General features: G+C 46.9%; 2 protein-coding genes, 1 long non-coding RNA gene and 1 pseudogene across 10 annotated transcripts; 1 reads left to right on the top strand and 3 right to left on the bottom strand.

Annotated features, from left to right (window-relative positions):
* The first annotated feature begins 27,263 nt into the window (after nucleotides 1-27,263).
* Nucleotides 27,264-171,431, top strand: PDE1B (phosphodiesterase 1B). Of its 6 annotated transcripts, none has more exons than XM_081851749.1 (16): nucleotides 27,264-27,278; nucleotides 28,307-28,424; nucleotides 144,274-144,387; nucleotides 145,209-145,391; nucleotides 146,343-146,409; nucleotides 147,139-147,255; nucleotides 148,520-148,660; nucleotides 151,326-151,426; nucleotides 152,315-152,440; nucleotides 155,799-155,900; nucleotides 156,954-157,074; nucleotides 157,790-157,871; nucleotides 158,082-158,199; nucleotides 160,991-161,127; nucleotides 162,425-162,543; nucleotides 163,918-171,431. In XM_081851749.1, the coding sequence occupies exons 2-15, from the start codon at nucleotides 28,318-28,320 to the stop codon at nucleotides 162,520-162,522; spliced, it is 1,614 nt and encodes a 537-aa protein (XP_081707875.1). In that variant the 5' UTR covers nucleotides 27,264-27,278; nucleotides 28,307-28,317; the 3' UTR covers nucleotides 162,523-162,543; nucleotides 163,918-171,431. The 6 variants fall into 6 exon arrangements, with proteins under 6 accessions (XP_081707875.1, XP_081707872.1, XP_081707871.1 ...); XM_081851746.1 differs by lacking the exon at nucleotides 27,264-27,278 and adding an exon at nucleotides 27,459-27,624 and having other exon boundaries at nucleotides 28,310-28,424; XM_081851745.1 differs by lacking the exon at nucleotides 27,264-27,278 and adding an exon at nucleotides 27,459-27,624.
* On the bottom strand, nucleotides 134,354-138,150 carry LOC309336273. The gene is made up of 2 exons (XR_014153969.1): nucleotides 136,869-138,150; nucleotides 134,354-135,500 (listed from the first exon to the last, which is right to left on the bottom strand). It is a non-coding gene; the product is annotated as an uncharacterized lncRNA (long non-coding RNA).
* PPP1R1A (protein phosphatase 1 regulatory inhibitor subunit 1A) lies at nucleotides 169,791-244,697 on the bottom strand. 2 transcript variants are annotated; one of them, XM_081851885.1, is made up of 7 exons: nucleotides 244,536-244,697; nucleotides 194,701-194,761; nucleotides 182,875-182,912; nucleotides 181,380-181,443; nucleotides 179,184-179,387; nucleotides 174,575-174,701; nucleotides 169,791-171,585 (listed from the first exon to the last, which is right to left on the bottom strand). In XM_081851885.1, exons 1-7 carry the CDS (start codon nucleotides 244,614-244,616, stop codon nucleotides 171,582-171,584), a joined length of 579 nt encoding a protein of 192 aa, XP_081708011.1. In that variant the 5' UTR covers nucleotides 244,617-244,697; the 3' UTR covers nucleotides 169,791-171,581. The 2 variants fall into 2 exon arrangements, with proteins under 2 accessions (XP_081708011.1, XP_081708012.1); XM_081851886.1 differs by having other exon boundaries at nucleotides 174,575-174,698.
* LOC309336237 (histone H2A.Z pseudogene) lies at nucleotides 233,603-234,034 on the bottom strand (annotated as a pseudogene). Its single transcript has one exon. The product of its transcript is annotated as a histone H2A.Z pseudogene (transcript).
* Nucleotides 244,698-255,246: the final 10,549 nt, after the last annotated feature.

Here is a 255,246-nt window from a genome sequence, read left to right as displayed (position 1 = left end):
TTCGAATGTCACATGTGTCTGACGACCAGATGCTGAGATAGGTGTGAACATCACCATTGTGTCTTTCTTGTGAACCTGCCTCCTCCAGCATCTGCCTTGCCTTTGGGGGAAGAGGAGGACTAAACAGACTGTTGGTCCAACTCCAGATGTGCTTATGTTCAGACTGCTGCTTCTGAGTCCTGAATCCCCAGAAGAGCAGTTGGAGCATGATATTACTGCAAGTATGAACTAGAGCAGGAGCCCTTGACTGAAGAAGCAAAGAGGACATTTCTCAGTTCTTTCGGTCCATCTTAAGGAGTCCAGATCTGCCCTGGGTGGCTTCTCTTCCTCCCCATGCCAAGTAGCTGAGGAGGAGATTAGTTCCTTCCACAGGCATAGCAACCATATTGTTGTGCTTCAGAGGGGCCAGACAAGCTGTAAAACGTGAGCTGTAAACCTGCCTATTCCAGAGCTGACTCATTCCTGAGAAACTGCAGGCAGCCAAGCAGAGACGGACCTGGCACACGCAAAAGTGTCAGCAAGACCCATCTTCGTGTAGAGTTGACTGGAGTCGGAGGGGGGGGGGGAATCATCAGATGTAGAGGTGTGTGTCCACAGGAGTGCACCAGCCTCAGGATCCATGTCCAGCCTGGTGACTGCTCCTCTATGCGTACTACATAGAACTAAGGGCTTAAGGCTGCAGTCCTTTGCCCTCTTTTCTAGGAGAAAGCCCCTTTGGCCAGACCTTCCACTTTGAGCAGGCAGATACAGGATTGTACCGCAATCTCTTTAAAAAGAGAGTAGTTCCCCAGGGGCAAAACTACTTGCCCATCAATAAGGTTTGCAGCAACACAATAAATAGCAGCGTCTCCTAGGAGCAAATTAATGAGATGATATACCTGCCACAATTTGTGAGCTACAGTAGGGGTGGGGGAAGGGACGGACGCAAGCAAAGTGCCTCTGATGATGAACATTACACGCAGAGCCTTTTCTTGAATGTATTCATTTCCAGGCACTCAAGCAGAGCTTCCTATATTCTTTTGAAAGATGGCAAGCGGCACTTCCTGGCTGTCAGATACACCAAGATACCTTTATATTAGAAATGTTTTAGAAAGGAAATTTACAGTGAAGTCTCTGCCTGCGCTTGGACTTCCATGTTGCGTTTCACTTTGCTTCGATGCGGCCTGGTTTTGTTAAGAATCCTGCCCCCTGGCCAGAAAATAAAGGAATGGAACACAGTGAGAATAGCACATTGTACCTACTTGCCGAGAGGAGAGTGCTGATGGTTTTCTGGGAATGGGGCTGAATCCAGGCAATGAGCCTCTAGGCAGGAGTGCATTCATTCCTGCTAGCGCCCTGTAGGGGTAAAGCACTCTGGGGTCACTTTAACTGCCATGGCTTCCCTTAAGGCTTCCTGAGAACCATAGTTTGTTAAGGGTGTTGGGAATCATAGCTTGGGCAGGTGGGTCACCTGATGAGGGTGCTGAAAGTTAACAAACTACAGTTCCCAGGATTCTTTGGAGGAAGCTTAAAGTGCCTTGAATGCATGGTGTGAATGTGGTCTGTATTAGCTCACGGCCCTTGGTACATGTTAGGCTAGGATGTGACAGAGCTACTAGATTATTTTACAAGACAGGCTTTGTAATGGACTAAACTGGCAGCTGCCTCGGGTGTTGAAAAACTAGGTTAGGCTGGTACAAATTAAGCAAATGGCAAACTGGCAACCCCAGGGCCTGTGCAAATGAGCCGTTTCTTTCAAAGATTGGGTGCTTTGGATTCAGCTTGCATGAGAACCATGACCTCTGAACTCTTAAGTGCTTTCTTTCCTCAATTGCAGAGATATGGACAGTCATTACTCAGGCAGCATGCAGGTTGTTTAGTCGATTAGTCGTGTCCGACTCTTCGTGACCCCATGCACCAGAGCACGCCAGGCCTCCTGGAGTTTCATCAAATTCATGTTGGTCGCTTCTGTAATACTGTCCAACCATCTCGTCCTCTGTCATCCCCTTCTCCTTGTGCCCTCAATCTTACCCAACATCAGAGGTTTTTTCAGAGAGTCTTCTCTTCTCATGAGATGGCCAAAGTATTGGATCCTCAGCTTCAGGATCTGTCCTTCCAGTGAGCACTCAAGGCTGATTTCCTTCAGAATGGTTAGGTTTGATCTTCTTGCAGTCCATGAGACTCTCAAGAGTCTCTTCCAGAAACATAATTCAAAAGTATCAATTCTTTGGTGATCGGCCTTCTTTATGGTCCAGCTCTCACTTCCATACGTCACTACTGGGAAAACCATAGCTTTAACTATACAGATCTTTGTTGACAAGGCAGCATGCATACCATACATTTAAACACATTTTCCCTCCTACACCCCAAATCCCAAGAACTGTAGTGCTTAGAATTGCTGCTTTGTGTGGGTGAACTATAGTTCCCAGGATTCTTTGGAAGGTATGTGCTTTAAATGTGTGTTGTGTATGTAGCCTCAGGAAAGGCCTTCTCCACATGCACAGAGCCACTCTGTAAGACAGATGAGAAACACTTTTTGTTGGAGCCAAATACAGCTGGAGCCAAATACAGCTACAATGAGGAGCACCCTCTCACTCTCCTGTTTCCCAACCGGAGGCAAGAGAGATGTGTGAATGGAGAGGTGGCTGTGACAACAGTATGGACAGTCCACTTTATGAGGCCTGGTCAACCACCCACAGTGCCTCTCCTCAAAAGTGACCCTCTTGTCAAAAAAACAGATCAAAACTAGTTACTGTCTCCTTGGCTCTGTTATTGCCTTGATGGTCTCTTCTGTTGCAACAGAAGCCATCCTCTTTCAACAAACATCACTCTCCCTGTCATATATATAAGACAAGAGACATTTCCCAACTGAAGCCATGAGCAGGAGCACAACTGATGGGATCATTGGGGCAGGGACCAGGCCCATGGGAGAAGCATGAAGGATGGGCAGGCAAGGAAGGGCGTTCAAGGGTCTTGCATTGAGGGATCCAGGGAGTCATCCACTACCTATCCTAACCCTACCCGTGTAGCCCTACTACTGAGGGCTTGTCCACACTCCTGCTTGTCCTGGGCCTGGAGCGCCTGGGGCTGAGCAGTTTCCCGCTTGTCCTGTGCTTTCCAGGCACAGGTCTGAATGGCTTTGCCTTTGCCCCACCACTTTCCCCAGGAAAACCCAATGGCCATTTTTTCTGATTGAGCACAGAAGAGCGGGTTTTCCTGGGTGAAAACTGCAGGGCAAAGTAGGTGTGGATGAACTCTATGCCAGAGAGTGGCTTAGGACTGTTCTTGTTTAGTTTTGGGGATGTTTCAGCCAGTTTCCAAAGAACCATGTGTTTGCCATGTGCCAAATTAAATATTCAAAAGAGACACCTACAAAACCGGAGTGTTTGGCTTGACGATGATCCACAGCCCCCAGCCCATCATGCTCTGACTGGAAACTGCTGTGATGCAGACACAGGCAACCAATGCCAGGAACGATTGATGGCTTTAATTACTGTGTGTGTTTGTTTATCAGCCACCATCTGAGCTCAGAGGGGGTTGCATTCTGTCTTAGTATACATCCACATATAAATATCAGGGCTGTCTTTCGCATCCCGATTTCCAGAGAAGTGCTTTGTGAGAAACACACTTTTTGAAAACGGGCAGAGACCGCAAAGCCCTCTGTGGCTACTATTGAAATATCTTTGCCTGTTACGGTATATGTCAGAAATCTGGGGAATGTTAACTTTTACCAATAATATTTAACATTTTAGGAGGCCACTGATACTGTTGGAAAATTCTGACATTTACAATTCAGTCTCAAGGACAACCATCATCTCTAGGCTAATAACTGAAAAGCAGTTTCTAAGCTTTGTGACACACAATGATTTCTGACATTCAAAAACAATGATATTTAAGCTACAGTCCTATCCCCGAGTTCCTGGGAGTAAGTCCCATTGAACTCAGTGGGATGTTTTTACGAGGCAAAAGTCAGCACAGCAATGAATGTAATTTTTACCTTTAGTCAGTAGACCAGTTCCTGCGCGCACTTCTCATCCTTATCCAGCCAAGCAAGAGGCATTTTCCGACACAGTCCAGCCAGGCGGAAACACTCCCAAGAAGGTGTTTTTGAGAAGGTTCCAAGGGCCAGAGAAAGAGGTATGGAGGGCCACAACTGGCCCTGCACCCCAGCTTCCCTGTCCCTGCTAATGGCCAACTCTCAAGGGGTACAGCTTGGGGATGGGGCTGAGGAGGGGCTGTGGGGTGGGGAAGGTTCTGAAAAACTTGGAGGGCCACATATAGCCTCTGGGCCTGAGGTTCCTAACCCCTGCTCTGAACCAATGCATTGCCTCCCTCCCTCTTTGTTCCTTGCTCTGCCACAAAGCAGAGAGCATATTGGGTTTGCCCAGCACACACAGTGCAGTCATTGGTAAGCAAAAGGTGTGGCTCCTCCTGAATAGACACTCCTTGAAAAGTTGCCAAATGCCTGCCAAGAAATACGTTCCCCAGTCCTGCAGGGCTGGCTTTAGCTGTGTCCCCAGCAACAGCACCTTGAACAATGCCTCAGCTTTCCCTACCTGTGACGAAGACAACAAGAAGACTGAGCAAGCGTTTGCAAAAGGAGAGCCCATGTTGCCTTACAAGGGCTGAAGCAGGGGCAAAACTAGTCATTTTCACCAGGGTCAAAGACCCTGTTTGGTACCCCCATGCACATTTGCCTACACACACGCCAGGAGCCTCAATGGTGCCCCTCTGGAGGCTTCACCCGGGGCAACAAAACTGGCTAGCCCCCCTTAAGGCACATCAAAGAGGCTGATAAAATCCAGGCTGTCCACTGACTTCAACCCATGGATGGAAGGAAAGGGAGGGCAACAAAGAAAAGCCAGCTTTATTGACTGCCATGGCCCCCATTCTGCTCTCCAGGGCATTCCTGGCCTTCGCAAGGAACAGCGTGTTGTTGTCACAAGCGTCCCAACACGTGCCAATGTTTCCTGGCCAAGGACCCTGTAAATCACAGCCCCACAGACAGGTTGCAACACAGAGACTGTGACCTTATTTCTCTCCTTGAAAAGTGAATGAGTCATTGTGGATAATGTGTCAGCTGAGCCGTGACAAGGTGGCTTCAGTGCTCCAGCTCCTCTCATGAGGGAGTGTTGCTAAAGATGCGTCTCTGGAGAACGGCTGTCATCTGTGCCATTTCCCCAGAACAGTCCACTCCTTGTGTCCACTCCTAGTCAAGAGTGGGGAATGTTTTTCTGCACATGTCCTCCTTGGCAACTTCTGGAGGGGGAGGGGGTCAGAGGCATAAGTGGGTGGGGCAGCAGGTGTGACTTTATACCACAGGCTACGCTCCAGCCATGCAAAAGGCAGAGGTATACATTGGAACATAGGAAGCTGCCTTATGCTGAATCAGACCTCTTGGTCCATCTATCAAAGTAGGGTCTACAGTGACTGGCAGTGGCCCCCCAGGGTTTCAGACAGGTAGTTTTCTGGAGATGTGTGTGCATGCGCAAATGCACTTGGGGGTGTGCCCAGGTGAAATGAAGCCTAGTTTCCGCCCTGGAAGAAAGCGGTCAAGCTGGTGTAGAGTCAAGAGCTCTCCAGCTCCACTGTCTCCCAGGACCAGAAGAGGATTGAATGGGCAGGTGTAGCCTCTGCCTACTTTGGTGCAGCTCAGGTGCAGGAGAGACATAAGCTGAGCTCGGGGGTGGGCCCTCTCTGCTGTGGCAACTGCCTCATCAGGTGTGCACCTAGGAGTAGCTGAGTGATGTAGGGATGATAGACTTGTCTTTTCCTAACACTTCCTGTAAGTGCTCCTTTGACAATACAGTGTTAATTCCTCTTGCTGGACATTCCTTCCCTGGCAGCGCCATGAGAAAAGGTAAGTGTGGATAAGCCCTTAGATATGCCCTGTGTCCTCCAGGGCCATTCAATGTAGCTTAATGCTTCCTAGGGGAAGAACCATTAAGGCTGGGATTCTGCACACTGAATTTACCTGGGATAAGTCCCATTGAATGCAGAGGGACCCTACTTCCAGGTAAACATGCCATGGATCAGGGCAAACAGAAGAGATAAGAGATTCCGCCCCTCACTGATATTACCAAAAAAGGTGCTCTTAGTTTGGATGGATCATGTCAAACCTCAGGTCTGTCTGGAATGGTGAGTTGCAGCTTCTCAATTCCTTGCTATAGGTAGGAAACAGAAAACCTTTGCACATGTGGATAAAGCTCATGCTTAAGAAACTGATTCCTCAATGATGGCTGACAGCAGCACATAGACAGGTAAAAGGAAAGGTGTATATTCAGTGACAAGGGCACTGGAGACAAAAAGGAAGACACAACACATGGTGTGAAGCAGACAGGATACAGTGGGATATAAAGTACAGGGGTAACCTGTACTTCACAAAGAGCATAAGCAGGAGACAAGCCCCTGCCCTCCATCAAAATAGAGATGAGACACAGAAGGGAGAAACATGCTTAATAAGGGATGGATGTGAATGGGTGCAGTTACTCTAGGAAGGGTTAGCCCCCCGTCAAGGAGCAGACACAGCTACATTTGTGAAGTTTGCTGTATAAAAGCAAATGGGGTCCAACTGTGTGCCGTTATGGTCACACCCACGCACCCTACATCTAAAGTTCATGGCTTCACCCCCAAGGTGCTATCTCTGCCCATTTCTGAGGCCACCTGCAAATGCTGGGATGAAGAAGTACTACGACTGATTCTTCGCTCTTCGCTTTTTTCTAAGTCCCATACAAACAGGGATTATCTGGGGCATTGTTGGCTGCTGGAGGATGGAGCTCATTCCATCACACACCCTGGCATTTGTGTGCCAATATACAGAAGCTTAATCGGACACAAAGCAGCCTTGGAAGCAGCTGGTAAGCAGCTGGAAGGTTGGGCTCCTGCATTGTCCTGAGCCAGGGATTTTCTGACATGCAAATGGCACTTTTCATGCTACCAGGCTCCCTCAGGAAAATGGCCATGGCAGCATCTGTGCCTCCGTTGGCAAAACACAAGCAGCAGAGCAAAAACACCTGGAATGGGATGTGGACAGAAGTGCTCCAGTATCAATATGATGAATGTGTACCAACTCAAGCCAAGGGAACTCAGAAGCTAGTGAAAATGCACAGGGCTACTGCTTTGGAACTCTTAATTGGCAAGAACGATTTCCTGAAAGCCCCCTTCCTGAAAATTCCTCTCTTGATTTCACAGTGTGGGGCAGAAGAGAGGAAAAGGGCAAATCTCACAAAGGCCAAGGGCAGCGGTGCAAGTAGAGAGGAGTGGGGAATTGGCAACAATTTCATCTGCCCCAGCTTCATTTGCAGACGTCCATGGCTGATAATGCTTGCCACCACATCATGGAAGGCATCACCTGCAGAGCAAGCTTACACTGAAGGCAGCGGAGCAAGCCAGCTTTTTTGTCTTGGTCAGTTGGCAACCTCACATGTTGGCACTATCAGTGCTGAGCTTGTAACTTCACTCCTTGGAACTTACCCATTTTGCATCATCCTTCTGTGGCCACACAGAAAGAGAACCATTAACCCCAATAGAACACACTGTTATTCTTCTTCCATATTTTTTGCATTGTTACAACCCCTGCAGAGTCTACCTAGTAGTAAGCTGTACTGCAGGGTTAGGGAACCGCTTTGAGTCTAAGGGCCACATTACCTTCTGGGCAACCTTCTGGGAGTCACCTGTGAGTAGCATGTGAAGCCAGAGGCAAAAGGAGGCACAGGAATGGCTGCAAATGTTGCATTTGCACACTAGACTAGTTCTTGCCTGTTTGCCCTACACAGGGGAGGGAGGGGACCTGTTGCTGGACTGCAGTGCAGGCAATCCCTGGCCCTGGTAGTTGGTCATGCTGGCTGGGGAAGATGGGAGCTGGAGTTCAGCAACATCTGGAGAACTACAGGTTCCACCCTTGAGAGCATTTGGCTCTTGAGCTAAAATGTTTCCCCATTGGGGCAAATAGCATCACCTGGTATCAGGCAGCTTGCTAAATCCCAACGTTCCTTGGAGATGAGCTGGGTGCTTCTGACACTGAGCCATGGAGCCTTTCACCCACGGTTGAATCCAAGGGACCTCAGAGACTCTCTTTATGGGGAATGACTGCACAGAGCCAGAAATTGACCCAACTCCCCAAACTGATTCTCCACCAGTTGGGATGCCATTTTATTGCATGACAAGGTGGTCTGACAATATAAATTATATATTTCAACAAACAAACAGGAGGCAGGATTAGTTTGTGCAGGTGATGCGCATAAACTTGCAGCATGGCTGTCAAATACTGCATTTGGGGACAAAATTACAGTGACGGGGAGTGTGGGGGGGATGGGGTGGTGTAGTTTAAAACCCACCATCTAGACCTGACTCTTGGTAGCCCAGCCATTACTGCCAAGGATCCAGCAGGGGGCGCACTCTGTCCCTACATGCAAAGCCCATGGGATGTGCGGCACCCGCCAGGTGTCCTTGCATTAGATAAGCTGTCCTTCTGCACATGTATACCACCTGTCACAATGACAGGCGTTTGGCAACAGATGTCCTTCCTTTCCTGCTGTCCACCCTCTTCACTCATGTGTTTAAAAGGAAAAGATGGGCTCTGCTGAAAGATTTACAGCCAGTCATGGTCTACTGATTCATCGCTTCCCTACTGGGTCTTCTGGTGGGCGTTCTGTCCCCCTGACAGAAGGAGTGCAGGGCATGAAGAACCATTGCTTTTGGAACGGCAAATTGTTGCGATTTGAAGCATGTTCACACCGTGGATGTGTCTGCAATGGAAGAAAAGCTGACCCTCCCCCACCAAGCCCCTGCATGTGGGCAGAATTTAAGCTGCAGGGGTGTTGGGAAATGAGGTATCTGCAATGGAATGCTGACAGTGCCGTACGAGGGAGGGAAGTGAGAGGCCATTTTGGATGGGAGGGTAGAAAAAACAAGCCTGGGAGCAGGAAGAAGTGCTCTTGACAGAACGTAGGGGGCAGAAGCGGAGTTGGGAAGACAGGCAAGGAAGCTGAGAAGGCCAAGGAATAAGAGCTAAGGGACAGGAAACTCATTGGCAGGAAGAGCTGAAGGGTGGAAGACAGAAGAAGCAGAGGCCTGAGAAGCAGGGACCTGAGCCAAGTGCAGGCAGAGAAGGAAGAGGACTGAAGGGGATTGACAAATGAAGGAACCAATGAGAAAGGAGCTCAGGAAACAACAGGGGATGGGTGGAACCTGATATAAGGCCCAGAGTCCGGAAGTGAGGTGGGTACCCAAGATGCTTTGGACTCCAACTTCCATCATCTCTGACTGTTGGCCCTGATGACTGGTGTTGATGGGAGTTGGGGTCCAAACAGCTGGTGGGCACCACATTGACCACTCCTGTGTTCTGTTGGTAAGAAGCAAGAGGTTAAGAAAGGAACCTGTATCAAAAGCAAAGCAAGGTCAATGTGGGGTTGAGGTGAAGGATTTCTTCAAACTGCAACAGTTTCAGCAGCTTGTCCTACACACTGGTATCATATTCAGTCATCTATTTCACACAGCCAGGATGACTTCTTCTTCTACAAAATGAACTGGTGCTCTGTGTAGAAGAGATTTGTCTCTGAGCATTCCCTTTCCATGCTGAATCACCACAGCCCCAGTACCTCTCAGCTTAGGGTGCAGCTCTGTGAACTGAACCTTAAAAACCAACCGTGTTTGAAGAGAGGAAAATGTCAGCCTCCTCAAGTGGAACACACTCTGGCCTGCCCTCTGCTGCCCTTTGCCCTTGCCTTGCTTGCTCTCCGTTGGACGCTGCTGAAGTGAGCGTCAACGCCAGTGGGTGAGGGGAGCGCTTTTCTTTGAGGCCTTCCTGATTTCATTTTCCTCACGTTGCACACTCCAAGATTCCAGGAGGCTGACAGGGCGATGTATATAAATATGCGCACCTCCTCCTCAAAACTCAGCAAATGACTCATTGCCAGAGACCAACCAGGGGCACATGGCAAAATGTTAACTTGCCACTTCAAAGTCAAACTTGCAGCCTCCCTCCCTTATATTGCTCATGGAGCAGAACGAGTTTGATGCCTTCTGCCACACCACAGAACTGCTGTACCACTGTCTTGACAGCACCATCCAACAGTGACCTTTCCACCTGGCAACGAGGAGATAAATAAGCATTTTCCTGAATACAGGAGCCTTTATGCAACCCACATCACACCATTCTTCAGTATGTTTGCCAGGGCTGGTTCCAGGCTTGAGGGGCTCCTCTTGTGGGCCTCCTCCTCCAGCAGCAGCAGCAGCAGCAGCAGGAGGAGGAGGAGGGAACAGGGGCAGCAGCAATGCCTCAACCAGGCAGCTCAGTCCAGGCGCCATGTTAATTTCCCACATGCAGCCATGGGGGATGTTAGACTTTTATGTGGTGGTGTTGGAAATTCAATGGGACACCTAAGTATGGATCTCCTGTGTAACATGTAGTTTGGCCATCAGTCACTACAACTTGTTTTCATGGAAGACTGAGTTGTTGGTCTTGGAAGCCAGAAGAGGAATATTTTTTGTGGTGAAATTTACTTATGAGTACCAAATGCTAGGAACTGGAAAAAGGGGTGAACTTTACACCCTTCTGAAGAAAGTGGCTCTGACCACCATCGGAAGACAGAATACAGAGCTGGATCAACTTTTCATGAGTCTGATGTCCCAGTTCTTAAAAAGTAATGCATGTGAATGAGAGGTTTTGTACTGCAGCAAGAGGGAGCTTCCTGAGCAAGCTGCACTGTGGATTTCATAGTTTGGAACCTGTGAACCAGTCACAATGTGTTCAGAAGCCTCCAGGTGACTGTAATAGCACTTGATAAATGATTACAGGCATCTATGCAGGACCATCTTCAGAGGTAACAGCCCCAAGCACTATATAAGGCAATTTTCTGAGCACCACCATTGCTTGTTCCTTCACCCTCCAATACGACTTACCGGTACTTTCTTTTCATGGAGAAAAGTTGGCTCAGGTTAATTTTGGGTGTACAAATAAAACAAGCTAAGGCAGGGCTGGAAGTGAGGTTGCTGGATCAGAACACAGACCTATCATTCTCAAACTGTTAAGGTTTAGTCATCACAAACGTATTACCCTCCAACATTATTCTCCAGATTGCAATTTGTTCTTAGATTCTGCACGCACACAGAGTCAACATGCTGGGCTGGATCATGGGTGGTCTGAGGTGAAAATCCGAACAAAAAAGTTGTTGAGCTTTCCTGCCCCCCCCCCCAGCTGTCGAGCAAAATCACATTTTTAAAATGTTTTTGAGCAAAAATGACACTGCCGACGTGGGTTGCCACATGTCTGGATTTTCAGGGATGTTTTACTGATTTTCGCCCGGACACTGCTGCCAACTGCAGTATTCCGGATGTGTCTGGGAAATTCCGGATGTATGGCAACCCTAAATACACTCAGTCTCAGAAGCCCCATGTTACTTAAACAAGGCTCAGGCTAGATCAGGAAGCTCTTTATGCTTCTTCCAGCCCAGGTGGGTGGAGTCAGTCCAGGGTCAGAGGCTTCTGGAGCCTTGAGGAGGCTGTCGCCACCCGCAGCTCAGTGGCTCACCCCATGGGGTCCCTCCACCCCCCCCTCCTGACACCAGAGATCCAAAGCCACCTGCTTTGGCAAGGAAAGCGTGCTGGTTCTTTCATACCCACACCCTTGCTGAAACGTTCTTTGATGGCCGTGAAAGTATGTCAGCTACAAAGCCAGCCACTTTGTACAATGGCAGAGTTCTGTAAATTGGTCGCTCTTGTCGATTGTAGTGAACAGCGTGGGCCAGACAGCCTGATTAAGAGACCTTTTGTTTGGTGACTGTATCTTCTCTATTTGGGTCAATTCTCTCAATGGTTTCTTGCAAATGCTCTTAAGTGGTTACTGTCTCCAACCTCATTCTACAACCCTCTCTTGTTCCCAGTTAGGTTTGTATGGAAATGAGCAAAGGTGAATTTCCAAGTGGCTCTCTTGCATGCTTGGTGTTGGGAATGGCAAGACCAAGGGCACATCACAGGAGAAGGCAACACACACATCTTGCTATGAGGGTACCACTACAAGCCAGAGCTTGCAAAGATCAGGCACTCTTTTTCTGAGAAAGCTTACAAATGCTGAGCTAATTCCAAGGTAAGCCAAGAAGAGGAGTTCACTCAGTGCTCATTGTAAATGAGACGCCTTTTAACTAGGCCAAATTTCTACACACCCCTCTCTCTATCCTGCATCCAGACAAGTGAGAGGCAACACCAGAGCTCAAGGATGCATTCTAGCCCAGCAAAATATTAAGGGCTAGTGAGGGAGAGTTCTGAGGGCCAGACAGAGAAGCCAGGAGGGCCACATTTGCTCCAGGGTCTGAGGTTTCTTTCCCAGGAACTTCACCCAGTTAATACCTGCAGCACAAAACCTCATCCCTTCAGGCTTGTGTTCACTGTGCCCTCATGGATGGTTTGGCATTATCTATCCATGTTGTGAGCTGCATGGCATTTCTAAATCCTTCCAGTCCCTCCTCTCCCCGGGTCTATGTTTCCCTCCAAGTTTGCCCATGGACTTATCTCCCAAGTGCTCTCCCTCCCGTGGGGCGCCCTCTTCCTTTCCCATCCACGCTCATGAACTCTTCCCCCTGCTCTCCTGTCACCCACGCACACCCAGGAATTAGCACCAAGCAGCTCTTTATTATTCCAGATTCGTGCAATGCTCTGTTTTCGAGCTCATCAATCATGGCATTAAGCAATAATAAGCTTCCAGTGTACCCTGCTGCTGCTGCTGGTGCGGCGGCACACGCCTTATCTAGATTAGCTTTGCAGGTTTCCTCCTCCCTGGATTTGCTCAACAACAGTGGTAAAAAAGCCGCTCAGAACAGACAGTAAACAAAACTGGTGAAGACAGCAGCCGTCTTCCTGCTCGCCGCCTGGGGAGGATGGGATTGTGTCCAGAATGCAGCTCCTGCCTCTTTACCTGCACACCTGAACGGTCTCTGTGCCTTAGTTAGCCAGGGCTTTTTTCCAGCCGGAGCGTGCCAGAGCGCACACTATTGCAGGCTGGCACTCCCCCCTCCCACATCTTGCCTTGCCCTCAAATGAAAATTTCAAGTCAAAAGGGAAGCTGGCCAGTGTGTGTCAGTCTGCACTTGACTGCCCCCAGCTCCCAGCTGTGATTAGTATTTCAATTAGTATTTCCTTTTCTTCAGTCCATCTTCCGTATAGCGGCAGTGGGTTTTAAGCTTTGCAGCCAGGCCTCTACCATTGCACACATGTGCATTTGAGCAAGTTGCTCTAGCCAGCCGCCTGAATATAAGAGAATGAGGGAGGCAGAGGTGCATTTTTTTTTCTTAAGGTGCATTTATTTGACCTGCACCAGAACCAGGGGCAACCCCCAAACCAGCTAGGGAGATGGCTTGCCATAGTTTTCAGCACCTCCGCAGGTGGTGAACGTGACTTGTCAAACCACCATCTGTTCAGGGCTGCCCCAAGTCGCCCGGCGACTTACTGTAACAACTTAATGATGAGTTCCCACAAGTATTTTACTTGAAAAAAAGCTCTGGTTTTAGCAATCAATGTGCATTTCCCCCTCTGGAAGGGAAGCAGTGTTGGAGTGCTCAACGGCCATTGCTTCAGCAGTGGTGTAGCGTGGGTTGTCAGCACCCGGGGCAAGGCAAGTAATTTGCGCCCCCTAACCCGTGGATTTGCGCCCCCTAACCCTACCCCTACCCCTAACCCCCAGATGTTGCGCCCGGTGCGGCTGCCCCCCCCTGCACCCCCCACGCTACGCCACTGTGCTTCAGGACCATAGGAAGCTGAATGAGGCCCTTGTTGACAGTTCCTAAGCTAGGAGGACCAGAAACTGGCAGTGGCTCTTATTACAGTAGATTGTATTTTTCATTATGTAATCTGGTTTGGCCACTAGAAAGTCATTGTCAATATAGTTATTCTTCATTCGAATCAATTTGTTCTGCTATGTGTAGTTCTTTATATACGAGCATTGATTGCAGGACTCAAAAAACAAAGTGTCTGTAGGCAGTTCCACATCTGATCACAGCCGCAGCTCTGGGCAAACGTTTCCCCTCTCCCCTTTGCCCTGTGCTGAGGGTTGCTGGGTTGGTTTGTTTTTGAAGCCTCCAGTCGCATACCGTACCCTCCAACATCCTGCTGATCAAAATCAGGGTGCTCATTTTTTGATCCTGAGCCCTCCCGGGAACCAGCTGATTCACACCAGAATGCGAGACCAAAAACTGGGCATTTATTAAAGAGTTTTCATTGGCTTTACAACATCCGCATTTCTTAGTTCCTGAGTCAGAGTGCAGATTGGTGATAAGGCCTGATACCTGAGTGCTGCTTATATTCAGGGGCAATTTATATTTGGGTCAGTACAGCACCTAAAGGACTCTGGCATGACATACATTTGCACAAAATTTACATGAAGTGATATGTATAAATGTATGTATAAATGCCTTTAGGCAAATTAAGGTAGCTGGTTGAATGAGGCCTCATCAATATGACTCCTTGCAGAGCACTCAGCTCTTGTATAAGCAAAGTTTAAAGATTTTTTTCAAAAAGGGCAGATCAAGGCCCCAATCAGCCTCTAACACACCCCTATTTGCGATGAAGCGATGGTTGCTAATTTGAGCTGCTAGACTTGTCCTTCTTTTGAGTTTCAGCTGTCTCCTTGGGGTATCTGGAGGCTAAACTTCGGGGGGGAGGGGCAAATGCATTTTCACTCCAGCACCAGGGCGTGTAAAAGGCAGGGCACGTGGACCCCAATGTGTCGTGCTTCCCTTGCCGCCCACCCTGCCAATAGCAACTGCTTTAGCTAAGGCTGCCGAACGTGTTTTGATTTGCAGCTGTTCTGCAAACAAGGAGAACCTGATCCGTTGGAAGATGAAACGTTCTTTTAAGGCTCACTTGGCTACGCGCTGAGCTTCAGAAGTCGGGGCAGGAGGCATTATGGGAGAACAAATTAATACAGTTTGTATAGTAGGCAGAAGAAAGAATTCGTTTATAACATACTTTTTTGAGGGGAGGGAGTTAATTAATGATCCTTGATGTGAGAATAGGTGTTTTTATGGGTTTTACTTTTTACCTTTTAAATAGGTTTTACTTTTACCTGAAGTACCTACTGTAATCTGCGGAATGTTGGAAATTAAGGCCTTGCTTATTATGCCGTGTTTTTAAGCTACACTCTTGCTTGCCCAAACCTTCTTAAACAATTTTAAAAAGAGAGAGCGGAGCACACACAAACCAACTGCATGGCTGCCCAGCCAAGGCTGTTTCCTTCTGCGTGTTCCAGCTTCCTGGCTCCTCATGAACAATGAGAGCTCTGGACCTGCACTGCCTCTCACTCAGCATCTTCCTCTCGTGTAACCTAAGCAGATCTCTATAGACAACAATGGGACACCCAGGACCAATGGTGAAGTTTCGCCTGTAAACCTCATGCATTCAGCTATAATTAGTTTCTTCTCTGTCTTCTTCGCTGCTTGCTGCGTTGTGGAAGGCACAGTGCTGACCTCCTGACCCAAACGGCTCAGATCAAAAACGTGCGGGGAAAATGAGGGAAAAGTGGAGGTGTGAAGCTGTGGCGTTCTAGCAATCTGTTGTCTTCTGAAAGAGATGTGTTGGTTTTGTTCTGTAGGGATGTAATATTTTCCAATAAGAGACAATTGGCTTAAGTAAGACGCAGCTGGCAGCTGTATGCGGAACAGATTGCTAAATCTCTTAGGGCTACATTCTTTTATAACCCGATGCTTTAGATTGGCTTTTGTTGCTGTGGTAGCAACTTCCATTCTCCTCCATGGGATTCATTTCAGTAGAGCTTCCGCAGGAGAACCTTCTGGTTGATGTTGCTCTCAATCAGCCTCCTTTGTAATATGTGTGTCTGTCTGTCTGTCTGTCTGTCTGTCTGTCTGTCTGTCTGTCTATCTATCTATCTATCTATCTATCTATCTATCATCTATCTATCATCATCTATCTATCTATCTATCTATCTATCTATCTATCTATCTATCTATCTATCTATCTATCGTAAAGGTAAAGGGACTCCTGACCATTACGTCCAGTCGTGGCCAACTCTGGGGTTGCAGCGCTCATCTCACTTTATTGGCCGAGGGAGCCGGCGTACAGCTTCCGGGTCATGTGGCCAGCATGACTAAGCCGCTTCTGGCGAACCAGAGCAGTGCACAGAAACGCCGTTTACCTTCCTGCCAGAGCGGTACCTATTTATCTACTTGCACTTTGATATGCTTTCAGACTGCTAGGTTGGCGGGAGCAGGGACCGAGCAACGGGAGCTCACCCAGTCGCGGGGATTCAAACTACTGACCTTCTGATCGGCAAGTCCTAGGCTCAGTGGTTTAACCCACAGCGCCACCCACGTCCCATATCTATCTATCTATCTATCTATCTATCTATCTATCTATCTATCTATCTATCTATCTATATCTATGTGTATATATATATATATCTCCAACATGTCACCTTCTAGAGGTCTCTGGAGTCCAGCTCCCATCAGCCCTGGCCAGCTTGACTAATGATCAGGATTTTTTTTACTTAACAAACTGTTAATAGCGCTGACTCTTAGCAGCTTACAAAGGACCATTTATGATATATATTAAAAATACTGGTAAAAGGCAAGCATTAAAAACAAGGTAATGCCACATTTTAAAATAGATCAACAATTATAAATTGTACATAAAACCCATGTGCTGAAAAAGCTGCATTGGTTGTCACTTGCCAGTTTGTTTCTGGGCCCAGTTTAAGGTGCCTGCTTAAATGACTCAGGCCCCCCAAGTATCTGAAAAGCTGCTTCCTTTCCTACAGACCTCTTGGGTGTTTAGATCAGCAGATAGGGCCCTCTTGGTAGATCTGCTGCCCTCTGGAGTTTAGGACATTCTTTGCAGCAGCTCTCAGGCTGTGGAACTCCCTCACCCACAGAGGTGCACCTGCTACCTTCGTTACACGGTTTCCATCATATGCTGAAGATGCAGCTCTTTACCTGGGCCTTGCACAGCTGAGATCTAGGTTTTCAGGAATCTCCTTATTCCTTTGACTGCGATTTGTTTGAGACTGTTTATTATATTAAATTTTAAATTGTTGTAACCTACCCTTATGGTAAAGGGGGGTACGAAACTGAACTATTATACTACAACAACAACAACAACAACAACAACAACAACAACAACAACAACAACAACATTACATGGTAAAATCACAGGCCTGGATAGGATTGCTGGAACCAAAAAAGGTGAATGCAGCGAAGGTGGATGTCTAATGAATGTACTGCCACACTGAAGGATCAATTCCTGGCAAGTGTGGAACAAACAGAACATGGCATTTTAAAAGTACCAGTTCCATAGACTGAAGCTGTTGAGAGGGCATGTGTGGAGTTCAAGTAAATTGGTCCCAAATTGTTCTTGCACGGATCATGTGACCGCATGGGAGCACAGACAGAAAGAAGCGCGGCCCAGTTTTGGGACTCAACACATTGGAGGGTATGCCTTTCACACCAGAGCGAAACAAACAACAATCCATGGAAAAGCCAGTTGCTGTTTGTTCCAATTCAATGCTAAAGGGCAGATTTTCCAGGGGGGAAGTGGCTGGGCAAGTAGGAGTGTGAATGAGTCCAGGGCCAACCTCGCTGGGGCCCATGCTTTTTGTGTTCAGCTTCTGTCCCCGTGTTTCCCACTGGCAGGTCTGGGTGGGTTCTGCCACAGAGCCTTGGACTCTCCCCCTCCCCCAGTTGTGGTCAGAGTTTCCTTTTGCATTAGCAATTCCTGTACAGGAGCGAGCACAATTAATTTCCCTGTCACAAGCCCTCATGAGCAACAGATGTAGCCCGTGGTCCTGTTTGTTTTTCCTCTCCTGTTATTTCTGAAGCGGGTGGCATTCAAGCTCACACAATGCGGTTCGTCCTCCCCCCCAAAACTCTTAGATTTTGCTTATCCCCATGATTTTTTAGTGACAGCTGTCAATCCTGGCTTTGTGGCTGTCCCCACTCTGCCACTCCCTGCTATTATTGCTGTTCCTTTTCTTCCTGCTCACTCCATCTCTCTCCCACTTGGCTCTTTTTCTTTGCGTTTAAAATTCAAGACCATGTTTCAGTACCTTTGGCAATTAAAGTATCTGAGGTTCTGGGAGCTGCCTTGGCATCGCCCATCTGAGATTCTCTTACAACTCTTGCTGGCAGCATCAAAATTGGAGCGGAGACAAGTTTCCTTCTCTCCCCCCAATTCTCCTTTGTGAGCTTTGATGTCGCCGACCTTCGCAGCCTCTAGAGGTTCTGGATGATGAAAGATTTGCAGGATATTCTCCAGAATACCTGACACCTGAATGTATTTTGATTTCAATATTTAATACATGGTACTTGATCTTTGACAGTATCGGATCATATTTTTTATTTATTCAAACATTTGATGCCCTGCTCTTTGAGACAAAGGTTTAACGTTTTAAAATGACATTGTCTGTTCCCTCATCCCCTAAGGCAAAATAAGGGTTGATCTATCAAGAGGAAAGCACCAGTAAACTGGAGAGGCCATCTCTGGCAAATAACTGGAGAGCATGCAAGGACTCCCTGCTGCCCTGTAGGACCTGGTGTTTGATCCAAGATCAGACTCTTCACAAACATCATTTAAGTTTTATGCCCAGGTTGTGAGTAGCCTGGTGATACTCAGCAGACTGTTTAGCTGCTGCTCACACCTGTTGCCGGTGTTTCATTTGGTGCTTAAAGCCCCAGGCTATTTCTAACTCGGGCTACAAAACCTGCTTTTACCTTCTCTCTTAGATTTTTGTTTAAGCGGCCTTCCCTTTTCCTCTGCTGAGCTGTTATTTTGGCTCTCTCAGTGGAACAGTTTGGGAATTTGCTGTTAATAAATAACAATGGGTACAATAGCTACAGTTTACATAAGGCTGCGATGGTTTGTGTTGTGTGTCTACAAAAGGGGGAGAAAGGGAGAAGAAGAGAGGGATTGCTTTAATTGAGATGGTTATTCCCCCAGAGTGCTGTTATAATAACTAATAATATCCGGGCGAGAGGACCTGCTGATTTCAAGCTCTGTTAGGAAGTAGCACAAATAGCTTTGGGAGGTAATGTGACTGACAAATGGCGAGGCATCTCTCTCCCTCCCACCTGGGAATATCAGGAAAGCCTGAATTTCAGGCTCCTGAAATTTCCCATAGCCTCATGCCATGGGACTAATTACCCTCATTTTTTAAAAAATATTATTATTATTATTATTATTATTATTATTATTATTATTATTATTAGCCAGTATAGAGGAGCGAATGGAGAGCTGATGAGGTTATCAACTGACTAAGGAAAGCAGCTTGACCTGCTTGAGTGCCTTTAACAGCAGCTTGATCTGCAGGAATGAGCGGGAAATGCTTTTCACAGCATAGAGATGAACATTATTTCCTTGTCCAATAGAGGCTAATGCTGCTCCCATAAGACGAGAGCTCAGGGCTCCCCAATGAAACTGTGGGCTCCTCTACACTTCCACTTGTTCCGTGCCTAGAAAGCAAGGGGCCAGGAGGTTTGTAACACTTGTTGGAGCCAGGAATTAGAAGGGTTTCAGCATTCAACCTACCACAACTCATAACGATATTTTGCATTCTTGTGTGTGTGGTGCTTTTACCATTTTCCTTTGAGAAATAGTCAAAATAATGACCCTTTCAGAATACTGTTTTTTTTTTTTATTTTATTACTCCCCCACCTCTTCTCTGTTGCTTAATTCCTCTAACAGCTCTGCGATGGAAACTGCCACTTTGAGGCCACTCTTGCTGCAGCACAATTGTGACATGACGAAGAAACAAGTCACCCACCCACTTGTGTTACATAAACAAGTTACATAAAGCCCAGGTCCAGATACAACCAAAGGCAGAGCTGTGAATCCACCAAAGGGAAATAACTAGTGAGCCTGTTAACAGTTGGTACCCGAAAGCTGGATCGCTGAAAAGCAGCCCCCAAAAGACTATCAGCAAAAGTCCTCCATGCTGAGAGGCAAGGTGAACATTTATAGAGAACGAAGCACTTGACATTGGGGGGGGGGGCTGTTTCAATCAGGGGGTGAGGTTCACACAGCTTGGAAGCTTGCAGTGAAAATGTTTGGTTTGGGACCTAATCCTATTCTCTCTGTCAGCTGGAGAGAGTTGGCGCAGTTATTCTTATTTATTTCAGATCCCTGTATACTGCTTTCCATCATAAATGGTCCCAAAGTGGTATCTGTACAGCAAATGAAACTGTCTCAATATAATAAAATTTGGGGGGACATCAAGGAAAACAACAACAGTCCTGTTCAACAACTATTCAAAGGAACTGTATGGTGGGAGTGATCAAGCATGGCATCCAGTGTGTTTTTGCCATGCAACAACATCCAATCCGAGTTGTGACCATCTGTGCCTCTACACTCTGGTAATTGACAGGTGGGTGGGACGCTGTCTACCTTTTTAAAGTGACTCATCAGGGGTTGGGTAACCCAGGACCTGGTCCCCCAGCTGAATCTAGTTCACTACCCCATAGAGCCTAAGGGGAGGATGCTCCATAACTGGGGTGCTACCAGAGAGAAGGCCCTGCTGCAGATCTCAACCCAAGACGCTCTCCCTGTTGATGGGACCACAAGCAGCGCCCCTCCCTCGCTGACATTAGGGGGCAGGCTGGCTGGTATGGGGAGAGGCATGCCCACGAACACCAAAGTTTTATCCTGCATCTTCTTATCCACAGTTCTTTTCTTATTATTGATACCCAAAAAAAGGAAAAAACAAGACAAAAATACAAACAAAACAGTGATAGAGAGAATATTTATTACAAATCAATAAAGCAAAAAGCGGTCCTTGGACTATAGAACCAACCTCTCGTCCATTCCTTGTTTCAATTATCTATTACAGTGGTACCTCGGGTTAAGTACTTAATTCGTTCCGGAGGTCCGTACTTAACCTGAAACTGTTCTTAACCTGAAGCACCACTTTTGCTTATGGGGCCTCCTGCTGCCGCCGCGCTGCCAGAGCCCAATTTCTGTTCTTAACCTGAAGCACTATTTCTGGGTTAGCGGAGTCTGTAACCTGAAGCGTATGTAACCTGAAGCGTATGTAACCCAAGGTACCACTGTATTTGTTTCCAATACACATTTTTATCTTAAATTAACTAATTATTGATTTATCTTAGATTTCATATCTTTTTTAAATCTACTACTAAAGTTATTCAAATGCTGTGACAGTTTAAACTACTGTAATTGTTTATCAAATAAACTTTGAAGACTTCCCATTTTGAGATACGGTATATTCCTGTTTTGGTTTGTTCTTTATTTTTTCTCATAATCTAGCTCCACATAATTTGTTAGCTTTTGGATCCATTCATGGGTAGAGGGGATTTCATCACTCTTCCATTTTGTAGCGATAAGAGCTCTTGCTGCCACTGTGGCTTATAAAAATATACCCTTCATTTTTTTGCGGATATCCAAATCTGTGATCCCCAGGAGATAAGCTTCTGGATTTCTCTTAAAGGAAATCTTTATTATTTTTTGTATTTCTAAGTGCAACCCATAACCATGGCTGTCAACTTTTCCCTTTTCTTGCGATGAATCCTATTCAAAATAAGGGAATTTCCCTGTTAAAAAGGGAAACGTAGACAGCTATGCCTATAACTGCCACCCCCATAGCAGTCTCACGAGCAGCAGTTGGAAACTCACCAGCTAGGGTGGTCCGGAGGCAGTTTTAGGTAACATGACCAGTCTGGCCAGACTGGATGCTGCACTGCGGGGGGGGGGGGGGATATTGCAGAACAGACTGAGAGAGGAGGAGTGGGGAACCAAATTTTAGCACCACTGAAATATGAAAGTCTGCCACTGGATGGTCATCTATTAAATGAATCCTTATATCTGTGCCTTCACACATATAAAATACATAATGTTCTATTAAAAAATAAATTAATACCAACTCTTTTTGCTAACATTGTTGGGTCTGTGGCCATCTCTATAACCATTACACTATCTGTATCCATGTATATTTAAGAATATGCATACATCCATATAGCCAATAATCAATACCACATGGATAAGCTGCTATTCATCATTAACCGTATTATATCTATTTAATGGGAACTAATGAATGGGTATTAACTTCCTTCTTCTGTCTTCCATTGCATATGTTATCACAAAAGATGTATTTCAATCCATTTTTTATTTTAATGTCTGCATTTCTAAAGGGCACCACAAAATTCAGAGAAGTGCAAGGATAATTACATCCTGATCCATGCACTTTGAAAGGGGCCGTGACAGATTCATGGAGAAGGCGCTCAGTGGCTATCAGCCATGATGGCTAAGTCCTACGGTTGGAGGCCATTTGATTCTGAATGCCTGTTGTTGGGTATCACAAGAGGGGAGACAGCTGCTCTTGGCCAGAGCTGGACCAGGTGGGTCTGTGGTCGGATCAGGCAGGGCTCTTTTTAATGTTATTTTAATCTGGGAGATGCAAATCAGGTTAGTTTGTGCTGGAATGAACAGAAATTGAATTCCACAAGCATTGCAGCAAACCTCTAATTGAGGAGTCTTACCATGTGAACAGCTGACATGGTGTTTTCCAATTACTGTTGCCACTTTATTTTCCAGCTTTGCTCTTGTGCCTCTTAACAAGCAGCCTGACAAACAGGCGTTAAGCAGGTAAAGATTTTTCCACTCCTATCTTCCTGATTGGCTTCATCTGCTTAATTTATTTGCATGAGATTCCGTTTAGAGTGGCTAACCTGCTGGCAGAGAGTGGAGCACAACCTTCAGAGTGTGGCTGCTTGTTGGCTAGAAAAAGTAAGAGGCAAAGCCAATTCCTACTTTTAAAAAGAAAATATGTCTCCCTCAGTCTTGGGAGGCGCACTGTGGCCCCTTCACCCTTTCTCCCCTACTCCTTTTCCCAACCCTCCATTTCACTGGGGACCCCCCCATTTCTATGCCTCGCCCTCTCCCCTTTTCTGCAGCTCACTTTGTGCCCACCCCACACAATTATATACTTTTTTGTATCTAAGATGAAGAAGAACAAGCCCATCAGTTAGCTTGTTCCGTTAGAGAGCTCATTTAATGGATATTGTACATATATGTGTATTTGCTTGATAATAAAGTATCTCTTAAATTTCAGGCACCCCCTGATTCGCATGGGGGTTGCATTCCAGGGAATGACCTTGGGACTTCTTTTTTACACACAAAGCATTGGCTCTACCATTGAGCCACAGAGAGTAGGCTATTTAAAATTGCTTTGTGAATGAAGAATTGTCAATGGGTCTCCTAATAGGGGCCAGAATTACCATCTTCTTCTATGGAAAAGAGATTTCCCCACCTTATTATTTATGAAATTTATATACCACCCTATACCTGGAGGTCTCAGGGTCTCACAGAACAAAATTATGGTGTGTTTTTTGGTCTGCCCTGTGCTCTAGGAATGCAATACAATGCAATACATAAATAAATATGTTAGGGAATTGGAATTTTTCCAGTAATATGAGATCCTACTGCCCAGGTTGTACCCTGGTCAGGTACCTCTGTTGCTTTATTTTAGTACAAGTTTACCTCCAGCTCTGCTCATAGGCTTTGAAGAAGAGGCTGAGACACAGTAATGAAGCAGGTGGTGGATTTCCCCTCAGCTTTTATCTCCCAGCCCTGAAGGACCAGACCAACGGCCTGTCCAGTCCAGCCTTCTGCTTCCCACAAGGAGGCCTAAAGGCAAGGAGTGTGGGCACAGCAGCCCCCGCAAGGCCTGCCTGCCAAGCCCCTGTTAATGGCAGGCACAGGGGCAAGAAAGAGCCTGAAGCAGGCTGCTGTGTCAGTCTCCTTCCCAGCACAGTTACTGGGGGGGATGGAGGGGGGATGAGGCTACCTTAATTTATTTTGCTGGTCTCTGGGAGTGAAAACAGATTATAAATCTGTCTCCTATTTTAATCAGAACCACCGACTGGTCAAAACCAGCCCCTGGCCTGCCCCTATGTCTTTAATGGCCGCTTAATCTGCATCAAACGGTGTGTGGAGGATTTCAGAGCAGGGAGAGAAACAGGATCACTGGCAGATCAACTATGAAACTAATGAAGCGTCAATTTCAGGGCCCCTAATCCTGGAGGGGCCAAAGAAGCAATTTTAGTCCACTTGCTTAAAAACTTTGTGTCTAGGAGACCCAACTTGTATTGCACAGCTCAAATTGATTATTTTTTGTTGTATATTTTTCAACAATCCTCAAGCTGATTTTTTAGCAGCTTATCTGATTTTGCCCAAGTTCCCCACAATTCAGCTCTCACCTTTGGTTCCTTGAAGCTGTCAGCATGGGACAGCAGTCACACTCTGGGAAACGGCTTTGACAGGCTGGCTAAACCAGGTGAGGGGAGCCGATGGGTCTCAAACCCGTGGTGAGTTAGGAACTTCCCCTGCATGGGAAAACAGGCTCTGGAGGATTAAGCGAATAGTGGGTCGCATGGTCAAGAAGGTGGCTTCTGCATGTGCTGTAGAGGGAAGTGAGGGGAAGATGGGGCTTGTCAACCTGGAAGGTGGCCCATTTAGGAGAAGGAAAACTGATCTTAAACCTCCACTGTGTTTTAGCTAAACTCATTGTGAGAAAAGCTTTGGCAGTAAACCCCAAGGAAAAATCCATGTCCACTGCCTTGCAGGACATCTTCAGGAGAAGAAAAGGCTAAGGAGTAAATCACACACAAATCACGCTTACTCCTTGTATGCATAGGAGCCAACTCCTAGGGGCCAAGGTCCCTTCCACACCCCAAAATAAAATATTTAAGGGGGATAGTTCCCCCCCCCCAAAGTGGATGGACATTGTCATTCAAATGGTGTGTGTGTGCCATGTCTTCTGATTAATTATGCAGGGTGGGGCTGACCTCCTCCCCATGATTTGTTCAAGTTGGCAACCCTGGTTGTACACCTCCTTCCAGCAACACTTGCAGCCCTGCTGGAGCCAAACATCTTGCTCTGCTTTCCTTTGGACCACATCAGCTTTGGCCGAGAGGGGATCGTGTCATCTGAACAGCCCAAGACCTCCATACACACTGCCCAGGTTTGTGCCCGGGGAGGTCACTTCTGTGCTGCTAACACAGCAAAAACAACATGGGAGGCAGCAGCTTTGAGTTACCAGTCTCTGCAGCAGATGCTGTGATGCTCCAGCAGTTTGACTTTACCTCTGGAGGCACACTCCATTGTCTCTTGAGACAGATGGGTGCCAACAACAAAAGTTCTGGGTAAACAGGAATAAGATCTTGCTGGACGAACACATTCAATTGTAGGCCATAGCTATTGTGAAGGTTTAGGTTATTTACAAGTGGGATCTGAAACAAAAGATTGCAGTGCGGAGTGCTCCCTATTAGGACTGCAACCCACCCCCTGCTTTTCTGTCCCCCACTACAACAATGATCATTGAGCTCTTGGCTTCTCCCTTAGCCCCACCCCTCCCAAAATGTTCTTACCTTTCTGCAGAAATTGAGCTTACCCAAGGCTGTGTGTGGGATGGTACTATTTTGGCTACACAAGTAACAGCACTCACAGCCTGAGCATCAGAAATAGAGGGAATTATGCGCAGCCTTGAAGATGATGAGTGTCTGACAGCAACATATCAGTGAGGGCTCTCCAAACTCTCTTGAAGTCCCAGCTATGGACCAGGCTCCTACTCTCAGGTGTACAGGTGCAGGCTGTGTGATGACTACCCACCAAGGAGGGCAATGGATACTTGAACGGGATATCCTGGTGCAGCCATTTTGATGCAGCTATTGTTCAACAATTGAGAGACAGAAATCCACGCCAATCTACTTCAGCTCATCTAGAGATCTACCAGCAGAGGTGTAGTGGTTCAGAATAGCAGGGAGCATAGATGCGGAGCTTTGAACCATGGAAAATATGTCTTCTCACCCTTTGTGCTGATTGGAGCCAACCAGAGGGAAAGAGGAGGCGAGAGAGCCACTGGCTCCCAGGGTCACCCTGGAAAAGAAAACTGAAGAGGAGTTGTTCCATTTGCTCCAAGGCTCAGCATTTAGGGAAACACGGGAAACACAAGGTGCTTTGGTTTCAAGAAAAGGATGTGCAAGTTCTGAGAAAGACAGGGTTACTTAAAGGAAAATGCTGCTCTGAAAGCAAATATTGGAGCAAATCATTTGCCCAACCTTAAAAAGGTAAAGGGACCCCTGACCATTAGGTCCAGTCGTGGCCGACTCTGGGATTGCGGCGCTCATGTCGCTTTATTGGCCGAAGGAGCCGGTGTACAGCTTCCGGGTCATGTGGCCAGCAGGACTAAGCCGCTTCTGGCAAACCAGAGCAGCACACGGAAATGCCGTTTACCTTCCCGCCGGAGTGGGAAGTGCAAGTGCAAGTTTATCTACTTGCACTTTGACGTGCTTTCGAACTGCTAGGTGGGCAGGAGCAGGGACCGTGCAACGGGAGCTCACCCCGTCGCAGGGATTCGAACTGCCAACCTTCTGATCGGCAAGTCCTAGGCTCTGTGGCTTAACCCACAGCACCATCCGTGTCCCTCATTTAGTCCCTCATTGCCCAACCTTAGAAGGCTGTATAATCTTAAAAAGCAGTGTGGCTGTGAGTTGCGTGGCTGTGACCAGGCCTGTGCAGAGCTTGTCTTTGGCTTGGGGTGAGAGTTTTGTTAAAATAAAGTTATAAACTCAAACAAAAAAAGTAGCTGGTCCCTGGTGGGCCCCCTGGCAAGGTTGGACTCTGAGGCCTGGGGCCAGGGTCCCCAGCTGCTCCTCCCCGCGGCCCCTCTGCATGGGCTTGGCTACAACTATCATGAAGAGATCCTGCAGTTTGGAATTTCATAGAATCATAAAATTGTAGGACGCAACTCAGTCAGGCCAATACACCCAAGGAGGACTTGAAGCCTGAACAGGGGGAGACTTCTGAGAGCTGGACAGAGAGGGGCACTTGGCCCCTGGATCTGAGGTTCCCCATCATGGGCCTAGCCAAAGGGGGGGGGGAAGCTGCCCCCCAATCAATCAAAAGCAGCACAAATCTGAGGTTTAGCGCCCCCGCAACAAAAATCCTGGCTATGCCCATTATCCCCATCCCCGATGTTGAGAATATGGAGCGTGATGGACCAGTGGAGCTGACTTAGTAAAAGGCTGTGCAGCAGCCAGACATTGATAGCACATCTCTTCCCAAAGAATCCTGGGAACCGCAGTTTGTTAAGAGTGCCAATAATTGCAGGTCTGTAAGGGGTAAACTAGAGTTTCCAGGAGTCTTGGGGGGCGTGGGATGTATAGTGCGTGTCCTAGTGGCTACAAGTTTCTATGTTCCTAAGCATACGTTGGCACAGGCCGAATGCCGCCTGGTGGCTTCTGCACGTCCTCAGAGGTTCTCTCGTCAGAGCGGAGCGCTGGAGTAGGAAACAGGTGCGCGACTCGGTGCCCCAGGGTAATTGCTGGCTGGCTGCCTTGCGCTGCCCGGCCCGGCCCGCCTCCTTCGCCCAGCCTCTCCCCGCTGCCGCACTGCCTGCGCCGCCGCGCCAGCAACAGGGGCGAGCCGCGCTGCTGCTGGCCGCTTGCAGAAAGTTGCGCGCTGCCAGCGACGCTTCCACCGGAATCCGGATGCGCTCCGAGGAGGCAGCCGCCGCCGCCGCCGCCGCCGCCCCATTATCACCATCCCCAGCAGCTGCGCCCGGGCTGCTCCTCCCCGGGACGTCGTCGCCGCCGCCGCCGCCCAGGGGTCTCCCCGGGCAGAGAGGGCGACTGGAGCCGGGTAATGGTCGCGAGGGCGGCCTTCGCCGAGGATGGAGGCTGCGGGGGTCGCGGGCTTTTGTGGGCCAGCGCGGGGGCCATTTTGGCTTCGCCTCGCCTCCCCTGCAGGCACCTGCCAGGGCGCGCGGGACTCGGCGGCCTTTCCCGCTTGCCTTCCCCGGAGAAGCGAGGGAAGGAGGCGCGCGCGGTTCATCTTCTCCGCTGTGGAGCTGCGCGTGGGAGCCGAGAGGGGGAAGGAGAGTGGATCGCCGGAGCCGGGCCGAGGAGGAGGAGGGATCGCACGGGAAGCCACCCTCCCTCGCTCGCTCGGTTAAGGGAGGCCATTAAGACCGGCGCGCGGGGGGGGGGGGATTGGCTGCAGCTCCCCCAACAACGGATGATTCAGGCGGCTCGCTTCGCCCGAGCCCGCCCCCCGCTCCTTGCGCACCAGCCCCGGCCGGCGAGTCCTCCAGGCAGCGCCGGGCGCCCAGCAAGCCACCCGGTTACGTGGGGTAACCAGCTAGCGCGCAAAGGCAGGGAGAGGGTGCGCGCTTGCTTGCTTGCTTGCTTGTGGGGGAAGAGCATTGCCTGCCCCCCCCCACGCGCGGGAGTGGGGCTAGAAGATCGGTGGGGAGGGGAATCGAGGCGCTTGCTCTCTCGGGGCTCACCATTTCTTGTCTCTCTTTCTCCCCGTCTGGTGCCAGAAGCAGCGGCGATGGAGGTCCCGCAGCTCGACCTGCTGGAATCCCCCGAGGGCTGCCCCTCTCCTCTGGAGCTCAAGTCCGCCCCCAGTAAGAAGATGTGGGTCAAGCTCCGCGCGCTGTGAGTAACCCGATGTACTTGCTCCCCTCCCCGCACCCCTTGGGCCTTTCTGTCTGCCTCTGGCTCCGCCGCCAAATTCTTTCGGATCTTCCCCATCTGGCGTCCCTTGGCACCGCGGAGGCTTCTCCGATCTCCCGGACACCAGTCGCGCGTTGCGCCCGGGCTGGGTGGGGGCGAGGACTATGCCAGGCTTGGAGGGCAGGGTTGCTGCTGCTGCGGTGCCTGGTCGGCGGAGGAGGAGAGGACGCCTGGCCGGGCTTGTAGTAGCGCTGGTCCCGCTCGCCCCTCGCCCCGTGTTTTCTAGACCCTGGACCGGGACGTGTGCATCCTCCTCAGCTCAGGGTTCGCTCAAGCTTTCGTCTGTTCCAACAAGTTTAGGCAGTTGAATTCTCGCTGTGCTTCTGCCGCTGTAATGGGGGAACTGCCAGGCTTTACCGCTGGGGGGCTATTTTTTTTTTGCCGCAGCAATTAATAGCATTTGACGAACTGTCTCCAGCTGCTTTGGTGTCGGGAAACCCATGAACCCCCCCACAACCGCCAGCAGCGCTTGTTGATCTTTCCATGTTGTGAGAAGAAGTCATCTTCATGCAATGTGCAACAGTCTTAGTGAGCTTGTGTTGCCTAGGTTGGGGGTTGTTGTTGTTTTAGCTGCATCCATGGGGACTAGAAACTTGCCATGCGTTCCAGACAGAACTTGTTTACACCACTTTTTCTGTGACTTAGTGCTTGAATAATGCAAAAGTGGGTGATCTAGAGCAGGAAGTAGCACCGAAAGGCCAAGAAGAAAACCAGTAGTGCATGGGATGGGACAGAGGAAGCCACCCTGCAGCAAAACAGAGTATATATCCATTTTATCCAGTGTTGTCTACTAGTGACTGGCAGTGCTTATCTGGAAGAAGATCATTGCATTGCTTGCTTTCTGGTTCCTTGAGAAACAATAAAAAAACCAACAACCTGGAGATGCCAGGGATTGAACCTGTGACCTTCTACCCATGGGTGTAGCCAAGGGGTGGCAGAAATTCCCTCTAAATCCCCCCATCCATCAAAATCAATATAAAAAAATACAAATCTGCCCCCCTAACAAAAATCCTGGCTGTGCCCCTGCTTCCACCCTAGCAGCTGTTTGGATATTGCTCAGCTGTCCCTGGAGGGTTCCTTGGACTATGCCCTAAATCCATATCCTCTGCAGAAGGTCCTTAGCTCAGGGATAAGTGTACTTGCTTTGAATGCTGAAGGTCCTTGGTTCAATTTCCCATCTCCAGTTAGGGCTGCGAATATCTGCAGCTACTAGGTGTAGAAGTCTGAGCCAGAGAGCAATGGCCGAGCCAGTACAAGGTGGCTTCCTATGTTCCTAGGCTGGCCATGTTGGTGTGGCTTGGTAGTTATGAGACCGAGCGACAAATGGGGCAGCTCTGGGTTCAAAGCTTGCCTTTGTGGTGAACTTACCAGGGGGCCTTAGCAAAGCCCAGATTTGCTGAGCCTGACCACCACCAGCAATGTAGGGATGGTAGCCAGTGGCGTAGCGTGGGGGGTGCAGGGGGGCCGGCCGCACCGGGTGCAACATCTGGGGGGCGCGCTCGCACTCACAGCTCTCTGCCCCTACCTGGCTCACTCAGGGTTAGGGGGCGCAAATTACTTGCCTTGCCCCGGGTGCTGACAACCCACACTACGCCACTGATGGTAGCCCTGACCTGCTTGCCTTGCAGAGTTTGCCATAAGAATTGCACTGTGACAACGGTGCATGTGAAGCTCTTCAAGCATTTTTATTGCTAACCATTTCCAGGGATCGGGGCAAGTCCTGCATGGCTTGTAGGTGGCAAGAATAAAATGCTGCATTCTAAGTGCAACTCGCCAGGGAGAAAACCCCGTTGAGTTGTTATTGGAATTTCTATACTGCCCTTCCTCTGAGGAGCACAGAGCATTTTTACAATATAAAAACACAAAAAATACACAGCATGGTAACAAACAAAAACCATAACCCCTCACCCATTATTATTATTGTGGAATTTACTTCAGAGTAAATATGCTGAGGATTGCACTGCAAATTAGCTGCCTGCCACCAAAGAGATCTGTGGCCCCCAAAGCATCTTTTTATTGTTGCAAACCTGACGTCGAATTCATTGGGCCAAGTGCAGAGGTTTGTGTTGGTTGGAAGAGGCAGGCTGGGATCTGACGCTTCCGTAAATACAAAGTCCCAGTTTCTGGCTACAGAACCCCTTGCATCTTATTCCCTTGCTACCTGAAGGCACAGAGGTCTCCTTCTGAAGCTGCCCTTGCAGGCAGGCTCTGTTCCAAAAGAGTCCTTTCTTTCCTGAGGGAGTGAAGGGATAATCATGAAGTAGCTTAAGATTGTGTTCTTTCTGCAATCTTGCCCCACATTAGATCTCTTTAAGTGCTTGCATGTGCTGAATTTTGTTGTTGGAATTATGAAACTGGATGTGACCTGGTCACCTGAAGGAGATGTCAGGCACAGTTCAGTGGCAGAACACTTGCTTTGCAAGCAGAAGGTCCCAGGTTCTGTCCTGGCCATCGCCAGGCAGGGCTGGGAGAGGCTCTTGTGTGAAATCCTGTTGCCAGTCAGTGTAGACAGTACTGAGCCTGATGGACCCAGTGGTCTGACTTGCGAATGGCAGCTTCCAACAAAGTCATCCTTCACTCCATAGGGCTGTTCCACCCTCCCAAGCGAACACTCTAGAGCCAGCTTGTTGCATTGCAGGGGGCTGGACTGGATGACCCTCAGAGTCCCTTCCAACTCTACAATTCTATGATTCTGTTTGGAGGCCAGGGTTCAAATCCCCATTCAGCCATGAAACTCATTGGGTGACCACCTTTGGCCAGCTGTCATCTCTCAGGCTAGCCAACCTTACAGGGTTGTTGTGGCCCCTGATGAACCTTGGAAGAAGAGTAGGATGAAAACAGGAATGAAATAAGGTGCCCTGTGTGGCTGCTGCCCTGTGGCCAGATAGCTGGCCCAGCCACATGCTTTAAGTTTTCTGGCTCTCCTTTTCATTCAGGCTCTCTAGGAATCTGGCTTAAACTCCAGGGGACAATTTGTGAATCAGGCTCCAGGGATTATTCTGGGAGCCATCCCACGGCTGCAACATGTTATGTTTAAAGCTTGCTTTTAGCAGAGCAGAGTGCCAATTCACACCTCTCCGACACTTGCAAAGGGTAGAAAGGAGGTGAGCATGTTCACCTGTCAGCAGCTCAGCAAGGGTGCATTTTAATTCATCCATAATGCTTCAAAGAAGGAGGGGAGGAAACCCGCTCTGTGGTGTGGTTAAACTGTGTCTAGCTTGAAGGTGTTGGAAATTGCAAATGTATTTTTTCCTGCTTGGGCAGTTTTCTTATAATGAAACTGGATGGTGGTGCAATGTAGTAGAGAGATGCAAATGGCAAATGGGTGAGCGTGGGGACAGGGACCATAGCGCAGTGGTAGAAGACCTCCTCAGCAAGTATAACAGGGATTGTGGCCCCCCAGCTGTGGTTCAGCCCCAGGGATAGTGGAAGTTGGAGTCCAGCAACATCTGGGAGGGCCATAGCTTCCCCAACACTGATATAGAAAGACTCAGGATCAGTCTCTGGCATCTGCATCTAAATGGTCAGGTAGCAGGTAATGGGAGAGACCTTTTCCTGTGTGAGCTTGGAGAGCCACTGCCAGTCAGAGTAGACAGTACTAGATGGTCAAATAGGCTGGCCTGATGTAAGGCACCTTCCTCTGTGTACCTGTAGTGGTTGGTTCAGGTAGCAGGTTTTGGGGAAACTTCTGCCAGGAACTGCCTGCTAGGCAGCATTATTTGGGAAACTGACATTGCTGGACTCCAACTCCCATTAACACGCTCAGCGGTTAGGGGTGATGTGAGCTGTAGTTCAATATCATTTGGAAGACACCAGGGCTAGATGGACCAACTTAACATATGAAGGTAGCTTCATATCTTAGCCTGACTTACCTTCAATCCGAGTTTCCTGTTAGTTTCCTGACTTACCTTCCTTGCAGTGAAATCAGCTGAGGATACATTTATAGTCTACTCTTGGTCCCTCCCTTGAAACAGGACAGGGAAAAGCCTAATTAAAACATAGGGTCCCTGATCCACACAAAAAGTTGCACAAGTTGCTCTTGTCCCTACTTCAGAGCAGCGGAAATGAAATTGGGATTTAGAGATTTGGCTAAAGTCTGCCCAGTTCTTCTCTATGCACTGAGAACCTGAGGTGTGAAGGCGACACTTGTACAGGAGGTGGGATTTGCTGCCGATCCCTGAGCAGTGAACACTTGGTGGCAAACTCTGATTTCCTGCTGTGCAGTGTGTGAATGGGCTCCGTGTTTCATATGGCAGGCAGGGACCTTATTCCCACGGAGCTGGAAAATGTGTCTGGCCAGTACTGCTGCAGGTGGGAACTCACAGGATTGACTGCTTCCTTACCCACAGAGGGGGGAAAAGATTCCTGCACATAGAAAATCAGCATGTCAGGGAGAAAGCCAGGCTGGACATGCTAGTTTTCTGTGTGCAAGGGGCTTTTCTTGGCACACAGATGTGCCCACCCGCCTGTGGTCTGGAGGCCAAATTAGACAGGATGCAGTAAACATGTGGAGTGATTGTCAGTGGTGTTTGTTTTTCTTTCACAGTGGGCTCTGAATTTTGACGGCCACATTGGTGTCCACAGACCATTTAATTTCCCCCCTTTAGCATCCTCCTTACACCCATCAAGTTGCTTTCCCCCCTCATTCTACAAGCCATTCATTTCACTGAGCATTTGTGGGATCACATCTCATACGAAAGAGAGAAATTGTTTCTCTGCTTCCCTTGCACCAAGCCATGCACATGCAATTATAAACCTTTATCCCGTCTTCTAAACTAAATATCCTCATTTCTATTAGCCTTTTCTCACGAGGAAGCTTCTGCTGTCTGTTGATGCCCCTCCTGCCCCCTTTCCAGCCCTGCAATGTCCCATGGATAGACAAGCTTATCCGCAAAGTAAACATCCTTTGATTTGGAGGCCTGATTTCAGTTGTGACGCAAGGCATGGCAAAACACTGATCTGCGCACGTCTCCATCTGTGCATGCGTGCGTTCCCATACAGTGTGTGCTAGCTTGTACACATGAAGAATTCACCTGTGGTCTGCCTGAGTCACAGATTGCTGCCATGCTCAGCATGTCACCTTGGGGGCCAATACCTGAATGCATGTCATTTAAGATAAGGCAGTAATTACATGCAACTCTTGCTGAGGTGAATGTTGTATCGGTGACCCACATTGCATTCATATTGGAGCTCAGTCTGCCCTAAGTTTTCTCCAAATTCCAGCTCCCTTAAGCCTGCATGTGCCTCTTGGCTGTTTCCTATTGGATGAAAGGTGGGAGCCCACATTGCCAAGGCTGTGGGAAGTGATGGGTGCCTGTGCCTCAACCCCCTCCCCGACTTTATGGCCTGCTGGCAACAGAAGTTGCCATTGATACTACTTTTTTTGGTGCTTCTCCTTAAGCCTGGCATTGCTCAATGACCAGACATGTCTTGGGGGCTTCTAGTTGGTGTTGCTTGCTAAGTATAGCTCTCAGAGTAAGTCGGGGGTGGGCTTCTGGTAAGTCAGGCTCTAAGATCCCTGGGTGATGAGAAGAAGATTCATGAGGATTTCTAAATTCCAATTATTTCTAACAATGGTAACAACAAATGACTCCCTCTCCTCCCCCAATTTTACTGCTGAAATGAAAGGGTGAGGGAATCAGGAGTTGGTTTTTGTGTGAAAGGGCTATGAGCTCAGTTCACTTCTATAACTGTCAACAAATTCTTGGGCTAAGTGTGTCTGTGGATAAGTTGCTTTTCATAATCAAGTGAACCGTGCTGGAATGCCAGCATCTCTCAGGCCATAAAACTCAATTATTTTTCATTAGGGTTGAACACCTTATTGTGGTTTGTGAGTGAGTAAAGAAGGGCTGGGGAACCTGTGGCCTTCCATATATCGTTGGACTCCAGCGCCCATCAGCCCCAGCCATCACAGCCAATGTTCAGGGGCAATGGGAGTTGTAGTTCAACAACAGCTGCAGTGGCACAGGTTCCCCATCCCTGGTCTAAAAGCACCACCCATTTTTGGCATTTGCTGTGAACACATCAGCATGCTTTTGATGCTCTACGTCATGGCATCATGCCCTATCTTTTTCCCCTTTGAATGTCCTCTGCTTCATTTCATTTTCCTACCATTTATTTCTGATGATAAAACCGTTGACTTCACATGATTCTGTTGATGATGTCACAAGGTGATGTCTGGCTGTGTTGTCATGGAGATATTTACTAATATCACTTGGAGTTTTTATACACACACACAGATAATCTTTTGGGTTGTTTGAGATGTGCAACTTCAAAAAAGAATATTTAAACCAGATGATACTTAGTGCAGACCCTCTTCCCTTCCTTCCTTCTTTCCTTCCCCTCTTCCCCACTCATACCCTCTCACATAGTGACTTTTTCTTCTCTCATTCATTCAGTCTTTTTGAAAGGCCTCAGCTTGGGAACCTGTAGAATTGCTGATTTATTAATTTCAGTGTATAGCTCACCGTTCCTCCAAGGAGTTCAAGGTGGTGTGTACAGTTTTCCCCTTCCCCAGGGGTTAGTTAGACTGTGACTGGTTCAGAGTCACCCAGAGAGCTTCAAGGCTGAGTTGCGGTCTGATCCCTGGCTCTCCCAGATGTTAGTCAAGCACTCTAGACACTGCACCACACTGACTCTTGGGCACATGTGCCCACCCTCTCTGAGCCTTCCCTGTTTGGCCTCCATGCTTGTGTGTGTGTGTGTGTGTCATGTAAAGCACATGCAAGGGGCAATATAGGAAACATTGGTGAGATATGCATTGGTGGGGGAATGTCAGGGATTCACTGAGGCTGGATCTACACAAGAGGAAGGGAAATGTGCCACTTCCAAGCCTGCATTTCCCTCCTGATGTAGATGTGAGTTTAGGGTTTTCCTCCCCACTTTCAGGGAAGGGGCACTAGAGGAGTTTTTAACCTTTCTCTGGCTTGCTGATTTCTTCCTTGCAAAAGCCCCCCCCCCACAATGTAAAATAAAAACCCCAATATCTTCTGTCCAAAGTGGTCTCCTAAGGTCAGAAGAAACCCAGCTTCAGGGTGAAATGACCAGAGAAGAATGGGTGGGTGGGGCGGGGAGGGTTAAGCAGCCCCTTCCAATGTCTGGCTCTCATTTTCAGAAGCCTTCCAATACTCTCCTTTAGGCATTGTCGGCTTGCTGGTGCATCACTGGAGTTAGTTTGTTTGCTTTTGTATCTCACCTTTAGTTTCAGCAGGTGATGACTGCATGTGTCTCTACACCACCTGGGACTGTCCCCCCCATGTGTTAGGGGATACTCAGACAATTGTGAAGGGACAGGTGAGGCTAGGGGCCGTTTAGGAAGGATGGTACTTGTTTGTGTGCTGTGGGAAGCAGACCCTCTCTCAAAGCACATTGAACCCTTTAAAAAACTTACCTGTCTGTCCCCTTCCTAGATTTTTTTGAAGTGACATAAGCTTCAAAAGCAAAAGACATAAGCAGGGTTATGGGAGCTGCATTCTCATCCCATGGGATGATCCAGTGCTTGAGAGAATGCCAGTCTGTGTGCTTTTCTCCCTCTACTGTTTAGGATGCAAATGTAGTCACTCTTGTTTTGCTTCGCCTATGGCGATGCTTTACAATAATTGAGCTTCCGCTGCTTTCTGCTAACTCTCTCTATTCGTTTGTGCTTTTGTTTTTATGCTTTGTGATGGGAATAGTTTGCTAATCCTTCCTTCCTTCCTTCCTTCCTTCCTTCCTTCCTTCCTTTCTTTCTTTCTTTCTTTCTTTCTTTCTTTCTTTCTTGGTGTGTGTTAACTTTCCAATCTGCCTGGAGCAGCCTTTTTGCAATCTGGTGCCCTCCAGATATAGATGGACTTCAGCTCAGCACAGTCAACCGTCAGGAATGATTGTCACCACTGGAATCCAAAGAGTCTGGAGGGCATCAGGTTGGGGAAGCAGGGATCAAAGTAAAATATTTTGTTAGTGTCTTTACTTGCATGGAGTTTTTGCTGCCTTCTCCCTCCCCCCCTCTCCCCCCTTCCCATTGCCATTGTTTCCTTCTCTCCTAAGCTGAATGGGAAAGACCTGCGCAACTGGTGCTGTCCAGTAATGGGACTGCATTACAGTTTCATGCCACTGTCGGTGTATGTTTATAGGGCCTTGGAGGAACTGGGAGCCCTGAAAGGGGAGAGAAGGAAGTGGTATAGGGAGCCAAGGAATGCAGGAAGCTGCTTTATACTGAATCAGACCATTGGTCCATTTAGCTCTGTAGTGTTTATATTGATTGGTGACAGCTCTCCAGGGTTTCAGAGAAGGGTCTCTACTTACCAGGAAATGCCAGGGATTGAAATCAGGGCCTTCTGCCTGCACAGCTGATGCTCTGCCCCTGAGCTGCAACCCTTCCTTCCCAAATCTTTTCTCAAACATCATCTGGAAATCATGCTGAAATCTCCCCTTCCCTGATTTGACTGCTGATGCTCACATAGGGTCTTTCATGACCCTGCCCTCTTCCATGTTTCCCTTCCTGAATTCTTATGTTTTCTGGAGCAGCATGCAGCATGAGTTGTGCCGCGTGTTTCCCACAGCAGAATGATCTGTTTTATTTATTTTTATTTGCAACATTTGTATGGCACCCAAAAGCAGCATTCTCTGGGTGGCTCACAAGGATAAAACTTTAAAAAAAGAAAAAAAAGAAAAAGAAAAACATAGCAGTCATTCAGCTATCAATATAAAAAAGCAACAACATAAATTTCTCATCAACGGCAAGTCAAAGAGTATAATCAGCTACACGGCATCACCAAAAACAGAATTTAACATCCAGTGGAGGAAAAGTGCACAGATCTAAAAAGCATGGAGGGGCAGAAAAGAATCAGAACAATAAGGTCCAGAAAGGGTGTACAGTGGTACCTCTGGTAACGAACTTAATTCGTTCCGGAGGTCCGTTCTCAACTCAAAACTGTTCTTATCCTGAGGCACACTTTTGCTAATGGCGCCTCCCGCTGTGTGCACGGTTTCCACTCGCATCTACTTCCGGGTTAGCAGAGCTCATAACCCGAAGCGTTCGCAAGGAGGACGGTTCGTAACCAGTGGTATTACTGTATATATTAAATGGCATTTATATTCAGCTGTTTCTCTAAGGAGCTCAAATTGATGTAGGTTGTTTCCCTGCTTATCCTCTCAAGAGCCCTGTAAAGTAGGCTGAGCAGAGAGACAGGCAGAGTGATTGGCCCAAGAACATGGTTCAGTTTTATTTCGTATGCCCTTAGAAAGGAAAACAGATACAAACTGCCTACTTCTCATTGGCATGTATGAAAAAATATTTTTACATACATTCATACACCGTACATATGAGTTTATTGTTCTAGCCAAAGGCCATAACAAATTTGTAGCAAAAGTTTTAATAAAATAATGCAGAACACACATCTATAATAGGAGCCAGCATCCATGATGTAAGTTACCAGAGACACCAACAAGCTAAAATCCAGCTGGATTTCAGAAAAGCTGTGTGTGCATTTGTGTGTGTATAAAATGGGGAAAACAATCTGTATCACAAGAAGTATTTATTTGGCAAGATGTAGCATGTTTGTTCATCCTGAAAACAATAAAATAAGTGTTTTAATGCATCTCTTTTTTAAAAAAGGAAGGGTGAGAGGCATACGTTTCATTCCTAGCTGCAGCATCAGAAGCTTCTAGGTAGGATGATTGGGAAAGGCTTGGCTGAAGCACTGGAGAGGTGTCTTTAAGATTTAGGTCCAGTCAATGTTTGACATCTCTTATGATTTTGACTCAAGGTTGATTCCTACAGTCCCCTCATCACACAGCCAGGTGTGGTTTGACATGATGCTTATTCTAGCAGGCTGGATGGCAGAGCTGTGCATGGCTCATCTGTCGTTTGCTCAGCTTTCCCTTAAGGTGGATGATGAATCTGTGAATTTTCTTTCAGTTGCTTGAATAATGAATCCATCACCGTGCATCTTGGCTACATTCAGAGTCCCATTTAAATCGGCTGTCAGTAGGTGCCTGTGTTCAAATGCACAACTGTGTTTGGCTTTTGAAACTCTTAATGGCGCTTGAGCCTTTCTTTCCCCTGGCTCAGAGGAGGTTGGAGGCAGACAAAATTTGTCTTAATATGATATGAGGTTTGCAGTTGCCAGTGACCTCTGCAGTCACTCCTGAGAAATCAGGTTAGTTCGCCTAGGTATAGTTAACTAGCTAAATTAAGGTTACCAGATTTCTTTCAATGAATCCGGGGACACTTTTCAACTTCAGTCAGAATGGATGGATTTTGTCAGGGGACTGATTTGTAAATCTGGGGACATGTGGTAACCTTAAGCTAAATGTCTGCTTTATGGTAAACAGGTGTGTGTGGGGGGGGGGGAGCGCTTGGAGTGCTGGGCCTCTTAGGATTTGATGTGCATTTTGCACCCCAAGAATAATCCACGGAAAATGTATTGACTTCAATTTGCTTGTTTGCCCTGTTGATGGTCAGATCAGTCAGCATTAAGCATAGTGGGCAGCTTTCAGCATCGTCATAACATTCCCTCCAAGTGCAGTATTTTACTTTTCCCCAAAGGAATGAATGTCGATTGCCACTTATATTTATTTCATTTCATTTATGAATCGGTTCCCATGAAATATCCCAAAGTGATGATGAACAACAAAAGGATAATAAAAACATCAACATTAAAAAACAGATTTAAAATGATTCCAAATTCAATACAGATACAGATGGGATTAAAAAAAACCCTCCTCTTAAATGGCTTGTTGAAAACGGTTTTCAGTAGGTGCTGAAAAGACTTTAGACATGGTTCTTGCCTGCTGTGTAGTGGCAGGGAGTTCCAAAGGGCAGGTGCTGCCACACTAAGGCTTGATTTGTACATCGTATGGAATGGACCTCCTGATGCGATGGCGTTTCTTTTGTTTAAACAAGCCTATTCAGGCTTGCAAATTTGACATGTATTTTAAAGTGTAAATTTCTTTCTTTTTCACCATATCTTTGTCTAGTGATGAGAGTGGTGCTGGTCCTGCTTTTGTGACCCACTTTAGATCAAGCTGTGGTCCAGCTGTGGGGCCTGACCCACCAGCTGAAGACAGGGAGCCCAGTTGGCAGTGTAGCCAATACTAAGGTGGCTGAACCAATGGTCTGATTCAGTATAAGGCAGCTTCAGATGTACTGTGCTGTCTTTGAGCCTCTGATTTATCTTTTGAGTGCTGCTGCTGTCTGGTTAAGATTGTTTTAAAGTCTTTGGAATAAGGGTGCAGCTCCAGTGTCCAAGCCAGGTCAGCTCTGAAGAATCATGCCACTGCTGGTGAGCTCAGGTCTCTGAAGACACGTAGGGAAAGGGGGGGAAGATGCTTCCACAGAACCTGGTTAAATGCCTGCGCTCCTGTGAGTGGGTTTATGCTTCTGCAAATGCCGTATTTATTGGGGTGGGGGGGACTTGGTGTCATCAAGGGGTGGAGTTTGGGTGGGCCTGAGTATTCTACCAAACCCCTGCAGTTAGGATGTGCTAAGCTGGTAGGGGACCATCCAGAGATTTGACCAAACTGTGAGCTTCTCCAACCCAGGATGACAGGCGCTCTCTGCCATCTTCGGATTTTTACCTCAGGTGTGCACTTAGAATCATAGAAACAGCTTTTAGTCTTCTTTTAAATGTATTTGTGGTTTTTGATGTTTTTAAGTGTCTTATGGGTAAATTGCTTTGAGATAGTGGTTTAGAAGGCAATTAATAAATTAATTGCAGTAATAATAATTTTTGAAGTTTTTCTTCTTCTGGACCAACACTTACTTTATTTATAAGAATATTCATAAACTATCATCATCATCATCATCATCATCATCATCATCATCATCATCATACTATATATCACCCTTTATGAAAAAAGATCCCAGGGTAGTGTACAACATTTAAAAAAATACAGGACATCAGTGGTAAAAACATAATAGAAAGCATACTGACAGACATGCCAGGCAAAAACATTCCTCTTTCACATGTAATGATGGCACCAGGTGAGCCTCTCTGGGGCGAGCATCCCACCCTTGAGGAGCCACCACAGAAAAGGCCCGTTCTCTTGTTGCCACCCTCCAAACCTCTCTGGGAGGGGCAACATAGCTCGGTTTGCATGGGGAGAAGCGATCTTTAAGATATTGATAGAGGTCCTGGGCCTGGAATAGTAGAAGTAGTAGTAATGATTAATAAATAAATAAATAATGGCAGTTTGCAATAAAAACATTAAAATATCATAAAAATACAGCACCATAAAACACAGGAGGAACAGCCAACACGGAATTAAATTAGTTCTTGAAAAATGCTTGTTGAAACAAATGCCTGGTGATCTAGTACTGGAATTGTAGGTGCTTGTCTGATTTCAACAGTAGCAATGTTCCAGATTACTGATGCTGCAGGTCTTAAGAGCCTTGGTTTGCATGGAAACTGAATGGATGTGGATACTTTTTTCTCTTTTTTAATAGAGAGCACTGAATAATCCAGAGAGGTAGTTGGGTTAGTCTGATGCAGCAAGAACAACAATGAGTGTTGTAGTCCCCTTTAAGCAGACTTCCCCAACCTGGTGCCCTCTGGATGTGGGACCACAATTCCCACCATCCCAGACTATGAATTGCTGGGGCTAATGGGATTTGCAGTCCACCAACAGCACCAGGAGGACCACAGGCTGGGGAAGGCTGCCATCAAAGACTAGCAGACTTATTTTTGTGACAGAAGCTTTTGTGGAGCAGGGGTCACTTCCTCAAATGCGAGAAGTGTTCTCCACAGCCAACAAGAGATATGTCTGCATGGGCAGGTGGGAGAGAAGACAATGATGAAACGCTAGGACCAAAAGGCCATGAAATGCAATGGGTTCAGCCTGTGACATTTCTACGCTGAGCTCAAATGCCTACAAGATAAGCGCGGTTGCCCTTCTGCAGCAGTGGTAATAGGTGATAACAGGATCTTCCAAGGTTATTAAGGAATCTAGTGGTGCCTTAAGGAGTAAAAGATTTAGTGTGGTAGGAGCTTTCACAGTCCTGTGTGTTTTGGCCTCTTGTCAGCATTCAACAGAACCAAACTCCGTTAACCTGAATGAATCTGAGCCTTGGCTGAGGGTTGTGAAACTGTGTGCTTTATGTATGTTGGTCGGCTTAGCTAAGCGGACTGTTGGCAAGGCTCCCAGGAGGACTTGGCAGACCTGTGAGATTTATCCTTGAAAAATCAGACAATCGGAACAACTCTGTGCCTTGATATTGATCCTTACTGACTTTGTTTTGCAGAGAAAGGTACCATAACTCTTGAATATTCACACTGAAGTCAGGGGGGCTTACGCCAAAGTGAAGTGCCCTCGTGGTGATGGGCTGCAGCCTTCCAAGGGGGGGGGGGGAGAAAACTGCCCCAAGCAGCTTTTAGGCATAGAAGAATGTAGGGGTGATGGAACCTGTGGAGCCTCCAGCTCTTTGTTGGGACTCCAATTCCCACCAGCTGTAGCAAGCATGGTCAGTGGTCAGGGATGGTGGGAGCAGGGGCGGATTTAGAGTTGTGCCAGTGGTGTGCACTCACTGTGCGCTGAGCTGAGGGAGCGCCATCTCCCACCCTGTGGAGCGCCCTCCCATCAGATGTTAAGGAGATAAGCAAGTATATAACATTTAGGAAACATCTGAAGGCAGCCCGTGTATCATGAAGCTTGGCATTTTGTTTTCAAGCAAGTCCTTATATCTTATCCAGACATTAAACAGTGCTTTCCTGACAATATGGTTTTTAAACGCTTTATGTGCTTTAACCTTGTCATACCACAAATATGCATGCCACCCAAAGACATTATTAAAACCTTCTAGATCCAAAATGTCCGTGTTTTCAAGAAGTAGCCATTGTCTCAGCCAGCAAAAAGCGGCTGATTCATAATAAAGCTTCAGGTCTGGCAGGGCAAATCCACCTCTTTCTTTAGCATCAGAACAGATAACGTTTAGGCTGGCTCCCATCCCAAACTGCTCCAAGTCCACTGGGCTCTGCACCCAGGTACCAGCATGTTGGTGATGACAACTCTAGATTCAAGGCAAGGAGGCTTTACCGCTTTTGTACATTTTCGCAATTGCAGCATTCCTAAAGGAACAGGGAATTGTTCCACAAATTAGGAACGTATGGTCAGAGAGAGGGAAACTTGCTCAAGGCAACCTAAAGGCCACGGCTGTTTTATGTCATGAGAAAATCCCTGCACAGTAGCTGGTTGCTGACTAGAATATCACTGCATGTGACAGTTGCCCGTGTGGTTGTTAATTGTGGGTTCTGGTGTACCTATGTTGCTCTCTCTTTTTTAATTGAGGGCCTATAGTGATCCAGTCCTTTCTTTTTAAAGATAATAGCATAGCTCTGGCACAGGCTTTACGCTTCATGCACCCGAAAAGTGGGCTTGAGTGCTTGAACAACTATGCCCCGATAGCATTTAGCATTAAACACAACACAGGATTCTCGGTGGTTTCTCCTGTAACAGACTGAGCAGCTAGTCTTTGGGAATGTTGATGGTCACAATACAAGGCTTTGATGTTTGACTGCTGGGACACAGCCATCTACATCAGGGGTGGCAACTCTTTTATGGCCCAAGGGCTGCATTCACTCTTGGCCAATCTTCTGGCAGCCACATAACAGCAATGGATGTGCCCACCCCTCCCCCACTCTTTCATGCAGACTCAGGTGTGTAGACACCTAAGCACATAGCCTCCCTTCCTCTTCTGACATGTGCAGATATACAGAGGAGAGCAGTTCCCATCCCTTCTGTGCTCATTAAATGACCAATCTCATGACTGAGGAGGGGCACAACTGGCATCCCCATCAGGGCATTGGGCAATAGCTGTCAACTTTTCCCTTTTCTTGCGAGGAATCCTATTTGGAATAAGGGAATTTCCCTTAGAAAAAGGGAAACATTGACAGCTATGCATTGGGCTCCATTCATTCCACCACCTACTTTCATTTCTTCTCCTTTCTGCAGCTGCTACTAAAATTGGTGAGGTCAGGGGTGAGGGGACTTGCTTGTGGCGGGAGCAGAACAGGCCTCCAAGCTCGGGATCAACCGCCTGATTTATGCCTATGCGCATGGTTAGTTGCACAGAGCAGCTTTCAGTGTAGGAATTTGCCTGGTCTGAAGTGCACCAGAGGGTTTGAGCCCTGATCTGCCACCATTCCAGGTGCTAGCTTTGATCTTTATAAAGCCTGAGATACCTGGGAGCCAATAACTTAAGGGACTATCGTCTCTCACATGAACTGCTGCCTGCAGCTTTAAGATAAACCATAGTAGACTTGCTCCCTTTGTGCAATAGTCTGTTGTTGTTGTTGTTGTTGTTGCTGCTGCTGAGTGGTTGTTTTTACAATTTTAACATGCTGAGTAAAAAGCAAGATGGTCTCTGCCTGCAGGCTCACAATTAAAGGACATGGCCTGAAAGGAAAAAGGGGAGAGTGGGGAGAGAAGAGGAAAGAAAGCAAATCCAGGCACTGATTCTTGAAGATAGACAATCTTAGTGGTATCGGCTGCCCTGGCCAGATGAGCCTCCGTACCTTTAAGCATGCGCTCCCAGTAGCCCTTCATGAGCACAAGGGACAGAGGGTTTGGGTGATGGTGCTATGGCTATGGGATGCCCTTCCTGCAGAGATCTTTTGAGCCCCATCTCTGAATTCTTTTCATCACCTTAAACACTTGGGGTTTATTTGGCCGGCCCTTAAATTTCATTTCTGCCTGGATTCTCGTTTTAGATTTCAATAAAATAAAAGTAAAAGCAGTTTAATTTATTTCTGTTTTTGTGTGTGTGCATTTTTTCATTTATTTTTTCATTTGCATTTTCAAAAACAGGAACAGAGAGCATACATAACCCTCTCCCCCTCCCCCCGCCCCATCCCACTTACTACTTTGTACAAAATACAGCATGTATACATATACCAAATGAGTTCCCTTCCACCCTTTTCCTGGTTCCTTTTGCTTTTCTACTACTCCGCGTAACCTACATCTTTTTAATCATCCAATTTGTTATCTATCAAATACTCTATTTCAACTCTGCTGGATTTACTCAAGACCTGCTAAGCTATGTATTTGTTTATACTGGTCCTTAAAATATTCAGTAAACATTGTCAGCTTCTCCTTATATTCCTTATCTTCATTTTCTCTTATCCTGTTCATCAGACCAGCCAGTTCAGCATATGCAAATATTTTACACTGCCACTCTTCCTGAGTGGGTGCTATATTTGTTCTCCACCTTTGTGCCAATGAGGTTTTAGCTGTGGCTGTGGCGTATAGTAACTCTCTTGTTTTTGGGGGGACCTCCGTGGTTACCATCCCCAAGAGGAAAATCTCAGGTGTTTTGGGGGAAGTTTTATAAAATATCTTTTAAAATTCTTTATATATAGTTTCCCAATATTCCTTAATTACTTTATGGGACCACCACATGTGGAAAAACGTGTGTGCATTTTTAATGTTGTGAAGCTGCTCTGCGCCACCTTTCATCCCAAACTTCTGTGAAGGGTTGATGTGAAGATCAGTGTGAAAGGGAAGGAACAATGTGCTCTTCCACCAGCTCCTAGCAAGAAAGGGAGAATATCAAGAATGTAAGAAATGTAAGAGAATGTAAGAAATAAAATGAAATAATAATTCTGTATCTTCAGCTGTGGAGATTATTTTTGTGTGTTCTTTCAGGCAGGAGAAATTTTTCTTTGTTCTCCGCCTGTCAATAGGATGCATAGCCTGTAGGTGGCAGTGTTGGTGAGCCCAGCTGAACCATCCATCGTGGGTTGGTGTCCACTTAGACTCTTAAAGGATTATAGAGAAACTTGCCTTGTAATTGAATGAGGACCTTTATACTAGTTATGCAGAGGAAAACTATGAAGAAATCATGATTTTTTTCCTCCAGTGTACTAGCAGGAAGGAGTAAAGCAGCCCAGTTCATGGTATAAAACTACGGTACGTCCACCATGACTGTTGAAGAAGGACACCCTTTCCAAGGTGTTGTAGCAAGGCGTGGCTGGTATACCTGTAAGGTAATTCCCCTGGTTTGTATAAAATAGTGCTGTGTGTAAACTCTGCTCAGTAGCTTAACTATTGTATGTTTACTCTCAACAGACCATGATCTGATGCTGTACTTTGCTGTTGGCTTATGAGCTGTGGTTCATTTTACTATGTGTGAACCCAGCACCCTTCCTTAACCATAATTTGTTTGACTACCCCACCCCAGAAGCTCACCAGAGTAGAAGGGCATGAGGTGAGCAAAAAACAAACCAACTTTGGAGAAACAAGCCAGGGTTTGTCTGTTGTGGAACAGACATTAAGTGTGAACCAGAGGAGTTGATGCAAGTTGAACTTTGGGAACATTTTGATGTAGTGAGGCAGTGTGACAAGTGTTTTTTATGAATGTCAAGAATGGGGCTTGTGTGCATGATTTTTAAAAAGATTTCAGATGTAACTCTCCCACACCTACATCCTGATATGGTCCAGTCACCATAGGACTGTGGCGTAAGACAATTTTGAACATGCAGAGTGACTCTGAAAAACAGAATTTTTCCAGTGGTGTTTGTGCACATGGAGCTGGCTGGCTAGTCCATCTAGTAGCACAGATGTAACACTGGCTCTCTGCAGATTCATGGGAGCTAGCTTCACAAATAAGCACTTTAGGTCTGCTTCTTCTTTTATCTTTAAAGCAATGCCCTCCCCTCCCTTCCCCCTCTAAGCAAACAAAGTTGTAGGGTGTGTAAACTCATTCCCAACCCTAGTTTCAAATCTTGGCTCACCTGAGAACCCTGGTTAGTGTTAGTGATCGTCAGTGCTATTTTTCTAGAAAAAGAGGTGCCGGAACTCATTGTGAACATATCCCTCGTTCTCTTAGAATGGCAGTGGCACCCACCAGAAAGGTGCTGGGACCTACCTGAGAGGTGCTGGAAGTGAGTTCTTGCGAGTTCCCCCTGAAAAAAACCCTGGCGACAGGTAGTGTTGGTCCACCTCCATCACAGAACCAAAGTGAACGCTGAGGAGGGAAGTGAAGTGAGAAATTGCTCCGGTGAGGGGAGGTTCATTCATTAGGATGGCTCTTTATTTTAAATCAGGGGTGGGAAACCTGTGGCCTCTAGATTTTATTGGAACCTAGTTTCCATCACTCCTGTATGCTTACACATTTATTTGATGGCTGAAATACGCTGTTATGGCAACCTTGAAATTAGTTAGCTGTGATGTACTGATTTATCTTAAAATAAATTGCCATTATTTGGGGCTTCTTTGGAAGTTTAGTTTTTGCTGCTGCTGCTGCTGCTGCTGCTGCTGCTGTTGTGAATCATCATCATCATTTTGATCATTGGCTGGGGGCTGATGGGAACTGGAATCCATAAGTAGGGCTGCTGGTTCCCCATCCCTGTCTTAAACCATGGTCTGTAAGTGTTTTTAATGTCTGCACTAGACCATTGACTAGTCAATTGTTCTGCAAGCTAAATGCGACCTGGAGCAAATGCAACCCCTGACCCTTTCTCTCTGCCCTGCCTGCCCCACCTCCCAGCCAACTGTGCTGATGTCCTAGCAGCTCTTGGATCTGTCTGGGAGAGAAGCTCTCATTTATGCTGCCACAGGACGCCTGCTTTTAGGCATAAAATAACATTTGGCAGCGGATGGTATACAGGGGTTTTTGTGTTTGTTTTTTTAAAAAAGGGAAAAAGGGAGGCATTAAAAGTTAACAGAATCTGTGCACCAGAGGTTGAGAAGCAAATGATTTCCCCTCCTTTAATCTTTGCCTGAATGTATGAGGCTCGTGATGTGCGCCCGTGATGTGCTGTTGCCTTTGAAACGAGAGGAGAATGCCTGATTGTGTTTCAGCATCTTCCGCCTACTAATTCTCTGCTAACGACAAAGGGAAGGGGGTGTGGGGACAAGGCCCTGGCAGCAGCCCCCCCAGCCCCCCCGTCACTCCCCACACCACTCCTGGTGCATGATGTATAGATCTATCTGCTGGCTGTCTCAGCTGCAGAAGAAATCATTGCTTTGTATTAAAACCGCTTCTGGTGTTTGGGAAAGACGTGATGGCCATGTTTTCCAGAAGAATGTCTCAGGGCCCAACCCTCATTGGAAGGCATGCCCTCTTTCCTGACTTCCTTGCTTTTTATTGCATGTGCATCCCACATTTTTCTCCCAAGGAGCTCAAGGTGGTGTGTGTGGTTCTTCCCTCTCCGCATGCAATCCCCACAACAGCCCTGTGAGGTGGGTTAGGCTGAGAGGCTGTAACTGGCCCAAGGCCACCCAGTGAGCTTCATGGCTGGGTGTGGATTTGAGCTCTGACCTCCAGCACTCTAAGCACACCACCACACTGGCTATCATGGGTTGGGGGTGCAGAATGCACTTGGTACATGCACGGAAAAGTTCTGTTACAACTTTACATGTTCCAGGGTCAAATAATGGGATTCTTTTTCTTGTCTTTTTTATTATTTAAAAAAGCTTCTAAGACTGAACTGGTATCCAATGCACTTGTTCTGTTAGCATAAGGATTTACACTGGTGCAACAGAACCTATTCCCTCTCTTCCCCAAATCTGCTCCAGAAGGAACCCCCAAAACAGTTTTAAGGGGTGCACAGAAGAAGGAGAGGAGGCAGAAATTTCTTTTCCACAAGTGTGGATCCTTCTCCTGATGGACTGCATTTCATAGTCCTGTGATGGATAAAACCCTTAAATCTGGCTCATTTTGAGTCCCATGGTAAAGCAGGCAAGAGAGGTTGTTTGCATAAGCATAAAGGGACCCCTGACCATTAGGTCCAGTCACGGACGACTCTGGGGTTGCGGCGCTCATCTCGCTTTATTGGCCGAGGGAGCCGGCGTACAGCTTCCAGGTCATGTGGCCAGCATGACTAAGCCACTTCTGGAGAACCAGAGCAGCGCACGAAAACACCGTTTACCTATTTATCTACTTGAACTTGACATGCGTTTGAACTGCTAGGTTGGCAGGAGCAGGGACTGAGCAACGGGAGCTCACCCTGTCGCGGGGATTTGAATTGCCGACCTTCCAATCGCCAAGCCCTAGAGGCTCTGTGGTTTAGACCACAGCGCCACCCGCGTCCTGCATAAGAATAACGGTGAGATAAATGCACTCCATGTCTCCTTGCGCACTGCATAGGGAGGACTTTTTAGTGCTCCTTGCACTGTATACCACCCGCTGCCAAATGTTATAGAGGACTTTTTAGTGCTCCTTGCACTGCATAGGGAGGACTTTTTAGTGCTCCTTGGACTGAGCCAGACTTAAGCAGTCTGATTGGGGGTGGGAATGAAGTGTTTGAGGATTGAGGAAGTCCAGTGGCCAGCTTGTGCCTTGGCCTGTCAGTGCCAGGCTCTTATGCTGGAGTTCCCAGCTTTGAAGAAACTGAACGTGCCTTTCCTGAACTGGGTGCATGGGGTGGTGGTGGTGATGGTTTGCTTCCCTTCTCAAGGGGAATGCTTTGCTTGGCACACCAGAGGGAAAGCGCTTCTCATTCCTGCCTTCCCTGCTGTGCTTTCCTGCCCACAGAGTCCATCTGGTGAAGGACTGGAAAGGGGGCAAGCTAGGTGGGCTGGCTGGATCTCAGCAGTCTGCAGCGCCCGGGAAGCCACATCAAAAGCCCATTTTGTGTCTGCAGCATTGCAGTGTTTATCCTTTTCTCTCTCCCTCCAAGCAGATTTCCATAAATCAAAACTGGCTGTGTGAGCTCAGCGTAGCCATGCAGGACCCCGACTTTTCCTTGGCAGTCCTTGGTTAACTGGTCTTCTTCCCACTCCCCAAAGCCCTCAGCTTCTCCCTGTCATTCTCTGATGTTCCCACTGCTCCTGGGCTGCTGGTCTTGACAGCTCCTTGATACCTTTTCTGTGCTTTGCCATTTTCATTTTCCTTTTGTGCTTGAAAGCTTGGTTGTTTTTAAAATCTCCATGGAAGTTTTGGAAAGCTGAGCAGCTGCAGTGCTTTCCCTTGGGTTGTTGTGCCAGGCAGTGGAGGTGGTACCTGGGGCAAGGGTGAGAAAGTGGCACCTTTTGCAACCCCCCTTGGAAGAGGATGGGCCCTTGGCAGCCGCTGCTCAGAGGCCACACCCACAATGTTTCCCCCCACCCCTGTGAAAGATTGATTACCTCAATCTGCTCTGGTTGCACTTTGAAAAAGGTATTTGCAGCTGCTTCCTGTTGCCAGAATCTCCTTTGTCTTCTGAGATTTCAGGGGGTGCGGCTTATAACTTCCAATCATTCTAGCAGTTCTCTAAATTTAGTTAAAGATTTTATTGACTCCCTGTTTCTTTATTTTTGTGATGTTCATTGTAAATCACCTTGATAAACTTGCATAAAATGCAGTATATATGTATGTTAATTCATTAGTATCTTTGAAATGATTAAGACTAGAAACTTGATTTTTAATTTTTTTAAAAAATGAAAGCTGAGATTTACAGGAAGCTGGATTCTGCACTCGCTGCCATATTTTACTCTTTCTTTCTCTGTTTCCACCCATCACTGGCCGCAGAAGCACAGCTTCAACATAGTCTTTGGTACAATAGTCCTGGATTGGCCAAGTCTGCAATCCAAGCCTGTCCTTTTAGCCCTTGCCTGGTCCTGCCAAGTGGTGTCTTCTGGTCTGCTGCACTTCATGCTCCACCAGGAATCCTGTCTCCATCTGCACCCCCAGCAGGCACAGGAGACCCTTGCTTGAGGAGGTCCCCACACTGCAGGTCTGAATGCAGGCCTAACTGCCCCTGACCGTATCTTGGACTGCTTAATACAGTTCAGGGATGTTAGTCATTAGTCATTTTAGGCGCTTTTTATTTATTTTTGCTGTCTTCCTTCCACACTGCCCTGTGGAAATGCATTTCCTCATCTACTCTAGCACACTTTCCAGTTACCTGAAACACCCCAATAAGTACTTGCACTGCTATTTTTTCAGGAAAAAGAGGTGCTGGAACTCACCATGAATGCCTCCCTTGCTCTCTTATAATGGCAATGGCGCTCATCTGAGAGGGGCCAGAACTGAGTTCTGATGTGTTCTGGCTGATAAAAAGCCCAATTGGCCCATCACTTTTCTTGACCAGCCCCTGCAAAGGCCATTGCTGCAACCCCCCCCTTTTTTTTGCAGTGCAACGGAACGTGTGGTTTTTATCTTTCCTAAGCAGATCATCAAAGCACATTGCAAACCTCTCTTCTTTCATTGCCCATCGGGTATCACATTACTTACTTCATTTGCTTGCTGCTTTGCTTTCCAGGAATATATCTTGCAACAGCGTGACACCCACTCTTGGAATCAAGAAGCAGACTGAGAGTGGCTTCTATATTTGTTCCACTCCCCCTGCACCATTTTCCATTCAACCACTCTTTGTGTGTGTGTGGGGGGGGAGAGATTACCAAATTTATTTTCCCTTCTGCAACTTAGGACCCTTTATAGGAAGGGGTCTGGCAGACGGATGCAAATAGCCAGCAATGGAAGTGGTGCTGTTGGAAAAACTGGTTCCCACGTGCCTCCTCTTCAGGTGTTGATTTGGACCATCGTGCAAGATAGATATGCCAGACTGGAACATCACCAACACGGCACAGGTTTGTGCCAATGAACTAGCCTACTGTACAAAAGTGCAACTGAGATGTGGCAACCAGGAACTTGACCAGAAAGGACAAGTAACCCTCAGGCTTTAATAAAGGGTCAAAATAAGAAAACATCCTCTGTGCATATTCAGAGTTTCCTTCACACTTGGCTGGGCCACCAAAACCTCTGTCACTTATATATAAAGACGGGCTCAAATGCAGTGTTCCTAATTTTGAAACCATGGAATGTGCTGTAGTCTTGAATGACCCCTACTTTACATACAAATTTAATCATCCAAGGTTCCCTGCAAATTTCTTTGGGTTTTGTCAACCATGGTTTTGGACAATCCTGGTTAGCACTAACCACAGTTGGCCCAGTGATGTGGACATAATGCTGAAAAATGGCAAACAGTGGAAAGGTGCAGAGGATGCAAGTGATGAGGGGATGCAGCCCATGGCACATTGGTACTATCCAAACCATAGTTTTGAGATCTGGAATATTATGCCTGAACCAGATGTTTGAAGTTAGGACCATAGTTACACGACAGAGCACATGCTTTGCATGCAGAATGTCCTAGGTTCAGTTCCTGGCATCTCCAGTTAAAAGGATCCTAGATCACCAGTGTTCATAAAGGCCCTTGCCTGAAACTGGGGGGGGGGGGGCTGCTGGGCTAGATGGACCAATGGTCTGACCTGGTATAAGGCAACTTCCTGTGTCATGCTGGCTTATGGTGGTCATCCTATACCTCTCCCTTATGATGGTGCCCCCCTCTCACTCACACCACTGGTCTTCCTGGACCTTTCAGCACTGGCCAGCCTAGACGGGCTGAGCGTCATCCAGAAAGCACATCTTGCCCAGGGTGGCTTTGCATTGCTGGGAGTGTGTAGAACACATTGTTATCATTTGTGGCTGAAGTGGGTTTTTAATTTGGATGCCGAGGGATCAGAGAGAGACTTGGGAAGGTCATCCTTGCAACCTCTGAGCAGAGTTTAAAAGTGATGGCAGCTGCTTCACCCCCCCCCCGCCTCCGCCTCTCTGTTCTTGTTGACTCTCAGGAGCAAAATCCTTTTCATTGCAAAGAGTTCCAAGTGCTGTGTGAGTGCTTGCAGCATTTCCCAGAAACAGAGCCTCAGAGGATCAGCCATCACTGAATGCCCTTGTGCCAGACAGCTGATCCTCCCCCTGCCCATCAAGGCCATCAGAAACTGCAAGGGTATGTGTGAACACTGTTCCCTTTCCCCAGATAGTCAACCCTCCCCTTGGAAATGGAATGACTTTCAAAGCAGTAGTGCACAGATGCCAGGTGGTCCCCTTCCTGTATTGTGGTTGGGCCAGGAGGAGAGTTCTCTCCATTCTTATCCATGCTGGTGCAATACTAGAGCCAGCTGAAGTGGAAGGGACAAACTTGTTGGTGGCCAACCAGAATGTGTGACTGGAGATGCCCACTGATGCCCATCTTCATTGCACATCCAGGCACTGCTTCATTGTGGGCCCAGCAGCGGTGTGTACTGATAAGAATCTCCTTGCTTATTCAGACTAAAGGCTTCCAGTTCTGTCCCTGGAAGCTCACAACCAGTTTTGAAACTCAGATATATAAGCTAGGCACCAAATGACTCCTTAAATCAAGGTTGCAGTCGCTAAAATGAAATGTCTAGTTGCCACTTTGGGGCAAGACAGCTCTAAAGTCTTATTTTCCAAATGATGGACTGACTGTGGCTGATTATCAGTTAAGCATGTGGCTAGTTCAGAGAATAACCTTGAGCCAGGTTAAGAGCTTTGAGAACTTAAAGAAGAAAAGTTACTTGATCCGGGGACAGTCCACATATATATCAGCCTAGTCCGACCTCTTGACTGCTCCGGCTTCTGCTGCAGAGGAAAAGCAATTCATTCTGATTGTGCAGATAAAATATAACTGATAGAATTCTACAGGATGAGGTATTAGTGTGTGAAAACAGTCCAGACCCAGGGATCTCCAGATGGTGATGTCAGGCGCCACCTTTGCACCCTGGCATCTTGACTTGTTTACAAGTGGTCGAAAGCAGGTGCAAAATGTTCCCCGTGCCTGGCTAATTTTGAAGACTACTCACAATGAGAGGGGTGAATGTGTTCCCACCCCCTTCATTGTTTGTTGTTTGGCATTCAGATTACTGTCTATCTTACCCCCTATATCCCCCCTATATCCCCCATCTATATCTATTTTTTCTAATGTACGTTGCTGTGGGTCACTGTGAGATATTTGACTAACAAAAATTAAACCTAATGGGCATGGGGACAAAATTCTTAAAGGCCAGTTATTTCTGTCTGACCCTTAAGAATCTTCCCAATCCACACCCCTTTCCTATACCATATACCCTTCACTCATCCTGCTCTCTGCCCTCCTCAGATACTTTTGCCTGCCTTGAATATGCCAGTGAAGTGTGATGATACCTCTTGCTTGCCTGATGCAAGATGGAGAGGTGTGTGTATGTAGAAAGTTCTTACTTCTGTATGGCTTGAAAGGCAAGGATCGCATCCATTGCTCACTCACTTTTGCCTCTGGTCATGCTCACTATTGGGACATGCCCCCCCCCAGCCCAAGTTTTTCATGAAGGAATGTGCCCCCTGATTTGTATTAAGCCTCTGGGTGAGGTTGTTTGGGATTCAGGAGTCTGCAAGGGTTTGCTGATGACACTTCTATTTTCTGCATGTCATCTGAGGTCAAGTAAGGTGCTGCTGGATGAGGGCCAATGAAGTGAAATGGAATTCCGACAAGACAGGTATGCCATGGATGGTTCAGGTCTGCAAAACTGGTAACAACTTGTGCAGGGCATGCAGTCCCCTCGAGGGAGCAGTTTAGCAGCTTGGAGAGACACGTAAATCCAGGGTTGTCACTAGAGGACCAGTGGCCTTGGTGGCACCAAGTGCCTTTCACGAGTTTTAGCTTTTTTTGTTGTGCTTTGCTGTTGGCAACTGTTTTGAGTGACAATGGAGTGCACCTTTGGGGGTGAAGTAAAAGTGCTGTGTTAGCAACACTGAATTGACCTTCCCAGGGTGCTAGGGCAGTGTGTATGGAAGTCCTGGGCTGCCCTGATGACAAGACGGCCTCGCTGTTGTGGTCCAAAGGAAAAGCACTCTGGCTGTGTTACTGCATTATACCTGACGGCTGCCTTTGACTATGGTTTGGAAGCTTCCATTAGTATAGAATGCAGCTTTCAGAATTCTGACAGGTGCTGCCTGATGGACACACATTAAGCAGCTTCCAGATGAACTGCATTAGCTGCCTCTTCACTTTAAGCTGCTTGTACCTGCCTTTTAAAGCCCCGAAATGCTTGGGACTGAAATACCTGGATCTGCTATACTGAGTCTAGCACAGTACTGCCTAGGCTGACTGGTAGTGGCTGTCCAGGGCTTTAGGCAGGAGTGGGGATGCCAAGGCTTGAGCCTGAGACTTTCTGCAGGCAAGGCATCCCATCATAGCAACCTGCCTGAATCTTCCACCGAGGCCTTTTTCTATGTTTCTCATAGAGAGATGTCATTCCCCTACAAAGGAGATGGCTCTATTGGCAGGGGCACCCCAGCTGTGGAACTTATGCCACAAAGAAGTCCACTTGACACTAGTGCTGTAATCCTTTAGCTGCAAAGGGAATTTTAAAAAATAATTACCCAGGCTTCTGAATTTGTGCAAATCTCAGTCAATTCTTATGGATTTCGGTACACTGTGTTTATCACTCTACTGTTTTTCTGCTGTCTAGAAATCTAAACAGGATGATGGAGCTCAAAGCCATCTCTGGCTTCTGCTTTCTAGGCTTGCTGCTTTTGTTCATAGATGGATGTCCTGGAGGTGCAGCTTGGAAAATGCATGTGGTTGGAACAGAGCCAGCTGGCCACAAAATCATAGACAACTACCTCTCTAAACTCCGAGTTTAGCTCATTGCTATCTAATCTTAGGCCATGGAGCACCTCAACTGTTTAGAACAACTGAGGGTCATCTCTTATCTGAGTCTTAAGCCTTATTGTAACAGAAAGCATGGATTTGTGGTTGAATACTTGTTGGTGATGCCCAGGATTGAACCTGGGACTGTTTGCGTGCTCTGCCGCTGAACTATGGCTCCTCCCCAGGAAAAACACAGAACCTTTAATGGCATCTTTTTTTTTTAATTGCTTGGCTTCACCTCTTCTTTCCCCTGCCCCATCTCTGCTAGAGCTGCGTTGGACTACAAGAGGAGAAAGTGCACTTTCAGAGAGATTGGGGCAGCTGTCTGGGAAGAGTTTGAATCTAGCCTCTTGAAGGCAACATCCCCGTCACATGATGAATTGGTAGTGAAACTTTTCTTGGGGGTGTGGCTTTGGTGGCAATAGATGGGTGTCAATCTTGCATTTCAAAGTCGACTGGGTTGGAACTGTGGAGCAAAGGAAGACCAGGCTGAAATTGTCTGTTGAGCCTGAGATTTCCATAATGGGCTGTGCTGGGGGTGGTCAGGCGCAGCAGGGCAGTGAGAAGAGAAATTGAAATTATCTATGCAGCTGTGGCTTGGCTTCATCCAGAGGCTACTTCCAGTTCTCTCACTGGGAAAGAGAGGTGTGTGTGTGTGTGTGTGTGAGAGAGAGAGAGAGAGAGAGAGAGAGAAAACATGTATGTATGTATGTATGTATGTATGTGAATGGTGAATGTTCTGCTGCTGCTCTGTGATTCTCCAGCACCTAGTGGCAGTCTCCCCACCCACTTCTTGGTCCTCAGCCAACATTTGCACTTGTTCATTTCTTTCTTGGCCCTTGACTGGAATGGTTCAGGGATCCTGCTTATCTCCCCATGCCACCCACACCTTTGCCTCCTTCACAATGTTCTCCCTGGCTGGATGGCAAGCTGCTGGGGGTGGGGGTGGGGGTAGGATGGAGGAGGCTGCTTCAGGAAGAGCTTGAGAGGGAAGCGGTGGAAAACAGCCTTCCAAGGGTTTATTTAAGCTGAAGAAATCCCATGCGAAAGAACAATTATGCACCACAAAAGCGCGCCTTGCCACAGTGTGCGGAGGAGAGATAACAACTTCCGCCAGGCATTACAATTGGCACTGGGCAATGCTACCCAAGATAAAACACTGAATCCCCTTCAGTCTACACAGCCCCTTCCCCCATCACAGACTGTCAGATATATCCTCAAAAGGCCAGTGTTCTTTCTGGCTGTAGAGCCAGGCTTTCAGCTTGCCCATTAGGGATTTTCTTTTTAATTAAGCCGATTAACTGTCTGGCTTATAAATGATGGATCTGTTTTATTAACTGGGTGCAACTAAACATCTTGGTATCTTGGAACAGCTGTTCTGCCGAGGTTACTTAATGACGGGAATGCCGCTTTGGCGCAGGATTGCATGGGCTGCTCGCTTGATGCTCGTTCTCTGCTCAGCGGCACATTGCGGCTGGGCTGCCCAACATGGCATCCTTGGGCACCATATCATCCTCAATGCCCACCAAGGCTTCTGGACCCTTCTATTTTTATTTATAAAAAACAGTGGGCTTTTTTAAAGGGGGAAATCTTTTAAGGATTGTCTGGTGGTGGAAAGTTTTCCTGCTTTTTCTTTGTGTCATTTGTTTATTTGGTATGGGGTGGGTGTAGGTGTTTTTTCTGGATTCTGAGCACCACCAGTTTTTCCCATGTGAAGTGAGTGTTCTGTGGTGCCTACAGCAGATTCCAAGTATGCTCCTAGGCTCAAAAAGGTTGGAGCCCCCTGCACTGTGGCCTGGATCGTACACTTAATCAGGATGTGGCGTGTAGAAAAGTGACATGGAGGCAACCCTAGAAAATGAAATGAAAGCTTTGGTTGCTGTTCTGTTGCTAAAAGAGGAGGATGCATGGTTGTGAGTCGTGCCTGGATGGGAAACAGTTTGCAAAGGGAACATCATGCCAAGGCCATTTCAGTGTGCACACATCCAAACTAATGCGTGTTCTGGTCTGTACAACATGAGTTTCCCTAAAGCAAGTTGCATCCTCCTGGCGTCTCCACAAAGCTCTCTGCAAAGAGAGCAGCCCTTATGACACAGGCACTGCTTTCTTTTCAATCACAGTAAAGAGTTTGGCATACCCTGTGTTAAGTCCAACCCATAGATGCAGCAAGCCGAAGCCTTGAGCACTGTGTGATTAATGGACTTCAATGTCTGTACACTAATGCGCAAAGCATGGGAAATAAACAAGATGAGCTTGAGCTCTTGGTACAGCAAACTAAATATGACATAATAGGCATCACTGAAACCTGGTGGGATAAGTCCCACGACTGGAATGTAATAATGGAGGGATACAATCTATTTCAGAGAAACAGACCAGACAAGAAAGGAGGAGGAGTGGCGTTATATGTCAGGGATGTGTATACCTGTGAAGAGATCCAAGATTTAGAACGTCAAAGCTAAAGTGAGAGCATTTGGGTCAAAATTAAGGGAGAGAAGAATAACAGGGACCTCACTGTGGGAGTTTACTATAGATCCCCAAGCCAAACGGAGGACATAGATGATGCCTTCCTGGAACAGATGGCCAAGCATGCAAAAGGAAGGGAGATAGTAGTAATGGGGGACTTCAATTACCCGGATATTTGCTGGATGTCAAACTCAGCCAAGAGCATAAGGTCAAACAGATTCCTCACTGGCCTTGCAGACAACTTCATTGTCCAGAAAGTGGGAGAAGCAACAAGAGGAACAGCCATTTTAGATCTGGTCCTAACCAATGTTGATGACCTGGTTAGTGGGGTAGAAGTGGAAGGATCATTAGGCGCGAGTGATCATGCTCTTCTGAAGTTTACTATACAGCGGAAAGGAGCAGCCAAGCATACTAGGACTCAATTCCTTGACTTTAGGAAAGCCGACTTCATAAAACTTAGGGAAGTGCTGGGTGAGATCCCATGGACAGTAATATTAAAAGGAAAGGGAGTTCATGATGGCTGGGAGTTTGTTAAGAGAGAGATAGTAAAAGCACAACTTCAGGCAATACCAATGAGACGGAAACATGGAAGGTGCCTAAAGAAGCCGGGGTGGCTATCTAAAGAACTTTTAACTGAGTTAAGATTAAAAAAGGATGTGTACAAAAAATGGAAAAGGGGGGAAACCACCAAAGAGGAATTCAAACAAATAGCCAGCACGTGTAGACACAAAGTCAGAAAAGCTAAAGCACAGAATGAACTCAGGCTTGCTAGAGAGGTTAAAAGCAACAAAAAAGGCTTTTATGGGTATGTTCGTAGCAAAAGGAAGAACAAAGAAACAGTGGGGTCACTCAGAGGAGAAGATGGTGTAAATGCAAACAGGGGACACAGAAAGGGCTGAACTCCTCAATGCCTTCTTTGCCTCAGTCTTCTCCAATAAAGAAAACAATGCCCGACCTGAAGAATTTGGAGCAAATGATTCAGCAGAGGAAACACAGCCCAGAATAACTAAGGAGATAGTACAAGAATACTTGGCTAGTTTAGATGTATTCAAGTCTCCAGGGCCAGATGAACTGCATCCAAGAGTATTAAAAGAACTGGCAGATGTGATCTCAGAACCACTGGCAGTCATCTTCGAGAATTCCTGGAGAACAGGCGAAGTCCCGGCAGACTGGAGGAGGGCAAATGTTGTCCCTATTTTCAAAAAGGGGAAAAGAGAGGACCCAAATAATTACCGCCCAGTCAGTCTGACATCAATACCAGGGAAGATTCTGGAGCAGATCATTAAGCAAACAGTCTGTGAGCACCTAGAAAGGAATGCTGTGATCACCAATAGTCAGCATGGATTTCTGAAAAATAAGTCATGTCAGACTAACCTGATCTCGTTTTTTGACAGAATTACAAGCCTGGTAGATGAATGGAACGCAGTGGATGTAGCCTACCTTGATTTCAGCAAGGCATTTGACAAGGTGCCCCATGATATTCTTGTAAAGAAGCTGGTAAAATGCGGTCTTGACTATGCTACCACTCAGTGGATTTGTAACTGGCTGACTGACCGAACCCAAAGGGTGCTCGTCAATGGTTCCTCTTCATCCTGGAGAAGAGTGACTAGTGGGGTGCCACAGGGTTCTGTCTTGGGCCCGGTCTTATTCAACATCTTTATCAACGACTTGGATGATGGACTCAAGGGCATCCTGATCAAATTTGCAGATGACACCAAACTGGGAGGGGTGGCTAACACCCCAGAGGACAGGATCACACTTCAAAACAACCTTGACAGATTAGAGAACTGGGCCAAAACAAACAAGATGAATTTTAACAGGGAGAAATGTAAAGTATTGCACTTGGGCAAAAAAAATGAGAGGCACAAATACAAGATGGGTGACACCTGGCTTGAGAGCAGTACATGTGAAAAGGATCTAGGAGTCTTGGTTGACCACAAACTTGACATGAGCCAACAGTGTGATGCGGCAGCTAAAAAAGCCAATGCAATTCTGGGCTGCATCAATAGGAGTATAGCATCTAGATCAAGGGAAGTAATAGTGCCACTGTATTCTGCTCTGGTCAGACCTCACCTGGAGTACTGTGTCCAGTTCTGGGCACCACAGTTCAAGAAGGACACTGACAAACTGGAACGTGTGCAGAGGAGGGCAACCAAAATGGTCAAAGGCCTGGAAACGATGCCTTATGAGGAACGGCTAAGGGAGCTGGGCATGTTTAGCCTGGAGAAGAGGAGGTTAAGGGGTGATATGATAGCCATGTTCAAATATATAAAAGGATGTCACATAGAGGAGGGAGAAAGGTTGTTTTCTGCTGCTCCAGAGAAGCGGACACGGAGCAATGGTTCCAAACTACAAGAAAAAAGATTCCACCTAAACAGTAGGAAGAAACTCCTGACAGTAAGAGCTGTTCGACAGTGGAATTTGCTGCCAAGGAGTGTGGTGGAGTCTCCTTCTTTGGAGGTCTTTAAGCAGAGGCTTGACAACCATATGTCAGGAGTGCTCTGATGGTGTTTCCTGCTTGGCAGGGGGTTGGACTCGATGGCCCTTGTGGTCTCTTCCAACTCTATGATTCTATGATTCTATGTGTCTCATGGGCTTCAGAGCTGTCAGAGTATTGCACTTTGTGGATGCTGGCAGGACTTGCCCCATGACAACAGGCTCACAAGTAACTTCCCACTCACCTCCAACCCCCACTCTGTCTGATTCAGCCTATGTGCCCTTGGCCAGAGATGCTGAGAATCTGCCTGGCACACAAAACACCAAATTAAGCTTCCAGCCATAGCTTTTTAAAAGCCATTTCCTTGCTTCTGACCCTTCTGACCCTTTTGCTGTGAGTTGGGTAAGACCTGCGCTGTGCCTGGTTCCTTTCCACCTGTCCTGGCAGGGTGGGGCCCCTGGCTGGCTGCAACACTGAAGGCTGTTCCAGTTGGTGAAGATAATTATAATGTTTCCTATCCACCTAGGGAAATGTTAACGTTTCCGTTAGCTTGCTAATGTGGATATAAATGTGGTATTTGCGAAATGAGTTTATTGTATTTATGGTTATGTTTTAGTTGTGCCTTGATGGTGATGTAGTCTTGATTATTTGTCTGCTGTTCTCATTTTCTGGGCAGATTTTGAAAAAGCAGCACATCATAAACTTGAAAAGGAACATAGCCTGCATTGTTCAGATAAGGACTGGTGCTCGGTGGATCTTGGTAGTTGCGAGTCATGGCAACTGTGTTCTGCCTCTCTTGTTGGAGGTGCTCTCCTTCTGATGGGGATCACAAGCAGGAAGGGTGTTGCTGTAGTCTTGACCTGCTTGTAGGCTTCTTCTAGGCATCTGGTTGGCCATGGTGGGAGCAGGATGCTGGACTGGATGGGCCTTGGGTCAGATCCAGCGGGGCTCCTCTACTCTCCTGTGTTTGATGGGACAAAGTAAAACGGGTGCAGTCAGGGAAAGTGCTTTTGTCACAATGTGTACACAGAACCTATAGTGATGATTTCTTTTCCAGGGGTCCCTGATATGTATATACACCCTGATATTTGTCTTTCTGTATTGATCAATCTGTGTGAATTTTCTCTCACTACTTAGTGGTTCTTTATGGGCATTTCACTATTAAATCAATATTTATGTAGGGGCCGTGTGCTCAATTTATTAGTGAGATTTTTATTAGAGAGATTTATTAGTGTTTCTGTTCCCTGACCCAAATGAGGCTCCAAGGGTGGCAGTAGTAGGATAAGAACATAAGGAAAGCCTTGCTGGACCAGGACAAAGGCCCATCTAGTGATCTCTTCTCACATTGGCCTACGGGAAGCCCCAAAGCAGGGCTTGAGTGCAACACCCTCTCCCCTCTTGTGATTCTCAGCAATAATAATAATAATAATAATAATAATAATAATAATAATATTTATAGCCTACCCATCTGGTTGGGTTTCCCCAGCCACTCTGGGCGGCTTCCAACAAAATATTAAAAATACAATAAAAGATTAAACATGAAAAACTTCCCTAAGTCATACTCAGATGCATACTGCCTCTGCCGCAGGAAGTAATGTCCAGCCATTATGGCCAGTAGCTGTTGATGGCTGTATCCTCCATGGATTTACCTAACCCCCTTTTAAAACCATCCATATTGGTGGCCATTGCTCCATCTTGTGGGAGTGAATTCCGGATAACTGCTCCATGTGAGGAAGTGCTTTTCTTTTGTCTGTCCTGAATCATTGAATATTCAGCTTCATTGATCAGCCCTAAGTTATAGCATTATGAGAGAGGGAGAAAATATAATCTTCTGCACACCATGTATAATCTTATACACCTCTAATATGTCCTGCTGCCACCTACTTGATAGTGGCAGAGATGGGCCTGGGCCTCCCCTGTTGATTTGTGCATCCACCTGCTTTACATTTGGAGAATTTTCACACTGCAGCGCCTTGACTACTTCCCACTGTGTCTCGGGGCCAACCCCCACGTTGCCTGCAGGCACAGGGCATGGGACCCAAAGTGGCAAGAGAACTAGGTGGTCATGGAGGAAGCAGCTCACGAAGCAGAAGCAGTGCGCAAAGGGTGTGGCTGTGGGTGTGCTTAAGGTGCAACCATTCCTGCTTTCTCCCTGCAGTGCCCCCAGCTGCTTCCTGCTACTCGATGGAGGGAGAATTATTCCACCTGCCTCAAGAACAGCTAGCACAGAAGTTGGGAGCCTGTTGCCCTTCAAGCCTGTTGCCCCCATCAGTTCCAGTCAGCATGGCCAGAGTCAGGGATGATGGGTGTTGTAGTCTGGACAGCCAGGGCCATAGTGTGGGGAGCTAGGGGGCCCCTGTGGCTCCAGGCTCACAAACCAGGTGGTGCCTGCAGAGATCCCTGTTGTGCACTGCCTGGCTCTGGCAGCAAGGGCTAGTTGGGTGTGGAGGGTGAAGAGCACACTCGCCCCTTGGCTGTGAGGGTTTGGTGAGTGTGGAGGATGCTGTTCACCCTCTGCGCCCCCTGCCCGATGCACATGTGCATGCACCCACCCCAGGCACCAGCAAACAGCACTACACCCTTGTTGAGAGCTGCAGCCCCCCCCCCCTTCAGCTAAGTGGGATCTTCTTTTCTGCTTTAGGCAATTTCAGAAGGTTTGACCCTGCCTGTTGAAGGCTCCCATAGAGCGACATGATATGATGTGAGTTGCTACCTGTGGCTCCAACCTTTCTTTGCTCTTAACTCCTCTATCTCCGCTGTGCTGGATCCCAGCCAGCTTTTAAGCTAATGTTATCCAGCTGATTATAAAAGGGAAAACAGATCTAATGGGACTCGGAGAATGAGTGCAGTGCCTCCCACATACCTGCCAGCTGAGGATATTTTGAGGGAAGAGACAGAATATTATAAGTGAGGCTTCTAAACTCATTTAGCTCGTTTTGGAATGGGGGGGGGGCAGAAAGAGAGAGAACCATTTCTTTTCCCTCACCATCTTTTCAAAGCAGAAGGCAAAGCTGGAAGAGAAGGAGTAGAGGGAATGACAACTGGAACACATTTTGTAACAACATTGTTTCTTTTGCATTTATTTTTTTTAAAAAGACACCACTCTGGCATTTGTAAATGTTGATGCTGATAATTTGAGACAATATTTAATTATCCAATTAACTTTAAATATGTACCCTGCCTATCCAGAGTAGCAAGAAGAAGAGAGATAGGGGAAGGTAACATTTTAAAAATTAAGTTTATTTCGGCTTCTGTTGTGTTCTTCCCCAGGGATGAGAGCTGGTTATACAGAAACTTGGCAATTTTGCAATTAAAAGCTGCGGCAGGGGAGGGGGGTGAATCTGTCTTGACAGACTTCATTATTTATGTCACAGCTGGGTACCTTGTGGGGAAAAGTGGGAAAGAGAGTAGCAGAAAGAGCAAGAGAGAAGGCAGAGGGTGTCCTTGCCTCAGCCTTGGCTCCAACTCTGCCCACTGCTGGGTGCCCAGCTCCTCACAGGGCAAATAAAAAAAGGTGGTCTCTCCCTGGTTTAAATAATCTGTAATGAGGGAAGGCGAGAGAGTTTGGTTGTTGCAGTCCTCAAGCCAGCCACCATGTCACCTTGACCTTCCCTCAGAAAAATAAAAAACATTAAAAGCAATAATAAAAATACAACACAACGTATTTACAAGCACCAGTTAAAATATGATTTGTCCTGACAGCAGCCCAATGATCAGTATTGCCTGCACATTAATTTCCAAAGACCTGTCTACAGATGCATGATGTGTTAGCCTCAGTTGGCAGGTTTTCTGTATATCTACATATCTGTGTAATGCATATTCTTTATTTTATTATATTCATATCCCACCTTTCTTCTATCATGGAACTCAATACATACATGTGAGTTTGACTGAGAATAATAATAATAATAATAATAATAATAATAATAATTTATTATTTATACCCCGCTCACCTGGCTGGGTTTCCCCAGCCACTCTGGGCGGCTTCCAACTGAATATTAAAAACAATACAGCATTAAACACTAAAAACTTCCCTAAGCAGGGCTGCCTTCAGTTGTCTTTTAAAAGTAAAATAGTTGTTTATTGCCTTGACATCTGCTGGGAGGGCATTCCATAGGGCAGGCACCACTACCGAGAAGGCCCTCTGCCTAGTTCCCTGTAACCTTACTTCTCGCAATGAGGAAACCGCCAGAAGGCCCTTGGAGCTGGACCTCAGCGTCCGGGCAGAATGATGGGGGTGGAGACGCTCCTTCAAGTATACAGGACCGAGGCCATTTAGGGCTTTAAAGGTCAGCACCAACACTTTGAATTGTGGATGGAAACGTACTGGGATGTATATATATGTATACTGGAATGAATATATATGTAGACAGATATACCCACAAGCAATTTACAGTTATTTTTTCTGTGTTTTGTCTATCTATATATCATCTATCATCTATCAACTGTGGATAACATTTCATGCATCTGATGTCGTGGGCTCCAGTCCATGAGAGCTTCTGCTACAATAAATCTGTTCATCTTTTAGGTGCCGCAAGAATTTTTGTGGGTGTGCATTCAGTGCATTCAGTGCAAAAACTAATACAGCCACCTCCCTGAAATGTTCCGGCACAGAACATGGGAGCAATGTCATGCCAAAGACTCCCTGCAAACATGCCAAAGACTCCCTGCAAACATGTGCAGAGTGCATTTTACACACCAATGAATAACTGCAGCCTGCCTGAGCATAGGACCAGGATTAAGAGTAGGATGGAAGTCTGAACTCTTGAGCATTCCTGCCACATTTCTTCCTGGATATTAACCACTTCACCCAGGTGGTGGGCAAAGAAAGAAACATTAACTCAGTGCTCTGAAAACAGGCCAGTGGTTTAAAGGGTGCCATACACACAAACTGAGTAATACCTCTGGACAATGGATTTGTATCCAGCACTGTCAATCCAGGTGCACAATGGACTTGTGCAATGGAACTTCCCCTCCTCCAGCCCCCCACAGGCATTCAAAATCTGGGAGAGAGGAGAGGAAGGGGAAGGAGGAGCCCCATTTGCACAGCGCTGGATACAACACGGTATCTTCTATATACAGTGGTACCTCGGGTTAAGTACTTAATTCATTCTGGAGGTCTGTACTTAACCTGAAACTGTTCTTAACCTGAAGCACCACTTTAGCTAATGGGGCCTCCCACTGCTGCCACGCCACCGGAGCACGATTTCTGTTCTCATCCTGAAGCAAAGTTCTTAACCCGAGGTACTATTTCTGGGTTAGCGGAGTCTGTAACCTGAAGCGTCTGTAACCCGAGGTACCACTGTATTTTGTAATTGAAAATTTTGAATGTTGCAAGCTGCCTTGAATCTCAGTTTGGGAGAAAGGTGGGATACAAGTACAATACAGAAATAAGGAAATAAATAAGTAGACTTTATTCCACGAACACTTATGCCACAATAAATCTGCTAGCCTTCAAATGCTGCCCCCTCCACCCCATATCTCTTCCTGCTCTCACATATCTGCAAATTGAGGCCAGGCTCCTTGTGAAGTCAAGGTGGAGATGCAGGTGCTACTTGATGGTGGCACCTTGAGTTGGGTTTGTTAGGGTGAATTTATATTCTGTTTTTGATATGATTGCTTTGTTTTGCCATTGGAAAGCGTTCTCTTTCTCTCTCTTGAACTATGATAGTGTTTCATTGGTCCTACAGCTACATTGGCATTTTTAGTTAAGAAATGTAGGTTAGAAATGGAGTGAATGAAAACATCAGTCTTGCAGATAAGTTCAGTGTTATGGGACACTGATGGCCCCAAAGGAAGGAAAACCCAGCTCCTTTTCCTGTTTACAAAAGTGTCTTTTTTCATCACCAGGAGAAGGCTTTTTACTCAGAACAAGTGATCAAGTGCGTAGCTATTTATAAGCCTAGAATAAATGCCATATAACCTTCATGCAGCACTATGTGTTTTTGATGTGATTGCTTCGTTTTGCCATTGGAAAGCGTTCTCTCTCTCTCTCTTGAACTATGATAGTGTTTCATTGGTCCTACAGCTACATTGGCATTTTCAGTTAAGAAATGTAGGTTAGAAATGGAGTGAATGAAAACATCAGCAGAGCTATGGACACAGATTGCAGAAATCTGTAGCATTATGATCACTAACAGTTAATGTTAATTAACAGTTAATGCTTGGTACGGAAGAACATCAGAAGAGCCTGGCTGGATCAGGCCAATGTCCCTCCTTGTCCTGTATCCTGTTCTCCCAGATGCCCATGGGGAGCCTGCAAGAAGCATCTAAGTGCAATAGCATCCTCTCCTCTTGTGATTTCCCAGCAACTGGTATTTGGAGCCATACTGCCTCCAGCAGTGGAGTTACAGCATAGCCATTGTGGCTGCTACCCATGGATAACTTGATCTGCCATGAATTTGTCTGATCCTCTTTTGAAGCCATCCAAGTTGGTGGCCACCACTACATCTTGTGGGGTTGTGCTTCAGAGTTTAACTATGCGCTGTGTGTCTTGCCATAGGGTATTGGATGTTCCCAGGTTCACGTACTGTATCTTGAGAGAGGGAGAAAAATGTTTCCCAAGCCACTTTTTCACACAGTGCATAATCTTGTACCCTTCTGCCATGTTTCCAGTTACAGTGGTACCTTGGGTTACAGATGCTTCAGGTTACAGACTCTGCTAGCCCAGAAATGGTACCTCGGGTTAAGAACTTTGCTTCAGGATGAGAACAGAAATTGCACAGCGGCAGCGGTGGGAGGCCCCATTAGTGAAAATGGTGCTTCAGGTTAAGAACAGTTTCAGGTTAAGAACGGACCTCCGGAATGAATTAAGTACTTAAGCTGAGGTACCACTGCACTCGCTTTCATCATTATGACTTTTATCAGAATGAACTGAAAAATTCTCATTCTCCTCCTGCTTCTCAGTCCACACTGTTGGAAAGCAGCCATGAGCCAGAAACTCCATACTGAGTAACATTTGTGTAATTTTGATCAGCTCACAATGCGTAGGAATGCTGGCATCTCGGAGAGACGCAAGAGTCCCTTCAGTGAGCTCTCAGTGCTGACCCATCCTAGAGATAACAGCGGCGATGTGGGAAGTTGGCGCTTCTCTCACTAGGCTGCCTCTTTCGTTCTGTTTTATGGGTGTTCTGTTCTCTCTTCCATCACTGTGGAAGAATAGAAACCATGGCAGCATGACCCAAAGGGGATTGGGGCCAGCTGGTTTGTGGAAGGCAGAAAACCGCCTGCTGGCACCATCACAAACGCTCTGTGAGCAAAGCTGTGTGCAGACGCTTAGGGAAATATTTTGGTGCCCATTTTATATGTAGGTTGTCCCTTTTATATGTGCTGCAGATGGAGGAACATGTCCAAGTACGGGGACGGTGCCTTAAGTAGTCGCTGGAGGATCTGGCCCGGATAGAGCCAGCTTGGGGAAGTTCAGATTAACTGCTGCAGGAGGGGTGTAGCCTGGGTCATCAGTGAGCAGTGGAGAATCAGCAGCAACGGCTGAGTGCAATTTTTAGCTGAGAAACAGCACGACAGGAGAGGGATCCTAGGCCCTTTACCTACTTGCTGCCTTTCCACTGCCAATACTTCTGCAGATTGCTTTTCACTCACAATGTTGGGGAAACTGATCAGAGGAAAAGATTGCTGTGTTGAGTTTCTCTTTCTTGATTCTATTGCTTTGAACAACGTTGCTGCTAATTTAGTTTTTATAAGTCCCACCCCCTCAAAAAAGGAGTGTTCTTTTTAAAATTATTTTTCATGTTTTTGCTACCTTGGAGAATTTTAGTCATAAGGTGAATTACAAATATTTCAATAAAAATGAATTAGAAAGTGAGGAGTGGGGGTTTAAGCTTTAAATCATGTGCTGTAAATCACGGCTTCCCCACTGCTGCTTTCTAATGGTTTGGGAGATGACCTGGATGTCCAGACTTGGTCTCCTCCTAAATGCATCTCTTGCCCCCTTGCCAATTACAATTTGGGCTGTGTTTATACATGACACTTAAGAAAGGAGAATGTGGCACTTAGGAAACACAAACGGCTAGAAAAGCTGTATTCTGTCACTTGTAAGAGGCAAAATTGGCACAATTTCTCTCCTCCCCCCATGGGGCATGTAAAATATGTGCAAGTGTGCATGCCTTTGCATACTATCTATCCCAGAAGCACAAAAAGCAGAAGCACAACTTATTATTTCTTTGTAAAAAAGAAAAAGCCGCCTTCGGGATTTCAGCAGACATTTCCCACCTGGTTCTTCCAAACTTAATGGGAGAGCGAGAGCAAGAGAGAGCGAACTAGCTAATGTCATCTGAATACTGAATTCAATGCCAAGGATGAATTTCTGTGCTTGTGTGCTGTGAGCATGAAAACACAGAATAAACACATTCCTGCCTATGTGCAGTGAAGTCCTCTAGTCTTAACAAGGCTCCATGTTTTCCTCCAAGTAGGTCCTGAAGCCTATAGTTCTGCCTCAGATCCTTGCTGGTTCCTCAGCTCTTGTGCAGGCCCAGTGCCTTGGATTTGTACACCTGGAGGCTCTGGGGCTCTGTGTGAATGCAGAATAGGGTAGAAACTAGAGCTAGGAGAGAACATGTGGCTTAATGATAAGCAGCAGGCTTCAGTAAGACTGAGAAAGTAGTGTTCCATCACTCTGTGCGCACATGCCGTGCGGGAGTGCAGGTGCCCTGTGGGTCCTCAAGGAATGAGAGCCTAGATTGGCAGGGAAAGCAGATTCTCAGGCTCTCTCCCTGCTTCCCTCAGCCAGGCAAAAGCTGTTATGAGACCTGACGCTGGATTAGCTGAGATCTGCCCCTTGAGGCTTTTACAAGGGGCCAAGTGAACAATAAGCTACTGCATATTCCCTGTTAGAAACATAGGAAGCTGCTGTCTACTGAGTACTGAGTTAGTCCATGTAGCTCAGTACTGTCTGCACTGACTCGCAGCAGCTTTGCCGGATTTCGGGCAGGGTTCTTTCCCAGCTGGGGTTTGAACCTGGGATCTTCTGCCTGCAGCGGAGATTTATTGGAAGTTCTAACCCCACATTCCATTTGGGGGAGCATAGCTGAACTCGAGATGGTTAAAAAAACAGGGAAAACATCCTTCATGTTGCCTTTAATAAAGTAGCTGGTTTTGTTCTGTGCTTTTAATCACCCTTCCTAGTATTTTTTGTTTAGTTTTGGTAGTAACACAGTTATTGACATCAGTTAATGTGAATTGGGGGAAATTACATATTGGACAAGGAAGGAGTTGGAGATCTAAATGACTCCAATTCGGTGAAAACACTAATTCAACAGCATACTGTAATGGCTCTTTTATGTTCACACAGCAGTTCACTAATGAGGTGCTGACCATTCAGTATCTTTATCAGAACTGGGGTTGTGATCCCCCTGTACAAACACCCTTGGCAGATGCAGACACACAATGCTGCTGCCTTGTCCTCCCACATCCTGATTTGCCTGCGTCTGGCTTCCAGCGCAGAACAACCATCAGACTGTGCTTTCTGGCTGATTCTCCAGGCTTTTCATGTAGTGGAGCACTGGGAGCTGTCCAACGTCCTGGAGGGAGCTGGTCAGTTCCCTTCCCTGTCTTGTTCCACAGCAGGTAGAATGCCGATGACGGTTCCGGCTTCCTTCTTTGCTGTCTTCAACCAACCAAAATCTCAAGTGGATTGAGTGGAAACACTTATTCCACCATGGTTTCACTGTTTGTTTAGTAGATAACTTCGGGAGGGGGGGGGGTCACCTTGTAAACTATCTAATATTAATCTTTCTTCCCATGCCACACTTCCTCTTTATATTCCCTTGCTTCTGTGTGAGATAACTTTATCCAAAGCCCCACCTTCCACTGTCTCCTGATAATCCACCTGGTCTCTCCCTATTTATTTATTTATTTATTTATATTGTTTCATAAAAATTATATACCACTTGGTTGTAGAAAAGTTTAAAGTGCTTTACAAAAGGATTCTATCTCCTTTGGCCATTTATCTGCTTGCTTAAGGAGTGTTTTCTATATGCAGCTGCCTTATGTTGTGTCCTACGGTTGGCCTGTGGTGCTCAGGGAAGAGGATCTGTGGCCTTCCAGGTGTTGTTGGACCACAACTTCCATCATGCTTCAACACAGGTCAAGCTGGCAGGGGTGGTGGGAGCTGGAGGGCCACAACGTTATGGTCTAGCAGCAGCTCTGCCTTATCTTTTCTAGATAAGATGCCAAGGACTGAGCCTTGGATCTTCTGCAGGCAAAGTGTATGCTCTACCACTTGACTCAGGGGACATACCTTGATCCTTGCCCCCCAGCCACTCTACTTTATCTCCAACTAGGTAAAGCCACCTCCACCAAGCCTGTAGCAACCACTCTTGCAGTGAAACATAATTATACAGCATGACAGCACTCCTGCTTGTTTTGTAACCTATTGAAGAAAAAGCACCCCATTATCCTCTTGGTTCCAAAGCAGTATTATTTGTCCACGTACCCAGAAATCCCTAAATAATGCACAACTAGCCAGTGCTCTGTGCAGCAGCCCCCTTTTTTGAATTAGGAATTGAAGCAGTGGTGCTGTTCCGTTTCAAGTGTATAGGCCATTGGCACACTGTGTGCAGCCCTTAGAAGATGACACCCTTGCCCACGTGAACCACCCAGTGAACTGTTTTCTGTGAGACTGAATGTTTCAGTTGCATTGTATTGATTAATGATCAAATGGCTTTCCTTTTAAGTCCTCTTGTGCAGCTTGACAAGTACACATTGTGGTAGTCTCCAAAAAGGAGTTGGCAATGTGTCCATGGGCACACATGTGCCTAGAGAGGACTTTCTGGACACCCACAGGGTCCCTCTCTCCCTACTTCTTCTCCCCCTCCCCAAACTAGGCTTGAAAGAAACACACTATTGTAGCCAACAGACCAGCTTGTAGGGTGTGCTTGGTTGTGGTGAGTTGTGTGGTTCTCACAACATCTTCTCCCAGGATGCAGATGTGCCTGTGGGCCCCAAAAGGTTGGTGACCCCTGTGCTAGGATTCCCTACTTGGATCTGGGAGTTATGAATCCCATTTGCTCATAATCCGTGACTCTGGGATGATCACCATCTCTTTGATTGAGCCTACTTTGCTGGCTTGTTGTGAGGATAAGTGTATGCTGCTCTGAGGGTCTTGGAAGAAAGGCAGGATAAAAAGTAATAACATAATAACCCCAGGAGGTGGAAGCAGAAAATTGTGATGGAGCTGGGCTCTTACTTAGGAGAAAGGGCCTCAGTAATCTTGGTAAACACTCATACTTGTGCAGGAAAATGAAGGTGGAACCATCTGCAAGGTAATTACTATGGTTTTTCTTTTAAAGATGCAAAATGCATTTTGCAAGCCAGTGCTGTTTGCCCGAGGACAAAGTGGAGAGGGTGTCTCTCCCCCCCCCCCGCCACACAGTAAAAGAAGCTCAGTATCCCTTGCCCATATTCCTCTTTTAAAAAGAGGAAGTCAATCCTGCTTTTGACATTAAATGATTATCTTTCCAAGCTTGCTAATTGCCTAATAAATCTTTTTAAAAGGGCTAATTTCTACCGAATGCATTAAAGCCTCGAAAGAAATATTTTGCCCAATAAAGGATGGTGCAGAGAATTAAAAAAGCAAAGATGAATGGCCCTGGCTTGGCAATGAGTAACAAGCCATTTCAGGCTGTGCTGAGCACATTTTTTTTACAGTAAAAGGTCACATCTGCTGGGGGGTGGTAATTGGGGCCATGGGGTTAAATGCATTGAGTGGCCATTAGTAGCAATCTATCATGATGAGTTACTGCTCAAAAGTAAATTGGAGAATTTGGATTGGATCCAGCTGGGATTGGAAGTGCCTGGTCCTTTCTAGGGGAGTCTCTGGTGTCTTATTTTGGACTCCTTAAGCCTACAGCCCAGTGACTGCCATGAGACATGTTGATTCTCCAAATGAAATTCTTAAACAGAAACCCCAAAGTCAGGTTTTGAAACTTGTTGGTTTGGTGGCCCCTTTCTTTTTCACTTCACCTGATCTTGCTGCTGACTTGGTCAGAAATGCAGGGCTGTTTTTGAGCCAGGGGCCACTATATCACAGATGCAGAGCTCATTTTCTTTAAACAGGGCTTTGCCCATAAATGTGTGATGCAACACTGCAGAACAGAGTGGAATTGAGCCCGTGCAGAGTGATTTTTCACCACTGGTGCCTAAATATTTGTGGTTTCATCTCTGCAGTTGGGTGTTTAAACCTGAGTGGGGAAGCCTGTTTTGTTTTTGTTTTTTACTCCTGATTATATTATTTCATACTTTTAAAAGTAATCTGAAGTGGCCAAGAGACTCCTCCCTCAGTGACAAAGTCAGTCACAACTGGTTACACTCTGTGGGAAGGTCAGGCTATTTGTCATTTGGTCCTATGAGACAATCAGGCATAAAGGGATATTTGTTTCTCTTGTTTTGAGTTGGGACATGTGAGAGAAAGAATCAGGTGCTACGCAGAGGCGATCAGAGCTGTTCAGTCACCAGTCTCATTCTCTTCTGCTGTTTCCCCTGTGTGGCGTTCTTGGCATTCTTAGGGGCCTTCTTTTTCTTCTTTTTTGGGGGGCCTAGTGGCTTGCTGAGCTCTGTAGGAGTGCCTTCAGTTCTGCATCTTGCACTTCAAATTCTGATTTGTAGAGTTCAGGCTCAAAGGGTCTGCTAGTTATCCTCATGGGACCATTGGGCATTAAAAGCACCATGAACTTAAGCTGGACAACAAACTTTGCTTCTTTCTCATAGAGGACATGAATTGGCTGTAGCTGCTCATGTTTAGCATATCCTGCTACCCCCATCCTCAAATGCCCTGAGAGGGAATGGCATAGTATCAAAGCCTCTTTCCACCTCACTGAAAAAGGCACAGGAAGTTTTCATTTTCAAACCATAATGCTTGGAAGGGTCCCTTTTGTAAATTGTAGTTCTCTGCCCAGCAGCCTTTGCCTTTCCTTCTCCATTGCTGATGAGAACATCAATAATGTAAACTTCATGGACCTCAAATTCTGCTTTTTCATGGTCCTTGCTTTGCTAGTCTGAGGGGCTCTGAATGATAATCTTCTCCCCATCTATCAAATGCTGCTTCAGCTGGTGTGATAGCATCCCTAGTAGGCTAGTTTCTGCACACACTTGCACATGCCTCTGTGTCCTCCAACCAGAGATCAAGGACACATTCCAGGATGGGGCAAAGCAGAGCCAGTGTGTGGGGCTGGGGAGCATCCTGAGAACTAGACAGAGAGGCCTAGGGGCTGCATCTGGTCCCTGGGCTTGAGGTTCCCCACCCCTGAAGGTCTAACTGAAGATGCTGCAGAGCTGATGCCTGTCGGCTGAGCATTCTCTCTTTCACTGCCTAGGAGGAAAGTGGTCCATCCACTTGCAGCCCTTTTTAATTCAGCAGTGTTCCCTGGTAGGCCTTTTGCACATCTGATTGGCTTTCTTTGCCCCCCTGCCGACCTGCCCACCCCCCTCTGGCAGCTGAACTGCTGAGTTCTCCCCTCCCCCCCCCCGCCTCTCTCTCAAGCCTAATTTCCTCTCATGAAAGCAGCTCTTCTTGCCTCTAATTTAGTTCATGCTGAGCATGCACCTGCTGGGTGCCTGAGAAAAGTGCTGGGGAAATAAGCTGGACCCTATTAAAGACATCCATTCTGTACTCAGACTTGCCAAACTGCTACCTGGAATGCTGGAAGAATAGCAATGGCTGCAGCTAAGGACAGGCCGCATGTTGCATGTTGCATGTTGCATTTTCACATTAGCAAATTGACTGGACATTCCAGAAAGCAGCATGGGAAGTACTTCTGTGGGGCAGGTGGAGACTCTTCTCCCTTCTCCATGGGTGATGGGAATCCTCCTGGGGAGATCCTCTGTCACTTGTTCCACTGAGCTGTCTGGATGGCAGTAGCCCTGTGATATGGAACCTTAGGCTCCAGTAAGTTGAATTCAGCCTACAGGGTTTCCAAAAGGATCACTGTGAACTGTTCTCTGCGCATTGATTCTGCTGTCCATTCCCTCCTCCACAGCCTCTGTTTCAAGGATTCCATTTTTTGTTCAGTGGAACAAGAATGCCACCCTTCATTTCATCAATTTCCACTCTTCTCTTTCAGTTGACTCATAAGCCAGATGTTCCCAACCTGCAGCCACCCAGGTGTTGCTGGACCCCAGATCCCTGACCATCGACTGTGTTGTCTGGGATTGATGGGAGTCCAACAACATTTGGACGGTGGCTGGTTTCTGATGGCTGCCGTATGCTTTTAGATCTTGAGCTCTGACCTGGATGAGCTTTATAGACAAGCTGACTAAGGGGAAGCATCATGGATGATAAACACTTCTTCTTTGTCTGCTACTACTGGGGATGATGATGAGTAATATTAAAAATAAATAAATAAATAAATAAATAAATAAATAAATAAATAAATTATAGGGCTGAGACCAGAACTAGATGTTAATGTTTTTTGCAGATAAAATCGCTCAGATTCGGAAAGAAGTGGACTCCACCGTGGGAGCAGTGCCAGGGCGGGAGAGTGCTAGAGTTCTGTCTAGTCAAGTTGAGTGGGATCAATTGCAATCTGTTACCTCCGAGGATGTGGACAGACTGCTTGGACGAGTGAAACCAACCACCTGTCTCCTGGATCCTTGCCCATCCTGGCTTATAAAAGCTAGCTGGGAAGGACTGGGCGATGGGCTTCGTGGGGTGGTGAATGCTTCCCTCCGTGAGGGAGCCTTCCCAGACCCGCTGAAAGAGGCGGTTATTAAACCGCTTCTTAAAAAACCATCTTTAGATGCGGCCACGATGGCCAACTATTGCCCAGTCTCAAATCTTCCATTCTTCGGCAAGGTGATTGAGCGAGCGGTTGCCGAACAACTCCAGGCACGCCTGGAAGAAGCGGACCATTTGGATCCCTTCCAATCGGGATTCAGGCCTCATCATGGGACTGAAACTGCCTTGGTCGCACTGGTTGATGATCTCTGGCGGGCTAGGGACAAAGATGAGAGCTGTTTCCTAGTTCTGCTGGATCTCTCAGCGGCGTTTGATACCATCGACCATAACATCCTTCTGGACCGTCTTGAGGGGCTGGGAGCTGGGGGCACTGTCATACAGTGGTTCCGCTCCTTCCTCCTGGGCCGTGTTCAGAAAGTGGTGGTGGGGGATGAGTGTTCAGACCCCTGGGCTCTCACTTGTGGGGTGCCTCAGGGTTCTGTCCTCTCCCCCATGCTTTTCAACATTTACATGCAGCCGCTGGGAGAGATCATCAGGAGGTTTGGGCTGGGTGTTCATCAGTATGCGGGTGATACCCAGCTCTACCTCTCTTTTAAATCAGAACCAGTGAAGGCGGTGAAGGTCCTGTGTGAGTGTCTGGAGGTGGTTGGAGGATGGATGGCGGCTAACAGATTGAGGTTGAATCCTGACAAGACAGAAGTACTGTTTTTGGGGGACAGGAGGCGGGCAGGTGTGGAGGATTCCCTGGTCCTGAATGGGGTAACTGTGCCCCTGAAGGACCAGGTGCGCAGCCTGGGAGTCATTTTGGACTCACAGCTGTCCATGGAGGCGCAGGTCAAATCTGTGTCCAGGGCAGCTGTTTACCAGCTCCATCTGGTACCTAGGCTGAGACCCTATCTGCTTGCGGACTGTCTCGCCAGAGTGGTGCATGCTCTGGTTATCTCCCGCTTGGACTACTGCAATGCACTCTACGTGGGGCTACCTTTGAAGGTGACTCGGAAACTATAACTAGTCCAGAATGCGGCAGCTAGACTGGTGACTGGGGGCGGCCGCCGAGACCATATAACACCGGTCTTGAAAGACCTACATTGGCTCCCAGTACGTTTCCAAGCACAATTCAAAGTGTTGGTGCTGACCTTTAAAGCCCTAAACGGCCTCGGTCCAGTATACCTGAAGGAGCGTCTCCACCCCCATCATTCTGCCCGGACGCTGAGGTCCAGCGCGGAGGGCCTTCTGGCGGTTCCCTCATTGCGAGAAGCAAAGCTACAGGGTACCAGGCAGAGGGCCTTCTCGGTAGTGGCCCCCGCCCTGTGGAACGCCCTTCCAGCAGATGTCAAAGCGATAAACAACTACCTGACATTCAGAAGACATCTTAAGGCAGCTCTGTTCAGGGAAGTTTTTAATGTGTTATATTTTACTGTATTTTTGGTTTCTGTGGAAGCCGCCCAGAGTGGCTGGGGAGGCCCAGCCAGATGGGCGGGGTAAAAATAATAAATTATTATTATTATAATAATTATTATTAATGGCTGACATGAGGCTGTTGCCAGAAACAGATACCATGCATTGCCACTTCTTTCTCCTGCTCTCTGCCACCAATGGAAGACACTGGATGTCATAATCATATTGCAGCTTTCTGCACCCCTGCAAGGGACAACCAAGGAACATCACAGCAGAGAGTGAGAGAGGCGAGTAGACGCAGGGCTGCTGCTGCTGCTGCTGCTTGTAGTTCTAGCCTGAGGGTGGTACTCAGCCTTGCGACAAGTAGGGTGTTCCCATGGAGAACGAGGTCCACCTGTACAACAGGAAATTCCCCTCTCTCCTCACCTTCCCACCACAAAAAGAACCTGTTCTGGGTTTCTCTTTCCTGTTTCCAGGTTAAGGGGATTGTCAGAGGAAAAGTTCCATGTACCTGTGAGAGTGCTGGATGGGAGCATGATTTTGCATTTGGTTTCTTTTGCGACCTTGTCCTCGATTGAAGAGGTTTGAGTTGTTTCAGCCTTCGCCAACTTGGTGTCCTCCAGTTGTTGAAGGACAACTCTGATCAGTTCCAGCTAGCATGGTCAGGAATGCTGGGTGTTGTAGTCCAACCACATCTGGAGGTGTAATGGTTATAAGGGGTTACTTGTGCGTAAGTTGCCGTTACTTTTGGTAGATCGCCTGGCTAACCATGCCTCGGCTGACAGCCCTCACTCCGTGGCTGTTCAGTCGCTTGCAGAATCCGTCAGTGGGCGTTTCTTGAACCTCTTCCAGCATAGAAGCTGTTTGACGCCAAGTCTCCGCCTACTCTCCCTGCGCGGGACTCTTCTGCGCAAAGAAGGAGTGGGCAGAGGCGTGCCCGTGCTCTCTCCACTGGTCTCGGGTGAAGAGTCTTGGAGACCCCTCTCCGAATCCTCCATCTCCCTCCCTTCTCTACTGGTGTTACATTGAATTCCTTCCCCCCTGCTGGTTCCCTCTCCTGCATCGTTTTGGAGCCTTGCCTCCACCTCTCGCTCCGATGTCCGTTCCCTGACAGGAGGGCACCAGGTTGGGGGAAGACTGGTCTTTATCAAAATGAGGGGGGATTATTGGGTTGTTTTTATTATGTATTTTGTGTTTTTATATTGTGTTTTTATATTGTGAACCACCCTGAGGCCAGTGGGTATACAAAATTAATTAATCATCCTCATCCTCAGCTTTCCTTCTCAGTTTTGTGGGAGCCAAGACATGCAGACTCAAATTCTGGCTTTCTTTTAATACTTTTATGGAAAAGGCCAGTGTTTCTGTCTGTCTATAATTATTATTATATTTATATCCCAGTTATCCTCCAATGAACACAAGGTGGTGTACATTGTTTTCCCACTTCATCCTAACAACAGCAACCCTGTGAGGTAGGTTAGGTTGAGAGACAGTGACTGGCCCCTCAAGGTCACCCAGTGAGTTTCATGACTGAGTGAGGATTTCACCTCTGGCCTCCCAGCTGCCAGTCCAACACTCTAAGCACCACACCATTCTGACTTTCCTTCTCTTGGTCTAACTATTGAACCAATTTTCCTGATGAGATCAGCAAAACACATTGGGAATTATATGTTAATTGACTTCACTGAGTTTTGTTGGCTACAGTCTTTTCTTTTGCCATATCTATGGCCATAAAAGTATGAAAGGGAGATGCATGTCTTGCAATCAAAGGGATGGGATAGGGAGGAGATTGGAAGCTTGATTTAAATCTACAACTCGTTTCTTTCCTTTTTAATACTGTTTTGACCACTGACATTCAAGATTAAATGGAGGCCAAGTAATCAATCAGTAATCAATCAGCAACTAGGAAAAGTTGGGGCTTTAAAAAGAGTGTGTCTGTGCAAGAGGCAGACTATATAAAAAAGAAGCAGAACGGCTCAGATGCCTTTCAAGCAGGACCTTCATCAGTGATGTGAAACCTGCGGCTCTCCATGTTGTTAGACTCCACCTCCCATCGTTCCTGACCATTTGCCATACTGGTTGGGTCTGACAGGAATTGTAGTCTAGCAACATGTGGAGGGCCCACAGTTTCCATATCCTTGCAGTAGACAGTAAATCCTGAGTTCTGTGTCCCTTGGGTGGAATGGAAAATAAAAGTAAATTGCACCTGATATAATCCCAGAAACTCATCTTTCACAAATGGGTCCTGCCTGGTTCTTTCTCAGCATGCTGTAGGCATCTGGGACCTCCCCTTGGGAAGTGAGCAGGAATGTGCCAAAGGATTTCGTCCCAAGCCCTCTTTCCCAGCAAGGAGCAGAGGCGACCCTTCTCTTCCGCATGTGGAGCTGCGCTGCAGCCCTCACTCCTTAGTAGGCAAGAGCCCTGCCTTTCGTCAAGGAGGAGATGAAATGGCTTTGCTGTTGAGCTCCTTATCGTGCATCAACTTAACAGGCAGCCCCTGGCTGCTTCAGCCACAGCAGCGGAAACAGAACTTTAATCGCTCGGCTCAGCCAAGTAATTAAAAGGGAGCGTGCCCTGTGGAAGAGCTCCCTTGGGTGCTGGGAGGCTCGCAGCTCTGAGCACTTCCTTGCCTTGGCTCATGTCCTGGCAGCTGCTTTGCCAGCTAGTGTTGCTGTCAAGTCTGGCGGAGGTGGAAGATAAAGGACCTAGCAAGATCCGGGCTGGTTAATGGAGGCAATGCCAAATGGAATTCCTGGCAGAATTAACGACCTGTGAATTCTGAAAAGGTCTGGTTCAGAGGGCATCTTCTCTCTCCCCCCATCCAGCAGCACAAACATCTTGTTTCACTCCTTGTTCCTCCCACCACTACAATGTGCACATTTGGGATTGTTAATTGTGCAGCCCACACTTATCCAAATTGGCAGCACCCATTTTTTTAAAAAATGAATGTTTAATCAATCAATGCACATAGCGCTCTCTCTCTCTCTCTCTCTCTCTCTCTCTCTCTCTCTCTCTGTGTGTGTGTGTGTGTGTGTGTGTGTCTGTGTGTATTGTGATTCCAAATGAATGCAGATGGAAACTACAGGTTATCACAATAATCCTGTCCTTATCTGTTTACAATTTATCTGTAAATAGTCAATAAACCATTTCCATTCTTTTATAAAAAGTTTGTTAAGTTTTTGTATCCATTCTTCCTTTGCTGGGACTTCTACTTCTTTCCATTTTGGGACAAGTAACATTCTTCCCACTGTAGTAAAAGGTAAAGGTAAAGGTACCCCTGCCCGTACGGGCCAGTCTTGACAGACTCTAGGGTTGTGCACTCATCTCACTCTAGAGGCTGGGAGCCAGCGCTGTCCGCAGACACTTCTGGGTCACGTGGCCAGCGTGACGAAGCTGCTCTGGCGAACCAGCACCAGAGCAGCACACAGAAACACCATTTACCTTCCCGCTATAAAGCGGTACCTATTTATCTACTAGCACTTAAGGGTGCTTTCGAACTGCTAGGTGGGCAGGAGCTGGGACCGAATGACGGGAGCTCACCCCTTTGCGGGGATTCGAACCGCCAACCATGTGATCGGCAAGTCCTAGGCGCTGAGGTTTTACCCACCCGCGTCCCTTCCCACTGTAGTAACATACATTAATAAGTTTCTATACAGTTTAGGTAGTTCTGTCCCTATAATTCCCAAAAGGAAAGCTTCTGGGTTTTTGTTTTTATTACAAATGTTATTTTAAACATCCTTTTCATTTCATTATATATCACTTCCTAGTAAGCTTTAACGTTACTACAAGATCACCACATATGATAAAAAGAACCTTTTTCTTTACATTTCCAACACTTACCGTATTTGATTTAGATTTATACATTTTTGCCAATTTACTCAGTGTTAGATACCATTGATATATCATTTTCATATAATTTTCTCTTAGACCATAACATGTAAATTTTATATCCATATTCCATAATCATTCCCATGCTTCCATATCTATATTATGACCCATATCTATTGCCCAATGTATCACTGAGGATTTTACTTGCTCATCCTTTGTCTCCCATTCCAATAATATTTTATATATTTTAGACACCACTTTCATATTACATTCCAGCAGGTCTCTCTCCAGTTGTGATATTTGTTCCCAAAACCCTCCTATCCTATCTTTCTTAAATGCTTCATTCAAATGATGATATTGTATCCGTGCTGTTAATTTTCCTGATGATTCCTTAATTTTTCAAAATTTATATTCTCCTCCCTCTTGTTTTAATAAATCTGTCCACCCTTCTATCATATTCTTTTTCTTTACCATTATAGCTTCCAATGGTGAGAGCCAAAGTGTTGTTTTTACCTCTAATAAATCCTTCTATTTATCCCATACTCTATATAATTTTTTCATAATTATATGATTTGTAAATCCTTTATGCACGTTTACCTTTTCATACCATAAATAAGCATGCCAACCAAAAATAGTGTCATGACCTTCTAAGTCTAGAATATGTGAATTCTCTAATGTCATCTATTCCTTCAACCAACAAAGACAGGATGCCTCATAGTATAGTCTCATATCTGGCAGGGGAAATTCTCCTTTCTTTTGCATCTATCAATATTTTATATTTTATTTTCATTTTTTCCTCTGGCCAAATATATTTAGAAATATCTTTTTGCCATGTTTTGAAACAATCTACTTGCTTGTTTCTAAGCAGCAAGTTTCTAGTTCTCGTGGCTGCAAAATTAAGTTTGAAAATGGGTGCCTGTGGTGGTTGTGGAAGCCATAGGAACGAGTGATTAAGGTTTTCAGTGGAAGTGATGAGGAGGACATGCTCTTTCCATGACTTGTAATGTTGTATACCACCCTGAACTCTTTGGAGGAAGAGTAGAATGCAGTACAGTACATGTGTTTGCAAAACCCAGACACAGGTATCAGCTTTGTGTTTCCATGTTCTAGGTGTGGAGGTGCTAAGCAGGTAATGAGAGAACCAGATTCATTTAACCTGCTCATAATCCAGAGAAGCCTTTGCCAGCTTGGTGCCCTCCAGATGTTGTTGGACTACAACTGCAATCAGACCCAGTGATGGGAACAGTAGTCCACTAGCATCTGGAGGGCACCAGGTTGGGGAAGGGTGATCTGGACTGAGTTACGTGCTACAGATGCTTTTGGGAGAAAAGTTTTTGTGGCCAAAGAGAGGGAGCCCAAAGTAGGGATATTGCACGGGTCTCAAATCAGGCTAGTTTGGTGGCTCAGGGGCAAAAAGAGAGGACATGTTGCTCAGCAGCAGAGTGCATGGGTTTCTGGCAGAAAGTACCAAGCTGTAATCCTTGGTATGAAGGGTGGGAGAGGAGCACAGCCAGGAGAAGGCATCAAGCACCCATCAGGAAACTATTGCTGTTCTCTCCAAATAGTCCTCTTGTCTTCTCCAAGCTGCCTGCAGTGTGCCAGCCCATGTTCTGCTGTGGTTCCCTTTGTGGCCCACACATTAGACATGCAGCACTCATCCTCCTTGCAAGCTCATGGTTGATTGCAGCCCTAATCACTTTATAATATCACAGACATCAGGGAAAGTGATCCAATTAACAGAGAAAATAAGCATGATTTTTTTGTTTTGTTTTTAACACACACAAACGAACACACACACACAAGCTTTTGGAACCCTTTGATTTCCTCCTTTCCTTGCTTTTCTGCCTCCCCTGTTTCCTATCTCTATTGCCCTCATTTCCAAACAGACAAGGCTTTTGGAGAAGGGAGAAACAACACCGTCAATAAATTGTTAGCTGCGTGTGTGACGTAGCCCTTTGAGCACCCGAAGTCCAAGAGAAGCCTCTGCCTGATCCCTGCAGCAGCACAAATGAGCTTCCACTTGCGCTCTTCTCTGGCTGTGGCAGGGCCCTTTCGCTCAGCTAGCGCCGGTGTCAGCCGGCTGCTGGGCTCAGTCACCTGGCAACAATATTCTGGTGATGACGGGCGTCGATTAAAGAGCGGCTGAATTCAGCTGGCGGATGTTCAGAAGCAGCAATTGACCAAACAAGTGCAGAGCCACTTGGCACAGGGGCAGCAGCAGTTGGGAGGGGAATGAGAAGGGTTTAGCATTGTTGCTCTCACGACAAGGAGCAACTGGCCTGCACACTCCAAGCTCACCCTCTCCCCCTGAGGCTCTTAACTCTCTTTCATATCCCCTCTGCCAATCTTTTTGGTAGTCTTTGGTGTTAAAGAGCAGATCTCGGGGGAGCTCCAACCCAACGGTAGTCATATTCCTTCTTAGCGAGTCTGCCAGACTTCCATAGTTAAAGGTAGGGCCCATAGAATATTCCAAATCTTGTTTCACACTCCTTCCAAATCCAAGGGCCCCAGAGGCTCCAATCTCCACCTGGCTCAGATTCAAATCCCAAAAGTTATTTGATCTCCACATAGGGTGATCTCTCCAACTTTCATTTTCCAAACCAAGCCAGGCTCTCATCTCCAAAAACTGGCTTCTCCTAGTTGCAGACGTATAAGGCCTCAAGTTATAATCCACCATTTGCCTCTGTAGGGTTGCGACTCCCCCTTGCATCACTTTAACAACAGCAACTTTCTCCTTCTCTGGTTCTTCAATTTGTTCAGTTAAAAGAGATTCCTGTGCCAGATTCTTGTCTACTTCTTTGCTGGAGCCCACTTTTATTCCCAAAATTTCAACATTGGTAGCCATGACGTTTATCTGTTCTTGCAGCTTTCCCAGCAGATAAAATGTCCTATTCAATTCAGACGCGACTTCCTTCTCAGCCACCATCCTTGAAATGTCCAAGGTCAAAGCTAGTTTCTCAAAGGCTTTATCTTTAGAACCAATTTCCCAGCTGCATCCTTGCAACACTATCCCAAAACTCCCTCTAGAGGGACACAGTTTCCATTTACACTCCTTCTAGCACAGTCCCAAAAGTCCCAAACGTAAAATTGTAACAATTCCAAATGCCTTCCTTCTTTTTAAACACAGAAACTGACAGTAGCAACAAAGTCCTTCTTTTGTATCTTGACAGCTAGCTGTCAAATTTATCTATTCACCATCCACGGGCTCTCGCAGACCGCTCCCGGGTTTAGGGAAGTGGCGCTTCAATTCCCAAATTTTGACCTTCTCCTGCAGGCTTCCCTGCTTCCAAAAGAGTATTGATAGTAGTTTCAATCGGTGGAGTTTTAATCCTTTAATCCTTTAGGTAAGACTCTCCACGACCTTAGTTAACCAATTCTTTGCTTCAGTTTATTTACAGAAAGGGGAGGTGGACTTCCTGTTTAGACCTTCCCCGATCGGTGCCAATTTAAAAATACTTTAAAAGCCCAATTTCCATTCTACTCACGGGTTGTTGTTTTAAAATCCAATTGTCCACAAGAAAAAGTCAGCGCTCTCCGGCAACGGCTACGCGGCTTCACTCCATAAAAAATAGAGGTCGATTCAAAACACCGCGCCGCTCACCCCACGTCACTTTGGAACCCCCAAAAAGGGGTTTCCCTGCGGGTAGGGAGGGCATTTCTGGTGTCAGCCGAATCCCACGTTCCCAGGCTTCCTCTGCCTGGGATTTTTAAAGGGTCTCCGCCTTCGCCGCGGCGGCACGACCCGAATTCCACGGAGTGGGTTCCTCTCAGTCAGAGGAACACTGCCATTGCCGATGGCGCTAACCCGGAAGTAAGATCCCGGTTTAGTTTAAACCAGACCTTATTAATTAGGATCTTGAACCGGGGTGAAGCCATGGTTTGAAATCCTGGTTGCTAAGTCAACATTAAACCAATGTTAACTAACATTAAACCACTGTCTAAGCAGTGTGAAGCTACACTGCCACCCCTTGTCCTGCCCTGGTCTTGCAGAAGATCCCACTGAGCAAGGAGAGATCCCTACTCAGAGGTTGGATGTGAGCTGGCTTCTTTTGAGCCTCTGCTCCATTCCCTTGTGGGGAACTAGAGTCTCTTAAATGGTCTGTCCTCAGATTTGACATGTTCCCCATCATGTCCACAGTTTCTGTGCATAACAGCCCAGGATTGAGGTGCTGAAGCCAAGATGTGAAGAGTAGAGGGAAGGGAGGAAGAGGGATCTTTAGCTGTGATTGCCGCACTGCAGGGGGTGGACTAGATGACCCACTGGGGCCCTTCCAACTCTGATTCTATGATCTCATGGACCCAATGAATTTCCCCAGGGTGGTTCCAGGGGAGAGTGCTGCCGTTGCATCTGTGTCCTGATTGTGGCCTTGACATAGACACCTTTCTGGCCATTGCAAGAACATGGTGCTGGACCAAATGGACCTTTGGTCAGATCCCACAGCCCTCCTTACATTCTTATGATCTCTATATTTGTATTCATTGTTGTTGTTATTTCAAAAACAATTTCCTGCCTATTGCCTCAGGAATGAGACCTCCAGCTGGGGTAGCTAGCAATAATCTTTAAAGCCAGTCATGACAAAACACTGCACAACCAATTAAGCAAACAAACATAAGCAGCATTGCAGAAAATTTAGCAGCAACAGACTCATTTTGGGAAGATCAAACTCTTAAGCAGCATTTCAGACAGATGCCAATTCAAGAATCAGCACTATCACTTTCCTGCAGGAGGCACAGAGACCTTTTCCTGACTTGGAGCTGGTAGGAAGTGGGGGTGATGATGGCGCCACGAAGAACCCTCATCTCTGGTGGGTGTGGGACACAGATCCTCTCCAGGATAATCACAGCATGTGGGGAGGCCCAGATGGAAGGAGATGTGCTTTCACCACTTTAACCCATACTTGCTTTGCATAAAATTAGTGTATTTAGTGTAACCTTAATTTATATCAGTCAGTTAATGGCCTGCTGCTTTTTCTCCCAGGAGCTCAGGATGCTGTACACAAAGTTCCCGGGTGTCCTCTTGTTCAAGCACAGAGCAGCCCCCGATTTGCTTAGCTCTAGTATTAGAACCGCATTATATATCTTGCCAGTTATTGTTTTTGTTGTTGTTCTTGAGGCAAACTGGCAGCTTTTGAGTGCAAAGGAACTGAAATTGACAGAGTCTTCCACATCTTGGTGTGGACCTAGGATGTGGAAGAATCTGTCAATTTCAGTTTCTGCTTTTTCCACTTTACTTTCCCATATTGCCATGTCAGTTCACATATTGCTAAAAATTCATCAGCATTGTAGTGTGACTTTCTCCTAATATTCACATTTGCATATGTAATTTTGCAAAGCCATTTCCCCATGTTATGCATTTTTGTGTGCTGTTTTCACCAATATATGCATTTCCATGCACACTTTCCCCTAGTGTATGCATCTTGGTGGACACGGCATGGCCATGTGGATTGTTTTGGAAAGCATGAATTAGGTAGAATGAGCTGAACCAAGTTTCCTCCCTGCCCCCAGCCTCTCTATGCCACCTTTTCCTTCCCAAGCTGGGTTTGGACCAAGAGGCCCATCATCCCCTCTTCATCACCCTCTCACTCTGTTAATCAGCCGCTCCTGCAAACAGAGAAACTTTTACCCATGCCAGAAGTGGAATAAATGGTTATTATTGATTCTAAGTGCCTATACACCCCCTGCCTCCATCCCCCGATTTGATGTTTGTTGCTCAGTTGAGCTGTTTAAGTGACTCAATCAGCCGTCTCTCTCGTTATTATTTATTTATTTTCCGAGTGATTGGGTTTCATTGCAAATTGCTGTTTGCAGATGAAGCTGGTCTCAGCGGTAGGCTTGGTGTGGCACAGACTGTGGAAGAGGGACAGATGGTGCCGAGCCTGAGAAACGCGAGGAGAAAACACCACGTAGCTCAGGCTTCAAGCTTCCACTTGAAACTTCTGCTGTTGGGATGCAGGCTGAGGACAGAAACCCCAGCTGTTGGATTGAGGGGGCTCCTACTCACCCCTCACCCCAGGGCTGACATAAATCTGGGCAGGATCAGGATCCAGATGGTTTTAGGAGGATGAGGGAGGGTTGGGATTGGCAGAGCTTGGAAACCAGATAAGAGCATAAGGGAGAGCCCTACAGGATTAGTATGAAGATTAGGGGATCTGCTTTCCATGCAGGGTGTCCTAGGTTCAGTCTCTGGCAACTCCAGGTAGGACTAGGAAGGTCTGAAACCTTGGAGAGTTGCTGCCAGTCAGTGTAGACAATATTGAGCTAGATGGACCAATGGCTTGACTCTGTATAAAGTAGCTTCTTATTACAGATAGGTAGCCGTGTTGGTCTGCCATAGTCAAAACAAAATAAAAAAATTCCTTCCAGTAGCACCTTAAAGATCAACTAAGTTAGTTCTAGGTATGAGCTTTCGTGTGCATGTGTTTTGACTGTAGCTTCTTATGTTCCTGTTATCAGTTTTCTGACTCAGTTGGCTTCATATGATTCCAGGCTTGGCACTGGTGACAGCAGTGGGCCACTGAAGGCATCTTGCCTCCAGGCTCCTGAAACAGGGAGCCGGCACTGCACAGTCTGCAGCGTAACTGTGACTGTGCAATGGCTAATGAATTTTAGCCTGACTTGAGCCTAGGGATAGGGAAGGCCGTGAATCTGTATGGTTTTTCTCTTTCAAAGGTAGGACACCTACTCACTCCCCTTGCTGCTGTTGGGTTTTTATTTTTACCAAGAAAGGAAATCTGTATTAAGTGGCTTTACAATGAGTGTGCAGGGCACAAAACATCAGATAATTACATGTCCAGTTTCATCAGCTTTCTCAGCAGCCCAAACTGCTGTTGCAAAATCTATTGCAATTACCCATCGTAGGGAGCTTTTGATGGCATGTTGGAGAGAGAGATCAACAAAGAGGTCGATGGCGGAAATCTCGGGTGGCTGCTTTTCAAGGTCACATTTTCTCTCTCTGCACAGTGTACAGATCCTGTCCTAGCTGGCAGGATGTGGGTGCAGAGGGCACTGTTGTAAACACATCAACCCCTTTCCAAGTGCTCTTATTGAGAACCTGGTTGTGCCTTTAATGCTTCCCTCTCTAAGCAGTGTGAAGCTACACTGCCACCCCTTGCCCTGCCCTGGTCTTGCAGAAGATCCCACTGAGCAAGGAGAGATCCCTGCTCAGACAGAAGCTGGATGTGAACTGGCTTCTTTTGAGCCTCTGCTCCCAGCCCACCTCTCTTAGGCTCCATCCCCTTGTGGGGAACTAGAGCCTCCTAAATGGTCTGTCCTCAGATTTGACAGTAATGTGGGAGGCACTTGGTCCCTTGCATCTGGGAAAAGATTCCCATGAGGATTCTGGCTCTGGTTCTATGAGCTCTGGTGCTGCGGAATCTGTTTCATGAGGCTTCTGCCTGACACCCTTGGAGTAATCCACAGATTACAAGCATCGGTTTTCAAGCCAGAAACACGGTCTGCTTCCATAGCTGGTAGCACTGGAGCTTCTGACTCAGTGGGTGCCCCCAGGGGGACATTTCTTGTGAGATGAGTTCTCTTCTTGCATGTGTGTGTGTTGGCATCAAAAAGCCAGCCTGTATTTCCCCAACCTACCCCAGTTTGATCCAGATTTACACTTTATTTTTATGAAAAAAGCTGTTGCCAGTATCTCATTTTTTATATTTCAATGAAAAGTTTGCAAATCAAGCACTCCCATGATACCAACCCCCTGCAGTGTTGGTCAGATGAAATTGGTATATCCATTTTACACTGTGTGGTGGTCTGGGTTGGTAAGAAACAAGGCTTTTAAAAATGGATCTGGTGGTTGAAAAGCCCCACTCGGGGTAAGTTTTAATCCATTTTGGTGCATGAGGGGTAAAATCCAAAATGACACCATTTTCCTAGGTAACAGAGGGGATCATCTTCTACAGGGTTGGGGAAGCTGTGGACCTCCAGATGTTGTTGGACTACTTTCACCATCTTTGACAGTTGATCATTGTGGCTGGAGGTTGATGGGAGTTGGAGTCCAACAGCATCTGGAAGGCTACAGGCTCCCCTTCCCTGATCTGCTGGGCTGTTTTGCTACCCAAAGCAATTGAAACGGACACTTACCATCCTCATGCATGCTCCTGTTTATTCACTGGAGCCTGAGAAAGAGAATTTAATGACAGATTGTGCCCCTTGGATCAGATTGATCCACCTGCCCTTCTGCTGCCCTCAATGCCATTTAAACTCCCACCACAGAGTGCCCAACCCACTTAGCCTCACACAGAGCTACTGGTGGCTCTACCAAGGACATCTTAAGACAAAATGCCCATTTTCCTGGAACTATATAGATTTTAAAAAAATAAACTAAACTAAACTAAACTAAGAACATTGTTTTGATACCTGCAGCACGCAGATTTCTCTGTAGCTTGCTAGCTAAGGCTTGCTTGCTTTAATGGACACTGATGCTCAGTTGCTATTCCTAGAGTTAGGAATGTGGGTCACAGTCTACCTGTCTGGGTTTAGGCCAGAAGCAGTTTGGAAAGAGGCCAGCGAAAGGCTGGAGGGGAGACATGAGTTTTTGCAGCTAGTTTGCAAGAAGCAGCCTCTCTGGGTGTGCTGCTGCTTGGGGCGGGCGGGCGGGGGGACTATTGCTGCTTTATAGGGGCTAGTGGCATCTGATTGGGTCTTGGCATGCTTCTCCCTGTTAAGCTGTTCTATTGGGGTGCAGAACCTTTCTGGCCTGGTGGGCCAGATCTTTTATCTCCTCCCACACCACAGGGCAGTTTTGATAGATAGGTAGGGGCACCCACATGTCACTTATTTGATGACATAATGATGTCAGGTGATCAACGGGTGGGGGGTTGTGCCTAGCTATCAAAGTTGGCCCACAGGGTTGTGGGGGTAGTGACTGAGCAGGATTGATATCATGTCATGTTCCGATGCTGGAACTCTCAGGGAAAGTGGCAAGGCTGGAGGACCATGGACAGCTCCCAGTAAACAACTTGTTCCAACAAAGGTTGGGAGGAGACTTTGCCCTTTCATGCCTGTCTCCAGACTGCCTCCTCCAGGCTCCACTCTCTTGAGAAAACTTCAAAACATTAATGGCCAGCCCTCTGGCCTGAAGACAGGCCCTATTCCTTTGTTCCATAGTCCCCCTCCTGGTGTACTCCCAGTGCTTCTAGATTGGTGTGTACAGTGGATGGTTCCTGGTTTTTCAGGCTCAGGGAAAGGTGTCCATGAGGTACGAAGTCCTGGCCCTATAGGCCCTGGTGGAATGGGAAGTTCCTCTGGGACTCCCTGCCCAACCAGCTCAGCCACAACGCTCTCCCTATTCTCTGCAGCTGGCTGTGAGCACAGACCCATCTCCCCACTTGGTGCTCCTGTGGCATCCGACCCTGTGTCCAGATCACTGCTGGATACAGGGGTCATGGCAACTGAACTCCCTGTGCCTCAGCTGATGCAGGGGGGAGTCAATCCTGCTTTCTGCAGGGTTGGGGTAGGCCAGTGAGTTCCCCTTAATAGTCCTTAAGCTAAGGCAATGATTTGGAAGTGTGTGGCCCATGTCTGGTCAAAAACTCCACAAACGGAATGGGTAAAGATGCTGGAGAGGGTTTTCCAGGGGCTAGCTGGGTTTTTGGCAGAAGCAAAATATTTTTTTGCAAAGCAATCGAGCACATGCAAATGCATGTGCTTTAAATATACGTATATGATGTGGAATGCAGCTTTCCTAAGCAAAGAATTAGAATTTGGATGGCGGCATAAAAATCATGTCTGTACTGAATTTTGCAATTAAAAGTCCTGGCACCCTGAAAAAAATAACCAACACCCACGGAAAGTGAATGTGCCCAAGTGAATCACACATCTGGCTCTGGCGCTGCTCAGGGGCTCTGCTGCGTGATGCTATTAGCTCCCAGTTGGGTCTGAGATGCAGTTAACTAAATAGCATTGCAAGTTTATTGCATGCGACTGACAGTTCTGATTAGTGCTAATAGGGAGGGAGCGGTGGCAGGGAGCTGCAGACCGGAGAAGCTGGCAGGAAGCTGCCTCTGGAAAAAATGCTCTTTATTTTCTAATAATCTCTTCATTAGGTTTGAAATCTCCCTATGTAATGACCCTGTTGATGAGCAACAGGATCTGCCTGCCGGAGGGGTCTGGAATGAAAAGACAAAAAGCACTTCTGAATGACTTCCTTCCCAATGAAATTGTTGTGGCAACTGCCCCCAAAGCAGGAAGATTTGATCTCATTGTCCACTTCTCCTGTGACCCAAAGGGTGCTCATCAATGGTTCCTCTTCATCCTGGAGAAGAGTGACTAGTGGGGTGCCACAGGGTTCTGTCTTGGGCCCGGTCTTATTCAACATCTTTATCAACGACTTGGATGATGGACTCAAGGGCATCCTGATCAAATTTGCAGATGACACCAAACTGGGAGGGGTGGCTAACACCCCAGAGGACAGGATCACAATTCAAAACAACCTTGACAGATTAGAGAGCTGGGCCAAAACAAACAAGATGAATTTTAACAGGGAGAAATGTAAAGTATTGCACTTGGGCAAAAAAAAAATAACGAGAGGCACAAATACAAGATGGGTGACACCTGGCTTGAGAGCAGTACATGTGAAAAGGATCTAGGAGTCTTGGTTGACCACAAACTTGACATGAGCCAACAGTGTGACGCGGCAGCTAAAAAAGCCAATGCAATTCTGGGCTGCATCAATAGGAGTATAGCATCTAGATCAAGGGAAGTAATAGTGCCACTGTATTCTGCTCTGGTCAGACCTCACCTGGAGTACTGTGTCCAGTTCTGGGCACCACAGTTCAAGAAGGACACTGACAAACTGGAACGTGTCCAGAGGAGGGCAACCAAAATGGTCAAAGGCCTGGAAACGATGCCTTATGAGGAACAGCTAAGGGAGCTGGGCATGTTTAGCCTGGAGAAGAGGAGGTTAAGGGGTGATATGATAGCCATGTTCAAATATATAAAAGGATGTCACATAGAGGAGGGAGAAAGGTTGTTTTCTGCTGCTCCAGAGAAGCGGACACGGAGCAATTTATCCAAACTACAAGAAAGAAGATTCCACCTAAACATTAGGAAGAACTTCCTGACAGTAAGAGCTGTTTGACAGTGGAATTTGCTGCCAAGGAGTGTGGTGGAGTCTCCTTCTTTGGAGGTCTTTAAGCAGAGGCTTGACAACCATATGTCAGGAGTGCTCTGATGGTGTTTCCTGCTTGGCAGGGGGTTGGACTCGATGGCCCTTGTGGTCTCTTCCATCTCTATGATTCTATGATTCTATGACCCACTAGGGACAAGTTTAAGAGCTAGGCTCTGTATCTTCAAAAACACCACATGGTACATCTTTCTGAAGAATGCTCCCTCTTTAAGGGTGGACTAAGCAGCTGAAACACATCCCATTTCAGATTTTCTGGTGCTCAATCAGAGGTCCGTTCCATCCTGTTTTATCTAGATTCTTTTTTGAAAAAATACTGTAAAAGTCCTCTTTTCTAAAAAATAATATTTATGAAAGTTTCAAAAACATTACAGAAATGAAAAAGAAAAAGAAAAAACAACAACAAAATACAGAAAATAAAGGCAATTAAAAACATTTCAATCTTTCCATGTCTTGTCTTTCATTTACTTGTTTCTCTGACCTCCTCACACCTCCCTTTTTTGTATTCTAATTCAATTAGCAGTTTCAGCAAATCCTTACCTATTAATTAACCCAGCAAATCCTTTCCATCTTTCAACATATTCTGTTATTCAATTTGTGTTACTTTATTTAACCTTATCTTACCGTAAAATACCTTAAAGCTTAAAACTTAATGCTTATAACTCCTTAATGCTTATAACTCCTTATATCATTTCTACTAAAGCCAGACAGTTTCATTCCAACATTTTCCCTAATATTCATTAATTTTACACTAGTTCCCAAAATAAATTTTTTTCTTTATAGACTCTTCCAATTTTCATCCAACGTCCCTTCTTCCTGGTCTCGGGTTATGTCAGTCCTTACCGTCCATTCCATCTAGTCCATCACCCTGGTAATCTTTTGTCCGAGGCTCTTAAATCTCTTCCATGCCCCTTCTGCAGATCTTCTTCTTCTTGTTTATACTCATTGAGGAGTAGGTCTCTGGGGGATTTCAACCCATAATTATCTCCATCTCCCCTCATCAGACCGGCCCATTCCCCACAGTCATCAGTACAATCCAAAAAATATTTAACAGCATATTTCAAAGTCCCTCCAAAGTTAAGAGCCTCCTCAGCTCCAGACTCCCTCTGGCCCATTCCAAATTCAATCTTCCAAAACAGCGGCTTATACTCCTGCAGGGCCTCGGATCTCTCCATTTGTATTGCTTGAGGTACAATCGCAACCTCCTCCATTGTCATCTGCCTTTGCATTTGCCCAGTCGAGCCAGTTTCCTGAGTTGGTCTCTGTATGATTTCTGTGTGGGTATTCCCTGTTTGTCCACATTCCCTGACTACAACAGTCATCAAATCCAACTTCTCATTCATCAAATCCATCTTCTCATGCAACTGCTCCAACAAGGCGCTCGTCTTGCAAAAAGCAAGCACCAAGACTTCTTCCAAACACATTTTTATTCAAGGTCGCAGTCTGTTTCCACGATCTTAATCGAGACAATTTCTATTTGTGTCCGTCTTTTTAAAACATGTCCAACAAAAGAAAGTTACTTTCAATTTTCAAATATTTTGTTTCTTTAGAATGCAAAAGGCAACATTGGAATCAGTTTTTTAGCTATCTGTCAAAATGCTCCATTCACAGTCAATGGACGTCTCCAACGATTTCTGTCTCTGACCCCCGTTCCCAGGTTTGAGACGGTGGAAACTTATTTTTCTTTACTCCCTCTCCTGCAGGCTTAAACAGTCAAAATTTTCCCCCTTTTCTCCTGCTTCCAAAGGGGTTTTAGTGGTTATAAATGAAGGAAATTTCGACCTTTACAAAACAATTTTCCGGGCTATTAGCTTACAAGTTTTTTGCTTCAGTCTGTTTACAAAAAGCGGAAGGCGGACTTCCTGTTTTGAACCTTCCCGCTTCAGTGCCAAATTAGGATGTTTCTTGATCCAATTTTCTGTTTCTACTCACGGGTACTTGTTTAGAGTCCAATTGTCGACAGGAAAAAGTCAGCGCTCTCCGGCAATGGCTATGCGGCTTCCCACTGTGAAAGTAGCAATCAGTTCGCAGCACCGCGCCGCTCACCCTACTTCACTCCAGAGCCCCAAAATGGGGTTCCCCGTGAGTAGGGGAGGCACTCCTGGTGCTCTGCCGAACCCCACGTTCCCAGGCTTCCTCCACCTGGGATTTCTAGCGGGTCCCTGCCTTCGCCACGGCGGGAAGACCCAGTTTCCACGGAGCCAGTTCCTCCGGTCAGAGGAACTCCGCCATTCGCCGATGGCGCTAACCAGGAAGTCTGTAAAAGTCCTCTTTTAAATAGTACACATTTTGCATAGTTTTAGTTTTTGTAAAATACACATTTTCCAATTCTTTCCATTACATTTCCTCATATAATGTGCATTTGAAAAAAACAAACCTATCTTTATGTGCACCCCCCTTCCCTCAACCTCCGTTTACTACTGAAACTGACTCCCTGCCTCCTACACTTAATAGGAAGAGTGAGGAACCTCAGACCTGGATCCAACTGTGTCCCTCTCCATCAGGACTCTCCACAGGTTACATCACCTCCTCAGCCACACCCCCTTCCTGCTCTACTTTGCATCCTCCTTAAGTATATCTTACCTGTCCTTGAACTCTGATAACACCTCTTGCTTGCGCGGAGGGAAGATAGCTAGAAGTGTCTGAGTGTTTGCAGAACTAGCCCAGGGTTGGCTGTTGTTGGCATCCGTCTGTCTTGAGAGACAATGGAGTGCACCTTTCGGGGTGTGTTAGTAGCACTGGAGTGACCTCCTCGGGGCGCAAGCCTGGGCAGCATGTATGGAGGACCTGGGCTTCCCAGAAGACAAGTCCTCCCTCTCAGCCTCGCTGGTGTGGTCCAAAGGAAAGCAGAGCAAGACGTTTGTCACCAGCTGGGCTGCAGGAGTTGCTGGAAGGAGACGTACAAGGTACCACCCAACCATCATAGGGACTCCACTCTGGATTTGTGTAGGGTTTACTCCTTAGCCCTTTCTTCTCCCAAAGATATCATACAAGACAATGGAGGTTTAGGATCAGAGTTTCTTTCTCCTAGATGGGCTACCTTCGTAGGTGGATGAGCTCCATCTGCCCCCGCTTCCCTCTACAGCACATGCAGAACCCACCTTCCTGTTAGACCCTCTGTTGGTCTCGTCAATCTGTCAGAGCCCATCTTTGCATGCAGGGGAAGTTTCTAACTCACCAAGGGTTTGAGACCCATTGGCTCCCCTCACCTGGTTTAGCCAGTCTGTCAAAGCTGTTTCCCAGAATGTGACTGCTGTTGCATGTTGTCAATGTCTAGGAGTCACAGGTGAGAGCTGAGTGCAGGTGCGGACAAAAGGTGGAGAAACTGCCCCAGAAGGAGCACAATGTGTTCCCTAACACCCCATACACCGCAGTGTACAATTCCTGCAATGCAGGAATCTCAGCTAAAGCTTTATAGGCTTCTAGCATGCACATGTTGCATCAACCTGCTTGTGCTGCCTCTGGTTTGGCCTGTTGCATCGAGGGAAAGCTTTGTGTTTAACCACCAAAGTACTGATTCTGCCCAGATTGAAAGGGAACTGGAGGAGCAAGTTCATGAAATGGTCATGTGAATCAACTGTTAGTGATTGTGGCAACCCTGGCACATTTGTGAGAGGAGATGCTTTTCCTGCTGCTGCTATGAAGCAGCCATCAGTGAGAGTCTCCCTCCTCCCATTTCCTTTTCCACACCCTTGTCCAACAATCTGGCTCCTTTCCTTGGATGTTGAGGTCAGCGGAGTCCGTGAGAACTCCCTGAGTAGGAAGTGGCTGCCCCTCAGTCTCCTCTGCACAGCTGCTATGATGCAGAGTCATCAGCAGCTGGTGGTCAAGTCTGAGCAATGAAATGTCCTAAGGGAGGATGGGGGGAACCTTGAACCTATTTCTGGCAGCTGGAATCTGTCCCCAGTGGGAGAAAAAGGCTTGATCTCATTTGGCTGGCCTGCGTCCCTGGAAAGGAAGAGCAACAAGAAGCTATTGAGCTATTGACTTCACTAGCCCTTGCTCTCTCTTCTCCTGGAGGAAAACAAATCAAGCACTGGTTGCTTGCCTGTTGGCCTGCAACTCTGAGTAAAGTACCACCTAGGTAAGTGCCCTGCCTTAAACCAGCAGCATTTTTGCTTAACATCCTGCCTGAGGAAGAGCTCTGTCAAACTCCCAAACTAGCTTCCTATTTAGTGAGTTTTCAGTGCTGAAGTAGACATGGCCATGGTATATGTTAAACACCGTCCACATATAAAGCAGGGTTTGGGTTCAGGTGTCCACATGCATCACGAAAAAGGAAAAGGAGGCCACTGATTCACATGAGCTAGTTTAAATGTATAGGATGCAAATTTGTAAATAATTATTAATGCAATACAGCTCACCATAGAGAGAGATGGTGACCTCTGTGCCTGCTCAGTCTGCTGTCCAGATGTTCCCTGCTGACTGGCAACTTTAACCTCCTACCCCATATCAGGCTCTCTCTTATTATGAGTCAAACTGGACTTGGACAAATAGAGGACTCCTACAAATCTCTGCCAAAGGACAACCCCCTAAGAGACTGCTCTTCATGATGGCTATATTTAACTCCAGCAGCAGGGGCATCATGCCTCTGAACACCATTAATTCAGAACAACCATGGAGGGAGGGCTCTTGCCTCGCTGGCCTGCTTGTGGGTTTCCCTGGGGTAGCCTTTGTGGTCCCATCCAGCAGCACTCTTCTTATGTACCCATGACAGCCCTGCCAGTAGAGGACTGTCCTCTGCAAAGTAGGGCACTCTAGCGTTCTTTTAATTTTTTGTGCATGAGAGAGGGGAGCAAAACCTCTTGTTCTCCACCCCCCACATTTTTCCTTTCTGTGCTGCTATTAAGTAGGTTTTCCAAGGTGAGCCAGGTGAGGAGAAAATATCTCAGGTGGGCGGGGAGAGACACACACTCTCTCTTTAAAGCAACAGTGTAAAGTATATTAAGAAGAATATATTTACCACTCCAAACCATCATACAGGTGGTTGCATCATATGTCAAGTCAATCCTCTCAGATGGCTGTGTGAAACCTATTAGTCCTTTTTTGGGGGGGGGGGTGAGATGCCTCCCCTCCTTTTGGCAATGGATGCAAATGGTTGTCCTATCTGCTTCTTCTTCAAGGATGATGCAGTACTTGCTTTCTGCGCCTTGTACTGGACACCAGGTGGGGGAGATCCCCTCTAGTCCGTGAGCTCCTCTCTTCCTTGTGAGTAAGACTCCCAGGACTTGCTTTTATTCCCTGGTGAAGATTTACAGAGAGCTGTGAATGAGGGTGAAAAGATGAGTTGAAAGATTTTCCTGAGCTGGTGTAATGAAAGGCTGGAAGCAGGCAATCCTTTCGCTTCTGTTTTTAATGGAGCTGAGAGTGGTGCAATCGAGGCATCATTTGTCCTGTGGACACAGCTGGTCAAACAGTTTTTACTTCTTGGATTGGATGCAGGGAGGGTGCTTCCAGAATGGCACTGCTGCCTTGAAAATCTCTAAGCCTGTGGTATAGATACTCTCAGATAGTTTCCACAGCGAAGGATGGTCCTCCCTCTTCCTCTTCTTCACGTGTGCATCCCCCATTCACATTCCCAGAGGAAAAAAAGATACACTGGATACCAATGGAGGCAAAATAATTGTGGTTTCCTCAACCCCACCCACCCCATTTTCATTCATAGAAGGTCTGCAGCACTGCATCAGCTCACAACCTTTTGATTGATTGACTGAAATGTTACTAGCCTGGCAGCGTATGCAGAGAACGGCTCTTGTCTCTCCGAGATGATTCCATGCTGGGCCTTCCTGCCCCCTCCCTCTCCACCTCTCCAGATCCAACACCCCTACTCCCAGCTCACACACTTGCTTTCCATACCAGCTGCAGTGGAAATTGAGTGATTGAGAAACCACAATTGAGTCACCCTTTGGTGTGTGCCACTCCCCCCCCCCAGAGGCATTAGGAAACTGATGTGTTTAAATTTCAGCAGTACAGTTCATGTACAAAATGTGCCCTTGTTTTGCTGGTCATGGCCATGAAATGTTTTGGCAGCAGAACACCTAGAAACCCAACTTCCTGAGAGAGTTGTGGTGGCAATATTCTGATGGCTGGGGAAGGGTGACTCTAGATGCCCTTCTTGCTCTTTTTAAAACTCAAGAGTTACACAGCACTTTGCATAGCAACATGAGCAAGAGTGTGGGTTGACGAAGGAGCAAGAGCCAATAGTTATTAAGAGGAAGTTATTAAGAGGAAGTGCTGTCCTATGCTTGGAGGCATGTGTGTGAAGGACTGTCTGGTCCAGGTCTGGTTTTAAATAATTTTAAATAAAGAACCTTAACAAAGTTGGCCTTCAAGAGCTAACAGCATCCACACAGCCAGGCTGAAGAGGTACCCTGCTTGCAGACTTCCATTGTGAGATATACTGTATTTCAATTTAAATTGCAGTAATTCTTTGCAAATTTGCAGCCGTAAACATGCATTAGCCCAGTGTTTCCCAAAGTGAGTGATACCACCCCCTGGGGGGCATTGGAATGATCCAGGGGGGTGGTAGTAGCCTCAGGTGCAGTTGGGGGCATTGAATAAAAATAAGAGGGTGGTGGAAGCATAAAGAAAGAAGAGAAAGAAGAGAAGAGAAGAAAATTTTGAAAAAAAAACCCCAGTTTGTACATATTTCATCTGTTGTGTAATGACACTTACCGTTAGGTTGGGCACTGTTGTGGGATGGTGACAATGCCTCCCCTGTATCTGGCGGTCGTGCTGGAGGCAAGGGGTTTTTCTGGGGTTGGGTGAACCCTTTTTGGCTTCCCCCAGGCCTGGGAAGTGGACCACAGTTTGCCTACCTATTTGGCCAGTGGCAGGCGGGCTGTGGCACAGGCACTGCCCCCGGGGTGGATCAGACTGAGGTGGCAGTTTTCACTCCTCTCTGCTTCATGGGTTTTTATTCCTGGGACCTGGTCCTCATCTAGTTTTGGAAAAGTGTTCATACATATCTGTTGTGTAACGACGCTTACCAATATAAATGTAGCAACATAGATACATAAAAGAAAGCAGATTTATCACGGCATCTTTCTGTTTGTTTGCTTAAAGAAGGCAGATTTCCAGGGAGGCGCTGAGTTGCTTTTTCTGAAAAGGGAGTGGTAGGCCAAATACGGCAAGTTTGGGAACCTCTGCCTTAGCCTGTGCAATTTCATGCTGCCTGTGCTCTCCTTGGATGATGCATCTCCTTCTTTAATGCATACTTACCCCCCTAAGGGGCACTGAACCTTCCATCTGCCTCCTGGCCTCCCCTGCAATTCTGTTTGCTGTTCACATACACACCTTGCCCAGATTCTAGAACTGTGTTTGTGATGCAACGAGAGCCTAGAACCTGGGTAGAAAGAAAAGCAGCTGATTGAGGGCTGCAGAGTTGTGATGGAAAAACGAGCAGGCTGGGAAGGGGTTAAGTGCCCTCCCTTACCCCCCTCCACCCAGCACTTCTCTGCTGGAAATCACACCCTTGTGGCCAACAAATTCATGTTGGATCAGGATATCAACGGTGGCTAACCAGACTGGCTATATTCTTCCTCCGCTGCCAGAGGCTGTGTGCTTTGGAATAGCAGCTGCTGGGAATGCCATGTGGGTGGGAGTGCTGTTGCACTGAGGTCCTGCTTGTAAGTGTCTCCAGGCCTCTGGTTGGCCACTATGGGAACAGGGTGCTGGACAAGATGGGCCCTTGGCCTGATCCAGCATGGTTCTTCTTCTGTTCTTGTTTCCACAAGAGAAGCTTGTAGTTGTACTTTAAATAGATCAGGCTGCACGTGGATCTCTCGGCTTGAGAATCTACATTAGGAGATGATGGGTTGAGGAATAGATGTGGAGTTAACCAAAGGCTAACAATAAGCACTGAGGTTTACTTTGGGGGTTATGCCTTAGCTCAGACGAAATCCTGTTGTGATAGATTCCTGCTGGAGAAGTATACAAATTGGTTTCTTCAAAAGCCTGGAACCCTGTTCTTTCTTTTAAAACTGAGTGTCGGAGAATGTGCTCTAAAGGGGGGAAGCAGGTATTTTTCATTAAAGGTTTTGCAGAAGTGGAATGGCTCTCAAGGTATCCACCTGCTCTTTGCTCTCTAGCTTAGCAGCTTTTACAAATAGTCTGGTCCGGGACGGGGGCGGCAGGGCAGGAGTTGCTTGCATCAAAATGCAGCCTATGTTAAGATGCTCCTTAAGGTATGGGATTTAAAGTCTTCTGCTGCAGTCTCAGTATTCATAGCATATACACAGCACATTTTAAAGACAAGCTTAAAACATCCAACACAAATGCAGAGTGACAGAGATTGATTTCAGCCAGATTGCAGTGGTGGAGCTTAAACCTGGACCATGATGCAGAGCAACAATTGATTAAAAGAAGAAAATTTTAAGCATGTGCAGAGTGCAGTTCCCTCACTTAATATGGCATTTTGCTACACCAATAAGGATCGTTTCATATCTGATGTTGCAACTGCCAAACACATGTGAGACTTGGCGCTGCTCTTTCTAGTAATTTAATGACCATTGTAGCCAGGGAGGCTGATTAACTGCAGCTCAAAAACTAGCGCTTCTCAACCAATGAAGTCAAACATTGATGGCAAAATACTTATGCAACAATTTCTGAGATCGCATGTAACAACTAACCTAGTGCAATAGCAAAGCCTATTCAGTTATGTAACTTGAAGTAAGTTCACATTTTTCCCATGTATTGCTCCACTCCCATATTGGCCAGAGTCTCAACAGGCATCACCAGAGCTTTTTCACACAGTACGTGTTTCACTTACGGAATTCAATGCCACTTACTGTGGTGACAGCCAGTAGCTTAGATGGGTTTAAAGTGGATTAGACAAATTCAGTGAAGATGTCTGTCAGTGGCTACTAGACATGATGGCAGTTTATTACCACCAGTATTGGACGCAGCATATACAGTTGACTCTCAATTTATATGGAGGTTAATTCCTGGGATAGCGCATAAAGCCAAAATCACGTATAGTCAAAATGTACATTCTCTGCATCTCCAAATGCTTCCCCAAGCTGTGTGCAATGGCAGGTGGGATTACAAAAGTTTCCCTGCCAGAGGCTTGCCCCCCTTTTAATTTATTTTCCTCCAAGAGCATAAAACTGAATTCACACAAGTTAAATTTGCATAAGCTGGAAGCTGACTGTATCTAAATATCAGATGCAGGGGGCAAATGAGGTGAGGGACGACCTCATCACATGCTGCTTGTGGGCTTCCTAGAGGATCTGGCTGACCACAGGCAGAAAGCAGATGCTGGGCTAGATGGTCCCTTGGCTTCTCCTCCTTCCCCATCCCTCTTCCTCACTGGATGCCAGTTTGTTTCTGGCCCCAGTTCAGGATGCTGCATTAGTGCTGAAAGCCCTAAACCTACACTCCTCAACAAGGAAGAACTTCCAGGCTGCATTATTGCAATGCGCTCTGTGTGGGGCTGCCCTTGAAGATGACTCAGAAGCCTCAACTAATCCAAAATGCAGAAGTCAGATTATGGGCTGAGGTTTCATTTAGAACCCATGTTTTAACTCCTTCCCTACAGACCCTCTCAGGTGTTAAAATGGGCAGAGGGAATTTTAGAGCTGGAAGGACCCTGTGGGTCATCTGGTTCAACCCCCTGCAATGCAGGAATCTCAACTAAGTAGAATCATAGAATTTTAAAGTAGGGACCCTGAGAGTCATTGTGGGGCTATGCATGACATCACTACCCCTATCCTGGTGTGATTTTGCCCCTCCTCTTGACCTTTCACAAGTTGAGCATGAAGATCTGAAGGGACATTCTAGCCACATTGACTTGAATGTGGCGAGAATCCTCCCCATGACTGAGAACTGTACACGTATCAGTTCCAAACTGAAACAGGGATTTTTACTGCATTCAGCTGAATCCGGTTAAAATCTCCCTGTAGCCCTTCATGCTCATAGTGCAAAAGGTTGGGAGGGGATTCTTGGAGGAGGGACCAGCATGCATGAGCCCCCTGCCCAGGTTGATCCATCTCTTGAATGCAGGAAGAGGGCTGCTGTGAGGAGACTAGGTGCAGGAGAGGGGTGCTTTGAGCAGGTGGAGGCAGAGAGGATAGATGATTCTGGTGATATCAAAGGACTCCTTCACTCATGTAACCTCAGAAGAGCACAGAGAGGCAACGTGGGGTGAAAGGAGTATGATTTTGGTGAAATCTCTCAAACTAGACTGCAGTGGTATGGGTTTTCCGCAAAACTTCAAATCGGAAAATGTTTCTATTCAAACATTTGCATTGATTCCCCCCCCTCCAGTTTGCACCAGAAAATTTCCTGAATGCATAGAAATTGATCTAATTTGGCTATCATTTATTTTAATTGTATTTGGTAAACAAAGCTAGGGGAAGTATTCAGCTAACGTTCTGCAGAAGCCCAAGAGGATTCCCCCCTCTCTGCCCTGCCCTGTTCCCAAATCCGTTCCAGAATGTTGGGAGATACCCCAGAACAGATTTATGGAGGGCACAGTAGGAGGAGACATTCTGTCACACAAGGAGAAGTTCTTGCCCTGGCAGAACATCCAGCTTTCCACTACACTGAATATAACCCCATAAACTTGAAACTGCCAAACTTAATACGGTTGCATTTGCAATTAGCACCCATTCATTGCTGCTAATGAACTCATGTTCCAAACTGTGGTTTGACTCGGAGGTCATCTGCCCTAGGGGAAATGCGGTGACAGCTCGAAGAGGGACCCATCCACCTCAGGGACCATTTTGACTCATCATGAGAAAGAGGAAGTGAAAAATGGTTAGGTATTTCCTCTTAAAAATGCAGCTGGGGGTGGGGAAGGATATCTCCCTCTGCTTTTCAGAATTCATGTGCAACTTTCCCCTCGAACACCCACCCACAGCCCAACCTTGCAGCACATGGTAGTGGTGATTGGGGAACAGGCAAGCTGGAACATGTGCAGAGGAAGGCAACCAAGATGATCAAGGGTCTGGAAACCAAGACTTATGAAGGCTGGGTATGGCTAGCTGGAAAAGAGGAGAGGAGATATGAGAGCCATCTTCAAACACCTCAAGGGCTGTCACATGGAAGATGGAGTAAAGTTGTTTTCTCCTGCTCTAGAAGCAATGGCTTCAAGTTACAAGAAAGGAGACTCCTACAAAACATCAGGAAGAACTTTCTACAGTAAGAGCTGTTCAACAGTGGAATTACCTCCCTCAGGAGGTGGTGGACTGTCCTTCCTTGAAGGTTTTAATGCAGAGGTTGGATGGCCACCTGTCATGGATGCTTTAGCTGAGATCCTTGCATTGCAGAGGGTTGGACTAGATGATGCTTGGGGTCCCTTCCAATTCTACAATTCTATGAGTCTATCATTCTATCATTCGACAGAGGAGGCAATCACTTCAACCACCAGGGAGCGGTGAAGAGGACAGAGCTATTTGTGCCATGTGAATTGTGGTGCACCAACTCAGAAGTTGCCTCAAGTGTCTGGGCCAGTGCCTGGGTGGGTGAGGGATAGTGAGATTTAAAATGCACTTTAGATTTGTGTCTCCTGAGGCGAAATGGGAAGCTGCCTTCTCCCCGCACTGAAGCCTTGTCTACTAGGGTTGCACAGCAGCAGCGACTTCCAGAAAGATCTCAGGAGATCTCGTGGAACTCTTGCAAGAGTTTTGAAAACTGTTGTGAGATGTTGCGGGAAGCCACTGTTGTGACCTTGCTTCACTCCACCTCATTGGTGGGGCTGGACCTGCCTCTGGGGCTCTGCTTGTTGTCACCCCCCCCCTCCAGTGGAATGCTGCAAGGGAAGTTCCCTTGAGAGTGGATGGAAAGAAAAGGAAGTTTCTAGAATTGACACTCAGGGATTTCACAGTACAACCAGTACCTCTGATTTAGGCTGCAGCCTTGCAAGGCCTATTGCTGCTCAACACTGGAGGCCAATGTGCCACCACACATGTGCCCCAGAGGTGTTTTCTGGTGTCCACAGGGTCATGTCCCCTCCTTGCACTGAAATCAGGCTTGAAAGAAACCTTCTGTTGTAGCCAATAGACGCCTCATTGCACCATGGAGGGCATTTTTGGCAGTGTGTATGAGGGGTCACAGCTGGTTAAGAGAGGGTTACCCAGACAGGGTATTGGAAGGCTGGGGTTCAAATCCCTGCTCTGCCACAAAGCTTAGGGGATGAATGTGGGCCAGTCAGTGTCCCTCACTCTAACCTACTGTCAGGGAACTGACATCAGAGCGAGCAGAGCGAGAGGCGGAGGCAGGGCTCCAGGGCGATGCCGGAGAGGGGACCAGCAGGGGGGAAGGAATTCAGTGTAACACCAATAGAGATGAGAGGGAGATGGAGGAATTGGTGACAGGGCTCCAAGACCCTTCACCCGAATCTAGTGGAGAGAGTGCTGGCACGCCCCTGCCTTCCCCTCACTTGCGCAGACGCGTTCCGCGCAGGGAACATAGGAGGAGACTTGGGGTCAAACAGCTTTTATGCTGGAAGAGGTTCAAGAAATGCCCACTGACGGATTCTGCAAGTGACTAACAGGTCACGGAGGGCGAGCTCTAACCCTAAACATGGTTGAGCAAACAAACTGACTAAACTGAAGGCAATTTACGCACAAGTAACCCCTTACAACCATTACACCTACCTCACAGGCTTGTTGTGAGTGTAAAATGTGGGAGGAGAAGTGTGTTTGTCACTCTGAGCAACTCGGAGGGTGGGAGGGGGGAAATAGGTAAGCAAACAGCTAGATTGGCAAAGTGTTCTCAGAAGGAGTTGGATGCTGAATGTGCAGAGGTAAGTTGATACGTCAACATGTGGAAAGGCAAATTCTGTGAGCTCTTGTTTTCCACATTCTTGTTTTCAAAAATTATTTCACTGTCTCTGGTCCTTTGGGAGGAATAGGGTATTATCCACCCCCCAACCACAAAAAAATGAGCTTAGTGCAAAGTGCTTCTGACCATGTGCATACTGTTCTGTTCTCTTTTTTAAAAAAAGTAACAATGAAATCACTGAACACACCTGTTTTATATTTTGTGTTCCAGCAACTGAATGCAAAGATGAAATTCTGACTAGTTTTGCAACCTGCAAACCTACTGCATTTCAGTGTCCTAAAAGAGCAGAGGTTGCTTCTTGGGCTGCTAGTCATTTTAGGCAAGGCTTCATTTACTTTTTTGAACCTCCTCCCCCCCCTTCCAAAACAAACAGGCCGTTTCCATGCATTCCCTGCTCGCCCCCATCACCCCTGGGGAGCAGCCTGCCCTTGGCCTCTGCTGGCTGCCAATAGATGTTCCTGTGATATAAATGATAAATGGCTTTTCACAGGCAAAAATAGTCAGTGGTGGTGTCCGATAGTCTGCCAAGCCAGCAGCTGAAGCCAGCCTGCATCCATTGAAGCACATATTCCCCCCTCTCTCTGGTTGCCTTAAATGGCTTTTGTGCGCTTCCTTTTTTGCCTTTGCTAGCAGTTGTGAACCTTTTCTACCTTGTGCCCCCTCCCAACCTCAACTCACAAGCTCTTGTGGACAGAAGGCCTGACAACCCTACCACAGGTTGCATCCTGTGCAGCAACCCAGCATTTAAGCAAGGGGGGGGGGACAATCCCTTTGCTGTGGTGAAGAAAGAAGAAATATCGGGATGTTTTTAGAAAATAAACAGTGGACTAGGCCCTGGCTGGTGGTGCCGAAGCCCTCCTGGACTGACAGGGTGGAGCCTGAAGGCTCTTGTGGACAGTGAAGGTCCTCAGTGCCTCTCTGCTCATGGCAGAGGTTGTTCAAGTCCAGCGGGCCCATATGCACAGCCCCATCCTCAGGTAAGAACAGGGAGTGGTCATTTTCCTGGGCTGAGGCTGCAATCCTGCACAGACTTGCCATGCAGTCCTAAGTGTGGTGGTATTCAACTTGGTTTTTAAGTTGAGCAGATCCATTGCAATGAATGGAGCTGACTTAGCCATGTCCATTAATTTCAGTGGGTTTGATCAGAGTATAGACTTAACTGAATACCAGTACCCTCTATCTACTCAGAAGCAACTTCTAATTAATTCATTGGAGTTTGCACCCAGGTAAGTGGGGTTAGGATTACCTAGGAGTTTGAACTCAGTGGGGTTTACTTCTGAGCAGACAGGCTTGTGCTATAGAAGTTCTGAGTTGTTGTAAAGCTGGACTAGAAAGAGCTCCTGTACCTGGGGGTTTGTTTGGCTGCTTGTAGCTTTCAGCCAGGCTGCCTTTTCAAGATGGAAAACCCACTAATGGTGTGCTCAAAGTTATGTTATACTGTTTATGTTCCTCCTCCTCCTTCCTCTTCTTTTGAAAAGTGCCTTAGTGATGGTTAATAAATTCTATAGTACTTGAGGGGGAAATAAAGAAGACTGTGATACCTTAAAGACCAGCAGTTTCATTGTTTGTAAGCCAAGCAGACCCATTGTCTGCGCCCGATTTTAGGGGCTCTTGGGGGAGATGTATTCAGTGGGGGGCTCTTCCTGAATGAGTCCACCTCCATGGCACTGTCGCCACTGCCTAGCCACTTACTTAATTAACAATTTTCTACATTTCATAGAATCATGGAATTGTAGAGTTAGTCCAACTCTCTGGAATGCATGAATCTCAGTCCCCAGACCCCCAACCAGACCAGACCCTGCTTACCTTTGCAAATCTGCTAGCAATTTTATTGCTGCACCACTGTTTTATATTCCACCTTTCCTCCAAGGAGCTCAGCGCTGCCCCCCAGCTCTATTTATCCTAACAACAATCCTGTGGGTTAGGTTATATTAGACTAATCAACAGTGACTGGTCCAAAGTCACCCAGTGTGCATCACATCTGGTGTGATGGCTGAGACCCTACCTGCCTGTACGCTGTCTCACCAGTGGTGCATGCTCTGGTTTTCTCCTGCTTGGACTACTGCAATGTGCTCTACCTGGGGCTACCTTTGAAGGTGGCTCAGAAACTGCACATAATCCAGAATGCAGCAGCTAGACTGGTGACCAGGACTATATAACACCAGTCCTAAGTACACTGGCTCCCAGTATGTTTCTGAGCACCATTCAAAGTGTTGGTGCTGACCTTTAAAGCCCTTAACGGCCTTGGTCCAGTATACCTGAAGAAGCATCTGCACCCCATTGTTCAGCCTGGACACTGATCCAGCTCCGAGGGTCTTCTGGCAGTTTCCTCACAGCAAGAAGTGAGGTTACAAGAAGAGGGCCTTCTTGGCAGCGGCACCCTCCTTGTGGAATGCCCTCCCATCAGATGTCAAATAAAGAAACAACTCCAGTGGTACCTCAGGTTACATACGCTTCAGGTTACAGACTCTGCTAACTCAGAAATATTACCTTGGGTTAAGAACTTTGCTTCAGGATGAGAACAGAAATCGTGCAGCGGCGGCACGGCGGCAGCAGGAGGCCCCATTAGCTAAAGTGGTGCTTCATGTTAAGAACAGTTTCAGGTTAAGAACAGACCTCCAGAACGAATTAAGTTCTTAACCAGAGCTACCACTCTGTCTGACTTTTAGAAGATATCTGAAGGCAGTCCTGTGCAAGGAAGTTTTTAATGTTTGAAGTTTTATTGTCTTTTTAATATTTTGTTGGGAGCCACCCAGAGTGTCTGGGGAAACCCTGTCAGATGGGCAGCATATAAAGAATAATAACATTATTTATTATTACTATTATTGGGGATTCAAGCCCTGTTCTCCCACAGCTTAGTCAAATACAGATGGTAGCTCACCTCAGGTTGGTGGGTTCAAGCCCCACGTTGGGAAAAAGGTTCCTGCAAGGGGTGGGCTAGAATGCCTTCCTGGTCCCTTCCAACTAGGATTGTAAGATTCTAGCCACTGCACTACTCTGGGATACTGGAACAGAATACAAGGAAAGCAAATTGGGAGCATTTCTATTTTATATTCTGTTAAGGTTGATACTCCACATTTCCTCCAAGTTGCCTCAGTGAGATGAATGGCTGAGCACCCTCTGTGCTCTCCCTCCGCACCACTGCGGAGGCTGCTGTCCCTTCTCCGCCTTGCTCTTGTCCCTGCTTGTGTGCTTCCAAAGTGCAGTAATCAGGCAAAGATGGGGAGGAAGAACAATAGAATTGTAGGAAGATCACAGCCAGGGGACTTGGGGCAGGGCAGGCAGTAAGCAAAGGTTCCCTGCTAGGGTGTAGGCCTTGGCGGATGCCCAACAATGCTGACCCCTTCTGTTGGCCCAGCTTGGCATCCAGCTGGCCATTCTGGCTGGCACTGTAGCACCCTGCTTGTGGTTAACGCTTAGCTGGAATGAAATATTCAACGCAGCAATAGAGAAATTAAAATAGTAATTTATTTGTCAGACAAATAAATAAGAGGCTCAGTGGTACGTGGTTACCAAGCTCTGGCCTGGCCTCCTGCCATTCTGGCCAGCACTTATATTCCCTTAATCCAGCCCCCTTTGCTCCTCCTGTGGCTGCCTCTGTCCAATCAGCCTGGTTGAAATTCCTATTGGCTGTTTGCTAGAACCAATCACAAAAAATACACCCACAAAAGATACACCCATTTCCTTGCCCTTATAAGGGAGACAAAGAGCTATATATATGACATATAAGTAATAATATATCTTACATGGAATCTTAATTACCAGCTCACCTCTTGCCCTCCTTGCCCTATTGCCTTCTAAAACAAATGTTTAATCTTACATTTTATGTTCAACAGATGTCAAGGATCTTGAGTTTCACATCAACATTGAAAGATTTCCTTCATTTAATGTTTCTAAACAAATGCCTGACAACTATATATCAAGACTGCTTGGATGGCGTCTTCTGTCTGGCAGGGGGGGGGGGGCTGGTGGCTGACTTAATTTCAGGATAAATACAACTCTTACAACCATATGAAATAAGAATCTAGCATTCCTTAAATCCTTTGCATAATTACATTTAAGCCAATATATTTAAGCTAATATATTTCATACATTTATCATAGGTAGCCTCTTAAAAGAATAAAGCTTTTCAAAGTAAAAAGGAAGAAACTCAGTAAAGCAGCTTTTAAAAGAAGCCTCTTCAGTTTAAGAAAGAATGGCTTTAGAAAAAGACTTCCCCAAAAATGCTCTCTTTCTTCTAGCTAAATGTTTTTCCCCATTTGCTCCTGGCCTTTGAACCTTAGAAAGAAGATCTGGCTCATTTTACTGGGAGGCACATTAGTATTATCTTACCCAGTGTTTTTTCAGCCTTGGGGCAGCATATGTAATTCTCCCTTTTTATGACTTTGAGAATTGTTTTTCTACTATAAATCAATGGGGCCCTCTTGTCTTAGGAGAATGGCCAAGGTTTCTTCTGCCTGGCATGAAACATTTGAAAATCCTTTTTTTAAGCTCATTTTTAAATACAAGCCTTGATTGAAATATATAGAAGCTTTGATAAAAATGCAGGCTTATGGTTAGGTGCCTCATTCCCCCCTTTCAAGCTCAAGGACCTTCATCCCAAGTGTCCTTGATAGCTTGACCTTCATCATATTCCTGAGGTAAAGCTCTGTATAGGGCCATGATATGAGGTAGAGTTTCATTTGAAACCATCTTGCTAATTGTACTTCTAAAACATGAAATGATACATGGCATCATACATAAAACCAATACTACTACTGTCAAGAAAAACAAGCAAGACAATAGTATCCCTTTGAGTCCTGTGACATTAGGTAACCAATTGGTGAGCCATCCCATATCCCATCCTTCCCATGTTTGTACTGGGACATGTGCTATATTCTCCATCTTTGTGGCCAACACACGGATTGCCTCACCATTATCAGAAATGTTAAAGCAACAGGCATTCCCTGTCAAATTCAAGACTCCACATAGGCCTCCCTGCCTGGCAAGTACATAATCCATTCCCATTTTCAGCTGCAAAATGGCGGCTCTACTTTCATCCAACTGTTGTGCAATAAGTCTCAAACTCTGGGCCGTTGCATTGGTTACAAGTTCCACTACTGCTTGCAATCGAATTATTCTGTTTAGATTATAAATAGGATCCCGTGCCCCTTGTATGAGCTCACCAGGATTCCAGGAGGCAGGATCATAATAGGCTATAATGCGCTCTGGCGGCCAATCATCAGTACCGCTCCAACTTTGGGTACTTCCTCCTGCTATATGAGAAATATCAGCATTCCTTCGTGTTCGCCTGGCCGAACTAGTGGGCATAATCCACATTGGTGGTAATACCCAACCCAAGAAACAAGTCCCACTCCATTTGGAAGGGAGTTTCTTGTACGCCCATTCTCCACATATCCACCACAACCATCGGGTCTGAGGTTTTTGGTACGGGGAATACAGAAGGCGAAATACCAAAAGGGGTAGAGAGTTTACAGTGCAGTATGTTAGATTGCCTTTTTCTGTCACAGTTATGTTCCACACCACTTTCCATGCATGAATAAAAGGAGGTGCACAGGGCAAGGTATTCCGAGTTCGATAGGTAGTACCGTGTGCCCAGGTATGACTATTCTTCTTATAATCCCAAGTATAGTGACAATGAGAAGAGCCTATCATGGGAGAATCAGCTGCATCTGATGATTTATGTACACAGAATTCCCCTTGTACAGGTATAACTCGTAATGGTTTAGTTGAGTTCCATCCGGGGAAATTCTGTATTTCAGTTTGGTGTGGCATTTCGCTTACCATACCAATAGCATCTAATGGTATCGGTAATAAGGGCATACCTCCCTCTGAATCATCTGGCCCAAGAGAGCAAACAAGGCAATTGGTCCTATTTGCAACATTAGCTACCATTTCAGCTAAACCTACCCACATATTGTGGTCATGGCTGAATCCATATTTAGCCAATTTGGTCAGATTCAAGGACCCTTCCCCTTCCCAAGGGATCAGGATTAATAATAAAATCATGTTGATGTCTAGTATATGCATTCCTTCCACAAAAGATTACCTTATTATGATAGCAAATAATTATTAGCCCCAATATAATTCCCCCAGTGACAGAAATGGGGAACCACCAAGACCAAAACATATATCCCGAGGATCCCCAATGAGTAATATCTCTGATAATTGTTCCACAAGGGGGGCAGTCAATCAATTGTATTAGAGAATCTTTCCGTTCACAGTCGCTGGTTCAGACGCTCCTCAAGCTTCAGGCGTGCGCAGGTCAGCCAGCTTCCAGGTTGTGGCTGCAGCAGGCCGGTCGTCAAATGTTGCCCGTGACCTAGCCCGTTCCCGGTAGGGCTAGATACAGGGGTTTTTGGAGAGAGTTAGTTTTAAAGGATTAGAGGGGTCACCTTTGCACGTCCAACTGCCTTCGGACTTCTTCAAACGAGAGTGATGAATCCAGGGGGTCACCTCAGCTACCTTCACCGCTGTTGGAGTAGAGAGCAAGACGGTGTAAGGTCCACGCCACTTAGGTGCAAGTGGATCGCGTTTCCACTCTTTCACCCATACGCTATCGCCAGCCTGGAACTGATGAATCGGCTCGGCAATGCTGCACGGCGTGCGCTCGAGGGCCCACCTGTTAAGAGAAACAAAAACACGGGAGAGAGATTGCACTTGTTCCTGTGTCACATGGTCTCCTATTTGTTTAAGGTCAGCTGGAATATCCTGAACAAAGGAGGGCGGTCTCCCATACAGGAGCTCAAAAGGTGACAACTTAAGTCTTTTTGTGGGTGCACACCGAACACGAAACAGTGTTATGGGTAACACATCTACCCATCCCAATCCCGTTTCCTGGGTTAATTTTGCCAATTGGGTTTTCAGAGTCCGATTCATTCTTTCAGTTTTCCCTGAACTCTGAGGCCTATATGCTGTATGCAGTCTCCATTTTACTTGTAGGACTCGACATACATCTTGTACTACTTGATCAATGAACGCTGGCCCATTATCACTTCCAATGCATCTAGGTAATCCAAACCTTGGGATCAATTCAGTGAGGAGTCTTTTAGTTACCTCTCGTGCCTTTTCAGTTCGGGTGGGAAAAGCTTCAACCCATCCGGTAAGAGTATCTACAAACACAAGGAGATACTTGAATCCCTTAGAAGGGACCAGCTCTGTGAAGTCCACAATTAGGCTTTCCATGGGGACGTATCCCACATGCTGAATTCCAGGAGGTTGTACCGGTCCCTGCCTGGGATTGTTTTTAGCACAAAGAACACATTTCTGTGAAATGCAAGTTGCTAATTGTGATAGATTAATAATATACAACTTCCGACTGAGACTCTCTCTAGTTGCAGTACCGCCAAGGTGAGTAGATTCATGATAATTTCTTACAATTGTGCCTGCCAGATGATGAGGTACATAAATCCTATTGTCCGGCAGGATCATCCAACCGTCCTTCACAACTGCTCCTTCCTGTTCAGCCCACTTCCTCTCTTCTGGGGTATAGTGAGGTTTAACATCTTCTGGAACTACCTCTGGTATGAGGGCTGCTATAAATCCTCCCACAGGCTTTTGGGCTGCCTCTCGGGCTGCTTTGTCAGCAGCATGATTTCCTCTGGTTATTGGATCCCTTCCTCGTCCATGACCTTTGCAGTGCATTACAGCAATCTGTTCTGGAGCCCATACTGCTTCTAACAGGATTTCTACTTCAGGTCCATATTTCAAGGCCTTCCCGTGGGCTCCGATTAGACCTCTTTCTTTCCATAGAGCTCCATGTGCATGCAGGGTTAAGAAGGCATATTTTGAATCAGTATAGATGTTTGCCTTACATCCGGCTGCCAATTGCAGAGCTCTAGTTAAACCTATAAGTTCAGCCTTTTGTGCTGAGGTGCCAGCAGGCAAAGCCTCAGCTTCCACAACTTCCTCATTGGTGACCACAGCATATCCTGCTCGTCTGGCACCTTCATGCAGGTAACTGCTACCATCCGTATAATATACAACATCTGGATTTTTCAATGGCTCATCTTTCAGATCAGGTCTACTGGAATAAACTTCATCCATTACTTGGAGACAATCATGTGATTCTTCATCATCTACCTCTGGTAGGGGCAGCAAAGTCGCTGGATTGAGCATATTCACTACTCGTAGATGAATCCTGGGATTTTCACACAATAGGCCTTGGTATCTAGCCATCCTTGGGTTCGTTAGCCAATAACTACCCTTATATTCCATGAGTGTCAGAACAGCATGAGGTACATTCACATACATCGTCTGGCCAAAGGTAAATTTATCAGCTTCTTTGACAAGGCTCGCAGTGGCCGCTACTGCCCTTAGGCATGGAGGCCATCCTTTTGCTACTGAGTCCAATTGTTTAGACAAATAAGCTACTGGACGGTTCCAACTTCCTAATCTCTGGGTCAGGACTGCCGCTGCAATCCCATTCTGTTCATGTACATACAGCTGAAAGGGTTTTTCCGAATTAGGCAATCCAAGGGCTGGTGCCTCCATAAGTCGTTGTTTGATAACTAAAAAGGCTTGTTTCTGCTCAGGTCCCCATACGAATGGGTCCTTTTCTGCACCTCGAGTGCTTTCATGTAAGGGCTTGGCCAGACTACTGAAATCAGGTATCCATAGTCTACAAAACCCTGCTGTTCCCAGGAATCCCCTAAGTTGTTTTCTTGTGGTAGGTTCCTTGATAAGGCAAATAGCTTCTTTCCTCTCTGGTCTCAATGCTCGTTGTTGGTGTGAGATGTCAAAGCCCAAATATTTGACCTTTTCTAAACATAACTGTGCCTTTTTCTGGGAAACTCGGTAGCCAGCTTCCCAGAGCAAGTGGAGCAGTTCCTCTGTCCCTTCTTTACAGGTATCAAAATCCTTTGCAGCTAGTATAAGATCATCCACATATTGCAGAACCACCTTTTCTCCCGGTGTTGAGGGGTAACTTGTTAGATCCCTCGCCAAGGCAGTGCCAAATAAAGTTGGGGAATTTTTGAATCCTTGGGGCAATCTTGTCCAGGTTAGCTGGCCTTTTGTTCCTGTCAAAGGGTCTTCCCACTGGAAGGCAAATATAGGTTGGCTCTGTGGTGCCAGCCGGCAACAGAAGAATGCATCTTTCAAGTCCAATACAGTAAAAAATGTTGCTTCTGGTGGGATCAAACTCAGCAAGGTATATGGGTTTGGTACATTTGGGTGCAAGGTCTCGATAGCCTGGTTTACGAGCCTCAAGTCCTGCACTGGCCTGTATTCATCTGTCCCAGGTTTTCGAACAGGCAAAAGGGGTGTGTTCCATTCTGATTGGCAAGGCTTAAGCAGACCATATTTTAATAGGCGGTCCAAATGTTTCTGGATGCCCTCCGCTGCTCGCCGGGGTAAGGGATATTGCTTTACAGATACAGGGGTAGCCATAGGTTTTAGGGTTACTACAATTGGAGCTATATTCTTAGCCATTCCTGGTGGGCTATTTTCGGCCCATACTCCTGGTGGCACCTGTAGAGTTCGGAGGAGCTTGTTTAATTCTGTATCCAATGTGGGTTGGACTTGCAAGGCTGACATTAGGCGCCATGATTGTTCCTTAGGTACTGAGAGGGTAATTATTCCTGCTGCTTTTGATGGCAGTTTCATTTCTGGACCTCGAGGAGTGAAAGTGATTTGGGCCTGCAATTTGGACAGCATATCTCTGCCTAAGAGAGGTATTGGACACTCAGGTATATACAAAAACTGATGGGTTAAACGATGTCCCCCAATCTGGCATTCCAAAGGTTGGAGGAAAGACCTCTTAGCTGACTGTCCAGTGGCACTTTTAATGATTACACTTTTGGATGCCTTTTTCTGCAATAGTTCTGGGAGTACTGAGTATTCAGCCCCAGTATCAATCATAAAGTCTATTAAATGGCTCCCTAATTGAATCGTGACCGTGGGCTCCTGGAAGCCTAACTTTATGGAGTCCGGTCGTTCCTAGTCTTGAGTAAAATCCTCTTCTGCCAGTCCAATGAAATTGTCTCTACTCCGTCCCTGTCCTGGTCTCTGATATCTTCCATCTCGGATCATTCCCCGTCCCCGTCCCTGGTTTCTTGGGCCGGAGCCTGGGCCTGGGCCTGGGCGTACTTCTTCCAACCTCAGGGGTTCAGGACACTCCCGCTTCCAATGACCCTCCTTCTTGCAATTTGCACATTGATTCCTTCCCAGTGGTGGATTCCTTCCTCGCCCTCGCCCTCCATTTAAGGGGCGGTGGTCTTGCTTCACTGCTGTGGCTAGCATTACCATCTTTTCCTTCTGCCACTTCTTCTTCTCTTGCTTCTCAGCCTCATCCCTATTCCGATAAACTCGGCGTGCAATGGCCATAATTTGGCTCATCAGCATCCCTTCCCATCCTTCTGATTTCTGAATTTTCTTACGAATGTCAGAAGTGCACTGGGCCACAAATGTAGCAGTAATCATTCTACTGTTTTCAGGGGCTTCAGGGTCAAAAGGAGTCCATATACGATAGGCTTCCTGCAGCCTCTCTAAAAAGTCTCCCGGACTCTCATTTGGTTTCTGTTCTACTTCTGAGACTTTAGACATATTAGTGGGCTTCTGGCATGCCCTGCGGATACCTTGCACAAGTGTCTGGCGGTAGGTGGTAAGTCTGGCCAGGTGAATTGCATTGTTTGGATCCCAATTAGGATCTTCCAAGGGAAAGTTATCTTGGAGATGACGGTCAATATTATAAATATTTCCCACTCTGGCCTGCTCACGCAAATATATCTGTGCCTTTTCAATTATGTCTCTCCTTTCCTCAGTGGTGAACAGAGTATTCAGGAGCTGGCGGCAATCTGTCCAAGTAGGACTATGAGTATTTACTATTGAAGTCACCAAGTCCATCATAGCCTGAGGTTTTTCTGCAAAAGATGGGGTGTGTGTTTTCCAATTCATCAGATCTGTAGTTGTGAATGGAATATATTGCAGGGTCGAAGTTCGAGGTGGCCGTGGTCCGGGTTGCCCATTAACCAGCGCAGGCTCCTCAAGTGCATCAAATACTCTTCTAAGAGGGGCTACTACGTGACCTTTCTCTTCACTTTGCTCTAGGGGCCTCAAATCATAGGGGATGGTATCTGTCGCAAGGCGTTCTTTTAGCAGCTTTATACGCCTGGCTGTATTGCTTGCTGACCGAGCAAGGTCTCCCTGTAACTTCTGTAACATTTCTCTGGGACTTGGATGTACAGGGGTTTGGGGTGGGCAATCAGTTGTTCCACTAAAGGAGACTGTAGATGGAGGTCTATTAGGAGTCACAGGTGGAATAACCACTTCTGCTTGGGCTTTATTATAGGACTCCAATGCCTCCTGAAGATATTTATCATAATCTATCAAGGAATCAAACTCTGTGACTCCACTCCCATTATTCATTCCAGTTTCTTGCCTTGGGGTTACAACTGGTGGAGTGTTTGGATTAAGCTCCCTTCGATGTGGAGCATAGGGTGGAGGTGGAAGCACCTCTTCCTCTGGCCCCTCAAAAATGGGTTTGAGTTTATTTGGCAAGATTCCTTTCCTAGCTTCGGCTTTTACAGCCAATAATTTGCATCGTTTGACTTTGCATTCCCTTATCCATGGAGGATTTTTATTTAATGTGCTCAGCCAGGAATCTATATATGGAAATTGTTCTGGGCACCCTCCAGTTTCTTTGGCGATATCAGTCCAAAGTTTGCTCACTAAATTTATATCAAAAGTTCCCTGAGATGGCCATCCAGTATTTTGTTTTGGCCATTCTAGTTCACATAACGTTCTCAAGCGCTCTGGCGTCATTTTGACTCCATATGCCCCTGAGAAGGCTTTCTTAAAATTATTTAACATACACTCAAGAGGTGTATTTTCCCCCTTTGAACCCCCAACTCCCATTGTATGGCCCTGTGAAGTATCCACTCAGTCACTCACAGACGCGCTTCGTGGGTTTCCTTGCCTAGTGAAGTCGCCTTACTAGGAACCGAAGTACTGCCCACTCCACACTCAGGTCAGCTACAGATTGCTCTGTACTTTCTCACACATACAATGCGCTGGATACTTCACCACACTCTACCTCCCAATTTTTCCCTTTCCCTACACCAGATCACCATCTGATGTACCCAACCACCTAGCGTACTCAGTTTCCCCTTACTGAGACGCAGAAGTTTGATCAAGACTTCTCTTCCTCCTAATTAATTGGAGGGCCAAAAATCCCTTTGTGCACTTACCCTTGGTTGGTTCCCTGTTTCCCCCGGTCCGTCGCCGCCAGTGAGCAGGGTATCAGACAGACGAGTCTTCTGCGTTCCCCCTGGAAAAATTTACCAGTGCGCGCTTTGGGTAAGCAGTTGTCCTCTCTCTTGTACCCTGCCCAGTAGGGCGAAGGGGCTGCGTTCCAGCAGACCACTTATCCGAGTCACAGGGCACCATAAAATGTAGCACCCTGCTTGTGGTTAACGCTTAGCTGGAATGAAATATTCAACGCAGCAATAGAGAAATTAAAATAGTAATTTATTTGTCAGACAAATAAATAAGAGGCTCAGTGGTACGTGGTTACCAAGCTCTGGCCTGGCCTCCTGCCATTCTGGCCAGCACTTATATTCCCTTAATCCAGCCCCCTTTGCTCCTCCTGTGGCTGCCTCTGTCCAATCAGCCTGGTTGAAATTCCTATTGGCTGTTTGCTAGAACCAATCACAAAAAATACACCCACAAAAGATACACCCATTTCCTTGCCCTTATAAGGGAGACAAAGAGCTATATATATGACATATAAGTAATAATATATCTTACATGGAATCTTAATTACCAGCTCACCTCTTGCCCTCCTTGCCCTATTGCCTTCTAAAACAAATGTTTAATCTTACATTTTATGTTCAACAGATGTCAAGGATCTTGAGTTTCACATCAACATTGAAAGATTTCCTTCATTTAATGTTTCTAAACAAATGCCTGACAACTATATATCAAGACTGCTTGGATGGCGTCTTCTGTCTGGCAGGGGGGGGGGGGCTGGTGGCTGACTTAATTTCAGGATAAATACAACTCTTACAACCATATGAAATAAGAATCTAGCATTCCTTAAATCCTTTGCATAATTACATTTAAGCCAATATATTTAAGCTAATATATTTCATACATTTATCATAGGTAGCCTCTTAAAAGAATAAAGCTTTTCAAAGTAAAAAGGAAGAAACTCAGTAAAGCAGCTTTTAAAAGAAGCCTCTTCAGTTTAAGAAAGAATGGCTTTAGAAAAAGACTTCCCCAAAAATGCTCTCTTTCTTCTAGCTAAATGTTTTTCCCCATTTGCTCCTGGCCTTTGAACCTTAGAAAGAAGATCTGGCTCATTTTACTGGGAGGCACATTAGTATTATCTTACCCAGTGTTTTTTCAGCCTTGGGGCAGCATATGTAATTCTCCCTTTTTATGACTTTGAGAATTGTTTTTCTACTATAAATCAATGGGGCCCTCTTGTCTTAGGAGAATGGCCAAGGTTTCTTCTGCCTGGCATGAAACATTTGAAAATCCTTTTTTTAAGCTCATTTTTAAATACAAGCCTTGATTGAAATATATAGAAGCTTTGATAAAAATGCAGGCTTATGGTTAGGTGCCTCAGCACTGGTGTGAGCTGGAGTCCAACATCATCTGGAGGGCCACAGGTTCTCCTCTGGGATAGATGGAGTGGGGAATCAATGGAATAAGGTTACCCTGGAATACCAGATATTTGTGGGGGTGCTCTTTCAGTGCAAAAGTGGTGTTTTGGGGCCCCCTGTTTGCTTTGTTTATTCCTTCTTTGTGCCCTGATTGAGTTCTGCTTCAGCAGCATTAATCTGCCCCCCCCAACTATTTCTTCTTCTTCCTGGAAATATTGACATCACTATTCCCATCAGTGACAAAGTCACTGAGGGCAGATGCATCTAATTTAGAATGAGGCCCTTCTTTCCAGAACTACATCGCCTTCACTTTGCCTGAATGGGTGACCAAGAGGGGAACAGGCCCCTCCCCTTGAATCTTTTTCTTTCCTGAGTATTAAACTCTTTAAAGTAGATTTAATTTTTTAACAAAACAGCTTTGAACAATGTGCCTCTTAAGTCATGGACAGCAAGGCAACCTTCTGTTTTCCTTAAGTGTGATCAAGTTTGCAGAGTTTTTTTCTTGACTAGGCCAGATCAGTTCTGGCTGCGTTTGAAAAAAAGCTTTTGCTTGTACCAAATAAATCAAGACAGTAACTATGCCATAGTGTGGTAAGGTCATTGTAGCCACTGGACTTAGTGTGTCCTTCGATGGGTGTGTGCCTTTATACTTCAGAATATGGGGAGTAGGGATGTGAAAAACTGTCAGTTTTGGTTTCTCGGAGTTTTGCATTTTTCAAATGTTGCTTTCACTCTCCACATTGCCGCAAAAGTTTGCAGTTTACAGTATTTTAACAAAATCCAACATAAAATCATCAGCATTATGGTGTGAATTTCTCCTTATATATACATGTTTTTGCATCAACAGAAGTCTAGCGTCCCAATCAAGTGACTTGTTAGTCTTGCTCTATACTGTTTTGGTCAGACCCCACCAGGACTACTGTGTCCAGTTCTGGGCACCACAGTTTAAGAATATTGACAAGCTGGAACATGTACACAGGAGGGTGACCAAGATGATCTGGAAACCAAGCCTTATGAGGAACGATTGAGGGAACTGGGTATGTTAAACCTGGAAAAGAGGCGACTGGGAGGAGATATGACAGCCATCTTCCAATATCTCAAGGGCTGTCGCATGGAGGAGGGATGGTGCTTGTTTTCTCCTGCTCTGGAGGGGAGGACCTAAACCAATGGCTTCAAGTTACAAGAAAGGAGATTCTGACTAAAGATTAGGAAAAACTTTCTGACAGTGAGAGCTGTTCAGCAGCGGAAGGGACTCCCTTGGGAGGTTTTTAAACTGAGGCTGGATGGCCATCTGTGATGTATGATCTAGCTGAGATTCCTGCATTGCAGGGGTTGGACTAGATGACCCTCGGGGTCCTTTCCAACCCTATGAGTCTATGATTTTATGCCATTTCCCCCATTATAGACATTTTTGCAATTTCCCCTAATGTACCTTCATGCGCTATGCCTTTGATGTCTATTTTACCCTAGTGTGTGTATTTTTATACACATTCTGCTAAGAAGTGAAAAAATTTGTGGAAGCGCTTGCTTCTACATGCGAAAGTTGAAGGATAGCTGTGTTCTGGTTCGCACATTGTTTTGGAAACTGCAGCTTAGGTGAGTGTGCCTTTGGACGCGAACTGAGCTCCTCCCCCATCCCTAGTGGTGACCCAACCCTGCACTGCCCCCCTGCCCTTTCACCCATCCAGCCCGGCTCAGTCTGCTGAGCGTTGCTACACACTTCTTCCCAAAGTCCTGCCCTTGTGGCTGCATCTTCCAGGCCTTGGGTGCTCTTGCAGGGAGTTTCTTCAAGCAGAACTCCTGGTGTGGAAGGATATGGGTGCAAATTCTTGTCTGGAAACTTCCTTCCCTTCCTTAGGAAAGCTGAATGGCATATCAATGCTGAGCAGAGTTAAAGCAGCTTGCAAGACGGTTGCGAGGCAGCAGCTTGTGACGTCCCGTCCCCCCAGCTAACATGCTGTTTAGCGTTCTACTCGCACAATGTGGCTGATCACGATCAGGACTGGTGCCCACACAAGGTGCCTGCCACCAGAGTGTGACAAGTGTAGGGACCCTGGTGGGTGTGGGGCGGAACGAACAGCTCATTACAAACACAAAGGAACCTCTCTGCCATTCCTCACATGCTTGTTGCGCTAAAATGCTGCAAGTCAACTTTCTGCAGTTACCTAGTAACACTACTTGGAGGGAAAGTAAGTTGCACGGCGATGTTTCCAACTTGAGACCTTGCAGTGGGTTTGAGGGTCGCCTTTGCCTCTCTTCTCCATAACTGGGGTCCCTAGAAATGAGAGGCTCCTTGGAGAGGTGGGGGGCAAATGTGGGCCCAAAGGGGAGGTACACTGAGGAGAATGTGGCTTCTCTACTGCAGCTTGCACAATTTCTCCAGCCTTCATGGCTTGTGTCTGTGTGCTGCCATCTGCTACTGATATTCCTCAGCAGCAGGAGGGAAGTGTGCAATCAAACACACACACACACCCACACACACCCACACACACCCACACACCCACACACCCTACACTGATTCTGATCCAGTTTTTATGGTTTGGGGGAGAGGCAGGATGTTTCTTAGAGCCTCACATTGTTTTCTACTCTGTCCTCTGCTGCTTTAGGGACCCAGGGTGATAATATAGGAAGTGGAGAATTCCCCACCCCTGCCAGGGCGTTTGGCACCTTCATCTTTTAGAGCAGGCATAGGCAAACTCGGCCCTTCAGATGTTTTGGGACTACAACTCCCATGATCCCTAGCTAACAGGACCAGTGGTCAGGGATGATAGGAATTGTAGTCCCAAAACATCTGGAGGGCTAAGTTTGCCTATGCCTGTTTTAGAGGATGCACCTCTTAATGCTGGTCATCAACACCTGAGATACATATGTTAGGACCCATTCTATCCTTGTAACTGTAATCTGTTTTAATTTGTTTTAGACATCACATTTTCAAATAGCTGTAATGTACCCTTGCACCTTATGGTGAAGGGTGGGCAAGAAATCATCATCATCAATATCAACATCAACATCAACTAATAATAAAACAATTATAGCAACTTGCCTTATAGGGCTCTTGAAGAATATCCTCACAGCAGCCTTAGAAGGCCAGGCTTATCGATCGGATACGCTGCCAGCCATGTTTGCTGTGCTCACCACACTTCCCTTTCCTCCCTCTCAGACCCCTCAACCCTCACCCGCTCAATCTCCTTTAGCCCCCTCCTCTCCAATCCCCAAAGCTGCCCCTCTCCCAACAGTTCACAGAGGAGAGAGGAATGAAGAGGAGACAGACTTTCTTTCCTTCTCCCTCCGGTGCTGCCCAAATGAAGGGCACATTTTGAAATGCATACTCCCTTCTGCCAGCAGCACACTAAGGAGAGATAAGACTTCAACCTGTGGTGAGCTGACAGTGGTGGGGAGCACATGACGGCTTGCCTGTGCTGCCCTCCCCGCTGCCCTCTTGCTCATGCCATTGGACCACCCTCTCTCACTCACTCAGCCAGGCCGCCTGCTTGCCTGGACCCCAGGCTTGCCTCGCCTTGTTATGCACACATGTGAGCAAATAAGCAAGAGGGCTGGTGTGTGGCAGCCACAACGACTACGGGGAACATCGGAAGGCCTGATGGGCCATTTCAAACCTGCTGCCTCTGCTCACCTGCTTGCTTCTACTGCTGTGCCCTTCCTGCTCCACTCAGTTGCCGTGTCCAATGTTGCCATGCTGCAGTTTGTGTGGCCACCTAGTGGTAGCTACACAAACAGCAGCATGACAACTCTTTTTTTGTAAAAATATTATATAGTAAGGTATGGCTATGTATGTATATAATAGCAATGGCCGAGTTGACCACTGTCAGAGTTGCCTCCAGGTCCCAGCTCACAGAGGACCCACGCTAGCCAGTAATAACGTATAAAAGTCTTTATTGAAGATTAGTTTCCATTTCCAAACCGCAGCGTGCAACTCTACGTCTTAGATCTTAGACCGGCGAAGCTCCATCTGAGTCTCCGCCTCCTAGACACCAGTTTAAGACTCTAGCCTTACTCCACCTCTTCCGTTGTTCTTTCCTCCTCTGGGTCCTTCTGCCCCCTGGGGTTTCCTCCTTTCTGGACTCTTCTGACGCTGACCCCCCTGAGTCTTGCCCCTCCTTCCGGCGGGCTTTAGGACCTGGCTCCCTATCCGGGCTACCTGCTGTGCCGCTCGCCTGTACATTTGAACTTGGCGCGCGCGCCCAGCCGGTAACCTTCCTCTTGACCATTTCCCCGCTCTCCGATGGAGGCGTGGTCAATCCTGACTCATCTCCTCTCGCTGGTGGTGAGAACACTGGTCCCGATTCCTGGGACTCCTCCCCCCCACTGCGCTCTGGTGGGGAAGCTGGTCCTGATTTCCAGCTGCTGCTCTGGGAGTCCCCGCTGGCCCCTTCCTTCTGGGGTTTTCCCCTTGGCACCCCCCTTCCCCTGGTCATCGGCGCTCCCTTCTGTGAATCTTCCGATTCGCTGGAGAGGCTCGTGGAATCCCTCTGACCACTGTCACCGCCTACACTCCCCTCGGATTCCTCCCCCTCGCTCTCCATTTCCTCCCTCTCCTGTGCCTCTGCTCCTGAGCCCCTGAGATCCATCCCCCCCTCGAAGCCCCCCCTTCCCCCCTCCCCCTCTTCAGGTGCGGGTTCTGGGTGCTCCAGTGTTGTGGGGGTGAGCGCAGGATACAGTTCGTCCCCCGTGGCGTGCAGCCAGCCGGATAAGTCCGGGAAGTCCTCCATGGTCTCGTCGACGGCGATCTCCTCTGCGTCCATCTCCTGGGCGGTGTGTTTGAACCCGGGATCTTCCCCCAACTCGCCCATGACCCCCTCTTCCCCTGTCGCCTGGGGTGATGCTGCGTGCAATGGCCCTCTCGGCAGTTCTCTGCGCCACCCCACTTCAGGTTGATCCTCCCACCAATAAGAGCCCCCTGTGCCAAACCCCGAGAGCGATCCCTCTGGAGAGCTAGTCTCTAGCGTCGTGTCCTCAGCTGAAGAGAACCCCTGAAACGTGCTGGCTGAGAGTGTGGGTGTGAAAAGGTATTCGTCGAAATAATCTGCCGGCATGGGCCTGTGTGGGAACAGTGCGTGGAACTCGTCTTTGAGGTAGTGCTCCTCCACCGCATAGTACGGTACCCAGCTGTTGGCGCTGGCCGGGGTACCTTCCCTGGCGAGGAGATATTCAACCCCCTCTTCCCCCCATCTCGAGTCCAAAATCTCCGTGACCTCGTTGAGCGGCTCCGCCCTCGGCGAGCCCCCTTCGTGGGTGCGTCTCTGAGCGGGCTAGGAGCTGTCCCTGGAGCCTGGAACCTGTGAGGTGCCTTGTAGGGCGTGAGCACCGATCTATGAAAGACCGGGTGCATTCTGGATCCCTCCGAGAGTGTCAACCGGAAGGCCACTGGGTTGATCTGTGCCTCGACTTGGTAAGGGCCTAGCTGCTTGTGTCCGAGCTTCTTCTTAGCTAACGATCTGGCCGGCACTGCCTGGGCTGCTAACCAGACCCAGTCCCCCACCCGGATGTCCTCCCCAACTCTCCTGTGTCTGTCCGCTTGCATTTTGTACGCGTGTTTAGCTAGCTCTAACTGCCTTCGGAGTTGCTCGTGGACCTCCTGTAACTCTGCTGCCAAGGCCTCTGCTCCCTGCGGCTCCCCCTCCCTCCCTTTCTCTAAACCCGGGAAGGTTCTGGGATGCCGCCCATTGTTGGCGAAAAACGGTGTCACCCCCGTGGACACATGTTTCGTGTTGTTGTAGGCAAACTCGGCCAGCGGTAGGTAGTCCACCCAGGTCGAGGGCTGCTGGTTCGTGTAGCATCTCAGGTACTGCTGCATGATGGCGTTGACCCTCTCCGCTTGTCCGTTGGTCTGCGGGTGTCTTGCCGACGCTAGGCTGACCTTGACGTTCAGGATGCCCATCAGCTTCTGCCAGAAGCTGGAGATGAACTGGCGCCCCCGGTCGGACAGGATAGACCGTGGTAGGCCGTGCACCTTGAACACGTGGTCTATGAACATCTTCGCTGTCTGTTCCGCTGTGGCCACCTTCGCGCAAGGAATGAAGTGGGCCATCTTGGTGAACAAGTTCATTACCACGAGTACTGCTGTTTTGCCCCTCGAGCTGGGCAGATCAGTGACAAAGTCCAGGGCCACCCTCTCCCATGGTTCGAGCGGTGTCTGTAGCGGTTCCAACAGTCCCGCCGGCGGCCTGTGTACTGGCTTGGCCCTTTGGCAGGTGTCGCACCTATTGACGTAATCCGCGACTTCTCCCCGCATCTTGGGCCACCAAAAGTCTCTGGCTACTAATTCCACCGTCTTCTCTTTGCCGAAGTGCCCAGCGCTGGGCGCGTCGTGTAACTGTTGCAGTACTCTCACGCGGAGGTCGTCTCCCGGCACGTAGAGGGCCCCTTTGCGGATGAGCAGTCCGTCGCGTATCTGGAACTCGTCGTCCTTCGCTGTGCCGCTGCGCACCTCCTCCATCTTGGCTCGTGCGAAGGAGTCCGTCTGCAGCGCGCGACGTACTGCGTCCAGGTCCACCGTAGCTGAGGCGCATGCCCACGCTTTCGGTGCGAAAATGTGCTTGGCCGCCGCCGGTGCCTCTTCCTCGAGATACTGCGGTTTCCTGGATAGCGCATCTGCCATGATGTTGTTGTCTCCCGGGATGTATTCTATCCTGAAGTCGAAATCTGCAAAGAACTCCGCCCAGCGGATGTGTCTCTGGTTTAGGAACCTCGCCGTGCGCCAGTACTCCAAGTTCTTATGGTCCGTGCGGACCTGCACTGTGTGTTTGGCTCCGATGAGGAAGTGCCGCCACGCCTTGAATGCTGCATGAATGGCCAGCAACTCTCTGTCCCAGATGGTGTAGTTCTGCTCCGACTTGCTGAGTTTCCTGGAGTAGAAAGCGCACGGCCTCCAGTCCCCTTGCGGATCTTGCTGCAACAGGACCGCCCCCACGGCTCTGTCTGAGGCGTCCGTCTCAACCCTCATGGGTTTGCTGGGGTTCACGTGCAGCAGCTGCTCTTCGGACGCGAAGAGACGCTTGAGCTTCTGAAAGGACTGCTCCGCCTGCTCCGTCCAGATGAACTTCTTCTTCTTGGAGCTGAGGGTGTCGGTGATGGCCGCCGTCTGCATAGCGAAACCCTTGATAAACTTGCGATAAAAGTTGGCAAAGCCGACAAACTTCTGGACCTCCTTCCGATTGCGCGGGCTCTTCCAGTCCAGCACCGAGCAGACCTTGGCGCTGTCCATGGCGAGTCCCTTGTCGGACAGCTTGTAGCCCAGGAAATCCACCTCCGTCACGTCGAACTGGCACTTCTCCAGCTTGGCATAAAGCCTGTGCTCTCTCAGCCTCTGCAGGACTTCCTTGACATCTCTCTCGTGGGCCTCCTGCGACTCCGAGAAGATCAGGATGTCGTCCAGGAAGCAGACGCACTTCTTGTAGAGGAGACCCACTAAGACGTGGTGCATGAAGGCTTGAAAACAGTGGGAACCATTTTGTAATCCAAAAGGCATAACTCTATATTCATAGGTGCCTAGCGGCGTAAACATGGCTGTCTTCCACTCGTCGCCCTCCCGCACGCGTATGAGATTGTACGCTCCGCGTAGATCCAACTTGGTAAAGATGCGACCCTTCCTCACCGTCGCCAGCAGGTCATCGATCTTGGGCATGGGGAAGGCTGTGGGCTTGGTTTTCGAATTCAAAATTCTGTAATCAACTACAAGCCTCTTTTGGGGCGTGTCCCGCTTCTTCACAAAAAACACGGGACTGCCCCCCACTGCTTTGGATTCTCGGATGAATCCCCGCTTCAAGTTGTGATCTATGAACTCCCTGAGTTCCTGCAATTCATCCTCAGACATGGAATACAGTTTCCCCGTCGGCAGCGTCGCCCCCGGCAGGAGGTCAATCTTGCAGTCGTATGGCCTGTGGGGAGGCAGCTTGTCCGCTTCCTTCTCGCAGAAGACCTCCAAAAACTCTTTGTACTTGTTGGGTACCGCTTGCAACATGCCTAAGTGCAGCTGTGGTCCATCCTCGTGCCCCTCATCTTCTTGGTTAGCGAGGATGCAGTGTTCTGCGCAGTAGGAGGAGCAGAAGGTCAGTTGACGCTGGTACCATGCTAATGCCGGGCTATGCCTGTCCAGCCAACTCATGCCCAACACTATGGGCGTGTCCGACAGGTGGGTGACGTTGAAGCTGATGACTTCGCGGTGATTTCCAATTCGCATCACCATTGGCGGTGTTTGCTGCAGCACTTGTCCTCCCAGTAGCTCTCTGCCGTCTACCGTGACGACGTTCAGGGGCATCGTGGCCGGTAGGAGCGCTACGTTATGTTGCTTGAGAAAATCCACTCCTATAAAGTCTGCATTGCTGCCAGAGTCAATGGTAATAGGGACTTCCATGGTGAGCCCATTGGGAAGCTGGAGCGCTGCGGTGAGCTGCACCACTGGTTTGGGTGGGAGGGGGTCTGTGGGCTGTAAGATCCCTGGGGACTGCTTCACTGACTTGTCTGGCTGGGCCCCAGTGGCTCCTCTTCCAGCCAGACTTCGTCGTTTCCCTGCTGTGGTTCACTTTGCTGAACTACTTCTGTAACTGTTGCTGAGGCTGCAGTGTGCTTGTGAATCCTCTGGGGACACTCTTTCGCCATGTGCTGAGCACTGTCGCAGATGTAACACTTCCTGTTCCCTCTAGGAGGCTTCGGTTTGACTGCTCCCAGCGTTAGGGCTCTGGCTGCTGACTGAGCCTTGGCACCACCTATCTCCATCGGCTCCTCTCCCCCTCCCAGCGGAGGTGTGGATTGAGCGCGCGCTGTGTCCCTGGGAAAGAAAGGAGGTGCTCTTGCTGGTGTGCGTCCCCAACGCCCTTCGTCCTTGCTCCAGGAACGTTCCTCCAGCCTCACCCCAATCGTCAGCGCTCTCTGGATCACGTCTTTAGTGGTCTGGGGTCTCTCCCCCCTCGCAATTTCGTCTTTCACCGCCCCGTTCAACCCCTCCCAGAACAGGTCCCTCCCGGCAGCTGAATCTTTCTCCCATCCCAGTGCGTTGACCAATGCAAAAAAGCGGGAGTGATATTGCCTTACAGTGGCTCTGCCTTGTTTTAGTCCATGTACCTCTTTTCTGGCGATATCTACATCAATCTCTGATAAAAAGCACGCATGCATCGCCTTAAGGAAGGCTTTCGCATTTTGGAGGGCTGGGTCTTTATCTCGGTACAGATTCCGCAGCCACGCTTTAGCGTCTCCGTGGAGATGCGTTAGTATGAAGCCTACTTTCTCCTGCTCATCTCTAAAATCCTTCTCCAGCAATTCTAGGGCGAAAACCACGTCTGCTCTGAAGTTAGGATACTGCTGCAGATTCCCATCGAAATGCGACACAAGGCTGCCTCCTCTCTTTCCCAGCCCAATCCCCTCTGGTCTGGTTTCCGGCGCCCCCTGTTTAGCCAATATTTCCAACCTGATTTGCAGATCCTTGCAGGCAGCAGCGGATTCTTCTTCCCTCTTCCTGGATGCCAGTATTTCCGAATTAAGTCGTGCCACTGCGTTTTGCAGGTCTGTTATTTGCTGTTCGGTAGTCATCTTGTCCTGTCTTCGTGAGCTCGCGAAGCACCAACCTTCGCCCCCTCGCTGCGTCCACTCACGTTGCGAGGTTTTATTTTTTTGGTGATGGAGCTTACTGTCAGAGTTGCCTCCAGGTCCCAGCTCACAGAGGACCAACGCTAGCCAGTAATAACGTATAAAAGTCTTTATTGAAGATTAGTTTCCATTTCCAAACCGCAGCGTGCAACTCTACATCTTAGATCTTAGACCGGCGAAGCTCCATCTGAGTCTCCACCTCCTAGACACCAGTTTAAGACTCTAGCCTTACTCCACCTCTTCCGTTGTTCTTTCCTCCTCTGGGTCCTTCTGCCCCCTGGGGTTTCCTCCTTTCTGGACTCTTCTGACGCTGACCCCCCCTTAGTCTTGCCCCTCCTTCCGGCGGGCTTTAGGACCTGGCTCCCTATCCGGGCTACCTGCTGTGCCGCTCACCTGTACATTTGAACTTGGCGCGCGCGCCCAGCCGGTAACCTTCCTCTTGACCGTTTCCCCGCTCTCCGATGGAGGCGTGGTCAATCCTGACTCATCTCCTCTCGCTGGTGGTGAGAACACTGGTCCCGATTCCTGGGACTCCTCCCCCCCACTGCGCTCTGGTGGGGAAGCTGGTCCTGATTTCCAGCTGCTGCTCTGGGAGTCCCCGCTGGCCCCTTCCTTCTGGGGTTTCCCCCTTGGCACCCCCCTTGCCCTGGTCATCGGCGCTCCCTTCTGTGACTCTTCCGATTTGCTGGAGAGGCTCGTGGAATCCCTCTGACCACTGTCACCGCCTACGCTCCCCTCGGATTCCTCCCCCTCGCTCTCCATTTCCTCCCTCTCCTGTGCCTCTGCTCCTGAGCCCCTGACAACCACGTTATTGTTTGCTTGCTAATGATTAGTGATAATCACTTGATGTTTCACTAGGGTTGTTCATCTGCTTACTAGAATGTATGGTCTCTGGAAGTTGAGTCTCCATGTGGGGCAGGCATGCGATCATCTTTAGTCCTCCAGTGCGCGTGTGTTTTGATGCATGCACAGGAACACGGAGTCTTCTCTAGGCCACCACTTGCTGCTTCACATGCTGCAGCTGTCCACGTTAATTTGAAAAGTGGTGGACTCATAATCTGGTGAACCGGGTTTGATTCCCTGTTTTTGATTCCCACATGCAGCTGCTGGGTGACCTTGGGCTAGGCACACTTCTTTGAAGTCTTTCAGCCCCGCTCACCTCACAGAGTGTTTGTTGTGGGGAAGAAGGAAAAGGAGAATGTTAGCTGCTTTGAGACTCCTGAAGGGGAGTGAAAGGAGGGAAATCAAGTACAAATTCTTCGTCTTCTTCTTCTTCTTCTTCTTCTTCTTCTTCTTCTTCTTCTTCTTCTTCTTCAATGCATGATACAGCAAGCACTTTCCTCCCTAGCAGTATGTCATTTATCAAAATAACAAATGTGTGTGCTCTTTGCTGCTTCTGATATGTGGCTGAGTTTTTCTTAATTGATTGTCTCGCCACCCTCTACTAATCTGTATCTGGACAGTAAATGTCATCTGATCTGGGCAGATGGGCCTCCTTGTCTTTAGTATCTTAGCACTAGAACTGGTGGACATCCGGTGAAGCTGAACGTTGGAAGATTCAGGGCAGATAAAAGGAAACCCTTCTTCAAATAGCACATAGTTAAACGATTGAATTTGTTCACGCAAGAGGCAGTGATGGCCAGCTGGCTTTGAAAGAAGATTAGACAAACTCATGGAGGGTAAGGCTATGAATGGCTACTAGTCAGGATGGCTTTGTTCTGCCTCCCCTGTCAGAGGCAGTAGCTGAAACTTGCAGGAGGGGAGAGGGTTCTTGCATCCCGGTCTTGCTTGTGGTCTTCCCATGGGTGTCTGGTTGGTTTGAGAGAACAGGATGCTGGACTAGATGGGCTACTGGCCTGATTCAGCAAAACTCCCACTGTGTGGAAGGGGCTTGAGAATAGCCTTTTTTATGTTTTCTGCCTTTAAAAAACAACAAAACAAAAAACAACAACAACAAATGCTCAAAGCAGTGCACAGCAATATTTAAAGCCATTGTAATAAACCAAGTAATAAATTCACTGAGCAATATATAAACAATATGGAGACAGCCATAAAAACAGCCTTGGCTCAGCTGATAGAAAGCCATGCTTTGCTATAAATTCTCATATACAAACAGTAGAACTATGTTTCTTGTACTCTGGAATACTGTGATAAGAACATGAGGAGAATTGCCATATTGGATCATTCATAGATCTGGCACAGTATTTTGCTTGCCATGTGACCCTAAAATGATTTCCAGAAGATAAAAAGGATGATAACTTATGTACTAAGCTTGGATCCTAGAACAATAGGCAGGTAGGATCCTAGAATGCAACAACTGATTGGCTTGCAGGAAAAGACCAATCAGGCTCCAGGAGGGAAGCAGAAAGCAGAATCAGCCAATCAGACGGGACCCATTGTGTAAATAATGTATATAAAGCCTGAGGTTTGGGGGGAAACTTAACTTCTGTTCTACGAACTGCAATAAAGAGCATGAAATTACTGTGCCACTCCAAGTATATTTCAATAACCCACCTTTACTTGTTCCACAACTGCCTTGAAATACAGAGATTCCAAACAAGCATGGATTGGCAGTGACTATTCCAGGGTTTTTGACAGCCCCACCTGGAGATTCTGGGGATTGAACCTGGGATCTTCTGCATGCAGAGCTGGCACTCTGCCACTGAGCTACAGTCCTTTCCTAATTGCTTGGAGCTATCTTATGCTAGCCTTTAGGTCTCTCCCAACTCAGGGCTTATGTCCTTTATGACATCAAAGTATGACTCTTAAGAATCATAGAGGCTGCAATCCTATACACTTGAACTGTGAGCCAGCCCCATTGAGCCCATTTGTGGGGTTTACCTAGGGCTGGCCCCACCGATGAGGCAAGGTGAGGCGACACCCTCGAGTGGCAGGATCCATAGGGGCAGCAGATCCATCCTCCAATGAATGTCGCCATGATGGCAGTGACAGCTGCAGCACTCTCCTTAGAGGCCAGATCTGCCATTTCCTTGGCAGCCAACCCAATACCACCTCTGTAGTGACTTCCTGGCAAAAAGGATGTGCTGCTGGTCTCCTCTCACCACTAGGGAGGAAGTGACAGAGGCTGCCCACTGTGCTCTTCTGGGCTCTGCACTCACCTGGTATGATTTTCCTCCTATGATGGCCTTTGATTCCCACTTCAGTGTTCATGTAAGGTTGATTGATTCTCTGCCCTCTGTTCCCAGTGTAGACCTCCACTCACTCCTTCTTTCCTGGAGAGGGGTGCCACTTTGTGGTTAGCCTCTTGGGCTGGCCCTGAACTTACCTCTGAGTAAACATGCATTTCCTTTATTCCTTTTAATTGGTTTTGCACAGTGGGTGTTCCAGGTGTTGTTACCAACCCAAAGCCCTTGGGGAGGAAGCATATTAGAAATTGGGCTGACTAAATGTTTCTTGCACCTTGTGGAAGTTGCTGATCTTTTGCTATGTGAAAGAATTGTGCAGTCAAGGGAAATAGCACTTTAATTTGTGCAATTAACTCTATTCCCTTTTGGGAGGTGTGGACAAGCTGCAAGACAACGGTGTTATGCTGGGGCTTCCAATACCTTTAGGGTGGCCAGATTCAAAAAGAGGGTGGGTTGCTTCTGCACCTCCTGCACAGAAGAGCAGATTTCAGAAAGTGGAGGCTGTCTTGCCAGCTGCACCTTCTGAAGATCCCCTGTCTAGTCCTGGTGTGCATGGAGTCATTGGTTCTGGAAATGCACTCTGTGCATTCTCTGTTGCTGCCTCTTACTCACACACCCTCACACACTCAAGAGAGGAGCGATAGCGAAGAGTCAGACTAACCCCCCAGCTCTAATTAAGCTGCCTCTGATGCCCACAACTCTCCTTCAGAATGCCTATTCTCTTGCCCTTGAAATCCCTCCTGAAAATCCTTTTTATCCTTCAAAGCTATTAATCCTCACCTGTTATAGAAATCAACCCTTAGTACATGTAACTGTATTTACACTGCTCTTTGCCTATTACACTTGACTCTGTCGACTACCCTCCCTCACTTGAAATTTTAGTAAGCTTTGGGTAATTTGGTAAGCTTTGGGGGGCAAGGATATGCCTTTTCTTTTTTTAATGATACCTATAAAGCATAGTTGCTTTATATGATAATTTAGTATGATTATAGGGCCATTAAGGTGATGGCTTTAAGTACCACTTTAGTGTCACTAGAATCCTGTTTGTATAAGATAGTGTTTCTAAGCAGAATGAAGGACTGATACTTCATATACAAAATTTATATATAATTAATTAATGCTCAGAAGCTTGCAGCGAAGGGTCGGACTCAAGCCCAGGAAAGGATTTTCTTCTGTTTATTCCCAATAAACAAAATAAGGTGAATGATTGAATTTTTCTGTGGCTCCAAAACACTCACCGTGGAAGAGGCTGCCCCACTGTTAAGAGGAGCTGGATTCTGTAAGATGTGTTTTGTTTGTACAAGCCCATCACATTTTATTTTATTTTTAATAATTTTTTATTGATTTTCCAATTTTATCAACACAACACTAAACAATACATACAACAACAGACACACACACACAAAACATAAATCCTACTTTCTTAACCTCCTTTTCGTAAGCCTCTTTTCTCGGACTTCCCCATACCTTCCCCTTTTTGCATCCTAGTTTCACAATTTTTCAGCAACTCTTTTAGCCAATTAAAATTTAAACTTATTCTCCTTTTCAATATTACATTAAGTCAAAAAGAATAAATGTAGCTGTAATTATACATCTTCCTTTCCCTTCACACTTTAACAGTCCTCAATTTTATAGCGATTTTTAAGATATACTTTAAACTTCTTCCAATCTTCCTCCACAGTTTCTTTCTCCTGGTCGCGGATTCTGCCAGTCATTTCTGCCAGTCCCATATAGTCGATCACTTTCGCCTGCCATTCTTCCAGCGTGGGTAGCTCTTGTGCGTCACATTTGCATACTTTTGCATAACTGATTCTACATGGACACATGGAAGGAGTCTGGCCCTGACCATAAGAAAGCTAATGCCAGCAATCTCAGCCAGAGATATGGAGCAGTGCCTTTGAGTAAGCTACAAAAGTTGGAGTCCCTGATTTGCATCTCACCTCTGCCATGAGCTTATGAGGGGGCCAAGGGGCCCACAGGCAAGTTATTCTCTCTCTCGATTTCAACTTCCAGAGTGGGATGAGGATGATGATGATGACTTGTCTTACAGGGTGGTTTAAAGATTACAAGAACTAGTATAAGGGTACTCCCAGCTTTCTTAGGAACTCCTGAAAGCACCATACTAATCCAAAGTTGCATGCAGTACAATTCTACAGATGCCTATTCAAGACATAAGTCCCAGTGAGTTCTATGGGATTTGCTCCCGAGTAAGCAGGTTTAGGATTGCAGCCTAACTCTGCCTTCTGAGAGTTTGCTGACAGTGCAATCCTATGCATATCTGCCCACATGTAACCCCCCATTGAGTCAGATGGGGTCACATTTACTCCAGGTAAATGTATGCAGAATTGCAGCCCACAACAGACTTCCTTGTTGCTTTCTGAAATGCCAGAATGAGGAACCTATGGACCTCCAGAGATACTGTGGGACTCCAGTTCCCATCAGCCCTAGCCAACATGACCAGTAGTCAGGGATGATGGGAGCTGAAGTTCCAGCAGCATCTGAAGGGCCACAGGTTCCCTACCTCTGGCCTAATTTCATAGTGGTAGAAAGAAGGAAAAAATGGGAGACAGAGAGGAGAGGGGGTAGAGAGAGGTGGTGACGTACCCCCTTTGGGTTCTGCCTCCACCCATTGTCAACATGTGCTCCCTGCCACAGATCATGCTCAAACAGAATCCCCTGCCCACTCCTGATCCTATGGGATGAAATGGAAAGGAACCGGGTGGGCTGTGCTTTGGGAGAGCATCTTCCCAAATGCAGCACATCTCAGACTAATGTCTCCTTGACTTTGCCCTTGTTGTTGGCTCTGAAGCACTTTAAACACCCATTCTGTTTCTTGTCCCCCCACCCCATCCTTCAGTGGCATCACAGCTTGATTTCCACCTTTCCTGGCTAATTGAAAAGATAGTGGGCCCAGATTACAGCCTTGCTGTGTAAATTGCTCAGGATGGGAGGCTGGCTTGACAGCCGGCGAGGGAGATGCTCTGGCCAATGAATCAATCATGAGGCAGTGGAACCGGAAAGTCTGCTCTGGGCGACGTCGCCCGATCCCCCTCACCGGCCCAGCCAAGGTGATGATTATTCACATAAAATGCAGGCTGATAGAATGTGTGATGCCATAATCCAAGTTGTCATGAGCTTTGCTGTGCCTTGGATATAGAACTGGTGCCGGACCACACATTATAATGAGTATTATTACTTATTGTTCTTACTGTGAAGCACCAGCTGCTGTGTTAGATGAAGTGCAAGTTGAAAGCTGGGGTTCCTCCGAGCGACCTGTTTTTGAGCATTCATCCTGATTTGCTTGCATGTAGCTTACATGGAGGTAGACTGTGTCTGGTCTTCATTGAGCATTTGTTCTGATTTGTTTAAGGGGCAGCTATACCACGATGAGGGACGCGGGTGGCGCTGTGGGTTAAACCACAGAGCCTAGGACTTGCTGATCAGAAGGTCAGCGGTTTGAATCCCCGCGGCGGGGTGAGCTTCCGTTGCTCGGTCCCTGTTCCTGCCAACTTAGCATTTCGAAAGCATGTCAAAGTGCAAGTAGATAAATAGGTACCGCTCCAGCGGGAAGGTAAACGGCATTTCCATGCACTGCTCTGGTTCGCCAGAAGTGGCTTAGTCATGCTGGCCACATGACTCGGAAGCTGTACGCCGGCTCCCTCGGCCAATAAAGCGAGAGGAGCGTCGCAACCCCAGAGTCTGTCACAACTGGACCTAATAGTCAGGGGTCCCTTTACCTTTATACCACGATGAGCATTTATCCTGATTTGCTTGTGGGGTGTTATTCAGTTGTTCCTCCTACACTTTTCAGTGCACTTCCCTGTTGCTTTTTGTTGCACAAGAGTCCTTTAAACATAAGGGTATATGAATAACCTCTTGGATCCGACCAGTGGCCCATCTAGTCCAGCATCCTGTTCTCACAGTGGCCAGCCAGATACCTGTGGGAAATCTGCAAGCAGGAAATGAGTGCAAGAGCAGCCTTCTCCCCTCCTGTAGTTTCCAGTAGCTGGGATTTGGAAGCATTGCTGCTTCTGACTTTGGGCGCAGAGCATAGCCACTGAGGCCAGTAGCCACGGGGGGCTCATCCACACTTTTGCCCCACATTTTCTAGGCACAGATGCATGCTTTCCCTGTCTGCGTCCAAGCCTGGTTTTGCTTTTTTGCCTTTTGCCCCACCACTTTCCCCAAGAAAACCTACTCTTTACAGTAATGCTGAATTGGGGTTTTCTGTGAATTGCCCTTGGCTCTGATTCAGCAGTAAAGGGAGGCTTTTCTTGAGGTAAGCGCTGGTGGGGGCGGGTGGGGGGAGGAAGCACTCAGACACAGAGCTTTAAAGTGCAGACTTGGTCTTAGAAACACGGCATGGAAGGAGGTCTGGATGAGCCCTGATAGCCTTATTTAATCCACTTTAAATACACAAACCTGAAGCTTGGATATATACTTCAGTCCCTTCCACAAAATGCTGAACGTCTGGAGGCACCTTAAAACATGTACAGCAGCTAGCACCATGGCTTACAAGAGGGATGGGAAACTTTTGGCCCTCCTGATGTTGCCAGATGCCAGCTCCCATATGCAGCCCTCCCCCTACATATAGCAGAAAGTGGTAACTCCAGGAACCCCCACTCTTACCCCTGGTTTGTTATATAAAATTGGCAATTAGCCGTTGTTGGATGGTTGCTGTCAATCCTGCGTGGCAGCCTTCCTCTTTTGCCTGCTTTTGTGTTAGGAAAGACTCTCCAGGAAATTCATGGGCCATCTCCCCCTTTCTCCGGTGCAGTCTTTATTTTCTAATGTTTTATCAGCTTGCTTAATTAAAACCCTGTTCATTATACAGAGCTCAGGGCTGCCCTTTGTTCTCACAGAGCAAGACATTTGCTGCTGTATTATTCCCCACATGGCTGGAGACTTGTCAAAACAGATCTCTTTGAGATCCCATACTATTTGGGGATGGCTTCAGCCCAGAGACACTTATGCCAAATTATCACCATCTCCATCCTGCTCTTTTAGCTAAAGAACTCAGGCCAGCATCTGTTGCTCTCCCTTCCACCTGACTTATGTTTACAACAACCCTGAGAGGGAGATTGGGCTGAAAGAGGCCCTTGGCCCAAGGCTACTCATTAGGCTGTTCTGCTGTCCAGGTGGTGTTTGACCTCAACCCTCATCATCGCTGACTATTGGCTGTGCTCACTCGTCATTATATTTCTTGCACTGCTTCACTCTCAGTGGGTGATGCTACATGCGCAGTGGTATCACTGGTTTTCCAGCCCTTCACGTTCTTCCGCATGACTTGCTTCCAGGATTCATGTGACTCGACCGGAGGCAGCAGTAATTGCTCAAATGCATGAGCCTGGGCTCTGTAATTGAATTTGCAGTCCCTAATCTGATTGCCAGGTGCTGGTTAACACGCTCAAGGTCCTGCAATGGCATTAGGGGGCTCCTCAGTCATTTCTCAGCCTTGTAGCTGGCCAGGAAAATGCATCTCTCCCCCCCCCCTTCAACGTTGCCCTGACTCAGAGCCATCTGGATCTGCAAAGTGGAAAGAAAGTCTTTGAAATGCTGCAGTGTGACACTGATGTATGCATGAATGTCTTCGAAGCTCCTAGACAAAGGAGCATATGGAACTGTTTTATAATGACTTGGATTGTTAGTCTATCTAGTTCAGAATTGCCTTTCCCTGATCAGCAGGGCCTCTCCAGGGCTTCAGGCAGGAGTCTTTCCCAGCCCAACTTTAGTGATGCTGAGGACTGAACGCCGGGACCTTTTGCACATACAGCATGTTCTCAACACAATTCAGAAATCCCAACCAGCTCTTCCAAATCCAGCAGAATCCCAGGTAACTGAGTGATTCCTAAAGCAGGCAGGTTAACAGCTTCAGCCTCAGTCCCTTCCAGGCATCTGTGTGAGACTTGGAAGTCATATTCCAGGCAATGTGACCAATAAGAATGTGCATTCTAAGAATGTAAAAAGAGCCCTGCTAGATCAGGCCAAAGGAGTCCAATCTACTCTGTTGTTAGAATGACCAACCAGATGCCTGTGAGAAGCCTGAAAGTAATGGAACCTGAGCTCAACAGCACTTGTCATTCCCAGCAACTGGTACTCAGAGTCATACTGCCTCCAACAGTGGAGGTGAAATACAGCCACCTTACAAACATTAAGTGCTGACATTCATACTATCTCATTTCCTAAAAAATATGGATTTTTAGATTCTTTTTTAATATAAAAACCCTACCCTTCCTCCCACTGTATCCCCCTCTGCCTACTTTATCCTGACAACAACCCTGTGAGGTAAGTTAGGCTGTGATGTTACTCAGTGTCACCTGGTGAGAATCACAGCTGAGTGAGGATCCCAGTCCCAGTCTGACATTCTGACTACTGTGCTGCACTGGCTTTCCTTGCCACAAAGAGGACTGCTGAGCTATGAGCCAAGGCTGTTAACTGCACTGGACCAAAAGTGGATTGTAATGGTAGTGAAGCCTGTGCAGAAGACCTGTCCATTGGGCATTCATCCTTGCAGTTGTTGTCAGGTGATGGCAGTTGCTTATTGAGCAGTCATTCTGATTTCTTCGTTGGGAAGGTAAATGCTGCTGCTGCTGCTGCTGCTGCACCAAAGAAGTGCAGTCCCACACTTCTCTGTGCATTCCCCCTAATGTATAAAGTCTGATCTTTAGGGGAAGTGGGCTTCTTGTGCAAGACGCTCCCCCCCCCCACGACCAACTATAACTGTGCAAGCTGAATTTGCCAGAAGGCAGCTGAATCCAACCCCAAAGTAGTGACAGTCTGGAAGCGCCCTTGCTCAGACACCCTTCCCTCGCCCCTTCTGTAGTGGCACGGGGCTGTAGGGAGGCTTGATGTAGAGAACAAGCTCTTCCAGGATTGACTGTGCAGAAAGATCACCTGCCAGGTAATGGGTAATCTCCTGGCCCGGTGGCTTTTAGGAGCCTTGGGCATTTTCAGAAGACTGCATCACACACAGAGATACCTCCTCCCTACATGTGTCCATCTCTGCTCAGTAACTTGAGTCTCTCAGGCCGTTGCCATGGTAATAGAACACCGCAGCAAAGCCCATAAGAGCAAACAGATTCCTAGTGTAGGAACTCAGCCGGCTGGAGTGAAATCCCACTGAAACCATTCCCCTTTGTTTTTGCTTGAGGAGACTGCTGGGGAGGCACAGATAGTTGAGAGGACCTAGGCAAACTCCCCTCCACATGCCCAGGAGCACCTGAATCCTACTCCCCACCTCCCATGCACAGTGCATTGTGCTGGTGGTGCTGAGCAGCGCCACTGAGCATATCTGAGCATCTTTGCCATTGGAAACCCTTCCCTAGGCATCTGTGGGTCATGTAAATCCTTTCCTGTGGGAGAACAGCCAGCAATGGCATTTTTATTTTAAGGAGGCAAGGCCTGTGCAAAGTAAAATAATCCCCCCTCTGGGATGCATTTTGTTAAGGAGGAGAGCGCTGACTCCTTAGCCTCCGCAAGGAATGACGAGACCATTGAGAAGCAAGAAGAAAGCAGATGGCTTTGTCTTCTTCTCTTTTGACTCTTACTTGTTGTCCCAGCCTAGCCTGCAGCACAGATCTCTCTGCTTTGGAGTGCCAGCCTGGGAATTGGCTAAGTGGCTCTTTATGCGCAATTGCTATTCCCTTGGCCAGCCGGGGCACCAACCTGCCCTTTCAAGAAAGCAATAAAAGGCCAGCTGGTCCCCTGTTTGTGAAATGCAAGCCAGGTCTTTGCTGCAGAGGAAGGGGGAGAGAGTTGGCGTACAAGACACGCAAAGAAAGACTTCAGCTTGAAGGAGCCTGAAGCAATTCTGCATCTGCGTGGGAGATGATTTAAACAGCTGTGCAGGTGTTGTGTGATGCTTTAAGAGGGGGAAGAGCATACATCCACTGCAGAAGGCAAAAGGCAGCTTGAATACAAATGGCAAGTCTAGCTCAATACTGGAGAGGCAGAAATTAGACTACCCTTTCCTTTGCCATGCTATGCTAACCTGTGGTTTGCCATCATGGCACTGAAGGAGAAGAGTGGCTCAAGAGAGCCAGTATGGTGCAATGGTTAGTGTTGAACTGTGACCTGGAGATCAAGGTTCAAATCCCCACTCAGCCATGAGGCTCACTGGGTATGACCTTGAACTGGTCACCATTTCTCAGCCTAACCCACCTCACAGGGTTGTGGGGAGGAGGAAGTGGGGAGGAGAACCATGTACACCACCTTGAGCTCCTTAGATTCTCTAATAAACAACAGTAACAAACAAACATCGTACCAAACAGACCAAGATCTGTTTCTTACCTGCATTGCAGGGGGTTGGACTAGATGACCCCTGGGGTCTCTTCCAACTTCCAACTAATTCTATGATTCTACCTAGGCTGCAATCCTAACCATGCCTACTCAGAAGCAAGTCCTGTTGAATTCAGTAGGACTTGCTCTCAGTGAAATGGGGTTAGGATTACCAACTTAGAATCAGGAAGACCAAGTATTTTAAAAAGACTGGAATAACTTTCTAACATATTTGAGAGATCACTGTAAACAGCTGAAATCACTGGCAGGAATGCATTCACACTTGTAATGCAACATGGATTTGGGATACTATATATAACAGATAGATTACAGAAAATATGCAGGGATAAAATTTAGAATTGGAACCCATGGAGGGAAGGAAGGAGGTCTCAAGATTCGAAAGAACCTTTAAAAAAACATGTGTTAAACTGTTATGTTTATGGTGTATAACTTTACGTAATAGATAGATAGATAGATAGATAGATAGATAGATAGATAGATAGCCATCTTAGGTGGTAAACCTGTTTCTCGGCCATGTGAGCGCTCATCTTTGATTCAACGCAATTCAGCACAGATCCTAATTAAACCAACTCAGTGAAAACTAAGCCGATAAAACAAGGCTGTTTTATATTAAAATGATAAAATACACACATAAAGCCCAAAGCATATGAAGACTAGCAAATGATGCATGTATGATCTTAACCTGCAAATCAAACTGATCCATTATGCTTTCCTATCCCTTTAATTGTTCACTAACTTGGCCCAATTGATTATTCTTGTTTTGAGTCCACCTATTCCAGTTACTGAAAATAAAATAAAAAAGTAGGTCACCACCAACAGTGAAAGAATGGTTAGCAAAATAAAATAAAATTGGAAGGTAGAAATGATGTATAAATTTACAGAATTCATTAGACTGAGACTATCTTGACAAGAGAAAATTTTAACGACAAGTGGAATCCTCTAATTGAATTTATGAAGAATAAATATAACATAAATGACAATGACTAGAATAGCTTCTCTGTGTGGTAGGTGTGTGTGTGTGTGTGTGTGTGTGTGTATCACAGTGTGTATGCATTTAATTATTTGTTGTAATGACTGCATATTCTTGAGATTTAATAAAGTATAATGATTTTTTTTAGTGGTCAGTACAGTTCCCCATTCTTATACATTGCCTTTTACCTTCTCTGAGTGATATAACTTAGAACCTCTGACCGTACTGTTTTGTTTTTAAACTGTTTTAATGTACATGCTCTTTCTTGTTCTTCTTTTTTCCCAAGGGGAAATTATAAAGCAAGATGCTTATACAAATTCCAAAGATATTGGTGAGAATGTTGGCAATTTGCAAAGTGACCATGTATAGTTGATAATACTTATCCAATCTTTCCTGCAGAAAAAACAGCAAAACCAAGCCATGGCTTAGTGCAGGGATGCTAATCTGTGTCTTCTTTCCTTGTGTATTTTAATTAAGGGTGTCTTGATGCTCTAGTGCTGTGATGGAATTGTTTTTGTGTATTGTAATGATATATGGATTTTATAGTTGATGTCATAGTTGTACTTGTAATCAGCTCAAAAAGCATTCTGACTTAACAGATAAATGAAGTAAAACAACATAAAATGTTTAAGACATTTTTGCATCAAGGAATGCTTAATTTCCCACAGGGGTGGATCTACCATGAAACTAATGAAGCTTCCGCTTCAGGGACCCTCATCCTGGAGGGGCCCCAGAAGTGACTTTAGTCCACTTTGCTTAAAATTTTGGCTCTCATATACCCAGTTTGTGGAGGATGTGGTGTGTGAGCTGACTCAGCTCCCTTGTGGCAACTTTTGTGGTCCTTTTGAGCCACCACACTTGCACTCCTTCTGCCCTTTCAAGCCACTGCACTTGTGCATATCAATAGGAGGAAGGTTTGGGTTGATCTTCGGGACTTCAAAGAAACCTCTGGCATTTTCCATGCCTTTTGGTAGGCAGGTGGCTGGGTCACCCACCCCACTTTTAAAGCAAAGCATAGCATCATAATGTTCAACTGGACTGTGTGAGCCATGCGCAGGAACTAGAGAACCAGGTTGTTGGGCTCAGGCCCAGTGGACTCTTTCTCTTGCTTCTGGGTGTGAAGCTGGAGGGAGCTTTGGTTTACTTGGCCATAGCTGCTGTCCCTTCTTGGGCTTTGTTGATCCAAGTGATGCAAAGTGTGGGGTGGTGGATAAACAGGACAACTTGGCATTGGTAGCTGTAAGGTACCAATCACAGAACCTTCAGCCTTCACCCAGCTGACACAGGGCTCAGCAGATGGATTGCTGAGCAGAGCAAGATGATCTGAGCATAAAAAGGTAAAGGTAAAGAACCCCTGACAGATAAGTCCAGTCGTGGCCGACTCTGGGGTTGTGGCGCTCATCTCGCTTTACTGGCCGAGGGAGCCAGCGTACAGCTTCTGGGTCATGTGGCCAGCATGACTAAGCCGCTTCTGGTGAACCAGAGCAGCGCATGGAAACGCCATTTACCTTCCCGTTGGAATGGTACCTATTTATCTACTTGCACTTTGACGTGCTTTCAAACTGCTAGGTTGGCAGGAGCAGGGACTGAGCAATGGGAGCTCACCCCATTGTGGGGATTCGAACCGCCGACCTTCTGATCGGCAAGTACTAGGCTCTGTGGTTTAGACCACAGCACCACCCGCGTCCCTTTTGGTCTGAGCATATAACCACCCAATAGAGCATGAGACTCTTAATCTCAGGGTCATGGGTCTGAGCTGCACATTAGGCAAAAGTGTCCTTGGGGTCCCTTCCAATTCTCCATATATTTGGCATTTCTGCCCTGGCTACCAGTTTGTTTCTGGGCTCAATTCAAAGTGCTGACTTTGAGCTATAAAGTCTTACGTGGCTCAGGACCCCAGCACCTTAGGGACTGGTTTTCTCTGCATGAACTATCCCAGACCGTACGTTCATCATCTGAGGCCCTGTTCTGTATGTCCTCCTCCAAGGGAGGTGTAGAACGTGGAGACATGAGACAGGTCCTTTTCGGTGATGGTCCCTGCTTGTAGAATGCTCTCCCCAGGAGGTATGCCTGGTGCCATCATTGCCTGTTTTAAGCACCAGGCAAATGCCTTTTTTTCACCCAGGCCTTTGACTCTTAATTTGGAAGATGATTAATTAGGTCTGTGGCCTCCTTTCAAAATGTTTGTTCCTTTTGTAAGGTAAAAGGTAAAGGTAAAGGTAAAGGACCCCTGGATGGTTAAGTCCAGTCAAAGGTGACTATGGGGTTGCGGTGCTCATCTCGCTTTCAGGCCGAGGGAGCCAGTGTTTGTACACAGACAGCTTTCCGGGTCATGTGGCCAGAGGACTGTGACGAGTGCCAGAACGTTTACCTTCCTGCCACAGCAGTACCTGTTTATCTACTTGCACTAGTGTGCTTTCGAACTGCTAAGTTGGCAGGAGCTGGGACCGAGCAACAGGAGCTCACCCCGTCGTGGGGATTCGAACCGCCGACCTTCTGATTGGCAAGCCCAAGAGGCTCAGTGGTTTAGACCACAGCACCTTTAGTGTGGTGGATACATCTATATATAAGGATGAGCATTTTAAGTTCTGGCTTTATTCTTTTTAAATTTGGTTTCATTGTTTCTTGTTATTCCTATTCTGACATTAAAAGTCACTTTGAGACACTTCTTCATAAAAGGTGACAAATATGTCAGTAATGAATGATGATAATTCCCGCAATTGTATCTGTTGGCACTAGCCGTTCGAAACTTAGCCCTCTCTATCAAATTTATCTCAGTAAGGTAAGAAGGGATTCAAGAATGACAGTAAATGAGCACAGATCTTCACAACCGAATTGGTGCCTGAATAGTTAGAAGTGAAGTCAATATGGAATCAACACATATAGTCTCCAGTGTTATGCATTCTTACATGGGTGTAAATCCCCAGTGACTTCAGAAGGGCTTCCTCCTGAGTAGATGTGCATAGGATTGTACTATTTTCAAAGAGAGGCTCAATAACAGCTGTTAAAAGAGACGTATCTACAAACAAAACCGAAAAGCAGCTGTACGAGGTCACCAGTGAAGTCCAAGGCCCCCCATGTGGTGGGGGGAGCCCCTGCTGCAGCTCCTCCCCATGGTCCCTTCACCACGTCTTTCCAATATTGGCTTTATTTTTTTATTGATGCACTGATGATGGTGATGTACAAGCAGAACATGTTAAGTGGAGGCAAACAGGCATTCCTACATCAAGCTGCAGACCCCTAGAGAGTAACTTGTGAAGCCTGGTCTCCAGGGGTTGTTGCCAACTAAGTTCCACTCAGAGTAGACCCATTGAAATTAACATGCCTAGGTTTAGTCATTTCCATCAATTCCAGTGGACAGGGCCAGCCCAATGCATTTTGGCATCTGAGGTTGACTACAAAATGGCGCCTACCTCCCCACCAGGGAAGATCTATACTAATAACAGGGGGGGAAGAAAGAGCTACATCGGGATCTGCTGCCCCTGTGGATCCTGCCACTTGAGGCAGTCACCTCACGTTGCCTCATGGGTGGGCCGGCCCTGGCAGTGGGTCAATGCTGAGCAGGACTAACATTTGCTATAACCCCATATTCATTTATGACTGCTATATGCCGCCCTATAGCATAGTTTTCTGGGTGGCTTGTAAGAAATAGGTTGAAAAACAATTTAAATACAAAATAAAACATAAAACCATAAAAGAAAAGGGAATAGAACCCCTACAGCAATAGAACTAAACTGAAACCCACTGTGTTCCTAAAGTTAAAGCACAGATTTTTTTTAAATGGAGACCTAGAGTACCTATTTTTAAAGCCACCCCCATTTGCTCCCACAATTTCAGTTAACCTCGGCTGGAAACTCGGCAACTCTCTTCTTTGTGCATGTTTAAGTTGTTGAGCTAAACGGGTACTAAATACACTAACTGGGTACTAAACGCAGCAGCAGTTACTTCCTCTTCTGTCTTTGTGGCCGTGCGCGAATGAAGGGCAGAGCAAGGGGACAGGGCCGGATGCTCTTTTTCCCCTACAGAGGAAAACGAGCTCGCGACTGATCGCTAGCATAAAGGGATTGACCTGTTGATCACGGCCAACCAGTTGGACATCCCTGCACTAGATGATCCTTGGGGATCCTTCCAACTCTGCAATTCTATGATTCAGCATGGAACTTCTAGTTTTGGTGGCAGGCCTGTGTTTTTCTTAACAGGTAGCTTTGCTCCACAGGAAACAACATGGTGTGTGTGTGTGTGTGTGTGTGTGTGTGTGTGTGTGTGTGGTTTTTACCATTTCATTAAAAGGATAATTACGCTGTAATGGTCTCTACTCATTTGGTTCTCCTGAAGTGTTCAGTGTTTTTACAATAATGTCCTTCAAGCGGAACAATAAGGCTGATTAACCGGAAATGAAACATTATGGACCACACACCCAGCTGAGCTTGATGGCTTGTTATTAACTAGTGATGTGCCCCATCAAGGGAGCAGATGGCCCAAGGTGCATTGCTTAACATGCCATTTTCAGCTCCATTGTCAGGCTCTCAACATAGGAGAGCCATCTTGCATCAGGGTGAAGCACAACCAGCAGAGACAAGCCAGGAAACTGGCTTTTGTGTATATGAGTGAGGCACTGCAACAGAGTGGTCCAGTGTGGCGTTATTCTGTTCAGGGTTCCAGTCACTCCATTCCATCCCTTCTCCTGCTAGAGTTCTTCTCTCCACCCGCTTAATAGCCATTCAGCATTCCATGCCTACTGAGCATGCTCAGTCCTCATTGGGCTGTTTTGGATCCACAATTCATTTTTCAGTTTCTTTTTTGTGGAATGTGGTTTGGACACATATGTGCCCAATTCAGCTACCACATTATCACAGCAACTGAGTGATTTCACTGGTGTAAATGCCATTGGCTCCATTTCTCCCTAGCAGTCCCTCACAAGGTAATGATGGGAGTGGGCTGCCCTTTGATGGATGACCCAGAGAGCCCTGCAAGGTTCTGCTTCCCCCTTACTCATTTCCCCCTTCCCTGTGCTTCCATTTCACCCTCCAGGCTGCGCTACATGGTGAAACAGTTGGAGACGGGAGAAGTGAATCTGGTGGAGCTGAAGAAGAACTTGGAATATACTGCTTCATTGCTGGAAGCTGTCTACATTGATGAGACCAGGTGAGGCTGTGGGGCTCGTGTGTCTTGCCTGACCCCTTTTCCAGAGAGGACCCAGAAATAAGCACTGAGCTAGCCACTGGTTAAAGTGCAGAGCCTGCAAGTCTAGGGAGACCGTTTCAGAAGCTCAGGTGGGTGTTTTCAAGATGGTGTCAGGGCTAGTGTTTTGCATACTGAAACAGTTCAGTAGTGTTGGGACCTGACCCTGAGTCAGATGAGATCTCATGAGGAGAGGCAGTTCCCAGTAGACCCCAGTACATGCTGGGAGCAGGAAAAGTTATGACTCCCCTCTAGTACTGACTCTGGGATTGCCACTGTAAAGAGCACACTATGCTTGGGCTCCACTCATTTATAAACCCTTTCCCTGTGCCCAAACCTCACCTATCCCACAGGACTCACCACCTCCCCCAAGCTAATCTCCTGGGCTACACAAAGCATCTCTAATTCGCAGGGTGTCTCTGGAGGCTCAGGAGAATTTGATCTTATCCTCTTCCCTACCTCAATTTGTTTCTGCATAAGGAATAGCAGACCTTTACAGCCTGTTGGAAGCTGTTCAGTTTAGAGAACTTAGGAGGAAATAAGTGCAGCCTGTTGAACTGGCCAGTGAAGCATCCCTGAAACGGAATCTTGTAATCACAGCTTTTACAAAAGTCAGAATTTTATATGCCAGAATTTGGCCAATTTCCAGATTATTTCTCTTCCTCTTCCCTTTCTCCTTCTCCCTCATTATCCCTCTCAGTTTTAACTGCAGTTCTGCTTCTCTTTGCAGTGCCTTTCTCACTAAAACACTCACTGCTCCTCACTGCTCATTTTTCCTGTTCCAGGCAGATCTTGGACACGGAAGATGAACTCCAGGAGATCAAGTCGGATGCAGTTCCCTCTGAGGTGCGGGACTGGCTGGCCTCCACCTTCACACAGCAGACCCGCGCCAAGGGACGTCGATCCGAGGAGAAGCCCAAGTTCCGCAGCATTGTGCATGCTGTTCAAGCTGGCATCTTTGTTGAGAGGTCTGGACGGAGTGCCGTGTGTGTGTGTGTTGGAACAGGGCTGCTCCAGATGGGGATGGTCCTCCATCTGCTTCATGCATTGGCCTAGCACATTGGCCCAATGAGTGGGTCCTGCCCCACAACTGTGCCTTGTTGGTGACTATATCAGGGTGCCCTGGCTATCATTTGGAAAGGGAAGGAGTAAGAAGGAGCAGGGGCTCAGCTATACAGCTGCAAATAAAATGTTTTAAGTGTGTTGTATCATGCAATATACAAATGTGACACTAGATGGCAATGGTGAGTTATGAGAAATTCAGTATAGTTTTCAAAACGTTTTTTAAAAAAGCATTTTCACAGCATTTTTTATATGTGGGTAGATTCCACCTGGGTTGAGCAAGCAGGAGCAGGAGGTGGAAGGCAGCAGACCCAGATAGATATAGTCAGGGCAAAGATAACATAGAACTGGGGTGGGGAACATGAGGCCTTGTGGACCAAATGCATCCCTCCAGTCTTCTCTGTGCAGCTATCGGAACCCTCCACTGGCAACGCCAGTTCTCCTTTGACCACACTCTTCACCAGCTCTGCTTCACACCCCCTTCAATTGTTTTGCCTGGCTGGAGCCTGACCTTGAGCTGTGAGAACGCCTCTTCTTTCCCTGGAAAGAGGACCGAGAAAGGCAACACGTACAGCCATTGACCCACCCACTTTTAGCCCTGGCCCCCAGGCTGAAAAAGAGGCTCCCCAACCTGATCTATAAGGTGCAAAGATTGAAAGTCAAGTTCCATTTGAATTTCCTGGGTTTGGAAGGATTGAGGACTGCTGGCCTGGTATGTAAGGAGAGAGGGTCTTGATTGCAGTATTTTATCCAGCACTCAGACATCTGGATACTCAGTGGGGTTTGGGAGGTGTCTCTATGGGGATGCAGTCCAGATGTTCCATGGAGAGCCTGACCTGCTGTTATCTGCTCTGTAGGATGTTCCGTCGGACTTACACGGCGGTGGGGCCGAACTATTCTCCCTCTGTCATCAACTGCCTGAAGGTAATGCAGCTCTATTAGGGGGATGCTGGACTTACTGCCCAATCCTGCCCATGTCTACTCAGAAGTAAGCCCACTGAGTTTAAGAGGGCTCACTCCCAGGTAGGTGTGTGTAGGATTGCAGCCTTAACTTCATTTGCTTCCTTCCTTGACGTAATGCTTCTGCACCTGCCCCAACCTCTCAAGCTGGTAGTTATTCACTCTGCTTTCTGGGGGGCAAAAAATTAGAAGGCTGGTATTCATGCTGTGGGTCCCAGCACAAAATGGCTGCCATGAACAGCAAAAAGAAGGAGTCCTGATGGTACTCTGTTCCAATGGACACTGTCCCAAAAAAGGCACTGATTGTTTATACCCTGACCCATTTTCTGTGATCAAGTTGCATGAGTCAAGGAAACTTTCCTAGCTTTCCTCCTTTGTTTTGCCATAACTTTTTAAAAGAGAGACACTGGAGCTGAAAGCGGTGGTTTTTTATCAGGAATTAATGGCCTATAATCTTGTTGGATGTGTAGGGGACCAGCTATAGCTCATCACTGCAAAAGCAAAATGCTTTTTGCACAGGCTTAAAGGAACTCTTTGTGGCAATACTTTTTGTTCAACATACTCCAAAGTTGAGAGATGGAAGGTTTCCTTTCTTCTGATGCTCATCTTTCTCCATCCTGTACCAGTTAAGTGCACTGAGCTCAGGACATAGTCCTCCTTTTTTACATTTCTTTTTTGGCTTTTCTTGTGTAGACTCTTGACCTTTGGTTTTTTGACGTCTTTGCGCTGAATAAGGTGAGCGAGGACCATGCCTTGCGCACGATTGTCTTTGAACTGCTCACCCGCCACAACCTCAACAGCCGCTTCAAGGTAAGAAATGGCATGTGTATAATCACAGCGTTGTTGTTATGGTGACTTATTAAGGGGCTATTCCATACCCCTCCTACAAAATAAAGACTCCAGGTCACCAAACAAGCAGCTGCCCTGAGCTCCAGAGCCCAAAAAGGAAAGCTTCTTCCAAGCCTGGGATGTTCTGTATTTAAAGGAAGTGGTCTTTTTGTTAAGGGGGCCCCTTTTTAAGAGCAGGTCATTCCTCATTCTGGAACGCCCCAGCCCCTTAGGACAGAGCAGATGCCCTTGAAGTTCATGCTGCCATCGGGCATAAGGGTCATTTCTTATTTCAGACACATTCTGTTTTTCAAGAGGTTAGTGATGGGATAGTGCAGGTGGAGGACTCACATGCATTCTGGACAAGGAATATGACCACCCTGGGATCTTCCACTTTTAAACTGTCTCTTTGCCAGTGTGTGTGTGTGCTGGAATCTTAAGTGAAGACTGGAGGGTTCTGCATCAGAGCATAGATGTCAGCCTGTGACTTTTTTTTGTAAGGATGGGTCCCACACTGCATGCAAAAGATCCCCGGTTCCATCCCTGGCACATCTAGGTACTGGGAAAGAGCCGTGCCAGAGACCCTGTGGGAGCTAGGCAGTCAATGGGAGTGGGTGGTGCTGTCGTCTAAACCACTGAGCCTCTTTGGCTTGCCAGTCGGTGAGCTCCTGTTGCTCTGTCCCAGCTCCTGCCAACCTAGCAGTTCAAAAGCACACTAGTGCAAGTAGATAAATAGCTACTACTATTAGCGGGAAGGTAAACAGTGTTTCCGTGCGCTCTGGCACTCGTCATGGCGTCTTGTCGCACCAGAAGCGGTTTAGTCCTGCTGGCCACATGACCCGGAAAGCTGTCTGTGGACAGCTCATGCATTTCAGGCTCCCTTGGCCTGAAAGCGAGATGAGCATTGTAACCCCATAGTTGCCTTTGACTGGACTTAACCGTCCAGGGGTCCTTTACCTTTTACCATACGGAGTTTACTCATACCTAGATGGACTTCCTAGGTATGAGATAGCCTCCTGTATCCTTGACTACTCCCAGTGCTTTTTCCTCCCAGGGGGTACACAGGGGTACGCATATCCCTAAACATTTTGTGAATCTATGTTTGGCCTCATTGAGGGGCAGTATTTCAATATGAGTAGAAAAATGAGAGTACTCCTAAACATTTTTTCTAGAAAAAAAGTACTGACTACTCCTATCCCCAAAGCTTGCCCGGAGCTACATTGTTAACCTTTTCATTTATCTCTAGATCCCCACAGTGTACCTCATGACCTTCCTTGATGCGCTGGAGGCTGGTTACGGGAAATACAAGAACCCCTATCACAACCAGATACACGCTGCTGACGTCACCCAGACGGTGCACTGCTTCCTGCTTCGCACGGGCATGGTGGTGAGGGCACCATGTGGATATTCTGTCTGCTGGTTCTCTAACTGAGAAGTGTCTGTCTATGGTGCCATCTTGGAAAGCTCTTCTAGGTGTAGGCAAACTGGGAATCATGGGTCATTAATGCTCTTAGAAAGTGTGTTTCTCATCTTGGCCAAGTCCATCCCAGTAATGCAGTCCTAGATCGCAGAAATGAAGGGTACATCACATGATTAATGGCCCTAAGCCCTCTTTTACAGTCCATCTCTAGAAAATCTATATATGAAGCATTGACAGGGCTTTTATTTCCGTGGGAACTCACCAGAACTCAGTTCCAGCACCTCTCAGGTGGGTGCCATTGCCATGATAAGAGAACCCCTTTTTCCAGGAAAATAGCACTGAGCATTGACATCAATAACATAGCGACTCCTAGTGGCCTCTTTTGGTTTAACATAATGGCAGGAGCTGGAAAAGAGGTTTCTTTTCACTAAGCCAGACCCTTCTCTCCTCACCATCTCTTTCCTTGTTTGTTGCTGTGTTTTATTTCTAATAGAGACTCTGTACCTTTAATAGCCATGCAACAGGCAGAAATACAACCTGTAAAACTTGCAGTTATTGCAATGGCGATTTTTCTGCTTTATCTTCAGGTGCTGAAAGCACCCCTGTCAGTCGAAAAGAAGCCATAGTTCCTACTCTTCTTCCATATTTCTCTACCTTGTGCTGTGTGTTCAGACTGCTTCTGCCTCTTATTGCATCAGCACTGCAATAGATTCCAGAGGGGTAGCTGGTTGGTTTCTTGGCAATGAAACAACAATAGAGTCTAGTGGCATCATAATAACGAACAAATGTATTGTGATCTCATGGATCAGAGCCCACGTCATCAGATGAATGAAGAACCTGTGACACCCCAGATCCGATTGGACTCCAAGTCCCATCAGCCCCAGTCAGCATGGTCAGTGGTTGTCCAAGTATGATCGGGGTTGTAGTGCAGCAGTGCCTGGCCATAGCTGGGTGGTACAGCAGGTGGCAGTCCCAGGTAAGGTTGGGAGAGATTCCCCATCGGGAATCCTAGAGAGCCGCTGCCAGTCAGGATAGACAGTCCTGAGCTAGAGGGACCAATGCTATGCCTTGATGTAAAGCAATTTCCTATTTCTCTATGGAGGTCACAGGTTTCATGCATCTGATGAAATGGGCTCTGGTCCACAGAAGTTTGTAATACAGCAAATCAGTAATTTAGCAGGGGTGGGAAACCGGAGACCTAGGAAACCTGAGGAAACTATATGCAACCTGAAGGATGCCCAAAGGGGTGTGTGCAGAAATTAACTACTGTACAACAGTGAAAGTTATGTTTGTTGCTCCTCCTACTTTTGCCTCTGGCTCTGCCAGTGGGTGCCACAGGGTTCTGTCTTGGGCCCGGTCTTATTCAACATCTTTATCGATGACTTGGATGATGGACTCAAGGGCATCCTGATCAAATTTGCAGATGACACCAAACTGGGAGGGGTGGCTAACACCCCAGAGGACAGGATCACACTTCAAAACGACCTTGACAGATTAGAGAACTGGGCCAAAACAAACAAGATGAATTTTAACAGGGAGAAATGTAAAGTATTGCACTTGGGCAAAAAAAAAAAAAAAAAAAAAAAGAGAGGCAGAAATACAAGATGGGTGACACCTGGCTTGAGAGCAGTACATGTGAAAAGGATCTAGGAGTCTTGGTTGACCACAAACTTGACATGAGCCAACAGTGTGACGCGGCAGCTAAAAAAGCCAATGCAATTCTGGGCTGCATCAATAGGAGTATTGCATCTAGATCAAGGGAAGTAATAGTGCCACTGTATTCTGCTCTGGTCAGACCTCACCTGGAGTACTGTGTCCAGTTCTGGGCACCACAGTTCAAGAAGGACACTGACAAACTGGAATGTGTTCAGAGGAGGGCAACCAAAATGGTCAAAGGCCTGGAAACGATGCCTTATGAGGAACAGCTAAGGGAGCTGGGCATGTTTAGCCTGGAGAAGAGGAGGTTAAGGGGTGATATGATAGCCATGTTCAAATATATAAAAGGATGTCACATAGAGGAGGGAGAAAGGTTGTTTTCTGCTGCTCCAGAGAAGCGGACACGGAGCAATGGCTCCAAACTACAAGAAAGAAGATTCCACCTAAACATTAGGAAGAACTTCCTGACAGTAAGAGCTGTTTGACAGTGGAATTTGCTGCCAAGGAGTGTGGTGGAGTCTCCTTCTTTGGAGGTCTTTAAGCAGAGGCTTGACAACCATATGTCAGGAGTGCTCTGATGGTGTTTCCTGCTTGGCAGGGGGTTGGACTCGATGGCCCTTGTGGTCTCTTCCAACTCTATGATTCTATGATTCTGCCCATCACTGACATAAGGCTACAGGAAGGCTGCCCATAAGGAAACACTGGCCATTGGGATGGAAAGGGGTCCCCGACACTGGCCATTAGGAAGCCACCAAAGCACTATGCTATTCTGAGGGTGATCCATGAGTATGAACTAGACTTGTTCACCCACACAGGAGAATATCCAACCAGGCAAAGAGATATGAGGCTAGAGGGGATCCATCCTGGTGAATACTCTGGTGCAAATAGTATTTCCCCTCCTCTGTCTCTGCTGCTGGGCAAGGGAGGGCTCCCCACAGGTTCCGATGGCACCTCCTGTTTCTGTCCCCCTTTGCAGCACTGCCTGACAGAGATTGAGGTCCTGGCCATTGTCTTTGCGGCAGCAATCCATGACTATGAGCACACAGGGACCACTAACAGCTTCCACATCCAAACCAAGTGAGCAATATGGATCTGTTGTGTGTGTGTGTGTGTGTGTGTGTGAGAGAGAGAGAGAGAGAGAGAGAATGAGAGAGAGAGAGAGAGAGAGAGAGAGAGAGAGAGAGAGAGCGCGCTTATTGGTACAATGGGCAGCTATTATAAAAAAGTGGAAGAAAGTCTTTTGATGGCAGAGTGGTAGAGCATGTTCCAGTCCCTGACCTAGCATAGTAACAAACAAAAACAATCCCCCTCTGCAGTTTAAAAGGCCATGATGGTTTAATTAGCCAAGGGCCTGAGAGAAGAGGAATGTTTTTGACTGGCACCTAAAGATGTGTAGCAAAGGCACCAGGTGAGTCTCCCTGGGGAGAGCATTCCACAAATGGGGAGCCACTAAAGAAAAGGCCCATTCTTGTGTTGTCACCCTCTGGACCTGTCTTGGAGGAGGCACATGAAGAAGGGCCTTGGTGGATGATCACATGGGGAGAGGCAGTCCTTGAGATATTTTGGTCCTGAGGCATTTAGGGCTTTGTAGATTGAAACCAACAATTGGATTGGACCCAGAAACTAATTGGCAGCCAGTTGCCATTATTGAACTCAGTAGGGTTCAAACTAGATGGAGGCAAACTTGAATATGGTGGCTCTGCCGGTCATTGGTTCTGGCTTCACTTACCATTGGGCATCCACCTTACCAGCTTCAGTGGGCTCCAACCACCACTGCAGCCAAGTCTGTGCAGGTCAAACTATACCCCCTGTTCAATGCTTAGAATGTTGGACTATGGTACCTGATATGCGCGTGGGTGAAAATCAGAAGTGTTCGAATGTCTGCCCCAATCCCTGTGAAACAAGACTGGAATTGGCATTGCTAAAGCTGCCTCTGAACTGTACTGTTGTTCTTCCCTTCCCCAGGTCAGACACGGCCATTTTGTACAATGACCGCTCGGTGCTTGAGAACCACCACATCAGTGCTGTCTTCCGCATGATGCAGGAGGAAGAGATGAACATCCTCGTCAACCTGACCAAGGACGAATTCGTGTGAGACCTCGTCCTCCTCCTGCCTGCTGGATAGGACTCACTCTTGCTGAGGAAGATGTTGCCTTGGAATGGGGGGAATGGGGGGGGGCTTTCCTGGAGGGGGCAGACATTGTGGGAGAGTCAAGCCAATGGTTTGCAACCACTGCTGTCAGCTAAAGTGGATAGGATTGTGGACACAGTGCCCTCTCATTGTGCAATGTTTACTTACTCAGAAAATGTCCCAGTAAGTTGGGTGGGTTTAGGATTCCAGTTTTAAATACTTTGTTTTATTTAAGCTCATACGTGTTTCTGTTGAACTCCTGATGGTCTCATTTCAGGTCCACGCATCCAGTAGGCTTTGAATACACCACAGCAGGTATGGATAACCTTTGGCCTTCCAAATGTTGCTGAACTACATCTCTGTCATCTCTGGCATTGGCCATGTTTGCTGTGGCTGATGGGAGTTGTGGTTGAACAACACCAGGAGGGCCAAGGTTCCCCACACCTGTGCTCTATATAGCACCAGATGCTCCCAGTTCATTCACTGGACCCACTTTTGGTCTCCATGTCTCTTTTACCTATTGATCATGGACAGATAACTTGTGATCCTTTAGATGTTGGAGTCAAACTCTGATTGGCTGCAGCCAGCATTGCCAATGGACAGGGATGATGGGAGTTGTAGTTTGGCAGCATCTGGAGGGGCATAGGTTCCTCGCCCCGGCTGTTGAGGGTGATGACAGCAATACTGTAAGGACCAGGAAAACAGGAACTCATGACTTGTGCACCAATACATGAAGCAAGGGTCAGAATATTAGGCTTAATTCACAGAAGCAGCAAGTGAAGTGGTGAATTTGTTTCTGGACTTTACCACTGGATTGGTAAAAGGTCTGAAAACAATGGCATTTCCAGGAAATCCGTATGCTATAAATAGTATATAAATCCATATGGATTTGTTGCATGGGTTGATGAAGCCTGTGGTTCTCCCCTGCCTTCACCTGGAAATATACCCAGACTGCCAACACACCACATAAAAAGAAAGCACTTGCAATGTAGGAAAAACCAGCTACTCTGGAGTCAAAGTGCAGAGAACCTCATTTGCTCATTTCATGCACACACAGGCTCAGAGGCTTGGAATTTATGATGAGACTTTTAGCTGGAGTCAACTGGTGCAGGTGATAAGGGTCTGCCCTTCTCCAGATCCCTTCTTCCAAATGTCTTTTCATGCTTGCCCTGCTTGTCTCCTTGATTTCAACCCACATCACCTTCCTTATTGTTGTTTAGTCATTTAGTCGTGTCCAACTCTTAGTGACCCTGTGGACCATAGCATGCCAGAGCATCACCTTGCTAGGCAGCCCCCTGGGCTTGGAACCCTTTCCTGGCCCAAGACAGTTTCCAAACCCTTTTCATTACCCATATCCAGACCTGCTCCCTGACCAGACTCAAAAGCAACCCATGGGTTATTTCTGTAGGTCAACTTGACAGGGTCTATAGGCAGCTCACCTTTCATGATACATCACTTGGTTTTCCTGCAGGCCTGTCCTCACCCCTTTCACTTTCTGTGAGAATTCCCTATTTGCAGATTGTGCAGTTGCTTTATACGGTACTTCCATGGATCACACCACTTGGAGCAAAAAGAGGGGTATAGGAAAGACCCAACTACACAGCTGCCCCCCTTTCATACACTTCTGATGGGGACCCATCATGATTGGCTTCCTCCTGGAACTTACAGGACACCCTTATGCATGCTGGGTAGCCAGATGCTTTGTAACGATGGTCTGGATGTACCTATACATGGAAGAAGTGTGATTATATCTTTTGTCCAGTCCTAAGAAATAGTGGGAGTAAGCTTTTGAGTTTTACAGAATTCTCCTTCAAACGCAGCTGCACAGGACTAAACAATTGCAATGATGATTACCTATTGAATCTGTTCATCTTCAGAAAAAGAATGAAATTGGATAGAGTTTGACAGACCCTGATAAATGTGTTATAGTTAATAAGGCCTTGCTGGGAGGCTGGGAGGCTTAACATTGCAAAGGCTTCCTGGAGGCAAGAGTAAATGAGAAGATGTATTATATTTGGGAACATATCCACCAGAAGACAGGCATTTATGTGACTCAATGCCATTTGAGCTTCTCCTGACTCCTGGGATGCAGGGCAAAAGATATAACCACCAATATTAGAGGTCATTTAGAAAGCACATCGCAGCAGTGTTATTACCTGACACACATCTTGGAACAGAATCAAAGATCATCTACTCAAATCTGGCCATTCAAGATGACCAAATGGATAGATCCTTTCTTTTCTCACCAAATGTCAGGGCTCTACTGGGTGTAAGGACCTGTGATGAGCCTGCTGGATCAAACCAGGAGCCCATCCAGTCCAGCATCCTGTTCTCACTGTGGCCGCCCAGGTGCCCGTGGGAAGCCTGCAAGCTGAGCATCAGCACAACAGCACTCGGCACACCTTCACAGCAACTGATATTCAGAGATATACTGTCTCTGGCAGGGGAGGTAGAATATAGCCCCGTTGATAGTCTCGTACCTCAGGAATGTGTCTAATCCTCTTTTAAAGCCATCCAGGTTGGTGGCCATCGTGGCCTCCTGTGAGGGCAAGTTCCATAGTTAAACTAAAGAAGAAGAGGAGATAATGGTACAGGTGGTAGAGCTGTCACACAGAAAATACATGTGCCCTTCTGCCCCAAGGGCAGAGCTAGATCCAATGGGTTCGAGTTACAGGAGGGTAGAATCATAGAATCATAGAGTTGGAAGAGACCACAAGGGCCATCGAGTCCAACCCCCTGCCAAGCAGGAAACACCATCAGAGCACTCCTGACATATGGTTGTCAAGCCTCTGCTTAAAGACCTCCAAAGAAGGAGACTCCACCACACTCCTTGGCAGCAAATTCCACTGTCGAACAGCTCTTACTGTCAGGAAGTTCTTCCTAATGTTTAGGTGGAATCTTCCGAATGTTTAGGTGGTAGATTTTTGCTCGTGCACCATGAGAAACCTCTTGATGGTAAGAGCAGTTCAATAATGGAACCAGTTACCCAGAGGGTGGTGGGCTTGAAGCAGAGGATTTGGACAGCTTTCTGTTGGGGATGCTCTTGCTCTGGATTTCCTGCATTGTGCAGGGCATTAGACTAGACCAGTGTTCTTGCATTCTTCAACCTTGAGTCCCAAGATGTTGTTACCACTACAACTCCCATCGTCCACAGCTGATTTAGCTGTCTGTGGATGAGAGGAGTTGTAGTCCAACATCTGGGGAGACAAGAATAATGAACTATACAGCCTACAAGGCCCCTTCCAACTCTATGATTTTATGAAACACACAGGAAAAGTCTGTGTGAATATCTCTTTCCTTCTGTTTTGTCTGGTGCAGGGAACTCCGGTCACTTGTGATTGAAATGGTTCTGGCTACAGACATGTCCTGTCACTTCCAGCAAGTCAAGTCCATGAAAACCTCCCTGCAGCAGCTTGAGCGGTAAGTGGCAGAAGAAGGGGACTGCGGGGGAGGCAGGGGCACTGACCATATGGCATGGGTGGAGGTGCCCAAGGGAGGGGTGACAGGGACAGTAGGACCTGAGTCCTAATTTTTTCCAGCCTTGCAGAGTAACAGTGACTTGGTAAGGCCGGGGATGTCCAGCTAGCAGTGTTCCAGTGAATGTGATGACATCACAAATCTGGCTAGACAACCAGAGCTGGCCATGTGCTGATGTAACAATTCAGAGCAAGGGCAATGCTTTGAAGCAAGGTCTGAAGCCCAAAGGGAGAGGGGCTTATTTTAGCCTAGCTCTAGTTAGCTGGGGAACCTGTCCTCTATTAGTGGCATTTCACTAAAGGAGTTATGGAAAGAAAAAGGAGTCTTGGGGCTTTTCAAAAGGAGCAGGTTTTGTGGGAATGGTACCAGCAGAAGGACTCTGTTTTTCCAAGAATAGACAAAGACAGAAGAGCAGCAGCACAGAACCGGTGTGAGAGAGGTGGAGGAGAAGCAATTTATTTAGCCCATTATGTTTTGAGTCATGGACTCGTAGAACTGAGGTTCCAACGTCCAGCAATGCAGGAATATTTTGCCCAATATGGGGCTCGAACCCATGACTCTGAGATTAAGAGTCTCATTCTCTACTAATTGAACCACCAACTTATCTATAATGTCATGACTTATTTTCAGGAGTTCTGGTTGTACTGGAGCACAGAGGCCCATAAATATAGACTTGGCTTACCAGTCAGCCATTATGTTTGGTTACCATTTCTGACATGCACAAAGGGCAGGAGAAAAATGAGAAACAGCAGAACTTTTCCCCAAGTTCCCCAGCTGCTTGAAAACCGCAGTGGAAATAAGATTTTCACAATAGGGATCTGTGTGGTGCTATGTGACCTGCTTGGCCAGAGGGCTATGATCACTTGTCTGTGGTGAGTTGGCAAGTGGGTTTGTGGCTGCCTACTAAAGCAGCCTTACCCTGTAGAGTGAAGGTGGGGTATGCCAGAGGTAAGATCCTACTCTATCCTCATTATTTCCATGATAATGCTTTTCCAGAATTGACAAGTCAAAAGCACTCTCCTTGTTGCTGCATGCAGCCGACATCAGCCACCCCACCAAACAGTGGACGGTGCACTCCCGATGGACCAAGGCCCTCATGGAAGAATTCTTCCGACAGGTATATCCTGTGACCTCTGTGACCCAGAGGCCTGTTTCCTCTGGGATTATTATGCTTGCGTACAGGTGACTCCACTACAAAACAGACACACAAGACATAGCATAGTAAGGGGTACATGCATGTAATTTTACATTCTTGCCTTCAAATTATTTGCAAGTAAGAAAGGAATCTCCCCCACCATCCTTCCACTGTGAGTATGCTGAAAAGCAAATCCATGAAAATATGCTTGTGTGTTCCTTTCAGTATTGAGTGCAGTTTTGAAAGTGGGATCTAGTTTTGAATTGGAAGTGTAAATATTTTGTAGGAGGCATCCCTGTGAGAAAGTTGCTGTAATATACAGAGGTAGAAGGGCTAGGATTCCTGAGCAGAGGCTAAGAGCTGTGTTGAAGGAAGAACCATAATCCCCCTGACTGTTGCAAGCCATAGATTTATGATCTCCAGGCAATGTATCTTCTCAGGTGGCCTGTTTGTTTTCATTTCTCCTCCCTATGCTGCCAGTCTGTAACCATAGGTACATGTATGTTTGGTTTTAAACACACCAAACCAAACCAAAGATTCTCAGGATTTCACAGCAATTGCAGCATTTCCCCCGAAGAGTGATAGTCTGTGCTTCACAGCACAATAGTAGCCATGCTTGCTACCCCGGGATCAGTCTGCTTGGCTCAGATGTCTTGCTCTTAGGGGTTGGTTCTGATGCTGCTTTTGCTTTCTCTAGGGTGACAAAGAGGCTGAGCTTGGTTTGCCTTTCTCCCCTTTGTGTGACCGTACATCCACACTGGTGGCTCAGTCCCAGATTGGTGAGTTGTACAATACCAGGCTGTATTCTTTGGTGAGGCCCCCACGACCAGCATTTCCTTCCCTAGTGGGGCTCACCACCAGTCCTGCTCCATCTGCCACCTGCTGTCATTCTTGCCCACTAGATATCATCCGTCTCTGTGGTGCACCACGGTGCCTGGTTGAGCGGAGGAGTCCACAGCCCTGTTGTTAAGGCCTCTTCCTTTCCACAGGCTTCATTGATTTCATCGTGGAGCCCACTTTCCAAGTTCTGACGGACGTGGCTGAGAAGATGGTCATCCCCCTGGTGGAGGAGGGCTCCAAGAACAAATCCTCCAGCCAGCAGAGCAGGTTTGTACACAGGGAGGGCTGGGGAGGAGAGGAGCACGGGCATGGAGAAGCAGCCAGAACCAGTTCCAAAGGGAGAGAGACCGGCTTCTTCAGTGTCATGCGCTGTGCCACAAGTTCCCAACATTCTGTCACATGCTAATGTGACCAATAAAAAATAACCCAGGGTGATGATAGGGCAATGGTAGGTGGCTTGATTCTCAGTGGCTGAGCTCACCAGGGACAAGAGAGCTGGGTTGGTCCTTACTCCACTGGTGTACTTGAGTGAAGCCCATTCGTGTTACCCAATGGTACTCTCCATACCATGGACTACATCACCCCTACTTGGGATAGCACCCCTGGGTAGCATACCTGCAGTCCTCCAATCATAAGGACAAGCCAGTTTCCTGATACAGTGGAACCTCGGTTTTCAAACGTAATCCATTCCGGAAGACTGTTCGACTTCCGAAACGTTAGAAAACTGAAGATCAAAGGGCAGTCAGCAAAATCCATTGACAAAATGGAGAAACACGCCTTGGAAGCCATTTGAAAATGGAAGCAATTACTTCTGGATTTTTGATGTTCAGGTTCCGAATTGTTTGTCAACGGAGACGTTTGAGAACCGAGGTTCCACTGTATTCTGTTATGCTGTTAGTTCAGCCTTCTGCAAGCTGATGCCCTCCAGATATTTTAGAATTAAGTCCCGTCAGGCTCAGCCATTATGGGCAATGGTCTGGGATGATGAGAGTTGTGGTCTAATAACATCAGGAGCAGGGGCGGTCAATGTGGACTACAACTCCCATCAGCCCCTGCCAACACAGCCAATGTTCAGGGATGATCAGCACTGCAGTTCAACCAGCCCTGGCCTGGAGGGTATGCATGTTGGGGGAGTCTGCACAGAGTTTAGGGGCAATGCAGATGTGAGCAGGCCTGTTTCTCATTGAGGAAAGGAGGGTGTGGAGTTTAATACCCCGCTCCACCAATAGTGCCCCTGGATATACCCTTTTATTTTTCCAGTAAATGCATGCTTTTCATTCACTCCTATGCAGGAAAATAATACAATAGGAACAGAGCAAGATGCTTTATGCTAGGTTACATCAAGCCCACAATTTTTCCTCTTGGCTGCTGTGGCCAAGTGCTGTGGGCACTTCCCGTCTTTGGCAGACTAATTCTCCTTTAACTGGAGCTGCCAGGCTTTGGACTTGGTACCTGAGCTCTAGACTCTCCCAGGATGCTGGTTGGCCCAGCCATTGCGGATGTGGATGGGGAGGCAGGGACAATGCATCTTGCCAGGGACCAGTTTCCCACATTGAGCCTGCTTGTCCCAGTGCTGGGGATTTGGGGGAAACAGGGCTGGTCCAAGTCCGAGGTGAAGGCCAAGATGGTGCCCCCCTGCCCCCTTCCATGTATAAGGAATAGCGGCTGAGTCTTACTTCAACACTGTCAGTAGGAAAGTGACCTCCACAGCAGCTGGGGGGGTGCCATGTGGCACACACAGCATGCCTAACCCCTCAGCAACTGCCACCTGAGGTGGCTGCCTCATTGCCTTATGGGAGGGCCGGCCCTGGAGGGGAAGTTCAGCTTTTGAAGAAAAAGACGAGTTTGGATTTGATATCCCACTTTATCACTACCGGAAGGAGTCTCAAAGCGGCTAACAATCTCCTTTCCCTTCCTCCCCCACAACAAACACTCTGTGAGGTGAGTGGGGCTGAGAGACTTCAGAGAAGTGTGACTGGCCCAAGAGCAGCTGCAGGTGGAGGAGCGGGGAAGCGAACCCGGTTCACTAGATTACGAGTCTACCTCTCTTAACCACTACCCCACCCTGGCTCTCTGAAGCATGTTTGCTGTGGGAGAGTCAGCCAGCCTTCTTTCTTTTGAAGAATAATAGGGGCTTTTTTCATTTCCCATCCCTCCCTGTGAGTTTTGGGGGGCTGTGGAGTGCTTCCCCTCTTGACTGCCTCTCGCCTGCTTGTCAGGGGAAGGCAGCGAGGACCAAAGGGAGCCTGTGTCAGCCTGTGAGATCAATCGGAACCTTTCAAGGTGCCAGCTCTGACAGAGCTTGTGCGTCCCCAAACTCCCGTGAGGCAAGCGCCAAGCAGCACAGCCAGCGGCAATGTCGGGCTTCACATAAACGGGCCCCTTTGTAGCTGGAAATTGCCTTGGCCTGGCTCACCATGCAGGCTGTTCTTTGTGCACCTGGCTTGGGGATGCCCAAGGGAGAAACATGGATCCTTCCGCCCCCCACCCCCCACCCCCGCTCCTCTTCCTGTCTTGGTTGTCACTCCCAAAGCTGGGCAAGTTCAGAGGAGAGTCTTTAATTTGATTTGATTTTTATTTGTGAGTATTACTATTTTTTATTTTATTTTTTAAAAAAGAATACCTCCTCCCTTCCAGTTTGAAAACGGAACAGGGGTGGGGAACTTGTGGTCTTCCAGCTCTCATCCATTCCAGCCAGCCTGGCAAGTAGCCAGAGGGGATGGGTGGTCTGGTCCAGCAACATCTGAAGCACCCCAGGTTTCCCCATCCCTGACTTAAAATGTACAATACAAAATAGGAGTTGGGGGCGGGGAGACTTAGAGCAGTTGATTTGCTACACAGAGATCAAGGCTAAGTGAGGGAGTATAAAGTGGAAGCATGGCCAAAATCAAGGAAGTGCTTCCAGGGGCCCTGAGTTTGTCCCTAGAGGGACACCAGGCAGCAGTCCAGCCAGCATGACTGTCTCTGGCCGGGCGCTGCGTGGCAGGAACAGCCCTTTACGGTCCTTGACTCTGGGGATTTGCAAGCTTCCTCTGATGGTGTATCTCACTTCTTGCAGTTCCCACTGGCGCCAGCCCTCTGTCGAGGAGCATGCTGAACTGGGAGAAATCAATGCTGACATCAACAGCTTCCGCTCCACCTGGACAAAGTACATCCAAGAGAACAAGCAGAAGTGGAAGGAGCGAGCTGCCAGTGGTATGGCTTGACAGTGGGGCAGAGGGATGTCTTTCTTTGTGAGTAGGGGACAGATTTAGTTGTGTTGGATCAATTTTCCTGGTCAAGTTTGTAAGGGAGCTGTGGTCAATACTGCCCCTTCCCCAAACTGTTAATAAAAAATAAAAAATTGTGGGCTCCATGACATGCATGCGCATGTAATATGTAAATTCACCCCAAACATCCACTTCCTGACCTTGTAACAAAAAGCCCATTAAGAACCAGCCCTTGAACACAATCTGATTGCCATTGATGTAATCATTCTTTCTCTTAATTCCCATTTGCATCTTCCCTAATGCCTCTCTAGCTGCTTTACCCTTCTTTAGATTTCTCCTTTTCTTGTATTTTCTCCCTTCTGACTTTGCTCTTTTTTAGATCAAGTAGTTGTTTTATCTCAGTATATTATAAAAAAAAATATTTTCTACTGGGTATGTTTTTCTGTATATCTTTGAATAAGTATTAATAAATAAAATTCAAATAAAATAAAAAGAGGGAGCCACCACATAAAAGGCCCTGCTCTTGCCATGCCTCTCCTAATGCTATTGCCGTGTTGTATTCATGTCCCGCTCTTCTACGGTAAGGACAATAAGAGCAGCTTATAAGCAAGAATAAATAGAAAAGTTAATATGTAAATCCATCAACGTGACCGATAGATTATTTTCTTTAAAAAAGTAAACAAACCTAACACTAGCATTTCCTAATCTCAGTTTATCCAGTTCTTGAGCAATGTATGCTTGTTCTGGTATTCACACATCAATTGGTACTGGATGGTACATTTAAAGCACTTTTCTACCACTTTAATAGTCATGGCCTCCTCCAAAGAATCCTGAGAATTCTAGCTCTGTGTGGGGTCTGTGTAACAACTCTCAACATTCTTAACACGCTACATTTCCCAGGTTTCTTTGGGGAAAGCCAAGACTGTTAAAGTGGTAGAAGAGTGCTTTAAATGCATAGAGTGGATGCGACCCAAGTTCTTTATGGCATTTCCCTCCCTTCTTTTGGACCATTGACAGGGAACCTTTGGCCCTCTGGATATACAGTAGGTACTCATCCCTGAGTACTGGCAATGCTGGCTGGGGCCAGTGGGATTTGGAGTCCAAAGTCTGTAGGGGGTTCACAGGTTTCCTGTTCCCTCTCCTTTTTCAGGGCCTACATCTTCCTAAGGCCCCCTCGTCTCACCTTACCTGCACCCTCCCTCTTCCCGACCTTCTGCTGGGTCTCTTGATCTTGGCACCTGTACCCCCAACCCCCTGATGCTGATGCCTTTCCCCCTCCTTAGGAATTACAAACCAGACATCCATTGACGAGCTCTCACCCTGCGAGGAGGAGGCGCGCACGCCTGGAAACCAGCACAATCAGAACGGCAACGTGGAATAGCACAGTCCGTGAGGGAGCAAGGTGAGTGCTTGCTTGCCTGCTGATACAGGGGGGCTTCTAGGAATTCTAAGAGAGCTGGGAGACCAAGCTTGTGACGCAAATCCCCATCATATTTGTATTTCCTGATTTATATGCACAGATGCAAATAAATTTAAGATTGAGGGGGTTGGAATCTCACTGGTGTTTTGCATCACACTCAGCAGGACTGTAAGCCAAGTTTGTATTTTTTAAATAATAAAAAGGCTAAGATTAAAAAGTGGGGAGGGGAAAGAGATAGGGAGTCTAGGGCCAGTACAAAAGAACTGGGGTCTGGGGCCCCTGGGCTACCCCCTAACAACACCCCTGCATTGATGACTTGCTTGTCCCAGAACAGGGGTGGATTTAATGAACCTTAAGCATCAGGGCCCCGAATCCCAGAGGGACCCCAAAAGTGATTAGTCCACATTGCCTAATTTTTTGGGTGGGGGGTCTAGTAGACCCAAATGGAGTTGCACAGCTTAAATTGATTAATTTTTTTGTTGTGTTCATTTCAACAATCCCAAAGTTTGAGAGTTAGTAGCACAGATGTTGTAAAGGTGTGGTGATCTGCCATGGAACAACCCCAGTGAAGAAGAGAAGAGTAGTTACCCAGATCTCGTTGCTGGTTGTGAAGGGGCCCCATGACAGTCCCCAAAATGCAGGTTTGCCACTGTCCCCGAATTTCAATAATCCAAGCCAGAGGGGCAGGGAAGAAGAAACAGCCCTGCATCAAGGAAGCTGCCGCCTTCTTCTTGACATAGCAGTTTTCTGTGCAGAGGGTGTTTGTTTGTTTTTAGTGGCAGAACATTCAGGTGTGTGAAAGAACACCCCACCTAGCTAGTTTTTAATAAGCAATAATTGTGCCCCAGATTTTTGCAGCTTAGTGGTATAGTCCAGATGCAGGCTTATTACCTGAGAGCAAGGCTGGAGAACGTGCGGCCCTTCATACATTTGTTGGACTCAGCCCTGGCTAGCAAGGCCAATAGTCCTAGATGATGCGAGTTGTAATCCTGCAACATCTGGGGGGGGCAGTTTCCTCAGCCCCACTCTAATGCAGGGTTCTTCAACTCTGGGCCCCCCAGATACTATGGGACTACAACTCCCACCATCCCCAGCCACCTTTAACCAATGATCTGGAATGATGGGAGTTGTAGCCCAACAAAATATGAGGATCTGCCCTGCTCTATTCAAACTCAAAGTATTGCTGTTGCTTTCTTGCTCTTATTTTCAAAGGTTATTGTTAATTTTGTTATTTCCCAATCAGAATTATTTTCATGATTTAACTCTGGTGGAAGGTATGAATGGCTTCCTTCCTATCCAGACCATGGACACGCTCCTGACTCTGACTCTTGAGGCTGTTTCTGTTTTTCCTGGCAGGTCTCCGACGCAATTTACTCCAAAGTCTTCAATACCATCGACAAAGCACCATTCGCACAGGGAGGGAGCCTCCCCAGGCTCGAGAAGGGTGTGACATGAATGTGACCATCAATACTACTAGTAATAATATTAATAATGATAAATGCAACTGTTAATGAGTCAACAATGTCAACATCACACAGCACCCACTGCCTGCCCCATCCCTGAGTTGCAGAGAATGAGAGAGACACATACCCCCCCCCATGTAACTGTTAGAATTCCTGCTCCATGATTGCAGTCATGGGATTTTTGTCTATCCCATCCCCCAAGCACCAATGAATGAGCAAATGGCCTCGGCAACACTGAGGGCTTACACTTACAGCCACCCTCCCCCTCCCTGCTGTGCCAAACGGGCCGGATAAGGCTTCTCACTGCCAATCCAGCGAAGTGACTGCCGAGACCGCTGCCACATTTTTTTACTGTATTGGCTGAAATTGCACTTTGGAGGCGAGTGTCAAGGCAATGGAGGGAGAATTGCACCCCTGCATGATCAGTATGGCTCCTAGCTGGCCTCAGGGGTGGACTAAATTAATGGCATCTCTAAGAGTCCCCCCCCCCCCCATGTATGAGGTTCCACCTGCAGTTCTCCTCCTGGGGCAGTTTGCCGACATCTCTCACAAGCCTAGTCCCTTGTATCAAAATGTGTATGCCCTATACTCAGCCTCCCATTATTATGAAGCCAGATCAGCCAGCCTCTCTCAACTCGTTAAAACATTAGATTGGCTCAGATCTGCTGTGTATCGAATCTCACATCTCTGGAGCAATAGTTATATTGCACAGTGGAATAGCTCCACCCAACCCAAGCCCTAAGTGGATGCCACTGCCGTCAACTGCGGTTCCACTTGTGAGATGAGATTTAGGCATCTGTTGGAGAGTCGCAGGCACCCATTTTTCTGGCAGCTACTTGGTCACATGGGTTGGGGGGGCGTGAAGAGGAAGAGTTGAATTGCAGTTCCTCATCCTATCCATAGACTGAATCCATTCTGTCTGCCTATAGGGGATATGCAGTATGGAAGTTGGATGGACCTTATGCCTGCTGGTTATTCTGCAGCTACTGGGTTCTGGGCATAGATAGCTCACAGGATGTCCTAGTGGTGCATCTTCTATGGACTGATGCATTGATCTGTGCATTCGTGGGATCTCAAAAGCCAGTTCATGGGCTTGGATGGTCTTTAGTTAAGGACCCTGTTTCCCTTTTTGATTGATGCAATCATATTGCTGTGTGCAATGGAGATGTGAGGCAGGCTTGTATGAATGTGAAGAGAGGAGAGCAAAGGGTTTTGCAGATCAGGACCAGGGTTTAACATGAGCCAGAATCCATTTTTAATGCTAGGGCTTTGCTGAGTTCTGGCTACAGACACCCCCACATATCTTCCAGAAGGTATGTCTTCCAGGTAAGCTTTCTAGGTAAGCTTGAACCTCAGCATTCATCCTCTCTCTCTCTTTCAAGAAGTGAGCCAAAAGAGAATCAGGGTTTTGGATCCTCATTGGAATGTAGCTTGAGGCTGAGATGCATCGCAGAACACATACATGGAGCATCTCTTGTGAGTTCCCATGAGATTTGGGGTCATCTGTTGAGTTAAAGGGTTGAACTGGCCAGTTCCCAGCCTGGAGATGTCTTCCTTCATGGAATGTCAACCCAAATGCTGCCCCTAGAAGCTGATATAACACAGTAGTACCCTTATGTACGCTTCCTGGCAACCTAGCAGTTTGAAAGCACGTTAGAGTGCAAGTAGATAAATAGGTACCGCTCCGGCGGGAAGGTAAATGGCATTTCCGTGTGCTGCTCTGATTCGCCAGAAGTGGCTAAGTCATGCTGGCCACATGACCTGGAAGCTGTACGCCGGCTCCCTTGGCCAGTAAAGCAAAATGAGCGCCACAACCCCAGAGTCATCCGTGACTGGACCTAATGGTCGGGGTCCCTTTACCTTTACCCTTATGTTACTGTGGATATGTTCATCTGCAGCAGATATAGGGGACCTGTGGCCCTCCAGATGTTGCTGAACCACACCTCCCATCAACCTTGGCAAGCGTAGCCAAGGGCCAGGGAAATGGGAGCTGATGTTCAGCAAGACTGGCAGGCCAGAGGTTCCTCACACTCTGATCTATAGCATAAGGAAGTATAGTATTGGAAATAGAGGTCGTCAGCAAGAAGTTGAATGACATGGTGAAATCGGGTTGAGAGACAAATTGAATGCATGGTGAAGCAACCACATGATGCTTCAGCACTTGACAATCCATGTTCTCAATATTACCATGCGACTTGACTCTAAATTATGGCAGCAAGTGACTTGGAGAAATTATGCCTTAGGCCAATCTTTACATTCATATATTAAAGCATATGGTTCAGTCTCATGAGGGCTGTGCCACTGTAGAATGCCCGCTGAAGGATTGGCAGATTAAATGCTCCCTGGCTCAAAATCCCTGTCTGTGGAAAGGTAGCATGTCAAGGAAAGGAGTTTCAACATGACTTCTTCCCAATACGCTCAATTGTCTCTCAATCTGTGTGTATCACACACACACACACACACACACACACACACACACACACACGAAAGCATTTCAACCACTTTGTATGGTTTTTTAGCTACAGGGTCCTGAGCACCAAGTAAATGCATGAAACATAGACCTGCATCCACACACTGGGCTGATTGGTACAGGGGCTCCAAGAACAAAGGAAAAGGCGGACCGTTCTGACTTATTTTAAGAATACCTCAGTGTATTCTGGGGCAATGTGGCTAGGCATAATGACATGAATAAGCTTTCAGGCAGAAGGAGAGAGAGGGTTGCATTCAGTGCTAGTCCCCCTCAGAGTAGACTAACTTAAGTTCATCAGTTTCATTGGCTCTGCTCTGAATAGGGCTAGCACTGGATACAATCTCCAGAGACTGTAGTCAGGTGAGTTGGGGGTCTCTGGCCAAGAACCCATTTTGAAGCTGCTGAAGGTGTGCAAGAAGTGAAAAATCTCCCATGTTTGTGGCAGGACAGGATGCCCCCTCCATTCCTTCACAACCAATGTCTGTCCTAGCCTGAAATCTCTCATCATACGACTTGTGTGCTTTGGGACTCACTTCCTCCCTAGCTGTAAGCACTTGGAATGGGGACCTGGTTGAGAATTTGCTCTTTGGGGCTTCTTCAGCTATGACTTCCTGTCCGGTGCTTTGAATTCTTCCCCTGAGACTTAATGAGGCTGAATAAGGAATGTCAAGGGCTGGAGCTACCTTTACCCCAACTCTGCAGTTTCTTCCAGAGTGTCCAGCCTAGAAGAAACTTGCAGCTCCCATCTCCAGCCTCTTTGTCCTCCAACTCCCAGCCCCAGAACTTTGTAAATATCCTCTTTGTCAACACATTTGGTCCGTGGAACTCTGTATGTGTCTGTACCTCGGACATAATTTTTCTACCATGCAGTAACTCTTCTTTCTTTTTGGTTTTGTTTCTTGAACTCCGATTCTTATATTATAACAGCTCCATACAATGCAGAATTCCAAATTATGCGCATGTAAAAGAAACTTAATAAAAGAATAAAAGGAAAGTGATGATCAACAACAGCAAATAAAAGGGAAGGGGAAGAGACACAAATGGCTGGTTCTCCTGGTTTCTGTCCATCAGAAATACCACAATAAGCACCTTGCAAGCAGGGATGGATGCCGCAGCTTGTTTCTGACTTGTGTCCTTTTCTCATGTGATCACCGATTGTCCATTGAACCCCATTTCCCCATAAATCTGGTTTCTTTATTTAAAAATGCCCCCAGAGTTGCATTTCAGTAAGCAGTTTTAGGAGCCTTGGAAGCTGCCTGACCGTGTCTCTCCAGGACTTGAGGCAGGGCTCTCTCCCCCAGGGGGTTGCTCTACCACTAAGTGCCATTCCCTAAAGTAGTTTCTCAAAATACGCATTTCCAAATGCATTTAATCTCAAAAGACGGGTTTTAAAGCCGATCTCGATGCTTTTTCTGAGCCAAGAAGTACAGCACCACAATTGCATTCCAATCTGAATTTTTGTCCAGGAGCTGTAGATCAAGTGAGCCTGTATCACAATGTGAAAAGATCAAATTCTTCAAGCATCTCGGCTGGCAAAAGGCAGTGTCAAGGCTTGTCAAGGCTTGATAAAGAGGGGATGATGATTGGCGGTGGGGAGGTTCTTGCAAAACAGCCCCTGTAGAATGAAACGGTTATGTGATGGGAAACAGCTGCTGAAACAAGCCCCCCCCCCCAGTAGCCGGTGACAATTGTCAGGGTCACTGTGTTATATGTATGCAGTGAGAGTCAGCAGGAGGTGTGATGGTGGTTATGGGGAATGACCCAGAGACTTGATAAGCTTATTAATGGGGCCCCAGAGCCATTGCATGCAAACTGAGTGTCAGTTGGTGGAAATTCCCAGTCCTGAAAGGGAGACTCAACCTCCTTCTGGATCCTTCCTGCTCAGCTCCTTGGCCAATATAGACTCTCAACCCACCTTCGCTGCTTTCCATTTGGAGTGGGGATGTGGCTGCCACTTTTATTGATCCGCAGGGTCAGTGAGGTCGGCCCATTAGCAATTTCTCCCATGGACTATCCCTACCATGTTTTAAGCAAATCTGTGTGTGCAATTACTTGTCACACAGGTAAGAAAATGAGTTGCATTCCGGTGTAAATGGAAAGCTATGGTTGGCCGTGAGTCTCTGAGCTAGTTCACACATAGTGCTAAACCAAACCACAGTTTAGCACAAATGCATGCACACATTAGTGTTTCTGGAAATTTCAATAGTTGCCCTCCAGCTCAGGTCCCCCTGCTGCCGTCATGAGCAGCATGGCTTGGTTTAGCATTGCATCCAAACTTGGGCTCATGGTGTGTCTGGAGCAGGGGCAGAGGAAGGGGGTGCAGTGGGGGTTGGTCACCCTGTGTATCACCACTGAAGGGGGTGATAAAACGCAGAGCGGCACTCACTGCGGGGCCTGCAGTGTGCCCATGCCATGCGTCACTCCTGGGAGAGATGCAGTGGTTTGGCTCTGCACTGCCTCAACGGTCTGCCTGCTGCCTCCCCCCAGCTGTAGGACAGCTGAGAGGGAGGAGGCAGGCAGACTCCTCGGAGGCCCCGCAGAGCGCCCCGCCCCGGCTCACCCTGCTCCACAGGCGGCTGGCCCTGCCCCCGGGCGCAGGGCACACACGCCTCCCCAGGACCCGATTGGCTTGGTCTGGTCTGGAGTGAGGCAAACCGTGAGTTTGGGTTCAAAAAACACTCCTAGCTAAACCATGGCTTAGCTCGCAGCAGCAGGAGTACCAGGAGAGGAGCACAGCTGCTGTGAACTTCTCTCTAGCAACCTGCACACTAAGCCATAGTTCATATTGTGAATCATTGTGTGAAATTCAGGCATACCTTTAGCTCTACATCTTTATGCTGCACACAAAGTTAAATCAGAACTGGCAAGTAGGATAGCATCCACATTTCATTTAGTCACCAAAGTGTCAGCCAGGACTGCACTGGGACTCCCGGGTGTCAGTTGTCCTCTTCCTTCTCATTTTCTTATTTTGATGGGTTTGTCCCCAGACACTGTCAGGCAGAATCTCTTCCTCTCAAACACATCACTAAAAGAGAGGTGAACCTGTGGCCCTCCTGGTGTTGCTTTCATAAATCCACCAGCTTCATAGTTGTGTCTTCTAATAAGGAAGACAGGCTCTGACTCTTGCCTTCAGTGTCAGACGAAGATGGTATGTAATGCTGGCCGAGAGGCATTTTTGCAGACCAAGGAAAAACATCCTTGACAGCACTGCTGAGGCTGAAAGACGGAGCCCTGCCATGTTGTCATAGCAGCACACAAGCCACTTAGGGCAAACGAGTGATTTTGGAACTCAAAAACCAAGCAAAGATGACCCGTTTAATAAAGAAATAGAATTCACATGTGTGATGGGAGAAGAGAGCCCAGAATGGTGGTCCGGATATGTAAAACTCTGCCAACGATTCAGGGATGCACAATGTACAACTGATGAGAAACTCAAGTGGGATCTCTGATATCTCGGACCTGTGTATCTAGCCTGCAGCCACCCCTTTTGCGGGTGGAGCAATGAGTGTGTTAATAAAGGCATGCAGCACCTTTCCCCAACCTGGTGCCCTCCAAATGTTGCTAGAGGTACAATCCACCTTCCCTGCCCCATTGCCTATTCTGGCTGAGGTGGATGGGAATTGGACTGCAACAAAATCTGAAGGGTGATGACTTAGGGAAGGCTGGCAGGATAAAGGCCCATGTAATATTGAGGCTTTGGCTTAAAACACCAGTGTAAGAGCCACAGATCTGTCCTCCACTCCTTCGTCTAGGCTGCATTCAGCTGGTTTCTTTATGACAGGGAAGCCTTGACTGCATTTTCTATTACATAAGAGCAAAATTCAAAATACTGGTAGTATGTCTAGCATAAAGAGAAAAAATAGCTATTTCAAGCACTCACAACTGTGTTACTCTAACGTCCCAGGAAATAAGCAGACCTATTTTTGTTTAATGTGTGACAAATACTGGAGGTTATGCACACACGACTGAGGCCTGTAGGTTGTTTCAAGGGAGGAAAACCTGCTACTCTCCCAGAAGGCACTGTTGTATCTTGTCACTCCCAAAGAAAGGACAGCTCAGCTGGAGGAGCAATAAAGAGGAGGTTGTCATTTGTTCAGATTCCCCCCACAATGATAGGCAGGAAGCTTTTAGATGGCCGTCCAGATATTTTGGACTATAGTTCCCATTATCCCTGACTGCCTGAGGCTAATGGGACATGGAGTCCCAACCACTTTTGGAGGCCTCCAAGTTCCCCCATTCCTGCTCTACTTACTGTTCCCAACCTAGTTTCCTTCCAAAGCATGATAGGAGGAGCTGCAGATTTTCCCAGCCTGCACCTATCTATGGCTACAGTAGAAAGCAATAAAAAATTGTAGAAATCAGTACTGGACGGCTAGGAAAACATCACTGTAGAGTATAGAAAAATGAGGTCTAAGGGAATAAAATCATCTAGCTGGTGGCCTAGATCTCTCCCACAGCAGATGAAATAATGGTAAACCTATTTTTGAGCTGTACTACATAAGTGAGACTGCAGGTGGAAGCTTATGTGACTGAATGCTCTTCTACCCAACAACGACTACTACTACAACAAAATATTTGTATATAAAAAATGGCACATCAGAGAAAGAGCTAAGTTAGAATTCTCTGCAGTTCTTGGCATAAAGAAATCTATCGTGTGTGCTGGGAGTGCACAAGCATGTGCCTCACTCCCCACCCCCAGCTCTTAAAGTGGTTCAGCTCCAGGCATAAGACTTTACAAACTCATCTGCTGTTCTGGAGAACTGGGCCAGTGATAAATGTACAATATGGAGATTTCTCCAGCTCTGCTAACTAACAAACATACTCTCTAGTGCTGATTCACCTTTTTCTACTTCAACACCTAAAACATGAGCCCAAGCCCAACACTGAATAGACATTCTCCCCTAGGCCATTGGACATTTCATTTAAAAAGAAAGAAAGGGGGGGGACATTACAAACATCTGAACAGCCATTGAAATCTTTTTTTTTTAAAAAAAAATTCTTTAAAGAAAACTGCTGTGTGATATTCCCGTATGTAGGCATGAGCTCCGCCTGTGTTCAGACGTAACCTCCATTCCTGAAGCAGTGCATCACCTATGGAACAAACAAACAAAGTTTGTAGAACAGGCTCTTCAAAATGGCTGCTGAAGACCAAGGTTAGTTTTAAAGTGGAGCTGGGATATGCACAAGAGTTTAATTATTCTGTGACAAATGTGGCAAAGGTGTTTGCTATCTTGTCTGATACCTATTTCAATCATTACTTCTGATCACCTCATCTGAAATAGGGAGATCTAGGAGCTGGAAAAGATATAGAAAAAGACAATCACAAAAACCAAGGGTTTGGATCGTTTTCCTTACAAAAGGCAGGGATAGCTCACCTGTGGCCATTCAGATGTTACTGGACTACAACTCCCATCATCTCTGGCCATTGGCTGTGCTGACTGGGCCAGATGGGGATTGTAGTCCAACAACAGCTGGAGGGCCAAATTTTCTACACCTCTGTTGTAAGAAAAGGCTAAAGAGTGTGGGTCTATTTTGGGTGGGTGGGTGAAGACAGAGTATATGAAATTATGCATGGCATGGAGAGAGTTCAGAGATGCATTTTTCTTCATGGCTCATAATACTAGGACTTAGGGTCACCTAAGGGAATTGATTGGCAAGAAATGTTCTTTCTTGCATGCAAGATGCAACGGAATTTAAAGCCATGGGGTTAGATAGCTTTAAGAAGGAATTAGGCCCCTTATAGCTCAGTTGGTAGAACATGAGACTCTTAATCTCAGGGACTGGACTAGATGATCCTCATGGATCCCTTCCAGCTCTACAATTATTGATTGTGATTCTGTGAACTCACTGGAGGATACGCCTACTAACAGCTATGAACTATGTAAGCTCAATAGAACAGACTTTGCCAACCTGGTACCCTCCACATTTTTGGATCAGAACTCCTCTCAGCCCCAGCTGAGCAGAGGCAATATTCCTCTGAACATCCAACCATGAGGGGAAAAGAACAATGTGGGTAGGGTTGTTGGCTCAGCAACAGATCTTTCGTATGATCCAGTAGGATCTCTAAAATTGCCTCTTGACTAAATATAGAGACCAAGCTAATCATAGCCCTTGGTAAATTTAACAAAATAGTCAAACTGTCCAATGATAGTGGTGCCTGAATACATCAAAGAACCTTGAAATCTCTGCTTCTGTTTGGCTTGTGCTTTGTGTTAAGACAACACATTGCTGGGTACAGGTAGGCACTCAGGTGTGCGGGAGCCAGAGAGTGAAGACTTGTGCCAAGTCTGCTGCATGTGTCTGCATCTCCCCTGGCGCCCATATTGTATCTTCATTCTCAGTATACTAAAGTACAAAGAACGTCCCTTTCAGTTTTCATTAAGCCTGGGCTTGAGTGAAGCAACCAAACCTTTCCCTTGACCAATTTGATCTGAAATGAACTAATCTAAGCTGAAAGGAGAACTAATTGAAGTCACAGTGAGACTTCATAATCCAGGCATCCACAAAGGAAATTTGATACCCGCAGAGCTAACATGCTCTCGCTCTCTCCCTACTCTCTCACACCATCCAATGATTTTTATCACTGCGGGACTTGCAGCTGCATGTGTCTGCATTGTGCCAGAGGTCATGCAGATGGCCTGGCACCTGTGGCCTTTTGATCTGCAATACAGCTTGCTTGCACATGCACAGCAAAAGATAAATATTTTATCATGATTATTTTGTACCCCAGAGCATCCTCTGTCCCCCCGCAGGTTCACCTGGACACGCTGCCTTTATTTAAGCATAGCTCTCAAACCCATTTTCCTGTTCAGTTGCTCAGTGCTGAAATGCATGAACTGAAGAATCACAAAGGTGGTTCACACGGCAATATCTGAATGAGCATTTTCAAATATTGTCCTGAGTGCCATTCCTGTGTATAAAAGGCTCATGTCTGACACGTTTTTAAGTTTAGAAAGCAGGAAAAAGGGGGGTTGGGTTTGACCTCCACCAGGTTGAGTAGACATATTTACCTTAATAGACCTGGTAGTCTTATCCATTCATTTTAATGGGTCTACTCCAAGTAGGACTAACATTGGCCACAACCCATTATTTTGGTATTGATACTCATCCATCCCTATGTTAAGATGTACATACCCCTTGCAGAATAAAGTACCACATTGCATCAATGTTCTGCTCAGTGCCATGCATGTGTGCCAACATATGGAATTTCTTCTTTGATGTGCATACAGCAGGTCATATTAGGATTACTATGCACCAAGGCAGAACTATGGGTTTATTCTTCCTTACTATGTGCAGAGAGATCTTGGTGCGCTTCTGGGATATACAGTGTCCCTATTCATCTGGGCAAACATTTGCATTGCATTTCAGAAAATGCTGAAATTCCAAGTGAATGGGTGTTATTTGCTATCACATTTTAATCTGTTCTCCTGGGGTGGGGGGGACACTAGAAATAACTGATTGAAAGAAACGATTGAAAATGTGAAACTACTGTTTACACACACACACACACACACACACACACACACACACACACACACACAAAATCCAGCAGCTATGAACCATCCACCTCTTCCTGGATTTTGGTACAGTATTTTACAGGTGATCTTTTTAAAAAAATGTGGCAAAAAGTGTTCACCCATTCCAAGGAAAGGCAGTGCTGCTCCAGGAAGCACTGCCTCACTCTAAATCAGCTTCACTCTAAATCAACTTCATTTTGCTAAGCCATCACTGACCTGGATTACAAGAAGGAAGTGGGGGAGGAAAGCCCTAAGCCTAGGGAAAGCAAGCTGAAGCAGCAACAGTTTGGGGAAACAATAGCTATGAAGGAGCAAGAGAAAGGTGAATCGCAAATTACTTTCACTTTCCAAACCCCAAAGAGGTAAACATTCAGCAAAGTCAAAGGCTTTTTCCTGAAATACTTTCCCTAGCTTGTAAAGGAAGACTATATATCACTAATGACGGCAATTTCAGAATTGATATTAATACACCCCTGGGTGTCTGTTCTATTCAGAGCAGAGTTGGCTCCTTTATCTCCCTTTTCCTGCCCCCTCCCCAAATTTAGAGGCACAGCTATACATACTCCTTGGCCAGCTTCTGCTTCTCCCCAGAGCTCTCCGGTGGTATATGAACTCCTTGCTTCTCTGAGGACAGGTCTGGCTTCACATTACTGGGTCTCTCTGCGCAGCAAGCTCCCGTGACGCTTCCTTCTGCACAAAACAATTGTCAAAAAGTCCATGAGGAAATGGAGGGATTTTTTAATTGATTCACAAAACAATCAAGCCGCGGAGCGGAATAGGGAGGACAGCAGCAGTGGCAGATGATACTGGGGCATAGAGAACAATAACAACAACAAAACCAAAGAACATCTGTCAAAACAGCTCCAGAGAAATCTCTCTAAACTGGGTCACTGAGTAAAGGCATACCAGATGAGATTCACTGTTAATAAGCAGACACAGGTATACTTACTTCTCACTACATATATGCATGGATAGATTCTCAATTGGCTGGAACTGCTCAGGGAAGATTTGGGAAGGTATAAATAATAAATAATGGGAAGCTCACACGGAATGTTAAACTCAGTGTGTCATGACAATAAATTCCAGTCATAGCCAGCCCCCTCTCCCCAAATCCATATGGCCACATGGGCATTCTGAACTCCAGCATGTGTCCTTTCCCCCATCTATAACCCTGCCAGAGAAAACTTTATGCACACCTCTTGGCACTTGAGAAGCCGCCGAAGAGACTTGCGGAACGGATTATTTTCGTCTTGCGAGGCACCACTGTACCTCTGTTAAAGTGAACAGACAACTCTTTGGAAGCTCCACGCATGCACTGGAAACCCCACACCTGCAAAGGATTGCGAGGGTGTGCAATAATAATAATAATAATAATAATAATAATAATAGGAATAATAATTGATTATACAATCATAATTATTATTATATAATCATTTATTATTTATACCCTGCCCATCTGGCTCGGTTTCCCCAGCAAAGGGATCAATAAAGTAAAAGAAGAGAAAAGCATCTTAATGCTGCTAATTAAGCCTAGACTGCATCAAGTATATTCCTTAAGAAAATCTTCATTTGGGGCGTTTTGTCTATGGGAAAAGAACAGGGAGTATGATGGCGATTTCTTTAATAGAGGGTAACAGAGAAAGTTATAATGTACATTTTTTTTATGTAACCATTTGATCAATATTCTATAACAGTGTACATTTTTACCTTTGCAACTTGTGTGCCTTCCATAACCATTGACTGAATAGCTGCAACAGGGCTGCTCAGAAGAGCCTCCTCTGTGTGCAAATCACATGTGTGCACATGAAAACAGGAAAGTGCCCACCACCTCAGCGTCAATGTTCATGTGTTGAGAAAATGTTGATGGGAGTGGGTTGCTATGTGCATATAGCTGCCTATATGCACAGAGAGGTTTTGTGGACAAATGGCCATCATGGAATGTTCGTAAACGTTCTGGCTTTGGAAGAGGAAGGATCAGCCACAGGCGCTGAGTAGAGATGGGTACAGTCATCTGAAAAGGTGGGGGAATGAAGGGATAATAGGCCCAGAAATTGGGTTGAGTGAAGAAATGAGGCAAGAAGGTTCGATGCAGGAGCTGAGGGTGATAAGAAACCCCATACAAAGCCTAAAGGAAGGTAGGCAGGCTGTGTATGCTGCTTTGGAGAATGGGTAAAGGCAGGAGTCTCAAGAGTGACGAATGTGTCTGTGGGGAACCTGTGGCTCTCTAGATGTTGCTGGAATAGAACTTCCACCCTCCTGACAATTAGCTGTGCTGGCTGGGGTTGATGGGAGTTTTAATTCAACAACATCTGGAAGGCCATAGATTCCCCAACCCTGCTATGGGGGTGGGGTGCATGGACCATCACTGACAAAGGTCAATATCCAGAGAGAACCGTGTAGTGAGGTTTTCATTTCCAACATCAGTTCCCTGAGCCATCACACAAACTGTAGCCTCCTGCCAATGCAAGAGCACTGTGATTTGACAAAAGCGGGGGGGGGGGGGAGTGTGCACAGGAAACCCCGTGTGTAGGTACACAGAATCACCTGCATGATGCATACACCTCTATCCCATAATTTACTTATGCAGCTCTATGAATGAAATGCCATAGGGTGGAGCTATTAAGAGAGCCAGGCTAACTGAATGGGCACTGCAGCTTCTTCCATCTCTTAGGGATGGCAGTTTCATGCCACTGAGTCCAACTCTAAACCTCTCTTGAATCCCGCTCTTACAAAACATCAAAAAGGAACTAGAACTACCATTCCTTTAACCAAAATTCAAGACATCCAAGAGTATTTAGGTTCTTGCAAGGAGAATGAATGTGATAATGCTGGTCCGTGTAATGGGTTTTTTTATTGGGCGTATTGTCTTTTGCTGCTTCGTGATACTGGGCCAGTTTGTATTAAAAATACGGCTAGCTCAAAAGATTCTTGTTGATGCTGCTTTAGGCAAGTCAAAATGTTGAACTCTCCACCACTGTGTCCTATTACAAGACAAGCCACCTAACATTTCCAAGAGTTGACTGGATTTACATCTTCTCAGTTTCATTTTAAATCCTTGTAATTTAAATCACATGCTATTGTGCTGCACATTCCTTAATCTGGACTGAATCTCACCCTCAGATTCCTTGACATCTATCAGTTACATAGATTAGAAACCTCTGTCTATGGAAGCACTGAAAAGTGTAAGATGCTACCTCTTTTACCAGTCCTTTACTATTGTGATTGTACAATTCATTCAGTCAACAGCAGCACTCTCTCTCTCTCTCTCCCTCCCCCCCACCCCACCCCACCTTTCTAACACAACACTGTTTCTCTATAATGCACCCTCTGGAATCAGAAAAAAGTGAGTTCAGGAGGGACACAATAGATGTTTATAAAATTGTACACAGCAAGGAGAAAGTTCAGAGGCAGATGTTTTTCTCCATTTTTCATAATGCTAGAACTTGGGGACATCCAAAGAAGCTGAATGTTGGAAAATTTAGGTCAGGCAAAATTAAACACTTCTTCCCACAGTGCATAGTTACTGTGCAAATCGTTCCCACAAAATACAGGGATGACCACCCACTTGGATGGCTTTAAAAAGGGCTGAATAAATTCACGGAGGAGCAGGCTGTCAGTGGCATCTGCTTGGCCCTCTCAGAACAGAAACCTGGACCAGATGAGCCATTAGCTTGATCCAGCCGAGCTCCTATGTTCTTACTTGGGGCAAGCAAAAGAAGAACTATTCTTGTTGAGTCTCCCATATAACAGACACACATTTTCTCATAAAATAGCCCAAACATCTTGGACCTGTTTTGCCTTTTTTATTATTTTTTATTTTGCCCCCAAAGCCAAGTTCATTAGGAGAAACATGGTCAAATGCCTGCCACTTTTTTTACTTCCTCCAGCTTACAATTGTGCCTGGGAAAGATAAAGGTGGCTCTTGGTTGAATCCCCAGGAAAGGACAAGGGCAATTTCGGCCCAGCAGCTAAGCCTCTGCCAAGGATGCCCTTCCTCCAGAGGTGCAGGGAATGGCCTCTTTCTCCAAGAGAAAGCTGAGGAAGTCCCCTAGCCTGACTCTATGGTTAGGCTGGCCCTGGCTGAAGTTCCAGTTGTTATGTCTTGAATGACAGCTTCCCATAGCATACTCCTCAAAAGCTGTGAGTTCTCAACCAAGGGAAATAATAAAACATACATTACTTGAGCTTAGTGTTGGGGGAGAACCCCACTCACAACCCTTGGTGGGACATGACACAAGTCTCTAGGGAAGCAGTTTGCTCTTTTTGTCTGTTCCCTGCTGCACTCTGAAGTCCTGTTTATAATGGAAAACAAGAGCAGCCATCTTCCCTCTTCTGTGAAATGTCAAAGGGGAGACCACTGCTGTTTTGAGCCCATCATCCAGCCGCAGCACTTTGCAGGACACGCTCACACTATGAATATTTGACAAGGGGCTTGGGCAGAGCTTGTTAGAGAGAACATCCCTGATAAATCATTTATCAAGACAGGGAGTGGATCAAAACGCTTCCCTCCAGGAAGGCCTCCCCCCTCCCCGAGAGAGAGAGAGAGAGAGAGGACTCAAGCAAAGCTCGGCTATCATTTTGAACTACATCCGCTAGAGGCCACTGTTTGATCTCCTTATTAGACAAAGGATTTTTTGGCATGCCTTTGCATTCAGGCTGGCTGCTGCAGTGTGGGGGGAAGAGTGTCCTGTCCCACGCACAGGCTATTAGCATGATCTGCAGCAGCACCGTGTTAATGCACAGCTTGCTTTCACATAGGCTGTCATGGACTGATCATATTACATGGACCATTAAAAAAAAACCAAAAACCAGATTCCAGGGTGGTGCTATGCAGATAAAGGGCTGCACAAATCAGAAAAGACCTCTATGCCCCCACTGAGTTCTATGGGATAAAATGTAGGGTTGCCATATGTCCTCTTTTTCCAGGAGATGCTCTCTTTTTCATGGGTACATAAAATGAGTGTCATCATAGTTATCCATTGTTAAAAGTAGAAGTTGGCAAATGTGTCCTCTTTTTTGCTCTTCAGAATATGATAACCCTAAAATAAAGCATAAAATGTAGGCTAACCTTGATCAATCTGATGCCCTCCAGATGTTTTGGATGACAACTCCCTTCACCCATGCTAGCTAGGAAAAGTGGGTAATGCCTCTAGTTGACTGAAACATACTCACGTTCCTCCAGGCCAATGGGCTCCCCTTGCTGAATGCCCAGCTGAGCATGAGCTTGGGCCAAAGGGCAACTCCCAGGACTGTGGCCAGGTTCTGAGTTGGCATGAGGGCAGCAGCTTGGACTGTGTGGCTCCTGGCTCCCAGTGCTGACATCCTCCTCATCCGCCTGCTGCTTGCAGAGATGGTGCTCAACCATCAGCTGGAGCTCTGAAAGGGGGAGGAGGGGAGGAAGAAAACCTCATGAAAAATATGAAATTTAAAGAGTCTGGGACGATTTCCTGTGCACACATTTAATTTTTTTAAGCCCAGTTGTAAAAAAGGAGAGTTGTTCATTGAGAAACATTCAGCTACCAGTAGGCAGTGCCTTTTGATGGCTTGGGAACTGAAGGAAGGTGTAGCTGTAGCCCACCACACAGGGTTGTGGCCAACGAAATGGTCCCTTTGGTGCAAGGATTTCTTCCTGTGTACCAGGACTTTCTCTCTCTCCTCTCCTGCCCGCTGTGCAATTTGTTCCAGAGGGTTGGGGTAAACCACAGAATGGATTTAGATGTGGAGGAGGCAAAGTCCCATTGTGGAGATGTGCCAACAGAAAGACTTTGTTGGTTACAATCCCCCCCAAGGTTGAAGAACAGTGTTCTAAACCACTTCCTGTACTCCATGCTTCCTACCCCTGCGCTCCTTTATATACTTTACCTGGGAGTAAGTTCCACTAAACTCAAGAGGACTCACTTCTGAGCAGATATGCATAGGAGCACACTGTCAGTTCCACTGTCACCCTTTTTGACCCAATGCCTAATGACCTTTCTTCTTTCCAACTGGTATATGAATATTTGACCTTGAATCCTGGTTGTCAGAACTTTAACCTGTTTTCTGGAAAACAGAATTTCTCCATCACCCACGAGTCATAATGACCTCTAGTTATAGAACCTGTTCCTCTTTCAACCCTGATCTCTCTGTGCTCCAAAATGGATCCTGTGACTCTGTCACAGCCTGAGAATTGTGCTCTGCAAGGCTTAAAAAATAGCAGGGTGGGCAAATTGGAGGGAATGTAGAGCAATGCAAAAGATAAAGTGGTTCAATGCAAAATTTATGAGGAAAGATTGCAGGAGGAGGAGGGGGGACCAGACACATTTAGTCAGACAGAAAGAAGAAAATTGTAGATGGGAACACACAAAGACAACTTAGAACCCATCCACACGTACAGAAGAATCACACAGGACATCTTTGTGGGCACTTCAGAATGTTCAACTGCAAATGGGAGTGGGTAGGTTTGCATGAGTGAAAAATAACTAAAACCCTCACTACAAGCGGATATCAGCTTGGCAACTGTTCTACATGCAGGAATCCATCTTAAATTGGTACAGACCCACTGGGGGGGGGGAGGTGTGGGTCTTCCATGGGTGTAGATCACGTCTTTAAGAGTTGGACATTCTGGAGCAATGCCATGAATGAGCATTTGTAAAAACAGGTTGAGAGAAGCATCTGCCTGGGGCTGTTTACGTGCAAATGGGCTTAAGACCAGTTGGGGGGAACAGAATGGATTGGATGACCTTTGAAGGTACCTTCCAGCCCTATAATTGGAGAATGCTTGTTTAAAAATAAATCCTAATCTCTCTTAAACAACCATGTCATTAATTACAGGATGCCATTCCTGGGATACTGCCAAGCAAGGGACATAGCAGTGTGTCTGTGTGTGTGCATGTGCATGCACACCTTTGAAAAAACAGCCATTCCATCTGTGGGCCTTCAGTGCTTTTAGCAAGCAAGTCAATAGACAGCCAGACAAAAACTTGTGCTGGCTACTGACCCTGCCTAACCCTGCCATTACCTCACAAAGAGAAGGGGGAAATACTGCGGGGGTGAAACATGCTGCCATCTGAAGGAGCTGTGGCTGTAAGCCCCAATGCTCTCCCCCATCTCCAAGCTGATGGAGTGGGGAAGATGCAGGGGTTTAGCCTATCCTACACAGAACCTCACTGACAGAACTCTTGATCTTCTCTAGAGTGCAGAGAAAGACATGGTGGGGGAAAGCAGCGAGAGAGCTTGTTGCTTTCAAAGCACTGCCAATATCCGTACAAAGTTAAGAAAAACCTCCATTCCTTCCCAGAGTGAAGCAATACGCTCAGGCTGGTAGTGGCAAGAACCATTAAGGGCCCTTCACTTGGAGTCAACTAGTCCCTAAACTGCAGCCACTGTTACCTTTCATGGTGGGGGTGGTGCGAGAAACCTTCTTCCTCTGCCTTGGAGACATCGACATTCCTGGCTGTAAAGAAAGGTGTGTGGGGGGGGGAGAGGTGAAAATACCTGATGAGCCCCTAGGTGGAAACTCTGGAGCAAAACTTTAGCTATGTCCTGAATCTGGATCCTGCCAGTTCAGGAATGAAAGAGAAGATGCTCAGTGAGAACAAGGCCTCTCAAAATGCAGCCTCTCCTCTCCGAGGGGCCCAGTCCATCTGGAGAGAAAGTGCCACTGCCTGATGGGGAGGTGCCTTTAGTCTACACAGCAACAACCTGCCAGAAGAAGTCCCTCCCCACCTGCAGCCCCTCCCTTCAAGATTCAAACCAGAAAGTGTGCCTGATTTGTCCACTCCCATGGAGGCATGATGTGGCAAGTGCTCCCATTCACTGAAGTCTCATGTCAGGAAAACCAGCACCTGTTGACTTTCTACTCACTATGGGGCGCTTAAAGCAGGGGTGAGCAGCCTGTGGGCACATGGGCCAAATTGCCAGGCCTCCCCATTTGACTTGTGAGACTGTTCTGTGGAAGCCCATCTTACATCTGACATCATTTATGGCATCAGGTGTGAGGTGTAAGATGGGTGGGGCTTCAAAGGAACATTTGGGAACTTAAGGTGCATTCTGGATTACTCCTTTGATGGTACAAGGTGAGCCTCCACATGCCCATCAGCTGACAATAGGAGGTGGAAGATGCTGGTGAACCTCTCTACGTTTGGAGAAGAATTTTAGCAGCTCCTAAAACTTGCCACATTAGGAAATATTTCAAGGCCAGGAATTTTTCTCTGGCTAGATTAAAATCCAAACGAGATAAGAAGTGTTAGCTCCCCCCTACCCATCCATACCAGATCTTGCCGCCAGCACCATCACGACACTCTCCTTTAAGCACATTGTTCCTGCCACTGCTTCTTAAGTCAAGGAAGAGGAGCAGCAGTGGCAAATGCTCCCTCTGTCCTCCTACCATGAGATCAGTAGCTCTTCTGAGGACTTATACCAACTGAAATGAAAGGATGTGCATTAGGTGGTGGAGCTGGTGGTGATGGCAAGACTTTTGGTAAGGATCAGAAGGCACCCTTCCAAGCACTTGGATTGACTTAGAAAGATAATATTCTTTCTTTCTCACACCCCAAATTAATGTTAAATAAATACCACTTTACTATATGATCAAGCAATGAAGCCTTTTCCTGGACTAGGTGCTTGGTGGGAGAAGGTTGCCTGTGTCAATGCTTGCCAAAAAACAACTCCCCCATCCTCTTCACACAGAAAGCTAGCACACCAGGGAGAACCTTTTCACTGACATTTTATTTTTCTTTGTGCATGGAGAATTTTCACTGGGGGTGCCTTAAAACTGTATCTGCAGCTTGAAATGGTTCTATCCAGGACATACTTTAGCACCCAATTCTGCTGGATAAATGAAACTGGACTTCAGTTCCTCACCCCTTGGAGAAGTTATACATACCTTCAAAAGAGGGTTGGGGAGCCGGTCTTCATCAATTTCTGGGAGAGAAGGATTTGTATGTGTGGAGAGGAGACACAAGGGAGGGGGGAAAGAGCAATACGTTAATAAAGAAGCAGACAGCATCATGCCATGATGAAGGGGGGCCTAATTTTGGCAAGTCAGGGAGAGTCACCAAATCAGTCAGGGGATAAACCTGGTTCACTTGTTTCAAAATAGGTGCAATAACGCCCTTGGCTGCCCCCCAGGAAATCATGCACAAAAGAACACTGCTTATCCTCAATAATCCTGGGAACTATAGTGTAATGGTGCTGGGAACTACAGCTCTGTGAGGGGCAAACTACAATTCCCAGGATTATTTGGGGGAAGGATAGCATGAATGAGAAAACTCCCAGGGATTCTCAGAGTGTATTGAGTGGAGTTCTTCCATAATGTTGTTATAATGTGGTGGTGGCTCATTAAACTTTTGGAATGTTTCATTTTATGGATTAAATTGCTTCTCATTAAATTCAGTTCAATTTATTGTGTTTCTATGGTTCTCCTTGTTGTAGTACTTTTTGGGATGAGGGTTATCTGTGGCTCAAGGTGCTAATTGAGGCCCAGGACCACAGGCCTTTGCGGAGCTTTGAAACTCTCTTCAGGAGCCCAATGGGTCTGAGAATGCCTAGTCAGAGAAATATAAAAGAACGACTGATGAATGTGCAAACAAGCAATTAGGACTGACTGAGCATTGCTTTTGACTTTTAACCAAAAAACAAAATAAAATCAATACAGAAAATATTTCCCTCATTGGGCCCAAAGAGGTATTTCCTGCCAACTCATCCGCTAATCAGTTTTACCCAGGACAGGAGGTAGGGAGGGAAAGACATGTGAACACCAGATCTGAACATCACTAATCCGAACATCAGACCTGACCCAGGAGTGGAGCTGCAGCCAGGCACACGCGTAGCCCAGCTGAGGAGAGAGGCAGCACTGCTGCTGACTCTCCTGCACTCCACCCCCAGGCTTGATCCGGGAGCGGAGCTACTGCAGCCGGGAGCAAGGAAACTGGCTCGGCAGCTCCCTCGCCCACCAGAGCCAGGCCTAGTTGCACCCCCACCCTAAAATGTGTCCCGGCCACACACCCCTCAGCCCCCCACTCTAAGCCACTGTGGGTGACAAATGGGTGGGGTCCCTCCTCCAGCAATGAGATAGAGATAAGAACAAAACCCAGAGTTCAGAGTTTAGTTTTGTGTGATGTGAGGGAGAGGAAAAAGTAGCAAGCCGAGGGTCAGAGAGACATAGAATCATAGAATCATAGAATCATAGAGTTGGAAGAGACCACAAGGGCCATCGAGTCCAACCCCCTGCCAAGCAGGAAACACCATCAGAGTACTCCTGACATATGGTTGTCAAGCCTCTGCTTAAAGACCTCCAAAGGAGGAGACTCCACCACACTCCTTGGCAGCAAATTCCACTGTCGAACAGCTGATTTCTGCTTGAATCCATGGTTGCAGCTATCAAAGAAACAATACCCCTTTGGGGTGTTGATGCTGGGAACCCCTCCATTGTAGGCTCAGGTTGTATATATGTGTAAAGAAGCCATATATCACAAAGACACCACAGTCTCTGCCATGCCTCATTCCCAAAAGGAAACATGAACCCTGGGTAAACGGCTGGAACCCCTGGAATCTTGCACTGCTTGGAGATAGTGTTGGTGCACAACAATGTGTTAGGAATAAGGGCAATACTTCCTGAGGGCTGCTTCATTTACCCTCCATGACTTCAACATTATAGGTGTGTTCAGGATGCATCTTCCCCTTCAAAAGCATGACTTTTGCTAAATAGAAAGCTAAATAGACAAACATTTGACACAGCCTCTAATATTTCACACACCACACAGGGTACCTAATTTGGAGCGGCTCTGTCACCCAGGAAACGTAAGAGGGTGTTGTCATGGGAACTAGAACACTGCTGGACTACCAGGCTCCCCTTCTGTAACTCCAGCAGACCAGATTCCGGCAGGATCCCAGAAACTCACAGCTCCAACATGCTACTAGACACCAAGCAGGATTAAACAGATTGTAAGGGAATGGGACTTAACCCAAACAGAGTCTGCCAGAGGGCACGGCCCATTCAGCACTGATCTGAACTGTGCCGCTTTTTCTTTTATAAAGTCAGCTACAAATACACCTTTTGTGAGATATACAGGCTTAGGAATAATCATGGAGAAAAATTTGTTTCATAAAAACTGTCTCTTTGGTTTTGAGCCACGAGAACCCTTACAACGTCTGAAGACGCTGTGTCCAAATGGACACTTAAAAGAATAAAAGAATTGTGAGTGCATTAATTGTACCTTCCCCCACTTTTCTGAGGCAGGGTGGGGGGTGGAGATTAGGCTCAAAATCATGGTGCCTGAGGGAGGGTTAACCCTTTCTCCTGTACTGCAGCTGCAGTGAAAAACAGCCCACTCCCAGGGAGCGAAGGCAGTGGCGGATTTATGGGCAACCTAAGCAAACAACAGGTTAGGGCCTCAGACTATGAATGACCTCTAAATATGAGGGTTTGCATTCAGCTAAATTTTACTCATAGTAGACCTTTTGAAATGAATAACGCTAACTTAAGTCATATGTTCATTAATTTCAGTGGGTCTATGCTGAGTAAAACTTACACTAAGTTGACATTTTTACTGAATTTCAAGTCTTACATAATTGGCTTTTTAAAAAATTAAAGGAAATTGGGGAAAGAGACTCTAAAATAGACACAATTGTTCTGATAGGACCAAAAATATATACCAAAAATAGCATTGATTTTAGCACCACTACGGACCTCTTAAACTCCACATGGCCTGGGGCCTCACTGTATCTTAATCCAGTGCTGACAACAGGGAAGGACTTGGGTCTTTCACATTTCAGTGGCACCTTCTGCAAGGCCAAAATTCAGAGCCTCCCCCCCCCCACCTCTCACCTTCCATTCTACTCAATTCACTATGTCTTGGTTGCCATGCCCTGCAGTGCCCCCTAGGTGTGGGGCCCTAAATCCGCCTCTGCTGCAAGGAGGATGCTCCCCCTGCCCCTGGCCATGCAAAAGGCCAGCTTCCATTGGCATCAGAAGAGTATGGGCTGGTGGCGTGGGGCAGGAAGGGGAAAGGGACCAGTCTTGGCTATCTGGACAGTCCATGTCTTTCCTCCACCCCACCCCCACCTGTTCACTCAGGCTAAAGACAGATGTGGCATTTAAAGGGGAAATCTACTGAGTAATCCATCTAATAACTTGCTGCTTCCTGGTGAAGAATAAGCATGCATTTATACTGGCCAGGAACTTCCAAAGCATCTCTACTGCCTTACAAATGCTACATTCCATCTTCAGCCAAAAAGACCCAACCCTGGAAACCAGAGATCCTGAGTTTAGCCTTCAGAATTGCTCCTTCAGAAACAGAACCTGTTTATACATATCCTCCATCTGAGATCTGACTTCATATTATGCTACCAGAGGGGGCTCAGCACAGCATTCAATATTTATGTGCACTGTAGCAGCGACTCCATACAGTGGCATACTCTCTCTCCCTCTCCCCCCCCCCCCATTTAACAAACACATTTTCTTCTTTTCTGCTGCTGTGGCTGTTGGGTCTCAGAGGAAAGGGATGGTTTTGGAATTCGCAAAGAGGAGCGTGTAATTTCTTGGCTTTCAGATTATCTCTGCTCCATTTGAAGATCAAACACAGGTGCCTCCTGGCAGAAGGGGGGCGGGTGTTCTGGTTTATGTCAGGAGAGGGAGTTGAAGAAAAACTGTGTGGAAACCGTAATCAGAGCATGATACAGGCGTATGTGTTGTGTGCTTGCAAGACTGCAGCATTTTCTCTCTCTCTCTCAGCCAATCTGCTTTGTGTGGTAGGAAGAAGACTTGTACTTTAGATGTGCTAGATAATAACACAGAGCAAGTTTAATCTAGTTTGCATTTGCAACTCCCATAAAAAGGCAGAGAAAGCCTTTTGGGGGGCCTCATTCAACCCCAGCATTTTTTGTTCTCAAATGAGCATTCCTGGCAGGGAGGAAACTTCAGTCTAGCCCAGGATGATTGGCACTCACAGTCACATGATAATCTTGCAATCAAGGGTGTTTTTAGAAGACGGCACTCCCAGACAAGTTCTACAGCAGGGATGAAGGACCTGGTGCCCTCCAGATGTGTCAGGACTACAAATCCCATCACCCATGTCCATGTTGGCTGGGACGGATGGGAGTTGGAGGGCCACAAGTTCCCTATTCCTTCTCTACAGGAAGATTGCCTAAACTAGCTTTTCCTTGCATTCCTGCGAACATAAGACCATTGAGGTATCTGACGTGTAGCTTGTTCAAGCAAGCATAAGCAAATCACCTTTCTCTTAACTTTGAAAATGAACTTGGTAGGCTGGCTCCAGGTAGAACTTCCCACAAAGCAGGGCTGGCTCCAGGTAGTAGGAGAAATTGGCTCGTTATGGTGAACAAGTCCAATATTTTCTGAACACCTTATATTACAGGGGTGGGAGAGCTGCAGCCCTCCCACTCCCATCAGCCCCAGTCAGCATGGCCAATGGTCAGAGATGATGGGTGTCATAGTCCAGTAATGTCTGGAGATCCATGGATGTCCCTCGTCCTCACCGCTGTATAGAAAGATAGGCACATCAGTGGCACAAGTCACCTCGTTCCAGGGTGCTGGAAGGGCTGGGAAAAGGCCAGTTAGCCTGAATGTATGACTGAAGGCATAGCCATCTAAATCAGGGGTGGCCAGAAGGTTGTTCTGGATCTACTGGCTGATATCTTTGTGATCTGAAGTAGACAGGCATGGCTTTCTGAATGCCAGTTGTTTAACAATGGCAGCAGCAAAATGTATTGTGGTGCTGAAATGAAAAAAGTTAGGGTGGGGAGTTATCCAGGACTGGTGGGGTGGGGGGCCAGCATAGCAGAGGTAGTCCACCCACCCTAACCTTTGAATTCATTCTTGCCACTTTCCATCTCTCTGAGGAGGATATTTTCTCCTGGCTGATGAAGCACGACTCACAACTGCTGAGGCCGACCCCTTTCATGCTAAGAGATGGAGCACAGAACCTTCCTTACTGAGTGATATATTCAAACCCCTTCTTCCCTCCATTGTGTTTCTAAAAGAGTATCATAGCTGCAAAGCAGTGAGTGAAGGAGACTGAGCAATTACCAGCAGAATAAAGTGGGTTCACCTATCAGCTCCAGGGAGCTGCTTAGCCTTGAGATAAAAGAGCTTTAATTTATGCAGCTAGAGGAATTTAACTGCTTTTTGTTGCTAAATCATCCACACACACACACACACACACACACACACACACGTGTAACCCTTCTTGATGCAATAGCAATGCAAATGTTCATAACATCCTACCCCCACCCACTCCAGTAGAGTGGGAAGGCAGCTAAGGTCATGCCTGCCCAGGCTGTGTTGATTACTTTCCTGATTTGTGATGCAAATGAATATTGTATTATCAGCTGCCCCATTTCCTAAGACAGGAGTGGGGAACCTTTTTCAGCCAGAGGGCACCCAGTGTGCTTTTATCTTTGCACAGTGGGCTGGTTTCTATACACATGGTGGTATTCAACAAACATTTGCAATAGGCCGGCAGAATCCGAGACCAGGGAAAAGAGATGGTGGAGGAAGATTGGAAGAAATTCAAAGACTATCTGCAGAGGCATTATAAAATTAATGGACATTAGTGTGATGTTGGATAAAAATTAAGTGGTTACCAGCTGTAATGTAGAGGTTGAGCAATAAGTTACGATAAGTTATAACAAGTTATAATAAGGATTTGCTGAATTAAGAATTTGAACGGGAATACAAAAGGGGGAGGTGAGAGGAGGTCTGGGAAATAAGTTAATGGAAATGAGTAATGGAAACTACATTCGTTTTAACTGTTCTTTTTTGCTTTTGTATTTTTGTGTTTTTATTATTTCTTTTTTAGTGTATGTTTATTTTTTGTATCAATTGGAAACTTTAATAAATATGATTTTTAAAAAAACACAACAACAAACATTTGCAATAGGCAGCTCTACTTAGCTCTAAAGCATGCAGGTGCTCCCATGAGGGTCTCAGTCGGAACACACAAAATCCATCTCCCTGGTCCTCTAATAGGAAGACCACAGAAGTCATTCTGATGCAGGGGTCCTCAAGCTTTTTGAACAGGGGGCCAGTTCACTGTCCCTCAGACACTGTTGGGGGCCAGACTATATTTTGAAAAAAATATGATGATTTTTGTTGAATTTCTACCTGTCATGTAGCTGCAAAATGCCTGCAACAATCATAGATGTGAACTATTTTTCCTAGGAGTGTTCCTGTGCATTTAGCTGCATGGCAGGCAGAAATCAAAGAGATTCCCCCCCCCCCCCCCGGTATGAATGAAGAATACATTTAGCAGGCTTCTGTCTGCCATGCACTGTTAAATATATAGGAGCTCAACCCAACTAGGAAAAGCAATAATGTATCTCAAACAATTAAAGGTAAAAGGTAAAGGACCCCTGGATGGTTAAGTCCAGTCAAAGGTGACTATGGAGTTGCGGCACTCATCTCGCTTTCAGGTCAAGGGAGCCGGTGTTTGTCCACAGACAGCTTTCTGGGTCATGTGGCCAGCATGACTAAGCTGCTTCTGGCACAACGGAACACTATGACGAAAACCAGAGCGCATGGAAACACTGTTTATCTTCCTGCTGCAGTGGTGCCTATTTATCTACTTGCATTGGTGTGCTTTCAACTGCTAGGTTGGCAGGAACTGGGACAGAGCAACATTGCGGGGAGGCTCAGTGGTTTAGACCACAGCACCACCAGCATCCCGTATCTCAAATAATACTGCAGAAACAATCCAACAAGTAGTGGGGAGGCAGGAATGGGGGGGGGGAGGGGAGAGAGAGAGAGAGAGAGAGAGAGAGAGAGAGAGAGAGAAAGAAAGAATAAGCCCTAGCACAGCTCCTAATAATAATAATAATAATAATAATAATAATAATAATAATAATTTTATTATTTATACCCCGCCCATCTGGCTGGGCCTCCCCAGCCACTCTGGGCGGCTTCCAAAAAATATTAAAATACTGTAATACATCAAACATTAAAAACTTCCCTGAACAGGGCTGCCTTAAGATGTCTTCTGAATGTCATGAAGTTGTTTATCGCTTTGACATCTGATGGGAGGGCGTTCCACAGGACGGGCGCCACTACCAAGAAGGCCCTCTGCCTGGTTCCCTGTAGCTTTGCTTCTCACAATGAGGGAACCGCCAGAAGGCCCTCGGCGCTGGACCTCAGTGTCCGGGTAGAACAATGTGCATTTTAACACCAGTATGTGAGACAGAAATCTGATAGCTGGACTTTGTTTAATCAGGGGTGGCAGAAATCACCACCAGTTGCATTTTATCCATGTTGTGCAGCTGTTTAATACAATATTGTATAAGCAGAGTTCCTGTGCATCCCAAGCTTCCTCCCTCTTGGGGAGGATGGAAGGTTGGACCTTTGGCTGCTATACGTCTGCTCAATACAATACATGCACTTACATTCACTTATTCATTAATTGCCCTGTAACATGGCTCTCTGGGCAATGTAACAAGAAATGTTTAAACACAACTTGAAAAATGTTAAAAAGACAAGAAGAAAAAGAAGAAAAAAACCCCACCCCGATTACGGTCCAAACATACCACAGCTAAAAAGATCCAAAACATCACAGACTATTCCATATACTGTATTTTTTGTGTATAAGGCTAGGTTGTTTTCCTAAAAAATAATGTCCAAAATTTGGGGATGTCTTATACACGGATAGATCTTTCTCCCCATTTTCTTAAATCGGAGTCGCACAAAATAGGGGGCGTCTTAAACATGGGGGCGTCTTATACACTGAAAAATATGGTATATACTGTATATAAATCTACCCTGAGCTCCTTGGGGAGGAAAGACAGGATATAAATCCAAATAAACACACACACGCAGCAATTCATCTAGTCCTCCAGAAAGCCAAAATAATCTCATAAGCACTCAGAACATAAGAATTGTGTCTAGTCACGGCTGCCCACAGGCAGAAATCCAGCAGGCGAGGAGATGCGTCTCCCCTCATCACAGAGAGGAGCGGATTTGAGCCCGCTCTGTCAGTCCTCGCACAGCGTGGCGTTTTGGCTGGCAGGCCGGATTGACGAGCCTGGCGGGCCGAATCTGGCCTGCAGGCCTTAGTTTGAGGACCCCTATTCTGAAGCCTTGAAGCCCCAAAGCCACTTAGATTTAGAGGTATTGTGCCTCATGAACTTTCATGGTTGAGGGTTTTATAAATCGGTTATGCCATATTATCAATTTTGCAAAGAATTGCCTTGCAGGACCTTGGGGGGGGGGGGTATCTAAGAAGACAAAACAGAGACTGGGCCCTTCTTGGCTTCCTCCCTTTCCTGTCTGCCTGCCAACAATGCTGAGCTGCTATTGTCCCAAGGCACTGTACTGAAGTTATTTCCTTGGATGCCTCCTTATTATGTTAGCCACCCTAACCCTTGGCCACCTCCCTTGGCATTCCTTCTGTACCCTTTTCCAATTCCTTGCAGCCTACATCTTAACCTGAAGCACTTCCTCAGAGCTCCCTCTCTCGTCGGCCCCTTCTCACCTCAATTCTTCATTGCCTTTGTCCAGAAGATCCACTATCCTCAGGTTCCTCTTTCTCAGACAAGTGCTCCTGTCCCTAAAGCAGGAGTGGGGAACCTGTGGTTTCCAGATGTTGCTGGATTATGACTCTCATAGACCTTTGAACATTGATCTAGGGCTGATGGGAGCCCAGCAACATCTGGAGGTCCACAGGTACCCGCTCCTTCTGTATGCGAGGGGTTTTAAGCTCAGCCAAGCTGACACCTTTCACTTCCCTCATGGAACCTGAACTACAGACATTCTTTCTCCCTGAGCAATTGCTATGTTTATGGACTTGCCATGCCATGATGTCAGCTCAGCCAGATGGCATCAGAGGCTGCACCAGCACCTAAGCAATACAGCACAATGTTTTTTGCTTTGGACATCTTGGAAATAACCATGTTGCCATGCATCCTTATTCTGTGATGGATATCTTTCATAGACTGCTCAAACAGAGCTCCCTCTAGGCCGAAGCATATTTCCCTCCAGTAAAAAGTATAGCAAGGCTGTTCCTGGAACAGTGCTGCCCATTTCCCACTCTGGGGCACCAAAATCTTGAGGATTTGAGGAATATGCTATGTCCTTAGGAGTCCTGGAGGGACTCGGTCATATTTGATCATCTAAGAGAGGTTGCTTTTACCAAGTCTGCCATGCTCAGCAGAATGTCGCTGACATTTGTCAGCTTGCTAGAGGGAGCCAGCGTCCTTAATGGGATAGCAACACTTTCCTTTACAGAATGGATTGGTCCAAGATGTCTTCTAAGGGTGAGCATGAGCATCTTGGCAGTTCCGTCCATGGAGGGGTCTCCAGTTGCGGAGTCAAACGTAGTCATCTATTAGGGTGTGTTGTTTTAGAGGTAAAACTGAATTTTTATAAATTTATTCAGTGAGTGGTCTTAAAAATATGTTTTTGGATGTGAGTAATTAAAATTTGCTATTATTTTTATGATTGGACAACAGTTAACTTCATAAGTCTATGTTTGATGAAGAAACACATAAACTGCTTTCAGACAACCAAAGAAATTTAATTTTAACTTGTGAAAATGTCAGATAATGCTAATTAATTAATTAATAATATAACTGCAAGTACTTGGCAATCATTGTTAATGATTTCTATGCAGTTTTACACACATTTTACTTATCAAGCAAGAATAATTAATTTAAGCAAAATATATTTTGAATTCCCCAACTTTTTAGCACCCCTCATTCTTGGAATCCATTAGTAATCCATGCTTACCCCATGAAGGTGACGATAGGCCCCCACATTGGGGCGGGCAGGTGTTGAATTCAAATAAATACAAAATTCCCCTGGATCAGTCCTGTCATTGTGATCCAGTGACGGGTGTGAGAAGGTCCACTCCCAATTCTGACCCCAATATAATCCTAGTGGACCAGAGGCAGCTGCCTTACACCAAATCAGACATCAAGCCTGGTGACTGGCAGCGGTTCTCCAGGGCTTCAGACAGGCTCCCTTTCCCAGCCCTGCCTGGAGATGCCAGGAGTAGAACCACAGACTTCCTGCACGTAAAAGAGGTGCTCTGCCACTGAGCTCCATTGAGGTGTCTTCTACACAGGCTGCCCTTACAGATTCATAGAAGTTGGAAGGGACCCTGAGGATCATCTGGTACATCCTGAATATGCAGCTGTCCCGTCCAGGGATTAAAGCTGCTACCTTGGCATTATCAGCATCACACTCTAACCAACTGAGCCAGCATTAAGATGAGTCCCATTAAAATCCCAGTGTTGTCCAGCTTTGAACTCCAGATTCCTCCTAGCTCCTAATCTAAGAAAATAATGCCCCCTTTGGCACCAGAGGCTTCTCTGGTCACCCTCCCTTCCCCCACCAACAAAAAGAGGTCATGGCTTGCTGACTATTGCTTCCTCTCAGCGTTATTTGCCAAATCTACAATTCACCATGACAACTTCCTAAATATTCAGACAGACAAGGAAGCAGAGGGAAACATAGGTCAGACAGGCGGCCAGTTATCCAGCATGCAAGAAAAGCCAGAGAATGCAACCAGGGACTGAGACTGTCAAGTCTTGTGCAGGCCGGCTGCAGCTGTGGGAGACTGACAGGAAAGGGAAAGGAAAAGGAAGGAGAGGCCTGCACAGACAATAAGTGAGGTCTTTTCCCTGCTAAGAAAGAAGATGCTTTCCTGTTTGTCCAGTTCAGCTGAATTTTCCCGCTCTTGTCTCTGGGACAGCAACCCACAAGGGCTATCCAGAGACCCACTGTGGTGTAGTGGTTAGAGGACTGGACTAGGACCTTGGAGACCAGGGTTCAAATCCCCACTCAGCCATAAAAGTCTTACTCAGCTACGAGTGATTGCCAAAAAAGAAGAAGACCTCTCAAAAAACCAGCAGGGAGACACAGGCCAACAACAAACACCTTGCAACATTTTATTTGTTTATGAAATCTGCATACCACCTTCCATTTGTAGATCTCAGGGTGACTCGTAACATAAAAATACAATACCCCCCAATACATAATAAAAAATAAGAACCAATAATAATAATCCCCCTACAACACATTTAAAAGGGCATCGGGTGTCAGTCAGCCAAAGGCCTGGTTGAAGAGGAATGTTTTCACCTGGCGCCTAAAGGTGTATAACGAAGGCACCAGGTAAGGCTCCCTGGGGAGAGCATTCCACAGACGGGGAGCCACTGCAGAGAAGGCCCATTCTTGTGATGCCACCCTCCGGACCTGCCTTGGAGGAGGCACACAAAGAAGGGCCTCAGGTGATGACTGCAGGGTCTGGGCTGGTTTATATGGGGAGAGGCAGTCCTTCAGGTATTGCAGTCATCAGCTGGTTAAGGCTTTATAGGTCAAGACCAACACTTTGAATCAGACCCAGAAACTAATTGGCAGCTAGTGCAGTTGGGCCAAGATTGGTATAATATGCTTAAACCGTCTAGCCCCATGGAGCAACATAGCCGCTGAATTCTGCGCCAGCTGAAGTTTCCAAACCTTCTTCAGAGGCAGCCCTACATATAACATGCCCTTCAGGGGAACAATTGGCCAAGAAAACAGTTCTCATTGCCCATGATAGCGCAAGGTATATGTTAGGGATCCATAAGGGCATCTTCTGGGCCAATAAAATGGCTCAACAGTGCAACAGACCCTGTGACAAAGGTCTCCTTGTTTATTTCTGAAGCTGCTCCCACAAACTAGTGAGACACCCCAAAATATGGATGAGTATGTTTTGGCTCTCACCAGGAGATGACTGGTCACTGCTCAAGACCAAGGTAGCTGGAGTCGGGCGACGTCTTCGGATCTATAAGAGAAAAGAGTGGGAGAGGGGTGGGGGTGTTAGGCACTCAGAACCACTTTCGTCCAAACACTTAAATATAGCAGAAATGGGTAGAGAGACAGGCAATAAATGGACAGCAACTACAAAGCCACAGGATGCGACTTTTCTTTATTTTGTTCTGTTCATACTATGCCTTTTCACCAAGGTACTCAATGATGGCTTTCACAGTTCTCCTCCGTATATCCCTGAGACAACCCTGTGAGGTAGATGGTGTTAAGTCAAAGATGACCCAGTGAGCTAAGCACCATGGTTGAAGGGGGGCTTGAGACCAGGGGACCACCAGGCTGGCTCTGTCTGCCAACTACCAGTTGGAAGCTGGTGTCAAATAATCGAGGCAGCACCACCATTACCAGTGAGGGCCAAAAACCCTTGCCAATATAAAGAAATACAACCCCTGAGGAAACGTAATTCTCTTTTCAAAGGGTATCTACTTAGATCTAAATAGCTGTGAATTGCTCTGATACATTCCCTTTGAGCAGCAGATGAAAATGTTTATTTACACTAAGGCATTTTAAATCAGTGCCTGTGTTTTTAATGTTGCCACAGTGTGAGATTAAAATATTTTTTAGTCTAATATTGTAACCATCTGGCCTGATTTATCTGCTGCTGCTGCTTCTGGGTTGTTTTTAAACTCAGAGATCTTGGTTTCTTGTTTGGGTGCTGTGTATTTGTCATCTATCTGCAAACCACCTTGAACTAATGCAACATGTGCATACGAGCAGAATGACAATGTTCCTGCTCAGCAACCTGCCGTCCCTCCTCTCTGCACCTCGAAACTGGTGCAGTAGAAGCCTTTTTATGGTGTGCCCCAGGTTCAGTGCCCAGATTGACAGCTCTCTTTGCAAAGAGACATCCCCAAGAAGACCTGTTTAGGATGGACCTCAGTAGGAGACAAGAGTGGCATTCATAAACAGACAGCTCCTGGAGCACAGCATGATCCTTCTGGACATCTATGGCCCTCCAGATGTTGTTGAAATACATCTCCCTTCAACCCTGACAATTGGCCATGCTGGTAGGGGCTGGCAGAATGTGTGAGTCCAACAACATCATGAGGGCAACAGGTTCTGCATCCCTGGTTTGTGCTCTTTCATGATATTGCCAGTGCCAACCTTACTGCAAGTGTAGGGAGAGGGTGGGCAAAAGGAGCACAAGACAGTTCCCTTTCCTCCAATCAGTAAATTAAGTGACTTTCCATATTCCAATGGAAGCTGTGTGTCTGATGTCCAAGTGAGAAGCAGTGCCTCCCACGTTTTAAAATTAATCTTCTGAGGACACCTTGAACCCACCCAAACCCTGGAGCAAAGGAAGTCAAGATGGTGCCACCCAGATACCACAGACAACAACTTCACTTATCCCTGACCACTGATGATACTAGTGGGGGCTTATGGGAATTGTAGCACATGCTATAGAGGGCACTGGGATGGCATTTCCTGCCTTAGAGCTACAACTGGTTAGGAGGCCTCTAGCTGATGCTTGTTTCATAGACAGATCCCCATCTCCCAGGTTCCCTGGAGAGACAAATCAGCCATTAAGCCAATTTGTAGGATATAGGTAGTCAGCATAGATATAGACTGAGAAACATGTGGGGTATCTTCCAACTGCCACTCAAAGACTATGAGCTGCATAATGCCATATGCAAAAGCGACTTCTTCACCTGATCTTCGAAAGCGGAGCACAGCCCAGAGTCAAACAAAGATCAAGCTGGTGGCAGCTGAAAGATCAGATCCACCTTTCCTTCCCCTCCACACCGATAGCAACATTGCAGAAAGTTCAATGTGTTCCCTGCTGTCTGCAGAAGGCACCCATGTGGTGCATGAAAGGCAACTGCTGGGGAAAATGGCAGCCAACACACTGGTCACTGACCGAATAACTGCAGCTTTCTCATTGCGTGAGCTTCTGAGGTTGATGGGAGGTGCAAATTACAGTCCATGCTGCAGACATGCACATTTTGGGGGTACACAGCCTCTCTAAATTCAGTCTCAGACATTTGATGCTGCCAAATCCATCTTAACGGCAGCTATCCTACCTTTTCCAGGATATTTTCCCATCACTTTCCTTAGTGTAGAAAGCCCAATCTTTGGGGAAAGTAGGTTCCTTGCACAAGGCCTCTGAATCAACTATAATTGTACAAGCTGAACCTAAGTTATAGGAGTCCAACCATGTAGTGTGTGTGGTGCACTTTAAAGCCTTTCTCCATAACTGTATGACAGCTCAGTATCACCATCATTAATGCTAGCTTGCATCACAAACAGCAAGAGAAGAAGGAAGCTTGAGCAAGGGGATTTTCTTGACCCCTCCAGCCCCTCATAAAGCCTCTGCAGAAGATCGGGGGGGGGCATTCTGAACAGTGAGGTGTAGGGACCATGAGGGTGTGGGGGGTGGAAGAGGAAGAATGTAACACACACACCACCAAAACAGGCAGAGGCACCTTGCTTTAGATTTGCTTCACTTCTGCTACTTAAGATCTGGGTCAGTTTTTTAAAGGCAAACAGTCACTACTTTCTGCAAGAGAAGAAGGATGAATTACAGGCAAAATATGCACTAACAATCAAGGACTCCTGAAGACAGATCATCTTCCTTTGCTCTTCTTCTCTGCCAGCACTCCACACATTGACGCACACATTGAAACACAGACACACAGGACACACACTCACTAGTGTTCTCTGAAGTGCGCACGTTTTCTGAGCATGCTTGAGTGAGAATGACACCCTCCTCCAATTTGTCACTTTCCATGTCCACACGCAGACGACTAAGAGGACAGATGAGAGACTGCATAATCAGAAGGCTCTATTTCCCTCCCTTAGGGCTGTCAACTTATTTATTGATAAGCCAATTAAGTTGAAATAAAATTTACATATCACCAAAAACAAGACACACCAGTGCCTATTTAAGGCCTAACTGAGATACTGTAGGAAGTATAAGGTAATTTATACAGCAAATGCCGTTCCTCATGATTAGGAAAGATGGCAGCCAGGTGGGCGGGGTATAAATAATAAAATTATTATTACTGTTATTATAGCTCCAGAGATTTAGGAAGGATGCCCCATCTGGGTCCAGAGATTTAGAAGTCAGGGCAAACACTCTGGGGCAAGAGCAGGAGTAGGAAACTGCCAGGCTGAGAGCCAGATGTGACCCAATCCTTCACTCCTTCTTCTTTTAAATCAAGAGTCTATCCCTCCTGGTTATGAAAATATGCTCAAAAGTGTGTGGGCACTATCAGCTAACATCCCAGGGGAGCAGCTGAACTAAATTTCAGTGGCTGAACAACTCCTGGAGGATGCAGACCATTAGGATCCCTTCCAATCAGGATTCAGGCCTTATCATGGGACTGAAAAAGCTTTGGTTGCACTGGTCAATGATCTCCGATGGGCTAGGAATAAAGGGGAAAGATGTTTCCTGGTTCTGCTGCCTCTCTCAGTGGCCTTTGACACCATTTACCATGGGTAGGCAAACTAAGGCCCGGGGGCCGGATCTGGCCCAATCGCCTTCAAAATCCGGCCCACGGACGGTCTGGGAATCAGCATGTTTTTACATGAGTAGAATGTGTGCTTTTATTTAAAATGTATCTCTGGGTTATTTGTGGGGCATAGGAATTCATTAATTTTCCCCCCTTCAAAATATAGTCTGGCCCCCCACAAGGTCTGAGGGACAGTGAACCGGCCCCCTGCTGAAAAGTTTGCTGACCCCTGCCATTGACCATGACCTCCTTCGGCTAGAGGAGCCGAGGGCAATGCTAAGCAGTGGTTCTGCTCCTTCCTCCTGGGCCGTGTCCAGAAACTGGTGTTGGGGGATGAGTGTTCAGACCCCTGGGCTCTCTCTTGTGGGGTGCCTCAGGGTTCTGTCCTCTCCCCCATGCTTTTTAACATCTTTATGAAGCCGCTGGGAGAGATCATCAAGGGGGTGGGGCTGGGTGTTCATCAGTATGTGGATGACCTCTCTTGTAAATCGGAACCAGTGAAGGCAGTGATTGTCCTGTGTGAAAGTCATAGAATCACAGAGTTGGAAGAGGCCACAAGGGCCATCGAGTCCAACCCCCTGCCAAGCAGGAAACACCATCAGAGCACTCCTGATATATGCTTGTCAAGCCTCTGCTTAAAGACCTCCAAAGAAGGAGACTCCACCACACTCCTTGGCAGCAAATTCCACTGTCAAACAGCTCTTACTGTCAGGAAGTTCTTCCTAATGTTTAGGTGGAATCTTCTTTCTTGTAGTTTGGAACCATTGCTCCGTGTCCGCTTCTCTGGAGCAGCAGAAAACAACCTTTCTCCCTCCTCTACGTGACATCCTTTTATATATTTGAACATGGCTATCATATCACCCCTTAACCTCCTCTTCTCCAGGCTAAACATGCCCAGCTCCCTTAGCCGTTCCTCATAAGGCATCGTTTCCAGGTCTTTGACCATTTTGGTTGCCCTCCTCTGGACACGTTCCAGTTTGTCAGTGTCCTTCTTGAACTGTGGTGCCCAGAACTGGACACAGTACTCAAGGTGAGGTCTGACCAGAGCAGAATACAGTGGCACTATTACTTCCCTTGATCTAGATGCTATACTCCTATTGATGCAGCCCAGAATTGCATTGGCTTTTTTAGCTGCTGCGTCACACTGTTGGCTCATGTCAAGTTTGTGGTCAACCAAGACTCCTAGATCCTTTTCACATGTACTGTTCTCAAGCCAGGTGTCACCCATCTTGTATTTGTGCCTCTCATTTTTTTTTGCCCAAGTGCAATACTTTACATTTCTCCCTGTTAAAATTCATCTTGTTTGTTTTGGCCCAGATCTCTAATCTGTCAAGGTCGTTTTGAAGTGTGATCCTGTCCTCTGGGGTGTTAGCCACCCCTCCCAGTTTGGTGTCATCTGCAAATTTGATCAGGATGCCCTTGAGTCCATCATCCAAGTCATCGATAAAGATGTTGAATAAGACCGGGCCCAAGACAGAACCCTCTGGCACCCTCTGGCAGAGCCAGAGGCAAAAGTAGGAGGAGCAACAAATATTACTTTCACTGTTGTACAGTAGTTAATTTCTGCACACACCCCTTTGGGCATCCTTCAGGTTGCATATAGTTTCCTCAGGTTTCCTAGGTCTCCGGTTTCCCACCCCTGCTAAATTACTGATTTGCTGTATTACAAACTTCTGTGGACCAGAGCCCATTTCATCAGATGCATGAAGCCTGTGACCTCCATAGAGAAATAGGAAATTGCTTTACATCAAGGCATAGCATTGGTCCCTCTAGCTCAGGACTGTCTATCCTGACTGTCTATCCTGGCTACCTTTGAAGGTGACTCAGAAACTACAGCAAATACAGAATTCCGTCTGAGACTCAGAAAACACCATGACAGGAAATGAGGCTGCCATCGGGGGTAGGAACGGAAATGACGATTCATGGTGCTAGAGAAGAAACTAACAATTTAATTTTTTTTAGTTTCTTCTCCCATTAGATTCATAAAATGGTTAGGGGTATGAGTACCCCTGCGTCCCCCCCAGAAGAAAGCACTGAATATAACAACAACAACAACCTCTCTGCTGACTTATAAAAACGCCAGTACATATTATGCAAAATATGCATATTGGTTCTATTTGCAAAAGATGGATTTCACAAATGTTAATCTGACAGCAGTTGCATGCTAGCTATTCAAAATGGCTATTGCCTGTTTTACTTGTTTTACAAGATTGTAAACCCTGGGGGGGGGGACCCTGTAGAACTTTAAAAGAGCCTTCAGACCATCTTGTGTGGCAGGATTGCTTCTCAAGCTATCCAACGTGCTAGACTGGCAATTTCTGCCCCTCATGTGCCACATCTGGTCCCTGAAGCATCCCACCCAACCTGGACTATGGTGGAGTCGTTGGGAACCAGCAGCTGATGACTCACAGACTAGAACCAGCCTACAAACCACCACTTACAGCAGCACCGTTGTATAGTACAGTAAGTAATTTGCATACAAAATGTATTTTTTAAAAAGAAAATAATGGAAACGTAAATGGGGCAAAGCAGGACATATGTGAAAAGAACATAGGCGGGAAATTGTCTGGGATTATGCATGATTTGTGGGATGGGGGCAGATGCACTCTGGAGTGAATGTCAGAAGGGAAAGGGGGGTCCAAGTGAGGTCTGTGTGCCCCCACCAGGCAAGCTGCAACCTTTACGCCTGAACATATTTGTTTTCTTTTTAAAAAGCACACACATAAAAGGACCACACAGATCTAGCCAATTCTTTGTAGCAGGATGCAGCACACAGGCATAACCCAGGCACCCAGGGAGCTGAGTCTTTCCAGCCCTCTCCTTAGCTGGCACCGGGCCACGCTCCGCACAATCTCGGAGAGAGTTAAGTACGCCAAAGGGCTTAACGTCTATGCTGCGCTTTGTGTGCCTGTGTGCTTGTGGAGAGCTGCGTGCAGTTTAAGTGCTGCTAAGCATTAAATGATTAATTAATTATACTCTCTATTTCTCTCTCGCTCTCTAAAGTGCTTTGGAGATGAAGTGTGCTATGTTAGAGCTATTAATAAGGCTCCTGCATTCACAGAAGCTAGGAAAGCGGGGTAAGGCACACAGACAATCCAGTCCCGAGATTGTAAATAAATGCAGGCCTCCCCAGAATGTCTAGACTTATGGCAAGCAATAAGCCCATGTATCTTGTTAGGTGTCAGTATTTTACCTTTAAAAAATATGTTTTTTATTTTATTTTATTTTTTGAGTGTGGAGCTGCGTTGCATTGATGGGAGAGGGCATTACAGATGAGAGCAACCCTTACCTCCCCCACCTGCACTGGTCAGTAGAAGGTTATTTTATAGAATTGTAGAGTTGGAAGGGACCATGAGGATCATCTAGTCCCAACCCCCCGCAATGCAGGAATATGCATCTGTCCCACACAGGGATCGAAACTGCAACCTTGGCATCACCAGCACCAGGCTCTGCCCAACTGAGCTATCCAGGCACATTTGATTGGTTTTGATCAAATATGGTTTTTGTCACCCCAGTCCCTTTGGTTCAAAGCAGATCAGGCCTTTGGGGGTCCCACTTAAACCAGGTAGCAAATGCCTGAAGGGTAAGTAATCTGAAAGTGGGGGGCTGCAGGGATGAATTCACTACCTCCACCCCTGTTGTTGTTGTTCTGGGTCACCCTCCAGGAGTTCAAGGGTAACTATATGAAGCCAGGGGTCTGCTGCTCCTCATGTGGTTTAGAGGATCCTGATTTTCCAGGGTTCTGAAATATGTGCAGAGTTCCATGCTGGGGAGGGCAATCAGAATAGCACGGGGGGGGGGGGAATCTGATCCCCACTCCCCTCATCACGTGCCTCCATAACTCAGGCAGTGGATGCCTGAAGAGAGCCAGTAGCCTGGCTAATGTGCTGGCTCCGGGGGGGGGGGGGCTCATAGAGAAGCAGAAGTGGGGCCAGGTCTCTAGCTCCACCCCATGAGTCTCCCAAGAGTTTTGCATGTCAAGCACCAAGGTCTTTAAAAAGGCACCCTTCCTGGTTTCATGGAGCCCAGATGTGGGAGCAGCTGCCCGCCCAAACCCTTCTCTCTTCAGACCTCCATGCTCAATATGGTAACGGCAAAGCCGGGCAGCAACAGGGACACAATGTCACAGCCTGGCATACATTATAGCCCCACCCCTGCTTCTACACCGAAGAGCCAGTGTGGTGCTATGGTTAGATTGTTGGATTAGGACCTGGGAGAGCAGGGTTTGAGTCGCCACTCGGCCATGAAAGCTCACTGGGTGATCTTGGGCCAGTCACTGTCTGTCAGCCAAACCTACCTCGCAGGATTCTTATGAGGATAAAATGTGTGTGTGGGGGGGGGAGAATATTGCACATTCCTTTGAGGCTCTTGGGAGGAGCCTCCATGCAGGAAGCTCTCTCAGCATCAATGCCTCACCTAGAACAATTGCCCAGGGGTGGCTGACCCACAGCTCAGTGCTGGTGTGCCAAGGTTTTAATTCTTATTGCACATACAGAAATTACCTCCAGTCAATAACTCTTTCCATCCATTCCCTTCATGGGATGATAAGTCATGTGCAGGGTGGGAGGAACAGGGCCATGCCCACTGGCATTCTGGGAACTGTAGTTTCTTAAGGGTGCCAAGAGTGGATAGGAGACTCCTGTTTCCTTCACAGAGCTACAATTTCCAGAGTGGTTTAACCATTAATCGCTCTTCCCCAGGAACTTTGTAGCTCTATGAAGGGAATAGGGGCCTCCTAACAATTATTGGTACCCTTAAAGAAACTACACTTCCCAGAATGCTTTGGGGAAAGCCGTGGCTGTTTGAAATGGTACTGCTTCAAGGGCTCAGTGCAGATGGGGCCTAGCTTCCCCTGAATCAGAGCCAACATGAGAATAACTCCTCAAAGCAGCACAGCAAGTGCTGGAACCCAAAGTTCACTTTCAGGTCCCTCGGGGCAGCACTCCCTTGAACCCCACATGAAACAGTCATGTGCACCAGAACCCTGGGATTATTTTGTTGTGAAACTGTAAAATGGTAATTTCACAATGCAAGGTCACAGGCACCCGGCGTGTGACATCATTCAACACTGTGCACACATTACTAATGATATGGTTGGGATCAGCCCAAAAGTGTAAACATAATGGAGAAAAACCAATATTTATGAATAATTGAGTAACCTCTGAGTTGCAGAATCCAGCAAAGGGCACGTGAACAGATAGCAGTGGGTTGTTACCTACAAAACCAAGCTAAGCTGCTAGCCAGGACCTCCAGCCAAGCAGCAGACCAATTGCTCCAAACAGAAACAAAGCCATAGGCTATATCAGTGGTTTTCAACCAGTCTGCTGTGCCTGGGGTGCCTTGAATGATAGTCACGGGCGTCGCGGGCAATGCTGGCCTCTGTCCCTCTTTCTTTCCTTCTCTTCCCTGGTGCCCTCTTACATCTTTGCCTCCCAAAAGCTTGCACAGCTGTTTTTTGCAGCAGCCCTGGCTATAAGCTCCGCAGACTAATGGTGCCTCTGGGAGGCACTTCTCTTTGGGGCAAGACCAGGGGCGGCTGCCCAGAAGACTCCGAAGGAGGGGGGAGAGGAGAGGAGGCTGAGGGAACACTCCACAAGGGAGGGTGTTTGAGAAAGGGTGAGAATCTGCCAACTTTGCAGGCAAAGGGTGACATAACTGGGCTCCTGAGCCCCACAGCGGTGCCACAGAGAGAATGTAGATTGTCAAGGGAGCCATGGACTCAAAAAGTTTGAAAACCTCTGGGCTATAAACAGTGGTACCTCTGGTAATGTACTTAATTTGTTCCGGAGGTCCGTTCTTAACCTGAAGCACCACTTTAGCTAATGGGGCCTTTTGCTGCCGCCGCACAAATTCTGTTCCCATCCTGAAGCAAAGTTCTTAACCCGGGGTACTATTTCTGGGTTAGTGGAGTCTGTAACCTGAAGCGTATGTAACCTGAGGTACCACTGTATATACGCAAACATGAAGGTATCTACTCAAAACTAAAGTTGTCCTGCAAGAACCCAATATACTGCATTAGACATCTCAAGTTCAGACCAATTAACATGGGATTTAAAAACAGGCAACAATAGAGACAATTTCATTTCCTGTGGTTTGTCGTTTGCTCCAATTCAGCAGTAAATAACGGGTTTTCCCAGGGAAAGTGCCAGGGCAGAAAAAATTCTGCTCAGACATGGAGCTTTAAAACATGAACCTGTGCCTGGAAAGTGTGGCACAAAAGGAAGTCTGAATGAACACTCAAATAAAAGACACCTTCAAAACAGAGAACCATCCTCTGCAAAATAGAGCACATGACGTCCCTAGCTATTGCCTAGCCTTCTCCATGCCATGATAATTGCCTATGTATCAGCAATTAAGGTGATTATATGTGGTGGAGGGGAAAGCTTCCAATCTTATTATTTCCACACCACCGGTTGTAATCTGACACAGCAGGTGCAGCCTAGAAGCAGTGTTATCTGGTGATGATGAGCCTATTTCCCCCGACTGGGTATCACTAAGGGTAAAGTCCTGCACCATCTGCCGGATTCATGTTCCTTGTGGGGCATGCCCAATGCTACTGTGTTCCATATTCCACTCAAGCATCCCTCCACTGCTAGGATTATTTGGGTCCTGCACCCTCCCCAGTGCAGGAGATCTTGCCAGTTCGGGAGTCGGGGGTACATGTGTGCACTGTGTTTGGTCGTGTGAGTTCCAGGAGGCACCAATGAGATGCTGATGATGTTTCCAGGAGGGACCTACCATGCAGCATTCTGACAACTGCAACAGTGGGAGGTCCCAGGTGCCTCTCCCCCCGGCCTCACCTCCTTACTAAAACTAGTTGCTATGGAAACCCACATTTGAAATTCCAAATAGAGGATTAAACTCTTACCTGCTCCCCACCCAAAAGGGAAGATAGTTGATATTTGTTTTCCAGAAGACAATATACAGAGAGCAGGGAATCATGAGACATTATTTAGATATTATGACCACTGAGCTTTTCCCTTTTTGTTGCTGATTGGATCCCTAAGCCCTAACAGTAACTAGGTCCCCTACCCAGGAGCATGAATCACCTCCTGTGATCCCAGGCTCCTCTCCATCTCCTGGCTCTCTTGAAATGAACAGCAGTTTCTGCCCAGCGACTTCTCTCTCTCTCTCTCTCTCTCTCTCTCTCTCTTGCACACAGGAGCAAGTCACTGCACGAGCAAGCAGACAACAACTTCCAGGTACCCTAAAGTAAGAACATGGCACCCACATTCTCCTGCATCCCTTGCAGGTCCCATCAGCCCATGCAGGTTGCTTTCTCAGCACCATTGCCTCACCTAGAACAATTGCCCACTTCCCTGCTTATTTAACTTATATGCAGAATTCATCATGCGAAAGGCTGGGCTGGATGAATCCCAAGCCGGAATTAAGATTGCCGGAAGAAATATCAACAACCTCAGATATGCAGATGACACAACCTTGATGGCAGAAAGTGAGGAGGAATTAAAGAACCTTTTAATGAGGGTGAAAGAGGAGAGCGCAAAATATGGTCTGAAGCTCAACATCAAAAAAACGAAGATCATGGCCACTGGGCCCATCACCTCCTGGCAAACAGAAGGGGAAGAAATGGAGGCAGTGAGAGATTTTACTTTCTTGGGCTCCATGATCACTGCAGGTGGTGACAGCAGCCACGAAATTAAAAGACGCCTGCTTCTTGGGAGAAGGCCAATGACAAACCTAGACAGCATCTTAAAAAGCAGAGGCATCACCTTGCCAACACAGGTCCATATAGTTCAAGCTCTGGTTTTCCCAGTAGTGTTGTATGGAAGTGAGAGCTGGACCATAAAGAAGGCTGACCGCTGAAGAATTGATGCTTTTGAATTATGGTGCTGGAGGAGACTCTTGAGAGTCCCATGGACTGCAAGAAGAACAAACCTATCCATTCTGAAGGAAATCAGCCCTGAGTGCTCACTGGAAGGACAGATCGTGAAGCTGAGGCTCCAAGACTTTGGCCACCTCATGAGAAGAGAAGACTCCCTGGAAAAGACCCTGATGTTGGGAAAGATGGAGGGCACAAGGAGAAGAGGACGACAGAGGACAAGATGGTTGGATAGTGTTCTCGAAGCTACGAACATGAGTTTGACCAAACTGCGGGAGGCAGTGGAAGACAGAAGTGCCTGGCGTGCTCTGGTCCATGGGGTCACGAAGAGTCGGACACGACTAAACGACTAAACAACAACAACAACAACAACTCTTGGCACCCTTAAAGAAGCTACACTTCCCAGAATGCTTTGGAGGAAGCCATGGCTGTTTGAAATGGTACTGCTTCAAGGGCTCAGTGCAGATGGGGCCTAACTTCCCCTGAATCAGAGCCAACATGAGAATAACTCCTCAAAGCAGCACAACAAGTGCTGGAACCCAAAGTTCACTTTCAGGTCCCTCGGGGCAGCACTCCCTTGAACCTGGGCCAGCTGGATCATTTTCTGACAAGAAAATACATTTTGGAACAAGGAGGACAGGAAGGATGTCAGAGGAGGTGGGGCGGAAAGAAGCTTTGCAGCAACAAAATAGGCATCAAGGCTTCATGCAAGGCTAACTCCTGTCAACAGCCAGCCATGTTACACCTCGCTTGACGCCTTGATGAGCGATCAAAGGCAACGGGAAAGCAGGAACAAAATAGGGAACAGACAGGCGCTGAGAAGCAGGCAAGGGTGCTTTGTGAGTGCCCTGAGCTCCTCCAATTCCCCCAAGTGTGGGAACGTTTATATAATTTAGCAGAGTTTAAACGATCCCCTGTTTGAGTTTATGCAGCGACAAGTGGGTTGCTAACTCGTTTGAGTCCTATCAATAATTATACCTTCCTGGTTGATAATCCCTTTCTGTCCCTCTTAAAGAAAACACACATGAATCTGAATCACATTAACATAAACTACTTTACTATCAGATTCTTTCAGGTTTACAGAGTTGTTCCTGAAGACAGGCTTAGGTTATAGACTATATACTAGATAGCAGTGAGTCATGAGAAGACTGCATCCGAGCAGTTGCCAGTTGCAGCAACCGACCGGCTGACAGAACTGCCTGCCACATAGAGGGAGTTAGTCCTCTCGGAATGTTGGACTTGACTGACAGCTTTATATCCCACCCCAAGCAGTGGAGCATTCTTGGGGGTCCTCATCCTGGAGACTGGATGTACCGGCATTGCTGGACTTTGGGAAGCAGCTGGATATGTCTCCTGGGCAGGACTGGGCAATATATGGGTATAGTGTCCCAAACCAGTTTGAAGTTCATATCATGATATTAGTTTCATCATTTTTGACCTGGCAATATATTCAATATATTGTGAATCATGATATGTGTGTGTGTGTGTGTGTGTGTGTGTGTGTGTGTTATGCAAAAACCACAATGTAGGAAAATCTGTGAGGCCAGCTAATGCTTCTGCATATCTCCATCCTTATTTCAGACATGGTGATATATATCTGTATATCGTTATGTTTAGCTGGTGATATATCACAATGTTGAAAACCAGGTATCACCCAGCCCTATTCCTGGGTGTCTACTGACCCTCCACATGTCCTTTTTATTGTGCATTCATGTTGGTATTGGGGCAGTTATACAACATCCCACTTTCAATACTGTTTGGTGCCTGAAAACGTTTTGGGGGAGGCACACTGCTTTGTTTCCAATTTGCATATGTCCTGTCTAAATCCTGTAACTTGTCATATGGCAAATGCCTGCTCTTGTTATTTTGGTCCCACTTTTGTTGTGCTATGGGGCAAAAGTAACTGCTAGACAGCAATCAGAAAAGCATCGCAGAACAACTTACAAAGCAGGAAAAAATCGGATGGTCCACTACAAATCAGTGCCGGATTTAGGGCAGTGTGGGTGGTTCCCCTGCAGAGGGCACTGAGCCAAGCAGATGCATAATAATATTGAGAAGATCCATTAAAAAGGTAACTGTACCAAAAGGATTTATTGTGAAATAGAAAGAGGTGAATGTGCCAAATTTTGTCCTTGCTCAGGGCACCATATTACCAAAGTCCAACCCTGCTATAAATCCACCGCCAGTACTGTACTCTATTGCTGCATCAGTGCAAAACACCTCATCAATTCAGTACATGATGCATAAAACACTTGCATCAAAGCACCATGTCCTGAGAGGCCCAGGGGACTCACCAGAAAAGAACCATGCCATGAGACTAAATCCAGTGGGACAAGCCAAACTCTATGGGAAAAGGGTAAGAAAATCACAGAATGAGAGAACTGTAGAGCTGGTAGGGACTGTGCCAGGATTGCAGGAATTTTTCACCCAAAGCAGGGCTCAAACCCACAACCCTGAGATTAAGAGTCTCATGCTCTATCAACTGAGCTATCCCACATACATATAATACAGGGAGGAGCACACAAGATGAAGATTGCATTGAATAAAGATTTGACTTTTTGGAAACACCCACTTCAAAACTCCAGGTACAGCGAGACACAGAAGCTGGAGACAGAGTCTCCTTGTCCTACACAGTACAGGATGTTCCTGATCCTCTGCCTACTGTTCTCGGAAACAGCCGGCGGCGGCAGGCATGGTCTGTGCCACATATGCCGCACCTTTCAGCAACCGGACAGGCCTGTCACTTCTTCCTTGGCTGAGCTGCTCCTCAGCCAAGACCAGTTATCCCGCCACCCCCACCCCCAAACAGGAAGGACTAATTGCAGGCACAGGGCCATGGGCCTGCGTTTTCAATACACGTTGTGTACCCTACTCTCCTTTCACATACTGGCTTGATGTCCAGGGGCACAAGGAGTTCCTCCAAGTCTCTTCCCATTCCAAGCAGAATGGCCACATATCCAGCTTTGCAGAGAACAGTTCTCTCTCTCTTTAAAAGGCTCTTGGAGGACGGCCTGCCCTAAATCTGATTTAAGCATAAGGGAGCATAAGAAAGGAGAGCAGCAGGGGCCTTGAAGATGCTCTTTGGCAGCGTTGCAGCACCCGGACAGCACACTGAGCAGCAATACCAGTCACTGGTACCTTCCCCACTGTGGGAAGAGGTATTTACATTAAATTCATGGTAATCGTTTCTAAATTTGGATCTATACATATAAATTACTATACGCTAATTTCATGCGCATGTTGGCGTCCCAAACTCAGAGCTAATTCAGATAGCAAAATGTGCCAATAGCACTTCCACAATATTCATGAGTCAGGAATCATTTCCACAATGAAGAGGAAGGGGTGTGGCTCCAGCCAGAGGGTAAATGGCATTACCCTACCGCCAAGGCAGAGTGAGGCAATCATTTCAGGGGGCAGAAGCTTGGAAGCAGTGACAGCCCCCCCCCCAATTCCTCCTGAGCTATTCTCCACTGTTGGAGATCAGATCTGTGTGCCTCACAGGCCTGTCACACAGTCCTAAACTAACCTGCCCCCCTGAGGTACATTGGAGCACACCATTCCCCTCAGCAGGAAGCTCTGAATGTCATGGTCATGGTGGGCTCAAGTCCCATGTTGGGCAAAAATCTCAGCATTGCAGGGGGTTTGACAAGATGACCCCTGGGGTCTCTCCCAACTCTACTATTATATGATTCTATGATTGCTGGCATTGCAGTAAAATCTGGTCAGTTTATGTAATTATCGTATTTTTTGCTCTATAAGACTCCTAAAAAGTAAGGGGAAATGTGTGTGTGTCTTATGGAGCGAATGCAGGCTGCGCAGCTATCCCAGAAACCAGAACAGCAAGAGGGATTGCTGCTTTCGCTGTCAGCGATCCCTCTTGCTGTTCTGGTTTCTGAGATTCAGAATATTTTTTTTCTTGTTTTACTTCTCCAAAAACTAGGTGTGTCTTTTATAGAGCGAAAAATACGGTATATGCAATCTGGTAGCTGCAAAGTAAGTGTAGTTACTATAAATGGGTGGAATTCAAAGTAATACTAAGGTGATTGTTCCATCCGCACAAGCATTTATGCATACATCCTGTTCTGGGGGTTCTCCTGATCCTCCCAATCAGATTTTTGTGGGGTGAGGGGGAAACCCCTTGTATCAATGGGACTCATTGCATTGGCTTCCGCTAGTGCAACAACGTAGGTGAATCGGGTCCATTGTTACTAGTTGGCAGTAGTGCTAGTACAGTGGTACCTCGGGTTAAGAACTTAATTCTTTCTGGAGGTCCGTTCTTAACCTGAAACTGTTCTTAACCTGAGGTACCACTTTAGCTAATGGGGCCTCCCGCTGCCGCCGCATCACTGCCGCATGATTTCTGTTCTCATCGTGAAGCAAAGTTCTTAACCTGAGGTACTATTTCTGGGTTAGCGGAGTCTGTAACCTGAAGCGTCTGTAATGAGGTACCACTGTACTGTAGAGCTATATTAGATGTACAAAACCAAGTGGTTTTTTGGTACTCTGCTATCTCAGAGTATGTGAATGTGTCTTCTTACACAGCACCTACAACAGAGCATCAGCCATGGAATAAATGGGTGGGTACGGGGGGGGGGGGAGAGACCATCTTGTCCTCTGCCTTTGGGATGGGCCACAGCTCAGTGGCAGAGAATGTGCTTTGCATGCATAAGGTCCCAGGTCCAAACTCTGACATCTCCAGGTAGGTATGGGAAAGACTCCCTGCCTGAAACCCCAGAGAGCTGCTGCCAGTCAGTGTAGGCAATTCTCAGCTAGAAGGAGCAATAGTCTGATTAAGTATAAAGCAGATTATTTTGTTTTTCAGGCAGCCAAAAGTCTTGGGCTGCCCCTGCGTGGCAAGCAAAAAAATCCATGTTCTATCCCTGGCACCTCTACTTAAAAGCATCAAAAGTCTGCAAGCCTGGGGGAAAGACCCCTCCCCTGGCAACTTGGGGAAATGACTGCCCAGTCAGGCTGAACTGTGCCAGGGTAAACAGGCCAACAAACTGACTTGGTGCTAAGATAGCTTCACGGGGCCTTGAAGAATCCCCTCCACACGTAGTAGCCTCTACGCATGAAAAAGAGCCATGCCTTGCCCTTGGGATTTCCTTCCACAGTCTTGACCAGAGCAGAAATCAGGCCCAGACAACTTGCCCTGTTCCAAATGGTTGCCAGGAAAGAGGCTATGAATAACCCTCCAACCGCCCTCTCTCTCCACAAGGAGGGGCCCTGACACTCCCACCCCCACCCCTAGCCAGGGGAGCTTTGGCCCATCAGCTGAGATCGGTTTACTTATGGCTCCCTCAGTAATGCAAGGTCAAGTGAAGGGATGAGAGATTAGATTTCATCCTGGCCTGAAGCAGAAGTCAGGGGAGGGGGAGTCTGCAGCCGAGGGGAGTGGATGTTGACACACACCACCAGCTTTCCTTGCTAAGCAACCTTTTTTAAAATCCATATTGATGAAACACCTTTGTTTCCCTTAGAAAAGGAATAAGTTAAAGGGAATACCAGCCACAGTTTGTCCCATTTATTTTGGCCGTGTGGAAGAAACAGTGTCCTACTTGTCTGTCTGCCTGCTTGCGCAGGAGCATTCTCTCTTGCTTTCATTCTGTCTTGCTTCAAACAGGAATTGATGCCCTGTAACAAGGCCTGGAAAAGCCTCAAAGTTCACACTTACAGAGAGTTCACACCTACATGGAGTGCCACATAAAAAGAGAATAAACCCCCATGTGTGACAGGTGTATTTTGCTCTTTCCTCCTTGTATCTTGCTCCCTCTCAGAGGAGGATGCAGGGAGTGTCATTTTATCCACCCAACAACCCTGTAAGGTAGACTATTAGGCAGAGAAGCAATGACTTTCCACCAGGGCTACCCAGTAAACTTCCTGGGTTAGCAGATATTCCAGACTGAAGCCTACCATGACCAAAGTCGGGCATTCCAGCCAGTCTGCCAGACAGACTTTGCAGGCCAAAGGCCACATACTACCTCAAATTCACTGCTTCCCAAATGGAGGCCAGCAGTTCGCATGTCCACTTTCCTCACTTGTGATTCCAAGCGACTGGTATTCTGGGGGCATACCAACCGTGTTGCGGCATTTGCCAGTGTCCAGGGTGCATGTGCATGGAAGTGTACAGAGGGTGAACAGAGCCCGCTGTGCCAGGTGCACACACACCAAGTGAGGGCGGCATGCAGAGCCCACTGCACCAGCCCAGCCCTCGCCACTGGAGCCAAGCGCCCTTGGTGGGCAAATGCCCCCTGACATTGGCTGGGTGGCCATTCAGCGAGGGAGCTGGGCGCACAGTGGCAGGCCAGGCTGCCCTCCTTCCAGGGCCCAGAGACCCTCAGCGGCAGTCAGGACAGGATGGGGATCCCTGGGGGAGGGGCGCCTAGTTCATGGCCCCTCAAAATTGTGCACTTGGGCTACAGCTCTTCTGGCCCCTGGGGCATACGGCCTCTGATAGTGGAGTTTATTATGCTATTCCTTCTTGTGGTGGTGCTCAGGACTTTGTAATATTACAAGAGCAGGAAGGGGAGGGGTCTATAGATGGCATCGTTCACTTCAAAATGTTGATAATCCAGCCTTGCTGCACTGGCTGGCTCTTTTTGCTCATCCTGCTTAGGGTGGCCCTGGACATCTGCAAGTCCTGCTCTGAGCATTTCCCTGAGCTACCATTGGCCAAGAGAGAGAGAGTGAGGAACCCCTCCCTCCACATTGCCCTCCCTCTCCCAGACAAACACTTCGCTTTTTCGTAAAGTGCTCAGAATCTAAGGATGCGGCTAGTCTTTCCAAGCTCCAATTTTCAGAAGCCTATTTTTGGCAGACGGAGCCAACCTCTGCTACCCAAACATAAAGAAGTAGAACTGATAGCTGCTGCTCTGTTGCTTTAACAGAACTATGTTATTATTATAGCCAGTCCCAAACACATTGAAATTCAGGGCCAAGGTAACCCAGATTCCTTCTGGAGACAGCACAAGCTGCAGAAAATTAAAGACACTTGAATGAGTTTCCTAATTCAGTGCAAGGGATCCTTGACACATGGAACGCCTGTGCACATTCAGGCAGTTACACGCTAAGTGTCTCTTTTTGAATGTGTGCACTAAATGCACAGGGTGCCAGACTAGGGGCACGCTTGACATCATTATCCACACACACAATATATTTGTGGATAACACTCAATTAGGTATATAGTTTATATTATCCTTCCAAGGACCAGGTTTTTGAAAGAAATAGACCTTTGCAACAAAGGGCCATAAGAATTGCTACAGGAGCTGAAAATAAGCCAGGAACCAGAGGTTTGGGTCTGCTAGTGCACTAAGAGGTTTAGACGAAGAAGAACCTTGCACCTAGATAAAGACAAAGTGGAGATGGAGAGCTTGAGGAGCCAAACACATGCTCCATATACACAACATATTTAAAGCACATTATATTCCCTGAGGCATCTTGGGAACTGTAGTTTATCCCTCACAATGCTACAATTTCCAGCACCTTTAACAAACCTTTCAAAATGCATTGAAGTTTTCAAAACTGCACTCATCTGAACACCTCTTAAGATAATGTAACTTATGCTCCCTCTGGAGGAATCCTGCTCAGAGGAGCACCTGGTGCAGGATACAAAAAAACCCTGTTTTGCTTCATTGTGTCAGGGTAAAAGTTGATGTCATGTTTCTTACATCCCACAAGGCTTTCGGGACTTTCCTGTCTGTCAAACTGAATTCTGTGGAAAATAATTCATTCTCTCCCCCGCTCCTCCCCCTCACCAATCAAACAGGCCCCTTTTAAAATGCAGGCGTCCCTCCCCATTTCTGAATCAATTAACCTTCCAGGGTCAGGGATCTGATGCAGAGACTTAAGAAGTGGCCTTTGACACCCACGCTCATCAGCATGGGTAGGTCAGAGACAGAGGTAATTGGGAACATATGCCCAAAAACATTTTCCACATATCTCAGAGGGAGGGAGAAGAAAGCATAGCCAGAGACTCTCAGGGCCTTCCTATACCACAAAAGCCCCTGCCATTTTGAAACCTTACAGTCTTTAAAGATGCCACAAGGACATCTTTGCTGTTTCTGCTGCAACTGTCCATTTCTGGTCCCAAGGTGGAACCCACAGGACATGACAGCATCATCTTTGCAGCACTAAGGAGAGCTCCTAGTGAGCAGCTTCTCTTGAGTGACTCCAGTGCACCTCTTCTAGGCTCTCTCCTGCCCCCCCCCCATTGTCAGAGTACTAGAGACTCCTTTAAGCAGGAGTGAGAAACCTCAAGCCAAAGGGCCAAATATGAACCCTACCCAGGCCATACCCCCCACTGACCATGCATCACACCCTGAGTGTTTTTGCCCTGGCTGGAATGTGTCCTTGAAGGACTCTTGGATGGATGGTAGAGAGGGGTGTGCGAGTGTGCCTGGAAACTAGCCTACTGGACAAAGCTAAAATTATCATTTGTTGCCTTGCCAATCATCCAGGTTGGTGGGCCATCATTGGCTCCTGTGGGAGTGAGTTCCATAGTTTAACTCTGCCCCATGTGAAAAAGTGCTTCCTTCTGTCTGTCCTGAATCTTCCAACATTCAACTTCATCTGATGTCCCTGAATTCTAGTGTTATTAAAAGAGGGTGGGGAAAAGTTGCTCTTTGTCTGTGGGACACTGGCTAATTGTAGAACTGCCTTCTTAAAGGCCATATAATCAACTTCCGGGTTTAGCGCCATCGGTAATGGCGGACTCCCTCTGATCTGGAGGGACCCACTCCGCGGAAATTGGGTCAAACCGCTACGGCGAAGTGGCAGAGAGATATTTCTAGATTTGTCTGGCAGGGCAAGAAACCTCGAATAAAATTTAAGATACTAACTGATGCTAAAGAAAGAGGTGGATTTGCCCTGCCAGACCTTAAACTTTATTATGAATCAGCCGCTTTTTGCTGGCTGAGAGAATGGTTGCTTCTTGAAAACACTGACGTGCTGGATCTAGAAGGTTTTAACAACGTATTTGGGTGGCATGCATATTTGTGGTATGATAAGGTCAAAGCACATAAAGCGTTTAAAAATCATATTGTCAGAAAAGCACTGTTTAACATCTGGATAAGATATAAGGACTTGCTCGAAAATAAAACCCCAAGGTGGTTGTCACCAATGGAAGCGAAGGCTCAGAAAAAGCTCAATATGGAGGCCAAATGGCCGAAATATTGGGAAATTCTGGAACAAGAGGGAGATAGATTAAAACTACAGAGTTTTGAAAAACTAAAAAATAGAGTGTGGGATTGGCTCCATTATTATCAAATAATGGAGGCATATAATCTGGACAAAAAAAATGGCTTCCAGGTGGAAAAATCAAAATTGGAAATAGAGCTGTTAGATCCCAAAAGTAAGAACTTGTCAAGAATGTATAACTTGCTGTTGAAATGGAACACTCAGGATGAAACGGTGAAATCAGCTATGATTAAATGGGCACAAGATGTTGGACATAATATTATGATGGCTGACTGGGAACAGTTATGGACCACAGGTATGAAATTTACGGCATGTAATGCCTTAAGAGAGAATATAATGATAATGATATACAGCTGGTACATGACACCAGTCAAGCTTGCAAAAATTTACCATTTGCCCGATAATAAATGTTGGAAATGTAAAGAGACTGAAGGCACATTCTTTCACATTTGGTGGACATGCCCAAGGATTAAGACTTTCTGGGAAATGATCTACAATGAAATGAAAAAGGTATTTAAATATACTTTTCTGAAGAAACCAGAGGCCTTTCTCCTGGGCATGGTCTTTATGTATGCTACAACAGCAGCAAGAATACTTACTGCAAAGTACTGGAAGACACAAGATCTACCCACCCGGGAAGAATGGCAGATGAAGGTGATGGACTACATGGAACTGGCGGAAATGACTGGCAGAATCCGAGACCAGGGAGAAGAGTCGGTGGAAGAAGATTGGAAGAAATTTAAAGTTTATTTACAGAAACATTGTAAAATTAAGGAATGTTAGAAGGAGGCTGGAATGAAGTTATGTGGCTTTAGCAGGAAATATTATAAAGGATTAAGTAAAAATAGATTGTTAATGGATGAAAGGAGGAAAGGTAAAGTTACATTATATTAAGATAAATTATAGGATAAAAATTGGGAAAGATGGAAAGGATTTGCTGAAATAGCTAACCGAACTAGAATACAAAAAAAGGGAGGTGCGAGGAGGTCAAGGAAACAAGTAAATGAAAGATAAGTTATGGGAAGGTTCGTTGTGTTTTTTAATTGTTTCTATTTTTCTGTTTTCTATTATTATTATTTTTTTCCTATTTTCTTCTTTTTTTACTGTGATGTGTTGTTATGTTTTTGTTTAACTTGGAATTATTTCTTTTTCTTTTTGTAACATTTAAAACTTTAATAAATATTATTTTTTTAAAAAAAAGCCATCCAGAGATTTTCATGGACATGAGTGCTGAGTCAGACTGGTTGGCCTGTCCCATCTCACCCAGAACTGTCAACCCTGATTAGCAGACTCTCTTCCCAGGTTCCGAAATTGGACATCCTTTAACTCGAAATGCCAGGGATTCAGTCTTGGAGTGGGAGCGGGTGGGGGGATACGCAAAGCCTGTGCTCTTCCACAATATCATCACCCTTCTCCTATGTCTGCAGAGTTCCTTAAAAAAAAACTCATTGGCAAAATTAGCGCTAATTGTGGGCAATTCAATATAGAGCCTTCTGTGTTGAACAGAGATTCCATTCCTAGATTATGTCCAGGAACATGTAAACTCTGTGCAAAGAAGGAGGAGGAGGAAGAAGAAGAGGAGGCAAACATTTGCAGAATGAAAAAGTGACCTGTGTAAGTTATCCAGAGATATTGAATAAATATGTTATGTATGGAATACAGGAAGCAACTTTATACCAAGCCAGTCTGGCATTTTGCTTGGTCTATCTTGCTCAGTATTGTCTACACTGACTGGAAGAAGCTCCGCAGGGTTTTAGACAGGGGTCTCACCCAGCTCTCCCTAGAGATGCCAGAGATTGAACCTGGGACCTTCTGCATGCAAAGCAGATCCTCTACCACTGAGCTATGGCCCTTCCCTGTGTGTGTGTGTGTGTGTGTGTGTGTGTGTGTGTGTGTATGCACACAGGCACAGATCTGATGCTTGCATGAAATATGTTCATATCAACACAAAGGGAGAAGCAAAGAGCCTAATATTTTTATTAATAATAATAATTTATTTGTACCTCGCCCATCTGGTTGGGTTTCCCCAGCCACTCTGGGTGGCTCCCAACAAAATATTAAAAATAAAATAAAACACCAGACATTAAAAGCTTCCTTAAATAGGGCTGCCTTCAGATGTCTTCTAAAAGTCAGGTAGTTATTTATTTCCTCTAAAGCAGGGGCCCTCAAAATTTTTGAACAGTGTCCCTCAGACACTGTTGGGGGCCGGACTATAGTTTGAAAAAACTATGAATGGTCAGTGCTCAAACATATGTATACTGCAACATTATTAAAAATCCACAATAATAAATAGACTTTAGGTTTAGATGCCAGACTGTCACCCTGGTTCTGCCACACTCCACCCTTTTAAAATTTACTAAGAATTTAACTCAAAGAACTTCTCCCTAAATGAGCTTAGGGAAGAAGTGTGAAGTTAAAGCAGAGACTGGGAACTGTGCAGCCCATTCCTTCTGGGTTGAATTTACTCCCAAAGGCACACAGCTAAGGACCCAGTTCTAAAGCCCTGAGCATGCCCTCTTGCACTCCAGAGACAGGAGCCGTTTTCTCAGGAGTAAAGGTAAAGGGACCCCTGACCGTTAAGTTCAGTCATGAATGACTCTGGGGTTGCGGCGCTCATTTTGCTTTATTGCTGAGGGAGCCGGCGTACAGCTTCCAGGTCATGTGGCCAGCAGGACTAAGCCGCTTCTGGCGAACCAGAGCAGCGCATGGAAACACCATTTCTCAGGAGTAACCCTATTCAAAAGAGAAGGAGCAGCTCAAGAGGCTGGGGAATTGTGGATTGCAACTTGGACCTGTTTGTACTACAGTGGTACCTCGGGTTAAGTACTTAATTCATTCCAGAGGTCTATTCTTAACCTGAAACACCACTTTAACTAATGGGGCCTCCCGCTGCCACCGTGCTGCCGGAGCACGATTTCTGTTCTCATCCTGAAGCAAAGTTCTTAACCCGAGGTACTATTTCTGGGTTAGCGGAGTCTGTAACCTGAAGCATATGTAACCTGAAGTACCACTGTACTGCAGTTCCCTAACCAAGGAGCCCCCCTTCATTACGGGGAACCCTCTTTTTAAAAATCCCAATATTGGAGCTCTCTTGGGAAACAAGACAAAGCCTGGGTGACGCCACTGTTTCTACCTCCTGGGTGGGAACTGTGGAGGAGAGAACAACAAAAAATAAACAAACTACAAAACCCGCCTTGGCTGGTCAGTTTCTTGAATGGGGAAATAAACAAAAAGACTTGGGCTTGACTTGCAGCACCCTCGCAGGGCCCCGTGAAAACCCATAGAGGCGTTTGCCACTGACTTCAAGCGGGACATGTGCGTTGTGTGAAATTCTTGCGTGCGGAGAGGCGGCGAGGCAGAGCGTGGCCAGGAAGAGGTGACCAAGGGACGGAGGGGGAGACAGAATGAGGGGGTTGGGGAATGAGCTTGAGGCAGAGCCTGAGGCTGAGGGAAACCCGGTGTGGCGTTTCAGCCTTGGACTTTGTGGCAGGTTCTAAAATGGCCGGGCAGGCCGTAGTCTGAGGACCCCTGCTCTAAAGGCTGACCACTGCCTCCTTCCTCTTGGCTCTCCTCTGCACATGCACACTGCCAGCTTCCATGTTTTTATCAGCCACTGAGCACATGCTTTCAACTGCTGCCTCCCAGCTATTTAAAACCTTATGGCAGCTTCTTCAACCTTTGGGTCCCCAGATTTTGGTTAAACTACAACTCCCACCATACCTAGCTGGTCAGGGATGATGGGAGTTATAGTTCAACAACATCTGTGGACCCAAGGTCAAGAAAGAGCTCCTTAAGTTCTGGTAGTTTGAAAAACAATATCCAAAAGTTCTTAGTATGCTGGATTCTGAATGGGGGCAAATCGGAGCAGGAAAGGGTGAATGTTGCATGTACCTTTACTTATGCAGCATGGGAGGCATTGATAGCTTCCTATTTAGCCCCCCCCCCTTCTTGTCCATGGGTGGGGTGGAGTGATATACTTAGCCTGCCAGGAAGAGTTCCCCTGGTGGGCACAGCCATGGTCACTGGCCTGAAGCCACTATTTCGTGGCCCCCAGAAGGACATTGTAAGCAAAGCATTTGAAGGGGGTAGGGAAATTGTGATCTACAAGGGTATGTATAGCTCTGGTGGGTTCGCTACATCAACGAGAGAGAGAGAGAGAGAGAGAGAGTCAGTTGCCACTGTTGGCTACACTACCTGATTAGAGGTCATGGAAAATCACTCCCCCTCAATCCCATTTGCAAAAGCAACCTGGTTCCGTGAACAGAGTGGCCATGTGTCCTACCTTATAGAGGCAGTCCTCTTTTTTGAAGGGCTCTTAGAGGACAGCCCTCTGTTTGAAGCTGTTCCAGGCTGTCCCCTTTAAGGATAAACCATAAAAGGGGGGAGCAGGCACATAAAGATCCCCCTACATCTTCTCTGCTCTAAATAAGAGTAATTATTTATGAATATGCATCTATACATATAAATTACCCTATGCAAGTCTGTTGCAAATTTAAGTCCTTTTCGGGTGTGGGAGGGGATGCATAACCTGGTCTGTCAACAGGATGGCTGGCTAAAAAAGCCAAATAATATCCATTCTTGGACAGGCTGCTTGTGAAACTGTGGAATAAAACATGCTTACCCTGGCTGTACTACTCTCTCCTTCCAGAGCTGGGTTCTAAGAGCCCTGCCTAATGGGGTGTGTGTGTGCCCTCAAGGCTGTGCTGGTTAGCTTGCCTTCCCCCCACCCCACCCTAAGCCCTACTCCCAGACTGCATCTCCATTTTGGCACAGCAAAGAGCCCCATTTGGAATCTGGAATTGGAACGGCTGCTGCTCCCGTTGCTATTTTTAGACCAATTTCCGACATTGATTGTCAATTACCACTGAGGCCAATCATCACAACGGGGAACGCCAAGAGTAGCCTGCCAGAGTTCACTTCCCTCTGTGTGTGCACGCATGCGCATGTGCCCATGCCTGCATGCACAGGCCCATGTAAGGCAGGCAGACTCCCAGCCCTGACCCCCTCCAATGCTGCACAGCAGGGGCAAAACCAGGCTTCATTTCACCCGGATCAAAGACTCAGTTTGGCAACTCCCTACGTACATTTATGTAGACACACACAGAAGCTGGGAGCCTCAAAGGTGCCCCTCTGGAGGCTTCACCCAGGGCAAAAAACCTGGCTAGCCGCCCCCCCCCCCAATAGCTATGGCTCTGCTGCACAGTCAGGCTGGATTGGGCCCAATGACTGCTTCACTCAATGCGACATCAGAACTTGCACTGTTGCATCAATGCTGGAAGGCAGCTGCAGAACCAGCACCCTCCCCCTTGAGAAATAAAAGCTGCAACCCAAAACTGGAGGCAATCACTGCAAAAGAGGCTGAGTTAATTATTTAAACAAATTCAGTCTAATCACTGCTCTTTAGCATAGTAATAATAATAATAATCCATATACAAAAACAAACAAATTAAATTGTCGGCTGCCTCCTCCCCACACGCCAGGCAGGCAAGATGCTGCTGCTTTCTCCCCCCTTTCTCCCCAGGTGAGTTGCAGAAGAGAAGGGCTGGAACAGTTCTCCGCTTGCACACTCCTCACCCACTCGATGCCTTTGTCCTGTGCAGGGGCCAGTCGCTGCCCCAAGAGCTCAAGAGCTGCCTAGAGTTCATCCACATGGCTCTCAGGTCTGAGAACTGGCTTTAAAAAGAAAAGAAAAAAACCAACCTCCGCTCTGCTAGTTTCTGATTTGGGGAGACCTTAACCAGAGTAGGAGAGAGTGCTCTTCTGCTCAGGTCCTGCCTGCATGCATCTCACAGGCATCTGCTTGGACTAGATGAGCCATTGGCCTGATCCTGAGCTCTCTTCTCAAGTTCTGAGGTCATGGTGCCCTCACTGGGTGAGGGGGGTGTTCCTTCCACCTTTCCTTCCTCCTCTCCAAGGCACCACCACCTTTTCCCTGAAAAGGTAAAGGACCCCTGACCGTTAAGTCCAGTCGCAGATGACTCTGGGGTTGTGGCGCTCATCTTGCTTTACAGGCCAAGGGAGCCGGCGTTTGTCCACAGACAGTTTTTCTGGGTCATGTGGCCAGCATGACTAAACTGCTTCTGGTGAAACAAGAGCAGCGCACGGAAACGCCGTTTACCTTCCTGCCGGAGCAGTACCTAGAATCATAGAATCATAGAGTTGGAAGAGACCACAAGGGCCATCGAGTCCAACCCCCTGCCAAGCAGGAAACACCATCAGAGTACTCCTGACATATGGTCGTCAAGCCTCTGCTTAAAGACCTCCAAAGAAGGAGACTCCACCACACTCCTTGGCAGCAAATTCCACTGTCGAACAGCTCTTACTGTCAGGAAGTTCTTCCTAATGTTTAGGTGGAATCTTTTTTCTTGTAGTTTGGAACCATTGCTCTGTGTCCGCTTCTCTGGAGCAGCAGAAAACAACCTTTCTCCCTCCTCTATGTGACATCCTTTTATATATTTGAACATGGCTATCATATCACCCCTTAACCTCCTCTTCTCCAGGCTAAACATGCCCAGCTCCCTTATTTATCTACTTGCACTTTGACGTGCTTTCGAACTGCTAGGTTGGCAGGAGCTGGGACTGAGCGACGGGAGCTCACCCCATCGTGGGGATTTGAACCGCCGACCTTCTGATTGGCAAGCCCAAGAGGCTCAGTGGTTTAGACCACAGCACCACCCACGTTCCTTACCTTTTCCCTACTCCAATCTATATTAGGGATGAGGAAGCTGGGGCCCTCCAGATGTTGTCACCATCCTTGACCATTGGCCATGCTGGTTGGGGCAGATGTGAGTGGGAGCCTAGCACCACCTAGAGAGCCACAGTTACCCTATCGCTGTTCTGCATAACTGCCCAGAGGGAGCGTGCAAGGCAGGGAGGGGGCACTGCTGCATCTCATCACTCTTGCATAGCTGGAGGTGGCAGGTGAACCCCAGCGGTGGACAGCTAAGAGGCTGAGAAGCAAGCGTCTCAAATTGGGGGGGGGGTAATACCCCTTTGCAAGGACGTAAGCCTTGGCAAATGCCCAGTGATTCTGACCTCTGAAGTCAGCTGTGGTCCTCCAACCTCCAATGTCCAGGCGTGCTTTAGACAAACTATTTGCCGCTTCTCCACATGGCCAGCAGTGACCAATGGGCGTGGTATCCAAGTCCAAATGGGGGTTTTATTGCTTTCCCTAGAAAACTTTGGAAATTGTCACACTTTGAGGGAACTTTGAGGTTTCTTTCTATAAGTACAGAAGACTTTGGGGTGGAGAAACCTATAATAATAATAATAATAATATTTTTTTATTTATACCCTGCCCTCCCCAGCCAAGGCAGGGCTCAGAGCGGCTTACAAACAATAATAAAAACAGGAAGAATGATTACAACTTAAAAACAAAAATAAAATACAACATTAAAATAATGGAACATTAAAATATTAAAATGTAGCCTTGTCACAGGAGGAGAAGGAAAAGAAAACAAAAGAGAGAGAGAGAGAGAGGGAGGGAGGGAGGGGTGGAATCAAATTGGCTCCAAGCCAAAGGCCAGGCGGAACAACTCTGTCTTACAGGCCCTGCGGAAAGAAATCAGATCCTGCAGGGCCCTGGTCTCATGAGACAGAGCGTTCCACCAGGCCGGAGCCAGAGTTGAAAAGGCCCTGGCTCTGGTTGAAGCCAATCTAACTTCCTTAGGGCCCGGGACCACTAGGGTGTTGCTATTTATGGACCTTGAGGCTCTCCGTGGGGCATACCGGGAGAGGCGGTCCCGTAGGTACGAGGGTCCTAGGCCGTGAAGGGCTTTAAAGGTCAAAAGCAGCACCTTAAATCTGACCCTGTACTCCACCGGGAGCCAGTGCAGCTTGAAAAGCACTGGGTGAATATGCTCCCATGGCAGAGACCCCGTGAGGAGCCTCGCTGCAGCATTCTGCACCCGCTGGAGTTTCTGGGACAGCTTCAAGGGCAGCCCCACATAGAGCGAATTACAGTAGTCAAGCCTGGAGATGACCGTCGCATGGATCACTGTGGCCAAGTCGGGGCGGGAAAGGTAAGGGACCAACTGCTTGATGCGGCGAAGGTGGAAAAATGTCGCCTATGTGGAGAGGATCTCCAAAACCAGAGGTAGTCCCATAATCAATAATAATAGTGTTTTATTATTTATACCTTGCCCATCTGGCTGGGTTTCCCCAGCCATTCTGGGCAGCTTACAGCACCAACATGGTGCTTTCAGATGTTTTGGGACTACAGTGCCTGCCCATGATCCCTGAGGATGCTGGCTGGCAGTGATGGGAGCTGGAGCCCAACACCTGGAGAGCATCGCATTGGCTACCTCTGCCCAAAACAGCCCCGGGGAGGACTGAGCATGCTCAGTGGGTGTTGGAGGGGTGGGAGACGAACTCAAAAAAAGCAGGGGGGAGGGGAAATGAAGAAATGAACAGAAGCACCCCCCCACTGCAATGTTTTGTTGGGGTCCCACTAGTATTAAAAATTAGCAGGAGCAGACCCTAACCACTACCTGAGCTGGAACAAAACTGATTTCCCTTCTCTATCTTTGTGCAGCATTTAAAAGAGAGAGAGAGAAAAACTGGAAATGGTCCACACCTTCTTTACATATTACAAAGGAGCACACAGGCAGTGATCTGTTGCATAGTAATTAAAACACACACACACACACACACACACAAACACACAACCAAACAAAATAAAATAAAATAGAGTGACGTAGTGATGAACAGAATGCTGAGACTTGGGCAGGGAAAGCCCAAGTTCAAATCTTTATTGAGCCATGAAAGCTCACTGGGTGATCTTGGGCCACTCACCACTTTTCAGCCTAGCCTACCTCACAAGGTTGTTGTGAGGCTAAAAATGGGGGTGGGCCATGAATTCTTTGCAAGAAAGGGAGGATCTAAATGTAAAAATAAAATAGAAGTAGAAATATTGATTTCAGGGCATACAAAGCATCCCTTCAAGTCCAAACCAGCATCTCAATGAAGTCAGCAGCCACAAGCCACACCCCTTGAAGCCTCCCTCCCACCTCTTTAAAAAGCACCCTGTGCACTTCATGGGCAGTTCCATCGCCTTTGCATAAGAATCAACTGGGATCCTGCAAACGTAACAGCCTGGTGGTCCCTGTCCTCCTTACTTAGCAGAGAATCCACACACACACACACACACCCCGGCCGCCAACTGCCACCTCGAAAGCTGCAGAGCTTGGCAGGAGAGGCAGCAACAGCTGGACCTTAGGTCCATTTAGTCTGGCTGCAGCCGCACATAAATTAGAGCAGGAAAGAGAGGGAGGCGACACAGCCAAGCATTTTCCCCGCACTCACCAGTGAAGGTTTTCCTCCTGACACTCATGTCCAAACCAAACTGCTTGCAGGCAGCGATGGACAGCGCTGATTTCAGAAGAGGGCTGACAGTGGTCTGTGATGGAAGCATTGTTGCTCCTGCAGCGCACTTGCACCTCTGTGTCATCTCAGATAAATAGGGGTTTTTGCACCTCCTCAAGAACAAAGCTCTTTGACCAGAAGTGAGAATGGGATAGAAGAAATAAGCCTATGTGCCACATATGCGCCACAGGCAACCATTCCTCTGTGGCACCATTTCCCATCTCTCTGAAATAACTCTGCTGTTCCTGGCCTGTAACTGTTATGAGGTGTCATGCAGGCACTTACAAAGGAACAATCTATACAGCTGTTGGCTGCTGGAGATAGTTTGAGAGCAAGGAAAGGATGGGGTCTGGGCAAGGTGGCTTATGAAGGGAAATAAAAGACATTTAAAAGGCTGCAAGTGGAGGCTGGACTTTTAAGGCAAGTAGGGTACCAAATTCAGGGTAGGTTCATGTGAGTGGCATGAATTGCAATGAGGTCATTCACACACAGCCTGCATTTCAAGGTGTGCTGTTCACTTCAGAGATGTCTTCACCTGGCATGCAAGGTCTTTTTGATTTCCCTGCCCCTGCCACTCCCAACCCACACTCTCCCATTCATGAAGATGTTGACTGCTCATGTGCACTCATCTGCCCATGCATTGGGACTGTACAGTTATCTTCGCATTACACACCACCCAGTTTTCTAGCAAGAATGAAATTATAGGGCAGAACCATGACAAATAGCAGTATTTGCAGACAAACTACAGGACTGACATGGATTGTGGCTAATGTTGTGTGAGTGCTTTAGATGTGGAGCAAGCAATAATGTAAGCATGCCCTCAGTCCCCGCCCCCACCTGCCTGCCTTCTTATTTACAACCAGCGCAGGGGATGGCCTTGGCTGTCAATATTCTCCCTGCTTAGCCTCAGTGTTGCCCTTAGAGAAAACTAGGAGGGAGGGGGAGGGAAATTAGAATTAGCTGGCTGTCATTGGCTGCAGCTCTGCCTCCCATTGGTCTTCCTGCCTTCCACCCTACTAGTCCCAATGGACACCTGCCACCATTGGAGGCTGCCCTGCAACCCTCCTGGTCCCCAATGGTACAATGGGTCAGTGTGCCTGGCTGTTAACCAGAAGGCTGGTGCTAACCCAGGGATGGTTGTGGGCAGGATTCCTGCATTGCCAGAGGTTGGACCAGATAACTCTTGGAATCCCTTCCAACTGTACAATTCTATGGTCCCACACTATCAGCAGGGCACACCCTTTGCATGCAGGAGCTCCTGGGTCAGTCAGACTAATGGTACAAAAAGCAGCGGCTCCAGCTTCTCATGAGAGCCCCTGCCTAACAGAAGAGCTACAGCACTTTTCTATCAAGTGTTGCCTGCTGGTAGTGGGTGGAGCCACAGTGAGTGGCAGGCAGGATGCTCCTCCCCTCCCCGCATTCTCTTTTTGCCACTCCATCCTCTATTTCCCCCCTCCTGGCCCCCCATGTGAAATCCAGCCACAGGCTGCTCACTCTTGTGCTAGGAGGTCCCTTCTGCTTTGAGATGCCAGGGACTGAACCTGGGGCATCCTGCAGATAGAGCACATATTCTGGAACCCCACTATGGCCTCTGCCCGGTAGGAATTGAGGAGAGTGTTTATATGCGTGTGGCTGCATATTTATGTCAGTAGATCTGAGCAGGGGAGAAAAATATAGTGGCAAGGGAGGTTATCAGTTCTGTTGATTAAAAGGATGTCATATCTGTCAAAAGCTGCTGCCCTAGGGTAGTGCCAGTCTCCTCCAATGTGGTACCCTCCTGTTGATGGACTATTGCAGCTCCCATCAGCCCTATCATCAGAGATGGTGGGAGGAGGTGTTGGACTGTGTCTGGAGGACCACAGGGTCAAGGAAGGCCACTTTAACATCGAGCCCAGTGATGTTTACTCTGGCTGGCAGCAGCTCTCCAAGGTCTCCACAGAGAGGCCTTCTCTCAGCCCTTTTGCCCCAAGCTCTTTTAAGTTGGAGATGCCAAGGATGGAACCTGGACCTTTACGCATGCATTGCAAAAGCAAACCATCTACTACCACTGAGCGGAGGGGACCGGAAGGGTTAGAAAGTGCAAGGAAATCTGAACTACTGAACTACTAAAATCACCAGGCAAAGGGCAGCATACCAAATCACACAAACAAAAAGCAGGCAGGGGAAATCAATCACTTAATTCCCAGACAAAAAGCTGTGAAAGAACTCCCAAGTATGCTCTGATATGAAGTAACAAAAGGCTCCTGTGAGCTCAGTGTTTCTCCTGCCCGCCCACCAAATAACAGAGGCTGCCTGCTGCTTCTCTGCATGATGCAGGCCTCTGGCAATGTCTCCATCCAATCAGCTTCCACTGGGAAGGGAAATTCTATTGTGCCTCTTTCCAATGGCAGTGGCTGCATCCTTTCATTACTCCTGATAATAGACGCACAGCAGCATTCACCCCTCCCCATCCACACAGGGCAGGCTACCTCTGCATCTCTGCACAAGGCAGCTGTTCTAGACTAGCCTCCTTACAGTCAAGAATCACATGCAGAACAGAAACAAAGGACAGAGCAGGCTCCTCTGACAGCAGGGAAATGATTGCTACAGACTTAAAAATAATAATAACAATAACAACACTTTCCTGGTGTAAATGAAATGTGCCTACCATTTTTAAAATTTGGGGTGAGGGAGGAGTGTTGCTTCAGCTGCCAGACATCTGGGAAGAAAACAGACTTTTTTGCCCAAACTGGCACATTACTTTAATTGTGTAAGAAGCCACTGCAGCTATGGGGTTTTTTGTTCTTTGTTTAATTACAGGCATGGGATAGGCAGCATAGATCAGGACTCCATCATGGGCAGAAGGGATGTTCCATCCTTTTCTCTCCATGTGGGATCATAATTGTGATCGCATACACAGTGGGTGGATGCTTCCATACAACTCTGATGGAGTCACATGGGAGACTCCTGTAGGAAAATTAAAAGAGGAAGGCATATCTTAAAGACATTAATACTTACCAGAAAGCTGGTGAGACTGGGAGGTGCAGGGGGTGTTATGGATATATTTAGATGTCTACTTGATAGATTCCGACAAGCCTTGCGGAACCCTGCTCCTCCTGGCGACTCATTAGATGACCTGGTTGAGGACTGGAATAACCGGCTCTTGGCAGCCATTGATGAGATCGTGCCTAAGCGCCCTCTGCGACCCTGTCGAAACCGGGTCCCTTGGTTTACTGAGGAGCTCCGGAAAATGAAGCGGGATCTCAGACGGCTAGAGCGAGTATGGCGATGGACTCGTGACGGAGCCTTAAGAACATCTTATAGGACGCTTATGAAAGCCTATGAGATGGCTATGAAAGCTGCTAAGAAATCTTACTTTGCAGCTTCCATTGCATCCGCTAGCTCTCGCCCGGCACAACTTTTCAGAATAATTAGGTCAATAACGTCCTTAGGAGGACAACCAAATTTAAGCACAAATTCGACCCACAGCTGTGAGGCATTCGCGAGGTTTTTTGCGGAGAAAGTCCTCTTGCTCCGCCGTCACCTCCCTGCCAATTTAGATACAGTGACTGAACTGGAGGCCCCTCGACTGACTTCAGGTCCAGTGTTGGACCATTTCGATCGGATACTCCCTACTGATGTGGATAGATTCCTCCAAGTTGGTAGGCCCACCACCTGCCTCCTCGATCCGTGCCCGTCTTGGCTGATTAGGGAGTGTCCAGATGTTGTGCGGACCCCCCTGGTTGAAATTATCAATTTGTCCCTTGACACGGGGACATTCCCAGGGGAACTGAAGGAAGCAGTGGTGTGTCCACTCTTAAAAAAAACTTCATTAGATCCCTTAGACCTATCCAATTACCGCCCAGTTTCAAATCTTCCATACCTGGGTAAGGTAACTGAGAGAGCGGTTGCTGAACAGCTTGGTAGGTTTCTGGAGGAAACATCAGCATTAGATCCATTTCAGTCCGGTTTCCGTCCTGGTTTTGGGACGGAGACGGCTCTGGTTGCCCTAACTGATGATCTCCGTAGACAACTGGATCGAGGCGGGTCAGGACTGCTGATCCTTTTAGATTTGTCAGCAGCCTTTGACATGGTCGATCATGATCTTCTGGACCACCGCCTCGCAGACGTGGGGATACAGGGCATAGCCCGTAACTGGTTGTGCTCTTTTATCTCTGGTCGGGGACAGAGGGTGGCACTAGGGAAGGAAATGTCGTCGCGCCACTCCTTGGTGTGTGGAGTGCCGCAGGGCGCAATTCTCTCCCCGATGCTTTTTAACATCTTTATGCGCCCCCTTGCCCAGATTATCCGGAGCTTTGGGCTGGGCTGTCACCAATATGCTGATGACACTCAGCTCTATCTGCTGATGGATGGCCACACCGACTCGGCCCCGAACACACTGACCAGATGCTTGGAAGCTGTGGCTGGATGGTTTCGTGGGAGCCGATTGAAACTAAATCCTTCGAAGACAGAGGTCCTATGGCTAGGTCGGGATGGCATGGGGATGAGGGACCAACTCCCTTCTCTTGTGGGGGCCCAATTAGTGCCATTGCCTTCCGTTAAGAGTTTGGGTGTAATCCTTGACGCCTCCCTTTCCATGGAGGCGCAAGTTACAGCAACAGCCAAGGCGACATTTTTCCACCTTCGCCGCATCAAGCAGTTGGTCCCTTACCTTTCCCGCCCCGACTTGGCCACAGTGATCCATGCGACGGTCATCTCCAGGCTTGACTACTGTAATTCGCTCTATGTGGGGCTGCCCTTGAAGCTGTCCCAGAAACTCCAGCGGGTACAGAATGCTGCAGCGAGGCTCCTCACGGGGTCTCTGCCATGGGAGCATATTCACCCAGTGCTTTTCAAGCTGCACTGGCTCCCGGTGGAGTACAGGGTCAGATTTAAGGTGCTGCTTTTGACCTTTAAAGCCCTTCACGGCCTAGGACCCTCGTACCTACGGGACCGCCTCTCCCGGTATGCCCCACGGAGAGCCTCAAGGTCCATAAATAGCAACACCCTAGTGGTCCCGGGCCCTAAGGAAGTTAGATTGGCTTCAACCAGAGCCAGGGCCTTTTCAACTCCGGCTCCGGCCTGGTGGAACGCTCTGCCTCATGAGACCAGGGTCCTGCAGGATCTGATTTCTTTCCGCAGGGCCTGTAAGACAGAGTTGTTCCGCCTGGCCTTTGGCTTGGAGCCAATTTGATTCCCTCCCTCCCTCTCTCTCTCTCTCTCTTTTCTTTTCCTTCTCCTCCTGCGATGAGGCTACATTTTAATATTTTAATGTTCCATTATTTTAATGTTGTATTTTATTTTTGTTTTTAAGTTGTAATCATTCATCTTGTTTTTATTATTGTTTGTAAGCCGCTCTGAGCCCGGCCTTGGCTGGGGAGGGCGGGGTATAAATAAAAAATCATTATTATTATTATTATTACTTCTAGAAATCCAATCAAAATTATTTACACACAAAAAATTGAACACACGCAGCTATGGCTTAGAAAATAACTCTTGAGGGTCCGCCATGAAGATTCATGTGAAGAGGGAAACATTTTACTGTGATTGCACCTGGAGTTGGAAGGGTTAAACCTCTTCTCCCCATGTGCAGCAGTCCTGATGTGTAAAAGAAGAGTAAGTCATCCCAGTAAAAGGTAAAGGGACCCCTGACCATTACGTCCAGGCGTGACCGACTCTGGGGTTGCGGTGCTCATCTCGTTTATTGGCCGAGGGAGCCGGCGTACAGCTTCCGGGTCATGTGGCCAGCAGGACTAAGCCGCTTCTGGCGAACCAGAGCAGCACACGGAAATGCCGTTTACCTTCCCGCCAGAGCGGTACCTATTTATCTACTTGCACTTTGACGTGCTTTTGAGCTGCTAGGTTGGCGGGAACAGGGACCGAGCAACGGGAGGTCATCCCATTGCGGAGATTCGAACTGCCAACCTTCTGATCAGCAAGCCCTAGGCTCAGTGGTTTAGACCACACTGCCACCTGTGCCCCACATCCCTGTGCCCACAATTAAATAAAGATTGAAGGGGTGGGGGAGAAATTGATGTGTGGCACATTGTACAATTAAATTAACACCTAGCTTGGCCAAAAGCAGGCTTTCCCAAATAATTCTAATTCTGAGGCGAGTGGGAATTTCTCCATTCCTGGTGCCTAGAATTCTATTAAAAACCTTTTTAAAGACATGTGCATTGCCAGACCTGTGAGGACAAGGTGTACAGGAGATAGTGCAAGGTTCCATAATGGAAGGGAAATGGGGGAGGGGATTGTGGCCCAGATGCCAGGATTTAATTTATTTCCTGGGGAGGGCATTAAAGGTGCCAGGCCCAAACTTCTGAACGTGGCCAGTTCTTATTAAGTGTAATAAGTCCTGCTGAATCAGGCCAGTGGCCCATTTAGACCAACATCCTGCCCTCCAACCAAATGCCTGTCTGGAGGCGGCAAGCAGAGCACAAAAGCCCCTCTCCCCTCTTGGCATTTCCAGCAATGGCTATTCAGAAAAGCGCACTGCCTCCAACAGCACCGAAAGCCAGACTTTGAGATCACACAGTCTCGGATAGGAGGGTGGCTTCTCTTTATGGCAAAGGACTCTGCACATGTTCAGGAGCACCCTTCCTCTTCCAGCCCTTTGTCCTTTGCCAGAAGAATAGTTTGATCTGAAAACGGGTTCTGGGACTGGTCCTTCTCCATTGTCCTTTACTCTTTCAGAAGGAAAATAAATAATACCCCCCCCCCCCACACACAAAGCAAACTGCTCGTAGCATCATGTAACAAATCAACAACCAAAAAGAAGCCACCGGCAGAAGTCTCCTGAGTGCAGCAGGAGAAGGATGAGCTCAGCTGTTTTGCAGCACATTCCTCAGGAGACATTCAGATGCCCTTCCGCACACAGCAAGATGCAGAGCAAACAACAAGGCACCAGGCAAGGCAGAGGAGCCTGCCAGGTGGCTGGGACTCTCTCCCCTGGCTCCTGCTGGTGAGGGCAACCCCACCACACCCGGCCGGCGCTGAGACTAATTGGAGAAGGAGGGCGAGCAAACAGTGTGTGTGCGCGCGCACACGCATTAAAGCAGATGTGATGTTGCTCCCCACAGTATTATTGAGAACACTCTGCACACATACGGTCATAACCACGTTGGGAACCGAAGCTGGGCCCAGTGGGATTGTGCCCTGTCCTCGACTTCACTGCTTTCTCTTCCTCCCTCCCTGCTCCCCCATCCTGCCTCTCAACAGCTCTGCCATTTTAAAAGACAAGCGGGCATGTGGCACAAAGAGAATTTCATTTGCTATCTGAATAGGACAGCAGCTGGGTTAGTTGTTTTTGAGGCTGGAGTAGGTACAGGGAACATGCAATTCTCCAGCAGGGATGTCAGAGAATTCTGATGAAAAATGGAAAAAGAGAGCGGAAATTGCTACAGTTTGTGGTTACAAAAGCAGTCAAGTGCATATGATTGGTATTCATAGAACACAGTTTAAAGGGACCCAAATTGTCATCTAGTCTAGCCATCTAGTCCATTCACTCACTTGCTCTGTTCAAGTCTGTAAATTCTATATCAATTCATTTTCACATTGTTTTGATATTTATGTTAAAATTTATATACCACTTTTCTTCCATGGAGCTCAAGGTGGTGTACATGGTTCTTTTCCCAATTTCATCCTTACAACAACCCTGTGAGGTAGCTTAGGCTGAGAGATGATGACTGGCCCAAGGTCAACCAGTGAGTTTCATGGCCAAGTGGGGATTCGAACTCTGGTCTCCCAGGTCCTAGCCCCACACTCCAACCATTGCACCACACACACCATCCCAAGCTGGTAGCCATCATTGCAGCTGGTGGTAGCTAATTCCACCAGCTTAATTTTGTGCTGATGATCTACATATGACAGGTGTCTTACTTTGGCTTTGAAACATAGCCAGCTGCCTTACTGGAAAAGCTCATGTCACCATTCTGCAATTTTACACAAATAGGAAACATCACAGGCTGCTGCTTTTGGGTGGGAGAATCAGACCCAAGAAACAAAATTAAGGCTTCAGGGCAGCAAAACTCCAGAATTGACAAACGGGCAGTGTTTCTAACCATTGTTCTGATTTCTTCCAGCAGCCAATAGGGGCAGTTGTAGGCCTTCGCATGAGTGAATGTGTGCATTGGACTGTGTGTGGCTAATATTGAAGAGGCCGTCAGAAGTGAATGTAAAAATGAGGAAACACTCCAACACATAACCAAGGTACAGCTAGTCCTCAGGACCATGTCCTACTGAAAGCAGCAGCAGGACTTCAAATCAGTTGCACCCAAGTTGCTCCACTAAGAAGCAGATCTGCAGTTCAGTGGCAGAGCACATGCTTGGCATGCAGAAGGCCTCCATTTCAATTCCTGGCCTACACAGGAAAGACTTGAATAGAACTCTGTCCGAAACCCCAGAGAGTCACCGTCAGCCAACATAGACAATACTAAGCTTGGTAGACCAACTAGTTTGACTCAGTATAAGGCAGCTTCCGTGTTTCTAAGGGTTCATGATGCGACATTCAGCATGCCGCCCACCTGTGACTCCCAAGCCTACCCCAAGCCGTTGAGGTGGGGGGATGGCAAAAATTTTATCACACTGGGTATCACCTGACCTTGCTGCGTCTCTGCTGATGCCATAAGAAGTTGAATGGAGAAATGCTTTTTGGATGTTACACCTACAAGATTTAGTTCTGTGGGGAGAGAAAACAGAGAAGCCAACCAGTCAGGAAATTAGCAACAGAACATATGACCTGTGTGCATTTATATATAAGCACCAGTTTCTGGGCTCCTTCTCTCTAGTGCAGGCATGGCCAAACTTGGCGCTCCAGCTGTTTTGGGACTACAACTCCCATCATCCCTAGCTAACAGGACCAGTGGTCAGGGATGATGGGAATTATAGTCCCAAAACAGCTGGAGGGCCATGTTTGGCCATGCCTGCTCTGGCGCAAGGGTTGGAAACCCATGGTCCTCCAGTGGTTGTACTACTCTAGCTCCCATCCTGTCTTTCCATTGAGAGATTTGTGGATATGTGGAATTGCACCTGCACCAGTAATGGTTGCTTTGATTAGGGAATCCAGCTCTTCACCACTTCTTATTGCAAGCTGTAAGTGACAGGGAGTGATTCATTTCACCTTCAAGTCTTTGGATGCATTGCCTGCTAGTTCAAGAACCTCATCTGTGCGGTACCCCAAGAGAGCAGCTATAGCTCCCACACGTCCATGACTGGTAGTCCTTGATTTCAGATGCTGCTGAATATGGCCCACCAGAAACTGTAAGCCAGCCCCTTGTAAATGGGACACAGACTTGGTCTTAGTCTTGCTGGAGTCTTTCCCAGGTTTGCTACCAGCCATTTCAAACGAGGGCAGCTTCTCCTCCTGGAAGGTGCTGCACAAACATTAAAGAATGCTCGATGGATGCCTTTCCCCCAATTATTTTGCGGTGGCTCCAATTCAAAATCATGGGAACAGCATCCAGAAGGTGACAGGTTAGACCACATGGAGCTACGGACATTGAGGGTCTGACTCAGTGTAAGCAGAGGCAGATTTAGGGCAGCGTGACTGGATCTGCCACATTGGGTGCTGAGCCAAGGGGATGCCACAGGGTGTTGCTATGATGACATAGTGAATTGAGCAGAACGGAAGGCAGAGGTGGGTGGGTGTGCTGAATTTTGGCCTTGCTCAGGGCACTGCTAAAATTTGTAATGGTGTAAGGCAGCATTCAGTGGTCCTTATGCCATTTTCAACAGTGTGTCTTAGCTGGCATCTTGTAAACAAACTGCAGAAAAGAGGACAATTTAGGGAAGCAGGAATTGAGCTTGTCAGGTAGACGAGGTGGTCGAAAGGCTGGGGGAACAATGCAGTCTGTTCAAGCCATACTGAACATCCTACTTTATAATTTTTTTCTATACTTATCTGTGGTTGAATGAACAGCTTTAAAAAAATTAAGAACAAAGGTAACAAGATTTATTTAAAAACCAAGTGGCTGTCATTCATTCCAGCTTTTTTGCATTCAGTTTCCAGAGCAAGGGGGAGGTGCAGAGGCAGATTTACTTCTTACTAACCAATTGGGTATAATGCTGCCTTCACTTGCAAAAAAAAAAAAAGTTTCATAAAAACTAGAAAGTTGCTTGGCATAAAAGAAAAGCAGTGATGGCTGAACATTCAGGGAACAGACTCAAAAAGTCCCAGGGAGGGTAGGAGCTCCCCGCTCCTTGCTGCAGCCCTAGATCTGAGGTTCAGCACATACTGAAGATCCCAGAGCCAGATAAGGTGTATCTTTTCTTCTGACTAGCTTCATATGCAGCCAAAGAAAGATGAAGATAAGCAGCTTCCACCATCCTAGGTCAGTGTTCTCATCATGTTTGTCTTGTCGTGTTAGCTTTTCCTCAATTTGTGCCTTGCTACATTGACTAATGCTGCCACCTCCATTGTTAGTTCTGGGCATTTATGTGCTTCATCATAAATAAGCACATTCTCTTTGACAGGGACACACAGGCCGTCGGTTCAAACGGCCTGGGGAAGAGGTGCATTTCTAACTCTCCTCACCCCTTCCCCAGATTGGTCAATATGTTTACAACTCTTTCCACTGCATCCCTGTGCCCTTTTTCATTCTCAGGATATTGCACAGCCCTGAAATATGATCTCTCCTGCTATTCCGGACCCAAGGAAAGAGTTGCCAGCAATTTCACAACAGTTGGCTTTCCACGTCTTGGAAGCTCGATCGCTCCCTTTCTCCACTAATGTACTTGTCCAAAGTGCATCTGGTTTCCTAGAGGGTATAAACAATGTATTCTATGTTAAGGCATGTGTGCATGTTTTAGATAAAATTAGCAAAAATTATGGACTGAATAAAGCTTGTTTAACAGGGAAGGGCATTTACCCACAGAAAACCTATTCAACTGCCCTCCCATCTATACAGATGAAGAAGCATCATAACTATCAGCCAATTGCTAATTTCCCTTTTTGAGCAAGAGGTTTGAGTGGCCATGCAACTCTAGACAACACTAGAGATCCATTTCAATATTATTTTTGTCCTGGAAAGGGCCTTGTGCACCCGAATAGATGGCCTATTTTGGGAAAAGGACATGGAGAGTCTGGCCCTGCCAATTCTCCAGGATCTCTCAGAAGCATCCACCTTGGCTTGCTGTCTAGGGATCAGGCACACCATGCGCCATTGGTTTTGTTCCTGCCTGGGTGTCCAGAACGTGGTGCCAGGAGACTATGTTCTGCCCCATAGACCTTGTGCAATGATGTTTGGCAGAGTTTTCTTTTGTTTCCCATGCTGTTCAACATCAAAATAATATCTGAGTGATGAGGTCAGGTGGGAGCTTAGGAATGAGGTATCAGTAAGCAAACACTCAGATTTCTTTTGTCACTTCATCCAATTCAGGTGAAGCAGAATATGTGTCATATCAGCACCTGGGATCAGTAATTAACTGGACAAGGCTTGACAATCTTAAGCTGAATCCAGACAAGGTGGAGGAAGTCTGAAAAGTGGTGTTTAGTCTGTCTTAGATGGCACTGCACTCCCCATAAAGCAGGGTTGGGGGACCTGTGGCCTTCCAGATGTTGTTGGACTCCCTGGCCATCCTACCATCAATGAACATATGTGGACACCATGTGGAGAGTCACAGGCTACTTGACAGCAAGGATGAGGAACCTGTGACCTTTCAAGTTGTTACTGGACTCCAAGTCCTTTCATGCCCTGTGGTTGTGGATGATGGGAGCTATAGTTAAACAACACCTGGAGAGTCCTTTACCATCACACCAGATTTGGAGTGGACACTCCTTAAAAGAGAGGACCATCCTCTGTAAAGCAGGGCACATGGTAGCCGTGCTATTTTGGATGCCAGGCAATGAACATTTTTTATTTACCTCAACCTATGAATCATCTTCTGCTTTTAGGGTTTAATTGCTGCTGATCTCTTCCCTCTGCTTCTAGTTTTGTATTGATGTTTTGTATTGTTTTATTCTATAATTGTAAGCCTCCCTCAGTAACCAAAGGGAACTGAATAATGAGATTTTAAAAAAATAAGCAGGTGCCAACTATGAGTCAATTCACGCATTATATTTAGGCCATTTGAAGCCAGCATTATACATTTCTGCATGCGCATGTGGGGCAGGAGGTGTTCATCTGCTTGATCAAACCAACGTACCGCATGACAGTAGTTAATAGGTCTGAACTGCAGCTGCTTATGCAAATCACAATATCATCACAGTTGGTATAGCTATGTGAGCTACCAGCTCACATGTTTGGTTGCCAGTGTGAATGGGTGGGTCTCATGAATATAAAAGAGGGTGTAAGAACTTGTGGTGTGTTCTGTGACTCAGATTTTGATGAACAGTAAGGGGATAGAATGAGGATGATTTGAAAACCCCAGTATTTGAGGAATGGACTTTGGCAATTATGGGGAGCCTATGGGGCTCTAGATGCTGTTGGGACTACAAATCCCATCATCCTTGACTGTTGGCCATGCTGTATGGGGTCAGTAGGAACTGGAGTCCAATAACATCAGGAGTGGGGCAAATGCATCAGATGTAGAGTGACTTTGGTTCCCTAAAAAAAATTGAGGATCAGACCTATAGTGTCAGGATTCATCTTCTATCAAAGTATAGATTGAATATAAGTTCTTGAACAGGTAGAATGAGGTAGAACAGGAGAGACTTCAGATCAGTGGTAGAGCACATGTTTTGCATACATAAAGTCCCAGTTTGAATCCCTGGAATCTCCAGCTAAATTTATCATGTTGCATGTGATGGGAATGGCTTTCACTGCCTGAGACGCTGGAGAGTCACTGGCAGATTAGATATAGTGAGCTAGACAGACACAGGGTTGTCACCAGCATTAGTCCTACTCAGAGTAGACCCATTTAAACTAATGGACCTATACTAGTCATGTCTATTAATTTCAGTGGGTCTACTCTGAATAGGACTAGCATTGAATACAACCCAAATACTCTATGGTGCTTCCCATTGGGGAACTGCTGGGGAACATTTTCCCCTCAAGGTCTTAAAGTGACAGACTTGGCCAAATTTGGGCACTGTCTCATCAGAGGTTCTGCTTGCTTATGGCTCCAATACTGTCATAAAGCTACAACCTCCCTGACTGTGGCTGTTAGACTTGCTTGGTGATAAATTTATGACGCTCAAAGCATGGTCTTCTGTTGGTGGGACTAGCCAGTTGATTCCTGCCCAGACACCTTCTACTCTGGTGCCTGAAATCAAGACAATACATGGTTCTCCATTAAAAAGAAAAGAAAGATGAAAAAGCAATGATGAAAAACAGCTCAATTCCAGGAAAAAGACAGCAAACACTTGTGGTATGCAGACACCAGATCAATAAATCAACGGACAAGCAGCAGACACAAAGTGAGGGTTGGCCGTCATTTGTGGGATCTGGATAACCAGTGCTTGAATTAAGGAAGAAAGTAGGAGCTTAATTAAATCTACAAATCTGGCCTACAGACTCCATCTGATTTTAGCACAATCACATCTCCCCCTAAAAAAAAGTTAAGGGGTCGTATCAGGAAAGGTAAAGTGTCCATGCTTCCTTCCCTTGAAACGCAAGTACTGTGGAGAACTACGGCCCACACAGCCCCTCTCTCCATCTGCAGTTTCCTTTGAGCAGGAGAGAGAGCCATCTCTTTTTTCTATCAAAGGCCACATACTCTCAGGGGTAATTTCCTGAATGCAGTGTGCTAACTGTGGCAGAGCCACAGTCAATGGATCTGGATTAACTACTCTGGATCAGAGACCCTCCTCTAACTACTCTGGAATAAGGGGCCACTCTGCTTCAGTTTTTCACTATGGCTATCTCCTCAAGCCTTACAGCCAAGAAATGAGTATGTTTTTATTAGTTAGTTAGTTAGTTTTAGTTAGTTAGTTAGTTATTAAATTTGTATATTGCCCTTCATCCGTAGATTTCAGGGCAGTTCACAACATAAAATTACAATATAAAAACCAAAATGCATAATAAAAATAAGGACAAAAACCAAGCAATAATCTCTGCTCCCCCAGCTGACTTGCAGTGATACCTATAAGCATACAACTTACATGTATATAAAACAAAACACTGTCCCTTCCAGTTCTGAAACTACACAGAAAGCAACTGAAGGGAGAGGCACTTCAAAACCTGGGGGGGGGGGGGGTCAAACCACAGAGCCTAGAACTTGCCGATCAGAAGGTTGGCAGTTTGAATCCCTTCGACGGGATGAGCTCCCGTTGCTCGGTCCCTGCTCCTGCTAAAACTCAGTCTAAGGGTGTTATGTACTGAGTTGAATAGGATCCAAAATGCAGCAGTCTGATTGGTCCTATAACAATAGGATCCAGAATGCAGCAGTCTGATTGGTTCACAGGAGCCACCCAATCCAGCTCCAGGTGGAAGTGAATCCGCAACCTGATTGGCCTACAGGTGAATCATGTGGGGCCCATTGTGTAAATAATGTATTTAAAGCAGACATTCTGGGGGAAATTCCATTCCTCCTCACCATTATGAGCTGAATAAAGAGCATGAAATCCACTCTCGACTCCGAGTATATTTCAAAGGGGTTAAAAAAAATCGTTTAACCACATCAGTTAACAAACATAGATACATATGCTATAATGTTATTGTTTTATTTAAATAAATTGTTTAAATTGTTATTAAGGAAATGATTATTTTGCTCCTTCCAATAAAGTACAGTGGAAAAGTAGTTCAAATATAAACAGTTAACTTATTAAACCTCATGATAATTCCATAATTATCTGTCAATGTATTTCTAATAGCATAACCAAATCCGTAATTTTTTATATAACTATAAAAACTACTCTGAAAATTTATTATTCCAAAAATTAAACCTTCATCTTGTTGTAAATATTAAGATTATACCAGCAAGAATGTCTTTCTGTAAAAAAAAAGAATTAAATCAAGTCTTACTGACTAGTGATTTAAATTGTGATTTAAATCTATTTGATTTAAATCAAATCTACCCTGAAGGAAATTGGTTTAGATGAAAAGCTGTCTGCTGCCCATTGGAGAGAAGGCAAGCTTTACTGGGGGTGAGGGAGAATGTCCATGTTTTTGGTAGCATTTATAATAAAGCACCTGTGAATTCAACTAAACCAGCTGGAACTGTCCCTGTGACTCTCTGGTCCATTAAATCTCTGTGGGCTGATTCATACATTCACACTTGCTATCACTTGATGACTGCAGAACTGCATGCAGATGAGCCGCCTCAAGCCTTTCCAATGAAAGTCCATTCACAGACCCACTTGTGAGTCACCAAGAGATGGGAAAGCAAGTGATGTACGTAGATAACGTGAACCAGATCATACATTTCCAGCAAATGCTCCCAGAACATCATCAAAAGCTTAAAAAGCAGGCTGGCAGCAAAGTCCTTGTCCGAGAAGAATGTCTCCTTACATTTCCAGTGTAATCTACGATTAGGTAACTGCAGGTTATGGGAGGTGAACAGTCACGATGACCTGGCAGGTCAGGGACTGGGGCTAGCTGTCATGCCAAATGGGGCAGAGCAGAAGCCATCAAAGCACCAACAATCAGGCTTTCCACAAGGCAAGGAAGGTGGGGAGGAAAGGGAGCCCAGGATGGGAAGCACTGAGTGTACATGAAGCTGCCTTTGACCAAGCCAGGACCTTCAAGCTGCTCAGTAGTGTCTACTCTGTTTGATAGTGGAACTCCACAATGTCTTCCCCATCCTGGCTTCCATCATCCTTGTACTGAGATACCAGAGGCTGAACCTAGGACAGTGGTAGGAAACCGCTTCCATAATCCCCCAACCACTGGCCACGCTGTCTGGGACTGATGGGAGTTGGAGTCCTAGAGCATCTGAAGGGCACCTAGGACATTGTGCATTCCCTCCAAGTGTTCCAATTTTCCAGGGACAGTCCCCGAATTACAAAAGCCACCCCGGCTTCTGATTTGATCCCAAAATGTCCCTATTTCCGCTGCCAGTGCTCAGCTTGGGGAGGAGAATAAGCTGACGCTTTTCCCGAGTGACAGCAGTGGTGGCTGTGAGGGAGCATCCCTTGGCCTCTCCATGGCCACTGCTGCCGGCCTTCTCTCTGGGAAGGAGAGGCTGCCGCCACCAAGACCCAGCCCCACAAGAAGCACCATCTGAGGGGAAGGCAGCGGGCAGGACCCTCCAAGTTGTGTGCATCCACATCTAATCTTACCCCTTTCTAAAAATTTATTTCTTTCCGTAACTCTATCAAAGAATAAAATTAATTCAGGATGAAGGGGTTTTCTCAGGGCAGTGGAGGGCGTGTGTGCTGTGTCCCACTGCTGCAGTGGTGGGGGCACTCACCCTTCTTCTGATAGGAAATGCAGGGGGGGGGGGAGAAAATAGGGGGCTGAGGAGGGGGAGTTCAGTGTGTGTGAGAAATGTCCCTATTTTCATTTGAGAAATGTTGGAGGGTATGCTTCTACATGCAAAGAAAGCTCTGTCAGTGGGTGCTGGGCCTTTTTCATTGAGTAGAATCTACCTGGGTGTTGCTCTAGGGAGAATGTACTTAAGCGTTCATGATAGATCAGGCTCTAGTTCTAGCAGCACTGACTTCCTGAAGACAAAAAAAAGGGATCCAGGGCATTTGCTCTTTCTTTGTGCTAAAGGTGCAGGATCATCTGCTCAGCAGCTTCTTCTGAGAACCCTCCTTAAATGGCATCTTTTCCTAAGGAGGCAAAACTAACAAGATCTCTACTTTTCCAAAGCTGACAAAGCATTGCAAGGAAGCTGATGGGGGGGGGGGGAGTGGGATAACTGGTGTGTTGTCTTCATTTTGGACATCGCAACATAAGCCTAGGCAGTTCAGCTAGGTTGTACCCCTGTGTGCTCCTCTTCTCGTTGTGTGCTAAAGATGGGCAATCTGTGGCCCTGCAAATGTTGCTGGACTCCACTTGGCATCAACCAGCATGGCTAAGGATAGGAACTAGAGTCCAACAACATCTGGAAAGCCACAGCTTCCCCACTTCTCCATTACATGGTACAGGGATGGCCCAAACCCTGTTTGCACAATCATGGGGATGAACAAGTGTCTCCCTCAAGAGCTTGTTTTGCTTGATCTCTTTTGCTTGATCCATGCATGTGAATAGAACCCACTTATGGCTTACCACTTCTTTCTAGCCTTAAAATGACTGCTCTTCTTCAGCTTCTTTCCCCCTCCTCTTCCCTTCCCTTGTGTGTCTTTGGAAGCCTGACGGCAGTGCCACCAGCCTCTCTTTTTGATTGATACAAGCCACTTTGTGAGAGAGTATATCTCTGAAAAGCTACATAAAACATAGTACTGGTAAATTGTACATATAGACTTCCAGTATTGGGAAGCAGGTCCCATACAAGAGAATTAACAGCAGCAGGGAAATTTTGTTCAACCCAAGGGAGGACTTTCTTTAGGGGCAACCCTTCAGAGGCCCCATGGCAATGGTAGGTGTGGCCAGAGGCAAAATAAAGGCAGAGCAATGGATTTGACTTTTAACAAGAAGATAGGTTACATCCATGCAGAAGTCAGAGGTTTATACACATCCACTTCTTTCCTCCTTCTATCCAGCCAAGGACATCACCACAGTTCAATGATGTGCTTTAGCCAGACAAAAGTACTAGAAGAGTGCATGAAACAGGCCTGTTAGGGGCTGTCATTTGGGGCTTTATAGAAAGACAGAGGCCTGGAGGGTGGCATTTCCCCCCAGGGCCAGGGTTCTTCAACCCGGTATGTATGAAGCATATTGTATTTGACTAACTTGACCTCATCCCCTCTCAGGCCATTTCCCCTTAAAGGCAGGAGACTAGGTGTGGGTGGGGAAATAAGATTGTGCTCCACCTAGCATAGGGAGGAATTGGAACCTGTGGCCTCCAGATGTTGATGTGCTACAACTCCCATTAGGCCCATCAAATGTGGCCAACAGTCAGGGATTATGGGAGTTGTAGTCCAACAACCTCTTAGAGAACCACAGAATTCAGATCCCTGATCTAGAGGATCCCCCCGCCCCGCCCATCCCATTATCCTGGATTTCTGAAGTCCCAGGAAGACACCTGTAATGCTTACTGGGTTGGGTCAGCCATGCTTTCTCTGCACAATACAAGCTCCCTCTCCAAATACAACTCATACATGCTATAGGTTAGTTGATCTTGCACCTCCAAACAACCCAAACACAACTACAGAATACATCCTGCAGTTCTTTATGCCTAACATTTGGTACCAACAGAGTGCTAGGTGCTGCACAGAATGCAGAAGTGACATATCCTAAAGGGCTTCCAATGGTGGAGAAGGTTGCCAACTGATTGGGAAAAGGCCACTGTGGCCTGCCTCTGGCTTTTTAACAGCCACTTCACCTCCAGACATCAGCAGCTGGTGATTTTAACAGCATGGAGATGAACATCAACACTTGATATGTCTTCATAGCAAGCGGCTCAAAAAAGTGCATTAGCAGAGGGTCAGTTAATATACGTGTGTGTGTGTGAGAGAGAGAGAGAGAGAGAGAGAGAAAACCCTAGGCCAGGCACAAGAGAGCACCAGGTTCCCGAGCACTCTTAATAGTAGTGGTCACATCCACACCATACATTAAATCACTCTTATTCCACTTTAACCATCAACTCTTATAGTCAGAGGTGCCCTGCCATCCTTTGCACTGTTGAAAAAACTCCCCATTTATTTCCCATTACACAATACCTCCCAGAGCAAGAGTGTCCGGATCCCAACCCTCCACTGCAATCTCTCATAATTTAATTCAAACAGCGAGCCCCGCTTTTCATCACCCTCCCAATAAAATGGCACAGCAGCCACCCACGGACAATCCTTTCAGCCTGCAACCTCACCGCCACAGGAGAGCCAACCTATAACTAACTAGCCTCCAGCTACACAGCAGATGTGACCACAGTTCAAGAGTGCCCATTGACAAAGCATCCCTGATATCTAAGAGAAATCAGAAGAAATATTAAAAGCGACGGGAGTTATTTGGCGGACATAATAAGCCTAGAAAGATGGTATTGTTACAGATGTAAGTTAGCACCCAATAAGCATGTGCTTCACACCTCCCTATAACCCCCTGGCATTTCAGTGCAAACCTGAGAACAGGACAACCCCAGCACTTGCACTTTCACCCCAAACCACCCCCAGAACCAAGCACTCCACATTGGGGGCAGCACCTTGCAACACCCCAGATTTCCCTGCCACAGCCCCAATTCCTTAAAGTGACCTACATATGACTGAAAGCCCAGTGAGGAAAACGACAAACACCACACCCACAAGCTACATTCCCGCCCCTTCCCCAGTGCTCAACCACGACCCACCCCACTCCAGAGCTTGGAGAAGTCCCACAGAGCTCACCACCCAGATCCCAGAACACGTCCCATTGCGATGCCACAAGAAATGCCAACTTTACATTTGTGGAGTTACAGCTTCCTCGGAGGAGGAAGAGGATGCTCAACCCTCACAGTAAACCCAATTCATGACCTCCAGAAGAGGCTCCTCTTGAGAGAAGGGTTCGGGGTGGGGTGGGGGCACATACAGGAGAAACCTGCCCGACTGCGTCCCCGTTCCTTAGCACATGCGGTGCCAAGGAAAACGCGACCGGGACATCGCAGTTTCCCAAACGAGAGCTGCCAGGGCTGAAAACCCGACCGAGGACACAGGCTCAAACCAGAGGGGAGCCCCGATGGAGAGAGGAAAGCATTCTGCAAATGCTCAGAGACGCTCCAAAAGCCACTTCAGTGCATCCTACTGGATGGGGAGGAGCGGCGATCGGGAGCCACACGGTGACTTCAAAACGGCGCTTAAGAACGGGAAGCCCACATAACCCAGACAAAGAGGTCCCGGGGCGAAGCCGTAACTCCAGATCTCAGCGAGGGAAGGAGAGAAAAGGAAACCCCTTTACGCCGCCGCGCACAGCTAAGCCAGCTGCCCGCCTGGCCAGGTCCTGGCCCCCCACCTGCTCCGCCGCCTCCGGGTCGAGATGCGGCTCCAGCAGCGGGACCGTGAACTGGATCTTGCGGGGACTGTTGGGCTCCATGCCGGCTTCTCCTCCCGTCCCGCGGTCCCCTCTGCCAGCCGCGCCGCCGCCGCGCCGCCGCCTCCTCTCCGGCTCCGTCCCGGCTGCGCGCGCCCCGCCGCTCTCGTGCCCACCCAGGGCGCGCTCCTCGCGCCGCGATTGGCTGCTCGGGCCGAGGGGCCTCCCCCGACCCGCGCGCGAAGGCTGCCCCAGACGCGCTCGGGAATATCCGGAGAGATGCTCGCCAGGAGACGCAGACGCGCCTCGAAGCAGCCCTTGCCTTCGCGACGGGATCGCGCAGGTCTCTTGCCGAAGAAAGCAGGAATTTCGGGACGAGATTTCCCGCCCCCGCGTCCCACTTGCAGTGCTCTGCCTGGCTCCACCCTCTAATCAGCCCCGAGCGACCTGGCTGCATCCCTGACTAGGATCTCTCTGGGCCAAGCCACTCCCTCCGCCTACTTCTCCGTCCCATCCCCAAATCGAGGATCATCCCCTGGACCTGGCAAAAACTCGCCCGGCTGGAGCTTGGCCTTGGCCCCACCCACTCTCCGGTGGTTGTTTTGAAAGTGGACCTGGGACATGATTGGGAGCAGGGGTGCCAACTTGAATAAAATATGGGGGGGGCAGGTAAGCTCTGCCCTACATAATCGATCACATGACAGGGTGCACACGCACCCTTTGAATGACAATGCCCATAAACTGGGGGGGGGGGGGGAGACCCCTAGACTCCTAGGAGATGGCTCCTATGATTCGGAATACTGTAACTGCTAAGAGCTGCAGAGATAGACAACATGAATATAGCCTGAAGCTCCCCGAGCCAACATGCGGGTGTGCACAATTCAAAGAGATTATGGAAGAGCATAGAGAGTGAATTTATTTATTTATCAGATTTTTAGCCAGCCCTGCATCATGTAGCCCCAAAGTGGGTTACAATCCAATACAGTTAGAACATAAAACAATTTCAGTAACATTAAAATGCAACCAATTTCAGTGGAATTTATAGCAGGGGAAAACATGGGGCGTCACTCAACATTTGAGACATAAAACTCCCATGGAGCCACTCATGGCTTCTCATTGCAGTAGGAGACTAACATTCCATGGAAACTAGTATCCCACAGACAGATGGGCCTTTACCTGGAGTTGCAGTCCAGAAACATTAGACGGACACGTGCTCCCTTGCCTTACTGTAGAAATTTAATTTTACAGAGAACAAAAGAGAAATTTGCACAGCCATTCAATCAAACACAAAGTCACATGGTATACAACTGTTACCAAATAATTTCATATGGCTACTATGTTGGAATTCCACCGTCCAGAGGTAGGATGCCTCTGAATATCAGTGGCTGAGACTCACTTGTAGGAAGGGGGTCATTGCACTTCAGTCCTGCTTGTGGGGTTCCCCTATAGGCAGCTGGTTGGCCACCTGTGAGAAAATGAGGCTGGACTTGACTGGCTTTTGAGCTAATCCCAGGGCTGCCCTTATGTGGGCAAGGCAGCCAGCAAGGAATGGGCATGTTTCCAGGCAGCAGTGTAGTAGCCACAAGCAATCCTAACCAAGTCTATGCAGAAGTAACTCCTATTGCATTCAGTGGGGCTTACTGTTGTGCTGTGAACCTTATCTGATGACAACTGTCGTTGACAGTTGCTTACAGATGTGTGTGTGTGAACCCCGAGAGATTAGGAAATGGAACACACCTGCCCTCACCATGCAGAGCTGCACAGAAGCCTCCTTTCCATGAAACGCTTTATTGGTCTAGGGATTGAAAATTCATGTGGCTTTTCCAGGAAAGGCTAATGATCAGCAGGAAGCTAAATTCTATGGGCTCCTGCTCCTGGGTTTTCCCTTAAAAATTCATGTGACAGGGTTTTCTCCATGAAATCATTTCCAAAAGTTATCCATTACCTCCTGTTAGCAGCAGGAAAAGGAGGGGAGGGAGCAATTCTGGCCACGTTCAACGAGTAAATCCCATTGTGTTAAGTAGGTCTTACTTCCAAGTATGGATGCTTAGGAGTACAAGCTCCAATTGCCCAAAACTAACAAGAACTATGGGATAATGCCAATTTACCACTTTTATTCCACCCTCCCTTTTACAAACTTGGCTGCATGTTTGTTCGAGCACAGCAAAAGGAGTGCATGGTTTCCAAATTACTAAAAACAGAAAACAAATCCAAAGTTGCAATTTATTGAACTGAGTGGGATTTGCTTTCCAGCTGTATAGCAGGAATGAAGAACCCAAGGCCCTCTGGGTGTTGCTGGACTGCATAGGAGCCAACTCCTGGAGGCTGAGATCCCTTCACCCCCCCATAAAATATTTGAGGAGACCTGACCCCCCCCCAGTTGATGGGCATTGCCATTCAAATGGTATGCATGCACCATGTCATGTGATTGATTATGTGGGGCAGGGCATACTTGCCCCCCAATATGTCATTCAAGTTGGCACCCCTGCTGCACTGCAAGTCCCATCAGCTACAGATAGCATGACTAGATTGCAGTCTCGCTGTCTGAAACGTTAACGCCACAGAGATGCAAAGGTAACGTGGAACAGTGCACAGCCCGGGGGCTTTATTTGGATACTTCTGGCAATATCCACCTCTTCTACTCCTCCCACCCCCACAGCTATTTGAAAGGACTCTTAACTGAAAGCCTCTTTTAAATGTGTTGAAGTGTGACGTTTTAAAGTGCTAAAGAAACCCAGTGCAAATGCACTCTGACCCGGTAGTGCGATGCCCGTCTCCACCCCCAGCCCCCGCGAGAGATAACGTGATTGCTCAGGAGGGCTCATGCAGGCCAGCCTGTCTGCGTCTGAATCAGCTATGATGCACACAAGTGTCCCCTGAGTCCCAGCCCACAGCCATTACTAATGCTGCCTCCCTCGCATGCCTCCTCTTTCACTGTTTTGTTATGTAGCGTCTTCCTGAGGCTGCAGACATATGGTCTGGTGTTGTGCCAGAGTCTCTCTGGCAAAAAGTTTATTTTCCTCCTCTTACCCCCCCCCCCGACCCCCATTGACTGTTACATGACAATATATTATTGTTGTTGTTGGCTCCCGTCTGTCTCAAGAGACAATGAAGTTCCCCTCCAGGGGTGAAGTAAAAATGCTGCGTTAGCAGCACGGAAGTGACCTCCCCAGGATGCAATCCTGGCCAGTGTGTATGGAGGTCATGGGCTGCCTAGACGACAAGACTCCCCTCTTGGCCTCACTGATGGGGTCCAAAGGAAAGCAGAGCAAACATTTGGCAACAACTTGACTGCAGGAGTTGCCATGGAGGGGCCTTAGGGACTGCACCCCGCAGGTGTGTAGAGTTTGCTCTTTAGCTTTTTCTTTTCCTGAAGAAAGGCAGTGGAGGTTTAGGATCAGAGTTTTCCTTCTCCTAGATGGGCCACCTTCCCAGGTGGACAAGCCCCATCCACCCCTCACTTCCCTCCACAGCATGTGCAGAAATTGCCTTCTTGATCACTGGACTTACTCTTGGTCTTGTCTGCTCAATCTGTCAGAGCCCGTCTTCACATTCAGGGGAAGTCCCTAACACCAAGGATCTGAGACCCATTGACCCCCTTACCTGGTTTAGCCGACCAGTCGAAGCCGTTCCTGGGCTGTGGCTGCTGTCACATCCTGACAGCTTCTAGGGGCCACAGGTGAGAGTGGAGTGCAGGGTGGGGACCAAAGGTGGGCAAGCTACCCCAGAAGGAGCATGACCTGTCCCCCGCCAGAGATGCTACCTCCCCAACCCCTGACAAGAAATACTTGGTGAAATTTTCCCTACTACACAACTGTTAAAGATTCAAGGTCTCCCTGTGCTCTTTTGGATCTTGCCATTCAAGGATGACCACCACAGGCCCCCTGTCTGCAAATCCAATAGGTCATGAGCAACCCCTGGGGTCCAAAGGCCCCAGTCTTGGTTCTAGCGCACTGCCCATGATCTAACTGATACATCAGGAATGAGGGCTGCTCCTCTCATTGGGGGACCTTGCCCAAGATGGTGCCCTCCAGATGTTGATGGACTACAATTCCCATCAACCTTCACCACTGGACATTTTGGCTGGAGCTGATGAGAAGGGACGTCCCATATTTCAAGTGCACAAGCTGTGGGAAGGCTGTGGTGCAGAGTATGGAGATTCAGCCTACATGCCTGTGGTGGGAAATGGTGGGTGTAGACCTAAAAATGCACTTGAGTTATTTGTTATTTATTTAATAAGAGTGCTTTTAGCACACCATTCCCAAACCTGGATAGAATACAATTAAAATAGTTTTTTTTAAAATAAAAAAAAACCTACAACGAAAAGAGTGGGTAAAAAACCAGCACATCCTTAAAATTACAGTCCCTAGCAGAGAAAGAGCATGCCAGATCATGAGCGACACACAGGCAAAAAAACGCAGGAAGGAGCTTGTCAATCCACCTTCCTTAGCACCAACAATCAATTTAAAAACCTGATATAATAACATTTTCAATTTCATTTCTATCTTTCACACCTGCACTCCAACAAGGAGAGGGAGGCTCAAAAACACTTAAGTAGCACATGTGAAATTGGTCTGAAGCCAGCTGCTATTTATACTGGCTTTCTCAATTTGTCCTTCCAGCCTCTCCCTCCAGCTTGACGGTGCTTCTTCAATTGCTTTCCCCTCCCCCGATACCCACTGTGCAAGACTCTGCAGTATCTATTACCAATGTGTGCATACTTTTAAGACCTTTCTCCCCTCTGTCTCTATATATTTTGGTTATAGTTATGGTGGCTTGTGCCGCTGGAACTGTTAGGGAAGAAGGCAGGGAAGCCAACAGCAGGTGGTGCCAGAGCCAATGACAGGCAGAGAGCCATCTCTAAGGGCAAGCACTGAGGCGGTGGCAGAGGAAGCTGACTGGCTGTTCTACTCACAAACTTGTTGTGAGTAAGAGGGTGTGTAGGTGGGGGCTGGCTAAGGGCAGAATGAGGTTGGTGGGAGGTGGACCCGAGTGGATCACCCTTCAGTAGACTATATAGCAATAGAGATGCTGGGATTGTTCTTTGCCAGCACCCACACTCAGGCATAGGGCCAAACAAGATGTGCCCTGGGAGATCCATAGCCAGCTCTCTCTCCATCCTTTTCACAATAAAAAGTCAAAGCTGCACCGACAATTTCTTCTTGCATCCCAACTCTCTATCAGTGGATGAGAACAGAAATTACATTATCTAAGGGGAGAGAAAATTTCAGTGAAATTCTCTTGGGTGAAGCACCAGGTTTTCCTTGCTTTTGTACAGCTGATGGGTTTTGAGAGTGTCCTTCCTTTGATTCCACATCCATGTCCAATGAATGAGCATTCACATCCAGCACTGTGCTTTTTCCATTTCCCTTTTCAGGTGCTCAGTTCTTGGGAGCAATGTATAGGAACAATGAATGCTCAAGGAGGAAAAGAAAGGAAAGACTCCAGCTCTTATTATGCTGAATCTTTCAGTGCTCACCAGCACCATATCCCACAATGGGGCCTCAGGGAAGGGCTGTAGCTTCATGGCAGAGCACATGCTTTGCATGCAAAAGGTACCAGGATCAGTCTCCACATTGCCAGGTATGCATGCCACTTACATAGCACCTGATTAACTGTGTCCTCTAGAGGGTTCACAAATGAAAAGCAAACCAATACAAATACAATCATTTAACCATTAAAACTGTCAGTACAATATTTACTAGCACAAAACCATACGATACAGCATCAAATCAATAAAAACCAATAGCAATTAATAAAAACAACCACATCATTGCAGGGGGTGGAGTACAGGACCCTTGGGGTCTCTTGCAACTCTACAATTCTGTGCTTCTATGATTCTGTGAACAAAACACAACAAGCGGGGAAATGTGATGGGTATGGCTGGGGAAGACTTCTGCCTGAAACGCTGGAGAGCTGGTGCTGGCCCAGGAAGACAAATTCAACTCAGAAAGACCAACGGTCTGACTCAGCAGCTTCTGTCTTTCTGAGATCCATGCAGGCATAAGAAGCTGTACAGAGAGTTTTTTAAAAATATTATACCTAGAGTGTTTAGTTCTGTTGGGAGAGGGGAAACTGCTAAGTCAATCAGCCATGAAATTAGCCAAGGAACACCCACCCACACAACATGCTACATGTATTGTGTAAATGTATATGCATTTGTATGTGTTTTATATGTTAATTAAAAAAGGGGGGGAACTAGCCAAAGAAAATATAGATTGCGTGAATTTATATATAAACATAGGAGCCAACTCCTAGGGGTCGAGGTACCTTCAGCTCCCCAATAAATTATTTGAAGGGCCTGGACCCCCCCAAAGTTAATCGGCATTGTGATTCGAATGGTGTGTGTGCACCACATCATATGATTGATTATGTGGGATGGAGCTTACCTCTAATATTTTATTCCATTTGGCACCCCTGTACATAAGCATCAGCTTCCAAGATTCCGTCCTGCTCTAGCACAGGGGTGGGAAATCTGCGGTTCTTCAAGTGCTGTTGGACTCCAGCTCCCATTGACCCCAGCCAGCATGACCAGTGGTAAGGGATGATGAGCAGTGTAGTCCAGCAATGCTTGGAGGACCGCAGGTACCTCATCCTTGTACTAGCAGAACTAAGGAACAAAACCCAGAATACAGATGAAAGGACAGACTATGCAAGAAGATCAGGTCTGGTTCTCTATGACTCCCATTAAGTTATATGGAGGAAAGAAAACATGCAGTGGCCCTGTTCATGGTTGAGAGGGAGTGTGCCTACAACTTGCCCCAAACCCTGGTGTCACAGGGGGCAGGTTTTGGCTTTACCCCTGGTTTAGCCAACATGGTGGTTAGCCCAGGCAGCATTATCAATGGTCAGGGATGGTGGGAACCACCTTGTCTACCTCCACAGTGCCCCTCTTTGTTGTTGTTGTTTAGTCGTTTAGTTGTGTCTGACTCTTCGTGACCCCATGGACCAGAGCACGCCAGGCACTTCTGTCTTCCACTGCCTCCCGCAGTTTGGTCAAACTCATGCTGGTAGCTTCGAGAACACTGTCCAACCATCTCGTCCTCTGTCGTCCCCTTCTCCTTGTGCCCTCCATCTTTCCCAGCATCAGGGTCTTTTCCAGGGAGTCTTCTCTTCTCATGAGGTGGCCAAAGTATTGGAGCCTCAGCTTCACGATCTGTCCTTCCAGGGAGCACTCAGGGCTGATTTCCTTAAGAATGGATATGTTTGATCTTCTTGCAGTCCATGGGACTCTCAAGAGTCTCCTCCAGCTCTCACTTCCATACATCACTACTGGGAAACCATAGCTTTTACTATACAGTGCTCTGATGGTGTTTCCTGCTTGGCAGGGGTTTGGACTCGATGGCCCTTGTGGTCTCTTCCAACTCTATGATTCTATGATTCTATGACCTTTCTGCATATCAGTGAACAGCCGCCATAATGTCTTGCCTAGCTTGGGTACATTTGTGGGAAACGAACCATGCTGTGCTCAAGATTCTTCTCTCTTTTTACAATGTTTGTTCAGTGCTGCTGATTAGACCTTCATTTCCTCAAAAATGCAATGGAAATCTGCCTCATCTCTTTGTCCATAGTGCAAGCTAAGGTGTATGCAAGGAAAGTAGGAGCTCAGCACCCATCCTGATTAGGCAGCAATAAATAAATTGTGTGATGCCTGAAAAAGACAGAGATCAGCTAGATACTAGCCAGCTGGAATTCATTAATGTCTACAGTGTTGCAAGATGCCTGCATGACAAGAAGGCATGTAGAATGATTAAAAATAGCCCTCAGTATTTTCAAAACTCAGCAACAATAATATTCATAAATATATCTCTACCTGACATGCTAAGGCTAGAAGTTTTCCTAAATTCTGGCTCAACAGAATGTTAAATACTACAGAGCTGGGAGGCAGAGCTTGAAAGCTCAGTTAAGGCTACAGTTTCTCAGCTGAGATGATCCTCCAAGCCATGGCTTTGATGAGGATAAACAATCCATTTCCCTAAAAACAAACAAACAAAAGAAAACCACACCAGACAAAACATGAAAACAAACAATTGATATAAAATAATCAAATCATCCCAACATAAGGAATAGCCAACACAATATATTAATAACAACAACAAACCCTAAGCAATACTTCAACTCTGTTAAGGTAAGTAACTGCAAAGATCTGGACTTATCACATGTGCCAATAGGTCTTCTAACTGTTAGTGAGAGGTTTCCCTCTGTGGAACAAATCCTAAACCCTTTTCCTCCCGTTGACTGTATATTGACTGTATTTAGACGGGTCAAGAAACTGTGGGTGGTCTAAGAATGGGAGTAAAGGAGAACTATCGGGAACATGGGCAGAGCCGGGATTTTTGTTAGGGGGAGCAGGATTTTCATTGGGAGAACCGACAGGATTGGTCAGTTAGTTAAGTTAGTTAAGTATTTCTATTGTTTTACTTGATGGGGGGCATCTGCCCCCCATCCCCTGGCTATGCCCATGATTTGAAATTAGTTCCCAAGCCCAGAATTCCCAGAATTTTTGGTATGAGTGAAGAAAATTATTGTATAATTCAATGATATCCCCCCCCCAAAGGTAGACAGAAGTGGAAAAATCTTGATAGTTGGATAGTGTTTACATAACTATGCCCCCACTCAGGGAATCTCTGGTTCATACTTAATGAGCTTAAACAATTGTTAATTTAGCATAAACTATAGCAGTAACTAACCTCTGATTTATAGTAATTAGTATACAGTGGTACCTCGGTTTACGAACTTAATCTGTTTCGGAATTCTGTTCTTAAACCAAAACTGTTCTTAAACTGAGGCACGCTTTCCCTAATGAGGCCTCTCGCCACTGGTGCCCTTCCACTGTTCAGATTCCGTTCTTAGACCGAGTTAAAGTTCACAAACCAGGACACTACTTCCGGTTTTGTGGAGTTTGTAAACTGAATCGTTCATACTGTTCTTAAACCGAGGTACCATAGGCGATTCACCCACATTCGTAAAGATAAAGCACTTTATATGTGTCATAACACTATGACACCAGATGGCACTGTGGAGTCCCATCTTTCGCCAATGGGATTTCCCTGTATGAAGTTTACAATACGTTTAACTGAATTGCTTTTTTGATGTGTCTAGATCCAGCCAGGGTTGTACTTGAATATACTACATATACGTAAGTACATAAGAGGTGCAGTTGGTTGCTGACTCTCTAAGCTACTGTTTTGTACTCTGCTCTGCCACCGGACCCTCAGTTTTGCACTTAGCTCTAGTAGGAGGAATCTCAGGCCTATCTTGTTCTGGTTCCGCAGAAGTTCCATGGACTAGGTTAGGTGCAATAGCACCATGGAGTGCTCTAAGCAAGCAACTTGCTCCAACAAGGGCTGGAAACTTGGAAGTGAGCTGAGACCCTTTTGAGTCTCCGTCTCTCCTAGACTCCACCTGTTTTCAGAATTGGAGTCCTTAAAGGGCCAACACTCAGCCTCAGGATGTACACTTCTGAATTGGGAGCATTGGTTGTAGAGTTAGACAGGTCCTAGGAGGTGGTGATGGGTTGGATGTGAGCCAATAAACTGAGGCTGAACCCTAGAAAAGTCACTATGTTTCCTAACATCTGAGAGGTGGGGAGATGGCTTGCTCTGGATGAGGCTGCATTCCCTTGGAAATAACAGGTCTGCAGCTTATGGGTGCTCCTGAATTCAACACTGTAACAGGAGACTCAGGTGGCCTCAGTGGGTAGAACTGCTTTTATACAACTCCGTCTGGCTCACCATATCCGGCCCCATTTGCACAGATACGACTTGGCCACTGTACCCCATGTGTTGCAGGAAACCCCCCTCCAATCATTCAGTTTGTACAAACACGACACACACACACACTCACACACACACACACACTCACACATGACATACATGATGCTTCATTTAATAAAACTTCCCTGAGCGTACCAACACGTCCAGCAGTGAGCCCTACCCGGTTGGCATGCCAACCTTGATGGTCTGGGGACCAACCCCTTCTGGGGACAGGAAACTGCAAACTCCCCTTTGTCTCCTGGAAGTGACTCATGGGGAGGGGGAAAGGAGGAACCAGCCAGGTGACAAGACACTCAGCTTACCACCACAACTCCTCCCTCAACCCCTCCTTTTTGTGATGTGTCAATGATGTAGTCGTGATGTAGTCTTAGGGGTGTAATATGGGGAATTAGTAGCTAATAAAAGTTGGGGTCTTCTTTTGTTCAGGGCTTCCATCTTGTTTCACCTGGTGGCAGGTGGGAGTCCTGTTGCAACAGTCTTCAATAAAGACCAAGCCTATTGGCTGCTGTTTTGCTCTGGTATTCCTGGCTGGTATTCCTTGTTTTTTTCTCCAAGAGAGCCATCAGATTTCTCCATTAACACATGCTCTGGAAAATCTCAGATTTTTAATTTTTTTATGGGTAAATCTCAGATTTGATTATTGCAATATCCTTCCCCCTCCCTCTTATTTCTGTGTATTGCTATTCTTCATGCTGCTGAAATACCTGATGAAATTATATCATTGAAGCATTAAACCAACTTTAGACTGATGGCTTGCTAAAGAGGCTCCCCAATCTTGTGGATTTGTAAATAGATAAAGAACATCAGACAAGCCCTGCTGGCTCAGGCCAATAGCCCATCTAGTCCAGCGTCTGTATTCTCAGAGTGGCCTATGGGAAGTCCATAAGCTGGACATGAGTGCAGCACCACTCTCCTCC

The sequence above is a fragment of the Podarcis erhardii genome, assembly GCF_964252035.2.
Source record: "Podarcis erhardii genome assembly, chromosome: 2".
Taxonomy (NCBI): Eukaryota; Metazoa; Chordata; class Lepidosauria; order Squamata; family Lacertidae; genus Podarcis; species Podarcis erhardii.
Note: the sequence above shows the minus strand (reverse complement) of the source record. Positions and strands in the feature narration are given on the sequence as shown.

Excerpts from the sequence above, each read along its gene's own strand:
- PDE1B (XM_081851745.1), top strand. The coding sequence starts at position 27,474 with ATGCGCTCCGAGGAGGCAGCCGCCGCCGCCGCCGCCGCCGCCCCATTA. Across the intron at positions 28,425-144,273 it reads TGGGTCAAGCTCCGCGCGCT|GCTGCGCTACATGGTGAAAC; the intron begins GTGAGTAACCCG and ends TTCACCCTCCAG. Across the intron at positions 145,392-146,342 it reads GCTGGCATCTTTGTTGAGAG|GATGTTCCGTCGGACTTACA; the intron begins GTCTGGACGGAG and ends TCTGCTCTGTAG.
- PPP1R1A (XM_081851885.1), bottom strand. The coding sequence starts at position 244,616 with ATGGAGCCCAACAGTCCCCGCAAGATCCAGTTCACGGTCCCGCTGCTG. Across the intron at positions 194,762-244,535 it reads ACCCGGAGGCGGCGGAGCAG|ATCCGAAGACGTCGCCCGAC; the intron begins GTGGGGGGCCAG and ends TTTCTCTTATAG. Across the intron at positions 179,388-181,379 it reads CACCACCCCCACCATGAAAG|AGCTCCAGCTGATGGTTGAG; the intron begins GTAACAGTGGCT and ends TCCCCCTTTCAG.